This window comes from Astatotilapia calliptera, chromosome 17 (genome assembly GCF_900246225.1).
Source record: "Astatotilapia calliptera chromosome 17, fAstCal1.2, whole genome shotgun sequence".
Lineage (NCBI taxonomy): Eukaryota > Metazoa > Chordata > Actinopteri > Cichliformes > Cichlidae > Astatotilapia > Astatotilapia calliptera.
Genome location: NC_039318.1, coordinates 37,190,432 through 37,419,267, shown reverse-complemented (window position 1 = coordinate 37,419,267; position 228,836 = coordinate 37,190,432). Strand labels below are relative to the sequence as shown.

Genomic DNA, 228,836 nt, shown 5'->3' with positions numbered 1-228,836 from the left:
TTATTATGACTGACAGGAGTATGTTTACTTAAATACTAATACAAAGGTTAAAGGGAAACCTGGCGTGAGCAACTTTAAATGCGATGATGTTGACACTGTGCTGAGTCATGACTTGTGGGGTAAGATTACACACAGGAACCCCAACATTAACCATTTCCTTTTTTGTGACTTCCTCCATTTGTTTCCAATTCCCAGTATGACCTGTGCAGACATGAATGAACCCGTCTATGATCACAGTGATGAAAATGAAGCTGCGAAACGTTGATCTTTTTCTTACTTCCTCTGTTTTTAAATGCTGTCAGAGCACCCGGGATACATCAAACATACACGTGTAACACATTTGGGGATGTCTGTTTGTACAAACCCTGATTTTTTACAAGCAGCCTGTGTAAATCTCAATTGAATCGAATATAAAAACTACAAAAAAACCCTGTTAATCATTATTTTTACAAGTAGATACAGCGTTGGAGTCAGTGTTACAGTTTTGGCTTGTATCGGGGTAGTGGTGAGGGGAGTTGTGCTCTCTCTCTCTTGCTCTCTCTCTCTAAATATATATATTTATATATATTGTATTAATAGAAGCTGCTCTCCTCACATTACTGTAACTGTCTCGCCCATATTCTGAAGCACCCATATCTGGGTCACTGATGTTTCGTCATCAACTGGATGTCAATCTTTTCCTTTAGACAACAATCCCAAAACACTAGAGCGCTGGTGGAGATGTTACGCTTGCCTATTTATTGAAACCCAGCTCAATATTTTCATATTTTAATGTAACTGTCTTTCTTAGATCTTTCTTCCTTTGGTTCTTCATCAGCAGCCAAACTCTTCATTTACTCTATGTTGTTCTCTTCATCGTCTTCCATCTGAGGCTGCTCTTTCTCTGGCAACAGGCCGTAGCTGTTGAGGAAACCCTCCACGTCAGTAGCAAAGAATTCCTCATTTAGATGCTGTGTGCAGGACAGGAAGTTTCCCAGTAGCTCTCCAGCTTTGTACACGAGCAGCGTGGGTAAATATTCATCCGAGAAGCGCTCGGCGGCACCGGAGGCGACGGCGTCAATCTTGCAGAACTTTACGGTGGGATACTCAGTGGCCAGGCAGTCAAGGCAGCTGTTGAGTGCCTCGCAGCCTTTAATCCCATTCTTGTAGATGTGCACAACCACAACCGTGCTGTGATGCTCCTTTTCAATAACTTCTAGGAAAGCCTCTCCACTGTCCAGGTCATACACGCCTTCAAACCTTGGCCCAAAGCTGAGCTTGTCATGCATCTCTTGCATGCACCGCTTTCTGTAGCTCTTTAGACATCCTTCATCCTCCTCCTTAAGCAGTTCATACTCTTGGACACTCATCTGAAGGAAGTGTATTAAAACAGTAGTTACATTTTTGGGTTGATATTTATGTGCAGCATTTGGAATGGCAAACATTTGCTGCTCGAGGCCAAAGTTTTCTAAATTAACTGAGAATTTCTACAATTTCCTGCACATCGGAGTTAAGAACTGGTTTAGCACTGTGGGAACTGGGTTGTGTCATACCTTGCGGTTAAGGTTTCCTCTGGAGGTATCTTTTGCTTTGCTGGGGGATGACATTTGTCTCAGCAGTTCCCTTTTTGCAGGATTCAAGTTTTCTTGGTCCATGCTTTCCAACTTAAACCTCCTCCAGTCATTGATCACCCCTTTGGGGCCTACGGAGAAAGCAGATAGTTGTTTGTGTTCAGGGAAATTACTAATGTCTGTGCTAAACTATTTATGAACGCAGAGTGGCGAGAACGAAACAGGAGTGGGAAGGCAGATGCTTCAAGAGACAGGATTTAATTCATGTCTGTCAGTCCTGCGTGTGGGAGCTGTGCTTTTATAAAGCAGCAGTCATACAAGTCTTGGTTTTAACAGTGATGTCGTATATATTTATGTTTGAAACCACTGGTCACGCTTATGGATAAGGAAGTGTACCAGTTACCTCCGTGTTGCATAATAAAAAGAAGATTAGCATCTGTTAACGTCTTACAATCCTCCAGGTCACTGATGTACGGTGGCTCTGAGAGGCCAAACGGTCTGCAACTTAAGAAAACACCAGCAATAAAAAAAAAATGCTGCAAAAGCACACAAAACACAACGGAAACAGGAAAAAAGAAAACAGAAATAGAAAAAACAAAAACGGAAATAGGAAAAAACAGATTTCCAAAAGCACAAGGGAAGTGTTTGTGGGGAGACAATAACTCGACGGACCAGTTGCAGTTTTTTCCTATTTTTGTTTTCTTTTTTCCTAAATCCGTTGTGTTTTGTGTGCTTTTGCAGCGTTTTTCTTATTGCTGGTGTGTTCTTAAGTTCCAGTCCGTTTGGCCTCTCAGGGCCACCGTACTGATGGCTTGTTTAAAGCTTTGATTTTCAAACAATAAAAAACATCCACAGAGAATTTTATTTAAAAAGATGTGCAAGAGTGTCAGCAAACTCTTCTTCTATTTCTACACTTCAGTTTAACACACACGGCCCAGTTTTATAGAATCGTCCGTGTGGTAGATTGGAAATGTTTATGACCGGAGAACTGTGATGCCAAAATTCATGCTTGAGATTTAATTTGAACAGTAGCTTGTCCTAATTTCTTAAGATATGCTTGTTTACCATGTGACTCAGACACATCCTAACCCATGTCAGGTTGCGTTAGGTTGTGTTTGAGCCACAGCCTGGCCCTAATCTTTGTCAGGTTGCTGATGAAGTGGTGGACGTGAGGTTGAAGTGCCCAGACTCTGCAGATTTACACTTCGCTCTGCTTTTTTACTCTAAAAACGATTTTCTTGATGAACAATCTCATAGTGTTTGTGAAAACACCATAAACACAAAGTGTCAGTTCCTGTGTGAGGTTTTAAACGCCATGTCGCCTCACCTGTTTGGGTCGCGGTCTCTTCCAAGTCAATCAGTCGCTCAGACATTTTCCTGGTTGGTTAGCTGGAGGACGAAAATCGAGAAAATGCCGACATGGCGCCATTAATGATTTAGATAATGTTTGGGTTGTCACTGCAACAGATTTAGAGTCACTGCTACTGGATATCCGGTGACTTCCACGATTTTTAATTAAATTAATGCAGTCTAAGAGGATTACTGACCTGCGGCAGACTTGCGTGCTTGCTGTAAGTCCTTAAAGCTACTGCTTGAAGAATGAGCTGATGAATGTGGTCACTAAAATCATGAAACGCAATCATAAACACAAGATTACAAAATCACAGTGATGCTGCAAATTTAGTGATTAAAACAGATGTGTGAATGCAACAGAAACTACACATTTAGATGCATTAGCATATTCTTATTGCAAATATATTCTTAGTGCAAATACTGGTAAAATTACCATCTTGCTAAACGTTTGACCTTCGCACTGCTTCCTAATGTCTCTGTGATGCTGCTGTTTGCACAGGTAGGTTGGCCTACATCCACCTCTATGCTGTAGCCAATATCTGATTGCATTAAATGATCTGTCCCCAGGGTTCCAGGTACTGCAGTCCTGCTTCCTGTATGCAGTCACAATGCTCATCTGGGGTAATGATCTTTATGACGGCAGGTCTAAGTTCCTCTAAGGTCACAGTTTGCAAGATGTAATTTTCTGTGATTAGCTCTAGCATTAGCAAATGGAGCTAGGTAAACAGCCTATACTTGTTATTATTATTACTATTATTATTGTTATTATTATTATTATTGTAGGTCTGTTTCTCTGTGTGTTGGTGAGAAATTGACGTCTCGTAACCATCTGACTTCCAATTAGTCACAGACCCGTGACTAAACTCAGCACTGTCAGAATGAACTCTTTGTTTGTGTTCTGCGCAGAAGCTTTTACTTTAAGTCATCAAAGAAACGAAATGAGAATAAACAAAAACAGCCCCTTGGATACATAACGTGGCAACATAATGTAAATTATACACATGAAACATAAAAAAGGCCCCAAAGTCTGTGTATGTAAGCAAAACACACTGACCAAATAACTCGTATACTTTAAATGATTTCGTTCAAAACTCAACTTCACATTTCTAAACCCGCCTGTGTGACTTTTTACTGCATTATTAACAAAGGTTGTCTTACCTCCCACGGTCACAGTGAGGTCCTCCCTTTGTAGCAGCAGATAACCTTGCACTGATCTCCACTCAGTCACTTCACTGAGCTATCTGTTGCTGGACGGTGTGTGTTTTTGCGTGCTTGTGTGTGTCTATTCCAGCCAATGAAATTGGTCTAATGGAGATTTCAAAAGCAACCCGGTACGCCGAACAGAAATAGAGCGCAGATCCTAAGAGGATTTCACTTCAGCAATTAGAAGACTCGACTTGATAAAGGCCTGACTACACTCGACGAAGAAAGAGAGAGAATGACAAAAAACTGAAAGAAAAACGTTTCTTTTTTAAAAAGCTTCTTTTCTTTTTTCTCCCATATCGCACATTTAATGCATCACTTGATCAGGCAGCTGATAAAAGCCATCCCTATTCAAGAGCAGTACACAAGAGCCACTGTGTTGCATTTTTTATGAGCAGCGCATTAAGAGTTAACTCGAGGAAAAGCACCATATCCCCAAGATGAACTTTCAAATAAAGTGATCCTGTCTGGAATTCAAAGTTCTTCCAGGCATAGAGCTTCACACGAAACACATGACGGGAATCTTTCAAAACACAAAACACCGCTAGCTAAGGGTGGGGAATATCTAGTGATATGCTTTGTCATGTGCTTCCCGACTGTTTTCCACACAAAAATCCCACTCATTCATTTCTAAAACCTAGATTTCCCTCACAGGTAGATTGGTCGTTACGTTTCAGAATTATGTAAAATTTTATTTTGAGGTTAAAAAAAACCAAACAAAAACAAAACAATGTCAACATGTGATCCTGTTTTATTCACTGGTTATAACCAAGTAAGAAATACTGAGAATATTAAGAAACACAAGTAGTAAGAACAAAGCAGAGACAACTGTGAAAGTTGTGTGTGGTTAGGTAATTAAGTTCTTCAAGTTAAGACAGAGTTCAGCACGAGCTTATAAAACCTAAATTCTTGTTATAGTTTTGTCATGTAATGCGTGTTGTCTCCTTGCATGTCTCCACAGCTCAAGAATTTCCGCTTTTAAGCGACAAAAGAGGAAGACGTGATTTCCTTTGGTTTAAGAATGTATGCATCTGTTCCTCAATATTAAAATATAACTAACTAATATTACTAATCAGGAGGACGTTTATATGGATAACAAAGCAAATTTTATCCCTTCCTGTTTTTATATTTTCCCAAATACGAGTGCTTGTTACTGATCCTTAAACAACAACATTACGCAGTAAACTGGTGGCACACAGTGACGTAAAAATGGTAAACACTTTAAGTGGAAAAAGTATTTTAGTAAACACATTTACTTTCCATTGCAGTTGAACTTTGCTCATCTGCCCAAAGCATCTGAATATCATTATCTTCACAGCAGGTATTTGTTTCCCTTCAGAGCAACATAAATGCAGGAACTGCACCTTTCAAGTTTTACAATTTCGCAAGTTTACGTGCGAGAAGGAATCCCCTCTTTGCACTCTTTGCCTTCATGCATCACTGCAAGCTTTCCGTTCCCTGAGTGCTGAATCACTGCAGCGCATTTAGGAAGGGCAAATGCTCGCCACACCCACACGATATTTTCTGCTACCGTGTTTGGCTTTTGCCCTTCATCTCTGCGTCTGTGTCCTGTCTTTATTGGCTTAAGGGATTACTGGACTTTTTTATTTAGGCACACAGAGCATGCATGTCAGGTGGGGTTCCATTATTCTCAGTCACTCGTAAAGCCCGGGTTGCTTACAGTGGAATTCGGCTGAATATTTTGCACCTTTTGTGCTAAAACTGTCTGTCAGCAGCAGCTATCTATCTGTCTGAAGGTTCTAAAAAAAGAGCAGCGACTATTATTAACGTCAACAACTGTTTTTAATGTGTTGTTTTAGTAACTTTTGTGAGAAAATGTGCTTTCAGTTGAATTCTTGTAATGAGCACAAGGTCAAACAGCCCACTGCAAACCTTATATGTATTAGTGTTTTTTCTCATTTTAATAATGAAAAATACAAGTGACCCAAATGGATCTTCTCATTGTGTAATGGCTAACATAATAGCATACTGCCAGTGTACTGCTAGCTCTGCGTCCAAGCCTGGATAATTGTGGAGGGTTTTGTCATCTGGTGGAAAATCTTTGCCAACTACGACATGGAAGATTAGGATTTCCATACTGGATCGGCTGGGGAAGAGTTAACAATGACTGCATCTGATGTTGTTGGCCCACATTAGAAGGTGTAAACTGTGTTACTGTTGGCCGAAGACAAAATAAGAGTAATGGAAGAAGATTCAGAGACAGAGAGGGAAAGAAAAGCGGGAGTGTGGAGGTTAGACTAGAGGCTTTAAATGTAGGGACTATGAGTGGTAAAGGAGAGCGTTGGCTGATATGATGGAGAAATGGAAGGTAGATAAGGTGTGTGTGCAGGAGACCAGGTGGAAGAGGAGCAAGGGTGCGAGCTCTGGAGGTGGAGTCAACTTGTTCATCATGGCATAGATGAAGAATTGGAGTAGGGGTAACGTTAAAGGAACGGTACATGAATAAAGTCGTGTAACTGAAGAGTGTTGGGCTGGATCATGGTTGACTGGTAGATTGGATCAGAAGATGAATGTGTAGGTGAAGGGAACAGGGGTGATTAGGGGCTGTTGGGTATGTATGGTGCTGGGGAGAGAAATGGTGGTCGTGGATTTTGTGAAAACCAAAGCAATAGCTGAGATTGGGTGACAGAGGAGTGTCGGGAGGTGCACACCAGGGGGACTACAACTTAGGCAGAAGGCGCAAACTGAAAGCGACAGGAGAGAGCAGGTTGCCTTCCTCGGTCAGGTTTAGGGATTAGAGATGTGATCAAGCTTATCATATTAAAATTTGGGACACATCGTCAGTAGTGGACCTTGGATTCATCGGATGTTTCGGCCATTATCACCTGACACCCTCATCCAAGGAGGCCCTGCCAGGGTTGGTCAGGCCCCACAGTGTGTCACTGGTTTGTGTTAAAATTGTTATTTCTCTTCTTCTTTCTTCTGTTTAGTTTTCTAAAGTTTATTTTCTTCTATCTATTCACTGCAGCTGAGAAGTAATACTTACCTCTTTAATATTTATGGAGCCTCACTTCTTCAAAGGGATAGAAAAGGAAGTAGATACGATCACTGAGCAGGAAGCTATGATGTATTCTTTCATCGTGCTTGTAGCATTGAAATCTCCTCCACTGTCATCAGATCCCTTAATTGGGATCTGATGTCATGGTCTAAATATGAAATTAAAATATGAAATACTGAAATACTAATAAAAAAAATTCACTTATCAAATGGGAGGTTAAAAGAGCAGGCGATTGAACACTACCAGGGATGTAACTGTGCACGTGGCTCTGTTATATCATCGGTAATTCGATCGCTTCCCTTGGCTGTAAAAGGTCAAGACAAGTCGAGACAGCCCTTGAACACTAGAGGTCAGCCTTCATCCTAATTCATTTGACTTTCAAAGCCTGTAAGGATGGAGACAGTTTCTCTCATTAGCTTTTTCTCCAGCTGAATTCCTCACAGCATTTCTTACTTACGACCAACAGAAAGAGTATTTCTGTTTCTGTCGATATTTGAAATGTGTATTTAACACACAGGCAAATCATTAAGCACAGCTGGTTCCCCTTCACCATTGCAGTCTTAGAAGAGTAAATAACGTAACCCACTTTTCCGAGAACTAAAAATAAGGTTTTAGATTCCATAGGTTGCATATACAGCTGCACATAAAGTTGCATATGCACCCACTTACTTAACAAAGATTTTCTTTGCCTAGTACCCTTACATTTCTTTTGCATTTAATGCAGAATAACATTTTATCGACTTATTTTTGCCCAGTCCTCTCGCATTTTGTATTTTGTGATATTGCGGTTTGGTAAAATAACAATGAAAATGTTGAAAAATTTAACAAAAAACCCAACTGTCACGGTCCTGGGTCTTATGACACATGAACACATACAGTCTGCCCCAGCCAGACTGTGACACCAACCTCTTCACAGTTCAACTCCAGAAACATCCTGGCTCCTTATTTCTTGATGACGCGCCAAAGCCGCCATGCTTTTGTTTGGTTTATAAATACGCATTTACATCTACCAGCATGCCAGGCGCCGGGTCATTTAAAAGGTACATCAGATTGATGTTTTTAGGTTTCAGTGGCAGGTGGGGAAATAATAAAATAGAGACCAGGAGTAAACAAAACGATCGTATGCGTCATCTTGCCTCTCCCACCGCAGTATGGTTTCAGCTAATGCTTTACATACCTCTGTGCTGCGGTTTCCCAGTAACGTGGTCTTTACGTATCACTGAGGCATGAAGAGCAACATGAAGGTGTGGAGTGTTGCTGGTTTTATGTAATAGATGAAAGAGATCTCTCTTGTGTCCGGTGCTGTGGGATAAAGGAGTCCCTCTACCTGCATATTACTCAGGTTACTCAGTCATGTTTGCATTCCTGCGATAGGAAGGAAGCAACGGCTTTTCCCGAGGCTACCGGCCATTTATATGTTAAAAGCAAAAATGATGTTTTCATCAGCTGGAGAGGCGACAATGACAGATTTGTTCTTGAAAGAGAAGTTTGCTTTACTCTGCTGTTTTTAGCTCTTGACATAAGTGTAAGTCAAGTGCCAAGTGCCTGCTGCCATTTCTAACAACTTTCATAACCTAAAACATTTTAGCTCATGACAAATGTTTATATTATGTTGGGTGGCTGTGAGCAGAGCAGGTCAGCCACTAATCAGAAGGTCGGTAGTTTGATCCCAGGCTACATGCCAAATATCCTTGGGCAAGATACTAACCCCATGTTTGCCTACTGGTGGTGGTCAGAGGGCCTGGTGGTGCCCGGTGGCGCCAGTGTCCAGCAGCCTCGCCTCTGTCAGTGCGCCCCAGGGCAGCTGTGGCTACAATGTAGCTGCCATTGCCAGTGTGTGAATGACTGAGTAAAGCGCTATACAAATGCAGGCCATTTACCATGAATTAAAAGTAATCTATTAAAAAGTATATATTTTACTGAGCTCCACTATAGCAAACCTTTGGGTGTTTTATTGCTCGGTCTTTTGGTCTGTAAAAACAGGAAAACATTTGTGGTTCTGTAAGTTTCCCCTGACTGCGATTAGACCTAGTTTGTGTTCTTGGTGTGAAGAGGTCATTCCTAGCAGTGTTCCAATATTATGACAACTGTGGGCTATTACGTGCTTAGGAGAAAGTCTGAAAGTCCAGCCTTGCTTTACTCGAGGCACAAAAAAAATCCAAACCGCTGACTCAGGAACTTTCATTTCCAGTTGAAGCGTTATCACAAACTGGCTGTTACCGGCTGTCTCATCCGGCTCCATGATGGTGAGTAAAAAAAACAAAAAAGATGAGACACTGAACATGCGTCAGGCGATTCTAAACTAGGTGTTGTTTGCTCATAGTCTAGAGGTTTTTCCCCCATTTTCCAAACCGAGGTCAGACACTTAGCTTTGCTGTGAATGATGATCTGCTTTTCACAAACTGCTCCGACCTAATTTCCCAAAGTGGAGTCCAGCCTTGTGCAGCCTCTTGGTATGCAGGAGTGAAAATAAACAGAGATCCACACTTTTTCCCTTATTTCCACGTTGGTCTGCTCATTTCTCTGTTAAATATTTTTCTTCGCTTCATTCTCTTCTTCACTGCAGGCTTTGACAAATAAATAGCTTCTTTGATTAAATCCAATAAATATTTGTATTAAATATTTTTTTTATTTGTAAAGAACTAATGCTGCTTTCTGCCTGTCTAATTAGTTGAACCTTACAGGACATATAGTTGTAACTATGTATAGCTATACATCCATCCATCTTATTCAGCTTATCTGGGGCCGGGTTGCGGGGGCAGCAGCCTAGGCAGAGAAGAAGCCCAGACCTCCCTCTCCCCAGGCCCCTCCTCCAGCTTGTCTGGGGGAACACCAAGGTGTTCCCAGGCCAGCTGAGAGATGTAATGTCCTGGGTCCGCCCCGGGCCTCCTTCCAGTGGGACTGTTATGGCCCTGGGCCTTGGAGGGAGTGAGACTGCCCTTTTGTGTTCATGCAAATCCATGTGTGCCATGACTTGTGGGTGATTGGTTACTGGGAGACCCGTGCCAGCCCACTTTTATGCAGAATGAAGTGTGCCAGACCACACGGACGATTGGCTGCCCGGGGATCCCGTGATGCTCCAAGAGGCAATCAGTGGCTGATCGTGCCCACCTGTGGCTACAAAAGGCTGGAGGTCCTTCACTCAGTGGCTGCTGCTTAGGACTGAACGTGAAGTTTGCCCTTCGTGCCTCCCTCTTCGATCTTTGTTGAACTTGTTTGTAATGCTGAACTTTGTCAAACCTTGGTGCATGCTTGAACTTAGCCTGAGTTTTGAGCTGCTAGCTTGCTTTAGTTATCCCTTAGCTTTTACGTTTACTTGTGTTTTGCTTTACGTGTGTTAGTTGGTTTCCCGGTGGCCTGCTGAACAGCCCTGCCGGTTTTCTGTTTAAAGTTTGAAATAAAACCTTTTATTTTACTCAGTTTTTGTGTGGGGGCTTGTGTATGTTACTCCTCCCCTGTCGCCTAGCAGAGGGGGTCGTAACAGGCACATGCCCAGAACACGTCACCCAGGAGGCGCCCAGGAGGCATCCTTGTCAGATGCCCAAACCACTTCAATTGGCTCCTTTCGGTGCAGAGGAATAGCAGCTCTACTCTGAGCCCCTCCCAGATGGGTGAACTCCTCCCTGCAGGGCAGGGATAGCTCAGTAGGTAAAGTGGTCGCCCCATGATCGGAAGGTCGGCGGTTCGAATCCACTTAACGGCTACCCTGAGGTACCCCTGAGCAAGGTACCGTCCCTACACACTGCTCCCCGGGCGCCTGCTTAGTGGGCTGCCCACTACTTCACTGAGTGAATGGGTCAAATGCAGAGAAAAACAAGTAATTTCCCCATGGGGATCAATAAAGTATCCATTATTATTATTATTATTATCTCTAAGGGAGAGGCCAGCCACCCTTCAGAGGAAACCCCTTTCCTGCCGCTTGTATCCGCGATCTCGTTTTTTCGGTCACTACTCACAGGCGAGGCGAGGTGAGGTAGGGACCGGTAAATTTAGAGCTCTCACACTCAGCTTCACCACGACGGCCCGGTACAGCGTCCACATCCCTGCAGCCGCAGCACCAATCCGTCTGTCGATCTGCCTTCTACTGTCACTACTGAACAAGACCCCGAGATAACTCCTCCACTTGGGTCAGGAACTCGTGCCATTATATAGTTAAATAAGACTCTCTCCTACCCCATAAACCAAAGTAATATAAAAAACCCCAAATCATTTACTGTAACAAACATAAGGAATCTTACATCCAAATGAATTTGGGCGTAGTTTTGATTCAAAGACCTGCTGAATTGCAAAACCTTGACAAGAGTAACTGATCAATAAATTATAAACTGAGGGAGGCTGTTATAATAAAATAAAATATCTGACAAACATTATATCAGTTCGTCAGTGAAGATTATCCAAGGTAACTACAATACAAATCCATTCATCCTCTTCTCCTTATCCTCGCCAGGGTCACGGGAAGATGGAGCCTATCCCAGCTCCATAGGGCAAAAGACAGGATACAGCCTAGACAGGTTGTTAGTCTGTCGAATGGTAAACACATAGAGACAGCCAACCATTCGCACTCACATTCACACTGATGGGCAGTTTAGAATCTGCAATTAACTGTGGGAGGAAGCTGGAGTAGAAGCCACACAAACACAGGGAGAGCAAACTCCACACACAAAGGCCTCTGATGGCTCACAGAGTCAAATCAGGACCTTGCTGTGAGGCAACAGTGCTAACCACCACGCCACTGCGCTGCCTCTGGTAAACTGACTCCTTACACTTAAAAAATATATATATATAATTTGAATGAGCACACATGGTATTGCTATCAGCTCAGTTGCACAGAGATGCTGGGAAATAGCTCTGAAAATTAGAGTTATTATGTCTCCTCCCTACGGGGGAAAATAGAAAATCTGCTTTGAACGAACCCCTTAAAGCTCGAATGAACTGGATGAACCCGACGTCTTCTTACCACACTTGTTTCCACTGCTCTCACTTACAGTAAGTTACACCAAATTATTACTTAATACACCGAGTCTACGTTAAAGAGGGACGGAAAGTCTGATCAAGTCCAGAAAGACTTTGGTTAGAAGGTTATGCCTGAATGAGTCCCCCACAGTCTGCATGTGAGCGCAGGGAATCTCACTGGGAATGTGGGAGTCAGTCGGTTGATCTTACGGAGAAAGTTTGAAAATAAGCTTAGTTGAGTCAGTGATTCATTGTGAGCAAAATGTTTTTCTGTGTGTGAAATTTAAGAATGATCATGGCACACATGACAAAACAACCACAACACAAATGTCTATTCAAAAAAATGAAACTGCTGCTCGGTGTCCTGGGCACGCTGGCTTTCAGTGTGCGAGCACAGTCTCAGTCACTTTGTTTTATTTGAGGATTTTTACTGTATTTTTACTGTTAGTTTGTTAGTTAGCGTATATTTTGTATAGCCTGTGCAGAGCTTTGGTCACTAAGGTTATTCAAATCGTGCTGTAGAAATAAACTTTTCCTTGGCTTGAAACCAAAGAGGACATATTTCCTTTTTTCTTTTAAAAATGCACTGGGTCTTTTACATCAACAATTAATTTAACCAAAAATGTTCATTCAAATTGTTTGTTTGTGTCAAATATAAACAGTATTTATATAAAATGATTTGATCTCACCTGTGGTCATGAGCTGTGAGTAGTGACCGAAAGAACGAGATCGCGGATACAAGCGGCAGAAATGGGTTTCCTCCGAAGGTTGGCTGGGCTCTCCCTTAGAGATAGGGTGAGGAGTTCGGCCATCTGGGAGGGGCTCGGAGTAGAGCTGCTATTCCTCTGGATCGAAAGGAGCCAGCTGAGTTGAAGCGGTTTGAGCATCTGACAAGGATGCCTCCTGGGTGAGGTGTTCTGGGCATGTCCCACCAGGAGGAGGTCGCGGTATTCGATGGCAGATCGTAGAGTTGCAGAAAAAGGAGGACAAAAAGTGAAGAACTCTAATGATGAAGGACAGTGGATTTATTTACAGTGAACAAAGAAGTACAGTGCAAGTGTCCGTGAATGTGAAAAAGTCACAACTCCAGAAACACGCTCTGCTCACAGATTCCTGGCAACACACACACAGCAGGATCATCCACAATAGCGAGGGTTTCTTCATACAAAGTCCACAGCTGTACTAACGAGTGAGACTCAAGGATCCAGCGCCGACCAGAGCGGCAGGTGTGGCTGCCTCCAGCGCAGGATCCCGAGTTTGTAAGTAAAAATTAGTTCACAAAGCTTTCCAGACTCTTGTGTGTAATTTTTTCATAGACAAATAAATTAATAATGTTGACAATGATGCACCAAGCGGGAGTTTTCTAGTCTATTCTATTCTATTCTATTCTATTCTATTCTATTCTATTCTAGTCTATTCTAGTCTATTCTATTCTATTCTATTCTAATGAATAATAAAGATAATAATGTGCTGTCATAACCACCAGGTGAATACAGTGTCGCTGGAGAATCAAAAGCCTTGTTTGTTTCAGACCATTCAACGCCCTTAAACAAATCCATATGATGTCAGATATGATCTCTGCGTAGCTTTGACACTTTCTAGCCAACTCAGCTTTTCAAGGGTGAGTGAGTACTCGGGTGAAACCTTTCTCTGTAACATGAAATCCAGGGTAAGAAACCTTCACACCCGATCCTGAGAGTGGAAATTGGCTTTGCAGGAGCCAATGTTTGCCTTTGTGTTAATCTAAGCTCAGACTGTGGAAGTGGACAGTATTTTCCCACATTTTAGTTTTTATATTCACTTTCATTGTCAGTGTTATACCTGAAAAAAGGGCAAAGTATTATAGCACACGAAGCTTTGTTTTTAATCTGCTGGATTGACTGAAGCCCCCTGATTCACGTGCATGCAGAGTGTGTGTTGAAGTATTGTGAAATCGTTTGCGTAAGAGAGGAAGAAAGGGAGTGACTCTTGTGTCTATCGCTGTTGCTACTACTACATTCATAACTACTACACACCTACTCATCACAAAGCTATGCTGTTTTCATCCGATTAGCTGCGCTTCGCTTGTTCGACTTCAGTGGGAAAAAGTGACACACATTTTAAAACCACTGAGCAGCGTTAAGTGTGTTTTAACCTGCTGCTGGGAGGAGCTCACAGAGCACACGGAAAAGAAAGACTTGAAATGCCAGTGTTGGCCAGTTTTTTTTAAATTTATCTTTGAAATGGCCAAAATTTACCATAATGATGCAGGCATCATATATATATATATATATATATATATATATATATATATATATATATATATATATATATATATATATGATGCAGGCATCATATATCTGCATAGGCCTGAACCCCCTCAGTGAGATCATTAACAAGACTGGCTACGGATACCGACTACAGAACGGAGCAGTTGTCAGCCACCTCCTGTACATGGATGACATCAAGCTGTATGCCAAGAGTGAACGAGACATCGATTCACTGATCCACACTACCAGGCTATACAGCAATGACATTGGAATGTCGTTCGGACTGGAGAAGTGTAGTCGGATGGTAACAAAGAGAGGGAAGGTAGTCAGAACTGAGGGGATTGAACTACCAGAAGGCAACATTGCAGACATAGAGGACAGTTACAAGTACCTGGGGATCCCGCAGGCAAATGGGAACCATGAAGAGGCCGCTAGAAAGGCTGCAACCACCAAGTACCTGCAGAGGGTCAGGCAAGTCCTGAGGAGTCAGCTGAATGGTAAGAACAAGATCCGGGCCATCAACACGTACGCCCTGCCCGTGATCAGGTACCCTGCTGGGGTAATAGGCTGGCCAAAGGAGGAGATAGAAGCCACTGACATAAAGACAAGAAAGCTCCTTACCATGCATGGAGGGTTTCACCCCAAATCCAGCACCCTGAGGCTGTACGCTAAGCGGAAGGAAGGGGGCCGGGGACTGGTGAGTGTCAGCACCACAGTTCAGGATGAGACAACGAACATCCAAGAATACATTGGGAAGATGGCCCCAACTGACCGAGTGCTCAGTGAATACCTCAGGCAGCAGAAACCCAAGAAAGAGGAGGGAGACGAGGAACCATCATGGAAGGACAGGCCCCTGCACGGTATGTACCACCGGCAGATAGAGGAGGTGGCTGATATCCAGAAATCCTACCAGTGGCTGGACAAAGCTGGACTGAAAGACAGCACAGAGGCACTAATCATGGCAGCACAAGAACAAGCTCTGAGCACAAGATCCATAGAGGCTGGGGTCTATCACACCAGGCAAGACCCCAGGTGCAGGCTGTGTAAAGATGCCCCAGAGACAATCCAGCACATAACAGCAGGGTGCAAGATGCTAGCAGGCAAGGCATACATGGAACGCCATAACCAAGTGGCCGGCATAGTGTACAGGAACATCTGTGCCGAGTATAACCTGGAAGTCCCGAGGTCAAAATGGGAGATGCCCCCAAGGGTGGTGGAGAATGACCGAGCTAAGATCCTGTGGGACTTCCAGATACAGACGGACAAAATGGTGGTGGCTAACCAACCGGACATAGTGGTGGTAGACAAACAGAAGAAGACGGCCGTAGTGATCGATGTAGCGGTTCCGAATGACAGCAATATCAGGAAGAAGGAACACGAGAAGCTAGAGAAATACCAAGGGCTCAGAGAAGAGCTCGAGAGGATGTGGAGGGTGAAGGTAACGGTGGTCCCCGTGGTAATCGGAGCACTAGGTGTGGTGACTCCCAAGCTAGGTGAGTGGCTCCAGCAGATCCCGGGAATAACATCGGAGATCTCTGTCCAGAAGAGCGCAGTCCTGGGAACAGCTAAGATACTGCGCAGGACCCTCAAGCTCCCAGGCCTCTGGTAGAGGACCCGAGCTTGAAGGATAAACTGCCCACAGGGGCGTGCTGGGTGTTTTTTTTTTTTGTATATAAATATATTAGGGGTGCAATGATACACAAAATTCGCGGTTCGGTTCGATACTTTGGTGTCACGGTTCGATATTTTTTCGATACAAAAAAAATTTTCATGCCTTTTTAATTTGTCATTTATTAAAATTATAAATATATATTTTAACTCAAAAGTACAGTTTTTAAATTTAATGTTGCTGAAACAACAAAATACAAGAAAAAAATAAATCTGATTGAGGAATCCCTCATCTTTGGAAAAGAGAGTTTATTACAGAGAAATGTCTCTTTCCAAAATAAAAGCTCTACTATACGCTTCTTCTGGGCTATATTCTCAGCAGCATATTAAACATATCAGGTCCCCATAAGGAGAATCATGTGCTAACGGCTGTCTAAATGACTCGGGTAAAGTTTGTAGCATGCGTGCTTGTTGTTTTTGTCTGCTTCCACTTGTCTTTGCACTAGGATGATGTCGGAGTAAATGTGCAACCCGTTCTCACTCCCAAAGCGTAACATTTTACGCTAGGTGACAAATCGTCACCATATTACGTTTTCGGCTACCCACCACGTTCCTAAATGACGACCTCGGAAAAAGAGGAAATATGAGAACCGTCTGGACTGAACCTACACATGTTCGCTCTTTTTCTTCAAATCGCTTAGAAACACGCTATTTAACATCATTAAAGTCCTGGTTAAGGTCAGGAATAAGGTTATGGTCAGGGCTAGGGATAAGGTTAGGTTTAGGGCTGGAATACAGGGCTGGAACGTCTACTACCGCGGGAGCGTCATTGCACTGGATTCCAGCAATAACCCGCCGCGTACCATAAGAACGCCGAAGGTCTCCTTTCGCGTTCCTCAGGAACGCCGCGGGACGTGACAAAACGTCGACATGTTACGCCTTGGGAGTGAGAACGCTCTGAAATGTGCAGTCATATTCGTTGTGTTCCCACTAGTGCTGTCAGCGTTAATCTCGTTAAAATGACATTAACGCCATAACGTGGCAAATCTCCGTTAACAAGTTACCGCGGGATCATCCCGTGCGTGGGGCTGGACGGCGTCAACACGTTAACAAGCTAACTGCGCTAACGCACTAGTTCCCACAAATTGAGCATTGCGTGGCACATCCGACATACTGTTTTACTTTTGTCCATGAAGCGCTTACCTTCAGGGTCATACGTCACATGAAAACCAAAATAGTTCCAAAGGCCAGATCTGAATGAGGGTGGGGGAGGTTCAATTTGCCATGTTACAAAGAGCTTAACTTCTGTCTTGCTAGCTTGCGCTGCGCTCAGTGGATCTGCGCTCGACAGTGCAGCCTAGGTGGAGTAGTCGAACGCAGATCCACTGAGCGCTCAACACAGTCAGAAGAAAAGGTGATAAAATAAATAAAAAATGTTGTATTGTTCGATACATATGCGTACCGAACCGAAAGCACTGTATGAACGGTTCAATATCGATACGAGTATCGTTGCACCCATAATATATATATATATGTATGTGTGTATATATATATGTTGGATAAAACGAAATAACCATACAGGGTCAGAACCAATTTAAAAAAATTTGTCATTGAATTACAGACTTACTGGCTGTAATCAGCCAATCACAAGACATCAGCTCAGTTCATTTCATTTCAGCAGGTAAACACCGCCAAGGCAATCTGCTAAAGTTCAAACGTTTTTTTTGAAGATGACAATAAGTTTACACCTTTGAGATACAGTGACACAGGAATATTCTTGTCATGGATGTACAGCTGCAGCAATTATGCGATGTTATCATATGACTATGGACCAGAACCTCTGAGGAATGGAGATCCAGCCCAGTACTAGCAAGTGTCCAGCAAGTATACGGCACATCCACAGAAGTGTTTAAATTTTTATAGAGGCTACTTGGTGAAGATGGGATAAGTATAAGCATATTCTTGTCTGACTTTGGAAGCGAAAAGTTGGATGAAATTCAGTCCTGAAAGGAAAAGCTGAACGATATTTAACCTGCATAGCATTAGCATGAAAGCAAAAGTAATTTGATTTCCATAATTAGATAAAAACAAGAACAAAAAACATAAAAAAGCAAATGTCAATACTTGAAACAATGGCATGTGCTATGATGAAGGCAATGTGTTACAATGGATAAACAAATACATGTTAGAGTATTAGCTCTAAGTGCGTTCATGGTTTTGAAACGTGCCAATCACAGACAACAAAGGCCGCTCCTCAGCCACAACCCTTTTGTGTGACGCACAACTCCAATAATAAGAATCTCAGAAACCACTGCAAAAAATTCCCAGAGTAGATTATCTGCATACAATCTCTATACCATTATTAGCCACATACAAGAGAGAAGTTTGCTTAGACGCTCGGTTTTAAAGCTTAATAAAAGCTTTAAATTTAGCTGAATTCTTCATAACCCTCACTCGTCTTCTCTGTTCTTTCTCAGCTTTTCCTAGTTTTGATTTGATTCTTAAATGGAATTGCTGAAAGTTGTCATGATACAGGAAGACATATAATAAAGATACGTAAAGCAAACGGAGGCAAATGACCAGGAACGGTCGTTTTCGATTTGAGCAACGTTTGTTTATATATGCAGCAAGGAAACAACAACAGACTGTGGACGTTTGCTGAGGAGTACAAGCCTCCTCTTTCACTGTTTACGAGAAAGAAGGTTAACCGTGAGTCTGATTTAGAATCTGTGCCAATAAAAGAACAGGAGCGACAGGATATCCCAGCACTATTTATAACTGTAGTATAGTATTGCACTTTTCTTTTTGTAACTGCAGATCTCTGTGTTACAAGAGAGTCGTTATCCCCAGGAGACAATTAAAGTCTGGCACAAGAGGCATTTACTGTCAGTAAAACATGCAGGAAAAGACAGTTATTAAATCAGAAAATGATGAATACTATTCAAATTAATTCATTAATTAATCCATTCATAATCATGCATTTGCTCAAGTGCTTTGGAAAATTTGTATCTGGAAATGATTCAGCATGTGACGACTTGCACGGTGAAATCATGAAACTTAAAACTTCAACTGAAAGATTTCTACTTAAAAGTGATGATTTATAAACCTTCAAATGTCATTTGAGCCAAAGAATGAAAAAAGCTAATATAGTGAATATTTATATAGTAATATTGCAGTTTGTAGGTAATAAGTCAGTAGTTTCCTGGAATAAAGGCTTTTGTTATTTTCCAGGTACATCTCCCAGGTAGATTTCGTGCACGCGCACACATCGATATCTCCACCCTTCCTGTTGTCTCATGCTTCTTCGGTAGTATTTACGTGTAATCTCTGACCGACAGTGATTCATCCACTATAAATACACAAATTACCTGCTCTAGGTTGCTTTCGTAAGCACATACACCAAAACTGCCGTGGTCCTGTAACTGTATACCCAAGCCCACATAATTAGGGTTGCAGGGATCAGCTGAAAGTTGTAAAGGTGAAGTTTTAAATTACTGGCGCTACAATGTTGTTGTTTTTTGTTTACTCAACAGGAGTTTGTGTGTTTTTTGAAGGTAGAGGTACATGTAACTGAAGCTAGAATGGCATCATTAACCTCACATGTGTATTTTAATTAGATAAACATGAACATTTGAATTGTGAAAACTGCAGACAAAAGCTGAGAAAACTCAAAAAGCTACTGAGTCAGTTGCCTCGATTAAAAAAAAACATATTAATAGTAATATTATTTTGGACTTTAATAACACTATTTAAGAGCTGCACCCACCCTATGACACCATCTGGGATAGGCTCCAGCCCCACCACAACCCTGAATTGGATAAGTGGAAGAAAATTGATGGATAGATGAATGGATGGAGTTAATGAATTGACAAAGCCTATGACACCATCTGGGATAGGCCACAGCACAATCCTGAGATGAATGAGTGGAAACAGAACTTTCACAGTTTAATAAGCTCATTATGTTATAATTAGTTTTTGTATGAAGGGTGATCAAATTCACAGTGGAAAAATAAATAAATAATCTTATTTTACCTACTGTCAACAAATTACATGAAGGAAACAAACCAATAATGAACAAATAATCATTTAGCCTAGTTAAGAAAAATCACTGCACAGTCCACAAATATTTCATTAGGAAATCCTTCACGTGAATGTTAAATGAACCTGGAATGCTGGCGTACTTGAGTCAACGCAACCCTTATTGGCAGTGTGACTGAAAAGTCAGACTTCATTAAAGACCTAATATGTGATGATGAAAGAAACAGAAGCTTTAGGATGATAACCTGATGTGGTTCAGGCTCAGGTGGGCTCAGAGTTGAAATTGAAATGATTCAATTCAACTCAATTCAAGTTTTATTGATGTAGTGCTACAATAATAGATCAAAACCCCAACAATCATATGACCCCCTATGAGCAAGTACTTTGGTGACAGTGGGAAGGAAAAACTCCCTTTTAACAGGAAAAAACCTCCAGCAGAACCAGGCTCAGGGAGGGGCGGGGCCATCTGCTGTGATTGGTTGGGTGTGAGGGAATGAAGACAGGACAAAGGCACGCTGTGGAAGAGAGACAGAGATGAATAATAACTAATGATTAAGTGGAGTAAAACAAACAGGGAATGAGCAGAGATGAAATGCTGAGTGCATGATGGGAAATGTGGTTATTATTCCTCCGGTGTCACTACACTCTGCCCAATTGTCATGGCTGTGTGCAGGCAGGCAGAGAGGAAGGACCCAAAATGCAGGACTCGCGGAAGCGAAAGTGAGTTCAGAATAAACAGCTTTATTGCAGGGGTGACTGAACAGAAAACTAACTATACTGGAAAATAACTAAACTGGCAAACAGAACACACAGGGAGGTATGGGTGAACAGACGTTAGCGACGCTACACTGACACAAAGACACACTGGGCTTAAATACACTGAGGGAGGACTGAGAAACAGGAGGGAGACACAGATGAGAGGGTTTGGGCTAACGAGACGCGCGGCGCAAATCTAGACACACTGACATGAGGCACAACCTTTCACAATAAAACAGGAAACAAGAAACAGACACAGACTTGACACTGAACTGAACCTATACTAAACACGAGACACAACCCAAGAACTAACCCCCCACAAAGAACATAGAATAACACTAATAAACAAAAGGAATGTAAGAACTGAAAATGCTGGGTCAAAATGACCCAGGACCGTGACACCAATCTTGATCTTTAGCGAAAGCTGGCTGAGAGGTCAACCGTGGGCCAAAAAGAAAACCTATGTTTGATGTTGAAAGGCACCGTTTCCTTTGAAAGTGGCCTCAGCAAAGTTTGACGCATTCCCTCCATTTAACACTTGTGACTCTGAGAAAATAATGACTGTTTTTTGTTTGCTTCCTTCCACTGTGTGCTACATTCAAAATGTCAAAAAATTGTATGATATTACATCTTCTTTGTACTGCAAACCAAAACCACTGTTCTCCTTTTGAAGTAATGACCTGCTTTGAGCAGAGCGTTCTCTACTTTGTTACCTGTCAACTAACGTGTTGTGACAACAGTACAGATTACATGTCATGGAAACTTCTAGAAGACCTTTTGTTTGTATGCACCTATTGTTTCCGAAATCGGCGGCAGGGTTGCTGTGACTGCCACAATCCATTTTTTTTGCAGTAAGTTGCTTTTACCTGCTGTGATACGGTGTTTAAAAAACCCTCTCCTGACCAGAAGTCCTTCGAGAATATTTCAAACTAGTTGTGTGAACATTTCCACTGAAAGTATCTGAGGACGCAACACCTTCATCCATGACTAGTGTTGGTCAAGTCACTGGAAAATAGTAATTAGTTCCTAATTACTGATTACTTGTCCAAGAAAGTAATCCAGTTACTTTACTGATGACATATTTTTGAAAGTAATTAGTTACTTTATTACTTAGTTACTTTAAAAAAACGTGATACACAACCTGAATAGGTAATAAAACAATAGAACTTTCAGCCCAATTCTATTTTTCTGCATATTTTATAATGTAGAATTGAATCAAATGAAAAAAATGTCTCTTTTTAAAACTTTTTATTAGTTTTAATTTTTTTTTAAACTTTATGCGTCAAGCAAAAATGTAATTATATGCAACAGTCTCTGACTGGAAGAAATGTGTTTAACATTTAAACCTATTTTCTCCATATTCCAGCATATATATATGTGTAAAACACAGTAAAAATGAATAAAATCACAGATTCAGCAGCACTGAGTCCTGTCGCTCTTAAGTCTATTGTCACCTGTGTAGCAGGAGTGGGGCAGGTGGAGGTTTGTCCACAGCGGTCATGTCAGTGGGAGGATCCAGGGTTTCTCTGTGAATGTCACATTCCCGTGGCAGCGTGCTCGCTGTTCGCTCAGAGCTTAAGTTTAATTTTTCGCTGTAGAAAGAAGTTTTCTTCCCACGCAGAGTGAACAGTGGACGCTAATGTTTTTGTCACTTTTTACAGAATCAGACTCAGAGTAATGTGAGTACTGCTAAGCTTTAAACGCTGCATCACGCCATATTATCCATTGTTGATCCGAGCACGTCTGTTGCTGCCACGGACGTCGCACGTGGTTACGTCACTGTCACAAGACGCTCTCAAAAAGAATCATGGTTTAGTAACACAGTAATGCAGCGTGCTTACAGGAAAGTAACAGTAATCTAATTACTTTTTTGCAACAATTATCCCTCACTTTACTTGTTACTTGAAAAAAGTAATCGTATTACAGTAACTTTTAACGTGTTACTGCGAATCTCTGGTTATGACTAGACTGCTTTTGAGCAATATCTTAGAAGGGCACCATGTAAATTCTGAATTTCTCAGCAGACACACACTTGAAATCTGTCTGTAATGTCCTGTACAACTAACTCAAGATTTAATTTAAATTCTCATTCATTTTTTTGTTGCCTTTTTATCAGAGCAGAAACACCAGAAAGCAGGTAGTTGAAGGAAATACAGCAGAAATACAACAAGCAGAGCAATTATTTACAATAATTAGATTATTAAAAGCTTCTGGAATTTTCCTGAACTCACTTTTAGTTTGATGTAGAGGTGGCATCTTAATTAACACACACACACACACACACACACACACACACACACACACACACACACACACACATTCATCTGAGTTGGAATCTGGACACTAATTAGGGATTGAGTTGCTGAATATGCTTCCAAATAAACTCTGGGTGTTCTGCAAATGTCCTGCCAAATCTTGAATCCCTGTGACGTCTTTTCATTGAGCTTTCCAACAAAGACAAAAAGATAATTTCATTTAGACGACCAGAGCGAGATTAAATGAGATACTTTGCATTTGTTAATGTGAAAATGTACTGATTGGCCTTCTAACCAGAGAAAATCTTGCGGTTTTCTTATTTCTATAACTTAATGCTTCCTCATTTGGTTCATTGTCGTCATTTTTGTCAGCTGCCATCTCACTTAAAGTTTATTTAGTGTAACAGCTTTTTTTCTTTGCTTGAAATTAGAGTAATGTTTACATAAGCAAATTACTATATCCTGTATAGATGGAAGAGTCCATGAAAGGGCAGAACACGTAGATGTGACAGATTCAAGGCGTGTCACCGACTTCCAGACGTCAATTACTAACATGGAAAACACAGCATGTCACATAACTGACATTCTACAACTTTAGACCCTTAGTCATTACAGATGATGTCTGAGAAAGAGACTGAGAACAGGTGACGGTGACAAAACAGCGAATGACACAGTGCGGCAGCAGTAATTCCTTTTGTAGTTGAACATGGGAAAAGCATAATGATGGCATCATCTTCATATTTCATACAGAAACACCTTTAAGGGTTCAAGGTTCTTTATTTGTCACATGCATAGTTATACAAGTATAACACACAGTGAAATGTAACCAAATTATTATTTTTTTTATACTATAAAACTAGAGGATTTTGGAACGTAAACCAGAGCAAAAAATAAGTAAAAAAGGAGAAAAGTGGATAGTCGGAGCGGTCAGGAATTCTATTGCACAATACTGTGTCACTTTCTAGAATCGCCTGCACTGATAGTTAAGTTATTTATTCACCAGGATATAGTTATATATATTACTTCGTTAGAGTTATCCGATACTATGTCTTGCACTATCCTACTGTATATTACTGTACACTACTATTCTTATTGTATATATTGTATATCGTATATCTTATTCATCTGTTCCTCTGTCTCTCCTGCTGCTTTGAGCATGTACATGACAAAAGAATTTCCCTCGGGATAAATAAAGTTATTCTTATTCTTTTTTTATTGAACAGCTTTCCTAGCTCAAAATGTTCACCACCATAAAAAAGCATTGCCAACAAACCTACATGTTACACAACCAACATGTGTAACATGATTTCCTTTTAAGAGTCTGAGGTGGTTCCTCGTTTTCTAGCCTTTATTCTATATCTTGAGGTTTCCTGCCTCCCAACGACATTCTTCCGAGCCACAATTACTCATGTACTACATATAGAAGTGTACAAGTCATACATTATGTCACAATTCCCTGTTAGCTGTTATGTTTAAATGTTGTGTTAGTCCATACCTGCCTCCTTCCTGAGATAACTTCATGTTAACTTAGTTAAGCGTATTTGCTAAATAGTTACATTTTAGTGAAGTGCAAAAACAAAGTGTTACCGCTTCAAATACAGGCCACAATCTACAGTCAAAATGGTAACAAATAGACTCCCTACCAGCCATCACTTCCTCATTGTTCACAGGGTCAAACATTAGCTAAACATTTTGAGAAATATAGCATTATACTTCCTTGCTCGAAGTTATGAGAAGATGATAGATAGAAGAAAAACGAAGCAAATAAGCTATTTGCTGGTTAAAAAGTAACTACATTTGCTCATTTTAAATGAAGCCATTTCACCAGAATATTTATTAAAAGCAACAAGGAAGTAAAAGTAGGAAGCTTCTTTGTAGCACGATCAGGGTCGGGGGGGTGACTGGCTGATCAACAGAGAATGTAGTGCTACTATTTAAAGCTCACCAAACATAAGAACCTTACCTTCATGTCTGTGTAGGTGTCTCTAACATGCCCTTTATATAAAAGATGAATGAGGCTTCTGGGTCTAGAACATGTAGCAGTTGCAAAAGTGACTCTCACACCAATGGCCTCATTTTTGTGAATAAACAGACAAACTGAAACAAAAGAATGACAAATAAACCAATGGGTGATGTCACTGTGGTTATCTTTTATATACAGGCTGTGGAGCACTAGCCCTGCTGTTTGCCACAGTATACATCGCTATTTAGTTATACTTCAGTGCCATGTTATACATAATATAAGTGTTATTTTTATGTATTTTGCCAGTTTTGTACTGAGGAAGCCAATTTTGACACCGATGTCTAAAAGACGTAAAATGATTCTGTTGTGTTGTGGAACAAATAATGGCCGCTGATTGACCCATATCCTTTTTACATACAAGGCCAACCTGCAGTGTTTTAATGCACATCAATAAGATTACGTTAGTGTCTGTGTCTGAGTGCGTATCCTCTCAGAAAACCATGCCCAGGCTTGCATAAACATACCTGAAATTCTTGTGTTTCGGGTTTCACAGAGTGATTCTTATCAGTGCAAAATCTGTTAGTGGAACTTTATAAACAGCGATCATCTCCTGGGGGTGATGTCATGCACTGCATTTCCTCAGATGATTTTACATACAAGCAATGAATGTCTCATAGATGAGTAAGGAAGGTGAAACCAGTGAGTATGCACTGATGACATGATATGACTGCACATCTGTGTGATATAAAGTGTACTAACAGCTGTTTTGTGTTTTATTTTGGTGTTTTCTCCTCCTGTAGCATACTGTCGTGTTGTCGATGAGAAGCCTTAAAAGGCTGTTATACGCAGTGGGGAGTTTCTGTGTAAGAGACACTCCTGTAACGTACACATCCACTGATACTCTAAGTTTGATCGGAAATGGAAACAGTCAGATACCGTGCATTCCTCCACGCTGAGAGTCACTGCGACAAACAGAGCATTTGCCAGCAGGGAAACAACAGCAAACACAAATATTAAAGTAATCCAGTGGCCTCTTTCTCATTAAGAGTAGCAGCAGCGGAGCGGCATGGATGGCCTCTGTGTAAACAGTGACAGCTTTAAGCTTAATTATTAAGGTGTATTTTCATGATTTACCACAGTTGAAATAACCTTTATCTTATCTCTCAGGAACGTCACAGTGAGTAATCCAGATGCAAATTGGTATACACACACATACAGTCAACTGATGAAGATGAGTCATCAGGGCTGTCCTTCCTGTCTGCCTCTTACCTGCATCATCTTTCATTATATGCAGATTTGGGTGAAACCTCATATTGTCCTTCCTTCCTTTTAATCCTGTACAGTTATAGGTTGACCCTGCACTACCACAGGGTCTCACAATCTGTCCAAGGATTTCATCCCAATACCTAATGGCAGATAGGGTGCCGTTGCCTAGTCTCTAGAGTTCTGCATATCAAATCAGCCCATCGCTGACCGACCACCAATCCACTCATGCTAAACGATGTTACAGGAAGCAGAATGTTCTCCACGGCTTCTCCAGACCCTTTCAAATCTCTTAATGTGCTCAGGGTGAACCTGCTCTCATCTGTGAAAAGCACAGTGTAATAGTGGTGGACCTGCCAATTCAGGTATTCTTTGGCAAATGGCAATCACGTTACACAGCGCTAGGTAGTGAGCACAGGACCCACTAGAGGACACTGGGCCCGCAGGCCACCCTCATCCAGTCTGTTTCTGATTGTTTGGTCAGAGACATTCACACCATTGGCCTACTGGAGGTTATTTTGCAAGGCAAGGCAAGGCAAGTTTATTTGTATAGCACAATTCAACAACAAGGTGATTCAAAGTGCTTTACAGAGACATTAGAAACAACTGTCTTGGTTTTGCACCAAGACAGTCTAAGGGGGGATTATCACTTGAGGATTTATAATAATGCACAGAGTCTACTTTCTTGGTCATGTTATCTGTGCTCCTTAGCTGTGTACTAGCTTGCTCATCGCCATTGTTTTGAATCAAAGGCAAGGTTGTTTCATTTCCACACAGTCCATTTACCTCCACGTTTACTTCTAAGCGATGAATTTTTGTCTCCAGTACTGCAATCTTCTGCAGGAGGCTGTGGTAGTCATCTGTGGAGAGGGAAGGCATCTTGTTGCTAGTTAGCCTAGCGGTTAGCACCTTTCCAGGCTATTGAGGCTGCTCGGTGCCCAGACGCTGTAATCAGGCTTCAGCTGTGTCTAGGCCACAGACACACGGAGCGCTGAGGACAAGGTAACCATAAAATGTTGCTGTTTCTGTTAAGAACACTCTAGTCCTAATGATCTACAAGTGTCCAGAAGTTATCGCAGGTAAGCTCACACGGAAAAAAGGGAAAAAATCAGCATAAAAATCAATAAAAATCAATATAAGAAGCAAAGCATTCAAGAGCAAAGAGATGAAGCGTCCACACTCACCAACTCCAGTAGTGCTCATCCTGTTTCTTTTTTTGCACGCAAGAGCAGATACCAGTCCTGCTGATGGATTAAAGAACGTCTACGCCTCATCACGCTCTCCTAGAGTAACTGTCTATATCCTGGAATCTCCTCCATGCCCTTGAGACTGTGCTGGGAGACACAGTCTTCCTGCAATGGCACCTATTGATGTGCCATCCTGAGGAATTGGACTGCCCATGCAACCTCCAAGGGTCCAAGTATCGGCTCGTGTTACCAGAATAAGGAAAACTAAAAAGTATGAAAGATCAACTTCTTTCCATACTGGACGCATTAAGTTCCTCAATCATCTGTTTTGCTAGTTAAATTATTATTATTGTTTTTTTTTCAAAATTGTAGCAGTAATTGGTCAATCCTAATAAACCAAACAAAGCATTCTCAATGTGAATGTGATCAGGTATCGTGCGTTAGCAGCCTATCACAGGTCGGTTCATACGAAAGTGTGTCGCAACCAGAGATGGGCAGTAACGCGTTACTGTAATCTGATTACTTTTTTCAAGTAACGAGTAAAGTAAGGGATTACTATCGCAAAAACGGTAATTAGATTACTGTAACTTTCCCGTAGGAACGCTGCGTTACTGCGTTACTAAAACCGTGATTTTTTTGCGAGAATGTCTCACGACAGTGACGTAAGCGAGTGCACCATTTGTGACAACAGCTGTGTGCAGATCAACAATGGATCATATATCGAGTGCAGAGAGAGTATGAGCGTGCAGCGTTTAAAGTGTGGACGTACTGACCTTACTTTGAGTTTGATTCCATACAAAGTGACAAAAACATTAGCGTCCATCATGCGTGGGAAGAAAAAACCCTAAACTTCCGAGCAAACACCGAGTGTGCAACGACGTAATGGGAAACTCACAGAGAAACTCGCGGATTCTTCCACTGACCGCGGCACACCTGCACCAGGGTAAACCTCCGCCTACCCCACTCCTGCTTTACAGGTGAAAATAGAGCAACAGGACCGCTGAGTCTTTGACTTTATTTATTTTCTGCTGTGTTTTACTTGCATCTATTTGAAAGACTGAGTGTAAATACAAAAAATATTTTATTTTATGTGCTGGAATGTGCAGAAAATAGGTTTAAATGTTAAACTAATTTATTCAAGTCAGAGAATGTTGCATATAATTAAATTTTTTGCTTGATGCATAAAGTTAAAAGATTAAAACTAATAAACAAGTTTTAAAAAGAGACTTTTCCATTTGATTACATTTTGTATGATGGATTATGCAGAAAAAGTAGAATTGGGCTGAAAGATCGCTTTATCACCTATTCAGGTTGTAAATCGTGTTTTTAAAAAGTAACTAAGTAATTAATTACTTTTGAAAATAAGTAATCAGTAAAGTAACAGGATTACTTTTTTGGGGCAGTAATCAGTAATTAGTTACTGATTACTTTTTTCAAGTAACTTGACCAACACTGGTCGCAACTGCAGTTTGTTCATTAAAGTGTGAGGTGGTGCACATTGTCAGATGAAAAGATAACCATTTAAAAAGAATGATAGTGACAAATTTTCCTTGTGACAGCAAAGTTGCCTTAACAACAAGAAAAGATTTGTGTTTGTCATCGTGGAGACTCAGCATTAGATGCAAGGAAATAACTTCCTCGTACCAGCATCCACGTGAGCCGGGTTAGGCAAAGCTTCAGCTGCAGTCACGTAGACTGTGATTAATAGTTTTGCTTCACTTGTTTTCCTCACACACCGTTCTCAGGTCATTAAGAACAATTGCCACATTGTTTTAGACTTTGTTGTAGTAACACACTTTTTTCTTACAACACATTATCGCTCAGTTGAAACAGTTGGCAGTGAAAACTATAAAATGGATTGACTGATAAAGAATATAAACCATTAGATAATCTGATCAGGGATTAATCATTTCAGTCAAGTCATTTGGTTTCAGTGCCAGTGCCTCACGGGCCGAGGCGGCCTGCGCCAGCTCCCATTTGACCCCAGTCACTGCCACCTGCAGAGCATCACGTAACTCGGGTCCTGGTCACAGTCTCCACACAGGGTCCGACTCCAGAGAGGTCCAGAATCGGTCAGAGAGAAAGCACTCTCCTAATCTTCTCCCGAATCAGGGCCCACGGCCCGCTCGTTCTCATTAAACTCACACAAAGCAAGATGCGTTCCCCTGCTCGATGTCGCAGATCGAGACCTGACCATGCCACACATTGTTGCACAACAGAGTGATAAAACTCCCCCTGACAATATGGGGGAAACAACTAATATGCACACACAATCATGTCATTTTCATGCAGTGATGCTCCAAGTCCCTCTGACAGGGGACTCCTACGCCTCTCGCTTTGAAGTGCGGGACAAAGACTGTGCGATGGAGGACTAACTGCTCATGACATTCAGTTAAGGTGACAGCTGATGCACAAGAAGTTTTTGTTTTTTAAAACTTTAATCACCCGGTGTGAGGGGAGAGAGCAAATGTGATTTCGTTGTCATTTGTGCGAAATACGTGAATGGATGAGAAAGTTTAGCTTGTCATTGTCTGTGTTTAGAAAGGATGCTGCCTGGCGGTCTGACTCACCGCTCCATGCTGCCAGTCACGTCAACATTCCTTCCACTATGTTTGTTTTGGACTGGATAACCTAAAAAAACCCTTTTGTTCCACTGTAATACTGCCAGTCTGTACGACTGTGGCTAGGTTTACTGTATGCTTTTGAACTGAGTGCTAGTCCACGCACCACATACAGTAAAACTACTTTTTTTCTCCTGGCATGTGTGTAACAACCATTGGAAAGTTTTAGGGATATGCATAATGCCTCAGCATACAGTCATCTCCTCACTTTCTTTTTACTACTAGTCATGCAGTCTGTGGAGTTCTAGCTTAAAATAATACAAAAACTGAGACAGCACCTAGAAACTGTCACCTGGAAAAGATTTGTGTTACCCAAAGACACCCTTACATGCACTGGTGAAACTGTATTCTTTTAATGCAAAACGGATCGTTTACGTTCTAAAGCGATCTCACACGAAGCACGAGATCTTGCCAGGCTCCCTCACAGCACGCAAACTTCTTTAAGCTTAACAAGTATAGACTTGTTTTATTCTACAAAAGTGAAAACTCTTCAGCTACAAAGTGCACTCGAGAGAATAGCAGTCGCGCAGGGAATCTTGATTGAAGCTCAGACTTTATGACATCAGTAGTATGTGAAATGTAATGTTGCTACGTTGCGCTTTCAGACCTGCAGATAAGAGTGTTTACACACACAGCGAGAGAATGGGACTGCTGCTGTCAAGTTTGAATGTGAAGTTGATACTTAACTCAAGGTCACGCTCTCGCTCTCTTTGTTCAAAGAACACCCCAACTGGTAGCAGATGGCCCCGCCCCTCCCTGAGCCTGGTTCTGCCGGAGGTTTCTTCCTGTTAAAAGGGAGTTTTTCCTTCCCACTGTCGCCAAAGTGCTGCTCACACAGGGTCATATGATTGTTGGGTTTTCTCTATATGTATTATTGTAGGGTCTACCTTACAATATAAAGCACCTTGAGGCGACTATTATGTGATTTCGTGCTGTATAAATTAAATTAAATTGTATAGAAAAGGCTTGATGTGAGATTTGGTTTGCTAATTAGACTGAGACGTTATATACCTAAACTTTATCCTTTCTAGTTTATTCACAGACGGGGATCTTTTTACCTCTGAGTCCAGCTGATTTACAGGAATGTATCCTGTAAATCAGTTTCTTACATTGTAACTATTATTATAACGGACAGTTTCAGTAATTACATTACGCTGTGGTCTCTGCTTCTTGGTTGTTTTTGTGAGTTCATTATCTCAGAGTTTTGTTATTTGTTTATATATTTGTGTGATTTATCAGTCATCCGGTCTCAGTCCAGCAGAGAACCTGTCCTCTATCAACAGTTCGGACTAATGGTGGCAGCGCAATGATGTGGGGGATGTTTTCTTGACACACTTTGGCCCCGTTAACACCAACAGAACATCATTTAAATGTCAATAGGTCTCCAGCCATTTGAACACATTTGTTAGTTTTGTATCTTGTAGGAAGGAAGGTCCAACCCAGCCCTAGCAAAGCCTACTTAGAAAAAGCGGCCGCTGAGTGTGTCGAAAGAAACAACTTCTCAGAGTTACAGACATTTGCATTTCAGTCGGAGCATGTGAACTGATATGTGTGCGCTCTATGTTCAGATAACAGTGTCTTATCCTGCTGTCACAGCCAGTTCAGAGTTTATACAAGAACACAAAGTGACGTCATGAAAACAGCAACACGGACAGTTGATTTCTGAAGTATGACTTCCATCATTTATTCAGTTTAATACTCTGAAGACCGTAGGCACACACTATTTTAAGCCTGTACAATCAGAATATTTGTTTGTTCCTTGAAAATACAAATAAAAAAAATAAAAAAACAAAAAACAAAAACGAAACAAAAACAAACAAAAAAAACAGTGCGGATTCAACATACACTTGTCATTTCATATTATTCTGACTAATACGAAAACTGGTCAAAATGAAATCACTAAAACAACGTGAACTGCAGATAGTCACAATCAGTCTGCACCGGAGCACTGCCCTTTAAAACTCTCATCACTGTTTATTACTGGGATACAACTATGGGAACATAAATGGAGAGGCAACAGGTAATCCAGGGAAACATTTAACAGTAACTTACTGTTTTAATGAAACTGTAAACTGACCTTCAAGTATTAAGTTGCAGTGCCTGAGGTTATCAGTATAAGAAGACAGTGTACAAAATAAATACAAATTACTTACTCTAATTTCAATCACAAATATAAAAATTTGTTCCACTTGTTCTGGTTTTATTTTACAGTATAAATATATAAAATAAATATACCAATAAATAAATAAATAAAACTGTGTTTTTTTTAAAAACAACAACAACAACAACAACAACAACAACAACAACACGCTTAAATAAAATTAGAGCTCAGTAGTCCTTTCTTTCAAAATAATGGTGGGGTTGATGTCGCTGCCCTGCGACTGCGACGTGCTTGAGTTGATGATCATGGACCCGGTCTCTTTAACATCGGGCACATGAAAGGACGCCACGGGGCAGGGACCCCGCACGTTATTGCACACCAGCTTCTGGAGCGAGGCGGTGTTGACCACGTCGAAGCCGACTGTGCCTCCGAAGGTGCTGGGCTTCCAGTACTCCGGGGAGCAGATGGGATTTCCCATTAGGCCCTTGAGGGAGAAAGGAGCCCCCATCTCCACCATTGTTTCCCCAAAGATGCCGTTATGTCTGGGCTTCTCCACCAGCAGGCCCGGGTAGAGCTCCACAGCATCGACGTGCCCGTACAGCTCCTCCAGCACCGCAGCCATTTCTTTCTCCCCTGAATAACACAAACAAGGAAATGGTTTTGGTCAGTAACACAATCTGGCGTCCTTCCCACTGGCTCGGTCACTGCGATTTGACAGATTTCATATGTCTTTACTTCCTGATTTTTATCTTTCCACTAGCATGCACGCCATTTTTTCCTTCACTTATACAGCAAGTCAAAGTTAGTTTTTAATCGACATTAAACCTCTTGAAAAGTTTAAATCTTCCTCTTTAAAGTAGAGGGACTCCCCGTGTCTGTTTATATCTCGCCTGCAGTCATGACAGTCTGCTTACTCTACCTTAAGATGAAATGGCCATCTGGTTCTCAGAGTCATGGAAATAAATACCTAACCTTCAAAACTGCCAGCAGCTGCTTAGGGACTCTGAGGCATTTCCTCAATATCAGGTAAACTATTGCATAAACCGTATTGTGCAGCCTGCAGGTTTTTCAGTCACACTTTGTGAAAATAAGAATCAGCGCATTGCAAAGATATTAATCTATCAATAGCTGGGCCTGAGACAGCAATTACAAGAACCTGTTTTTGTCACATTTTCAGCATACAGGTATTTTCAAGAAGTGCTGAATCTGTCTCACCTGTCAGGTCTTCGAAAGACGTGTAGGGCTTCATGGAGAATCGTTTCCTGTAGGCGTTGAGGGACTGGTAACGCATTTGTCTGCTGTTCTCTATGGATTTAATGGCCACATACAAGATGGGTCCGGGGACATTTCGACCACCAGCAACCTAAATTACAAAAAAAAGAAATTTCAATTCTGCATCCTTAGAGCAACACTGGTCTTGTATGTTTCAGTCTAACTGCTGCTGCGGAGCTTAAAGAGTTCGTACCCGTCCGGCAATCTGATTGGTGAACGACTCCACCAGGTTGCTGATGCCGTGCTCGGTCACGACAGAGGTGTTGAAGACAAACTGCTTGTAGCTATAATCTGTCTCCTCAATGTGGAAACTATCGGGCATCAGAGGGTGCCAGTGGTAAAGGGTGTTGAACTCAGATGCAATGCGGTTCTGGTACTGGAAGCGCTGGTTAAAGAGCAGCTCGGGGTCAAACTTGAGTTTGAAGTGATAGCCGCTCAGATGCTGCACGTAGTCCTCAATCACGATTTTGATGGTCTCACCTGCCAGATGAGAAATGTGACGGTTTATATAATGAAGACACTCTAGATGCTAAAAGCCACTCTGCTTTAGAATAAATCGTGCTTATTGATGCTTCATTTGCATGTCTGTAGTGTGGGTAAGCACAAAGTGGAGTCCTGAGAGTAAAACACATTTCCTCTTTCTGATGTTTACAAGAAATTCTCAAGTCTTTCAGTAAATCAGGTTCCTGAAATGAAATGCTCCACTGTGCGCAACATCATTGGGAGGTGAATAAGAAGTCCTGCTAACAATATGATTATTAGCTTTTTAATAAAAAATCCCAACTACGTCACAGCTGGTATCTGGACTTCTTTTGTCTTACCGATTAGGATGAGCCGTGCAGTCTGGAAGAGTCTTTCGTCATCCCAGTATGGGTGGACCTCTTTCAGCACATCGCACACACGGTTGTGTTCGCGGAGCCAGATGGTGGCGTACATCATCAGACCAGGGACCAGGCCAAATGCCTCGTGGCCGACAGCGAAGCGGTGAGAATCTGGGACGTGAGGGGGGTAATGCATCGTGACACCCACTTCCTTAACTGTAGGGGGGTACATCTCTCCATCGAGCATCTGCGGAGTTACGCAAAAGAGGAAACTGCTGTGAGAAATGCACATGAGCTGGTCTCTTTGACTGCCTCGAGTACAGCTACCTTTCCCCCCCATACCTGATATTTCAGCTTGCCATCCTTGAAGAGTCTCAGCTTGTGCTGCTTTTCCAGGTTGTCACCGTAGATGTGGTTGAGGTCCACCTGACAGCACAAGACACGCCAATTAAAACTGGGTCACATTAAAATGAGTTTGCTTTTCAAAAACCGGGATCTTCAGCTCCACTTACCCCATGACCCTTAGCAACAGTGAAAGCAGGCCCTCTCTTCATGTCAGATTTGAAGAACTGGTGGGTGAAGTGCTGTGCGAAGAAGGCAAACATCAAACTGGTGCCCTGCGGGTCTGGTATAAACTGTCTCCTCATTAAGAGCTTCTCAGCCAGAACTTTAACTTCAGGTAGCTCCTTTTTGCCTGGAAGAATAAGAAGACTTCAATGAGCACATAACAGTATGATAGGAAAATCACAGCTCTTTGGGTCTGTTTCATATTTCTGATAACTTGATCTCTTTGGTTTGGGCTTGTAGGGGGAGGTTTTTCCATGTTGCCTCAGACACTTTATAATTGATCTAAGAGGAAAGCTAATTCCAATGTGCGCGCTTCCTATGATGTAATTCGACAAAGACGGTTTTGTATCTTAAGAATCTAAGAAAACTGGTTCTCCAAAGGTAGAGAGTGTACTCACCTACTACTCCCATAGGGGTTGGGCAATCCTGCGGCACAGGGGGGAGGGAGCGCGTATAGTAGGAAAGGTTGGAGTAGGCTTCCCAGCTCTTATAGCCGTAATCAGCATTATAAGTTGGAGGACTGTCAATCATGTGGGATCGGGCTAGAGAAAGGAAAACCCATATTAGTCCTTCATTTAGTATAAACACTACAACAAGTTCCTGCGCAAACTGTTTAATGTACTGTGAAAAACTTTCCAATCCACTTTTTCATTTTTGCCTTCGAGCAGAGAGAGACTTACATGTCAGCACATATCTCATGATGGCATCCCTGAGGAATGAGATGCTGTTGACGATGTTCCAGAAACCCTTGAAGTGGGTCAGGATGTAGTGGACTGTGTTGGGTGTTGGCTTCAGAGACACTTTGATCCAGGTGAAGAACTCAGCTGTAAGAGACCAAGAGAGCACGTGAATCAAGCCATCAAGTCACCACCAGAGATGCACCTTGTTTCACTCCAAGCGCGATGTTCACACTTACCTGTTGTGCAGTTTTGCCCATAGTACCCCGTGCGTGTGCAGTCACACTCGTATTTTTCTGAGGCCAGTGGTGTGCAGACGCCCCTGTTCTGGCATGGCTCTGAGCAACATGGGTTAACTGTAACAGATACGGTTGGACACTTACTGTCTGTTTAATAAAAAATAATCAGTTCTCAAGAAGACATCTTATTAGGCATCATCATCATAATAATAATAGAAAGAAATCACGACTTCTAAACTGTTGCTGTGATTTGGGCTGTAGCAATAAAATAAAATGGAAAAACTGTAAGAAATAATCTCCAGTTTCCGCAGCTTACCAGTTTCACCGGCGAGAAAGCACAGGGCCAACAGGAAAAGCGGCAAGGTGAGTTTGTTCATGCTCCGGAGACTCTGTGAGATCCACGTTTGTTTCATGTCTGCAACTCCCTCTCGCGCGCGACGACGACGCTGAAATTAAGAACGTCCACAGCGAGGTTGAGCTTTATTTGTATGGGGGGGGCGGTGCTTCCTCCTTCCTTCCTTCCCCTCCTATCACCCTCACTACTCACCCATCCACCCTGTGACAAAGAGGGATTTTAGTGAGCAGAGTTTATGAATCACCTGCTTTGCGAGTGTCTTTATGACTCTGGGTAACTCTACCTACATTATGATCGTTTCAGTCCTTTTTGGCCACTTAAAATATCTTTATAAAACCAATATGTTATACGCGTTGTAATTTCTGATGCACCCTTGGCTACATCACTCTTTAAAAAACATTTCTAATGTCAATGAGACTGTTTAGCCGGATCAAACACGGACATATAAAAACCACTTTGCTAAAAAGTGATTGCAGAAAACATTCTTTTTGTCAAAATAACTTTATATCTTTCATGAGTTAAGTTTCACAGATTATAGGACAACAAGTAACAAGTAGACAATCTTTTTCCTTCTTTCTTTCTGCCAGAAATCATTTTTGGGAGAAACAAGCTTTCTTATCCACAGAATATTTATTTTCTATTCTCACTCCTTCAGTGCTACAGCCTTAAATTAACTAATTGTATGCGTTTTTGTTTGTTTTTTGTCCCCATAAAAACCGGAAGCTGTGATTTTAATTAATGTCTAATAATATTTACTGGTTTACACAACGTATTACCACGACAGGGGGGATTCTAATTTTTGCGTCATAACTTTTGCACTGTCCACTTCCTGCTGTGACAAAACAAATTTCCCACGTGTGGGACTAATAAAGGTTATCTTATCTTATCTTATCTTATTTAATATCTATAGCCTCTATAAAACCTATGAACAAACATGGAGAAATGATAAGTACAAATACTCGAGTACTCTTTGATTGATAAAAAATTACAAGTTTGTGAATCACCTCCAGAGAGATTCACAAACTTGTACTTTTTAAAAAAAAAAGTGAACATATAAAACTCTTTTTTTCCTTGAATTGAATTTCACTGGATTAAATGAATCACCACCTAAATCAGTAAATAGTCACATGGCTCAAAGCACATCTTCGGAAAAATGTAAAAGACAGAAAAAATGAAGTTGGTCTCTTTCACAAACTTTCTTGAGCTTCAGCCACAGATGCCACCTTGCGGTTGCTCATCGTGCACATTTGGAGAGCTCTAGCTCAAGTCTCAAAATCTGAGTCACAGACAGTCTGACTGCTACTCGGAAATTTCCTATTGAAAGAATCCTGACCATCACTCTTTAAATCCAGCGGTCATTTGAACCCCGCTGTATTTTTATTGTCTTCCGGTAGTTTTTTGTCTCTCTCGACGCGAACGTAACAAGCTACGACAGCGCTCACTGCCGGGTACGGTAGCACCTCCTCTCCACCTCCTGAGCTTTTGGCGTTACAGTATGAGACATTTACTGTGAGCTGATAGCATGCGCCTGCTGAGGTACGTGGATATTTCCTTTCCTTTTTTAGACACATTGTTGTGTTTTAACAAACGGGTGTGGGCGCAGTTTAAAGGAGGAGGTCTGAGCCTTTGCTCCGAATGGGTTAAACAGCAAAGGCTTACATTTTACGCAACGCCGTAAGACAAGGAAACTCACAGGCCAGTTTAAATAGGACCGATCACTGCAGGGATACACAAGTAAAACTGAATAAAACTGAATTTAATAATGATTATTATCATGTTTATTATGAACTACCTTCATAGATATTTTATATCATGTGTCATGTTTATATAAGTGCAAATTCATAGTATCCACCACATCTTTACTGCCTTAGTAGGACTAACATTACTCAGCATCGCATGTAGCGCACTCATAACATCATCGATCCTTGTTTGATCTGCCCTTAATCTGCCGGGCTAATAAGAATAATGTAAAGCCTCTTAGCAGTGCCTAATGATAAGTTTTGCGTGAAGCCTCTAAGCCGTATAAGAATTAAATTGCAGTGACTCCTCGACGTAATCTTTCTCTGGAGACACGCACAGTGATTCACTGAAGTGAGTCTTCGACCTGCTCCTTGTGTGGCTCAGGTGAGCACACTCCCTCAGGAGGATCCTGACTGTGCTCCGCTGAAAGCCACAGTTGCGGCAGCTGTTTTGCATTATAGTCCGTTGCTGCAAGTCTCTCTTACGTTCTGCATCCTCATATGAAAATGTGCTGCCACGCGGCGCTTTGCTGAAGCTGGCACACTTGCAGAGCTCTGCATGCGCCTATTGTATGCAGCAGCGGAACAAGGGCAGCGTGAACTGGCACCGTCAGAAGTTGGACCACTGATGCAAAGTACGTGACCGCTTCTGTGAACACACAGACGCTCTACGTGCTCTCAGTCCTCTCAGTAATTACACACTTTGGTGAGCAGCAGAGAAAAGGCTGGTGACCTTCATATGCTATCAGTTGTACACTCGCACACATAGACATGCACATATCTATGCAAATTTCTTATCAAGATATGGTTTTCAGACATCACAGAGAAAGAGTTGGGGTTGCTAAAAATAGCCACCGTGCCACCTATTCTGCAAATGCGCACTAAGCTTTACATTTTGTCGTCCAGCATGTTGAACGAACCGCATTTATTCAGGGAAGACCCTCCTCCCTTTACCGTCATATTTTCTCGTTCTCTTAACATACGCTTGTGGTGAACACACACACACACACACACACACACACACACACACACACACACACACACACACACACACACACACACACACACCATTTCTATTGGCCCGGTCCTCTTATCGGGATTTTGTGGCTCAGCACACTTCCCTTTACCCCTGCCAAGATGTAAAAGAAAAGACTTCACTGGTATTTGCGAAGCTACTTGTAAAAGGCACCCTTTTAAGAGATACTGTCATATTATGGCGTTATTTTTGTGTCACTATTCTGAGCGCACGTAAAAAGAATTTGCAGGTGCAAGTGTTGCATTTTGAGGAGAAATTTATTTTGACCGAAGAAAAGCTGAATTTGAGTGAACAAAATTCATTACTGCGTGCAAAAAATGTATTTCAGTGTTTGCTATTATCCACACGCGCGCACGCGCGCACGCACACACACACACACACACACACACAATAGCAGCCCCTCTCGCTCAGATTTTGCGCTCGCTGGCAATGTGTTGCTCGCGCTCTCAACATTTCTGAGCTCAGCTCTTTCTGTACACCGTTCTATTTGTGCCACAAAACCAGCCAATCACAGACTTGGATGCAAAAAAATCTGATTGGCTGTTTTGGTCTCCAATCAGCCCTGTTCTCCTCAAAATGCAACACTTGCACCTGCAAACTTTTTACGTGGCACAAAAATAACGCCATATAATATGTCCATTTGTTGCATCTCTGGCTAAAAGTAAAGCTGTAATTATGCCAGTATTTTGTTGTCGTTTGCATCACAGTTTAAATATGATGTTTTTTTCCGCCTGTTCAAACTCTAACCCTTTGTTTGCACTTCTTTGTTTCATATTTCAGGCTGTCTGTGCTGCAGTTTGTGACAGATATGTTCCCTTGACCTAAAGTTCACATCTTGACGAAGGCTTTCCTGCGAGTTGCTCACCTCACATGACAATGGCTTCCAATATAATTGTGAGTGTCGACACAGTGCGTGTTTACATAACTGTAAATAAGAGTGAGGCCAAAACAAAAGTGGACAGATTCCTTTGGCATCAACTGTGACACAAATAATTCTGTGGAAGTTCTTAGTTCACTGGTATTAAAAAATTTCCCTCTTATCGCAAGCCACAGCCTTGGGTCTAAGTATAACAATGAGCGTGTCAACGTCAAGGCCATTTTCATTTCTATTTTGGTGGAAGACAAGTTTGAAAGGGTTGGTTTAAAGGAAAAATATGCATAATATTTGATCAGTGTGACGTCTGAGTTTTTATCACGTAATTCCAGGTAAATTTCATTTATTTAGCACCATAATCATAAAATAATTAAGCTCACAGTGTTGTAGAGGAAAAACTGAACAAGCAGCCCTTTCAACAAGAAGGGGTGAGAGGGGAGCTATTTTAAAGCCGCAAAAAAGTCTCACAGCACTTCCTGTTTTAGAGATTTGCAAATGTCGTTGAAAACTATTTGTCTTTTTGGGTTTTTAAAAATAATTTTAAAGTGTGTAAAAGGCTGCCAGAAACAGGAAATCTTAAATAGTCACAATATCAAACTGCACTGCAACACACAGAAATTCAAAACAAAATCTATTCTGTGAGATTGGAGATATCTGATATCTAGAAATGACAAAGAACACTGTTGGGACCTTCAAGTAGTCGTATTGAACAGAATCCAATACTTTAACTTTCATTTCAGTGTGCGACCAAACTTTCAGGGATACGACAATGTAGCAAAAGGGAAGCTGAGGTGAAAGGGTTGCTGTAAAATATATAAATGGTTTACAGTACGGGCCCATTAAATGCTCATCAGTATGTATTAGAGTCACAGTATTTGGGAAAGGGCTACAAATTTAGCAGTACTGTCAAAATATAAGGAGAAAGCTGTCGTAGCACAGTGTGAACACAGCTGGGAAGTGCATCCTTAACTGGAGAGTTCTAAAAAATCCAGATGTTCTCAATGATGCTCTCACTTGGGGCACGCCAGACTTCACTGAACCAGTGTACGTCATGCTGCAGTGCAGCCAACTGCTTGGCTGTGTCATCTGGATGTGTTCATTTTTCATTCTCAGCATGGCTGATGTGATTTTTTTCTCATGAAGCAATGAAGTGAGACTGAACTCTGAATGTCCAAATTGCAGGTGGAGCAGCAGTTTTCTCACAAATTCACAGTGACTGTAGTTCGAGCTCAGAACGTCACCAAGGGAGCGCTGGGCGACCTGCGTAAGTGCTCATATCATTTTTGCCTTACAGTCACATATTACCATGCTTTCCTTCATATCGTTGGAATCTAATCCATGTACATTTACAGCAAAAGAAATACAAAAGCACTTGATGATGGTTATTTTGAGGTTGGTTTTCGGCTGTGTAGTAACCCTGTGGAACTTGTTTGTGCGCCCAGTGGACACTCCAGACCCGTATGTGGAGATTTTCATCCCGACGGCTCCTGAAAGCAGAAGGAGGACCAAGCACATAGACAACGACATCAATCCAAAATGGAACGAGACCTTTCATTTCATATTAGACCCCAACCAGCACAACGTTCTGGAGGTTAGACCTGCATTTACTGTAACAGAGCGCAGCACAGGATGACAAGAAGTGATGTCATGGAGCGCAATCCCACATAAACACAGCCTAACACTTGTAGCTCGCCATGAGGTGATATGTTAATGTTATCCTAACATCTAGCCTTTGACTGACTCAAGTGTTAGTTTGGGGTAAGCTACTCAAGCTGCCTACATATTTACATCCATGACTAATGGAAAATCATGTCATGAGGTGACTTTTAAAGTCGACTGCTAAGGTCGGTGACTTTATGCGGTCTGCCACATCAAGGCTGAGTTTCCATAGTTTCTAAATGTTTCTACTTTCTAATAACACCGTTTACAGTTGGCACAATTTGGTCCGACGCTGTTACAGCACTACGCTCAAAGTCGGTGAGGTCCTTCCATGTTTGTGAAGGCAATCGGCATATAACGTCTAAGTCATAATCAGTTTAACTAATCGACAAAACTAGCCAGTTGGAAGACGTGAACACCGGCCACAATTTCTATTTGAGTATAAACTGCTGTTGTTTATGCCCAACAGTTAACATTAATGGATGCCAACTACGTGATGGATGAGACGCTTGGGACAGCATCCTTTGAAATCTCCAAACTCAATGTGGGCCAGACAAAGACGGAGGTGTTCCTCATTGGCAAAGTAAGAAAGTTAATTTGTCCGACTTTCATTATTTATCGTCATTATGTTATAAGCAATCATGTAAGAGGTTCGTCTAAAAACATAAAAAACCCAATCTGAATTAGGGTCATCTTCTTGTGCGCCTCTAGATCTTTTTCAGCACGGCTGCTATGTCTACATTACTTTATAGAAGTCTTGTTCTGACCACATGGAAGTGGATGAAGTGGCAAGTAGAGCAAAAAACATAGTCTGGCTCAATTTTCTGCTCCTCATGCCTCAGAAGTTTGCACTAAAAGCTTTCATTGTTACACTAATCTAATTTAATTGTGCGCACAGCTAAAGACAAGTGTCTTCTGTGCACCTCGAAAAAGTTGGATTCTTTGAGCTTAAACTGCTTGAAAACAAAAAGTTTGATGCAGGACTTCACGTTCGCTTACGGGTCAACTGTGAACTCTATGTTCTTCACATGAATATAGACATAGCTAAATTTCCATAGAGTAATTTACAAGCAGCGTGAGTGTTGGAAGTGGTCCAGAGATCCACAGAAAGACTGCCTTGAAGAGCATATCAGCCCTTTAACTGAAAAAAAGCTGCTGGAAGAAGATAAGGACCTAATATTTTAATTTGATATTTTGTTAATGTCCTAAAAGAAGTGTCAGTGTATGGCCACAGAGGCAGATTTCGCATTAAACGAGTATGGAGGCTACAAAGTATCAGCAAAGTAACCTTGTAAGGTTTTTTTGTTACAAATCACAATAGAAAAGTACAATATGTATTTCCAAGAGACTTTAAAGGGATCAGTTGTGTTTCTGTGTTTATTTCTTGCCCTCAACCACAATTAAATAATGTATAATAACCACATATTTAATTATTTTGACAGGCAACCAAAGTGCACTTAGAGATGTCACTGGAGATCTGGTATGTAATACCTTCAAAATCAAATAGTTTTATTTTGTTTCACAGCAACATTTACTGTTTAACCTAAAATCAAACTAAGCTCTTCAGAATTATTGCAGGTTTGAAACTGCAGAAACTCCCCTGAAGCATACCATAGGTTAAAACTAGAAAGTAGGTGCAGCACGATTCAGCAAATGTGAGCTGAGTCATTCTAACAATAAGATTAATGAGAATTTTGATTGCACAATTGTGGGAGGATTTCAAAGAAAAAATTGAATGTTTGAGAGGAAATTCAGTGAAAAAAGAGTGTGTAATGAATTCCTTGAGGCCATGACTATTTGTGGTTGTGTTCTCCATCAGATATCCCCCAAATCACATCACCATCAGTTTCAGCATTATCAGTAGTGTTATTAAGAGATCACAGCCTATCTCGGCCTCTAAATACAAACTGAAACACGTGTTTCCGGTGCTGCTTCCCTGGGACTGCTTTGGTGATCTTCCCTCTTGTTGCTTTTATCTGCAGTACAAACCTGGACCTGCGGTTCAGCCACACCCTTTGTGACAAGGAGAAGCAATTTAGAGAAGCCCGTCGAGAAAAGGTGATGCTCGGCATCAAGAAGCTGCTACGCACTGAGGATCCTTGTCACCCAGAAGAGGTGTGGATCAAAGTCCTTTTAACACACATTTTACATGCAAACTTTGCTAAAAGTAAAACAGTGTCGGTGCTGAACTGTGGAATAACCTGATGTTTAGTCTTGATCATTTGTGTGCAAAAAAACCTTTTGGAATGAAGTGAAGCTGTTATATAGTTACTTTGATCATATTTTTCATTATGGCAGCGAATTGTTTGGAGCTTAATGATGCTTCAAAATCTGCACCCACCACAGTCTCAGTGTCAGTCTGAATGCTCTGGTTTACTTTCAGCACTGTGTACACGCTATACTGAGTCCCAAAAGGTGATCCTGTTCATCTGGACGTTTTCAGTGGGAGAAATGTTTGGTTACTCATCCAGGTGACTTCTTCAGTCTCAGCTGACTGCAGGTTTCCTCAACCTTATAAACAGTACATTTGCATAATGACTGAAACCACCCACTGAAGGAACAATGGGCTGGGAGGTCAATTTCTTGATCATTAATATGCAAATTGTCATCACCATTGATCAACAACCACCGATCAATGGCCTTGAGTACCATTCACAGAGAGTTGAGAAATGGCTGCAATCACAGCACTGTACAATGGTGAAATGTACCCTTAGGCCCCCCTCCTCGATTCAGAGATGGTCTTTCCCTTTTCACCTAAATGGCCTCCTTGGTTTCCTCGATGTATAAATCATGCCTGGTACTTAACAGCGTACACTGCATTACTCTGTTTGTGTCAGGGGAACCAATCCTTGGGGTGGACCAATTTTTGGTGCAGTGTGTTTTGCGGTTTAAAAGCCACAGAGACACAGTGTTTAGAAATGTGTCTCAAATGTTTCGATACTCCTGTCACATACAGGATCACAAGCGTTTTCGCTTCTGAGACACTCGGATGACAAAACGTTTCTCCCACTGAAAACGCTACGTCCAGATGAACAGAATCAACCTTTTGGGATTTACTTACCTGGATGATCGAGCTGCATAAAGACATTGCTATACTGAGTGTCTTATGGGGAGGGGCAAGCTCAAAACATAAATGGAAATTATTAACATTATAATGCCTCTAAGTCCTTTTTACTCTCATTGAAACTCAAAAAGTTCAGAGCCATCCAAGCTTTGACATCTTCGAGGCAGTTCAAAAGGATTTGGATGGAGCCTGGGCCATTTGGTGCTAAAGACAAATCAATTTGGCAGTCGTCTGCGTAGCAGTGAAAGGATATTTCGTGTTTTCTAAAAATAGACCCCAAAGGGAGCAGGTATAATGGAGAAAGAAGAGGGCCAAGGATTGAGCCCTGGGGCACCCCACAATTTTGATAATCCCATTTGAATTGTAGCTTCAGTTTTCGGTTCTTATCTGACAGAAGTGGCACTCAGTGTGGTCTTCTGCTGTTATACCCCATCTGCTTCAAGATTTCACGTGTTGTCTATACGCAGATGCTCTTCTGCGCATACTGGTTGTAACGACTGGTTATTGAGTTACTGTTGGCTTCCCATCAACTCAAAGCAATCCGACCAGTCATTTTGGCTCAGAGAACTGCCGTTCAAGGGATCTCTACAGTAGGGCTGTTCGATATAATGATATATATCGGATGGCGATATAAAAACGTCTATGTTTCATTTTACGCTATCGTTTGTTTCGTGGTGTCGCAAAATAAACTGTTTACGGCAATATTTGTTCATCGTTTTGATGCTCACTGTAGTGGTTATATTCATTTCTTAAAGTTCTCTCTTTCTCTTATATTTAATATAACCACACTACAGACGGACAAGCGACTGTTTTTATGCGTTGTCGTTAGCAACAACGACGGTAAAACCATCGCGTGTCCGCTTGTGTATGTTCCACATAAACCTTTCACAATAAAGCTCAAGATCCTGTTGAGACTTTTCAAAATAAATGGAATCACGTGAAAGAGTATGCAGATTATTTACGGATGAGAAGTAAAAAAGAGCCGCCAGGTGCTAAAAAATAGACCTTAGACGTTAGAACCGGCTTTTCCCCGCAGCACGCCGTGTAATAAACACTCACAAAGAAAACGGCGGCTGTTACAACTTATGTCTAAAAATGTATAGTTTCATGCATCGGTTAAAACACTCGACTCCAGCTACATGACGCGCAGCTGGAAACACTTCATGCAAGTCGAGCTGCCCGAGATTCACAGAACTTACAGAAAATGTTACATTTTTGTGATTTATATCGTTACCGGGACGATAGAATTCTTATATCGGGATATGAGATTTTGGTTATATCGCACAGCCCTACTCTACAGTGTTCTGCTGTAAGATGATATTTTCTCCCTGCAGCCGTTAGACTGTACAATCAAAACTGCTCCCAACAAACATAGATGTTTACATCAGTGCTGTAACAAGTTCTACTGTCATAACTTGCACATTACTTTTCTCAGTTCATATATACACTAACTTATTGGAAGTTACATGTCTACTTTTTAATCCACAGGTACAACGCACAATCTGCACATTTCCAGTTATTCTAAATATTCTTAACTATTTAAACATCTTTCAGTATCCTGCTCTGTTTGCACACTACAACCTGGGTTTGCCACTTATCTGTACTCTAATTTTAATAACTGTACAGTACTCTGCTTTGGTAACTATTATCCATTATGTAAATATGTAAAAAATGTGTTTCTGTTCTGTGTCCTGTTCTGTTTATATGTGTGTGTTTTTTCTGCTGACACAACCAAATTTCCCCTTGTGGGACAGTTAAAGAATTATTCTATTCTATTCTATTCTATTCTATTCTATTCTATTTCCAATTATATATTTTTGGCTGATAGGAATGATGGATGTGAAATCTGGACTCATTGTGCAATTGTTACCTCCCTTGAGGTCGGTTTCATTAGTACCAAATCGCACAAAGCGTGGTGAGTGTGCTGACTTTAGGGAGGGTATTCGTGCTTGGTGCTGACTTTCAGATCTGCTGGCTTTCTAAATTCATGACCGTGGTGCAGCTTTTGACACGCTGCATTCTCAAATTTAAAATAACACCTCAACAATTCTCACACCAGGAAGTAAAAGACAAGCCTCATACAGCTCCAATACTCTGAGCTGCACTAGCTTTCCCAGTGGTGTGGTTTTGGCTCGATGCCTTAGGGCCACGTCTGTTCATGTTTCTAACATGTGACGGAAGCTCCAGAGGAATGAGATATCCAGTTCCATGCCTTCCACCGTGCCACAACAATTCCTCCACAGTGACTTTGTAATTCAGAAATGACCATGCAGACTGGAAAAAGAAGCAATGTTGCACAATTGCAGTTTTGAAAAGCTGCAAATCTACCAGTCAGAAAACGCTGCAAAGCCATGATGCAATCAGCAAGCTGCTGCCCATAGAGACGGCAAAAGGAAATTACTCAAGATGAAAGAATGAAGTTGAGACTCATAGCTGCTGTCATTTATTCTGTAACAAAGGTGTGAGTAAGCATGGCCCTGTCTCCTTCCTTTTATGACTGTTACTGTGTGTGTGTGTGTGTGTGTGTGTGTGTGTGTGTGTGTGTGTGTGTGTGTGTGTGTGTGTGTGTATTTTACAGGTGCCAGTGATAGCCATAGCCGGGTCAGGAGGCGGTTTCCGCGCCATGGTGGGGTTTTCGGGCGTTATGAAGGCCCTGTTTGAGTCCGGGGTCCTCGACTGTACCACATATATTGCTGGCCTCTCTGGATCCACATGGTCTGTTTTTATTTCACCTCCTCTTTGTTTCCTTTGCACCCTGCCTCTGTCTGACCTATTTCTAAAGACACCTTTTCATTTTTACACATTTTTTGCCACTGCTACGTTTCTCTCTCGTTTTATTTCCTAATTCTTCCTCGGTGTTGCTCCTCCCTGCTCTGGCAAACTTTCCACCCTTCCCCTGCTGGTATGAAGTCTTCAAGCAGGCACCTCTGGCTTATTTCTGTCTCCACGACTTAGTGGATTTAACTTCCTTACAAGTAAAGTACCTGCATAAACCTCATAAAGAGGTATATTGTTAAAACATGTATTAACTGACATGGCATCTGTGTTAACTTCCTCCCTCTTTACTCCTGCAGGTACATGTCAACTCTCTACTCCAACCCTGACTTTCCAAATAAGGGCCCGAAGGACATCAACAGTGAGTTGATGAAGAGAGTTAGCAGTAACCCACTTAGGCTGTTGATGCCCCAGCACATCACCCACTATATCCAGGCCCTGTGGACCAAAAAGGCTTCAGGACAGCCGGTTACTTTTGCAGATATCTTTGGTATGCTCATAGGAGAGACACTTATACCCTCGGTAAGAACCTCGTATGTGCTCTTTGTTTTAATGCTGACAACGCTCCATATTCCCATGTCTGATTTTTTTTTACCAGTAAGTTAGTCAGTTCCTTCCCTTTAAATCCATCTGCCACTTCTTCTCTTTTCTTCGAACTGCCATCCGAGTTTATCGTTCTTCTTTTAGTGTCACATAACTGTGCAGTCATATTGAGATAGAAATCTGAATCTTATGACTGACGTGTAAAACTTGGTGTTCAGATGATTAACACTGAGTGTTCTCTCCTACAAGAGAATGGGCATCAAGCTAAGCGACATCCAGGAGAAAATAAACCAAGCCCAGTGTCCGCTTCCTCTTTTCACATGTCTGCATGTCAAACCGGATGTTTCTGAGCTCATGTTTGCAGGTAAATATGTCTCTTCTGTTTGACACCTGCAGGTGTCATACGTTACATTATGTATCCTAAATCCTTCAAAACAATATTTTGCATATCCATATATCATGAGTACATGATACGATGACTGAAGCCACATGCAAAATAAGTGAGCGGTACATTTCCATATAATCCCTGTCTGCTACCATAAAGAACATGTGGCAAGATGTGGTTGGCTGTCATCTAATGAAAGCCCTGTGGTCAGTGACGTGGGAGTTTGTACAGTACAAAATGTTGTACAGTACTTCCTAAATTCTAATATAGCTCCCACGCAATCTTGGACTCATCTCTGAATATACACTCTCTCTACTAGTATTACAGAAAACTTCCTGAAACACTGAAATTCTTCTAAATAAAACTGTGAAAATAAATATTCTGATCATGTTTCGCTTTCAAGTTTAGACTTTTCTGATGCTTAGCAAGAACAAACTCTTCCTATCCGCGTTCACCAAATTCCATCACGCCGTCAAACTGTTTATCGAGGAAATGTTTGTGCTTCTCTTCACAAATCTAAATTGTCGTGGGCGGCTGAGTTTTGGATTACAAACTGCCTTTCGGCTATTTTAACAATAAATACATTCAGCGGTCCACACAGGCAGGAAACAATGACATACACAGACAGCCTTCTTCACGGCATCTCAGTGTGTGAGTGTGTAGGAAACCGACTACATCCACGTCGTTTGTTACAGCAGGTTTATAAAAAATGAATATATTGTTCAGTGGCACTTTGATACGCATAAGGGCAAGGCCAAACCTGCTGCCAGTCTAGATTTACGTGTTTTCCATCATCAGTCGTTTATCAGATCTTTAAAAGTAAGATTGAAAGTAAGATAAAACTTGTTTTTCTCTTTTATCTGCTCATCTAAAATCTCCAATGACAATTTCAGTAGAAAATTCCTGGCTGCCAACTGAAGCGAGATGTGAAATAAGCTGCGATTGTTGAGGTTTCCGAGGTCTGAGTAGTGTCACCGTGAGAGTATGCGTCCATTTGTATGTCTGTGTTCCCTTCAGTGGCTATTTATGGGCGAATACGTGTCTGTAAAAGCAGTTACCAATATGTCATAACGACATGTTACATCAGGTTGGTGTATAAACACGCCATGAAGAGTCTCTCCTCTCCCGAGTCTGTTTCAAAGCGGGGTTTGTGGGCCCCGGGGCACAAAATTAGTTTTGGTTTTGGCTCCAAAAAGCAATAGGAAAACAACACCCATCCAGTAAATGCAGATAGAAGCATCCTGTTGATGAGCGAGTTCAGAGCAGAATGCCCAGACAGGTTCAAGCTCAGAGAAAGATTATTGTAATACCGAGAATCACTCCACAGACATTCTCAAGAAACTCTTGGAGTATTCATCCATGCACATCCCTTTACGGCCAGAACGTACCCATGTTCAGGCATCTTTGAGTAGAAAAGGAGAACGGTGGCATCATTTCTGTAAAACCTTGGAAATCATCTCTTGCAGTCTCACCAACATGGACCAGATTCTGACAGGAATGTTCCAATATAATGTGAAGTCAGTGATATAATAAACTGAGAGTGTTTTGACAGGAAAGGGAAGTTGTGCCTACTGTTGATGACCAGTAGCTCAAAATGAGAACTGTGTGTTAATCTTTGACGACGTCTTTTTGTGAGAGAGATGGTGTGTGGGCGACCGTGCGACTTTGACATGTGCAGACATGCAAAGCGAACATGTTTTTTTCCCTGTTGACGTTGGGAAGTGTTATCCCTGAGCGGTGACTTAAAGATGGCCATCTCTTAAAGGGCAGCAAACTGTGTAAACTGTGTCAAATTCCCATCGGATGTGTTGGCAGCGTGACGCAGGGACAGTATTAATTGTTTGGCAGCTGGTTCTGTTAATTGTAAGCAAGGCATTGTCAAGTATATGTAAGGTTTATTTCCATGCATGACATTTTTATCCAACAATGTAGCCTGTGTCAGAGTGCACAATGCAATTATGCAATGCAGTATTACTATTGTGTGTTCCTTATTGTGACCATAACACTGGGATTTCAACCTGCAGACTGGGTGGAGTTTAGCCCGTATGAAATTGGGATGGCAAAGTATGGCACCTTCATGACCCCTGACCTATTTGGAAGCAAGTTCTTCATGGGAACTGTTGTGAAGAAGTACGAGGAAAACCCTCTTCATTTTCTGATGGGTGAGAAACATGTTTTCATCTGCAGTCATACAAAAAAGAAAGGTTTTCCACAGGACTTACAAGCTTCCCTTATTGCTTCCCGAGGAAATAAAAGGGTCAACGAATGTGAGCACATCTATAAAAGCAGACATTTCAGAGGTTTTCTGATCTGAAGCGTTCAGGAGCAACAGGTACAAGTAGATACAATAGATACAAGATTCAAACCTGACATGTTTTTTATGTTTTTTTTAGGTGTGTGGGGAAGTGCCTTCTCAATTCTGTTCAACAGAGTGCTAGGGGTCAAGGACAGAGCTGGTGGCAGCACCATGGAGGAGGAGTTAGGTAATATTTTTCATTCTGTTTGTTTGGACTGAACAATACAAGTGCTAAAAAACCCAGAAAGTGACCCGATAATTTTGCCGCAAGGCAGATTCATCTGCCGATCAGAGGGCGTCAAATAAATGGGTTTAGTCAGCAGACAAAATTTTAATTGTAGATGTGCACATTCCAAGCACTTATTTTAAATCAAGTATTATAAAAGAAGTAAAAATTGGAGTACTCGAGAAACGATAAGAATCGAAATGTTATTTCTTATTTTAAAAGCATAAGCTTCCATGTAGAAATGAAATACAAATCGTCCACACAGTATATGTGACGTATTTTTCGGACCAGAAGGCGCATTAATCAAAACAAAACAGTCAGATAAGTCAAACTTTACTCAGCTCATTCTTCTTGCTTCCTCCACTTCCGTACCTTTGATTCATTAATGTTGAATTCTCTGGCAGCTGCTCTATTCCCATGTTGTTGCAGTATATGAATGACTAACCTCGTATTGTGGATGGATTATCTCAGTTGTTCTCCTGACTGATGTTTGGTCTGTTTACAGCATCCTGCCATGCGATTGCATTTGTCCCTAACCATCAGGAACCCTCATGTTAACTTTAATCGAGTGGAAAAAAGTTAGCGTTCAACCTCCAGCTTCACTGTGTTTATGCTATGCTAACATAGCTGTGTCGCTAGCGATCACGTAGCACATCATTATATAGCAGCTAGCCAAACTTCAGTAACCCTACAAACGTCACTGCTGTTTAGTTTTCTGTCTTCATTTATGTTGGAAGTGATAACAGAGCTGTACGTTTGAATTTTTCAGAAATCTCTCAGTCAGAACATGCTATATCATGTTTAGGTGGAAGCTAGCGAGCTAACTTCCTGCTAACTTCTAACTCTGTTAAATGTAATAAATTCTGTTTTCATGGATGCCTGGATGTTAAACTTAATTATTACACCTGGTAAAGCAGCAACGCTGATCATTTTATTAAAGATGAAAGAATTTAGACAGTTTTTAACTCTCAGTGATGCTGCAGTGTTCGATTGACTTTGGGACCTGAAGCAGAGTTTAGGACCCAGATTCCTCCGCGAGGCTCCTGACTACGGCAGCCGTAATGCTCCGACAATCCGTCAAGTGGTGCAGCTTCGTAGCGGATTATAAGCACTGTCGATTTTTGAGAAAATTAAAGGATTTTAAGTGAGCCTAAAAGTGAGGAAAACACGCTACTTATTTTATACAGATTTACTGAACGTAATCTGAAATTGGTGCTTTTAGTCATGGTTAGCTGGCTACTTTGCATTAGTTTATGTTTTCATTTTTTAGATAATCTCTTTGTTTTGGTATGAGCATCTGCTGCTGAAATAACTTCCACAGCGCAGTCTCCCACTGACACAGGCGTTCAGTCATGTCTGAGAGCCTATTGTCACAGTCATGTGTCACACTTGAATTTGTTTTGTTTAGAATTATTTTCTCACACCTAGCAGGTATTCCCAACCTCATTTTTTTCTCACTATTTATCATGGGATTCTTTGAGTGTTTATGTAATGTTAACGCAACAGCGGAAAGGCATCGGGTTCTTTTGCCTGGTGAGATGACTCGGTTTGCTTGAATGCACATGTTAGGGTGACCTTTTACATTGAGACGCACTCTCACAATGTGTTGGTTGTGCAAAAGCGTCTCCACCTTACTAAAGAATGCATTAGTAACAGGTGCTCGCTTGTGTCAGGTCTTTCTTTGTTTGACTTAAGTTCTGTAAAGTTGCATGATTAAACAAAAGTTTAGATGCAGTTTTGCTGTGTATATGAATCAAATTAACAAATGTTGCCTCGTGTCCTACAGAGCAGATCAAACCACAGCACATCGTTGGAGAAGACACCCTGGACGACGACGAGCCACGCAAAGGTGAACTTGGCATTCCTTTTGATGGAGAAAAAATTAGGTTCAGCACACTGGTTGACACATTGAAATGTTTGAGCAAAAGTTGAACCCCTTGAGACGTTGTGAAAGTTTGTGGTAATGGTGCAAATTTTGTCGGTGTTTTGCAACTGCATGGGAGCAGCTGCCGAGGTCAGATCGCGATAAAGTGCTGATCGGCGTGCTTTTCTGCCGCTATCCAACAGCCAGAGTTTGCATTGTTTTTATTTATTTTGTTTTTATTCAGGGTCTGACTTTGATGATTGAAGCCAAACATTTATGTAAATATTCACGTAATTGCCTTTTGTTCCTTCTTGAAGAAGTGTTTGCACTACGCCCTGAGTGAATTTTTAGAAACAGCTATATATAGACAAAGAGGAAGAGGCGGAGAGAGAATGGGTGGGTGGATTATAAGGGTACAAACAAAACCAACAACAGTGTTTGTTTCAAGTGACACTGAAGATGAAATAAAACTAGATAAGAAAGATGTTGTGATAGTTTTTTTTAAATTGCCTACAAATGGTAAATGGTAAATGGCCTGTATTTATATAGCGCTTTACTAGTCCCTACAAGCATCTTAAGTGTCCATATTCCTTTACATATTTCAGCTTATTGAATATTTGCTGCTCTGACACATTAATGACGTATTTTTCTACTGGGTTTCATTTTCTTTTGAATGGTGGAAAGAATGCTTGTCTTGGGTTTAACAATACAAAAGTGCAAAACAAAAGAAAAACAGGTCTGAAATCTTTCCCGCTGCCCCTCTCTGAGCACGTCAGAACCAAGCTCAGGGAGCAGCTTCTGTAAAATGGAGTTCTTCCTTCCCACTGTCGCCAAGCGGACAGTGCTGATTGTTGGTGTTCTCTCTAAAATTGTAGGGTCTTTATGTTACAGTGAAAAGCACCTTGATTGGCACTGCATCAATAAATTTCAATTGATGTCGTGCGTACAAGAACATTTAAAACAATTCCAGATTTGGAATGAATCAATACCCATAAAAAAAATGTTTTTGTACTTTTCGTGCAACATGTTAACACAGTTTTAGCACATTTATGCAACAATGCAAAATCATGTATTTTGTTGAAATGTATCTGTTTTTAATTACTTTTGTGGACATTATGCATTAGATTAACCACCTTTGCATATTCCACCTGGGGTTACTTTGGTTTTTAGGTGGGACAGAAAACCAGGAGGCAGAGGAGGAGTTTCATCGCACCGCTCAGGCCAGCTGGGTTCAGCGTATGTTCACGTCAGTCTTGGGCGACTCTGCTTTGTTCAACACAAGGGAGGGTCGTGCTGGAAAGGTACACGAATATATTCAATACATTATGCATACAGGTATGCGTGAGTCGAGTCTTCCTGCGTTAGTAGTTACAACAGCCTTGCATCGCTCGCTGTCCTAATCCTTCCTTGTCATCATTTTCCAGGTGCATAACTTCATGTTGGGCCTGAACCTGAACACCAACATGCCATTCTCTCCATTACTTGAGATAACACACGCTATGACACCTGAAGAGGAGGTGGATGCTGTCACAGGCAAGAATAATACATTGATCACAGTTTAATAAATGTGTATGTTAATGCAGTGAGGGCTGTAATCAAACATAACCTTAGTATACTTTCTCTACTGACTCAACTTCACCCAATCTCCATCATAACTTTTGGAAAACTATTTTGGAAAACTGCACAAATATCTTTGGTTGCTGAAAATATCACACATCTCTGTCTATAGAAATAAATTTAATGAAAGCTTCACAGTTCACAGCTCGTGGCTTAAACGGTCACTTTAAGTTGTTTAATTCAAATAATATTTGTATTTGTAAATGTATGAAAACAAATATGCGGTCCTACTTCCAGTAAAGGACAAGTACCAAACGAAACAATTTGCTCGGTGAGTCAGGAAGAATAAAATTTATCATTGCTCAGATCCCGATGAGTTCGATCGAATCTACGAGCCTCTGGATGTGAAGAGCAAGAAGATCCACGTAGTAGACAGCGGCCTGACCTACAACCTTCCCTACCCCCTTATCCTGCGCTCGCAGCGCGGCGTCGACCTCATCATCTCCTTTGACTTTTCAGCTCGACCGAGTGACTCAAGCCCTCCGTTCAAGGTAAAACGGGACTTTTTGTGGTCATAAATGATTCATGTAAACAGCAAGTCTAACAGGATTTGCATCTCACAGGAGCTTCTCCTCGCTGAGAAATGGGCTAGAATGAACAAGCTGCCATTCCCCAAGATCGACCCCAAAGTCTTTGACCGTGAAGGTCTGAAGGAATGCTACGTCTTCAAACCAAAGAGCGGTGAAAAGAACTGCCCGACGGTCATCCACTTTGTCCTCGTCAACATCAACTTCAGGAAATTCAAAGCGCCTGGTAAGTATGACTGTATGTGGAGGTTATGTGGGGGTAAAATTTCACTGTTGTGGCACATGAGGCATCTCTTCGTCAAAGCTGGACTGGGGGAAATTGACCATATTCAGTCAGCAGCCAGATGTTAGGCACCTCCTCTGAGTGACCCCAATAGAAACCATCTTCCCATCCTCCCTTTGAGTATGTGTGTGCTTACAGTAAACTACGAATTCCGTCTTTTTTATGACCCAAGTGAAATATGGTTCCTGGGGGAGTCAGGTGCTAGAAGGAAATCTCTCGCCTCAGTAGGCGGACCATATGTATAAACAGGTCATATATCAGAAGCCATGCAAACAAACACTATCACCTCATCTCCACTGCACGTCCTTTACATTAAATAGGTCATCCATTCAGATAAACAGAGTCTGTTTATGGTTTTGCACTCAAACGGAGAAGAATCGCAGTATACCATAACTATTACATCCGGTATCAGTTCAGCAATGAACAGTATTACATACATGGTTGAACTGAAAAGTGCCCCAACTCTTGTTGTTGTTAAATATCAGGCGTTGCCAGGGAGACTGAGAAGGAGAAGGAGCTGGCCGATTTTGACATTTTTGACGACACCGAGACACCATACTCCACCTTCAACTTCCAATACTCCAACGAAGCTTTCATCCAGCTTCATGACCTGATGGAGTTCAACACTCTCAACAACCTGGAGGTCAGTTTAGCGCTGCTGCAAAACTGGTGTAGCACAGTGTTACCTGTTGAGCCTATCACTGTGGATGTTTTCATAAGGCTTACAGGCATCGGTAGATTAAGTGATTCATGAACAGGTTTGTTATTGGCCAACTGCTGTTCCTTCATTTCCTCAGCTTTTCATTCTTAGTGTTGTCAGAGGGGAAATTTTGGATTGAGTCTACTCACATTTTGATTGTGCAACATTAGAAATTTCATCGCAGTCAAAACCGGATGGTACAGGCCTAAACTAATTCTCTAAAGGTGTGTCATTTATGTGACGTCAGGCTGACTTTCACTTGCTAACTTCTGAGTAACTATGTTGAGTAAGGGTTCAGCCTCTTTGATTTCACTGGGTGGTCAGGTGATGCAGACAGACTTACGCTGCCACTCAAGATATGTTCCGATGCTAGGCTCCAGCATTTTGAGCCCAGTTAGCCAGCAGCGCTAATATTTGGAAACGTACTGATAAAACCTCTGTCATTCATGGTTAATATAAAACAAATCTGCCCACCGACACTGATTCATATGAAAGTGCAAGACAGAAATTTCCTGGACTTACTCGTTTTTACATCGTTAAAGTGTCACCAGCTGAGCTCTGGGGATGTGTAGTGAGAACCTCATACAGGTTTACACAGTTGGGGGGATGAAATGATTAGTGAACATAAATCGGTAATAAACCTAAGCCTATGTAATCCACTAACTTTGGATCATTTATTAATTGACAAATATTAACTAATTACTAAATGATGATGTTTCCCAAATAATTGGGTTAAATACTAACTCTACACTTGTCAGGGGCGTATCCAGAAGGTGGGCATGGGGTGGCACCAGCCCCCCAAAATATTATTCCCCCACCGCTATAGAACTTTGCTGAATTTTAATGTACTTTTACATCTTTCAAGTATTTACGTGTCATGCTGCTTTTACTCTACTATATTTTGTACTCCTTACTGGCTCATCAGACATTACTCCCTCTGCTATTTGGGTTTTATTCTTTTTATGTGGCTCACATATCTTCATGTTGTACCTTCCATGTCACTTGGTTGCAGTGTGGCGCTGACGTTAAATGTTTTACGAGATCTTACTCGACCATTTAAATAATGACCCTTTAATTCAAAGTGCTGCTGTGTTGAAGAGCAGCTTTTTTTCTGAATGACTCAACGTGTATTAGATTTCAGGACAGTATGGTAGCCATACAAATATATGGAAATCTACCTTCCAGCATGATGTTATTCAAAATTCATCCAACATTATATTTATCTGAACTTTTTAACCTTTTTTAAATATCGCTCTTTGAATTTAATGTAGCAGCATTTGTTCCATATGAGATTACAATATGGACTTTGTCCCCCTCCCTGCAGGTTATTAAAGAAGCCATCAAGGACTGCATCGCGTCTCGTAAGGACAATCCCTCGAGCGTCTCTCGTCCTTTCAACCTCAGTGAGATCCCAAAAAAGAAGATTCTCAAACGAGATCATCAAGGAAAGCCTGTGAATCACCTTGGGAATAATAGCCAGTAGCTTCGGTCTAAGACTTCAGGGCTTTTGGGGGATTATGTTTTCACCTTAGAACGAAGCATTTTCTTTTTGGAAAATGCTCTCATGCTGATCTTTTCTTTGTGTAATAGAGATGCTTTTGATTTGCTCTGGGTTTGATATGATTTCTGATAAAGGGCTACTGCAAGGAAGCTGGATGTTACATGATATGATATTATTTCATTCATATACAGCTTTCACCTGGGCTTACGTGCACTATAGTGACTGCTGGCCACAAACAGCTGATAGGTGCTTTCCCTGCAGGCTGTGAGAGACAGACTAGAAAATGAACCAAACAGTGCAATGTGAGTGAATTGGTTCCATATCCACTGAGCAACCCAAACTACAATTTTGTTTATTGTGCCTGTTTTAAACTCACATGCTCATTCACTTCACTTCACTTACATTTTCTTGCAACATTCCCAAATGTCGGTGAGGAGACTGCATTTGGATCTCACAGCCGTGTGTGGACGTTTCTAAACACTGAGCTGTGTGAACGGACACATTGCAGGAAGCCGTTCCTGCACTGCGTCTTTTTGTGAGCTGAGCTCTTTCCACACTGAACGTGTGACAACAGAGCATGCAAATCACCTCTTTTTTTCTTTTTTTTTAATTACCGGATGGCTTGTCTAAACATGCAAGCTTGTTTGAAAACATGGATGGGGATATTATCGGTAACCATTGGTTTTGTTTGATGGCAACTTCTAAACACTCCAAGTGCACCCCCCTCTGGATACCTCAAACATCCCAGTGATGTTTACCCACCTACAGCGTAGGAGCACTCCCTGCTCCCCTCTAGGGAGTGCCTCATATTAAAGCCATTTTGGAAAAACAAAACTGGATGCCATGGAAACGGCCCTGCTCCTTCTCTCATCCGGTTCTGTGTCCTGACTCCATGGTTTCAGGGTGCTTTTTCTTTTTAAACACAGTGTTTGTCCCCCCGCCTCCCAACAAACCCAGCTTGCTGCCGGATCTTTTCAACAGTGAGGTGCAGCTTAGGTCAAAGTGAGGGCGCGATCACGAGACCTGCCCACAGCTGAAAGGTGTTCCCTAGTGGCAGCACCCAGTGGAATTTTACACACTACACCTTCACCTGCAGCAGTGGAGGCCTGAAATCAGACACACTACACCTACACCTGCAGGGGCCCAGAGGCTGCACGCGGAGCAGGGGAATTTTACACCGGACACTTCCGGCCCTCACGCTCTTACGTTTCAGCCGAGGTTGTTGGAAAGAAACCGAGAAAACAAAACAGTCGTTTGCAGTTTTGCTGCAAGATGAAACCACGAAACTTTTGCAACATGCTTTTTTTTAATTTTTAGCTGATTTCTATCAGGTGTTTTTTTCCTGTTTGTTTGTGTAGTTGCATTTTTTTAATAGCTGTAAGCATTTCCTCATTTCTGTTGTTCTTTTAGAAAAAATGGTTTTGGATAGCAGCAGTTTTTTACTTCCTCTTGTTGAATCAGATGAGAAGATTGACAGCGTTATATTTATGTACTGTAAAGGCTTATAAGTGAATAATTAGCAGTCAGGTACAACACAGCACAAAGACAGAAAATGGGCTAAAAAGTTACTTAACTGTTGAGCTTTTAGTAATTGCTGGATGGCTTTTCTTGCCTCAGCACAGAGTCCATTGACCTGGCAGTGCGTCACATCAAGGCTAAATCTGGTTCTGGTGATCCCTACTGTAGGAGAAACTATTGCAAAGTGTGTGTCTGTCTGTGGACACTTTGTCATTGTGTTACCTTCACAGCTATGATTTAGTCCCAACACTTGAATGAAAATGAAGGCCAACTTCTAAAAGTGGGTTTGGTCTAACTCATTTAAATCATTTCAGTTGTTCAGTAGTCCAGAAATAACTACTGAACTGCTGAGCCAGGGGACTGTGGATACTACCACCATCATTGTTGTGTCTCTACCAACTCCTGGGAGACATTTCTGGCTGCTAAATGTTCTCTGCGTGTGTTAAAAAGCCTGTTCCTCTTGGCGCTTATCACTCTGCTGTTCCTGTTTTTAATGGGTGCTTATCTCTTGTTGTTGTTGCTAAAAAAGAGCTACTTGGTAAGAGCAGAGATGATTGCAAAGTGAGCTGTGAGAGTGAGCCACAAGATAAGAGTTGTTTGTTCGAAAGCCTTACATAAAACTTGTTTAGAGGTTTGGGGTTTTTTTGCAGATTAATGTCAAATTAATTTAAGCGAAGCTAACCTGCTGCTGGCTATAACCATAGGGTGAATGCGGTGTCATTGTATCAGGGCTACTTAAGAAAGTGAGTGATTGTGTTTCCCCATAAATGTTAAAATAGCATCGACTATCTTATGAAGACATCCTGTCGAGTTCTGCCATTAACCTTTTCATATTTTACATATTGTTTTACTTTAACTTTGATTATTTCTACTATATATTCGGCCACCTATGACCATGTTTACATGTTACAAGATCCTAAATGGTCAGCTGTAGTGTATAAAACATTTCTGTGATTAATAACTGTATTATGACTGGCAAAACATAACATACATAATGTTTATGTGCATTGTTAAATGAGATTAATAAAAGAGAATTTATCTCATGTGTAATCTTTTCTGTTTAAATAGTTGAGACTCTTTCCTCATCCGTGAGCCCCCTCCTGAAAAAACACAGCAGCTGAGGTCAAAGTTCAAGGTTCGGGTTCAACCATGACCTGCTTTAGTTTGGCTTGTATTTAAAAAGAACTGCGTCAGAGTATTAATGTGTGTGGATGTCGGAGTGTGTAAAAGTCTTGAGTCACCTCTCATTTCTTTATTTGTTGTCAGGCAAATTGAAAATGGGTTCAGCAGTTTATTAAATTGAAATACAGTATTTGATATGACCGCCTTATTCTTCAACACAGACGGAATTCTCTGAGGTAGATGACTTGTCATTTCTTTGAGTAGTCTTCAGGAATATTTGAAGGATGTTCAGAGCTCTTCTTTGGATGTTGGCTGTCTTTTTTCCTCTGTCAACATGATCCCACACAGCGTCATTAACTTCGGCTTCGGATACAACGTGTTCTCACCCCCAAAGCATCGATATATTACGCTTCCGGGCACCCAACACGTCACTAGATTACGAGATTGAAAAAATGAGGAAACATGACAACCGTTTGAAATGAATCTATACATGTACATTCATTTTACTTAAATCGCTTGGAAAACACTATGTAACGTCATTAAAGTGCTGGTTCAGGTTAGGGATAAGGTGAGGGTTAGGGCTGGAATACATGGCTGGAATCTGTGTTACCGCGGGAGCATCATCCTACTGGATTTCATCCATAACCCGGCGCGTAGCATAAGAATGGGGACGGTCACCTTTTGTGTTCCTCGGGAACGCCAGATCGTCATTATATTACGCCTCGGGAATGAGAACGGGCTGCGCTCCTCTGAAAGTGGTCATATACAAAGAGTGTAATGAAAATGTGTAGCTATTATACCACCATATTGATTTCAAGGAATTTACAAAATTTTGCCTTCGGGTATGTAAATACCTGAAAAATCAGCTTGTATTGACTGGCATCACAAGAAACCCCAAATCCTAACGAAACAGACCGTTTTCAGCAGTATAGAGCATTTTAACTGTGACATGTTAAACAAACCAAAAGGAATGCATTTGTATTATTTTCCATATAAAGAAGTAACTGGAGGGTGTGCTTCAACTATTGGGCGATTGCACCATGCCAGTTCATTGTCCATCCACTAGCCAGACTTTGGATGTAGGACCAACATTGTGGATTTTGTCCTGGTCGTGGAACAGTGGACCTGCTCTTTGTCCTCTAAAGGATATTTGTTAGTGTGTGTGGGTTCGCCCATCCAGTCGGTTCTTCAACCTCATGATCGATGCAATTATGCGCAGGACCTTCAACGGCCGCCGCCGTGGAATCGAGTTCGCCGATGACCAATCTTCAACTGACTTGATGTTCACGCATTACAAGGCTACAGACATCCTATGCAACGTTGTCCAATATGCTCAACCATATGGCCTCAAGATCAGTGCTGAGAAGACAGAAGTCCTTACTACTGGTGGATCGCCAGCCACCGTGTATCTTGAAGGCATGTAAATCTAACAATTCAAATACCTTGGCTCTCTGGTGCAGGAAAAGAAAGTGGATTCAACAGCTGTCAATCGGTGTCAGCATTCGCCTACCTCCATTGGTGCATCTGGAAGAAGACAAACGTCACCCTCATCATCAAAATCCACCTGTCCCACACACTAGTATTGCCCATTCTTCTCTATGGATCTTTGACCCGGGTCATCCTCAAACATGACCTCAACAAGCTCGAGGTCTTCCAAATGCACTGTTTGCATCAGATTTTCCCAGTGTCCCTTCGTGACCATCTCGGCAACAGCGCGATACGTGGTCAGTGTAATCAGCAGGCCTCGATGGAAGAGCTTATCCAGAAGCGACGACTGCAATGGTTTGGCTGAGTGTAAAAGTGAAGCTGTTGATTTATCGGTCAATCTGCATTCCTATCTTCACCTGTGGTCAAGAGCTCTGATTAGTGAGTTTCCTGCAAAAGGGTGACTGGGCTGTCCATTAGAGATTGGGAGAGCTTGGTCATTAGAGACGGATTCCTAGTAGAACCGCTGCAATTGGCATGAGCAGTTACTGATGTCAAATGCTGATTGGGATGCATCCTGAGAGGTTACATGTCTCAGCTGGCTTGGGAACAACTTGGTTTCTCCTTCAGACAAGCTGCAAGAGGTTTCCGGGGTGAGGGAAGTCTGGTCTCCTCTGCTCAGACTGCTGCCCAACAACCCGAACTCACATAAGTGACAGAAAACAAATGGATGGATAAAGATCAGTTAGTGCTCACACACCCTTTGAAAAACTGGAGCCAGCGTTCTAACTTCTGAGAACAGATAATACAATCTGTGTTATTTCTACAAGCCCAAATCAGATAGGATTGTCTTGATTTGGGCTTGGAGATTACACATCTGAAATTAAAAAAAAAAGGTACAAAAAAGGCTCGTGAATTTTAAAAACTGCAGATGCTTACGTAGTCTCTTACATCACAGAAAACAATGTCCCTCTTTTTAAATCAGTTTTTTGTAATAATTTATCTGTAAGAACCATTTTTGACTCATTGGTAAGTACTGTAGTTTATAAAATGCAATGACATCTCTACATCTCTGCTTTGTTAATAGTTACCTAACAGTATGTGAGATTAATCATTTTCGGTGGAGGTAAATAGACCAGTGGCCAGTCCCAGACTTCCTTGATTGCTCACGACTTCCTTTTACTAAAGAAATTGTCTATGTGAAAGAATTACCTAATGCAATGGGAATATTTGGTTCCAGGAAGAGGGGAATACACACCGATGCAGCGATTTCCTTTAAATCTCAGTTTTTCAGTCAGAGAGGACTGTTTTGATTTGAAAATGTGATTTGAGGACCCGTACCAAATATCGAATGATGTTAACCAATAAATGTCAAAGTAGTGATGTTACAAAACGTGACAAAACGATTCCCTTTGACCTGCATGATAAAGAAAACCACACAGAGCCTCTAAAACTTGGAGACCTGCTCCAACAAAGCCCCCGCTAAATTATTACATTCCCCAATTAAATCATCATCCAAAAGCAATATTCTCCTTGTGTGAGAGTACTAATTAAGTGCTTAGGATAGTTTGCTATTCTGTTAGTCCTTTCCTCTGGCACGGAAGCACCTGGCCAGATTCCCAACAGATTTGCCCAGAGTCTAAAAGCTCTGTATCGGCATCTTTTCAGAGAACGTTTCAAGTTTCACCTCTTCCTTAGAGCCAGCACAGCACAAAAGGGACTCCATGTGGAACTTTTTCACAGGTTTGTTAATTGGCAGATGAACAGAAATGCCCTCTGTGAGGCTGTATCCTCACCCTCGCCTCTGTCAGTGCGCCCCAGGGCGGCTGTGGCTACAATGTAGCTGCCATCACCAGTGTGTGAATGTGTGGATGGCTGAATGTAGTGTAAAGCGCTTTGGGGTCCTTAGGGACTAGTAAAGCGCTATACAAGTACAGGCCATTTACCCTCTGTGTGCTGAGTCATTCACATAGCAACATAGCACGGACAGGTTGGGGCACTGCAGAAAGCCTGCAATGAGGCCACTTGTGACCAATGCACGCCAGATTGTGTGTATGTGTGCAGCAATAAGAGGGAGTGGGAAAATCACAGGGAAAGAGAAGGAAAAGAAAACGTCTCTGTATGTTTTTCATGGAGGAATGTGTGAGTGAGGAGCCTCTCAGAGGCAGGGTTCAATGTTTTGCAATTGTTTGACCTTTTCCTTTTTTTGGTGCAGTCATCGCTGTTTTCTAATACTCCCACTGTGTAGGTTGGCATGTAAGGAAAAAGGCAGTGATATACTTTATCTTTTTTTTTTTTTTTTACTCTTGGGGCAGTCTAGACAGGCCAGATAAGGAAATAAAAAGATCCCACTTCTAAAGGGAAAAAAGGCATTGATGAAACATAGGTGTGCCCTAGTTACTTGCTTTCCCAGAAAAGATCTGCGTGTTATGAACTACGTTCTTTTGGTTCGCAGTGAAAATGCCTGCCCATTATCCCTGGAAACATCACGGGACGATAAGCCAAAATTTAATATGAGCTCATGTGGTTTTCAAAAGGCAACAAAGCCACACTCCCCCACCCCCAAGGCGTCATGCAGTTTGAAAACTAGATACTTCAGTTTGGGTTTATTTCTAACTGTTTCTGTGATGCAAACAGAGACGAGTGCGGGGATTAGTAACATGGGAAATTTGGTCTTACTTCCTATACTGAAAAAATGCACATTCATATGACGTATGAAAGCCCCCATGGATCGCAGGCCTGATTACAAATCCATTCAGACTCCATTCTTCTGACTCATCGCACACAGTACTGGGCTCACCAGACTCCCACATTTCCGCATCGTAGCAGAATATTCAGAATAAACCTGTGCAATCATAAAGGTGAATGACACAGGTATCTGAATTCTGCAGCAATCCAGAATTTTCATGTATGGATTCACTGATTCAACTGTATCACATTAGCATAAAGATGTAACATCGTGCTTTTAAGAAGGTTTTTAGTTCATTTATGCGTATCTTCAAAACATTACATTCACGCTTGATGCTACTGTTAATGCTCTTTTTCTTAAATGGAACATACAAATAGCAATACTGTGATTATGATTACCTGCAGCTGAAGCCCATTTGCTTAAAGGTTTGATATGTTGTGTATCCAGACAAACTTTATTTGCCTTCCTGTCAACTCAAAGCACTCTGACCAGTCTCCTCTGACCTGTGATGAAACGTAGGTCAGATAATTGCTGTTCACTGGATTTTTTTCTGTTTTTCTGACCATGTAAATCTTACAGATGGTTGTGCAGAAAAATCCCAGTAGGTCAGCAGTTTTGGGTTTTTTAAATACAGCCTGTCTGGCACCAACAACCGTGCTACATTCAGAGTCACTTAAATGACCATTCTGACGCTCAGTTCAAACTTCAGGTACATGCCAGCTGTCTTCATGCCCAAATGCACTGAGTTGCTGCCATGTGACTGACTGATTAGATATTTGTGATAACCACTGAACAGGTGTACCTAAAAAGCGACGTTTTAGGTACACCTGTTTTTGTTCACTTTGTTTTGCTTACATGTTACTTTTTTTGAACGTTCAACTTCTTTCTTTCTTTCTTCATCATCATTTTTTTCAGATATGAGATAAGATTAAAAAAGAGAGAGAATAATAAAAATAAACAAAATAAAATCAGGGCTGTAAACACTGGTAAACTGTGGAGAAGTTTATAGGGGAGACTGGGGACAGCTGCAACGAGGGACGGTTACAACTGTCCCCGGGGTTGTGAACTACAATTCTTTTATTCAAAAAAAGAGAGCACCTGATATCAGATGTATTTATCTTTGGCTGTCAGACAAATGTGTTTCATCTATCAAAATGAGTTTGGTTTAGTCCAAACTGTCTGGGAATAACCTACAAGTCCAAACGTAGAATTTTAATGATGATAGTGATGACTTTGCAGCTTACTGACTTAGAAATTATTCACAAAGCAGGAACTCCAGCAACACTTGAGGGAAGATGAACAACTTTAATAATAGACCAACGCGTTTCCGCTTGTGGCCTTCATCAGGGTCATAGTAAAACATTTTAAAATTGCTTAAATACAAGACAGGAAACAGAATTTTTTTTCAAATTAACCAGTCAAAACTTCATAGATAGGTAAGCTGACATATAATAGGTAGGTACTGGTTAATTTGAAATTTTTTTCTGTTTCCTGTCTTGTATTTAAGCAATTTTAAAATGTTTTACTATGACCCTGATGAAGGCCACAAGCGGAAACGCGTTGGTCTATTATTAAAGTTGTTCATCTTCCCTCAAGTGTTGCTGGAGCTCCTGCTTTGTGAATTCTTTTATCCTCTCCATGCACCTTGGAAGCAGGTGAAGTTGTGCCAGAAAATTATTTTTGCTGACTTAGAAATTAAGACTATTCCACTGCTCAAAATAAAATAAATAGCTGCAGAATTTCATTTTATTTTGCAATGTCATAGTACACTGTGACAAAAAGTGATGCAAATTAATTAAATACTAAAGTTGAAAATCTTAACATAGCCTGCTTAGTTTTGTTGACCGCGGAACTATTTCTTTGGTTTGAGCTCCCCCTGGCGGTGAGAACAGAAACTGCAGCCACGGGGCGGCATTGAGTCAGCGGAAGTCAAAGTAACGGCGAGGGAGGAAAGAAGGGGGAGGCCCGGAAGTCGCCTGTCTGCCAGTGACAGCCCACATCAGAAAAAAGCACTGCAGAAATAATTTTTAAAAAAAGGATTTGCGCGCGAACGCTTCTGCTTTTCGGTTTAATATAAATCACCCGAATCGCCGCAGACATGTCGAAGAATACCGTGTCCGCCCGCTTCAGGCGAGTGGACGTGGACGAATACGACGAGAACAAGTTTGTGGACGAGGAGGACGGAGGAGAAAATCAGATGGGTCCTGACGAGGCAGAGGTGGACTCGCTCATCAGACAATATCCTTTACGAGATTAGCTAGCCCGCCCGTTAGCCTACACGGCGTGCTGAATGAAAGTGCCGCGGTGGCCTGTGCAGTGTGCCCGTAAGGCTCAGATTTATCCGCACACTTCACTTAGCTTTCGGGGATGCTAGCTGCATGGATGGGCGTTTAGCTAGCAGGCCAGTCACTGCCCCGACTTGCCTGACAGTCACATTCCAGGGATTGCGCTCCAAGATTGAACAAGCGGGCGTGCATCACTTTTACTGAGTTCACCCTCCTGCCCAGGTCTGCTTTCTCCCTGATGCTGCAAGTGCATTTTAGGGTGTGGTGAACCCGGCATCTCGCAGAGGGTCAAAAGAGCTTTGTAGGCCATATAGGGCTCGAAGGCGCTCCACTTCCCCATTGAGCAACTCCTCCCAGCGCGTGTTACAACAGCGAAAACTCAAAACATCAAAGCAAAACCCAGTCAAGCAATCTTGAGCAATCGCTGTATAACAGAGATTTGCTGGTACGGTAGCTCTTGATTTAGTCACGCGAGAAATCTCCCCGTCTGTGTCTGTAGGGATCAATATGCATATTCAAGTAAATGACTGGAACCTGAACAGCGTCACTGTGGAAGCACTCAGGCTTCAGTCACTTATTCGTACAAGTGCTGTTTCCCCTGTGCCTGAGCAGTTTTGCTACCATGGACTGCAATAAGGTCGAGCGTCTTTATGAAGCATACTTACGGCTGATTAGTGTAGAAAACCACCAATCAGGAGACTGAGCAATGCTGCAAACAGAATTATTTGGGGGGAAATGGAGCTGTGGAAGGTGTTTAATACATTTTTCATGATTAACAGAGCTGCGGGGCATGAATGCATTTGTATTATTCAGGCAGTGAACTGCTCATAAAGCTGATTTAACTGAAAGACTTTGTGCTTTTAAAATTGGACTGCACTGATTGTGCAGCTTGTTGTTCTTTATGAGAGACGAAGGCAAAGGCTAGTTTCTAATTTTCTTTACATCCGTTGTGATGGAGGGTGAGTCTTTGCTGTGCTGCTTCCTTAACCTTTCCTGCACAGGAAATCTCACGGAGGCTTTACACGCAGTACTGAAGAACCCACCAATCAACACAAAGAACCAGAACGTCAAGGTGAGCTCGGTTTTCCTCGTCAGTAAAGCTTCAAGCGCCAGCACATTTTAATGCATCACTTTGAGAAACTTCAGGTTCTTGATTTGTAGTATAGCAGTGATATTTGGTTCTTCTTAAGCTCTCCAAACTTAAACAATACAGCAGAAAGTAGCAGATCTTCAGCACCTTATAGCTGAGGTCCTTTCAGGGTGTGTGCGGCTCAAGGTCCAGTGGTCGATGATTTCACAGCCAGGTATACGAACTGACTGGAATGTGTAGCGACTCTGGCCTTCAGCCGTCTGCTCTCTCCTGGCCAGGACCGTGCGGAGGGTCTGGTGCTGAAGGTGCTCAGCTCCTTCAAGAGCGGTGACATCGAGAAAGGCGTTCAGTCTCTCGACAAAAACGGCGTGGACCTGCTGATGAAATACATCTACAAAGGCTTCGAGAGGCCGTCAGAGAACAGCAGCGCGGTCCTGCTGCAGTGGCACGAAAAGGTAAATATTCCCACCTCACTGTGGGATCTCCAGCGTCTTCTTGAGCCAAAACAATAGACAAGTTCAACTTTTCCCGCAATGATACTCGTTCCACTTTGAAAACACCCAAAGGGTCAGATAACTGTGTTTCTCAGCTTCTAAATCAAACAGTTCTAGACGTTGTGCTTTAAACTTCATGTTCTTAATCTTCTTGGGTTAAAAACATACAGATTGGGTCATTATTCTGTCTGATACAGCAGGTTCATGTGCACGTAAATTAGGGGTTAATAAATGGTCCAAGCCGTCCAAGTCATTCTCACACATGCGCTACAGCCTGGACGTGGTGGCAATAATGTTTATATCGCACGTTGCGTTACATTGAAACTCAGTGTTCAGAAGACAAACCTGCAGAGGTTTGCAATGCAGTGAAAGCAGCACAGAACAATCGAACAAATCGACAGTACTTAAGTGTAAGAAAACGATTTTAGTTGGTTTATTATGATCATCAAAAACAGTTTTTCTCTTTCTGTGTTCTCAGGCTCTGGCAGCTGGAGGAGTGGGGAGCATCGTCAGGGTACTGACGGCGAGGAAGACGGTGTAGAAGACGAGCAGCTCACTCCACATCCCTGACAGAGAGAGGGGGCGGTGCTCTGTTTATGTAACAGATGGCACAGGGACTAACAGGAAAACCAGATTTTTAACCCAATGAGATGTTTTCAAGCCAAGACTTTATTTCCTTTTTTTTTTTTTTTAAGTACAGTCTGGCTCATATTAAGTTAAAAATGGGTTTTCCTGTGGAGTCCCTGCACGGTCATAGCTTAAATCGTACTCCTCACAGGGCGCTACAGATCATTTTGTACCCGTGTGTCTGTGCTGATTCCCCGACCTGTTAACCTTTATGTCTAGGTCATTCCTGTGCACTGTGCCCCCAGCGGTTCCCAACTTACAGAGGTAAATGTTAGTAAAACTGCTCATGATTGAATTGCATAAAGCAGGGCTGTTGGTCAAAACCAGTAGAAACCAGAGCGCTCCCTGCTGGTCAGAAAGGTCGGGTGGCACCGCTGCGCGCACACGTTCATAGGAACAAACATGTTTTTCCATCGTCCACCGAATGTTTCAGGGATTTTATCTGTGAGGAAACTCTGAGTGTTTGGTTTCCATCGTCAGAGACTTCCAGATGGAATAAAAGCCGGGCTCCGCCCCTCTCGCTGTAACACTTGAGCAGCGAGAGCTGCTTGAAAAGCACAGTCACGCACAGAGGGTGGTGGATTTGCACTGGAGGAGGGGCCGGGGGGATTCATCCATCTATCCCCTCGTGCTGCCCCAGTTAAGGGTTATACTACCCACGATGCATCTCCATCGCCACTCTATTAATCCCACTTTGCTTGTGACCCCTCTGCTACTGAACAGGGCATTGATGCGGCTCTGCTGGTACTGTTCATCGCAGCGTCTCTGGAAAACGCGCCACCCAGAGAACGTGCGCTCACACGGTTTTGTTTTGTTTAAAAAACTTTTTCACTATTTAACAGAAAAACATTAATCTAGGATCAAACATCTGCTTTGTTTTATTGTTTTGAGTGACGTTATTTTCGCCTCCACTCACTCAGTTAAAAACACCGTTTGCAGGCCTGACACGCCGTTCGGTACGATGATGCGTTTTCTTCTTCTTCTTTTTTGTGAACTGACGGGGAATTAATAGTTTAAAGAATAGATGATGTATTTTCAGTATTCACTTTAGCATTTCATACCTGACATTTGTTTTTCCAAGGTTTCAGGAATTTTGTCTGTGAGGAAACTGTTTGGTTTCCATCATCAGACTCCCTGATGGGATAAAAGCCGGGCTCCGCCCCTCTTGTTGTTTTTTTTCTATTTATCCTGAGAGTTGGTCTAATAATAATAATAAGACTTTTCCAACACATTTTACATAATTTTCATCCACCTTATTGGGTAGATGACATGTTGCCAAATGTTTTATTTTCGCTTTCATGGAATAACGTTGCTTACATCTGGGATTTAGTTCGGAGCTCGTGTGTTTAGAGAGTAAGTGGTGGATTTTATTACATTTTATTTTGAAACCATGCAGTATATATGAGCATGAAAGAAACGCGTGTTGCGTGAGCTTTGCTCCGAGTGCAGACGTGATGATAGCTCCAGCGTTCGGTTCCTTTCCGCTCGTTTTCAAACACGGAGTTAAAGTTACTCATAGATTTTTATTTATTTGTTCTTTTTTTTTTTTAAATATAAAACACAAGTCACTACAGTTGTGTTTTTTTTCATCACCAGTTGATATTTAGACATGGGTTGTCATGTTTGAATACTGTCATCAGTGACGATGCATCCGGACATCAGACACCTTCTCTAATGCAGTAATGACTAGATTTATGAGCTTCGTGTATTTCTAGTCGGCGATGCTCTTCTGGGTGAGAAGATGATGGAGCGCACCAAACTGATGTACAAACTGCCTTATTCAAATGTTCCTTTTTTATGTTTGTGCTTTTGGAAGAAAAACAACAATAAATTAAAATGTGTGAATGCTGAGTCTTAGCTGTGTTGTGATTATTTTGGATTGTGTCACAACTAAGCGACCAAAGTTAAATTTTTGAGTCAAAGATAAAGACAACGGTTGAACCGTACAGGTACAGAAATTAGCGCACAACGTCTGAGAGACACTTTGGAGTGACTGTACAACATGATAGATGATGCTTTACAGCAGAATATAAACTTTATCACATTGTAACAGCCCAGAGTCAACAATTTAGCAACTGTATGATGATGTCATGTCAACCTGACATCAAAGACCTGACAGGGACTAGAAAGAGAGCAGATTTCTCCTGTTTTGGCTTCCTGTTAAATCCAGAATTCAAAATCCTGCTCCTCACATACAAGGTCTTAAATAATCAGGCCCCATCTTATCCTAATGACCTTGTAGTACCATATCACCCTATTAGAGCACTTCGCTCTCGCTCTGCAGGCCTACTTGTTGTTCTTGAGTACCGTAATTGTCGGGCTATAAGCCGCTACTTTTTGAACCCTGCGGCTTTTAGTCAGGTGCGGCTTTTCTATGGCTTGTCCGTGATTTTTGTCATATCGTAAGACGATTTGTTTTGTTTGTTCCGCTGTTGTACGGCACTACGTTGCCTGGCGGAAGGGCATGTGATCAGACACACAGTATCGGGGTTCAAGAGTGGTATGTTGGTCACATGTCCATCCGCCAGGCAACATAGTGCCGTACAAGTAGCGCGAAAAACAAACTTCAAAGTAGCGCTACGCGTTCAGTGGGAGGCGTGGATGACGAGCGGCGATAAACTTGCGAAAAGCAAGTTATGCTCAACTCCACCGGTGGAATCTGACAGCGTGGAAAAGTGTGGAAACATCCACGATCACCAACGGATTTCGAAGGGCTGGACTGCTGCATGATGGAGAGGAAGACACCGCCACGGCCCTTCTGAGGGTGTTCGACTCTGACAACGAGGATTTCTTTGGTTGGTTTTGAAAGTGACAACGAAGGAGAGAAGCTGAGAGTGGATGACGTAGCCATCCTGAACCTGTTCGTTTCCGACACTGGAGGAGAGGACTTTGGTGGTTTCAGTGCGCAGGAAGAAGAGAAAGATGGTGAATGACTGACTTTTCTTCTTGTTAAAGCCTTGTCGCTGCACCTGAGCCTGAAAGGTAGTCCGAATCCATTTTTCTGGTGTGCTGTAGGTTACTGTTATGTACTACATTTGTTACTCATTTATGAAGCACAGTACATGTTTTGTACTTGTAATTACCGCTACTTGTACATATACCTAAAAAGTTATGCAAATATGTACCCATAACTTGTTTTTCGAATTATTAATAAACTGGAATGTGTTTATTAGGCTGCCGGGGATTCCCATGATGCATTGAGTTTTTCCTTTTCAGTCACCTTTCTCACTCACTATGTATTAACAGACCTCTCTGCATTGAATTATATCTGTTATTAACCTCTGTCTCTCTTCCACAGCATGTCTTTATCCTGTCTTCCTTCTCTCACCCCAACCGGTCGCAGCAGATGGCCCCGCCCCTCCCTGAGCCTGGTTGAGCTGGAGGTTTCTTCCTGTTAAAAGGGAGTTTTTCCTTCCCACTGTTGCCAAAGTGCTGCTCATCGGGGGTCATATGATTGTTGGGTTTTTCTCTGCATCTACTGTACAGTATAAAGCACCTTGAGGCGACTTTTTTTGTGATTTGGTGCTATATAAATAAAATTGAACCAAAACCTCTGTGGAAGATTTCCAGGGCACTCCTGAATCTGTGCCTTGAAGAATTCAGACAGTTATGAAAGCAAAAGCAGGTCCAACCTATTATCAACAAGGTGTGGGTGTATAATCAACAACAGCATAGCTTCAAAATGATTTACACTATCAAACATTTGTAAATGTAATAATTCAGATGTAATAATTACTTTTATTTGATATTGCACATGATTATCATTAATCTTCTTTAACTGATAAGGATACGAAGAATCTAAAGACTTCACGGCAGACGGAGAAAACTTATCTCTGAATGGCCTTCGAGTGTATCTGTGATCAGAAGCTTTGCGTACGGCGCTCGGGTCCACGTGTGGCACGCTCCGTCAAGATCGGGGATGTTTTGTGCAGCAGTGCTGTGCACGCATATATAATTTGTAAAATCAGCATTTATCTATTCATATTCGATTTTTATTACAAAACGGATACGGTACGTACAAGTGTGGCATTACATTATGAGAAAAACATATGTACAAATCGTAAAAAAATACATCTTGGCACCAGCTGTTGGGTGGATCATCGCGCTGGTGACGTGAGTTTCTGCCTGAGGCGTTCGTGCGCCAGTACCTGAGCACCAAACCCGAACAGTGACGCCTCCACTTTGGCAACTGATGGCGCAAAAGTGGGACCCGTCTTCCATTTTTCGTGTTCGAGCCCTTCCCAAAGAAGTTAATAATAGGTTGATGTAAATGAAAGAGAAGCTAATATGTTGTACTCTCTGAACCGGTGGCGTTTCGGTTTGGAAGAGTCGAATCTAACGTGTCTTATAAATAAGTCTGAAGAGTCAGGAGATGACTGACTGAGAGGTTTGGGAGGTTTCCAGGGATTAGAGCTGATAAATAGTTGGTAAGTTTCCTCATGTAAACATCAGGCGTCCTACTTCCTTACACCTTCGGGGCCGTATGCACCCGCTGGCCTCTCGCACACACTCGATAATCTTTTTCCAGTCTGTTTACTGATGCGGTCGCATCCACTAACTCTCACCATGCCACTTTTTGCAGCACTGCACTCAGAGGACGCAGCCACTCGGGTCATTTAAAGTGTTTTCAGTAGGGGTAGGCAGAGACAGCGATGTAGACGATGAAGGTCGTCTGGTACTCGATGCCTCCGTCTTCACTGTAGGACAGGGCTCGGACCTTCATGCGGTACGTGTGGGGCTCTCGTAGCGGCCGCGTGGTGAACAGCACTCCCTTTAGGTTCTCATCTCGCAGAGCAAACGGCAACGCGAAATCCTCGTCCACCACCAGGAAGGAGGTCCTGGGGTGCATCACTCCATCCTGTGTGTAGGCCACCAGCCTGATGAGGTCCTGGTTGGCTGCGATGCCAAAGGGAAGCGACAGCAGCTTGTACTCCAAGGCGTACGGGCTCAGTGCGCACTCCAGGTCATTTGGCTGGCAGTTTCTCAGACAGAACCTACAAAAAGAAAAAAGTTAATTTTGGTTGAATATGGTGCTGGTGGGCCCAGGAGGCAGAAAACAAAGGTTTGGTGTAAAGGCGATGTGAGAAGCCCAAAGAAGAAGGTTTTACACAGAAATCTGCTACAATTTGAAGAGAAAACAACCCGCCCCCGTACTTATATCTGTAGGATATGATAAAATATGATCACTTTGTCTCAAAGTTCAGAATGATCAGGTTTCATGTATGTGTGCAGGTTTACCCTGTGACCGGGTCCCTCTGGTAGTTTGGGGGACAGGGGGTGTCAATACACTGGTAGCTTCCTCTCGTGTTGAAGCACATTCGATTCACTCCACACTGGATGTTCTGTTCCAGGCACTCGTCTGTGTCTGCGGCAGATACAGCAAACAGCTACAGTAAGCACAGGTCACACCTCGCTTGAGGGTAAATTGCATGAGTTCCAGTGAACAGGTGGATTGCCGGGTAGACAAAGCGAGCACACCGAGGTTCTCACCTTGACAAGTCTTGCCATTGGTCATGAGGCGGTAACCAGCAGGACAGAGACACCTGTAGCTTCCTGGTGTGTTCGTGCACTCGTGCTGACAGGTGTCCCTCACTTCACACTCGTTGATGTCTTTTTGATGTCATGCACACACAAAAACAGCCACAGAGGGATACACAGAACATCAGTTTTCCAGACCCCACTGCAAATTCTCAGGCAGTAATGAAATGCTGAACTTTCCTCTCCCTCATCTCAACCCTGCCTCTTCTCCATAGTTACCTAAGCAGCGGTGACCCCTGGGCTCAAAGCCCTGCTGACAAGCGAGGACGCCCTGATGTGAGGAATGCACACGCGTCTCTCTGCGGCTCCGACTCCTGTAGCGCCCCGACGCGGGGGCTGCGTAGGAGTGGTAGCTCTGGGAGGCCAAGTTGTGGTAGAGCATCTGGCTGGAGCCGCCGCCGGGGGCGGACTGAGACGTGCGGTAAGTGTACGAGTAACTTTCGTAGCTGGGCAGCCGCTCAAGCCCAGCGCAGGACTTGCCGTCCCCCAGCAGGTGGCGCCCAGGAGGGCAGGCGCACTTGAAGCTGCCGGGAGTGTTGATGCACTGGTGGGCGCAAGGCTGCGGGAGCCGCTCACATTCATTTACATCTGCCCTCGGCACAGAGAAAGACCAGCACCAAGAAAAGGTGGATAAAAGGTTGGAAATGATGCAGAAGTAAAGAAAAAAGAACAGAGTGATGAGAGGAGCACAGGAGGAGGTGCAGGCCATGAAAGAGGAGAAGGATGAGGGGAGAAAAGGGGATATGCAAGTTACCCCGCTGTATAACAATACATTTTCATGTCAGGGACACAGAAATGTATTGAAACTACAGGTTTAATTTGAATGAGAGAATCACTCCATCTCATAAATAACAAAAATCATAATTTTCACATTTTATCTGAAGAAGTACATCAGATATGAATTATGTTAAAAAAACGTTCCCAGTTCATTCAGACAGAGTGTTAATGTCCCAGCAGCATCAGGGTACATACGCCATCACAAAGCGACGCCAGGAAACAGCCAGCCCCAAACATAAAGGTGCTGGAAACACTTTGATAGATCCGAACTGGAGGGAATGAAAAGGAGGAAGTGACAGACAGAGCTGTGAGGTGACGGTGCTGGTCTTTTTACAGTTGGTGTTTTATGTATTCCTTTCCCTCCTTCCTGTTTCCCTAACAGCTGTCTAACACCGTAGCATCATCTTGAGCTGGCAAAGCCTCTGATATCATGCAGCATTGTTTCTTGACAAAAAGCAAGATTTTTTTTTTGTTTGCGTTTAATAGAAAGAGTTAATCAGCTGTTCTCAGTGAAGCATTTGGTCATGTGAGCAAGCAGTGGCGCGATATGATGACAGCAGCTTTTTAGGCTTTCTGCAGAAGTGAGTGAGTCAGCATCAGAAAGAAGAAAGTGCATTTCTTGAAGCAAGCAAGCTGATGCGAAACATAAGGAAAGAGCACTGCATTTTTATTTTACTGCTCAGGATGTTTCATGCTTGGCTAAGTAGCCCAAAGTAATCAGAATGACACAGCAGCAATGAGGGTTTGATGTTATACCGCACTGGATTCAATTCAAGGCAGAGAGACACGTACCGACGCAGGGCCGCCCTACTCCCTGGGATCTGTAACCACGGGGGCAGGTGCAGTGGTAGCTGCCTCTGGTGTTCTCGCAGATCTGGTTGTATCTGCACTGATGGGTACCGTCTCTGCACTCGTCAACGTCTGCAACAGGCCACAAGAGACGAACATGCATCATCTTATTAATCACAATATGCTAATCAAAAAAATGCAAGAAACACCTTTTAATTAGAGGCTGGCATCTAGTCGGTTAAACTTCTGGGCTATCGATGTGGTCAGTTACATAGCAGAGGGGGTTGTTAATCAGTCTCAGCAGCTTTGGTCTTAATGAAATTAACAAGAGCTGCAAACAGGAAGGGTTTCACACATGGAGGCCTCTGACTTTCCCCCCTCCTTATATTTCCTGACTGTTTTTCACTAGTTTTGCGTTTGGCTAGGGTCAGTGTCACTGCTGTTAGCGTGACGTGATACATGAACCCTGCAGAGGCTGCATTGTTGTCCGGCTCCTCCAGGACGACACAGAAGATACCAGAAGATTTACAGTCTCCCAGCTCAGTTTCAAGAGCATGGAGGAGAATCCAGGAGACACACAGTTACCCTGGGAGAGCTGGACAGGGCCGTAGAAGATCCTTAACCCATCAGCGGGACAGGAAACTGCTACTTTGTGTGGAATTTTTTCATTTCCAGGCTTGAATTCAGCCCTCTACCTTGATCCTTCCACTCCTAACACATTACCCAGTCTGTATCGGTACAGATATGCTGCATGATTATTTCCCCCCACTGAGAATAGATGTGTTTCTCTACATTTTCTAAACAGCGTATTAGTAACTACTCTACAGTACTTCAGTAGCACTCACCCACACATGTTCCATTGCCACCCTTGGTCATACCACTGGGGCAGAGGTCAATACAGATGTAACCACCGCGAGTGTTTTTACACTGCTGATCAGAGCGGCAAACCCTCTGCCTGCACTCGTTGATATCTGCGGTGAACAGAGGAAAAAGGGAAGTTTGTGGCTCCAGGTTTAGTGATAAATTGTCTTATTTTACGTAGAACATCAATGGAGAGGAGCGCCTCTCTCACCTATGCAGCGCCTGTTCCTGAGATGAAATCCTGGCTCACAGGCGCAGCGGTAACTACCGACGGTATTCAAACAACGTTGATTACACGGATTTGACTCCAGGCACTCGTTCACATCTGAACAACACAAACATGTCCCACTATTATTAGAAAGTCAAATCGATTAAAAAGGAAAGGAATGCCCTTTACGTGTACAATCAAACCTGTACAGCTGTAGCCGTCAGCTGTTCTCCTGAAGCCACGCCCACAGCGCGTGACGCATCTGTAAGAGCCGATGGTATTCTCGCAGTCTTCTGCGTCGTGGCACACATTCCCACCTAGCGAACACTCGTCGACGTCTAGGAGAGAGGAGAGAAGAGGCTTAACGGTGATTTGCTGCCGCGTCGGGTCAGTAGGCGGCGGAGAGTTTTGTACCCTGACACGTCCTCCCGTCGGCTGAGATGGCGAGGCCTCGGGGACAGGAGCAGTAGTAGGTGCCCATCGTGTTGTGGCAGGCATGTGAACACGGATTCCCAACCTCACATTCATTCTCATCTGCAGCACAAAGATAAACACGAATACGAACAATCAGAAACGATCAGATGTTCTAATTATGAATCCATGAATACATCATTTTTAGGTGCAGTTTTTCGTGGTTTGGGGGTAAGTATACGTGTGTTGTGATTAGCATTACCTGCACAGTAAGGCCCGGCAGCCACCAAAGTGAAGCCACGAGGACACTGGTTACTGCGATCACCTGGAGTCACGTTAACAAACTTTAAATTTCGCTTATGTTTGGTGAAAGTGCAACAAAGTATTAGGCAATAGAAGTTGAAACATCTTTTGCGTTCACCTTTGGAGATACTAGCTTGTATGCTGTACTCCAACACCTCCTCCAGTGGGTGGTAGTGTGCACTGATGGCTGCGGCCCTCAGCGTTTCCACCAGGTAGGGCATCTTCCCCTTGGACGGGTCATAGGAGACAGTGTGGTTCCAGGTGTAGGGCACACTTTCCTTGTCGATGCTGAACATGCGAGTGGACAGAGCGTAGAGCTGACCCGGTCCCGTCTGGATGTAGTCCTCTGTGTAGTCCTGGGAAAAAAACACAACAGAACATTGTGCATTTTTATTATTCAGTTTGGCGTCTGTCAGCTGGACCTTAATTTTAGTTTGTTTCCTTGCAATGTGTGACATTAGACTTTAAATTGTTTTTATTGGGTTAAACTGAGTTATTGTGCGTTTATATGAATCTATGAGGTATACAAGACGGGGGACTTGATTTGCTGGTGGGAAGCTTAGAGATGACATATGGCTAAAAAAGAGAGAGAGAAACAAATAATGATAAATTGATGTTTTCTAAAATAGAGGCGTTCACTGTATTCGATTTCCAGTCTTTTCTATGGTTTAAATTTCCAGAAATGCAATAAAACCATTTTGTAAATATACATGAACTGATGTGTTTTGGTTGTAAACAGGCTGATAAGCATATGCATATTTCTTTCAGTCCCTATATTAGTTTATTAGCTGGCTTCATAATATTCCCATTGCCTATTTGTGTACCTTGATGCCAATGAGAGCATGTGAAGGCAGCTGCAGGATGTGTCCGCTCACAACGATGTCCAAAAGCAAAGCGCCGTCAGAGTCCAGACCCCTGACGATGTGGGTCATCCTCAGGATCTCGCCTGCCAACACGCAGTCGCGTCACATATCTTTACATATAAACAGCTGTTCAAAGATTTCATGCCTCCGTGTTGAACCCATGAAATCCTACCTGTGGCAAACTCCACCTGCGTCTCCCGCCTGAAGATACCTCCTGTTAGCGTGTAGCCGTTGACCGCCTCTCCTACTTCATGCGCAGTGGTCCAGTAGACGGGGTTCAGGATGGAGATGAGCTTCCTCATTGCAGGACCTTGAATCAATTTAAAGGTCTTAGATTTATTAGGAGTTCAAGAAAACAGCTGACTTTTAGATGGAGGCAGGAATTAGAGAGCATCATACAACATCTAAAAGCAGAACAGTGATACAACCAACGAGCTAATGGAAAACTGACCTAACGTCCTCGGTACATTAGAGATTGTGGCTTTGATGATTCTGCTGCCAAAGCTGTCGGTGATGGTGGCATTGAGGATGGAGACGCCGAACTCGATATCGTTAATGTTCCCTATGATGCTTCCTCGGGCCTTCAGGGGCCCACCTGATCAAAAGAAACGTGTCTTTAAATGTAAATACAGCAAATGAACACAGAAGCTTTTTTTAAGAGATACGTTACCTGGGCAGGCCTGAGTGTTGCACCTGGACAGCTGAGTAGAGTCTCCTGGACACGGCCGACCACCGTCACTTGGAGACGGACCGTCACAGAGCCGAACACGTGTCCTCTGTCCTCCTCCGCAGGAAGAAGAACATTCTCCCCATGGCTGCCAAGAACCCCAGGTACCATCAACTGCAAAATACAAACAGTACAGGTGTACACATCAACACACAAATCACGGCAATGGAGCAGTCGTAGGGGTAATTTAGTCTTACAAGGGAACCAATAACACACGCCTGACCGTGCCGCAGGCTGACTCACCGGGGCACTTGACGGTGCTGCATCTTTGTATCTGTGTATCAGCACCTGCACAAGCTCTCCCACCGTAGGCGGGTCTGGGGTTGTCACAGGTCCTGTAGCGCCTCATCTGACCTCCGTTACATGTCTTGCTGCAGCTGCCCCAGCTGCTCCATGGACCCCAGTTACCACTGACTAACACACAGAAGTGCAAAATGACAGATTCACAAAAGAAAAGATGCAGAAATGAGCGTATCTAAGCAGTCAGTAGCAGTTCAGGTATCTCACTGGGGCAGGGGTCGCTGTTGCAGAAGTCGATTTGCACGTCGTTGCCCTCACACTGTCTGCCGCCGTGCTGAGGGGCGGGGCTGGCACAGAGGCGTGTCCTCTGTCTAGTACCCCCCCCACAGGAAACACTGCAGGCTCCCCAGCTCACCCAGGACGACCACTTTCCATCCACTGGAGGACACAAAGTGTATAAAACTGAAATCTGCTTCGTTTAACGAATTCCTAAATCCAGGCTGGAGCGGAGATTTTTCTCGAAGCATAATCGCGTCCTTACCGGGACAAGGCTTCTCCTTGCACATTTGTGTTTGGGTGTCTGTGCCCACACACTGTGACCCATCGAACGCTGGAGGAGGGTTGTTGCAGAGACGGATCCTGGACTGCACGCCCCTACCGCAGGTCTCGCTGCATGGGCTCCACGGTAGCCAAGAACCCCAGTTACCTCCCACTATAAGAGCATAAACCTACAGTCCATCATACATATATGTATATACACAGCAGAATAAAGCAACACAGTGCTGCTAGAAAAAAAACCCCAACAGATCTGCAGTTTAACAACAGGAAAAATTCATGGAAATCAGAAAAGAAAGTTTAATTAAATTTGGAAATGACATAAAAAAACATTCATATTTGTTTCATGAATATTATTAGATCTGTTTGTCCACACAGGCTAGCCTGCTACGTGAAGTATAAGTAGAATTAGGCAACAAGTCAAGATGTGTGCAAACGCCCAAAGAGCTGGAGTTTCATCAAAAACTAGAATATTAAGATATTTATACTTTAGCAAACACCCTCAAATTAAAGTTCTCTTTAATGACAGTGGTTCTCTTGTTTTTAACTGTGTGTGCCTGCGCATGCAAATGCATTTCCTCACCTGGACATGGCCTGACCCTGCACATGACCACGTCCACTGCCTTCCCCTCACACGGCCTGCCTCCATGCTGAGGCGGAGGACTACTGCAGGTCCGGACCCTGGTTCTGTTGCCCTCACCACATGTACGTGAACACTCCTCCCAGAGAGACCATTCTGACCAGTTACCATTCACTGTGGAGGGACGAGAGATTTGGTTCCGCATGTGACATTTGCACACGGTCTCCTTTGTAAACACTTGGTTCTAGGCCCTGTTTCAGTCTCACCTGGGCAGGGTTTCCCCTGACAGCTGCGTGTCTCTGTGTCTGATCCTGCACAGTGGCGGCCTCCGTTGGCAGGTAAAGGGTTGTTACACTGCCTGAGCCTCTTCTGGTTACCAACACCACATGACACACTGCAAGGACCCCACTCTGCCCACTCCGAGAAGCCGCCATGGACTGACAAGAACGTTAATTAACTTTGGCACTTGGCGTTAGGTCCCTTTAGACACCAAAATATTGAAAGCATGCATATGGACCGATTTTGCCATTTCTGAATGCAGATGTAAGAATAAACTAAAAACTGCTCACCCCGTATGGTAAGAGTGACCTTGACCAGCACTGATCCAAGCAGGTTTCTTGCCACGCATTCGTACTCAGCTGTGTCCTCCTTTTGCGCACTGATGATCCTGAGGGAGCCATTAGATAAGGCAGAGAAGCGGTTGTTGCCCAGAAGGGGGCGCCCCTGGCGAGACCACTCTATCATGGGCGTAGGCTCACCCTCCGCCTGACAGTTGAGCACAGCCGTGGTTCCGGCATCCAGCACCGTCTCCACGGGTTCTACAATGATTGCGGGTGCACCTGGAAGAGCAGCGTGCTTCTATCACATCTATCACTGCTACAAAAACGCTATAATTAAAAGTGCTGCATCCTGACACGGTTAAACACTCACTGTGTAAGGTAAGTGTGACACTTCTCTCCACCACACCAGCGTCATTTGTCGCCACACACATGTAGTTTCCCGCATCTTCACTCTGCCACACACATTGTAAATGAAATCACCGTGACCTTTTCCAAAGCTCACCTTTGTCTTACACAAAAGAGCTGTCTTCCTACCACTGTGCCATAGATGGCCAGGGAGCCGTTGTCCAGTTGACGGATTCGGTAGCTGATCTGGATGTTTATTCCATTTTTGCTCCACTGGATGGTTGGCAGCGGGTCTCCTCGAACCTCACAGTTCAGGATTGCATTCCCGCCCAGGGGTTCAATGCGGTTGGAGTGAAGGTCCCCATCGATGATCGGAGGCTCTGAAGAACAGGCAGATCAGGTCGAGTGTAGAGCAGCTTAGAGAGATGCAACAGCATCAAAATAGTTCATGAAAGCATGCTTTTACCTTTGACATAGACCAAGGCCAGCGACTTGATGGTTCCCACATCATTTTCTGCCACACAGGTGTAGGTGCCGGCATCGTCTTTGCTCACTCTCTCGATCACCAGCTCACTGTGACCGTTCGTTTGATCGTAGTGAACTGAAGCATCAATGGCAGAAAAGAAATAAAATGAAATGACAAAGATTAAGAAATAACGAAAGGAAACCTCTCCGTTTACAACGATTCATACCTGGGATGATGTTGTTATTAAAGGCCCAAGTGATTCTGGGTAGGGGGATGCCACTGACTCCACAGAACAGCGTGAGGCGCTCTCCTTTGTTCAGGGCCACATCCCCAAGAAGCTCAGTGAAGATGGGATGAGTATGAACCAACAGGGTGACGGTCCAACTGTCCTGCCCGACTGAATTAGTGGCAACGCAGGTGTAACTTCCTGCATCTTCAGGCTGGTTCACCAAAAGGCGGGGGCAGGGTGAAGGGAAAAGGAGCATATAGGTCAAACTCGTGTGTTAAATATGATCAAAACAAAATACTATTCAGTGTTTCTATTTTTTACCTGAGCACTGTCAATAACCAGCTCACCAGATGGCAGGATCGTATACTCCCCCGCGCTTTCGCTGACAGGACTACCGTCCTTTTCCCAGGACAGTTTTGGCTGAGGGACGCCCTCTGCCAAACACACAAGCTGGACCTGACTGTTTTCCACCACCACGACCTCCTGCTCTCCACCACGAATGAACGGAGGAACTGCAAGAGATTAGGATAAAACCAAGTCACCCTTTTTTATCTTTGCTTTGCTATACACTCCTGATTAAAAGTTTAAAACCAGTTTAAGCGTCGTTTTCAGTAAATTGCATGCTCAAAAAATGTTTTATCTCACTCCCATTTCTTCTTGTTGCATGTTGAAGCTCCACTTGGAACCTTGTTAAAATCCAACCATGCAAAATAGGATTTTTTTGCCATTTTTCAAGTGGTCTTAAACTTTTGATTGGGACTATATGTCTGGATGTGAGTATAAAATCTGAATGATGCTGTGTTGAAGAAGCAGAACTACTGGAACCATCCATGCATCACCCATCCATCTTTATAGAAAACGTTAACACCACAAATGTAGTGTGATGTGTCAAATCACGTCATTTCAATGACTGGAACCTACTCTGCACAGTAAGGCTCATTTCCAAGTTGACAGTGCCCGCTGCATTGGCAGCAGTGCAAGTGTATCTCCCGGCATCGCTCGGCTGAATGAAGGCGATCTGCAGAGATCCTGAACTGAGAACCCTCAGGCGTACGGTTTCACTCAGCACGCGCCCGTCTTTGTGCCACGTGACCGAGGGGGGAGGGGAGCCGTCAGCTTGGCACCGCAGCGTCACGGAGGAGTCCACAGGTGCCAAATATTCCCGAGTGTCTGAGCTGATCACTGGAGGGACTTCAGGTGCAAGGAGAAATGTGTGGGGTTAGTACATTAGTATATTTGTTGACATCGTGGGAAACCTGAATTTCAGTGACTTTGGGTGCATTTTGTACACAACTGGTATTATGATCGTGAGGTTGAAATTTCAACATAAAAGTACCTACCTTGCACTCTGAGTCTGGTCTTGCCGAGCGCTGTGCCAGCAGGGTTTTGAGCCACACATATGTACATTCCAGAGTCTGATAGTGATGCCTTGGAGATCTGCAGACTTCCATTAGGGAGTATAGTGGACCTACCACCTAGCACGAAGCCAGAGCCAAAATTTCACGACTGATTGCTTACACCAACTGACAAAAACACAAAATTATTTACCTGTAGTGGGTATGTTGATGCCCTCCTTCTGCCAGGTAATGGTAGGTGTGGGTGAGCCTGTGGCTCTGCAGGGCAGACTTACGGGGTTATTCAGGATCACATCCAGTGCTGATGGATGGGACTCAATCACTGGAAGCTCTGAGGAGAAGGTTTGGAAAGTAGTGATGATCAAGAACAAAAGAATAAACCTCCAAATAAAACAAAAAAAAAACAAGCCTCTCAATCAGAATCAAGAGCTCTAAAATAAAAATGATTTAAGCGGTGAACCCTGAAGAATTCGTTTTTTACCCTGGACTGTGAGCTGCACGTGGCGGTGGGTGGAGCCTGCAGCATTCTGAGCTGTACATGAGTAGCGTCCAGCATGAGTTAGCTCGGCTGAGGTGATCTCTATCGGACCTGAATGCAGATCGACACGAACAGCAGATAAAATATTTAAAGACAGGCATCAAAATCCTCCTCGACATCTTATCTACAGCTAAAATACACACAAAGTAACCTGACATGTGCCCTTTAGGAGACGCTTGTCTTACTTTTTGTTGTATTTGTAGTCAAATTTAAGGCCATTAAAAAGGGAATTTTACGTTTTAATCAAACTTCGGTTCGGTGATCTAAGGAGCTCGGGGGGGAAAAGCGTCTGGACTTATTTAAGCTTCTGACCTTTTCAGTGCATCTTTGCTGACTTGAGGAAATAATCACATGTTTTAAGAGCTTTCTTTACATGCGTGTGTTCCTTTTGTTTCCCTTCTGGCTAAAGGGGAACATGTTCTGCCCAGTGATGTAGGATCCTGATCACTCCAAGTCTGTGTTCCAGAGGGTGGAGGTACTGGTCCATGTGTGTGGGCTTCTGGTAAACTTCAATGTTGAGGTTTCCATTCCCTTCAAAGCCCACGGCACAGTCCAGGAATGGCAAACTGCCATCTTTGTGTCTTCACAGGTGAACTTTATGTTTTTATCCACTGAGCTGATGTGAGCAGTGAAGGATTCTACTTCCTGGATTTAGATTTTGACCCAGGTGTCATCAACATACCTGTATGGGAGACTTTTTCCCCACTTCCTCCATGTTAAGTTTGGCTACAATAGGTGACACCAGGGAGCCCACTGCACAGCCATGTTTTGTCTGTAAAATCCTTGTTGTAATTAAAATATGTGACGGTGAGGCAGAGCGCAAAATCTGAGTGAGTGAGCTCGTTCTGTTTTTTCAAGGAGCTGTCTTGTCTCAGTAAATCACACGATAGGATGGAGCTAGGTCTCACAATGGGTTCACCCAAACATTGGCTGATTGTGACCCACACCCGTTTTTACACTATGACTCATGTGATTAGGCAAAGGATCAATAGGGGGTCCAGGACCCTCCTGGGGACACTCCCTTTGGTCTTAAAATCTGGGACTCCACCAGTTGCTCTCAGAACTGAAAAAGGTGAAACGTCTTCAAGAAACTTAAAGTAGTCCAGACGCTTTTCTGTCCGAGCTCCTTAGATTACGATGACCTAGATGACAGAGAACCTTCACTGACACTTTGGTTTGGTGAGTTCATCAGCAGTGGGTATATTTAAAACATACCTGTTGCCAGGATGCTATATCCCAGACCCTCTATGGGCAGCTTCATGCCAGCTTTGCTCCAGTGGATTGTGGGCTCCGGGATGCCAGACGCAGTGCACGGAATGACCACCGGGGACAGCCTGGTCACAACTAACTCTGTGAGTTCATCTGCTATTGACGGAGGAACTAGAGGAACAGATGCAATATGAAAATCCACAATGTAGAATAAACTCGCACAGATGAACGATCCATTACTTATTAGAAAGAAAATTAACTTAATTAACACAAAACAAAAGGAATCTGTAAATAACTGTTGTGTTACCCACCGTTCACAGTCAGGTTGATGGATCTGGTGTCTTCACCTGCCTCGTTAGAGGCAGCGCACTGGTACACAGCCGTGTCCTCCACTGTGGGCGCTATAACTACCAGTGAGCCCGATGACAGTAATCTGGAAACGATTAAGAGATGGCGTTAGTATTTCTATACACTTAAAGTGAGCCGGTTTTGTTTTTTTCTGAGACAAATTTGAATATATTTCACTAGGAAAGAGAAGGAGAAAACTCCGACCTGTATATGTTCTGGTTCTGGTCTGTGTTTATAAGTCGGCCATTTTTCCTCCAGCTGACAGTGGGTTTGGGTATGCCTGTAGCCTCACAAGACAGAGTGGTCTGAACGTTGACTATAACTGTGACATTGGTGCGACCATCAGCAATGGAAGGAGGCACTAAAAGACAGGAAGCAGTAGTAAAGTAACTGTCATTTGAATACATCTATGGTACATATTTGCCACCAGTGTTGGGAAGGTTACTTTTAAAATGTATCCCACTACAGATTACAGATTACATGGCCCAACATGTATTTTGTAACGTAATCCGTTACGTTACTCAATGAGAGTAACGTATTCTGAATACTTTGGATTACTTAATATACTGTCAGGCTTTTTACAACTACATGAATGAACTATTGCTGTGTGAATTATTACTTTTACTGAAGGTTACTCTCCGTACCAACTAGGGGTGCAACGATACACAAAATTCACGGTTCGGTTCGGTACTTTGGTGTCACGGTTCGATATTTTTTCGATACAAAAAAAATGTTCATGCCTTTTTAATTTGTCATTTATTAAAATTATAAATATATATTTTAACTCAAAAGTACAGTTTTTAAATTTAACCCTAACCCTTGTGCACGTTTTTTATTTTGACAGCGAATGCGCACCTGCGGACCACTTATGTGCAGCCCTGGTTATTTAGCTCGTCATATTGCAGCCACAGAAATTATTTTGTCCATGAAACCATAAAGCTGCACTTTCTTTTTGCCTTATAGTCTGATTTGTCATAACTTCTCCGTTTTGTGGTAAGCTTTTCTTTGGCTGTCACTTCTTCACCCTGACCTGTCTTATTTGGCTCAGCAGAACTGAAATGCTTTTACACGCTCACTCACATAAGCTCAGCGATTCTCTGCACGATCAACCTCTCACATGTTTAAGCTGCGGGAGATTTCACTTGTCATGTTTGCATAGTAAGCTAACGATTAATAAGACGATGTCAGAGGAATTGGTGCACAAATTATCATCACTCACAGATCAGTGCTGTCGCTCTCTATACACAGTTCGCACGATTGCAAAGTGAAAGCAAAAAAACAAGCGCAAATTCAAACGCGATTTCAATATGTCACATATTGACAGTGGCTCACCGATGCCAATGACATAATTACCCAGCTACATTTCTGAAAGAATGCAAAAGCATTGACATATATTTTTCCTACAATAGCCCGACGGGCAGGGAAGAGATAGATTTTGGTAGCCCGACTGAAAAAATCGCTAGCTCCGGGACGTCGGGCTAGCGATATTGCGAGCCCTGTATCTGATTGAGGAATCACTCATCTTTGGAAAAGAGAGTTTATTACAGAGAAATGTCTCTTTCCAAAATAAAAGCTATACTATCCGCTTCTTCTGGGCTATATTCTCAGCAGCATATTAAACAGCTGTCTAAATGACTCGGCTAAAGTTAGTAGCATGCTTGTTGTTTTTGTCTTTGCACTAGGATGATGTCGGCGTAAATGTGCAGTCATATTCGTTGTGTTCCCACTAGTGCTTTCAGGTTAATCTCGTTGAAATGACCTTAACGCCACAACACGGCAAATCTCCGTTAACGAGCTACCGCCAATCGCCCCGTGCATGGGGCTAGACGGCCAACACGTTAACGAGCTAACTGCGCTAACACACTAGTTCACACCAATGTAATTAAGCATTGCATGGCACATCCAACATACTGTTTTACTTTAGTCCATGACTCGCTTACCCTTCAGGGTCATACGTCACATGAAAACCAAAATAATTCCAAACGCCAGATCTGAATGAGGGTGGGGGAGGTCCATCTTGCAAGGAGAGCTTAACTTCTGTCTCGCTAGCTTGCCCTGCGCTCTTCCTCCTGACTATGCTGTCTGTGTTGAGCGCTCAGTGGATCTGCGCTCGACAGTGCAGCCTAGGCGGAGTAGTCGAACGCAGATTCACTGAGCGCTCAACACAGACAGCATCGTCAGAAGGAAAGTTGATAAAATAAATTACAAATGTTGTATTGTTCGATACATATGCGTACCGAACCGAAAGCACTGTATCGAACGGTTCAATATCGATACGAATATCGTTGCACCCCTAATATATATATACATGCCTACTGGCTGAAGAAGCTGACTGCACTACACGAGCGTCTGGCAGCACAAATGAACCAGCTGCTAGTTAACGAGAGACACCCGGAATGGCTAACTGAAGGCCGGACGGTCCTGATCCCCAAGGACCCCAAGAAGGGACCGGTCCCCTCCAACTACCGACCAATAACCTGCCTCAGTACTACATGGAAGCTCCTGTCAGGCATCATATCGGCTAAGATGAACAGGCACATGGGTCAATACATGAGCGGGACACAGAAAGGAATTGGCAAGAATACCAGAGGCGCAAAACACCAGCTACTGGTAGACAGAACAATCAGCCGAGACTGCAAGACCAGACTGACCAACCTGTGCACTGCCTGGATTGATTACAAGAAGGCCTATGACTCAATGCCCCACAGCTGGATACTGGAATGCCTAGAATTGTACAAGATCAATGGGACCCTAAGAGCCTTCATCAGGAACTCAATGGGGATGTGGCGTACAACACTAGAGCCCAACTCCAAGCCCATAACACAAGTCACCATCAAGTGCGGGATCTACCAAGGAGATGCTCTGTCCCCACTGCTGTTCTGCATAGGCCTGAACCCCCTCAGTGAGATCATTAACAAGACTGGCTACGGATACCGACTACGGAACGGAGCAGTTGTCAGCCACCTCCTGTACATGGATGACATCAAGCTGTATGCCAAGAGTGAACGAGACATCGATTCACTGATCCACACTACCAGGCTATACAGCAATGACATTGGAATGTCGTTCGGACTGGAGAAGTGTAGTCGGATGGTAACAAAGAGAGGGAAGGTAGTCAGAACTGAGGGGATTGAACTACCAGAAGGCAACATTGCAGACATAGAGGACAGTTACAAGTACTTGGGGATCCCACAGGCGAATGGGAACCATGAAGAGGCCGCTAGAAAAGCTGCAACCACCAAGTACCTGCAGAGGGTCACGCAAGTCCTGAGGAGTCAGCTGAATGGTAAGAACAAGATCCGGGCCATCAACACGTACGCCCTGCCCGTGATCAGGTACCCTGCTGGGGTAATAGGCTGGCCAAAGGAGGAGATAGAAGCCACTGACATAAAGACAAGAAAGCTCCTTACCATGCATGGAGGGTTTCACCCCAAGTCCAGCACCCTGAGGCTGTACGCTAAGCGGAAGGAAGGGGGCCGGGGACTGGTGAGTGTCAGCACCACAGTCCAGGATGAGACAAGGAACATCCAAGAATACATTGGGAAGATGGCCCCAACTGACCGAGTGCTCAGTGAATACCTCAGGCAGCAGAAACCCAAGAAAGAGGAGGGAGACGAGGAACCATCATGGAAGGACAGGCCCCTGCACGGTATGTACCACCAGCAGATAGAGGAGGTGGCTGATATCCAGAAATCCTACCAGTGGCTGGACAAAGCTGGACTGAAAGACAGCACAGAGGCACTAATCATGGCAGCACAAGAACAAGCTCTGAGTACAAGATCCATAGAGGCTGGGGTCTATCACACCAGGCAAGACCCCAGGTGCAGGCTGTGTAAAGATGCCCCAGAGACAATCCAGCACATAACAGCAGGGTGCAAGATGCTAGCAGGCAAGGCATACATGGAACGCCATAATCAAGTGGCCGGTATAGTGTACAGGAACATCTGTGCCGAGTATAATCTGGAAGTCCCGAGGTCAAAATGGGAGATGCCCCCAAGGGTGGTGGAGAATGACCGAGCTAAGATCCTGTGGGACTTCCAGATACAGACGGACAAAATGGTGGTGGCTAACCAACCGGACATAGTGGTGGTAGACAAACAGAAGAAGACGGCCGTAGTGATCGATGTAGCGGTTCCGAATGACAGCAATATCAGGAAGAAGGAACACGAGAAGCTGGAGAAATACCAAGGGCTCAGAGAAGAGCTCGAGAGGATGTGGAGGGTGAAGGTAACGGTGGTCCCCGTGGTAATCGGAGCACTAGGTGCGGTGACTCCCAAGCTAGGCGAGTGGCTCCAGCAGATTCCGGGAACAACATCGGAGATCTCTGTCCAGAAGAGCCCAGTCCTGGGAACAGCTAAGATACTGCGCAGGACCCTCAAGCATATGCGTACCGAACCGAAAGCACTGTATCGAACGGTTCAATATCGATACGAATATCGATCCTTGTTAATGATCTCACTGAGGGGGTTCAGGCCTATGCAGAACAGCAGTGGGGACAGAGCATCTCCTTGGTAGATCCCGCACTTGATGGTGACTTGTGCTATGGGCTTGGAGTTGGCCTCTAGTGTTGTACGCCACATCCCCATTGAGTTCCTGATGAAGGCTCTTAGGGTCCCATTGATCTTGTACAATTCTAGGCATTCCAGTATCCAGCTGTGGGGCATTGAGTCATAGGCCTTCTTGTAATCAATCCAGGCAGTGCACAGGTTTGTCAGTCTGGTCTTGCAGTCTCGGCTGATTGTTCTGTCTACCAGTAGCTGGTGTTTTGCGCCTCTGGTATTCTTGCCAATTCCTTTCTGTGTCCCGCTCATGTATTGACCCATGTGCCTGTTCATCTTAGCCGATATGATGCCTGACAGGAGCTTCCATGTAGTACTGAGGCAGGTTATTGGTCGGTAGTTGGAGGGGACCGGTCCCTTCTTGGGGTCCTTGGGGATCAGGACCGTCCGACCTTCGGTTAGCCATTCCGGGTGTCTCTCGTTAACTAGCAGCTGGTTCATTTGTGCTGCCAGACGCTCGTGGAGTGCAGTCAGCTTCTTCAGCCAGTAGGCGTGAACCATGTCGGGCCCTGGTGTGTATGTATGTATATATATATATATATATATATATATATATATATATATGTTTCCATCTCCCGTTTCTGCTCGGTGACATCTCGTACTTTTCGACTCCTTTTCTCCCTCCCTCGCTCACAGACACATCACGGGTATGGCAGTCCATTCTCCCTGCGGCACGGACTACACTACCCATGAGGCTACATTCTTTAGAGCGATGCCTGCAACACTCTGCCTGTTGCCTTCATATTAAATCATTTTTGTGAATAATTTTTTTTAATATTTCTTTACGTCATTATGTGGCCGCAAGTCGAGGTGACATGGGCCGCGAGATTGAGACACAGACATGAGAGCCTCTTAATGCGCGTTTTGTTTGGTTGCCACCGGCGTGGACACCCAAAATCTAGAGTTCATAGCCTTACTTTCAACAAAGTAACTGTATTCTGAATACCACTTAAAACGGTAACTGTAACAGAATACAGTTACTCGGCGGTACATGTATTCCGTTACTCCCCAACACTGTTTGCCACCCACCATATACTTGCAGATCCACTCTCTTGCGTTGAGTTCCAGCCTGATTGGTTGCCATACACAGGTAGCGACCGGTGTCTGTCACCTGAGTGGAGTTGATGCGCAAAGACCCATCCTCAGCAAACGTGTACCTGCACACGTGTTCACAACATGAGTGAAACCCTGAATCTGCCAATGTGAAATATCTCTGTGAAGGTTGAAGAACTATGATAAAAGTTTGAGACGAGGAACCTACCTGGGATTGTTTCCTGCCAATATTGCTCCATGTTTCCTCCAGGTGACCTGAGGTGGTGGGACTCCACTCACTACACATTCAAGCACCGCTGGCTTGTTGACGTGCACCGACACTGACTGGGGTCCGTCCTTGATAACTGGGGCCACTGAAGGGACAGGTGTTACTGGTTTTTGAACTTTACTTAACTCCATAACTAATAAAGGAGGAATTTATTTCTATAAATACATAAGCGTACCATTGACAGTCAGGTTAAACTTGCGCGTGGTCTGGCCAGCGATGTTACTAGCCACGCAGGTGTACTGAGCTCTGTCGCTGAGCTCTGCCATGTTGATCTGCAAGTAGCGGCCACCAGACAGAACACGCACACGAGCAGAGGCCTGCACAACGGGGCAGATAAGGTTATTTACCTCACCAGGTATCATCGTGTTGCTATTCTTCTTTTGTTTGACTTCTGACCTGCAGTTGTTGGCCATCTTTGAGCCAGGTCAGCGTTGGAGGTGGAACAGCATCAGACTTGCACTCTAAGGTCACCTGTCTGTTCTGCAGCACTGAAACATCCCGAGGTGTACTCTCTCCCACAATGTTAGGAGGAACTGAAAAGGCAGACAAAAGAGCTCTAACCGTCTGTAGCCCACGATCAATCAAACTGTGCACACATGTGCATGACAACGAGAAACATTTCTAAGCAATTCAATAACTGCAACACTGTAACTTCCCTTTTGTATTTGTAATGGAACCAATTTAATTGAAATTTCCATAAATTTAAATAGTTTGCATATTGCAATTTGCGCTAAACGTCTATGTTACCCACCATGCACTCGAACTAGGAAGTCCTTGTCATCATCTCCCGCTGGACTGTTTGCTAAGCAGGTGTATCTGCCTGTGTCCTCCAGCTGAGCATCAAAAGTGTGAGAACAGTGGAAAAAAAACACACAAAAACCATTCATGTACACTCTCTGGCCTCTTTTAGACACACCTGTTCAACTGGTATTTAATGCAGATATCTAGTTAGCCGATCACATGGCTGCACAGTGCATTTAGCCGCAGTCAAGCTCAAACTGAGCATCAGATTAGGGAATACTGGGATTTTTCCACACAACCATGTCTACGGTTTACAGAGAATGGTCAGAAAAAGAGAAAATATCCATTGAGCATCGGGGCAAAGGAGAAGTGCCAGATGGTCTGGAGAGAGAACTACATCATGGATCATCTGACAAATGTGTAGCAACTGCACAACGCTATCATGTCAACATGGACCAAAATCTGAGGAATAATTCCATCACCTTGTTGAATTTATGAAGAATTATTAAGGCAGAAGGGATGCAAACATCTAGCAAGGTGTACTAATAAAGTTTCCAGTGAGTGTTTATATAAAAATCACACGATGCTGTATGAGCAACAAAATTTCACTTTAACAGTCCCGAGTCTCTGACCTGTGCTGAGGCCACACGGAGCACCTTTCCTCCCTGGAGGAGGCGCAGGCTGTCTGTCTGTGGGAGCGGGCGTCCATCCTTGAGCCAGGTCAGAGAGGGCGTAGGTATACCCGTGGCCTCACAGTGGAGCTCCAGGACATTATTAACCACCACAGACACTTCTGCAGGTACACCAGAGCCCTCGATGCGCGGAGGATCTTAGAAAGTACAAGTAACATTTTTTTAGTCGTCCATGCATCAGCAGCTGAAGCTGGATAATGGAGAGCTACAGTCTGATTGCACTCACCCATAACTTTCAGGTTGAAGTGACGGCTCGCTTCACCAGCAGTGTTGTTAGCCACGCAGGTGTAGCGTCCCGTGTCGCCAACCTGAGCCCGTCTAATACGAAGGTTGGTGTTCGAGTTTAGGAGAACGACGTGGCGGTCGGGGACTAGAGTCGCTCCGTCTTTGAGCCAGGAAACGGTGGGCGTTGGGGTCCCATCAGCAATACACAGCAGAGAAGCCAAGTTTCCTGCGACCACAGTCACATCCTCTGTGCTCCCTGCTCCATCCAGACCGGGAGGGACTGAGGAGGGTAATTTAACAACTCGTTAGCCTTTGTTTCTCAGTTTGCCTGGAGGATATCTGAAAAGTATGAATAAACATGAAAGCTATACAACTCTAGAACATGCGGCCGCTTGCAGTTTCTTGCTGACGTAGCAAGTTTTCAGACTCACCGTGCACCTGCAGGTTATAATGTTTGTTGTCCACTCCTGCCCTGTTTGATGCAACGCAGGTATATCGTCCACCATCAGACACCTGGGTGCGCGCCACCCTGACAGGAAATTTGTACGATGTGTAAATTTAAGAGGTTTCCTATTTAAACCAATCCCCCATTTTTCAAACCTTTTCAATCTTCAATGACGACATTGTTTTGATGATTTGGGAGATTTTAAAGCCAGAGTCGAGATAAGAATGTTTCAGACTAATACATTTGCATATTTCAAAAGAAAGAAATTCATCCTCCGCGCACTGTCTGCTGACGTACCGAAGCACTTGCCCAGCAGAGAGGAGACGTATGTGTGAGGAGACTGGCAGAGGCAGGCCGTTCCTCAGCCAGTTTAGCTGAGGCAGGGGAGAGCCTGTTGCGACGCACTCGATGCTCACAGAACTGTCCAGAACTGCTGCGAGCTCCTCAGCAGCCGCACTGTTGCCTACGATCACAGGCGGCACTGGGAGACGGGAGGCAGGATCCGTTATATAAAAGAATATTTGCGCCAAAGATATGCGTTATGTTTGAATCCTGAGTTGAACCCACCATACACATTCAGATTAAATATCCTGTCCTCTTCTCCTGCAGCGTTGGTGGCCACGCAGGTGTACTTGCCGCCGTCAGCAGTCTGAGCTCGTAGTACAGTGAGTTTGCTGCCATTTCCACTGATCCTGAGCATACATACATATATTTGTAAAATATATGTCTTGTATATGTATTTTTGTGTGTATTGCACATTGTGCTATTCTTTACCTGAGCCCCTTGCTTCCCGTACTGTTGATGGCTTCCCCGTCCTTCAGCCACTGGATGGTCGGAGTTGGGGTTCCCTGAGCTTGACAGACCAACTGAATGGTTTGATTTAGCAGGACTCCCATCTCACTGGGTAGCTCTGATCCAGAGATACTGGGAGGAACTAAGAGCAAATTACCCGGGTTAGCATAGCTGTGTGTAACATAGCTGCAAAGAGTGAGCAAATGTCATATTAAACCCAGTGGATTAAGAATGGGATGCAGCTCAAGGTCATATTGATAAAGGCAGATGAGCGAATATGTTTGGCAATATAGTGTATCTAGAAAGGCATTAGCAGGGTTTTAAAGATAAAGATGTCCATCTACCTTGTATGGTTAGGCGGTACCTCTTGTAGGCCTTGCCCTCCACGTTGGAGGCCACACATGTGTAAGTGCCGCTGTCAGAGAGCTGCGAGCGTGCGATCTGCAGTTTGCTGCCCCCTGAGAAGATGTGCATCTCCAAAGACTCTGAGTTCTCTAAAGGAAATATGAAGTTCGTGTGTTTTTTTAATAAAAAAAAGGACAACATTAACAGATGAAAAACCTTTTTTGTGGTTCAGTTAAACCTGCACACAGGTTTACCTATGGTGCGCCCGTTTTTCAGCCAAGTGAGCGTGGGTGGAGGGATTCCACTCGCGTCACAGTTAAAGATGACCGGATTACTGATGGTTTCCACAACTGTCTCCTCTGCTGGGCCATCGATACTGGGAGGTACTGGAGAAAGAAGAAATTTAAAGACATATCTTTAATAATATTCTGCAGGTGGACACTGGTTGAAATAGGTTCCTGGTGCATTTTCAGATTTGTAAAAATGTAAATATTTAGGAAAGACTACCATAGATGTTCAAGTGGAAGTGCTTGTCCACTTGCCCGGCAACATTGGTGGCCATGCAAACGTACTGTCCTGTATCAGACACCTGAAAAATACAGACAGATGCAAAACAGATAAAAAACATATAAATAGTTAATTCAACACTTTGGTTAGGTGCTTTTAATCCAGCAGAGGGACACGACACATCATCGCTGGTTTCCATTCGTCTCTCACCTCTGAACCTTTGATCTCGAGGATCTGTCCCTCAGCCAAAACACGCAGGTTGGCTGATTCTGTCACCACTCTGCCGTTCTTATACCAAGTGATGACGGGAGGAGGCACAGCATTGGATTCACACTCCAGAGTTACAGATTTCCCAACAAGCACATTCACCACCACAGGAGAGTCCCCGCTATTGTCTCGGATGCTGGGAGGAACTGTGGGGGAGGAGGTAAATCAGCATCAATTGAAGACAACACACGGAGCTACACTGTGCAATAAAACCATTGCAGAAACAATCTGACCGAAAACAGTGAGGTAGATGTGTTTGTGAGCCTCTCCTGCTGCGTTCAGGGCCACACAGCTGTACTTTCCTCCGTCGGACACTTTTGCTTTCAGGATTTGTAAAGTGCGTCCACCTGCAGGCACACGCAGACACAGAGAAACAGTGATTTTCATGTCATTTTATCGTCTGCATAAAGGTATTTTTGATATCGTGAGTCTATAGGTGAAAGTAACTCCTTCACAGTACCTGGCATGATGAGTGCATTGGTGTTAGCTTGAATTGGGCCCCTGCCATTGAGCCAGCCCAGTGTTGGAGGAGGGAAGCCAGTAGCTTCACAGGAGAGAGCCACAAAGTTGTTCACAACCACCGTCACATTCTCAGAACTCGGGCCGATAATGGTGGGAGGCACTTAACGAAAAAAGACGAGGAACGTTCAATAAAGCAGGCAGAAGACAAAAATATTTAATTTGCTGTGATCACATGAGGGAAAAGTATTTTACTACATTTGTTCATGTTGTGACCAGAGATGGGCAGAACATGAACAAATGTACTGTAATCCGATTACTTTTTTCAAGTAACGAGTAAAGTAAGGGATTACTATTGCAAAAATGGTAATTAGATTACCGTTACTTTCCCGTAGGAACGCTGCGTTACTGCGTTACTAAAACCGTGATTTTTTTGCGAGAATGTCTCATGACAGTGACGTAAGCGAGTGCGACATTTGTGACAACAGCTGTGTGCAGATCAACAATGGATCACATATCGAGTGCGGTACTGACCTTACTTTGAGTTTGATTCCATACAAAGTGACAAAAACATTAGTGTCCGCTGTGCGTGGGAAGAAAACTTCTTTTTACAGAGAAAAAACCCCTAAACTTCCGAGCAAGCACCGAGTAGCTACGACGTAATGGGAAACTCACAGAGAAACTCGCGGATTCTTCCACTGACCGCGGCACACCTGCACCAGGGTAAACCTCCGCCTACCCTGCTCCTGCTTTACAGGTGAAAATAGAGCAACAGGACCGCTGAGTCTTTGACTTTATTTATTTTCTGCTGTGTTTTACTTGCATCTATTTGAAAGACTGAGTGTAAACACAAAAAATATTTTATTTTATGTGCTGGAATGTGCAGAAAATAGGTTTAAATGTTAAACTAATTTCTTCCCGTCAGAGAACGTTGCATATAATTAAATGTTTGCTTGATGCATAAAGTTAAAAGATTAAAACTAATAAACAAGTTTTAAAAAGAGATTTTTCCATTTGATTACATTTTGTATGATGGATTATGTAGAAAAAGTAGAATTGGGCTGAAAGATCTATCGCTTTATCACCTCTTCAGGTTGTAAACCGTGTTTTTAAAAAGTAACTAAGTAATTAATTACTTTTGAAAATAAGTAATCAGTAAAGTAACAGGATTACTTTTTGGGGGAAGTAATCAGTAATTAGTTACTGATTACTTTTTTCAAGTAACTTGACCAACACTGGTTGTGACACATTTAAGCTGAAAAGGAAAAGGGAGTAACTCACCATGAACATTGAGATTAAATGTTTTTTCTGCACTTCCAGCCACATTTTCAGCTGCACACACATAACGCCCTGTGTCCGATACCTGAGCCGTCAATATCTGATGGAGAAAAAATGTTGTAAATATTACCCGAGGTGCATTGATACTGACATGTTTACATAAACAAGTAAAAGAAGTAAAAAGAACAATTACAGTTATTTTCATTGTTGTCAAGACATCGTACCTTGTGTGGGGTATGAAAGGTTTAAAAATACAAATTTAATCAGTCTGTGTTTCCTGGTTGTTACCTGAAGCGCTCTCCCATTGGACAGAATTCTGTGCAAGCTGTTGGAGGTGATTGGCTGGTTGTGCTTAAACCAGCTAATTTTGGGGGCCGGGGTTCCCTCCACGTGACACTCCAGTTGGGCAGTTTTATTGACCAGCACTGTGACTTCATCAGGCAGGTCGCTGTCTGTTCCGCGTATGGTCGGAGGTACTAGTGCAGAACACATACATGCATGTGAACCGTTCTCTGCTAAACTGATCGATACTTGTCCCACAGGAAATAAGGGTGTTTTTACTCACATAGCACTCTAACATCATACTGGATGGAGTCCTCTCCTGCTTCATTGACAGCCACACATGTGTACCTGCCTGAGTCCTCAATCTGGGCCCTGGGAATCTGTAGCACTCGCCCACCTGAGATTAAAGCAGTAGAAAATGTGTATGGACTAAATATCCTTCACATTTCATCTCTTCCTTACAGTTTTCGTCATCTGTCTCACCTGGCAGGATCAGAACTTTGTCATTCGATGTCAGCAGATGTCCGTCTTTGTACCAAGTGAGGGTCGGAGGGGGGACGGCGTTGGTCTCACAGTACAGGGAGATGGGATTGTTGAGTATCACGTCTCGTGCATCAACTCCAAAGCCTGAGGAAGACGTGGTATCACCATCTGCACCAGGCCTGTTAAAATTAGGTGGAACTGAGCAGCGGGGAAAAAGAGGACAGACGTTAAAACCTTACTTCACGCATTACATTACTAACAGGAGGAAACGCCATCAGGCGCATGGTTGTGCATTTATGTAGTGTCTTTATTAAATAATAGTTGCAGTGCACACATCTGCATTAGTCAACCCAGTTCACCTTGTATATTTACATCAAAGTCCTTCTCATCCTCTCCAGCTATATTAGTGGCTACACAGGTGTAGCGGCCAGTGTCTGACACCTGAGCATGTTTGATCTGAACGATCCGCCCGTTGGCTGTAATGGACACGTGGTCATCTGACTGCAGGATCTGTGCAGAGAAAAAACTTTTTTTCAAGCCTTTAATCCCACAGCTTTAAAAAACTGTGAAAATATCCCAGACGTTACCTGTCCATCTTTATACCACTGCAGTGCGGGGGTAGGAAAGGCCTGAGCAACACACTCCAAAGTCAGGGTGCTGTTAACCTTGATTTTGACCTCTTTAGGGGCCAGTCCTTCCCCGGGAATGTCATTCTTATTAATCTGTGGAGGAACTGGAGACAAAAACAAGTTAAAATATGTTTAATGTAAATCTGATTACTGGTAATTCTTATCAGTAATTTACAGTTGTGGTCAGACGTTTACATCCACTCATCATTGATATGAATCTCTTCTAATGATTTCTTTTGTCCAAGATGGAAGGATTGTACAGTATACATCTTTACTGCCCTTCAAAAACAAGAATGAGGGGCACAAGTTTTATTTATTTTGGATACATGCAGGCTCTAATATATACAGTGAAGCCTATAATTATTCATACTCCTGGCAAATTTTGACTTAAAGTTACTTTTATTCAACCAGCAACTTTTTTTTGACCGGAAAGTGACGCAGGCGTCTCCCAAAAGATAATAAGACGATGTACAAGAGGCATCGTTGTGGAAAAACCCCCATTTCATACCAGACTTGAGCCTAGTTTTCCTCCGTTGTTCCTGATCTGAGGGTAACAGTTTGCATCTTCTTCCAGACCGTGGCAAAGTGGTGACACATCCAAATGAGTTGTATTTACATACAGTTGTTAGAACTGATGATCTTGGGATTTGCAGTTGTTTAGAAATCTTTCACAACTCGTATAACTCTACAATTCTCCTTCTTGAACCTTCACTGAGTTCCTTGGACTTTCCCATTGTTCTGAGCAATGGCCAATCCAGTGATTACTGTCATACAAATCCTTTATATGCTGAGAACGACCAGTTGTAGTCAATCATGACCACTAATGAGAAATTAAATCGATCCTGTCAAGTTAAAAGACATTGTAGAAGATTCAGCAGCACTTTTGACCCCATGTGGGTGAGAGACAATCCAACATAATTTCAAACTTGTGCACTCTGTTCTTGTTTTTTTTAAAGTCAATAAAGATGTGTGCTTTATAATCATGGTTCCCTGGAAAAATGAACAGTTCTAATAAATCACTGAAACCCCAAATTACCATGACATTTATGTCCATGATGAGTGGATGTAAACTTCTGACAAGGAGCTGTAAATTATATTTACTTGTACAAGAAAGCATGTGCAATAGATTATGCTAGAACTGAACACACATAAAACATTTTATGCTGCAGCATGCTCCCAAAGCTGAAGGGGTCTCACCATAAACCTTGACCTCATAGTGCTTCAGTGTCTCTCCAGCCTCATTAGTGGCCACGCAGGTATACCTCCCAGCATCCTCTTGTTTAGCATTGAGAATCTGCAGCGTTCGCCCACCTGTAACAGCCACAGAGTCACGATTCAAAGATTCTAACACATTTTCCTTCTGTCCCTTTATTGCTTCTTTATTTTCATTGTGCACGTCATTGCAAACCTGGAAGGACTCTGACGTTGCGACTGGATTCAAACAGAGTGCCATCTTTGAGCCACATGATCAGAGCAGGAGGGTAAGACTGGACTTCACACACCAGTGAGGTGGGGCTGCTCAGGGTTACTGTAACCTCCTCTGCAGAAATGTCAGGGCCTGACCCAGCAATGGTGGGAGAAACTGGTCAAGAAAAGAGGGGAAAAAACAGACAAATAAGTAATATGATTTCATTCCACGTGTAATGAACTCAAAGTCTCCAAAATGGAAAAAGAGTTGTCTTTGTACCCAGGACATTAAGATTGTAATGCCGCCTGCGGTCTCCTGCACTGTTAGAGGCCAGGCAGCTGTACCTGCCAGTGTCTGCGACTTGGGCTCCAGAGATTTGGAGGAAACGGCCATGAGACAGAATTTGGTAATGCCCGTCAGGCACCAGCAGCTGTCCATCCTTCAGCCATTTAATCTCAGGTACAGGATTACCTGGGAAATTGTAAAAGGGCTTAAGAAAATTGTTCCAAAGCACAGAGATTATCTTGACTGGAACTTACACTAAGGATTGATCCAAACATTTCATTACCAGATTATCTCAAATACCTGATGCTTCACAAGTGAGAGTGATGTTGTGTTTCTCCTTCACTTTAGTATCCACCATAGTTCCCTCCTCCACAATGCTCGGGGGAACTGTCGGAAAAATCAGTTAAATAGTTATTATTTTCTATCAAAGTCCATTTTATCATTAAGTGGAAAATAAACATCCATCCATTCATCCATCCATGCACCCATAATCTGCACCTCCCTGTCTTCAGCCACCTCCTCCACCTTTTCGAGCATGGTACAATATATGTAAATGCACAGTCACTTTAGTTAGACAATATTATGGCATAAAGCTAAAAACAAAAACAAACAAACAAACAAAACAAAACATGATACAATAAATTTTCTATTTTCTCACCAAGGATGTCAAGGTCAAAGGTCTTCCTCTCCTCCCCAGCGCTGTTAGACACGATGCAAGTGTATCTCCCAGCATCCTCTGCTGCAGCATGCATCAGACGCAGGCTGCGGCCACCTAGAAGTTAAACAAGTCCATTATTATTATGTTTCTATAACCACGTGTAATGTCTTTAAAAGCTAGGTCAGAAGAAAAGTACTTTTTTTCCCCAGAAATAAAACACGACAAGAACACGTAAACAGGCTTTTAAACGTGTTGAAATGACATTAGCCTTTCTGAGCACTGAAATCAATCAACACAGAGAAGCTGAACTCTTAGAACCACAGCTGTTCAAACATTTAGGACAGAGTTTAATGATATTTCAGACTAATGTCAGTCTCAACAGCCAACAGCGTAGCTTTGCCACAGTTAATGAGAAAATAAGTGAAAAATAATGACATGTTACTGAAACAACTCCAGGTTTGACAACATGAGTGTCATTAGGATTCACTCACACTTTGTTACAGTTTCCATTTCCAACTTTTCAAATTAATATTAACATTCTTTTGCTTCACAATTTAATTGTTTTTCTGCTGGTTTTTCACAGAACCGGCGTCTGCATTTGGCCGTGGTCGCAGTCATTCCATAATATTATTAGTGGCAGTGCATTGCAAATGTTGAAACCTCTGAAACCTAGCTGGGAAGTAAAAATCAAGACTAAGAGCTTGAAAAGTCACGAAAAGTCAAACAGGAACAGACCTGAAAGGATGCGCGCTGAACTAGTCGTTTTAATTGGCTGACCGTCCTTCAACCAGGAGATGGTAGGAAGAGGGATGCCGGAGGCCTCGCAGATCAGAGCAACTGGGTTCCTCATGACAACACTCACATTTTCTGGAAACTGCACCTGCCCAATTATACTTGGTGGGACTGAAGATGAGAGAAAAGGAGGTAAATGGACACAAAGATGATTTCTTTGATCATTATGAAAACACAAAAAACTTTAATCTCTGAAAGCAATTCCTGTTTCATACCGTGGACGCTGATGTCATGCTTGCTGTCAGCCTGTCCCGCCACGTTAACAGCGATGCACGTGTAGCGTCCCGTGTCTGACACTTTGGCATCTTTAATCTGCAATAGCCTCCCCTCGTTCAGGACCTTTGCACCATGCTGGCCTGTGATCGGCCGTCCGTCTTTCAGCCACGTGACCGCAGGTCGCGGCACACCTTCAGCATCACACTGTAGCGTCACATCACCTCCCTTTATCACAGTGACCTCATCAGCGCCGCCTTCGGTGCGTCTGATGGAAGGACGGACTGAAGTGAGAAAAGCGGGTGAGTGGTGTGTCATTAAAAAGATGAGATAAGAGAAGCTTTTTACTGTTTTTATCACCTTAACTCTTTCCCCCATAGAGACAACATTTAACCAACACCTGTACAGCCTGTATCCTTTATAGGCAAAAAGGCAATTGAAAAAAAAAAGGATGAATTCGTGGTGTTTACACACCATAAACCTGCAGGCTGTACTCCTTGGAGACGGTGCCAGCTGCACTGGAGGCTGTGCAGGTGTAAGAAGCAGCATCTGTCTTCTCAGCGCTGGAGATCTGCAGCTGACGACCTCCTGACAGAATCCTGACCCGCTGGTCAGATTTCACTTCAGAACCTGGAATATAAACAAAACACAGGATAGGTGAGGCGTTCCAGCACGCCACCCGCGCATGCGCACTGCCTCCCCACGTTTGATCAAAGCAGAAACTGGCTTACCATCCTTCGTCCATGTGAGACTGGGAGGCGGTATGCCACTGGACTCACACATAAGAGTGATGAGACTGCCTTCAACTACCGTCAGAGGAGACGCCTCCTCAGAGCCTCGGATACTGGGAGACACTGTAATAGCAAAGGGACGCCAAAAGGAGGCAGTCACACTGCATGCATTAGTACTAGTAAATGAGCGATGCATAAATCATCGTGATGATGGGCTGCAAAGAAAGATCAAAATCTACTAACAAAAAGCTTTTTGTTTCTGTTTTGTCTAACAGTCCAAGAAAGACTGAAAAATCTCTTCAGGTCAGTCCAAATGCACGACAGTGACACAAGATCAACTTACCCCACACATTGAGGTTATAGTTCTTCTCTGTTTTGCCAGCAATGTTTGTGGCTTCGCAGGTATATCTGCCTGAGTCCTGCACATGCACCCTGCTAATCTGCCAGTTTGTAGACAGAGAACAGAGTTTTGGCCAAAGAAAAAATGCAACTAACAGCAGGAGAGACGGTCATCGTTAAAAGGGACCTCTTAAGATTAAAGTTAGCCCTTCCAGTTGTCTTTTAGCTATATGATGGTTGTATGATGAACTGTACCTTAAGCAGACTAACATCTGCTGACACAGTCAGACCAGGCTTCCTAAAGAGAGGGCGGCCATCTTTGAGCCAGGACAGGGTGGGTGGGGGGACTGCATCACTCTGGCAGTGCAGCTCCACGGGTTGACCGAGCATCACTGTAGCATTCACCTCCTCACCCTTGATGTTTGGTGGCACTGTGGCAAAACATGAAGACGAGCTCCTGAAAAGGCTTCTGTCATCGAATGAATACTTTCTGGGATGAAATCATTTAAATGACATGATTCGGAGTAAATCTTTTGTATTAAGGGTGCGCTGTTGTGAAAGTGCTGCTTTGTCCCACAAAGCACACTAAACTTGTTAGATTACCTCATGGGTAAACAATATAATTGCTTCCTGAGCAGCACAGGCGCTGTTTGTTGTGCATCTGGTGCTCTTTAAGCTCCAATTGCATCCTGGGTTATGACGGCATCATTAAACCAGTTCAACATATTTTAGTGACATTATAAATCTGAGTTTCTTCGTTTCCCAGAAGGTTATGAAAGCTAACGTCACTGGGAATTGCTAACATGCACTGAGATGGAAAATGAGTAGGGATTAAAAAATACCAGTTGGATGGCCGTTGCTTTGATTTCCAGCAATTTCAAGCAGTTCTGGACAGGATGTGTATTTGCCACTGAGCATCTGTGCAACGAAAGCACACGCCTATGAAATGAACTGACTTTGAAGTAGCTCAGGAAATCATTTCTCTGGGAATAATAATGTAATTATTTTAACAGGAGGCAGAAATCCCAGAATATATGAGATGAAAGGCGTTTTGTTTAAGCCTCTGTTTACAAGTTTTTCAGAAGACAGTCGGCTCTTATTTAGAAAATGACAGCAGGCCAATGTCCCTTCAACTGTGGTCGCTGTTCAGACAGAGCCCAAGTCATCGGAGAAGGACGGGAATAGGCTATCAGCTGAAGAATGGTACCAATTACCACAACAAATCTGCCTTCACTTCAGTGGACAAGTTCTTTTTCCCTCCTTTCTTTTTGATCTCTGCGAGGAAACTCGCATCATGTGGATGTTTGCATTCTGCATGCATATACGAACAAAGATCCAAACACAGACTCTACAATCCCATGTATGTAAGATGACATGTTTCCTATTACCTCAGTGACATTAGCTTTGATTAGACTTGTATAACAGCTGAGTCGCCATCAAGCTCGGCTCTGTTCAGGAGGCTGACAGCGTTTATTGAAACGCTAAACTCAGTCAAGCCGCACTTCCTCTACACGCACATGCTTTGCTCAAGGCTCTTGCCAGATATTGTTTCTGTATTATAATTCACAGCCTGGTGCTCAGTCTGGTTTCTGCTGTAAGACATTTGACAGTCAGTCATAACCATTAGTTAGCAAAACAAAGCAGCTGAGAAGGAGCAGCCGTAACATGCATGAGTACGATTAAACTCTAAAGAGAAGAACCAGGGCATGTAACGAGAGAGTGCACTATGATGTTAAAGCTTTTTAAAAAGGCAACATTAGTGATCCACAAATAAACAGGTGAAAGTCAAAACCTTGGATGGATGGACGGATAAATCTGTTTTTAAAACTATTTTATATTTATACGGTAAAATACAGATACTTGTGTCTTTAGTATAAACAATAAGTTATTTGAATCGATTCATATTTCATGGATATGCATTTATTTGAACCTAATGAACATGCATTCATCATGCATCATCTTCTGCTTATCCAATTCAGGTTAATGGTGGGACTGGAGCCATATGGCAAGAGGCAGTATGCACCCTGGACAGGTCATCAGTGTCACAAAGCTAACACAGACTGTTACACAAATTCACACCGATGGCAAATTTAGAGCCACCAGTTAACCTAAGCTGGGGACTGCAAATGATGTCAGACACTTTTCTAAAAAAAAACAAAACGAATAAAGGATTAAAAAAAAAAAAAGTACTATACATGCTGTTTACCATATGATACCATATAGGTACATGTATGCAACAACAGCTGTTCATGTTCTCACCATAAACCTTCAGGTCATAGTCTCTGTGCTGTTCTCCTCCAGCGTTGACAGCCACACAGGTGTACCTGCCTGTGTCGCTAACCTGTGCGCTATCCAGGGACAGCACTCTGCCACCAGCAAACACCTGACAGGCCGACGGAAACAGAGCAGAGGTCACGTCACGGTGCTCGGCTCACGCACAGACTCACAGCACACAGTCGTTAAAAGGTCTGCAGAAGACTTTTATTATTATCTAACACAGAGCTTCCGCACACCTGCAATGTTCAACATAACCTGAGGATAACGTCACCTCGCATTTTGCATCACAACAGATCTCTGGAATGATCCGGCACAAAGCACTAAGCATGAATGTAGTGATGTCACCTGTATGCCATGTGAAACACTTGCCACAGGGCTGCCATCTTTGAGCCATGTGATACTGGGAGCAGGAACCCCTGTAGCCTCACACTCCAACCTGACGGCTTCATTCACCACAACAGTTACCGTACCGCCTCGGCTGGAGATGACCGGGGGCACTGCAAGGCACGAGGATAAAGCACTCAGTCAGTGACGATCTGCAACGCCACTGGAGTTGTTTTTGTTTTTTCAGCTATCCGCATATTGTCATCATCTGTCAGCGACTAATCTCTAACTTATAGAGATAGTATTACTCACGAACAACCAAAAAGTTCAGCATACTTCTGCTTAATTAATGAGAAAGCCACCCACCGAGGACCTGAAGTCTGTGAGATATCTCAGCAGCTCCAGCCAGGTTCACAGCGACACATCTGTATATGCCAGCATCGGACAGCTGTGCTCGTTCAATCTCCAGCATCTGGCCACGCTTCCGTAACGTCACACCAGCTGCACTGGTCAGAGGTCGGCCATCTTTGTACCAAGTGATAGCTAAGGCACGAAGGATATCAAAAATACTTTCAGCAAAAGAACTATTAAACAGAAAACTAGGCTTAAAAGAGATTAATGAGGGTTTGAGTTTATTTAAAATCTGAAGACAATAGCAAATAAAATAAATGTTGGACTAAAAATCAAAGTTTATTATAAAGAATTGTAATTTTTACATTTTTTTTAGAATTTTTAAAGTTGATAAAGAATTTCCGTTGCCCAGTTATGGTTACATAGATACTAAATTGCTGTACTGTAACACTTCCTCTAACAATGAAGAAAGTGATTTTACAATAAGAACCTAGCTACACATGAATTTATATGTAGCACATCTTTGAGTGTTTAGATCATCCAAATGGAAAAAGAAGGAGAGGGAAGAAGCTGAAGCTGTTTGTAGGAAAACTACACTGTAAAGGCTTTGAGTGCGCAGAGTGGGACTGAGGAGGTTGTTAGTGAACAGTCTTACCAGGTAATGGGCTGCCCGCGGCCTTGCACTCGAGCTCAGTGGAAAAGCCTGACAGAATGGTCTGGTTAATGGTCTCTCCAGAGGACGGGATACTGGGAGGCTCTGAGGGACACAAACAGAATTACACCCAGAAACAACAGCTTATTATTATCAACTCTGGATATAGGAGGAGGAAGATAAGCGAGACAAACATGCAGAGCGAGTGATTTGTATATCCATAAGTAAGTTACCGTGGACGCTGAGTCTTATGTGCTGCTGAGCTTCACCAGCTGCGTTAGTGGCCAGGCAAGTGAATTTCCCAGAATCCTCCAGTCTTGCCTCTGTAATCTTTAGTGTCCTGCCTGCTGACTCCAGCTGTGGCAGATACAGAGAATTCAGATTGGTAATTACTGAGCAGTGAAGAATAAGAATGAATCGCTTTCTGCTGCTTCTGCTTCTTCTTCTTCTAACCTGTTAGTACTCTTAAGCCTTAAGCCCCACCTCCTTACTTTTTGCTAGGAAATTTGAGAAATATGTGATTTATTGAAATGTGCAAACATACATGGAAATGCAGTATATGAAGCAAAAGCAGGCGAATGAGTGTGAAAGTCAATATTTGGTGTGACCAGCTTTATTCTTCATCATAACAGGAATAATAGCCCAGCTTCTTGAAAGCTCTTCTGTGGATGTTGGCTGCCTTTTGTTGGATTGTCTGTCAACATGATCCCACACCGCTTCAGTAATGTTGAGGTCTGGGTTCCGGGGAGGCCAGTCCATGACTGATAATCTCCCACTGTGTGTTTTTCTGTCCAGGTCTGCTTTCACTGCACTGACAATGTGCTCGGGATCATTGTCAGATGAAAATGTTGCCAATCACATGTTTTCGAGAAGGTATGTGAGTTTTGACAAGATCCCCAACACCAGCCCCCAAAAGATGAAGGCAGACGGATCACCTGACGAGCCAGATGCATCTCTCAGGTCCTGTGTCGGCTCTTTGTGGGATTTCTTCCTGTTTCTTAGGACAAAACTTTCGGATACTGTTCATCTGTTGTGGATAGTTGTGAAGCCTGACAGTTCTTGTCTAGTTTCCAAACATTTTTGAGGATATTCTGAGATATGTCCAGTTTTCAGATTAGAACTCTTTGGTAATGATGTTGCTTTTTGCAAAAATACTCAAAAACTTGTTTTTGACATTTGTTGCAGATTCAGGCTGCTTGTAACAAAGTTATAAAGATACATTTTATAAAGTGGTTGTTTGCTACTTTGTTTGTTACATATAGATACAAAATTACAAGAAAGTCTGGCTCCTCAAAAGTAAAATATAGAGAAATGAGCTGTGTTTCCATACTGAAAGCACTGTGTATAAAAATAAGTAATAATTTGAATTGCATCAAGGAGAGAGGGAGAATCTAGGTTTGGCTGCAGATATACAGCATGTATGGATCTGTGGTTCACCTGAAGAAGTTCATGCTTCAGTGATGATTGATTTTAAAGTGAATAGCTTGAAAATGTCAGACAATTAAGGGACCAACCTGCAGGTGCTCACTAGTTGCGTCGACTGGTCGTCCATTTTTAAGCCAGGTAATGGTTGGAGGAGGAATTCCACTGGAGACACAGTCCAGACTCACGGGCTTGTGGAGAATCACTGAACGTTCAGTAGGTCCATTGGTACGGATGGATGGAGGAACTGCAGAGGTACAGAGGGCAGGTTTTTATCCTTGGAAACATTTTACAACTGAAAATGAGGAACCAGGAAATTTAAAAAAGGTAAAGCGAGATTTTGCTGCAGCTTGCAACTAGAGTTTAGGTAAAGCCATTTACATTTAAAAGATACTGAGATGGGTCTTTTTAATTTTAAAGTAAGTTTCTTTGTTTTACCTTGGACAACCACACTGAAGTCCTTATTATGGTTTCCTGCCTCATTGGTGGCCACACACTGAAAGAGAGCTGTGTCAGAGACCTGAGCACGAGAGATGACTAGGCGTCGCCCACCGGCTGCGATCCATAATCCTTCACCCTGTCGCAATAGCTTTCCGTCCTTATGCCACCTGGGAAGGAATTAACTTTACAGTGACTTTCAATAAGGCCTGTTTGCATTTGTTTAACTGTGAGCAATAGACGAGCTCTTACGTGATTACAGGTGTAGGTGTTCCTGCGGTGTGACACTCGAGCTCCAAAGGTGTGTTAAGTATAACTGTGGTGACCGTCACATTATCAGATCCATCGATGAAAGGAGGAACTAGGAGTGAAAATCATCTTTTTTTAATTCATTTTCCTGACATTTCAGTTTATGCTCAATAGAATAAACTCTGACAAATATTTCTAGCATATGTGAGGCCAGATAGATCAAACCCACAGTGAAGTGACAGGACACTGCAGATAAGAATCAGCAGAACACGAGAGCATCAGCTCAACATGAGTTGTCGTGGCCGAGTGGTTAAGGCGATGGACTAGAAATCCATTGGGGTCTCCCCGCGCAGGTTCGAATCCTGCCGACAACGGCGTGACGCTTTTCTCAGCTGTCAGACAGTTAAAGAGCAAACCTGACAGGCTGCAGTCGCCGATTTTCTGTTAGCAAGTACAAATTCAGAAAATACACTTCCTGTCAGCAGCGTCTTTGAAATAATGGTAAATGGCCTGCATTTGTATAGCGCTTTTCTAGTCCATAGGACCCCAAAGCGCTTTACACTACATTCAGTCATTCACCCATTCATACACTGGCGATAGCAAGCTACATAATGCTATAATGCATTTCTATTAAAGGCACAGCTGTGCAATGACGCTTGTTTGGTACCCAGAGGAGATGAATGTCTTTCTCACAGGCATTTACATTTACTCCATAAATGACAGCATCACGTCGGTAAGTCGACTGTACTTAGTCCTCGTTCTTACCAGTTATGAAACACATGCAACTGAGCGGCCAGTTTAGATCACACTTTTTTTCCTGTGATGTTTCTACTTGGCAGAATTAAATGTTGAATTCCATTACCAATAAACCTTAAGTAGACTAAATTTTCTCAAAGCAAAAACACTAATTTGGATATAGTAAAGAAATCGGTGTGGAACGAACAACAAAGCCAGACCAAACACTTCCTGGGATAACATGCAAGCAAACAAGCAGGTCAACTTCCTACAAACAGTATCATGTGCATGACTTAAAAATGCATTGTGTGCATTTTGGATGGATAGAAATATCCCAGGTGTTTCCCCATCAGCTGTAGTTTGGGTGATCTGTGAAAAATCACTATAATGACAGCTGGGATAGCACTCTAAGAAGAAAATGGAAAGTGATGTAGTTATACCAGAAATCAGCGATTTTCTGTGTGTTTATACCTAAAACTCTGACATCATATTTGACCTCCTTCTCCCCGGCGATGCTCGTAGCCACGCAGATGTAGTGTCCCGAGTCTGAGACGGCGGCCGAGGGGATTTCTAGTTTCTTTCCCTGCTCGAGCACACGGACACTTGCCCCATCGCGTACAGGGACTCCATCCTTCAGCCACGTAAGAGAAGGTGGAGGGTGTCCTCCAGCCTCACACTCCAGGATCAGAGATTTACTGAGAACCACTTTCCTTTTGATGGGCCCTTTATCCCCGCCTGTGACTGTGGGAGGCACTGCACAGGGAGGTCCGCCACGGAAAGAAGAGAACGTGACAAAGGTTTAAAATCTTATTTGCATTTGACACATTTCAGGCTTTTATCAGGCAGAACTTACATCTGGTTTATGCTAAATCACCAAATTAAGCTTCAGAGCCAATAAAGGGTTTTCTAAACACAGAGATGATGGCAGTTTTCATTTCCAGGACTTGTTCTGGACTTGTTGTAAACAACATCATTGAAATTAATTTTTAACAGCTGTTACTTTAAGCTGACACAAAACACAGTGAACACAAAGATGTGTGTCGATATCATTTCTGGCTCTTACAGTAGACGTCCAGCGTGTAGCTTTTCTCAGCGCTCCCAGCCACGCTGGTCACCTTACACGTGTACTGTCCAGCATCAGAGGCCTGTGCACGAACGATCTTCAAGTAGCGGCCTCGCTCTACATGTTGAGCCTGACGGCTGGACAGGACGATCTCTCCTTTTCGGTGCCAGGTTATGGAGGGAAGCGGCACCCCACGTGCCTCACACTCCAGAGTTACCGCAGTATCCAGCAGTGCCGTCACCTCTGTGGTGACATTACCTCCTTTGATGGAGGGGGGCACTGAAATAAACATATAAACATACTGAAATTTGTAATTCAGCTACGTTTGTCCATGTTAATTGTGCTAAAAGATTTATGCACAGTATACAGTAGTGTGCATAAGTCTTGAGCCACCACTCGTTTCTTTACGTTTTGCTGCTGCGGAGCCTGATTTTCCTGAGCAGCAGTTCTCCAGGATTTCTGAAGGTCTTTCAAAGTTTTGGCTGCTTTTTCACTCATTTTCAGTCAAGTCCTTGTACACGACCAAGGCACATAACCCTGAATTATACACATATTTCTACACACGACAGACAGCTTAGCAACAAAACTATAAAAAAAAATTCCACAGTTTGACAGCATAAAACTGTATTTTTAAAGCGCCAGGGTGATTCCTGAAGCTCGTTTTGGCCCCACATACTGTACTTCCATGTATGTTTGCACACTTTTCCATAAATAACTGCATCTATCCACCTATTTTCTATTTCTCTGGAAATGATGGGTGGCTCAAGACAAGACACGGTGCTGTATTTACATTAGAAAATTTACTTTGCTTAGGATTACACACTAACCATAGACACTAAGGTTAAAGTCCTTGGACTGTTTCCCAGCTGTATTCGTGGCACTACACTGGTAGCGGGCCTGATCTCCAAGACGGGCACTTTTTATTCTCAGAACCTGACCCCTGTTTGTGACCTCCAGATTGGGATCACCGAGAAACACCGGCCTAGAAAGGATTAAGAATAAGAATGAGAACAGGAAGTACTGACCAATGAATGTTCAGCCAACTTCATTTCTTTTCATTTCAGAGCACGCTTACTTCCTGTCCTTGGACCACTGGATAGCAGGAAAAGGGATTCCCTGCACCTCGCACTCAAGAGAGACAGCTTGTTTGATAATTGCTGAAACATCTTGAGGAGAGCCCGAACCTATAATTGTTGGTGGGACTAAGGAGCCAAGAGAGAAAAAATGGCTTTAATAGTACAACTACAAGTTTCTTATTCTGCTGCAGTTATGTTGCCAATATCTGACAAGTTCTGCACGTCCACAAGCTGAGCAGCTCTTATTTTAACATTTAGATTTATCAAACTTATCAAAAAGATTTTTTTTAAGTATATTAAAATTCAGAAAGTAACAATCAGGAAGAGAGCACTGTATATCATATGTTCTCTCGTTTTTGGTCTAAATACTTTTTTAACGCAGCTCTGAATTAATTGTACCGAACTGAGAATTGTGGGTAAATCTAGGAGACAGGATTGCATTAACCTGCAGCACAGAATAGTCTTTGCGCGTCGCCACCGACTGTCTTTACTCACCAAGCACATCCAAAAAAAAGCTTCTTTCGGCGTTTCCTGCGACGTTGATGGCTTCACAGCTGTAGCTGCCTGCGTCTGCTGTTTCTGCCTTCAGCAGTCTCAGAGTTTTTCCCATATCAGCAATCTGAATGTCACTACTTGCAACTACCTGTCGATCAGCATAAATAAAATCACAGTGTAACGTCGTTGTAATAGGATCTAAACAAAAACAAAAAACGAGCTGCTGATACGTTTCTCAGCAGATTTGAAAGTGGCTGCGGTCTACAGAGAGACAAACCTAATTTAAAATGTATACAAAACACAAAAAGTGTGCAGTTCAAGAAAACATTCGGAGAGAAGAGCGTAGATTTAGATTACTTGTAATTAGTGGATTAAAGTTCTGATTTCACCATCTGTGCCTGACAGGGAAAAACATTCAGCAGCCAAAGGAACAAAAAGCAGCCAACTAACTGGGACGTGACAGCAAAGTGTGTGATGATGCTCTGTTCTCCCCTCAGTTTATCATTATTATTCTGTCATTGCAGCTTTGAGCATATTGAAACCAAGGCTTCTTTGGCAGGTCTTTGTTACACACACACATGGACGCACACAGGCTCCACACACATTTACAGTCTGTTCTCTTGGACATCGCACCCTGTGATCAGAGCACATTAAGTCTTTCAAGGCTTAAGGCTTCCATCATTATAATTTCTCATTACTTGTTCTCATGTAAAAAGAGACCACAGTCTCATGACCCCAGGTTAAATTTGGCTCATGCAATTTAAAGCGCTCAGTGTGTGTATTTGATTTATGTACCTGTCTTTTAAAGGTGTAACCTTTACACACATGGCAAAATAATATATGTCTTTGTTTCCATTCAATATAATCAATTATTCACATACAGGAGCTCCATCCTTGTACCAGGTGACGACAGGCGTTGGAGTTCCTGTGACGTCACACACCAAGCTGGTGGGCTGGCTCAGGACCACTGACAGGTTGCCGGATGTTTCTCTGTCACGGAAATCTGGGGGTACTGTGGAGGTGCCAAAGGTAATGAGTATATTATGAAATGTAGGAATTTTATTTTTGAACTAGAGGTGCAAAATACTTAAAGAACAGGTCAGTCACCGTTGACTTTGAGCTGGTACTTCCTCTCAGTGGATCCAGCGTCGTTGGCAGCGGTACAGACGTACTCTCCATTATCCATCGGTGAAACAGAGGCCAGAATCAGCAGCGTACCGTCCTCTAGGATGGACACGCCAGGCTCATTACCTGTCAGCTCCTGGCCATTACGCAACCAGCGAATCACTGGTTTGGGAAGACCTGAAGAAGGGATGGAGACAGGAACACTCGCAAAAGAATTCCAAAGTTGTTCTGTGTTTGCGCTCCTGCAACAGAAAATCTGCACTGTACTCTTTTTAATAAATGCACCAAACTGGTGCATGCACTTTGTCATTCACTCTCACAGGTGCCGGGCTCACGAGCTGGCCCGGGCCCTCAGTTCAATACAATTTACTTATTTTTATAGCAGCAAATCACAACAATCTTCACCTTCATATTGAAAGTCAAAGACCCGACAATAATAGGGAGAAAGGTTGACAAATCCCTATGAACAATCACTTGGGGAAAGTGGGAAGTCAAAACGTCCTTTTAACAGGAAGAACCCTAAACCACAGCCCCTTGCCTTGCTTGTTGCTTCATTATGAACAGACGTGCTTTCATTTGCATTTGGTTGTGATCCTTGTTTGCGAACTGAAAGCTAAGAGATGGTAATACGGCACCTTTGGCAGGGCAGGGGAAGGCGATACGCTGATTAGCAACCCTCTCCTGCAGAGGACTGTTGAAGGGGGGCTCCAGTACTTCAACAACGGGGGGCACTGAAAAGATGCAAACACACAATCAAACATATCACACACACTCCAAAGCATCTATAACAGTTTGAGTATGGAGCGTCTTAAAATTGAGCGGTAGAGTAAAACTGTAAGTTGCCAACCTTGAACTACAAGCTGAACTCGAGCCTCATCTCTGCCTGCAGTGTTGGTCGCTGCGCAAGTGTAGGTTCCTTCATCATCCAGTCCCACATTGGTCAAGGCCAGACTGCCATCAGGTGACACCGGGTATCTTCTACCATCCTTGGTCCAGATTAGCACGGGCTTTGGGAATCCCTTCACCACACATGGCAGCTCCACAGGGTGACCCACCTGCACCTTCATTACCCGGGGGCCAGCATGAATACTCGGGGGCACTGCAGTAGAAAGGACATGATTTGCCAAGCTTTTCTTCTGCCTCACCTGAAGCTGCATGATATTTAGTGCAGGAACTTCAGCCCAGGAGTTACTATAGATTATGTGTGTGGCTGTGAACTATGTAATCCCAGGTGATATTATGTCTGAGCTGCACCTCTCATTTAGGTAATTGTGAGTACTGAATGAGTAGTTTGACTGTCTGAAATCTGAGAAATGGATATCACACACTGTATATGTTCAGTTATCTATTTTCATGCAGGTGGTTGCATAGTTCACTCTGATATTTTGACAGTTTTTACATTAGACATCAGGAATCTTTACACTCATCATAGATTTTTAATCTTCTAAACTTACCCAGAATGCTCAGCTCAATGGATTGAGTTAAGTTTCCAGCAATATTGGAAGCAACGCACACATAGAGTCCACTGTCTGACAGCCTGGTCTCTAAGATCTTCATAGACCCAGAGGGAAGCTTTGCATGTCTGGAAGAAACAAGAACATACTTAAAAACCAAACAGTCTGGGTGAAACGCATGGCTGCAAATTTAGAAATATTAAGAAAAGAAACCTCAAACACACTCACACACTTACAGTTTCCACTCAGTGACTTATTCGGTTATTACATAAAAAAAGACACTTTGGTAATTCTTACTAATCCACCATCAACCATAATTATAGTCAGTTTGCCAGGCGCATAGTAGGAGCAACAGATCACAGGGAGGAGTATGATTACTCAGTCATCTTAGAAAACCACAAACTATGCCCTGAGGTCATAAACAGTTGACAAAGCACTCCATTGTAGATTACAGTGTATGTAGGTTCTCCTTTAAACAACAAATCAAGCTCTCTCATTGAGGTTAAAACCAAGATAATGTGATTTTAGCCAAACTTAAGCAAATGTGTCATTGACACGGGTGTAGAAGGTGATTTTGTCTGGTGTGACTTTCATGAAAATGGCAGAATAAAGTCGTGTACATGTGTATGTGTTTACCTGGGAGAGTACGGAGAGATTAGTTGCCTCTCTTTGGCCCAACTGATGATGGGAGGCGGGACACTGTGGACATCACATGGCAAAACAGCATCCTCGCCCTCGATCACCGACATCTTCGTCGGACCTGCTGAGTGTTCGTCATCGCCAGCTTTGGACCTCGGTCGGACTGGGCGATCAAACACACAGACATTTAATTCCTCGCTGCTAGCATTTAGGCATGTAGATATGGTCAAGCTGACCTGCTGAGGTTCAAACTGAGCATCACACGAGGAGGAAAGGAGATTTAAGCGACTTTGAATGTGGGTGATTTGTTGGTATCATCTTTTAGAGTTTGCACAGAATGTGGACTTGGTAAAAAATGATCAGTGTGATCCCAGAAACCTTAATTTAGCAATAATTTCTTGACGTAAAATGCTACATTTAGCCCCCATGCTTCTTTACAGACTATGTGTAGCCTTCAGCTGGTGATGAGGTTTACCATAGACCGTGAGCTGGACCTTCCTGGAAGCATGGCCAGCAGCATTAGCAGCAGTACAGATGAACTCTCCAGTCTCATTTCCAGAAGGGGAAGTAATAAGGAGGCTGCCGTCAGGATTCAACGAGAAGGCCGAACCACCCAAGTTCACTAGCTCCCCACCCTAGAACACAAATCACAGCAGGGCTGGATTTTACTTCATCAGCTCAGCTTTAACACTCGATTTGTTGTCCAAGACAAAGAAGTGTGGTTTGACCCACTAAATACTTAAATATAAAAGCAGATTCTTTGCCCGCTTGTTACGCAGCAGCGCTATGAAGTAATTATTACAAATGCACAAATCATATAAACCCAAAGCACAAAGCCAGTGTGATGTTAGTGCAGCGGGAGTGTGTCATATTTCAGCCCTGCAGTCACTAACATGCCATCATCTGACTGATGTTATAGAAAACAGCAAAGGAATCAGAGGGAATCACGTTTTAACAGCTGGTGCAGAACTTAGTAGGCTCTAGTTTCATATGTCCCTGTAGCCCTGTTCACTTTAACAGCAAGGCCTTTACAACTCGGAGGAACGAGTGTAAAAGACTGAAAAGAGGGAGGGACTGTCCACATGCATAGACTGGCTCAAAATGTGAGCGCTCGAAGGCTGAAGACACCGTGCAAGCTAATGGACGCAGGTAGATTCCATAGTGCAGCACATCAAACATGCACATGTACCCTCACAGAGCCATTTTCCAATCGAGCGCTATTGTCTCTGTGCAATCCTGACCTCTGACACAAAACAATGCAGGAACCTGTTCCTTCGCAGTGGAAAACAATGCATCCACATCTGGAAGGTTTCAACTTGAGCTCATCGCTGTTCAAAACCGCACAACCAAATCGCACAAACACAAATGCTCTCTGTGTTAGCCATAAAACAGCCAACAGGAGAATAAAGAGGTTCATCTGTGCACGGGTACGCGAGTCAACTGATCCTTTAAGTGTGAGGGAATCAGGGAAAATGGCTATTTAAGGAAAAGGGGAATTATTTACTCCTTCCAAATCATCAGGTGAGACATTGCGATGCAACTTGAGCAATATTAAGTGTTAGTTAACAGCTACAGTTAACTATTAGTTGTGTCTTTCATCCCTGTGTCATATGGCTTCTCTGTGTGTGGCACTGAAAATTATTTGGCAGCATTTAAAGAGACCTGGCTTTTTTTTTTTTGGCTGTTTCAAGAGAAGAGATGCACACCTTTGTCCAGGTGATATCAGGAGCCGGTACTCCAGCGGCACGGCAGGGGAGGGAGATGGGCGTTCCTTCGATTGTGCTGAATACCTGAGGGCCATGCTGAATGGTGGGAATCACTGCAAAAATGAAAGCAAGAGAAGATACGGAAGAATTTCATCATCGGGCATTTATAGAATCTACTCCATGCATTTTGTCCTCTGCGTTGAATCTGTGCCTGGATGTCTCCACATCACTGCCACCACTGATTTCCTGTGTGTCTCACGAGCATCTGGAAAGAAGCTGTCCATGCACTGCTCAGTACAGATGTTCCTGTTTTACTTTTGTGCTTTTTTCCCCTCTCGCTCTCTTTTTTTGTGACTCTGTCACTCCAAGGACTCTGCAGAAGAGATCATCACTCGGAGGCTTGTAACATTTTTTGGAAACATGATTTAGCTAAACAACTGCATCACGTGGAGTGTACACAATACAAGACACAGCATGGTGTTCTGGCTGCACACTTTGCACAGTTTCTCATGACTTACTGCAAGATCAATACAAGTGATTTGTGCATGCCTACATGAAAATGACCTAACCCCACTAATTTAAAGGAGCCGCTGCTTTAATATACATGCTGCAAACTGTTCCTGTTTATGTCGGTAGAATCTACCAGCAGCTGATTTTAGTAGAAATGGAGAACACGTTTCACTCTCTCACACACTTTGCTTCAAAGTCTACAATTCCTTCAGCAGCTCCTGGGTTAGATATTCCTGTTCCTGAGCACAAGAGCCTTCACAGTGGAAAGGAGACATTAAATCAAATGATATTTAGAGACATCAATGCAGAAACAGCCCAGGTGTGCTTAATGATATCAGCCCAGGCTTGGTTCGGTTATTTGCATTTCTTCAATTTCTTCAATTCCCGTTAGAGCTGATCTCAATGCTGAACCTAAAAGATGTCTGATAGGTGGGAGGATAACATGCGCTTGTCTGTGTAGAGATTTTATGCGTTCTAATGTTTGCTACCGTAAACGTTGACAGCGGTGGTGTGGTTGGTGGCCCCGACAGCGTTCTCAGCCAGGCAGGTGTAGTCACCGGCATCATCCAGCCGAACTCTCTCGATATGCAGACTGCCATCCCTCCTCACTGACACATACTGGTCTGAGGTCACCTGACAGAAGTTGAATGAAATCCTCTTTATTCAACCCAGGGCAAGAATCAAGGTGTGCAAGATGTGGAAAACAATTTAAAAATCTAATTCCTCTCTGTGTCCTCACCAGGCCGTAGTTGTGCAGCCACTGCCTCTCGGGCAGCGGATTCCCACCAAGCAGCACGCAAGGAAGAGTCATCGGCTGGTCCTCGATCACGCTCAGCACAGCCGGACTCATCGCGATGACGGGTGAAACTGTGGACGCCATTTGGACAAGTTTACGGACGTTATGAGAAGTAAAAATCAAGGACGCCGATGGCAATAAGTGTTTATAAGGTGTGTTCAGTGTGCGTACAGTATGACGGACAGGGAGTGACTGTTCCTGCAACTGCATCATCAATACTGTAAGTACAGTGTTTATACAGCTGCTAGAACCACACGCACACGCCTTTGTATGTGTATAAATACAAACTTGTAACATCACATTTGTGGAAACAGTTTGGGGTGTTAACACAATCAGTGGTGACGTCATCTGTAGGAGATGGACAACAGGGTGTTGGTGAGGGGAATTTGACGACCACCCTGATGAGCCTGGGAACGCGTACATGCAGCGGACACACCAAAAGAAACTGCCGTACATCTGCATTTGGTATACAGCCAAGCAAAAAACGAGGTTTTCAGGACTGTATGCATTTCTGAGAAAAACTGAATGCACGCCACCAGTCGGTAGCTTGAAGAATCACTTTTAGCAGCAATAATCTGAAGTAAGTGTTTTCTGTCGACTTTATCAGTGTCTCACATGGTTGTGGAGGAATTCTGGAACACGCAGTGTTCAGTTCAGGCATTTGTTTAGGCACAGCTGCCTTACAGTCCAACAGCATTTCAGCCAGGTTGATGTCTGGACTCACGGTCATTGCAACACGTGATTTACCTGCCACTAAAACGCAAATCTGTGAGTCCTCTGAGGGGTTCACTAGATTGTTTGGATGATGTAAAGGCATGGATGGCTTTAAACTTTCTTAACTTAAAGGAACAGAAAACAGAGGTCATTGCAACACCTTGATTCTTTTCTTTTCTTCTGTTGTAGCTGCTGTGCTTGGGATCATTGTCTTGTTGCCCACTTTCACCTGGTAAGAGGCGTTTGTGCTGATATGCTGCTTGGTTTACATCAAACATGGCACTGTGCATTATGGCCATCTCCACTTTGGCCCTGTCTGTCCAGAGGACATCCAGAAGTCTTGTGGTTTGTTTAGATGCAACTTTGCAAACCTGAGATGTGCTGACAGGTTTTTTTTTAGAGACAAGAGGCTTTCTCTGGGTTAGGGTTTTCTAATTGTGCTGTCATGAACTTTAACATTTAACATACAGACTGCCGAGTCTGATATGTTGCTTCTGGGTTTTTTGCAATCTCTCTGAATTTTGCACAGTTTGACCTCAAGATGAATTTGCTGGGAAGTCCACTCCTCAGAAGAACACGCACCTGAACGCACCAGCAAACTGCCAAGACTTCTGATTTTATAGAGGTGCTCAGACTTACTTATAGGATCAGGTAATAAAGTGCTACCTCTCCCCTCACATTCTGTGGAAGCATTAAGAATGTACTTTCTTTTATCCCATGAATGTTGTGAGGCATGTTGTCAGTAGGGAAAAGCTGCAGTAGCTGAAGCTGCATAACATCTGGGTGGGTCTTTGCCTTCTAACCTTTGGCCTACATATAAGAGCTCAGTGTGTTTTCCACTAAAGAGAAGCTGTGAAACAGAATTAGAGAGTTTACAAGGTTCTAACAAACTCCCAAGATGCACAGGAAGCTTCAGCAGCCATGAAACCGATATGTGTGTGTTTTGAGAGCGACGGAGCTAACTGAGCGATTCGGAGGTTACGGTGCTAGACCAGAAAAATATAATAGTATCAAAGAAATGAGAAATTTAATAAGCTTTTCTTACCTAATCCAGTCACAGCGACGCTGGCCTGGGTTTGGATCTTGCCAAACTGATTCTGGGCCTCACAAATATAAACCCCCTCATCCCCCACCCATAGGTCTGAAGGAAAGAGGGACATTAAGGTATAAAATAACTGTATTTGTTTCAGTCATCTGTAAATTCATATACAGCTTAAAAAAATCTTACTGGTGATCTGTAGACGCCCTTTGCTCTGTGAGATAGTGCCATGTGTGCGAGGCCTGTTGAAAAGTGGCGAGCCGTCCTCTCTCCGCCAGGCGATCTCTGGTTCAGGGTAACCTCGGGCATAACAGGGCAGGGTCACGTTGAAGCCGATGTCCACAGCCACATCCGACGGCTCTACGGTGAACTTGGGTGCAGCTAGAGCGGTGAAGAGACCAAAAAGGGTAGAAGATGATCCACGTTAAAGACAGTCTGTCCGTGCTTTTTGCATGTTTTGGGTTAGTTACCGATTCTAGCGTACAGCTACTGCGGACAGTTTGCACAATTAACCTTGCAAACATGTGAATCCACCTCTGTACGACCTTCTTAACTGCAGGTGTAAACCAAACACTTTTTGTTCTTGGTCTGGTAAAGAGCGCATTCATATATAGCACATAAAGACAATGTTTCAAGGCTCCAAATAAAGCGTTGCCAGGATTCAATCGGTGCTTCTATTGTTGTCTTTGGCATGAAGATATGTCACACTCAGGTCATCTAAGTAAAGCGTGTGTATAGTGTAAAATATGTGTGAAGGTACAAGTATTTTAACAACACCATCTTCAGGGAACATGTGCTTATGTCATTTATACATCTGGCCCTGAAAAAGGTTTCGCAGTTCTGCACGAGTTCACCGAGGGGATAAAGTCCCAAACAGAGACGACTACCCACAATTCCTCTGAGTTTGCTTCTGTTTAACAGATTTGGATTTCAATTTACTTTTGTTAGTCTTCCTGAAAAGAAAGTAAGAGCTGTAGCTATCCAATAGGACTGGATGGTAAAAACAATTCCCCCTTAAAGCAAATATTAAAGCTGAAAACAGAAGCAAAGACAGAAAACCTCAGTCGCACGACATTAGCAACATGCAGCACAGGAAACAGAACTTGGTCCCGCTCTCACCTCCAACGCTCAGAGAGATCCGTCCTGATGCGGTGCCAGCAGCGTTGACAGCCAAGCAGGTGTAATCTCCAGCGTCGGCATTCTGGGTCTCCTTGATGGTCAGCGTCCCCCCCGATGTGTCCACCTCCAAGAGGGACGATGGGCGGAGCTTTGTGTGGCCTACAAAACAGAGCAAGTACAGCAGCGTAACAAAAAACAAGTGTTTTGGTGAAAAATCTTTTTCTGTGCGTTGAACTTATACATAATCCAAACTGATTGTGGGAATATGTTGACGGTTTCCATTTTTCTTTATTTTCTAAACCTGTCACGTCCTATGAGATGCTACCTTTGTACCACCAGATCTCAGGCTGGGGGATTCCAGATGCTGAACAGGCCATCACAGTGGCTTCTCCAACACCAATAAGAATCTCGCTGAATGCCACAGACACTACAGGAGACTCTAGAAAAACAAAAAATAGAAAAACATCAGTACCATAAAGAGAATCAAGGGCAATGCAGTGCACGTGATACATAAAATATATTAGTAAATGTTGTGTTTGCTTCCAGTGTCTGTGAATGTGTGCGCTCACCCATGTAAGTGAGGATGGAGGTCACTGAGTGGGTCCCAGCCGGGTTGCTGGCCAGGCAGCCATACGCTCCTCCATCCTTTTTCTCCATATTTTTTATAACCAGAGAGCCACCGGGAGTCATCCTGTGTCTGAAAAGATCGACATTTATTCTATGCGCTGAAAAATCTGAGTTGTATAATTAATATAAAGACGAATGATTGATTCTGTTTGTGCGAGAGGAAATCAGTTCACCTGCTGGACGCCGTGATGAACATGCCGTTGTGGGTCCAGACCAGGCGAGGTGGAGGATAGCCGCTAGCCGAGCAGCTGATCTGCACATCGTTTCCTGCCGTAAAGGTCTGATTGCGCGGCTCTACTGACACTCTGGGCACCTCTAGAATAAAAGACAAGTTGCTAAAATGAATCGCCGTCTTATTCAGTCGCAGGCGTTACTGCAGAGCGATTGGCTGCACTGTCTGCAGTGAAACACAGTCGTGGACAGATTCAAGGAAAGCAGTTTGCGCTTTGAATGAGTCCAGCTTCAGTCAGACGTCGTAACAGTGCATAAACTTTTATTGTCACCGTAGTGAGAAGAGTGACAGCTGATATGACAACCATTAGTGTTTCACAGGACATCTTTCACCCTCACATTCTCGTTTTTATTGGTAACACAGGAGGGAATACTGAATCTGGACCCAGAGAAGCTGGCCATACAGAGATTTTCCAACTGATTTACGATGTGTAACTCTTCTCTTTAAGGGTGTGTTTTCTCTACTCTATTCCCGCTGCTACGATCACGTCCAGTTTCTCCGACCTTTCCGACTTCAGGAAAATCCGTCTAAGACTTCCTAATGTAGAGACTTTTCTGAAACATCAAATCTGCGTCCCTGCCAGGAACTTGCTCTGGCTTGTGCGCCATCAATAAATTACTTTATGAAAGGTTAGCTGAGGGAATACACTTAAGAAAATGAAGGCACACACACACACACACACACACACACACACACACACACACACACACACACACACACACACACGTTGGGTGCTTCAATCACCACATTTTAAAAGGTATACAGCACATTTACCAAATGCTGTCAAGTTTTGACATATTAGAACTTTGACTTGAGAACAATTTGACTTTCCATTGTGAAAAACATCTTAAGGACTGGAAAACACACAAGATCAAAGGAAAGCGTGCCAGAACAACTACAAGGCCTCTTCTCTGTCTTCACTTGCCTCTTATTCTCACAATGTCACCGGGGACAGGGGACAGCAGAGAAACTAGGACAACCATATCGACAAGCCTCTCCCGAGCCAGCAACAGATGTGATACGTCTGGGAGAGGCTTGTCTCCAGCAGTCCCTTGATCCTCTCCCACCTCTGCGTCATTCATCTGCCTTCACTCCCTCTCACGATGTATTTATCCCGAGTCTCCTCTTTACACGTCTTCCTCTGACCCCTCTGTCAGACTGCATCTACTATGACTACATCTGTGGCTGTCTAATTTTGAAAAGGCCATGTATGCTAATGACTCACTGGCAGTATCCAAACTGTAGACATCCAACTTACAAAGAGTAGTATTGTAAGTCACAACTCACAAAGCTGGACACACGAACACTTCGCCCACATATTTCTTTATCTCTGTCCTCCAACGACTAAACAACCACAAAGCGACGACTGCTACACAGCTGTGGCAAGAAGTCATTAAAAGCCCTATTTTTGGCTGGAAACTTTGTCTGACAAGAACCGTTTGAATAAGGCTTAAAAACAACACTCGGATGGTGTGACATGTTGCCATTTAAACAGGTAATTTGTGGAGACACAACAGAAAAATCAAAAGAAGAAAAGACATTTTAAATTAAGGCAGACGGCACAGACACACTCCCAAGTTCCACTGTGCAGCGTCCAAGTGTTGTAAGCTGTCAGCAGACTTGGCTTACTTCAAAGTGAGACTAATCACTAGGATGGGTCTGTACAGGAGTAATTAGGAAACCCCCAGGGCCTGCTAACAGCTGTTTGGTTTTTTTTACAGAGAAAATAATATGCAAAAAAAAGAAAGAAAGAAGCAAAAGGAGTAAAACAAATAGCAATAAACAGGTTAAAATAAACTAGTGACAAAAAACAAGCAGGTGGAGATATTAAAGAAAAGAGAAAAAGTATCCAGTTAAACAGTTTTTGGGTCAACTGTGTAGGTCGTCACTCAGTGAGACGAGCCAAATGACAGAGTTCCTCTCAAAACCTGCCTGAAGCGCCGGCTTCAAATATTCACTTAGAAAGACAACAATTTGCTCTGAGGTAAGATCACAAGAACACTTTAAATTTAGGTCTAGAAAATAAAAGCCACTTTGAGTAAACGGCTCTCCTTCTCATTTAAAAAGAGAAGAACGCCAATTTGTCTTCTTTTAAAACCACTGAAGCCCAAGAAGTAAAGCATGCGGAGAGATTTAGGCTAACATCGTGCAGCATATGGATTTTGAATTTTCTTCTTCTCTGGTCGTATAGCCAAGCAAACACAGGATGTTCATCTGGACAGATTGAATTAAGGAAAGAAAATAAGAAAAATTCTTCACTCATTCAGACTTCCTCAATTCCTTTCTCAAATGTTTCTGGCTGAGATCCTGTGCTAATAAGTGGATTTTAGCAGCTGTACCGCATCACTGTTTCCTGCCCAGGTGCTGGCAGACGCTCTGTGGAGCTGGCCAGATAGATAGCAGCACTCTTTCATCCATGCAACAGTGTTCCCGACTCATGTCAGTGAAGCGTTAGGAACACGACTATAAGTCCGGAGATGGAAAACTCTACTTCAGTGTTGCCTGAGAGTCAACCATAAATAATTTTCACACATCTCATAAAGCGAAAGAGTGAAATATGGGGAGCAGGGGAGGGAAGGGAGGCAGGGGCACTTAAGAGACATATATTTTAGAAAAGTGGTTGTGTTCGCTGAGAATTGCAGGTGCAGGTACAAAGCCACACAGACCATCAGCAGGTTAAAACCTAAGAACACACAAAGACATAAACACACGCTCCTCACCTTGTACAGTGAGGTAGAGCCGCTCTGCAGTCACCCCTCCCTCATTTACAGCGTGACACTCGTACCAGCCAGAATGATCCGGGGTTACGGCGGACACCCGCAGCGAAAGGTTGGCGAGGACGTTCACGCGTGGGTCCAGACGGGCGTCTTGGCCTCCTCTCAACCAGGTGAGGTTGAAGCTGACGGTGCTAACGACGTGGCAGGTGAGGACGGCCCGGGAGCCCGGGGAGGCAGTTACGTTACCCTGGACTGTGACGGCTGGAGGGGGCTCTGTGTGAGTGTGAGAGCAGGATGAACGAAGGTTGTTGGCAGCAATCGAAAAAACGTGACATCATAGAATAAACAGCAGTTCAGAGCAAGTGGTTACTTTCTTTGTGACACTTACGTAAGTAGCGACAAAAAGAATCCAATCATGGAAACTGCCCTGACTTTTTTGGAGTCAAGTTTTTTAACCTAAATTTTCTGCACGTGCACAAACTACGAGTTATTGGTCGACTGGTCAGAAGCTGTGAAACACACAAATGTTTGCAAACAACCAAACAACCAAACGAGATATGAGTTACAGATCAGACAGATAGACCAAAACTACAGAAATTCATATATTTCTAACGGTCAAATAATACAGGATGTACACGTGTATTGTTCTTAGCCTCTGGAAATGTATTCCTTGATGTCCTCACACGCCTGAGCAATAATTTATTGTTTGCCTGTTTACAACATTTGCTCAGTCTGATTTTCTTCTGAAATAGATGTGCAAAGGTTTTTTGTTATTTTTTGAAGCACTTGCACATCAAATGATGTCCAAAGTTTGTCAGATCTTATATCCACCAAACTTGCCTGTTGTCCGTCTTTTGTCGCGTCATCATGTCAAAAACAGAAATCGTGTGAGCCTTGCCGTGTCATCAATCATTTTCTCAGTGTGGAACCACAGCTAAGTAGAGAAAAGGGTAATAAAAGGAAAAGTAGAAAAGAAATGGAAGATGTGGCGGTGGAAGCTTTGGCTCTGATAAAGGGAGGATGCTGGGGATTTCAGAATAGCTCTCTGGGATTAGGATGACATAAGTTTGGCAGCAGGGGCGGTATTATGTGTTTGCATGTGTATAAAAAACAGGGCCCTGTCATCCTGTTCAGAGTATAGCTGGCTCACTAACAAAGGTTGGACTTGTGGCTGAGAGGGGATTTATTTCATGAAATTTTAGGGACATCATAAAAGGCAACAGTTAGCCGCACTGAGCTACCTCCGCAACTTTGAACTGTAAACACAGCAGGTCAGTCAGCGCAATGAGTTACGCTCATATATTACACAGGACCCTGTCTGGCTTCTTCTTTTGCTCTTCTGTTTCACAAAGCGTCTTTCAACCTTCTCCACCCAGCTTGGCAATAATCATGCAGATGAAGCTCTGTGAATTCCACAGAGACGAAAGTTTCTTGGAAAGAAAAAACTGGACAAAAAAAGATGGAATGAATTCAGACTCATGTGTGTTTGTTTCTGGTATCTTACGACAGGACAGGTTGTGTCTGAAAAATAAAAACTCTGCAGAGAAATTTGGAAACATAATTTTTATTTTGCCCAGTGGTGAGACTAAACATATACTGTAAATCACTGTATGATCCCTTCTGGTTCTGTCCTTGCTCAGGGCTTAGAGTGATAAAATTATCATCCAAAAAATGATTTACGTGATCTTTTTTCTCGTTGTGGATAACAGTCAGTTTCTGTGGCTCAGCTGCTTTATCAAAACTGTGCATCCAAGTCAGTGACCAAACCAAACCATCAGTGGAATGTTTTTTTCCTTGAACATCCTGCAGCTTAATTGCAGCTTTATGTTTTCTCATCTTACACTGTAGCCACAGCTCATTTCTTTACAAATGACTCACAAAAACCATACCATAGGCTCCATTACAAACCTGCACTGAGGCATGGATTACAGCATCATGTTTTACGCTCCATTAAGTTACATTAATCTTGCCATCGTGCAGTGTCTCTGCATGGGCTCGACTGCAGGAGAAACTATAAACTTTAGCCCATGTTGACTGCGACATAGATTCCAGCCATAGGTCCATAGCTTTTGTGTGTGTGCATGTGTGCATTCATATCTTTGTGGGGACCAAAATCCCAGTCCTAATCAGTTTGAAGGCATTTTTGAGACTAAAAATGTGGCTCTGTTAGGGTTACAATTAGGTTATGGTTAGGTTTAGGGTAAGGGTTAGGGTTAGGGCATGGGGCTAGGGAAAGCATTATGTCAATTAGATGTCCCCACAAGATATGAATACCCAACATGTGTGTGTGTGTAAACCTGCTAAGCATGACATATACCTGCTGCTCCATTTCACTCAGTAATAACGTGTTGTTTTCTAAACATTGCCCTGCCAGCAGATCGATCAGACTTCATTTACATCTGTTGACAGTCTAATGCTCCCCAGCCTGTAAGCGTTCCTGGCCAGCAGCCATGGCTCATTTAATGTAGTGATGGAGGGTAGCTCACTAATAATTACAATAACAATAACACAGCAACACAAATTCTGAGAATTACTTTAACTTAGTTTATCATTTTGTTGTATTGTCATGCCTCTCCCACACTGCTAGAGGTAGTTTATACTTGCATTAGACAACAACTAGCTTACAGGCAATAAAAGCTGGCCCGGATTAACCATCTCTCGCTTCCACCTTGGTTCGACTCTCTTTTGTGTTTGTGTTGTGAATTCTCTTTTGTTTAAACAAAAATCTTCTAGGTTCTCATTATTTGTCACACATCTAAAGCAAATTTGTGAAAATTGGAGGCTTGTCCGTGATTTGTGCCTGAGATCTCTGACGGTGAGCCCAAAAGATCCCGGACGAGCCCCCATTTATGTTACTTCCATAATTTGTAATCCATAACATGAACTAGAGACTCAGATCATAGTTTTTAAAAACAAAAGTCTTATTTAAACGACTAGAAAACGTTAAATGTTTTGGAGCTGGTGTTTCATGATTTTTGTGCAATAAACTTTTGTTTACCTGATACATCCAGAAAGGTCCGAGCTCGCCCTGTTCCAGCGCTGCTGATGGCAATGCACTCGTAGTAACCCTCGTCCTTTAGAGTTACCTCGGCTATTTCCCATAATGCACTGTCAGACTCACTAGAATGACAGAGTCACAGGAAATTTGTGAAAAAGTGTTAACGACCAGCAGATTTACTTTATTTTTTGCTTTTTAAGAATCCTTTTGGTACTCTATCAACTCATCTCTGTAAAATTTAACTGAATTTAATCTCGAGATGGAAACAAAATATAATAGTTTTACATCCTCCAGCATGTCCATTATAATACATCTGTTGAGGACATTATACCTTTTCTTACAAAGCCTGGAAATGTAGTAACAATTAAAGACATTAACCATAACCAACAAGCCACACATAGCCAAAATGATTCATAAAAACACCCTGAAGGTGTTTAGGTCTTTAACGCTTGCCCCAATAAAGATGACTTTTCAGAGGTCACCTGTCCCTTAATGACCAGTTTTGAGATCTGAGTAAGCATATGGTCTGGCAAACATTAGAATAAATTTAGGGTTTTTTCATAGGTTGCAGAAAAGAGCATGACTCCAAATATAAACGACAACAGATTGAAAAATCAGTCTTCTTTGAATCACAGTGGTCCTAAGCAGAATGTGTTAATCTTAACACTTAATAGATGATATTATATTATTTTGACAGCTGCTGCTCACCTGAAAAGTTGGTCCACCCCAAGTCTTCCTCCATCCCTGCTGAAGCGCAGTGTGAAAGGGATGAAACTCTCTACCTGGCATTTGATTATCCCTCTCTGGAGGTAGTAACCATGAGTTTTGGCTGGCATCAGCACCTTAGGAGCATCTAACGGGAAGATAAAGAAGCAAATGAAGTCAGGAAAATTAATAAGCAAATTGGTAGGAAACCTTTTATATATCCATCTAAATATGATTAATAATATGCATCACTGACCAGGTACAATATTGGAGAAGGAAACACTCGAGACTCTCTGGAACAAGAAACCGTCGCGGTCATATCCTGTCACTCGCAGGAAGAAGGCCTCGTTGGGTGGTATGAACTCTGTGATGTTCCAGAGGTTGTACGGTTGACGGTCCGGGTAGTACCGGATTGGCAAAGTTTTGATCACTGTGCCAGAGATAGACAGGAGCTCCAGCCTGTCAGGTCGAGCAGGAGGAGAGAGTCCAGTGGTGTTCAGAAGGATATGGGTGGGAATACCTGGAAAATCAATATGTGTTGTGTCCTCATGTGGAATATTCTGACATCTCAAAAGATGAAAGCAAAAAACCAGCAAGTACAAAACAAACAAACATCACATCCTGTTGTTTCCAAAGTTTTTAAATGTTTCCTTTACCGACCTTGAACTGGCCTACTGGATGTCTTTTTAAAGTCCATGGTGGCTTTCCTGGAAAACCCAGCTCGGAAGTCGATGGTACTGAGACCTGAGATACGGACTGAGTGCCTTCCTTCACTTGCGGTCTGTATTAAAAAGGTAGAAGTGTTTTAGGTCCATTTGTTTACCAGATACTGTCTTTGAGGTACCAAGAATTCTTAATGGATAAACCTTTATTCTTAAATTTCAGATGTTTGATCCAAGCTGATCCTTAATGGCGATATGATTTATAGCAGCGGTCCCCAACCTCCGGGCCACGGATCGGTACTGGATCTGTTTGGTACTGGGCCGCGAGAGTTGAAGCTCGGGTGTGAAATTTATGGTTAACAGGGATTTTATCGTTTTTATCTTTAACTCGGTTTGCCTGGGTCTTTTCCTGTGTGTTATGAATACATTTGGTACTGGTACTGGTTTTATTTTGTTGTATTTATCCGTGACGCCTTAAAGGCAGGTCCGTAAAAATATTATTGGACATAAACTGGTCCGTGACGCAAAAAAGGTTGGGGAGCGCTGATTTATAGGAATCACCAAAAGGCTGTTATAGTTAACTAAAACGAAACTAAAACATTTTAGGCTTTTGAAAAATATAAAACGACTAAAACTAATTATTGAATTTGGAAAACCTGATCAGCTGATCAGAACTCATGAAACTATAATAGCTCAGATTCAAACAAATGAAGAGGGCGTGGGTCATCAAAGGCAGTGCTGAGTGGTGTAAATGACAGACACAGCATTGGGAAGAGTCTTTTGTATGCCAACAATCCCCCACATGTACAGACACGCCACTGACAAAGCCACTGCTAACAGCCTAATATCTTACATCTCAATCGGGAGATGACCTATTTGGTCTAAGAATCACTTTAAACACAACGACTATAATCAGAGAGCAGGTAATTGCTCATGTGGTCCTCATCATGTGGAGGTGATTTGAAGCTTTGAAAAATAGAGACAGAGTAATTACAATGAAGTATATGTTGGTGAGAGGTGGAAACCCCTCACCTAAGGTGAAACACGCCGGTGGTGTCACAGACACTGAGTCACAGGGCAAAACAAGGCACGCAAACCTAAACTGTCATTTGCAATTGCCTGAAATCAAAGAGAGTTTGTGATTTTGCTGCATTTATTAATGACTACGTTCTATCTGACGTACAGTAAAGAGAAAACTACCAAATAGGATAGTGCAGAGCTTGCAGGCAAAGATGAGCACAATTATGAAACTATAGGTGAAATTGCTCAGATAATGAGGGGATTTGGTTCAGCCTCAAAGGCTAATGCCTGCATTAAACCCACCCTACTGGCTGCCACAGCATTACACTTGGTCTTTAGTTGGTTGTAACTGAGGGGATAATTAGGAGAGAGGTTCTTCAAAGGTCACTCCTTTAGAAAAGGCAAAGAACAGTGAGTGCAATTAAAACCACTCCCATTTCCCAATTTCACACCCACCCATACAGACTGACCTGTCCAGGCCTGAATACACCAGCGCTTAGCTGAATCAGATCTGTGCTGAGACATTTATTTGCTTTCTGGAGAATCACTGATTGGATTCGTACGCAGAGCTTTAATAGTTTTTTTTATTGGTTACGACTTTAATTCATTGAAAAACTAAAGCAAATGTGCAGAGACTGAAGAAGTCGTTGGGTGAGTGACATTAAAAACAACGTTCACATGAACAGAACCAACTCTCTGGGATTTCCTTACCTTAAGCATGCATCTATACAAAAAACAGTATAATTTGAGCGTATGCCTTTGTTGCATCCTATAATTTCTTAGTAGCTGCATCTGGTTATAATGTCAGTTTATTTTCTTTGTGCGAGTCCTGTGATATACTGCAAGCAAATGAGTCAGAATGACTTTAATGAAACACCAATTTAGGAAAAAAGTGCCTGGGGAGGCTTTAAGCTATTTTACATGCTTTTCAAATTAAAACTTTATCATTCCTATCATGGGTTACAAAATTCTGTAAACACACTCTTCAAAGTAAGCATATGGAAAGTCTGCACTGTAATTCATATCCCTAGATCCCTTTTTTGTGCAGTAGATATGTGGTGCTGACAGACAGCTGTACCACAGAGCTCTAATGCTGGAGCTCCTTACTGCTGGTGATGGCTTTAGATATATCTCTAGATATATAAATTAAAGCATTTTAGCTTAGGGTTAGCCACTTGTGAATGACAGCGACCTCACAGTTTGATTACCTTATGTGCGTACAGAGGTGGCGAAGTTTGCTTTTAGTGCAAACTGAATTTTTTTACAGTATGTGTACATGATCTTACCTTACAGTGAAATAATTAAATTCAATTAAACAAAATTGAGATTAATGTTGCAAGAATTATGTGAAGAAGCAGGTGCTGATAATTGGGTGAACCTGGCTTCAACACATCACTACTTTATCCAATTAAAGTCAGATTAAAATGGATCAAATTCCTTTTCACACAAAAATCTGTGGTCTGGGTGTTACACTGGGATGTCATGGGCCATTAGCGTTACAGAAACCCAGCATGGTAGAATAGCTAAATCCCCCTCAAGTATTTATTCACATTTCTTTGGGTGCCCTGGGAAATACAGCTACAGATGACAAGGAGATATGTATGTCTAAAAGCCTGTTAGAGTGATGTGGGGAAAAGCCACTTTCCGAAAGGAAAAACAAGATGTTTTGGGAGTTTAAGCTGAGCAGCGGATCCCTGAGTCTCTGAGGGAGAGAATTAGAGGACTAAATGTGTTGGGGAGGGGAGAAGGACGGAAAGAGGAAGGAATATTCAGTAAGTGACAGAAAGGGAGTGAATGATAGAGTCGGGAAGGGGGCAGCAGCAGAGGCGACTGGATGACATGATTAAGACAGAAAGTTGCTGTCTCTCTTTTTTTGGTGTCTGTTTATATCCATCAGCACTTCTATAAACACAGATCACATTGGATGAGTTAAGTCAGCACAGAACTCAAAGCTTCCTGAGAGCTTTTTAAGCAGATATAAAACAGAACACTACAGATGATTCACCTTAGCGCATATTTCAATCTCAGAGTTTCACTTACCAGTACCCCCAGTAGAGAAAAACAAATATAAGCAACATATTAAAACCTGGAAAGGTTCACGAGAGGTAATTCTGTGTATCAGGGAGTGTTTTCTCTGTCACACAGAAGGAATAAGGAAACAATCTGAAAAGAGACAGACCCCAGCAGTGGCTTAACCTGTGGGTTAGCTGCAGATACAGCTGGAAAGGACTCGTTTTAATTTCTATTTTGCCTAAAAAACAAAAGAAAGAACTACAAAATAGAAGCATCGTATATACTGTGGAATATCATGTAATATAAAAGCCAGAGAGAGTAATATCGCACCAACATGTAGAAAAAGCTACAGCAATACAAATGTTCCACCCATTAATGCTCTCTCATCGCTCATATGCACCTCCCAGAGTTTGATGCACACTTTTTTATTAGAGGAAGCGCTGAGTCGACATTTTTTCCACACACGCAACAAAAATCTAACTCTATGCAGAGATGAGTGCACCACCGGGGGCCTCAGAGGCAACACTGACACAACGCCGACAAATCACTCAGGTTAACAAAATCCAAAACATCTGGCTTTGACAGCAGCAGTGACAACGTGTGACAGCTGGGTGCCAAGATTAGACAGGAGCAGAGCTTTGAATGTTAAACATTGTCTCGATCCTCAGTGTTGCTTTAAAATCCATCTCAGGGCTCACGTGTGTTTTTCTGATCATGCTTTGATTCACTGGGAATCCGAGATGCCTTCACCAGACAGCGTGCATGTCAAATTGATTACATATCATTGTATCTCAGCATGCTGATATATTACTGCAGTAATTCAAGTTTTGAACCTTCTTCAAGGCCACGGCTCCCTCCTGGGGTCTACGTTGTTACCTCGTTTCAAGGCTACACCACTCAACTATTTGCAGTAAGCGGTCTTAAAAGCAGTCCAGCGATGGTAGTTGTTAGCAGGCTGTTATTTTACACACATTTTCTGCTAAAGAATGAATTGTTTACCTTGATAGACCACATCCCAGGCTGTGGATCCTTGATGTTGACAACTTTGGCAGAGTTGGGAATGTGCAAAAGCTCAGTGAGGCCATCACTCTTCCCCACAAGCTTCCCTGGAGGAACATAGACATGGACCGTGAGATAATTATTTACCTTTTCTACAGCTTTGAATTATACAACCTAATTCTTAACTCTTGCTGCTGGATGGATGCACGTCTTATAAATCATCCAAGATGTCTTTGATACATTAGCCAAGATACTGTAATTAAAACATGTGCGCAATGTATGCATCCCAGATGTTGCTGCAGTCTTTACTATGGCAGACAGAAAAGAAGACGCTTTCGAACACTGTAGTTAAGTTACTATATTATATGTTCCTACGTGTTAGTATCGTCTAGTTGCTGTTTTAGATAATTAGTCCTTTTTTTAAATTGTTCTTTTCAATTTAGGATTTCTGTTTTGATCTATGTATTACTCTAGCATCATGTGACTGGTTTCTATATTTACTCTATTCTAGCTTTTAGTCCTGGTTTATTACTACCAGTAGGTGTAGTAGTAGTCTTCCCAGATCTCAGTGGGACCTGAAACCTTTGCCACTGAAACTGTTACGTCCAGATGAACAGAGATTTTTGAGATTCCCTTACCTGGATGACTGAGCATGCATTAAGACGTAAGTTTATGCTTTGGTCCCTCAGTTAGTATTCATATTTGCAGTATTCTCTTTTGATTATGTGATTATCCCTTCATGTCTTCTCAGAAAATCAGCGACTACAGCCTGTCAGGGTTGGTTTGCTCTTTAACTGTCTGACGGCTGAGAAAAGCATTGTGTCGTTGTCGGCAGGATTCGAACCTGCGCGGGGAGACCCCAATGGATTTCTAGTCCATCGCCTTAACCACTCGGCCACGACAACTCTTGTGAGATCTGAGCTGACGCTCGTCTGTTCTGCTGACTCTGCTATCTGCACCGTGTGTGCGCGCCACATGGGACACCGACACCTGTCACTTCACTGTAGCTTCTCTCTGGCTTCTGGCAAAGCTAGAAAGCAGAGTGTGTATTTTACATACTGCACATAGAGAAATCTCCTCTAAATTCCAGAGAAACTAAAAAAAGAAACAACGCTGATTTTGGAGGCTCTGTCACGGTTTCATTTCAAACTGTGGTTTTGGGATCTTGTCAAAATTGACACAATTATGAACATGGATAGGGATAACTGATAAGAATTTAGCGACTCCGATTTTCTTATTGATATCACAACCATCCCTAACCGGCAGTAAAGAAATTAGATTCATGCGACTTAAATGCATGCTGTGGGTCAAATGTTTGTGCATGTTTGTTGTGGTATTTCCCCTCTTTGCTGTTTGGAGTCGTTAATTTTGATCCACCGTGCAATATCATCTGGAAAGCTTCATTTTTCTGCATGACAGTGATCCCAAACACACTACCAGAGCAGTTAAAGCATCCCCGGATAGAGAGAAAAACACACACACACACACTATGGAAAACTAACAGTCATGGACTGGTCTCCCCAGAACCCAGATCTCAACATACTGGAGCCGTGTGGGATCAGACAGGCAAAGGAAGAAAGGCAGTCGACATCCAAAGAAGAACTCTGAATGTGCTTTAAGAAGCCTAAACTATTCCTGAAGACTACTGAAAGAAACAGGAGCGCTTGCCTAAGAGAGTTCAGCCAGTGTTGAAGAACAAGTGGCCATAGAAAATATTTGTTTTCGAGTTCATCAGAGTTGTACAAACTCTAGTTTTGCTTTCTATATTGTATTTGCATACATGGCTGCACATGTTACAACAGCTCTGCACTTATTTCACTTGCTCTTATATAAGAAACGAGCAATGACTCAGTACTTTTGCACAATATTGAATGCTGTACAAATTTAGCTATTATTCATTATTCATCATTTTAAATGAATGAATACATAATTTATACACATTTTAGTGAATTCTATAAACAATGCAAAAAATACATCAAAAACGAAGCTTTTTAGGAAACATGTTGGCATGTGGTTTACATTCATCATACCCTGGGGGTTCTTGATCTCAATGTCAGGTGCCGGGCCACTGAGTGCCACGGTGACTTCCTTGAGACTGGGGTCAAAGGGCATCTGCCACGTGTTGCTGACTCCAGTGAAATGATCAGTGGACAACAGGTGGACCTTTGAGGACTGCACTGCCTCCTCCACCCATTTAAGAACCTACAGCGATGGAAAGGAAATGTGAAGAATGCGTAAGTTACACATATATGGTGTATAGTTTTGGGACCCTGAATCTGTATTCAAACACCTGACAAAATATAATGGAGACTTAAGTGATATAGAAAACTAACACACAAACTGCATACAAGGTCAGCTTCCCAACACGTGAACGCTTTGATCTGGAAGTTTCTAACGATGCTCCGTGTCCTGCCTCCTTCCTCTGAGTCTCTGTGGAGAACTCAAGCCATACTGTGTGTGACCCACATGTCTCGCTATCCAGGACATGTGATGGAACATGCGCTTGTGAGAGCGTTCATCTCAAAAAGGCCTTAGGAAAATGATGACTGCATGGGGAAGCATTATCTGATTGAAATTTAGTCTTGTTGCCTCGTTTTTACCTCTCCAGTAAGCATGTTGTCATTTCTTTTTGCACCACAGCAGGCGAAACTGATTTACAATGGTTTATGTTTCCTAACTGGGCGGATTGAGATGCCTGAAGTTTAACTGACTTTGATCTATGACGATGATCGAATGTTTTCACTACTCCCAACCGGGGCGGAGTCTGGCTCTCGTCCTCGCGTGTCCTCGATCACTGATAATTACTCACCTGCCATCCATCGCCGACGATTACTCCTGCTCTACTTAAGGCCTCAGTGGAGTCTGATTCTTCGCTGGATTGTTGCGCTAATCTCCGTCAGTATAACCCAGCTTGCCTAGTGATTTCCTAGTGCTTCTTTCTAACATCAGCTTCTCTCCCTGTGTACAGAATTCCCTGGACCCTTGCCTGTTTCCCTTCCTCGTGGATCCCGAGTGGATGACAGTGAGTGAGCTTGGACAAGACTGGATTGTGGGTTGTTGTGAGTCACTGGCTGTGTGAAGAGGAGCTTGGATCTTCCCTGGACCTTTCCCTGCCTGCCCCGGGCCCGCTGTTTCCCTCCCAGCACTGTATATATGTATATATTTCACCTGGTGTCATCCTTGTAAATAAACCATCTTTTGACTTTTACCCAGCGTGAGTCCTGCGACTGAGTCCTGCCCTCGAAACCATGACAGCTAGTTAGAAACCACTTTACTCGTTCATTCCTCTGCACACCTCCAGACCAGAATGCATTTGATGTTGACAAAAAATGCTGCTCACAAGCCAAGAAAGAAAAATGAAGCATTTCTGAATTTTAATATGAAACTGCTTAAAATCTATATGTCTCAGTTCCCTAGCAGGGGATCTTATCTTACAGTAGTAAAACAGCAATACCATTTAAAGCTCAGGCTTCGAGTCGTTTCTACATCCAAGACTGATGATTTACATTTCTTGGAAAAGTTAAAAAGAGCTACGGTACACATCAATCAACTAAATGTTTCCTGCACACTTGATCTGGAGACCAGACTCGAGCGTGGGCATAGCGAAATACACGAGGAGGCTGTAAAACCTTCTGCTGCCATTTTATTTACAGTACACAGCTTAGGAACAAAACCTGTGATGAGTTTAAATGATTCGATCACTACAACCAAATTACCTCTTGAAACCACAAATGGTTTGAAACCTGAATGCTTGTACGTGCTAAAAAGTTTCCTCTCACCTCATTGACCTGTTTCTTATCTAGATGGAAGACCTGCCCAGAGCTTGTAGAGGCAATCTCCTCGTATACTTTGTAACCAATGTGAGTCCTGTCGTCACAGTCTCCGGTCAACACAAACACCACCTACAGACAAGGTAAGAAAAACATGGTCACTTTGAATCTGAGCTCGTTGATATTACTGAGTGTAGAAAGAAAAAGAAAATCCAAACCTGTGACTGTTTCTGCTGAATGAGCTGCAGGACCTCGTGGGTGAGCTTATAATCTTTAGAGCGCGCGTCAGTGAAGACATAGATATACGATCCGGGCAAGGAGATCTCCAAGGCAATCTTAATGGCACCGATGCTCATCTCCGGACAGTCTCCTCCTCCCTGAGAGAAAAAAAGGCAGCCATCAAAAACTAGTTTATGAGTTTAAGTATCCTAAGTGTGAGTGAGTGAACCTCCAACAGAGCTTTAAATGCGTTTAAATGAGATTTATGGCAAAACGTTTGCTTGATTTGGACTCTATATGCAGTGAAACTGGCCACTAGCCACACTGTGTGGAATATATGTCTTGAAAAAAATCCAAAGCACTGATAAAATCTAGTGACTCTAGCTCTACAATCTAGAATATAGTGAAAGACACATCAAATAGAAAATATGCAGGGGAATGTATGAATGCTCATTCTGTCCTTTCCACTCTTCTCTCTGGCTTGTCGGTGGGGTCAAACATAAATATTCTCTGCTGCATTCCAGCAGACACATTACTGTCTGTCTGTCTGTCTGTCTGTCTCCAGGGTTCAGTACCAAGCTAGGATGCATAACCCCCAAGAGTAACATCTGGAACGGAGTGAGCCACAGTGGGGGGATTTGGGTGGTAGGTAAAGAGACAGGACTCCTCTTACTCCTCTGAACTCCACCATCTCCCCTCTGGACAATGTTGCACTCCCACATTCCCCCACTGTCCCAAACACTAAGGCTAAGCCAAACCCCAGCGCACGTCGGTTCTTGAAGTGTGGCCTGACTTTTTCTCCCTTCTGAAACACAACTGCCTTCGTGACAGACATTTTTCAATTTTAAGAAAAATATCAATTCCAAAGAGTATATTTTCCACGCTCTTTGGCCAAAGCCTCTTCAGGAGTTGTGCAGGTGAAGAGGTGAGGGGAAGAAAAACAGACTCAGGAATGAAACAGCAAGAGAGAGGAAACTGGATCCCTTCCATGCTATGCGCTCGCACACCAGATTAACAATAGGACATGCCAAGGATGCACAGACACTCGCCAAAGTCTTTCTTCAAAGGGCCTCTGAATGGTACTCATCTTCCCTTTTGTACCAAACTAATTACAGAAATATGCAGAGCTTGCTGTCCATCCATTGTATGTTTTTGTTTATGCATTTCTTTGTAATGACAGGGGAGGTAAAAATGGGGTGAAGTTTCGGGGCTTTTGTGCATCAAAGTCAGCAAACGATCATTTAATTTAATAGGTGCATGGCCCCAGTTACATGAAGGATAGGCATCCGCTTAAGATGAAAACACTAATTGAAGCTCTTTCATCATCCGATGTTGTATGAATGATAAAATTTCTTAATAAGCTCAGCAAGTTGTTCTACCAGCAGATCAGACATGAGCAAAGCCTGCTGCCTTTATCAAAGCCAGATGACCCGAGCATCCAGGCTTCAGCCTCGGTTTCCTTAGACTGATAGATGTGAACTCTGAACCCACCTGAACGTACAGCTCTCTCAGCTCATACTGGAACTTCTTTGGGTCTGTTGTGATTGTAACGGGTCCAATCTCTGCAAACACAAAAGAAGCTGTGTGATTAATAGGGCCACAGGCTCAAGATTGATGATTAACTGAAAGCATTTTTATTTCGTAAACTCTGCTCTGGGGCCAAATGTTAGCTTTGGCAAGAGCTTGCGGATGTCCAGATAAAAATGTCACAATTTAAAACGCAGTGAGGAAATAAAAGCTATTTAACTAACCGAGGAAGGGAAAGAAGGAAATGTGAAGAAGATACAGATCGATAATAGAAAAGGTAAATGAAGATCGAACGAACAGTGTTTCAAAACACAGATCAGATTGATACAAAGGTTTTTAAAAACTGAAGAAATTCTAATACAGACAGTATGTAATCAAAACAGTTGAAGCAGTATTGTTACAATTTCACAGGATTTATTCATTCTACCATTTTTGGTTTGCAAGCAAAGAGAAATCATACAAAAAATACTGTGAGTAACCAAGTATTAAAGAAGAGGCTTGCTCATCATATTTGGACTCTATTAACAGTTGTGGTCAGAAGTTTGCAAACATCCATCATGGGTGTGACAATTTTTAATGATTTCTTTGAACGATGGGCTGTGAGGTCAGTTTGCATATTAATGATCGAGGAACTGACTTCACAGCCCATCGTTCATTCAGTCGGCTACGTTCAGTTATTTTGCAAATGTATCGTTTATAAGGTTGGTGAAAGCTGCAGTCAGCTGAGACTGAAGAAGTCACCTGGTTCTCCCACGGAAAACGTCCAGATGAACACAATCAACCTTTTGGGATTTACTAACCTGGACGATTGAGCATGGATCAAGACATTTCTTTGAACTGTTCTTCTTCTAGGAGGAAATGATTGTACAGCATGAATCTTTAATGTCTTTACAAAAGAAAAAGTATGAATTTATTTTGGATTTGCTTTAATCTACACAGGGTCACGTATAAACATACACTAAATTTGGTTAGATTTGGTTAAATGTCCCCTCAACAAGTTTCTCTTCGACCCAATGCTTTAAATAGCCAGCGAGAAGATTCTGGTGCAATTCTGGATGGATATTTGACCTCTCTTCTGGGCAGAATTATTAATTTCTTTAAATTGATTAATTTATTTAAATTGATTAGTTTGAAGTCCTCCAAACATACATCTTGTCATTGTGTCCAAACAGCTTCTCTGACCATAAAGCAAGCTTTCAAACTTGAAAGTGGAACAGGGGCTTCTTCCTGGAGACGTTAAAATCACTGTGGACAATGACACTGGTGTTCCAGCAGTTTCTAGTTCATGGCAAGCTTGAGCCTTCTCCTGAACATCTCCACATGTCTTGCTTCACAGAGTTTTACATTCCCAAAGTGTTATGTCTCCAGCTGGAGTTGAACCAGCAACCTTTTGCTTGCTGAGTGGAACTGTGCAACACTATTCTACATTTAGCCACAACAAGCAAAACTGTTTTTATTTTCAATTCATCCACGATTATGTTTTATATTAATCATACAGCTTGTCGCAGACCAAAAAGATCATTTTGTGAAACCAACAGGCCAACATTCAAACATTTTCACATTTCAGAAGCTGAACAAGGGAATGTTTGCACACTGGAAAGTTTGAAAAAGTGATCAAAATAGTTAAATTACTATCACCTAACCACTGCTCCTTTCGTTGTACAGGATACAATAAAAGGTTTTCACAATGAACTTCAAATATCTGCAGAAAGAAAAATTTTAGTTTAAAATGACCTAACCAGTTTTCAACAGTTTTCAAGGACAGGTTGTCCAGAAATGGTTCTTCCTGGGAGCTACACAAATGAAGAATAAGAGCCAGATATGCACAAGGAGACAAATCTGAAGGGAAGTGTGATCAACTTGAGATCAGATAAGAGTTTTTTTTCTTTCAATGGACAAAATCGCAGAAAGTCGGCAAAACTGTCATACAGATAGTCTCACATTTGACTTTCATATGAAAGCATACCCTTCCTGTAAACTGTCATATACAGAGGAGTTTATGATCAACTCAATAACTGCAAGCTGCTTAGTGCTGTGGCAACAGAACAAGCCCCAATCATCACTCTCCATCGTCATGCTTGACATTTGCATGAGGTGTTTGTGCTGATATGCTGTGTCTGATTTTCATCAAATGTGTTGCTGTGGATTATGGCCAAACATCTCCACTTTGGTCTCATCTGTCCAAAGGACACCGTTCCAGGAGTCTTGTGGTTTGTTTTTGCAAACATAAGCTTTTCTTTGTTCAGTGTTGCTTTCTCCTGGCAAATCTTCCAGATGTGCCATACTTGCTCAGTATTTTTCTAATTGTACTTTCATGAACATCAACATTTAAAATGCTAACTGAGGCCTGTAGAGTCTGAGATGTAGCTCCTTGGTTTTTTGCATTGCATGATCTGACATTAGGTAGAATTTGCTGGGACATCCACTTTTGGAAAGACTGTGGCACCGTGTTAACTCCAAAACATGCTTTTACAGAGTCGGTCACAATTGCTGATGATTGTTGCATAAAATGTACCTGGCTGCTATTTACCCTCTGAATTCTTCTGGAAGCAGTTTTTACTAGTTTTTTTTAAGTCATTGTTCACACAAGATTTGTCTGTTAAATGACATAAAGAGGCCTGTCTCATAAAAGCTGGAGCTTTACCACATGGTGACAACATGACCAGATTACTTTGTTGTGTCCATTAATAAGCTGCTAAGCATCTTCTTGATCTTCTCAAGTCAAATTGTGTAACTTCAGCCATCGCAACTGTGCTGTGGAAAGAGACTGAGGGGCTGCAAAAAAGACACACACACACGCACACACTATAACCAAATTGCAACCCTGTCACTAAAACCACATTTTTAGTCTCAAAATACCTTCAAACTTGTGGGGATCGGAATTGTGTCCCCATAAGGGCATTTGGTCCCCACAAGTAGAGTAAATGTCCAATGTTTGGGCCCCACAAAGATATGTAAACACAGACACACTCACACACACGCACACACTGGTCCCCTTGTTGAAGAGAGGACAATTACAAAAGACGTTTGAAAACAGATACAGTTTTGCAACAGTCCTCAACTCTGCTGAATGGTTAGCAGAGTCACACTCCCTGCTCAGTTCTGCTCCTGACTCAAATGAGTTCAAATTTAAATATTCATATTTTGCCTGAGATGATGATCCATTATCTACTCTGCATTTACAGCTGCCATCACCTTGCACTCCTTCTCGAAACACAGCCCACAGGCACTTTCAATTTCAATAACAATATTCACAAAGAAGCAAGAAGTAATTTTTCCAAACGACTCAGATTTTGGCATCACTGTAACTCCTGAAGGTGGAGCGAAGGAACATTTGCAGTGATCAGAGACGCTTTTTAAAAACTAACATGGAAATGTTTCTGGCTGCTCTGAAGGGAACATGGATCTCCAGCCAAACTTTTCATAGAAGGAAAAGTTGACATCTCTTTCCTTATGGGAGAAGTTCCCGTAGCTGTTGTAAGTATTCTTTAGCATTGAATATGGTGCCCTTTAGCACCGCTGCCCTCTTTGCCGTGGCTGTAGAGTGGAAAACCATAATACTCGTGACATCTAAGCAACATGAGACATAAAAGATTCAACTCTTCAAGCTCTTCTAGTTTAATTAGCTCTGAATTTTACATGTCAGGATGATGCTGCCACTCCTGTTTGTCATTACTTTTCTCTTTAAATGTGTGTTTGTCTACATTTGGAAGCCTGAAAGAGAAACTGTGTGCTTTTCCAATACCAAATAGCCAAATACCTTCTTTGATGCAAAGGCACACTTGTTAGGGGTCAAGTGCTTTGACCCGGGGCATCCTTAAGAGGCGTTAAGAAAAGACATATTATTAGTGCCATTATTTCAAAAGGACATTTTTCTTGGGGGGGGTCATAGAAATAGTTTCATATGTGAAACTTCCTACTTATTTAGTATTTTATGAATTTTAAATAAAATTGGACAACAAAAGGAATCACAGTAATCCCAATTCTATACCTTCATGTGCAAGGGAAACATAACCTTTGGTTTCCACAGAGGAAATAGCTTCTCAGTGATGAACCCATAAAGGCTATGGATGCAGCCAACCGAATGAGCTCAAAGTGAAAAAAAGTCTGACAAACAGGCAACAAAAGAGAAAAAATGGCCGCCAAAAACTAAACAAAAAGGTGTTTTTTGGTGGCGTTAATGTGGTAGTTCTGCTCACTGTTGACAAAAGGGAACTAGAGATAAATAACTAAAACGAGACACTCCAGCCTTCATATGAGCATTCTGGAGCACTGACCTGTATTGCCTGCTCTAAAAAGCATCCATCTGCAAACCACATGCAAGCTCGAACACTTACAGAAGTCTTAATGGGATGGGCAACTGTCCAAAGGCAAACTCACTTTTACCTCCTCTGACATTCAGGCTTGAAGTAATTTGCAAGGAATCACAGAAGCATTTACTGTGCAGTGAGCTTATCTCGCTGTACACCAGCAGCAACAAGGAATTTCAAAGCCAGCGCATGGGAAATTCTGAGGAAAGCTGCGTTATGACTGAAAATTGTCAGAACTGTATAATTTAGAGCTAATTGCTAATGAGTTATGACCATGATGTCATATAATTGTTTGGTTCAAAGGTTTAAAGTTCTCTGTTTGCCACAGTGAGGAGACTTTATGCAGCTTTATGCACTTTTATAGTCCACATTGGTTTTCATTTCTTTTCCACTCCTGAGGTCAAAGAAGTGGATGTTAGCTCACGATCGTACTGCTAATAAAAGCTTAACAACCAAGCCCTTAGAAATGCAGTTTCCTAACAATAAAAGACACAACATAAAGTGTATCTTGTGTTCAGGAATGCCATCGAAGGTTATGTTTACTCGGTGAACAGAACTTTCGAGATTTCAAGGTTTATATTAACAACTCATTAGCACTGAGCCTATTGTTTCAAAATGAATTAGCGAGCCACAGTGTGCAGTACATGCAAAGTACTGTACAGAAGTCTTGAGCCGTCCTTCATTTATTTATATTTTCTTTCCAAGGAGCCAGATTTCTCTTTATTTTTAAAGTTGTCGTGAGCATCAGTTTTCCAGGTTTTTCTTTGGACATTGGCTGCTTTTTCAATTATTTTCACAGAAATGTTTTTGTTTGCTAAACGACTTAATTGCAGGCATAAAATAGTACCAACACAGTGATTCCCAAAAAGCTATTATCTAAAAAAACTGTCATATCTTTATCAGCAAGTAATCCAGCAAAGACCTGACGCACAGCCTGAGAGATGCGTCTGGATCCATCTACTGTTTCCTCAAGCAGCATCAGGATTGGCCTGAATGGAAGGGTAGCTGTCAAGAAGCCATTCTTAAGGAAGGAAAATGGGGGGAAAAGAAAGTGAGGTTTGCCAAATTATACAAGAAGTGGACTGAAAATCAGTGGCAAGAGATCTTATGGAGTAATGAATCCAAATTAGAAATGTTTGGTTCAGTTGCTGTCAGTGAGCATCCCCAAAAGCATTGGCTGATGTCGGGGATTTTGTCAAAACCGGCTGAATTATAAATGCAGAAAAGTACAGTCAAGTTGTGATGCCATCTGGAAAGCATCTGACTGGTAACAGCTTTGTTTTTCAGCATAACAATGATCCCAAACACACTTCCAGTGCAGTGAAAGCACACATGAATAGAAAAACATGCAGTGGAACCCTATCAGTCATGACCTTCCCAGAGCCTGGAGGTCAACAATACTGAGGCAGTGTGGGATCATCTTGACAGAGAAGAGTACAACATACAAAGAAGAGTTTTGGATGTCCTTCAACAAGCATGAAGACTACTTAGCTGACTAAGAGAGTTCAGACTGTGTTGAAGAATAAAGGTGGTCACACCACCTGACTTTAAAACCTGTTAGGCTAAATTATTTTTGCCTTGTATACTTTATTTCCACGTGAATCCCAACTATTTCCCATTTTTCTAGCAGGATAAAGAGAAATGAGGGTTGGCTACAGACTTTCACACAGTACTGTATATGTTATTTTCTTAAATAATGGTCATGTAGGAGACTCTCTGTGGCTTTCTGATCCAACAAAAATCCAACAGGTTACACAACATGTAGCTGTTATAGCACTTAACAGCAGCAGAGGCTGTAAATAAACACAAATATCTGCCATTCTGCTGACTCAAAGCAAAGTCTGCCAGAATAAGAGTGGCTGTCATCTTCATTGTCAGGTTTGGAGTTTAATTCACCTAATCAGCCCCACGGGGAAATGCACAGCACGAGGCAATTACAGTGTGTCGGTGAGGAAAGTGTCCAGAAATCATACTATAAACTATACACATAACAGCAAACAGGTTTGCAGATTCTCGAGGTAACAAATCATTTACATTGAACACGGTGCATATAATGTTCCAGCAATGTTTTCTGCAACAACCCCAACGTGCACCGATCACTTCTAATAGGCATCACTAGTGCACACATGCAAACAGGACAAAACAAATAAAAAAGAAGACTAACATCCAAAAAAGAAGAAAAAAACAGAAGCGCCAAATTGTTTTCCTTCTTTGTTGTTTAAATTGGCGAGCATTACTGCGACACCAGGCGTGATATCAGCCCGAAAGACTTTACCAAACAGGAAATTGTAATCTTGAGAAAGATTAATTCCTACATTTTACTAACTTCATGTGTGTCTGTTTTAAATGGGGGGAAAGTATTGTGGAGAGGAAGTGGTTAGTTAGTCTGACAGGATAATAATGTCCATTTATTCCAAATAACATTTCATTACTTCTGGTGTTGACAGTCACGCGACTCTTTCCCTCACTGCTGCAGAGCAATAACCACACTTCAAGCACAAGCGCTAACACTTCTACTTGGTAGAAGAAGAAAAGAATAGAAAAGAACTAAATAAAATATGGCGTCTGAATTAAAAGAGACACGACTCTATCAATAAAAAGGAAAAACCTCTTCTGGTAAATTTGGCTGGTCAGGTTTTTTAGGGTCAAGTTCAATTCTAAGCAGCTCCCGCTATCTTTGAGTGATTCCCTAGAAGTCTCCTTCTGACGCCTCACTGTGCTCAATTTTATTTCCATCATGCATCTGCGACGTTTGCAGAGGGCAAACATTAACCTGGCACAATCCAGTGTTTTTCTGCAGACCATTTCACACACTCTACATCCAAAGACGATGCATTAAGTGAAGATACTGAGCAGAAGACTGCTCATTGTTGGCCCAGAGTTCTTCTTTCTGTCTTTCTGTTTCCTTTCTAATCTCTTAATCTATATCTTGTTATTCTGCATACCATCCCCAATTTACATCTAATGACTGAACGTTACCCTGAAGCAACAGAGCTGTCAGCACGCAGGATTTCAAAGCACCAAACATCAAACCTGTGACGTAAACTAAGAGAGAAGAAGCACCAGGCAGTTGTGGCCCTGCCTCTCCTGGTGATCGTTAGTCTTTGTAATTGAATGTGACTGGGGACAATGGGCCCCGAAACCACAGATATCTATTAATGGAACTGAATGATCAGACGATGCTACGCACAAATAAATAAAAACTGATGCTCACTGTGTAATCCCTCCCAGATGCACAGACCCACGAGAAGCCTGATCCAGAGTCAGTTATCCATCTGACAGGATAACATGTGCTGGAGACACAGCACAGAGGAGGATGAGACCCGAGGGTACGGCTCACAGTAATTAAACTGGGATAGCTCAGTAGGTAGAGCGGTTGCCCCATGATCGGAAGGTCAGGGGTTCGAATCCCCTGAACGGCTACCCTGAGGTACCCTTGAGCAAGGTACCATCCCTACACGCTGCTCCCCGGGCGCTGCACTGGTGGCTGCCCACTGCTTCACTGAGTGAATGGGTCAAATGCAGAGAAGAATTTCCCCACGGGGATCAATAAAAGTGTACATTATTATTATTATAAACGTGTCCCATGTGCATGAGCGTCTATGCAAATTTATCACTGTCATTTATGGGAATGTGTGGTATTTTTTAAGAAGTACTCAGATGAGTTGCAAGCATCCGGATCTTTCCTTAAAGCTGATGTTCTCAGAGCCCGCCCTGACCCTGTCTTCAACGCTGACCTTTGACCCCTACAGTTTGTCAGCTGTGTTCAACAACGGTCTGCAAAGCATAAACAACAGCAAGCTCCATCTGGAGCGCATTTACCTTTCTAAACTATTTCGGAATTTAATTTTGTTTTTCACTGTGCAATATAAAAGACATTTCGAGCCACGTATGCCACAGCGCTTTTTGAAACCAGATGTTACCATAACAGACTTTTTAAACTCAGTAAATAATGTTGCCGTCTCGCTATCCTCTGACTATCTGACTAAATGCTTTGTGGAAGCACAAATCTGCAATTTAGGGGTGTTTTAGATTGACTGCAATTTTATTCTTTTGTTTTCAGAATCTGGTTTGGCTTTAAAACATTCACACTTCAAGACAAATCGTATACATGTGAGTAACTCTGCAGAAAGAACAGGCTTGAGGAAAAGTACTCCACAAGAATTAAAAAGGTAAGTAGCAGTCGTTCATTAGCTGCTATTCAAATGCACTCGATTAATTCATCATCAGTAATGTGATCACATCTTTTTTTTTAAAGAGAGATTATACAAACTTATATACATTGTATCATCTTATATGACATTAGATCTTTTCAAACATTTAAACTTTTCTTTTTAAACAAAAAACAAAGTAAAATATGAAAAACATCATACCTACACAAGAACAGAAAGTTAAGGAAAAACTAAGTAAATTAGAAAAAAATTAAATAAAAATAAAACAGGGAAAGGGGGTGCTTAAATCCTATGTCTACATTAAATAAGAGGAAATCACAAATCTTTTCCATTTAGTCACAGGGTGGGTAAAATGCATTGCTCTAAATACTGAGAAGGGAAGATTTCAGATATCCCACAAAGGGTGTCCACTGTGAGTGAGATCTTCTCCACTCTCAAAAATGTCCAGACAGTATTAACCCATAGTGGTGCAGATGGAGGCGTAAGAGATTTCTAAAGAAGTAAAATACAGTCTAAGAAGAAGGGAACAGAAAACCAAGACATCAGTTTGCTTGGGAGATATATTAAGAGGGATCATTGGAACTCCAAATATGCCAATTAGAGGATCTTCTTGGATCTGAATTCCAAAAACCTCTGAAAGTACATAAAGGAAATCCCTCCAAGATTAATGCAAACTTGGACAGAAGAAAAACACATGGCTTAGGTTGCAAGAGGAGGTCACATTGGTCTATAATTGAAGGATAGATTTTTAGATAAATGAAAAATGGACTGTGTTTATTACTTTACACTGCATACAGTCCTCTAAAGCCTTTCTTTACACATGACTTCATACTGACAGAGTTCTGGTCTGATTTATGATCAAATGGTTGGTGCTCTGTATGTTTTCACTTACAAAGTGTCTGTGACTTCATCAGATCAATAGTAACGGACATAAAAGTCTCTGGATCAGGCTCTGATGAATGTTCCTTCTATCAGCTTCACCTATGAAAAACTGAAGATATAAAAAAAAAAACTTGTGGTTATGACTCCCGTGGATGCTTTTTTATGGTCATAACAGGATTTTACAAAACCACCACGACAGCACATTAGAAAGAAGCAGCGTTCGTGAGAAGGATAAAGAAGACAAAGGTGCAGACTTGATGAGCCAGAGCAGCAAGTCTGCCTCTGTTTAGTGTCGGGGACTTTGTCTGTGACCCAGCACTTTGAGCTTATTCTGTATTTTTGAGTTTCTTATGTGAGGTTTAATTATAAATTCCTATTCAAAGGAGCTTGCAAAGAAAAGCGTCTGGACTTCTTTAAGTTACTTGAAGACGTTTCACCTCTCATCCGAGAAGCTTCTTCAGTTCTAAGGTCAAATGGTGGAGAGTCCCAGATTTAAACCCAGTGGGAGTTTCCCCCCACAGAGGGATAAAGGACCCCCTGATGATCCTCTAATCACATGAGCCAAGGTGTGAAACTGGGTGTGGGTCCCAATCAGCCAGGGTTTCGGGTGAGCTCATTGTGAAACCTGGCCCCACCTTATCATGCGAATTCCTGCCCAGACCTCTACATTGGACTGAAGAAGCTTCTCGGATGAGAGGTGAAACGTCTTCAAGCAACTTAAAGAAGTCCAGACGCTTTTCTTTGCAAGCTCCTTTGACTACAATGACCTGGATGACTGAGAACCTTCACAGGCATATAAGTTCCTATAAGTTTTTCTTATTTAGGGCGTAGCTGAGTTTTAGTTTAGCATCTGTCTCTTCGGTTTTGTGTCTTGTTTCTTGTCTAGTCTGTCATGTGTTTTATGTCTGTGGGTTCCATATTGTCAAGCCTGTGTTGTCATGTCTACGTCTCTCCATACTTCCTGTTGTTTTCTTGGTTTCTATCTTCAATGTGTTCAATTTTACTTTTCCCTGTGACATCATTACGCTCATTCGAATCAGCTGTGTCCCCATATGTTTCCACTTCCCTTGGTCACCTCCTGTGTGCATTCATTCTGTGTTTTCATTCGTTCCTCGTCTGGTCGTCTGCTGTGTTCATGTCATATTTCCAGGTTTTTCTATGTATCCATGGCAGTTCATGTTTTAATCTTAGTTCACCCAGTTTAGGTTATTGTTTAGTTTCGCCTTTGCCTTTTGTTTCGTAATGTTTTCCAGCCTTAACTGAACGGCTTTCTTCACGTGTCTCACTGTGACAGTTAAGGCTGCAAATGCCTTTTAAGAAAGGGTGAAAACTGGCACAGGCCACAAACACATTGCTGCTTGTGATGTTTCTTGGTCTCCATTATAGAAAAGTCAAAGCACTCACAGCTGGTTGGCCTGATTTTTAAAATTTACTCTCTCTTTGCTAAATGCAGCTTCTTAATTGCAGTAATTGCATTCATTTTCTTTAAAAAAACAAAACAAAAAGTAGAAGGCTTAAGAATAAATGGCAACAACTTCAATATTAAAACCACAGAACTGCAAAGCTCATGAATAAGTATTTTATGACAGACTGTAATTACGCCTGCTCATAAGAGACCGGCGGCGTTTTCGGTTCACTATGGCTCTTTTGTTTAACGGGGGAAATTCTAATTGAGCTGAAGCAGACAGAGAAACCTCAGATGCAGCAGATCAGCGCTGTCGACCACACACAGATGCACACTCAGATGTTTGCAGCGGTGATTTCCAAACGGTGTGCCATGGCACAAAGGTTTGTCCAGCTGTGTTGCTGAAAATGTAAAACTGGCCGTGAGCTCGACATGTGCTTCTCATCAGCTTGACGTAGGATACCGTGTACCAAACCATCAGATTAAGCTCAGGCTTCACCCTAAATCCTTAATTGTGAGGTAATAACACAACATAGATGCATACTTTATAAAGGGAGAGGTCTACAAACACAGCTAGTTATGGCTAAGGTGGTCTTTGTGATATATGACTTCCCCCCAGCACAGACTGCCTAAATGCTGATGGTGAGATACATACGTAGCAAAAATCCACACAGTTAAAATCTTCTGGCTTTTCTTCTTGTAGTGAATGAGACGTCAGCCGTGGAGCTTATTATGAAACGCTTTAGCACCACCGTACACACCATAGAACAATTATACAGTGATCAGGCTTCACTGATGCAAAATAAACCACAAACTCAGCTCTCATGTTTCTGTCCATGCTCATATACTGACGCTGACTAAACTTGCTCAGGTACAGCTTCATGGTCCCACTATTATGCCATCAGCAACCTTTTACAAGCATGTAAAGACTCAATTTAAGGAGATTTAAATCTGGCAAGGTAGACAACATTTAAATAAAACAGGAAGACCATATTTTTGGCCACTCTGAGGTAAGTTAACAAGCTATAAACATAATACTGACATATTATCACTTTATAAAGTGGCTGTGGTGAGTTACTGTTCCTAATTACACATCCTGTAGATACAGAACATTTGGAGACTGGAAGTGTTTTGCACAGTACTGTGCAAAAGTCTTGAGCCAGCCCTCATTTCTTCATCTCTTGCTGAGAAAATGGGAAATGCAGTAGGTGCAGTGATTCATGGAAACACACGATACAGCAAATAAGGCAAAAGCAGAATTTGAAAGTCAGCATTTGGTGCAACCATTGTTATTTGCGAACCACATCTCTTAGGCAAGCTGTCTCGTTGTTTCTTTGGGCTGTTTTCAGGAATAGTTCTCCAGGATTCTCGAAGGACATCATCTTTGGATGTTGTTCCATCCACTGCCGTGTAACGTTCAGGTCTGGGCTCTGGGGAGGCTTCTTGACAGCCAAATCCAATGAGACCATTTCTGATGAGGCCTCAGTGAACAGTAGATGGATCAACTGAGCGGCCAGATTTATCTCTTGTGTCCTGTGCCAGGTCTTTGCTGGATTTCTTTCCTATTTCCTAAGGACATGATTTTCGATACTATTCATCCATTGTAGGTGGTTTTGTTCAACTTCCTGGTGCAGATGATTTCACGCCTGTCGAGACTGTTCTGTGATGTTTTGTGTGTGAAAGATTCAACTAAGAAATTGGAACAAATGATGTGATTGTGCACCAGGCTGCTAGTAACAAAGTGCCTGAAGACACAATTTAAAATCGGTTCTTTGCTAAGTTGTCTGGTGACGACAGATTCGTTTCATGAGTTAGGCATCGTTTTCATGCTTGGGTGATTCAGAGTTCAGCGTTAAGTAACTTAACAAACACACAAAGTGGCCAAGCCCAAGGACTGAAATGAAAATTAGTGAAAAAACTCAAAGACCTTCAGAAGGTCTGGAGAGTTTATTTGCTTTACATTTACTTATTCTGATAACCTGATTATCTGTATTATAATAAATAGACCTCACTATACCCTAATTGTATGTATACTGTCTGCATCAGAGGGATGCAACATTAAATTTGATATGAAACGCTGCACAAAACGTGGTTTATAAGAAAATCTCAGAGGAATTTGACCATTTTGTTCCACAAACTGAGGGTTTTGCTACACGTCTAAGGTTACTGTTTTCCTGTTCTGGGTCAGACATATTTATCTGACCTGTCCCTAACTCTTACCATGTGTTCTGGGTCTGAGCAGCAAGTCATCTAACTTCATTTAGGAGAGCCGAGTCCTTGAGGATATCAGGTGATTTTGATAACAGCTGCCGCTGGCTGTCTTTTCTTGGTTGGGGGCTTTTAAAGGCTTCTTTCATTTTAGCTGCCGTGTTCTGACTACATTAGTTTTTTGGTCCAAACCACACTTTCAAACGCCCCACTACACAGTCCAAATGGGTAGTTTCCAGCTGCTTGGTGCCAGCTATACCAGCTGCAGGCACACATGTATGATGTTGTATGTTGAGTATTTGCCATTCTGCATTTTTACTGCTTTATTACTCATAATAATAAGCCCAGCCTCTGCACTTTTACTGTTGCCCTTTCATTGAGGCTGTCTTTAAAACAGCATAATCAGTTGATGTCTAGACTACATTATTGAGGAAATTACTTTTCTAAGGATTGTTTTAGCTAACAAATTCATCTGATTTCATTGTTTTGCATCATACACTTAGAGTCTGGAGGACTCATTTGGAACACGTTAGATTTACTCTCATGTAGACCTGACGCCAAAGTTGAACATTCCCATGGTTTGCAATGGCATGATCTCATGTTGGCTGTGACTTCCAAGGCGGTGATTTATTATTCTTTAGTGTGTAAATTGTACACGGTACTACTGAGTGTTAGTACATTTTAGGTGCAACATCTGTAACATTTCAGTGTGGACCAAGTGAGATATTACAAGAGCAATGCGTGTCTTCCAAAATCAAGGCCTGATCAAGGCTACCATATTGTCTACAGTTGAACAGTTCTCTCAAACATGCACAGGAGTACATGTTTGGGACACGAGTGGTATAATTTAGCTTAATACGTGATTACATAGCTCTGAATCCTTAAAACTTAAAACGTATTTCTAACTCGCAGGAGAGAAATAGCAGAAAAGGTGAGCTCACAGAGAATCATCAGTCAACTATGGAGTTCATTTCAGCACTGCAGTTTTTAATAGCAAGGGGGGGGGGGGGGGGTCACTTTCCCTAATCTCAGCCTCAGCTTTGATAAGCACTCTGTGTACCACCATTATGTGCACTACAAAGACAGAAAAAGACATTAACAGCTAGCCAGTTGCTAATCTTTTTAGCTGGTAAAGTGTCAGCTACACTATATGGACAAAAGTACTGGCCACACATTTTAATTTTTAAATTCAGGTGTCTTTGGGCCCACTGCCACAGGTGAACAAATCAAGTCTTCCCTCTTAGATATTTCACAATCAGGAAACGTTTAGGCACCGCAACAACTTGGACACAAGTATAGATAACTTGTTATTAATCTCCGTCTCTCTTCCACAGCATGTCTTCATCCTGTCTTCCTTCTCTCATCCCAACCAATCACATCAGATGGCCCCGCCCCTCCCTGAGCCTGGTTCTGTCGGAGGTTTCTTCCTGTTAAAAGGGAGTTTTTCCTTCCCACTGTCGCCAAAGTGCTTGTTCATAGGGGATGATTGTTGGGTTTTCTCTGTATCTACTATTGTAGAGTCTACCTTACAATATAAAGCGCCTTGAGGTGACTGTTGTGTGATTTGGCGCTGTATAAATAAAATAAAATTGAAGTGAAGTGACAGACCATGTAAAATTACATCATTTTCATTCCTTGCACCTGGCTGTTCTCAGAGGAATATTTTTTGTGTTTGTTACCACTGACCTATGAATTATTCAAACATACACAAGACACTTAACTCAGGGGATGAACCAGCAGCCTCGCACAAAAGACACAAATTTGTTTCCCATTTCTTTCGTTGAATCTACAAAAATATTAACGATCACAGTATTTTACATCAACATAGTGATTCTCAAAAGCTGTTAGCTGAAAACTTGACGCGTTTGGGTGTGTTGCTGGGTCCTGAGAGATGCATCTGGGCCTCGAGCTCCTCCATGTACAGTCCACCAAGGCATCATCAGAAATGGTTTCAGTAAGGAGGTTAGCTTTTAAGAAGCCGCTCTTAATGAAGGGAAAAAAGGCGGAGATGTGCCAAGAACAAGGCAAGAACAAGAACTGGACTGAAAATCAATACTAAAGAAACATCGAAAGAGGCACAGCAGTGAGAGTCTTCAGCCATGGAGGCACGGTGGAGGCTCCGTCATGTTTGGCACTGCTTCATTCATGCTGTTGGGGATTTAGTCAAAGGGTTGCAGTGAGACTTTTAATCCAATACCATCTGGATAGCATCTGAGTGACAGCACCTTCATATTTCAGCATGACAATGATCCCAAAACCAGCATCAAAAACATACCTGGATAGAAAAGCAGTGGAACACGATCGGCCCCTGATCCGTCCTTCCCAGAGCCCAGATCGAAACATTACTGAAACAGTGGGCTCATCAGGACACAGAGCAGAACAAAAGGCAGCCAACAGCCAAAGCTTTGTCCTTCAAGAAGCCTGGAGCACGTTTCCTAAAGACTACTTGAAGAAATGACAAGAAAGCTTTCCTAAGAGTGTTCAGACTGTCTCTAAGAATAAACGTGATCATACCAAATATTGACTTTCAAGCTTTCTAGACTTGTGCAAACTCTGTTTTTGCCTTATATGCTGTAATTCTATGTATGTTTGAGCATTTCAGTAAAACGCCTATTTCTGATTTTACTGGAAAAAGAAAAAGAAAAGGGATGGCTCAAGACTTTTACACAATATTTTACGTCTGGTCATGATAGTCACAAGCTAACCCGTCAACTTACTTAACAATGTAATTATACAGAAGTGCAAGCTCACACATTTTTCACTGTCCAGCACCGCTCCTTCCCAGATGATGACGTGTGTGGAAAATCTTTTATATGAAATTGTTTCACCACTGCTTTCTGTTTCAGGTTCATGTCTTGACAGCCAGACACTTATCCAAAAAACACAAACAAGAGCAGAGCTACAAAAGGTCAAAGGGATACTGGCAGGAGCCCAGACAGTGATGTCAAAGAGTCTAGAAGGTCACAAGGACATTGAACCTCGGGTTGATGAGCCTCCAGTGGAGATTAGAAAACAAGTTCACACAGCAGAGAGAGAAAAATGTTTGACAAATACTTCACGAATGGGCCACTTACTACGCATGGGGTTATGTGGGCCAGTGGATCCTAAGGTCATCTAGATGTGACTGTTTTTTAAAAGGCAAGAAGATCCTTGAACCTTAGGATCTGTAAAGCTGTCGAAGTTTTAAACATAAAGGATAAAGTGTGACGCGGTTTTCTGTAGCAGTCTTCGGGGATGAGCGTCCAAGATGAAAGAAGTCGCTCAGTGACAACTGGAAACCTTCCACTCGTGTGTCGTGAGTTGAACCCACTGAACTACGAGCACCTTGGGCCACGTCATGAGGTGCAGCCCTAAAAGTTAATACCTATTTTAATACTCCGCATCCATTAAAACATAAAACTCACAGACACAGTTTCAGTCTGCCACACTTTTCTCTCCTCCTCTATTTTCTCCCGAACCTCCACCTCTCTCTTTTGGCATTCCTGCCTAATAGCATCATTACTGACTCTGTCCAGCTAAACGCCGGCTGCGCGTAATCTCACACGGGCGGGGCAATTCAGACAAAAAAAAGCTACTCTGGAAGGAAGGAAACAAAGGGACGAGGGGTAGAAAAGGACGCGAACGCCAGCATGGAGGGCTCTGTGATAACGGCCTTTGATCTTGCAGAGAAGGCAGAAGCTATTCCATCATCTCCTCCCATCACTCCGCACTCCTTTGGTCGATCTCCTTCTAACTTAGATAACTTGGATGGAAATTTTTAGCAAGGAAGGCCAACAATTTACTGGAACCAACCCCGAGATCTCGCAGCTGAAACACAAAGAACGTGCAGAATAAAACAAGCAAAACTCCAAGAAACACGTCGGTGGTTTGTTCCATTTTCAAAACCTTCACGCTGATGTCACGCAGGCATGAGTCAGTAAAATCTGTCCATCTTTCATCCTTTCTCTGTTTGGACTTTAGCTTCCACAAACACATTCATTGTAGGGAGACAAAAGACATTACGGTGATTAATGATACTCTCTGCCTAACGTAGATCTTTTTAAGTCTTTATCATATATTTTCAGAGTAGATCAAAGAACCCTAAGTCACAATGGCAACCCTACTCTAGCTCATCTATCTTTAAAATAGAAAAAGTGTTAGGTTTAGGTGTTAACTATCAGTTTTAAGGATAACGGTGTTTCATCCACACTCAATGAAAGTGTAGTCATTTTCACTATATCCTCAGTCCTACTGGAAGTGTGTCGACACCATCAAAACCAGCAACAATGCAAGATAGGACTGGTAGAGCATTACCGCAGATCATAGACGTCACTGACCGCAAAGGGTTTGCAAACAAATATTAAACCCGATTATGCTGTTGTGTACATTTTTGCAAGTTTATTTAAGTCCTCTAAAGTGGAAGACGGTGCTACCCCCAAACGCCTTAGACACCCTCCATTAAGCTGGAGTGTGCACTACAACATAGTGTCAAGGTTTAAAGGCTCTCTGACTTTCCTGGGCACGTTAGGAACCAGGTGCTGGGTTTGGATCCGTCTTAACCTTGGACGGTTAAACATTAACAGGAGCAAGCGTCAGACACTCACAAACACATCCTCTCACAGCGAGGTAGTAGCTACATGGACGTGTGTGTATGTAAGGATGCCAACAGGGCCATGCAGACAGATAAGTGTCTACCATTTTATTTCCTGTCATTGTCATGCAGTGTTTGTTTCTTTAATTGAAACAATGCACAAACTGGCATTAGTCTTGGGCTAGAGGCCACGTTTCGTAGCTCGGGAAGAACGGAAGCATCGTGAAATGAGTTTAATTGTCTGTAAACTCTCAAATAAATGTTCCAGAAGTGCAGCGAGTCTGTTTGCAACGCACCTTTGGCTTCTCTGCATGAGCCTGAAGTCCTTATTGACAGATTGATCGTCAGACTGCAGCCAGAGAAGCGAGATGTTCGTGTTTGTAGCTGTCCAGGACTCTTCTGTACAGCCACTTCTCTCATTAAGCGAATGCCCATTTCAAGAGTAATGACATATTGTATTGTTAAGAACACAGGCAGACTTCAGCGGTAAACACACAGCCCTTGCACTGTGGTAAAATGACTTGTGAAGGATCCTGTGCCTTTCTTTCTTTCTCTGCCTGCAGGATGGAGGAAAGGGGGGAGGCTTCCTGACTGATCTTCCCACACAGGCCTGACCCCAATATCCAGGCATCCTCCTGACTCTTTAGCTTCACACACGTTCAGGCAAGCACGCACAGACACAAAGATTGCAAACACACTCTCTTGTTTACAGTGTCGGATTGCAGTGTAAATAAAAAGGGAAGCTCTGATTTAAAAGCAGCCAAGTCAAACAGGAGGGACTGCGTTATCGCACCACGTTGGATGCAAAGCAGAGAAAATGGATCCGCGGCACAATGAAGCAAACCCTTAATAAAACAAAACCGACTCTCTCCGAGGAGCCGGGATTTTGTTGGAAAAGGACAAAAAGTGGGAGAGAGACGGGGTCAGAACATTTGGCAAAATGCTCTGCTACCCCTGCTTGCAGTGCGCTGCAGTAATCATTCCTCTATTCCGCCGGGGGTGTCGGAGCACACATCCTGACATCCTCGTAAACACTTTAAGAAGCAGACAAACGTCACAAACACAGAGAGGAGTCGACGCTGGAGCGCTCAATCGAGCTGTTGTGTTTCACTACCAAAGGATAATCTTATAATCACTTCTCAATGAAGTCAACATTTCCTCTAAATTAAACCCTTCAGTTACACAAACAGGTTAAAACCGCAGCATTCTTTCACTACTGTCTCTCTGTCCAAGAGCATCGCTAATCACCTAAGATTTACTTTCCCCACAGAGGCACGCACTAATGAATTCATCATTTGTAAGATTTGTGTATACTGTGCATTTTTTCCTCCTTGAATATAATTATTATTCTAGGCACAGAGCAGACTGAAACAATGATTGAAGAAATGTGCTTCATGAGAATTTGTGACATGCTGAAACTGAAAAGAGAAAAAAAACATCTGGAATAGGAATCTGTGTCTTCACCTCACAGATCACCTCCGTCTATTCATCTTTTCTTTCCATCCTTCAGATCCTGGAATGTTTGTTGCTCCGAGTGCATTTAGAAAAAATGTAGGTACTCTACATACAACATTAAAATACGAAAGCATTGTGTTTCATGCACTTTGTGAAGTAATATTCACGAAGCACATTTTGCAGAATGCTACGTATGGAAACTAAACATTAAATGCATGCAACAGCATGTCTTCATCCTGTCTTCCTTCTCTCACCCCAACCAGTCGCAGCAGATGGCCCCGCCCCTCCCTGAGCCTGGTTCTGCCGGAGGTTTCTTCCTGTTAAAAGGGAGTTTTTCCTTCCCGCTGTCGCCAAAATGCTTGCTCACAGGGGGTCATGTGATTGTTGGGTTTTTCTCTGTGTGTAGGGTCTACCTTACAATATAAAGCGCCTTGAGGCGACTGTTGCTGTGATTTGACGCTGTATAAATAAAGTTGAATTGAATTGTGGTACACTTAAATGCTGGTGAAAAGTAACCATTGAGCCTCCTTGTTTTGAATGAAATAATCACGAAAGGGGCTTCCACTCGCTGGGCCCACGTCCTCATTTTAGTTTTGACAGCGTTCTAGTAGGTAAAGGTGATGCTTGGACATGAATTGAGCTGCGGTTTGGGGACTGGTGACAGTCTAGCAGATCCTCATGCACTAAATAGAAGTGAAGAAGTTAAAGAATTGAGAACAAGGAGGGAGGGTGGGGCAGGTAAACGAGAATGAACAGCTTGCAGAACTGAGGGAACCTATATAGATGACAATCGGAAAGAGCGTGTTTGGAGGCGTGGTCCCACTCCTGAAATTCCGATACATAATCTCCAATTAAAGAGACAAAGGTGAGTCAACATTACCACCCAAATATTCAAACCCTAAATGATGACTTTAATCTGCTGTTGTTCAATAAGACCAATAAGACTGATGTCCTCAGTCTTACATTACTCTTCACAAGGACTCCGTTCTTGTCAGATGTGTGTGTTGAATATTTGGAAATGTTTTTATCTTGTATGACCCCCCCCCCCCTCCCCATGCACCTCTGAAGACTAATACTAGCCAGGGATACTGTTTGACTGCCCAATAAAATACAGCCTAGGCATTAATTTTCAGAATGAGAGAGCACCCACGAGTGATGATAATCATCAAGCTGCACTGCAAACCTAAAGCCACACAGTAACCCTGGCGGAATGCTAATGATACAGTGACCGCCAGGCTGAACATCTGTGCGAGATGAAATGCCCCAGAAGTGCCTCCCGTGGAGGTGTGAGGAGGTTAAGGCAGTCAGAGGGCGGCCTGTGAGCAAACTATCACATTTGTCACACCTCTGTCTGCTTTTGTTTAGACTGCGAAGAGTAAGCACCAAATCATCACATTTAAAGAGAAGAAAAACAAGAAAAAAGAAGCAGAATTGACCTAATCAAACCATCTCTTCGTCTCTTATTACATTACCTGGGTCGTGAAAGGGCACCAGGGCAAAGTTATACAAAGGTCTCTTCGGTCTGCTCAGGGATGTCTCCAAAATCTTGGATGCGCCCTCTATCACTTGGACCAAGTCGTCGTACATGGAGCCGGTCACATCAAAGACAAACGCCAGGGTGGATGCGCCCTCCGGGATGTCCTCCTTTACGGCCCCCGTGTTTGCGTCTTGCCCTGCGGCCAGCGCCACTGAGAGGACGAGCGGAAGCCACATCAGTGATCCAGGAGTCTTCTCTGTCATTGTTTCACGATATTTTGTTTTCGCCATTGGGAAACTCAGAGTGAGTCTCGAGATAGAGGCAGAGACATCTGGCTCTCACCAAAAAGTTTTGAAAATTTATAAGAGTTGATCAAATTCCCAGCATCAGCGAAAGAAACACGGGAATCTCCCGGTGCAGCTTTCGAGCGCCTACTTTTTGGTTCTCCTGCAGTCTGTTGTTTCCTCTCAACGCTCAAGCTTAACTTCTGTTCCCAGCAGCTGTGGCAGCCCCTGTTCCCTCAGATCTGCAGAGTCAGAGCCCCTGTTCAGCTCTGTCATACAAAGACCACCTCTCAGCTGGCCAGAAAGTCTCCAAGGCGCAGACTACTTCCCATGCACAATAGCAGCGCTATGATTGGACAAGATGTTTTGGGTGAGTTCCTTTACTTCAGCAACGACACAAAAGTACCACAGTACGATTATTTCTTAAAAGCTGTCGTTATAATTCATTTTTGACAGATTCTTTTTAAATACCGGTGTAAGCTTTGACGCCGGGGCATGAACTGGACATGCCTGGGACGCTCACCTAAAGTGAAACGAGCTGAAATAAATGAAGGTCTGCAGTATTGGGGATTTTGAGCACTACTGCCATCTAGCGACTGCAACTTGGCTTTTACACAAATTTTGTGTTAACCCAGTTGTGTTAAAGGTTTTTAATAAAAGGCCCATTTTATTTAAAAAAAAATAGTAATAATAATAATTTAAAAAAAACCCTCATTGTCAGTATCAAAACTGAAGATCGTTTTGCATGGAAAGAAAATCAAATGTTTATCAGAAGTTTTTATTGGGACATTAACGGCAGAAAAATGACTGCAAAAGTAATTTTAATTTGCTCTTATTTAAGATGAGAAGAAATTTATTTATCCCGAGGGAAATTCTTTTGTCATAAACATGCTCAATGCAGCAAGAGGAAAAGTTAGTGCAGAAAAAATAAAATAGCATAATTATCAGCGCGAGTAATTATGACAAGTTACATGTTAGAATCAGAATCAGAAAGGGTTTTATTGCCAAATGTTGAGCAGGTTTACAACATTAGGAAATTGCTGCGGTGCTTCAGTGCAAACATACTGTCATAAATTACGCTAAAATAGACATGAAAATAAAAATAAGAATAAGAATTAAAAGTGCAATGAATAAAAGAGTAGCAGCATGTAATGGGGGAATGAAAAAAACATTCAACATACAGATGAGTAATAATATTGCACAATCTGTGGGAATAAAATGCATTCATATTAATCCTATAGGATTAATATAATAAAGTCACCTACAGAGTGATGAAGAGTTGTACAGTCTCATAGCCACTGGTAGGAAGGATTTCCTGTGGCGGTCAGTTCTGCATTTAGAGGCGATGAGTCTTTGTGCTCCGATGGCTCCTGGGATGAGAGGGATGGTCTATGATGCTGAGAAGCTATTTTAATATTCTCCTCTCAGACACCTCCACCAGGTTCTCCAGTCGGACACCCGGGACAGAACCAGCCAGCTTGTTCAGCATCAGCTGTCTTCACCCCACTGCCCCAGCACACAGCTGCAAAGAACACAGCACTCTCTACCACAGAGTGATAGAGCATGGTCAGCATTTTCCTACAAACATTGAAAGACCTGAGCCGCCTCAGTAGGAAAAGCTGGCTCTGCCCTTTTTTGAAGACAGCGTCTGTGTCCAGTTTACAGCCAGTGTGTACCCCCAGGTACCGTTAGTCCTCAACTACCTCCATGTCAGCCACTCTGATGAGTTCTTCATGTACATCTGAAAAAACAAGCCAGGACCCTTACTGCAAACTTTAATCAGTTTTGAGTGTTCACAGCGGGTGTTCACCAAGTTATTGTTATTATTATTATTATTATTATTATTATTATTATTATTATTATTATTATTATTATTATGAAGGAAGGCTCAGAGGAGGCTGGAGACAGTTACCATCATGGGCTCATCTGGTCAGGATGAGAATGAACAGTCATCAATCACTTGCAGGTTTCTCGTTTTATTGAATAATCAGCATTAAAGGAAAGACACGCATGAACTGCTAACTCTGAAAGGAAACAAAGTGTGATTTAAGTAAGTCAGTAAGTTAAAATAATGCATGAACTCTGGAGCCTCAAACAGAAACTCATCTCAGCTGCCGCCCCATGTGGGAGTGAAGAAAAAGAGAGCTGTAGGTGAGTGCGGTCCTTATATAACAGGTGACAGGTGAGTGCAATCAAGGGCAAGCCCCACACCCAATCAACGGTGAGGAAAAGAAACAAGGTGCATCTGGTGAGGTGAGTGTGCTGAAAGGTGAGTCTTTACAACACTTATTATTATTATTGGATTAAGATGCCAAACATCAGTTATTTACTTGCATTCTTAAACAGAAATTAATTACTGAGTTGTCAGATAAGTCATGTAATGAATTTTAAGTTTTAAAAGGTTTTGGCAGATTTCAATAATGTTTGTGTTTTTTATGACAAGTGATCGAATAAATCTCTTAAGCAATAAATATCACACCTGTTTTCTTTCTAACATGTCAAATGTGTTTTGATGAATGTTTAGACAGTTTTGATTCATATCGAAATGAAACTAATTCATTTGTTTACTCTTGATGTTGAAGTTCTTGAGACTTTCAGATGGATCAAACTTCAGTTGGTGCACTCATGATATTACTATCTGGAAATAAAGACCTCTGAGAGTCTCCATTACAGGTTTACATTTCTGTTTCACCACTGCGATGCTCATAAGTTTTATTTTAGTTTCTAGCTTCAGTCCCAGGCCAACAACCTTTAAACCATTTTGCCCATTAAGGGCCAGAACTGTGTGAGATATCAGGTGTAAAAGGATCACAATGTCTTTAAAAGTGGAAACTTTTTTATCAATGGCAACAGTAAATGATTACCTTGTTTGGCCACTAGGTGGAGCTAGTCAGCCACAGACGTCCTGCCTTTTTTCTTTCTTTTTGCTTTTTTGTAAATTTAACCAAAAAAAGGGGCGGGAGGGGGTGATTAGTACTGTAAACAGTGTCGCTGATTACAAACAACAGAACGTTTATAGCATATATCAAAAATAAATGTAGCTCTTAAAATGATGGGAGACATTAATCGCCTGTCTTTTCCAAGGATAATTTCACGAGGTCTTTAGCGGAGGATGTGGGTGGAAAGTTACACGGAAAAATTCAAATAAGAATCCAAACCTCTCTAACCAAGATTTGCTAAAACCATGTAGGAGGAGAGCAGCTGCCTGTGAGAATTTTGCATGGCAAACAAACAGGGAGGTTAAAGCTATTTGAAAATGCACTGGGTACAGAGAAATGTGTCTGCAAGGCAGTGATTATACAACACATTTCTCTGTATATTTAAATCACATCTTAAAGGGGATCGTTAGCACATTCCAATTTCACAGCTTTCTAGCAATATGATCAACCTATCACAAAACAATCTGCAGAAGTAAACGTGTTGGCACACTGTGAATTTACACTCCTTCATTCCCTGGAAACAAGTGTATCTACTATTTAACACACAAGAGCTGTGTTGCAAGCACTGACATGTGCTATGACTTGCTTTTAAGGTAAACACCACATTAGGTTAGCTGATAGGGCCATGACAAACAGCTGAACGTTGTTTAAGTTCTGTAGAAGTCGATGCACTTGTTTCCACAATACAGTCCAGCGAGCAGAAGTTTACATGAACCTTTCTGACCTTGACACTGCAAAAGGGCAAATGTTTAAAAAGGATGTGGCAGTCAGTTAGAAAAGAATGAATCTTAATATTACAGATAAACATAAAACCTTTTAAGTAAAGAACAAAAACTGTATTAATGCAAATCAGTGCTTAAAGGTTAAATTAGGTTCTGTACTGGCCATGGAGCAAATCACAGCACACAGACGGACCTCACCAATATACGAAATGACCTCAGACTAACTTATCTCTGTAATAAGGTTGCTGTCCTCATTTAACTTCACCTACGTATACACAGGAAATTCCTCATCACCTGTGGAGATCAGGTATCACCCACTCATTGTTTTTCTTGTGGGGTTCCACTGGGAAGCCGTCTGGGTCCCTCAATTTTCTCCTTATGCATGCTGCCACTTGGCAACCTTATCAGACAGCATGACATTTGTTTCCATAGTTACACAGATGCTACACAGCTATGTGTTTCTATAGAGCCGGATGACGTGGCTGCAAACCTTTTAAAACTTAAGACAAAATTTAAATTATTTTATTGGACCTTAAAATCAAACGAGATCTGTTCGTCCATAAGGTGGGGACACTAGCTGACAGAGTAAGAATTTATCAGAAAGAAAGTCCTGCTCCATCTCTGGAAATGCCAAGACACGACACGTCCCGAACCGTCGTGACTCTGAAAACTTCCATCGTGCATTTCCAGGAAGTTGAGTCTGTTCATTAAACATTGCGTCACTAATCCAGGTGACTTCTTCAAAAATGTTTCGGATGAACAGAATGAACTTCCTGGCATTTCCTTACCTGGATGATTAAACACGCATCAAGTCATTCATGTATGCATTATGCATTCGTTCCCAGTAGACTGGATTACTGCAGTGCCCTTTTTTTGCTGGACTTCCCCCAAAAATCCTCATTACTGTGCAGCTTCTCTAGAATTCTGCTGCAGGGTTATGCTAACATGTTAGCTACTGAATGCGCCACAGAGAGCCTCCCTTAAAAAAATCAGCAAAGCAAACCTTACTGAGAATTTCAAGAAGCTGTTAAAAGGACGCATTTTTAAGCTGATATTTGCTTCCACTCAACAATAAAACGACCATACAGCCGCACCTACTGAGCTCAACGACATTTAGCAATCAGGTAGATAGAAACCATAGCAGATCTTCTTCATCAGTGTTTACTAATGTATTATTTGTATGTTCCTGTGTGTTTCTATTTCCGTGTTTCTATTTCCGCGAGGTTGGTTTGTTATTTAAATGTCTGCTTAATATTTAGGTGACCTTGGTTCTTATGTTTTTATGCCCGTGAAGCTTTTTGAAGCTCTATATGTGATGATGGGCTTTACAAAGAAAACTGAATTGAACTGAACTGTTTCTGTGATTGTTGTTTTAACGGTGACACAGCTGCACAGATTTACTTAATAAACACAACAGTGGAAGTAGGTCAGTTTGTACAACAACTGTCCCGAGCATACAGCCACCACAGCTCTGATCTAAATACAAAGAATTAATGATTTACTTTGTAAACCAGCAGGCATGGAGCCCGTGTTGTCATTGGACCAGTTACACGTCCTGCCTCACAGTCACGTCCCGTCTTTGGTGTGACTCACACCGGTTTTTGAGTTAAACATCACCTTGATAGCAAAAGCTTATTTTATTGTGTTGAACAGGGTTCAGCGCACAAGTGTAGAACATTTAAAAAAAGAAGAAGAAAAAAGCCAGCGGTACATTACAGCAAATACGTTTCTTTTATTGATGCCCTCTCATCTTATGATTAAACATCTTCTGAAAACTGAAGCATTCCCTCCTTTGTCAGCCGTTGGTGGAAAAACAATACGTCACTTTCTTTTATCACTGTTTAAAATTTAACAGGACTCATTATGGCAACCAGTTTGTTTGTTTCAGGTTCTGTCAAGCGTTGGAGGTTTGGCAGGAGTACAGACGCCCGAGACAGAGATTTACCAAACGTGCCAAAGCCAAACAGTTCAATGGACTCCGAGTTAAAGTTGTGCAACTTCCTTTATAGTTTCACAAGAAATCTAAAGCTAACACACGCACTGACTTTATACTACCGCTTTCAATTACTCTACCGGCACTTTCCAAATGATATAGCAGTGAGACCTGGGAAATGGCCTGTATTTGGGTCATTCTTACTATTCGGTGCCATTTGAGTCCTAATGACATAATATGGTATATTTAGTGTAAAACTTGTCTAATGCTTATTTCTAAACCATTTTCTTGTATGTTTAACCCCCCTCTACCATAGAACACATTGATATATACACAGGATAAATACATTAAAAGTAAATTACTTTTATTTTAGCACAAGTCACTAAAGTACTATGTCCCCAGTCATGCTTGCTCGACTTCAGTTACAAATATAACTTAAAAAAAAAAAAAAAAAATCTAAATTTTTTATCATTTCTGGATTGGCTTATTTCTAATGTTCCTCATCAAATGTTCTTTTTTATTATTAATGCATGTTTAATACTTAAAATCTTTAAAAAATGTTGTGTCCCTGAATCAACTGTCACCCCTGTTACTCTGATAAGAATTCCATAGAACACATCACCTGATTATTCTTTTAGTCACATGACACTCCCGGATGTAACATATTTTGGAGGGAAAACTTTCAAGAAGAAGACGAGTAAGTACCACTCTTTAATCAACCCTTTTTTCAATGTTTTAGCAAGATTTTGTAATGTGGCAAAGCATAACACGTCCAACCTGTTACGCTTATTAATAGTGGAAACAATTTTTTTTTTGTAATTTTTATAATATGGCTAATAAACATGTTAAAAATGGTTCTTAGTGGTCACCATGTACTAGCTTGTTGTTCATCATACTAGTAGTAATGGCTAAGTTTAGCATAAAATCTCCCCCCTGATACCGTCACCCCTGTTATTGCTATGCACTGTAACAGGGGGGACACATGGTAACAGGGGGGACGTAAGATGATAGAAGTTTAGTGTTTAGGGTTATTTATACAAGTGTGTATTGGTAATTATTATTAACCTGTATATATATACTTTTAGAAGATTTTGAATAGTATACATTTTTCAGGGAATGGCACCAATGTCTGCTGCGGAGAAGCAGCGGCGCTACCGAGCACGTCGTGATGCTGACCCTGAGAGAAGACAGATATATCTCAATAAAGAGAAAGAGAAGTGGAGAAAGGACAGAGAGGAAGGGGGAAAAAAAAGAAAGTGGCAGATCTCAGTGAACGACAGAAGAGAGCACAGAGAAAGCAGTGGCGAGAAAGGAAAAGAAAGCAGAGGGCTAGTGCCAAAGGCAGGACAGAATTTGAGGCTATGAATACTCCTCCCCTAAGTCCAGAATATTCCCTAGAGCCAGAAAATGCCCCGCAACCAGGACCCTCAAGGTTAGAAGAAGAGTTGACAGTTCAATGCTTTGCTGATTAGGTAGATTTTGTATTTGAATGATAAAACGTGATTTTGCCCTAAAAAGAGAGAGAGAAAGAGAGAGAGTGAGTGTGTGTGTGTGAGTCTACCTGCCTAATACATCCAACGTCTATCTTATACTGTATCTAAACATTTATCTAAACATATATATATATAATAATTGTGACAATATTTCCTGTGTTGTAGGCAATACATTGTTGGACGAAGGAATATTAGACAGGGAAGAAGGAGACTCAAGAATGAAATTAAAGAGCTAAAGGCCTTGTTGGAAAAGGAAAAGAGGAAAAAAGAAAAATACAAGAAGAGGTGCCAGCGTTTGGGTGGGGAAAAAAAATCCCCACGTTCTAAAGTGGATGCACTGCTGCGTCATGAAACAGTTAGCAACACAATTAGGAAAAGACTATTACTGCAGGAATCAATCATTGAGGAAATCAGGAATAAATACAAAAACACCAAAAAGGAACGAGAGAGGCAAATTATTGCAAAAACGACAATAGGAAAAATTATAAAGAAATACAGGCTACAGAGGGCTGCACAGACAGCTCTAGGCTTTTCAAAAAAGCGTGGTCAAAGACAAGATGGAGGGCTCATAACCTTTGAAAGAAAGGAAAGCAATAGATTACCAGTTGATTGCAAGCAGAAAATAAAGGCCTTCTTCTTAAGAGATGACGTCAGTCGGATGACAACAGGACGAAAGCAAACTAACTCAAAAGAAAATAAAAAAACAGAAACGTTTGCTAACTGATTCACTGAATCTGCACCATAAGTTTCTTTCAGAAACTGAGCATCAGGTCTCATATTCTTGTTTCTGCACCTTAAGACCATTTTGGGTTGTGGTGCCCACAGAAGCTGATCGTGAAACCTGTCAGTGCAGGACACATGAGAACTTACAGTTCATGGCCAATGCCCTGTATGTCCAAGGTCTGTCAGCAACAAAACACATTGAAGAGATGGTAGATGCAACAATGTGTGATGCTAAATCCAAAGTCTGTGCATATGGTGAGTGCAAAGACTGTTTCAGTACAACACACACACTCTTGAGACCTCCTAACAACACAGAGATAGCCTTTACCAAGTGGTCTCTAGAAGAGAATGAAAAATTAAATGATGGAGAGGTATCTGGTAAAAAGTCAACAATTACAGTGAAGACAACTGTCATGACAACAGAGGATGCACTTGCAGGGGAATTTCATGACGGACTACTCAGATTTAGGCGGCACGTCTTTAATATCCGATGGCAGTATAGAGCCTACAGACAACTGAGAGAAAATCTGAGAAACGATGAATGTCTGCTACATGTAGATTTTTGAAGTTTCTTTAAGGTGGTATTTTTTGTCACTGATGTTATGTCCACCCTGTTTCTCCTCTGTCCACCCTGTTACCTGTGTGTTTCTTTTGTTAATTAAATCAAATCAACAAACATAATGCATGTCTCTTTGGTTATTGGGAGGGAATGAATCAGCAAAATTAAGTTACTTAAAAATGGAGCCAATTTTTTTTTAATATTCCCTTTGAATCTAAAAACAATCTTTTGAAATTACACTGTGTCTTAAAACTGAACCTGTCTTCTTTCAATATAATGCTTGTTTAAAATACTTCCTTGAAATTTCCTTGCAGATTTTAAAAAGGGACATTGTAGCTTTTAGAAAATGTAAATATTACTATAACTGTGCATTCAAAACAGTTATTAATAGAAAATTGAATGTCCTGTAACAGGGTGGACATTTGGCACGTCATGGTAAAGACTTTGATTTTAAAAAATATTATAATATAATATCCTTAGCTGGACCAATACATTTTTCTTATAGGTTGAAAATCCCTCTTTTAGATGAAATGTTAAAATAATTCAAAATTTTGTATTTTTTGATGAAGAGTGATCACACTGAAATGGCACCGAATAGTAGGAATGACCCATTTGTATAGCGCTTTACTAGTCCCTAAGGACCCCAAAGCGCTTTTCACATCCAGTCATCCACCCATTCACACACTGGTGATGGCAGCTACATTGTAGCCACCCTGGGGCGCACTGACAGAGGCGAGGCTGCCGGACACTGGCGCCACCGGGCCCTCTGACCACCACCAGTAGGCAACGGGTGAAGTGTCTTGCCCAAGGACACAACGACCGAGACTGTCCAAGCCGGGGCTCGAACCGGCAACCTTCCGATTACAAGGCGAACTCCCAACTCTTGAGCCACGATCGGAAAGGAAGTGAGAAAAGTGCAGTCACCTTGTAGCTGCAGCGTTTTTGTACTGTGCTGTGTTGTTGTTTCCCACGATTATCTACAAAATCTTTTTTAAAATCTTGCTTTCTGTTTTCAGAATGATGCTGGGAAGAGATTTCTTATGACAAACAATGAGGTATGACTGGTTTGTAAATCTGCATACATGCAGGTAAGTGGAGAGTGCACACAATACCAATGTCACGTTTTCCTGGCTGAGAGCAGGCCTTTGGGGCATTACAAGACACAATGTTCTTCTATTACGAACAGTAAACAACTCCTCTTTTTACCACGAGCAGTCCTGCAAAATTAGAGTTTGTCGTCTTTTTACTTTAATAAATTTAAAACTGTAATAAATATTTTAACTACTACTTAAACTAAGATCACTGAACAAACTGAACAAATGTGAGCTTGTTGATTATATATTGGATGAAACAGAGTGTATAAAAGCAAGATACAGTCATGATGTTAACAGTAACACATGGAGTCCTTGTTAGTAACTTTCAAACTTCTGCTGAGCACTGAGGTAACGACAGGAAGTAAAAAAGCACAGTGCCAAGGCACGGTACAGTTTCTCTCTGATAACTAATACCTGCCTGCACTGCTAGAAGGTGCTAGAATGGATGACTATGATTGCATCAGTCAAAGCGAGTAAACGTTAGTTTAGATAATACTTTGGAAAGATTCAGCGCGCACAAACCAGCTGAGCCACTGTCTCTGCGCATGCTTGTGTCTCAATGCAGGCTGCCGGGACAAGTGTGACTTTAGCACACAAACATGTTCCGCATGACACATGCGCTCCATCATTCCAGTAAGCCAACCAGAAAGGCCGCCCTGAGGCCTGGTGCTCTGTCGCCCGACAGACCTAATCCCCGGGCTTACTCCCTCTCATCTCACTAAAGTCCCCCCTTTGTAGTGAACACAACTCATTTGGCCAATGAGGCTCACTGGTTTTGCGCGCACACACAACAACATACCCTTTGTAATCCGTCCCTATTCTCTCTTTTATCTCTTTTTCCCACTCTGGGTTCATCCCTTTCATAAACATACACTGTGTGCAGTATAGACATGGGTAACCATGCGAGTATAAGCATTTGGGAGCACAAACAATTGTCCTCATTCCCTCGTTCTAACCGCAGGCTACAGTGTGCAGTGATAAGAATATATCCTCCTCTTTCCTAGTTAGCTATTTTTTTTTTAATTATAGTCAGTTCAAATCATGAGGAGAGATGAGACGCAATAAAGGAATTTAGCTGAAACGTTACGTTTAAAGGTACGGCAGACTTTACGCATGAGTACAAAAGACACTGATAGTTGTTTTTAAGACAGGCTGCACTGCATTGTTTCATCCGGGAAGTCAGGCAGTGCTGGAACAGACAAACAAGCAAAGAAGAAGTTTCTCCCTCTGTCAGATCTAACGGGATCCCATTTGTTCCCTGTTCAAGAATCTGGGCTCTGGCACTATTTGATCTGCGCATTCTTCCCTTACAAAAACCCCACATTAAAAGCTGGTTGCATAATTAAATGCTCGGCTTTGTTTTTCACAGGCCAGGAACTCAGCGACGCTTCGAGAACAGCGTGCGTACGTGTGTGCGTGCATGTGAATAAATGGGCGTGCCGGAAAGTGAAAGAGAGAGTACAACAACAACAAAAAGAAAGGAGGAAAAAAAACAGACAAGGGCGAGAGAAGCGTGAGGAAGGAGCGCGCGAGCCGGAACAAGCTGTAACTTAGTAAGGTCAGGTGACTTCTTATTTACACTGGAAGATGTGCGCGTTTGTCCCAATTCACTGCGGCTCTCGCTGTGTTGTCATGGACACAAGATCGTGCCAATTGAAGACCCCAGAAAGGACCGGAAACAGGCCAAACAAGTTGCGACATTAAAAGAAGCCCTCCAATAATATGAAAAAAAGCGCAGTGGTACAGCTATAAACCTCAGTAGTTTTGCAGCTTTTTGCACAAGCTTGACATCATGAGTCACATTAAACAAAACTTTTTCTTTTTTTCTGTGAACCTCAACCACGTTTGTTGGAACTCGTGTCGTGCTGTTTGGAAACTGTTGCAAGGTGTTTTACCACATGACTAACATGACGGGAGATTTTACAGATTCTTATTGTACGCAAAATCTTTGCACAGCAGTACTGGAGCTGTTAGGAGGATATGAAACTGTGGATGTTAAAAGCTAATGTAACATTTAGGCCTTTGCAGTGTAGATTTGGGTCAGTCATATGACTTGTGGGATCTGAGTAATTGCCAATTCCTCTCTACTTCTCTGATAAATGGACCAGTCGACGGTCATCGTCTGCGCTAATCCGTTTCTGTCCTTTTTTTTTTTGCTGAGCGTGAATGTTTACAACCTTTTTTGTGGAAGTGAAGACGCGGTGGGACAACAGTAACAAAACGTGTCATCAAAAAGAGGATTAAGGGTAAGCACTGCGTTAGAGACGCGGGGAGGAGGATGTGGGTGAAGAAATGAATGTCTTATGCAATGAAGACACAACGTCCATCATTCTCTTGATCACCAGTTGGTCTTTCCTCCCTTCTTCACGCGTGAACCTGTGCGCCGGTCATAGAAAAGACACAAGCAGGAATATTGTGAGAAAGAAGGCCTCATCTTTTCTCAGACGAGCATTTTCTCAAAACATTTCCCCGAACTTATTTTCTCGAAAGAATGTCTGCTATAACCGCAAAACGACTTTCTGACAATAAAGTCTTTCACGGCCCACGTATGCTTGACAGAAGGCGTCAATATTTGTGTCAGGCGTGCAGTGTTTTGTGCGAAGAGGGACGTTTTGTCTTCGCGCAGGGATGCGTCAGTCAAGAAGCAGAAAGTCTCACTTCCCATAGCCTTGAGGAAGCGGAATTGTGGATGTTTGCCTTATAAGAACACGGGACAAAATGCTCAGACTGCGTGTTTGAAACGCAGAAAAACACAAAACACGGACTGACGTGCAGCAACTGCACATCTTTTAGAGGCTTTGAGAAAAATCCAGATTTTAATGATCCAGTCATGTGAGTTTTCACTACATAGTTTCCTACTTCCTCTGAACAGAAGGATCCTCTGTGCTAAACAAAATGATAGTGACAGTTCATCGCGTCTCCCATTTTGCTGGTATTTGCATCAGTATTGTTATTTTTCAATGCCTCACCTATTATAACACACATGCACTGGGATCTTGGTCCCATAATTGCTTCACATCCAGCCTTTAGGCTGTCTTTAATGCATGTTCAACTACAGAGGAACTGGATCATTTCTAGGCAAAAAATACACAACTCATAATCACACACACAAACTCAGGACACATCTTCACCACTACATGCTGTTTTAAAAACAAATTTATGTTCCAGCCCTGCCTTCCTCTGTGGCACCAACAAAACTCACGTGGACAAGCTTCAGATTACTAATATAATTCACCATGGAAACACAAACACACCAAGCGAAGGCTTCTGAGGCAGATTTATCTGTGGGCAGAGGTGGTCACAAGGTCACTGCAGGTTTTCCTGTATGAGAGAAAGTGTGTGTGTGTGTGTGTGTGTGTGTGTGTGTGTGTGTGTTTGCTGTACGCGTGGTGTGAAGCAGGTGACCTTTTCTTGTTGCTTTCTAAATGAAGACATTTATTTAAGATATGTAACGTGTAGTCGCACGTGTCCGAGGTTGTAAGACATGTGACACGAGAAACACTGAAGGTGTATTATGCCCATTTACATTTTGGGTATGTCTCCTCATTATAACACCATTATGGGTCAGGACATATTTGCCTTCCCCAAGGACATGATGTTTTCACAGTTTATCTGACTGCAGGATTATGCAAAAACTACCATGACAATCTTCATGAAAGTCAGCTGAGAGGTGCAGCATGGACACAGGAAAAATCCACTGAATCATTCATTCGATTGAAGTTGAAGTTTTCTCAAATGAGGTATGAAAGACTCGAGCCCCCTCACAACCCTATATTGGATAAGTGGTTAAGGAAATGGATGGATTAAGGTGCCAGCCACACAGGCCTGGATACTGGTTGCTAAAATCCTGGCAACTCATAATCTTTGTAACCTCTAACAACCAACAAACAGCTGCGATTCAAATTTTTATTTCCTCGGTTTGGCATGAAGGAATATTTTCCCCAGTAAACAGTGAAGACCAAGGAGTCTCTGTGTGACTGGACTTAATTAAAATATGATGGTACCTGGACTCAGGACCCTGTTTTTTTTTTTTTTTTTTTTTGGAAAGCACAACTAATTTTGCAGACGGCATTAGGAGGCTCTACGATAAGCAAACCTGCCAAGGGAGCTGCCTGCTGCAGTGCTGGCCAATGAAAATAATGCAATTTTAAGGCCTTTTTGTATCGGCTTAACTATTCAGACCCAGAAAAACATCTGTGTTTTATGTACAGTCTGTGCAAAACACACACTAACTGCATCGTTACTTCTGTGTGTACATCAAACTGAGCTATTATTACTACCTTATCTGTCAACAGCAGTTGCTTGAGTTGGCTGCTATAGTAACCGCTAACCAGGTTTGCAGTACATTTTGCAGCTTTGACCAAACAAACGTTTCTAACAGTCTAGATCTTTATCTTCTCCTCGCAGTGGAGCATTTCCTGCAGGCAATATTTTTACAGTGACAGATATTTCGAGATGTTAATTATTTATTTGCTTATGAATAAATAAATAAATAATTAAGCTAACACTTATCTACTTAAATGTATATTATCTTTATTGTATAGTATCTGTATGTCATAGCTGTTTCCATTCCAGCTTTAAAGGTGAGCCGCTGTCTTAACATTTGAATGTGTGCAGTGCAGATTGTGTATCCACATGCTGGGTGAGGGCACAAGGCAGGAGCTTACCTGTCTCAATGTGAAATCCCTATCTCTTTATGTTTGTGTCATGTAATTTGCATAAATACCTAGTTTATTGGGTTAAATATTATTAAAACAGCCCACCCTGTACAGGAGGAGAGCTAGTGTAGTCAGAAGGAAAACTTCAGTTTTAATTCAGTGAATGCGAGTGGTGACTTTATTTCTTCGATACTAACTAAAGTGGTCACAAAGGAAAAGCTAATGCTATTTAGTAAAACCCCCTATTATTGAACTAAAGAAGGCAACGACCTCAGGCGAAAAACTCGTCCTCAACCTTAAAGTGTTTTTATTTACAGTGTAATTTATTTAGCATGAAAAGAGCAAGGTCACACCTTTAGGAAGGATTCTAGGAAGTGGGTGACTGGAGTTTTGGGCAAAACACAAAGTCGTGGACAAAATACAAACGCTGTTCTTCACTTCTAATATGTGACATTGGCAACAATAAACAAAGAGCTGGGTCATAGTGTGGCACTGAAAGAGCTACATTACTAACACACCCGCACAAAGGGTCAGAGCTGATGTTAGGAAATGTAATGTTGAAATGTTTTGACAGAGGTTAAACTGGAAGCGGCAGCTTTTGTTTAGAAAGTGTTACAATTAAAACTTTTACATTATAATAATATTTTTTAGTAGTTATTTAAGCCAAAATGCTGTGATTATTCTCACCATGTTTTCAGTGTTGCTTTTTGTTGCTGTTGTATTTTCCATTTATTGTGTATTTATTACTCATTGGTTGGTTCATCTCTGCAGACTGTATAATGCATCGCGCCTGGGCAATAATAAAGATATCCCTTACACTTGATCCTTGATTACAATATTTGTATTATTATTTATTTTCACATTTAATGCTATCCACAGCAACTGTGATGAGTCAGTTCCCGACGTAAATATTATGGTCTGCCCTGGCAGAACGCGCCTGCTTGCATCTGCTGCTGGCGCCATAACAAAACAAATCACGTGCAGCAATGATAAAACATAACAACAAGGAAGGTGACAAGTAAATTTCCCACTACATGAGAACATTCTTTCCATGCGTAAGACAAACGCAAACACACCACCGCCACCGGCGCCTCTTGTTGTGTGTGGGCCGGATGAATTACATGAAAGATCAACGGTACTTTTTACCTATAAATAGTCAGGAACTGGCTTCCAAGAAAATGCTGAAAGCTCGAGATGATAAAGCTCTAAATGCAGACTGTGTCTCTACTTTAACGTACACATTAGTGGATGCCAGAAAGAGAAGGAGGAGCACACAGCCATGCATTAGCACCGCAGTCTCGCTCCATTACTTTACCCATTCGAGCCCGCGCTCTGTATGTGCCATGGCCTCTCTTGTTACAGCTCTCCTCAGCTGGATATGTAATTCAATATGATACTTGCTCAGTTAATCCCCCATTTATATTAACAGATAAGACCGTGAAAGAAGTAGATTACAAGCACTTACTGCAAAAATCCATTTGACATCTGAGTCTCATTCATCCTGTCAGTTAACGTGAAACTCAACATTTTCCTGAAACATCTGCACAAAACACCGAGATGAAGACTTTCACATTCCGAGACATAATCTAAGCTAGATTTGCTGTCTCACTTTAGTTGGTTTTGAACTCGTGTTTGAACTCTTTGTCCGACGTTAATCGGCGCAGAATCTAATCCATTTATTTATTGGTTCTTTAAGCTGCTCGGCTCGCAGATACATGGTTCAATCTGAAGTGCAACAGCACTTAAAACCACTTTATGAATGCAATTAGGTTGTAAAATGTAACCGTGCAAACAAGGCTTGAGCTTTTATTGCACCGGGTGCGCTGGATGCTTTGTGGACTCATGAGTGCCTTTCAGCAAATAATAAAGTACTGCAGGTACTGCGAGACGGGAAGTTTGAGCTGCCAAATAAACTCCGGTTATAACTGGATATATTACTGGGGTCAAAATGATGTAAGATCTCATGACTGGAAGCAGACTGGTTAATAGTTGATTGATTACAAAGATTATCACTGATAGCCTGCGGCCACTGTGCGTGTCTATGTGTGTACTCGGATGTGTCTGCGTTTTTTCGATGTTTGCCCACATGCCACGGCGCCTTTCGCCACTCATTGAAGTTTGACCGATGACATTTGTAGGTCGCGTTTTATGTCCGCCTGCTTTAGGGCTAATTGGCCCAATAGGTCTAACACAGAGACGTCTTATTGCAGCATCAGCAGCTCTGCTTTAAGCCCCCAGATTGATGGTGGTGGGGGGGTTGACCTACTGCCTTAAGCAGCGGAAAATTCCCTTTCCTCAAGTGTGAACAGAATGATGATTAACTGCGTGCACGGTGCAATCCAGGTTCCCTCAATCGTCATAGTTATTCAGATTCATTTTCTGCTGAAGGTAAACATCTCTGTGTTGCTACTTAAGCAGTTGATTTGTATGGAAATGTTTGAAGGGAACAAGATTAGAAAGTACTGATAAATGATGCTGAAGGGAGCGAGAAGGCTCTAAGGCGAAGGTGCTTTTCAAACGTTCACCTTGGCCTCAGAAACACCCCACCACTGGCATCACTGCTCTAATGTGTATCATCCTCAAAGGGGATATGCTGCTAACTAGCTCATTATGTAAACCACGGTGTGATGAGCTGACCACTGGTATGCAACTAATTGGCTTTTGCTGGCAGCTTCTCACTGTCAGTGTGGGTGAGACGTGTTAAGAAGAAAGACTCATTTCTTATGATTTTAGAAGCTTTTGAGGACTGCTGTATTTTCTAATGCATAATGGAGCTGTCATGTTTATATATTTGTGTGCTCACCTCACTCTGCTGTGTGTCCTTAAATAACAACAAAACCCGGATGAAACTACTGTGCATGTAGGAAGAACTGCAGCCTTGTTTCGTGAATTTCATAATAAATAGACATTAAAGCCAGATTTTCTTCTCTTTTTTTGGCTCCTCCAGTATTGACTACGGGTTTTCATGTGGCTCCAGTACTGATGTTTGTTGTAAAATTCCCTGAATCATAGCATACTTGCTCCGAGCTCTGTTTTTTTATTTATTTTAATAAAATAGCGATGTTTTATGAGTTCAGCTGAGATAATCCCATTTTAACAGTCATGAGGAATAGACATGAGAGACGGCACCCGATTAAAAATACTGGCTAGAGGAATACAGAGTAGAAAGGATGACTGAGGTTATTTATGTGTTTCAAAGAAATGAAGATCTAAGTGTCTGTGCTCTGGGCATGAGCTTTGTTCACAGAGAGAGGGGAGGGTTTTTTTATTATTATTTTTAAAAAGGGAGGAACAGAGGGGAAAAGAGCAGGCAGTGTTTGGAATGATCTAAAACAAACTGTCACATGTGAGTCTACAGATTTGCATGGTTTTAAACTGCTGCCATATAAGCTCACAGGAGCCTTACAAGCATCCAAATGTTGACTCAGTCATTTATGTAACATTCAAATTGCTTCTGCCACAGCTGCACCGATCGAACCTCAGAGCTTGATGTGATTTTCTCCCAAGTCACCGACTATTTGAAGGGATCCACTGACTGATGGTTTTGAGTAGTTGGTTTCATGACCTCTTGGCTTAAAAACAAAGCACACAAAAAAGGTGAGCAGAAGCACCTTTTCATGCATTTTTCCACTTTGCCTTGCCCATCTCTATTGGCTGTAGGATATCTTTTGATTGGACGGTTGCTGGTTCAATCCCCAGCTGCTCCAGTCTCCATTCCAACTATCCTTGAGCAAGATGCCAAGTTGCTCTCTGATAGACAGGTATGTTTTGTGTGACTCCAGAGAGAAATAAGAGTGATTTCTATTTATTTACAACCCATACAGTCTTTCATTCCCACAAAATCCTCCTTGTGGATGTTTGTTTTTGTATGTGGTTCTAATTTCACAAGACTGACTCACTTCCTTGTGTGGGAAATGTTGGAAGTGGAAAAGTGAGAGTCATGTTACTACACTGAAGCATGTGAGTGGTTTTGTATATATCCATGGGTCAAAAAGCCTGAGACTCCTCCCCCTTTAAACAGTGGCTCAGTTCAGTGGTTAAAAATAAAAGAAGTCGTTTACTACAACAATACTTTGTGTGTCATAGTCAACAATCCGTTTAATAAGTAAGAGCTGGATGGTGACTATGAGCTTCTGTTAATTATGAAGAAGTAGTTTCATGAGAGGCAGAAGAGACACTCACTGATTCACTTGCCACTGTTTCAACATAGAGGTCAAAGGGCAGGAGACGATGCCGCTCAGGTTGAAGGTTCATGACCGCTGTAATATAGCTAACATACCACAGTCATACATAAGTGTCTAAGACCCAGACCAAGGAAACACTCCTATCTGTCGGTGTAAAGATGTTTAACTGCACAGTTAATGTAAGAAAAACTGTAATTACAATAGTACATCTACTTTTTTTCTAGGTGGCAAAGAAATGCTGCTGTAGAAATGAGCTTAAATTGTAACATAGAGGTTAAATTCTTACATTTTAACAAATAAATGTGTAAAATTACAGAAATAGTTCTGGTAGCTTCTTGCCCAGAAAGTCTTTTGTTAATTCGCCTTTAAAATTTGCACAGTAGTGAAAAAAACAAGACTTTTCTCTCATTAAATTACTTTTACTTATTTACCTTGGTGTAGCTTGAATGGCCATCGGGGAGGTTTTTATCAGCAGGACAAGTTATAAAACGGCCTCCTTCACATTTTCCTGATGCAAACCATCCTCAGCTGCAGCAAAGCAAAACCTACCTGCAACGTCGGCATCACAAACTGAGGGGTTTGTTCTTTCATTTGGAGAAAGCGCAACATATCCAGCAAGCATTGGAAAACCTGCACGGAAATAATGCACTGGATTTAATTTCATTACACTGAGTGTCTCCTTTGAGAGAACAACACTGCTTTAAAAAAAGAAAACCAAAATATCTGCGTTAACACAAGATTACAGGGCGGAGTTTTAGGAAGTGAATACAGGTGATTCTCAACACAGAAGGACACAGAATGCACACAACCAAATCTAACCTTTGACCCACTGAAAACACAGGGTTTGTTTTGCCAGTATCTTCAGCCCGTCATCAAATGTACACTGTAGAGTTTTGCAGTTTATCTACCTTATCAGAGGACTGTGTGACTCCAGCTCACGTGGCACTGTTCTCCTTTTCCCATGCCCAGAGGGTGAAGGGTTAGGATGTCGTTAGAAACAAAACTCTACATTTTGCACAGTTTAGTGACTCTGAAAGGCACGCTCACGTTTGATGCTCCAACTACAATTTACCACAATGACAGGAGAACTGAAGCACATTAAATCCGGGGGAATGATATAGTCGGTATCCTAAGAAAAATAGAGAGCTCGCCATAATAAATGAGTCCGCATCATATTTTGCAAAATAAGACAGCTGCAAATGGTTGGTAAGACCACAGCAGGCACGAAGCGGTTTGCTTTCAAAAGAAGTTTTCATGTGGGGAAGTTTCCAAACACTGCAGAGCCTCTCTAAACTCCTGACAGGACTTCATCCTCCTGCTTGTATTCAACTTCATACACGCAAGGATCAGACACGTGTTACAGCCGGGCTCAGGTACCTAAAATATTCATAGTGTCCTTGTCAGAACACATTTATGCAGCTCCAGTGAACAAATCTCTGTAGAAAGAACGGGTGCCAAGATGACTCAGTGAAGTAAGGGCTGCGTCCGTTGTGCTGGCATTGTAAAACAGGCAATAAATACTTAAAATTATTATTTTGGACTTGGTTCAATAATTAATGTCAAACGTCAGAGATAAAACCCATCTTCACGACAAAGTAAAATCTTTTTTTTATAAATGCCATATACACAAGACAAAGTAACACAAAATAAGAAATACTATTAGTAACAAGTACTGTGCAAAAGAGAAGCGCAGTGACATATTGAGATTAGCTGAGAGGAATTATACAGCACAGAGATGCAGCTTTATCTGCTTTACAGTGAACAATGACAGATAACCACATAAATACATTTGGATTACATAATGTCATCATTGTTTCACTTGTACGCTTGCTTGCTACAGTAAAGCAACCACAGAAGGACCTTTCATGAAAGTGGAATATATAGGATACCATCATTTTTTAAACGAACACATTTGCAGCTGGTGTAATTACTGTCATGTAAAAAGGCTTTTGCAGGACTCTTTGCTGTCCTGTGAAAAACTACGTGCAGCCCGTGATTCAATAACTGTTCGCGACCACATTTTGCAGCAATAACTTGAAGTAATCATTTTCTATGTGGCCTTATCGGTCTGTCACATTATTGCAGAGGACTCTTGGCCCGCTTTACTTTACAACGTTCCTCTCTTATGTACAGCTCTCTAGGTCTCGCCGCAGCATTTCAATGAAGTTGAAATCTGCACTTTGACATCTTGGTTCCCCCCCTCCCACATCATTAGATTTGCTGCTGTGCTTGAGATCATTGTCCCGGTGCATGATCCAATTCAGGCCAAGCTTTAGCTGTCAGACAGATGGCTTCACATGAGACTCTAACATACTTTGGTAAACAGAGGAGTTCATGGTCAGTGACTGCAAGGTGCTCCAGTCCTGTGACTGCAAAGCAAACTCAGATCATCACTCCTCCATCTTCCCTTTTCAACCTCTTCTCTCTAAAAAAAAACCAAACACCTCATACTTGTTCAGGTTTATCTAATTTTGATGTCCTGAACTTGAACTTTTAACATGCTAACTGAGGCCTGCAGCCAAGAGATGTAGCTCTTAGCTGTTTTTGCTATTTCTGAACAGCTGTGCTAATATACACTTGAATGCTCCAGACCAGCAAGCTGCCAGAACGTCTGCTTTTATAGAGATGTCACTCGTGCTGAGGATCGGTTAATCAATGGTTTAATTAGCAGCATCCGGCTGCAACCTAAAACCTTTATTCTTAATTGGAAGCTGTAAGGGTGCCCTTAGTTTTTCACAGGACGCTCTGCAGTGCTCATAAGATGTTCTTTTATCTGTATTTCTTGTCTGCCCCTGAGGCTGCACTACTAACAACTGGGATTTTAAGCTTTCCATCTGGTTAACATTTCATGCTTTGTTTGGGTTGATGTTGTAGCTTTTATCATTTATAATTTAACGTTGATTTGATTCTGCTCATTCCAATAAAAGGCATTATAATAATAAAGTCCTGTGGACACTTAAAATATAAGTCACACTGCAAACTAACACTTCAGAAATGACTACAGCTTTTGTACACAACTAAGCTAAAACAGAATATTTGAAATACAAAGTTTTGGGCTGTTTTTCTTAATATCGGGGATGTTTTGGAAATGTATCCCTCTGGCTACTCAGTTCTCTTCTTTCAAGCCGACTGCTAAAAACACCTCCTTAAGAAACTAACTGATTGTTTGGATTGTGTGGCTGCTTTCCAGCTATAATCGTTGTGTGTGTGTCTGAAGCTCCAGGCACTGTGTTGCCTGCCAAGAGCTCTTCATTCCCTATTCCACACGGGCATGAAAGTGATTTTGCAAACAGAAAGCTTATAGTGAGCACATCATGTGTCTTAATGCATGCTCAATCATCCAGGCAAGGAAATCCCAAAAAGTTGATTGTGTTTGTCTGGATGTAGCGTTCTCAGTGGGAGAAACTGAAAACTGGCCATAGGTGTGAATGGTTGACTGTCTCTCTTTGTTAGGGTGGAGTTCAAACATTTATGCTACTTTAACTTTGATCGTCATGTTTAAATGTTCATACAAGTGTTTTAACAGTGACAGGGAGAAATGTATCACTGATGCATGAAGGTCAGGTTGTTCTGTTAGGTCCTTGGTGCTTTGCTTTTGGAATTGCTTGGTTTCCTTAGCTGTCTGTGGAGAAGCTTCCTCTGCAGTCCAGAGACACATCACTGCAAAAACATTCAGAGGTCAAATATTAAACAGGCTCCATCTTTGTCATTCACTCATTTATTTTCTTGAACATTAGCCAGCAATAACTTATCTCACCTTGTCAGGAATGTTAACCTACATGGATGGAAGTACCGCGTGTTGTGGTAATAATACCAGCACAAGAGCTGTTATGAATAGACTATGCTGTGTTGATACCTTATATGTGATGGCTAAACTCTGACTGCGGCTCTTATCGCTGCGGTTACCAACATATGCTCTTGTGCTGCAGACAAATAGACATGCTCACAGTGCAGATACTGACTGACTGACTGACACGTGGCTATGGAAGTGATTCCTATCCTCTAATCTAATTACTGACGCACTGAGTTTGTACTAAGCTCCATTCAGTCACAGCAGGTGAATGGGCTCTTCTACAATGACGTCCTTGCAGTAGCAGCCACGGTTTAGTTTGGATGTTCCTTTTTAATGGACATCACTTGTGGTAATTGTTAGAGCTTGCTGTCATGACTCATAGGATCAGTATATTAGTAATAGCAAGTAAATTTTGGCAGGTGCATTCAAAAGACAGAGAAGATAAAAGACTATCCTATTCAAACAGGACACTATAAGGCCAATTTAATCTCGTTTCACTGTAGATATTTTACTACTTTCTCTATTTTGCTGATATGAATGGATGAAAGAGGTTTAGATAAACGTAGGAAAAACCACAGGCGAATTAATAAAATGAACACATTTCCATGATGATCATACGAGGAGTGGTATATACTGTAAGGTGATTCAATTTTGAGGAAATTTTATTAACAAAGGTCATCATCTCCATAGCAACCACACTCTGAAAAGTTGCTTAGAAATACCTTAAACGCAACAGTTAATTATAATCGAGGAATGAGCCTTTTTAAAAGAGTTTTTAGGACTAGTTATTAAAGAAATATTAAAATGTTTCATGAATAAATTAATAACGAATAAATAAAATAAAAATAAATAAAACCGTCTTTCTCAGTGTGTTTCTAATAATCCACCGCGCTTCGCTACAACCTGGATTTCATCATTTTCACAGTGGGCGTTAAGGACCGCCCACTCTCGGTGACGCGGGGGGCGGAGTGGCGGTTCTCGGGAGCGCGCGTTCTCATTTTAGCGCTGCTCGGCCATTCTGGCACAGAGACAGTCGAAGTTTGACTGTGTGTCGACGGTCCTTTACTGAGGAAGAAAACACCTACCGTTAGCTCCACACGCCGTGCCTGTAGCCGCGTTGCGTCTTTTCTCCAGCTCGACTCCACCAAGTCTGAATTCGCATTAAATATGTCTCATATCATTTGTTATCAAACGCCTCAGGTAAGACTGTTCTCTCTCTTAAAAATAATTCAGAGATGAACTGATGTTGCTTGATGGCTTCGACGTGTAGTCAGCTGTTAACGCGTGGTGAAGCCGTTGTATGGGTTATTGGGCACTAGCACGGCCGTAAAACGACTCTTAGATGTGTATTTTGGAGCTTAAGATAAATGGCAATTTTCGCATTTATCGGGTTTGTGCGACAACCGCTGAAAATGCCGCGCAATGCTCCCTCGTAGCGGAGAGTCGCGGACAATTTACCCCGGCCGCAGCTTTCAGGTTGGCGTTACTGATGACTACAATAAGCTAACACTGACCGGTAACATAAGAGTATTGTTATTTTAGATGTAATTACTGAATAAAACACAGTGTCTGAATTTATTGTTGGTGTAGCTGCCCCGTGGTTACCGAGCTAGGAAGCGGTTGCTAGCTTAAAAAAAGGCTAACATGCGCTTCCCTCGGATCCATCTCTCCGTGACTTCCTAGCTCATTCCGTTCATTCCACCTGCATGCCCATGCCTAGGTCGCGTAAATGCAGAGGTATTTGTATAGTCTTCCTTTGTAGTCTTTGGAGAAAAAAAATCGATTTAACCTAATCTGGTACTTTAGGGCGGGTGGGGTGGGGGGGGTCCCTTTCCCGACTCAGTTTCCGGTGGCGGGATTGTATTTAGTGGCTATATGACTTCTGGATCATCGCCAGACATCATGGCCCTGGTGGTGGTTTCCTCTCGCTAGAGTGAAGGAGAGAGGGGGTTATTGAATGGCACTGCATAATAGCGACGAGACAAACATACGTACTTTAAATCAAATTGCAAGATTTACCCTTCGAGAAATGGTAGGTAGTTAGGGTGGGACACGCTGTCCTTTACTGACCCTTCATGTAGTTTAGCCACATTCTGTGGGCTGTGACCAGTCTTGCCACAGTACTGATGCCCCGTTTTTGCCACTGGGGCTTATTGATTACCCTTGATCATTTGGTATTCATTGGCTGCATGCTGCCTAACGCCATGGTAGTATTTGACCTACTGTGCTGTTAATCGGTTTCTGAAGCTAACAGTCACGTGGAAAATTCCCTAGTAACACACTGATTTAATGAAAGGGCTAAAAATAAACATTTAACGGGTTCCTTAATGTATGTCCAGTATGTGCTAAATGGAGTGTGTGCGTATATATGCAGTCTGATCAGTTGTGCTCACAGGCATTAGTGCTTTTATTTGCAGACGTGCTATTTTAATGAGATGGCCAGTAGTTGACTTGGGGGAGGGGGTTGGTTTGCTCCTTACATGCATTTGACGGCCTCCTCACCTTGTAGCTTATTGGAATGGATTTCAACTACAGACATGTTCCAGCGTAGGAAGGACTGTGTTTTAATAAGCTACAGAGGCAGCTGGGTGTATAGTGCTTTTTGTTATTGTTGTTCACCCTTATTAGATTCCCTTTGCGACGTGTTACAGGCGGTAAATTTCCACACGGTGAAAACTGGGTGTAATATTAAGCAGTGCCTCTTTTCACCACAAGAGGGCTGCCTAACAAGCATTAATTGTTCAGCTTTCCTACCAGCATTCTTTGTGCCTGTTTAATCAGATGGAAAAACGGAGAGAGGATCCATTCAGAGCTGTCCTCTGTGACAAAGTTGTGAACAGTGTCACTCTTTCTCTTCCAGGCTATTGTTCTCCCTCCTTTGTTTAGTGGCTTTCAAGCCTGCCTGTACAACGGCATTTGAAGCTCATCAACCATGCGCCCTGACCCCCCCCCTTCTTATTTTACTGCTTGCTCAGTGTCTGATGTGATACAAGTTTTGATCATGACTTGTGCTCACACAAGTGCCCCAAAGGACAGCCACAGGCAACAATTTCATACATATTCTGTTAAGCCTGAGACAATAAACATTTACTGGTTCCCAGAATAACTGTCAGTGGTTTAAAATTATCCAAATACACCAGGTCCTTGTGTCAGGAAAGCTGGGTTTAAGATGGAAACTCTGTTAAAGAACTATCTGGAAAGTTGAAGGTGTGGCTTTTGGCTGCCAGAGTTTCGCGTAAAGTGCTTGGTGGGAAAAAGGGAAGTGAAACGAGTCAATATGCCAGTGTGGTGGACCCAGGCCTGTGGAGGAGTTCACAGCATTTGTTCCTTCTCAGGGAGTCTTCTGCCAGATGTTGCGTAACGACTCAAAAATAGGTCAGCGTGCCCTCCGTCCACACGCAGACGGGCTGAATTATAGCTTTCTGTGCCAGTCTCGCTGTGTGTGCTGTTCATTGCTTTGTAAAAAGCCTATTTTCTAGAATGTGCCACCGAGCTTTGCTTTTTTCAGTGTGTGCTTTGGCACACATTATTGGCAGGTTCACATATTTGCCAATGAGCTCTTTCCCAAAAACAAAACAGTTGCGCAACATGGCACATCTTGATGCTTTCTGGCTTTAATTTTTATACTGCACGCAAGTAGCATCACTCCAGCACTTGCAAAAAAAATAAAGCCAGTAGTGACTGACAAGTAGTGTAATGCTTTTTCAGGAAAATGCATTACTTTTTAATCTTTTTTATTATTATTTTTTTAATCATGATCATTTTGTCCCTCAGACTTGAATTGTCCCAATTTATTCACGTCCCTTTGTGGGTTGCAGTGGAGGTAAAGAAACTGTTGGATACAGCCTGAAGCACAGTAATCCCTTCTTAGAATAGATCCTCCTTCCATTACTTTCTTATAAAACTGCTAACAGTATGGTTATGAGTTTAGTAGGTCACTGGATTTGAGTACTTTTACTTTGTTGATCTGGCTCAGTACATGTGTGTACTTGCTCTGCGAGTGTGATTGTAAATGATATCGGATAGAAGTTTAAGATTGATTTATGTATTCATACCGTTTTTATTGATCCTTTTCTAATGTTGCAGTAAAAACAAACATGCACTTTATTCAAAGTTAGCTGGAAAATAAATGTTTTTAAAAAGCAGAGTACAAATGAATAGTTTTCTCTCCTTTTTGTTCCTTTATTACAAATGTGTCATTCACACGTGACCTTGGCTTGGAAAGAATGTGTTTGTTTCCTCTGAACTATCTGACAGCGGATAACATGGTTGTTATTTCAGCAGCGGCTTACAAAGACCATGCTGTTTGTCTGCCTCATTGTCAGTCTGGTCTTTTGCTGTTTCTTTATCGGGTTAGCAGTGAAGTCAAACGTAGAACAGCTGTATTTACTTCTGTTAAAATCTTTTTGTTAAACTGGGATAATCGTGTGTTTCGGGGTCAGTTTAGGTATCCCTCTGCTTTACTTTTTGGTGAAGTCTAAATTTGTTTTTTAGTATTGGATCGAAATGTCTGAGGGGGAGGATCTTTACTAGGTCAGTGGGTTTTGGTCAGTGGTTGTTGATCAATGGTCATGAGAATTTGCATAATTATGATTACGGAACTGACCTCCCAGCCCATTGTTCCTTCAGTGGGCTGGTTTCAGTCATTATGCAAATGTGCTGTTTATAAGATTTGGGGAAACCTGCAGTCAGCTGAGACTGAAGACGTCACTTGGATGAGTGACAAAACGTTTCTCCCACAAAACGCTACGTCCAGATGAACAGAATCAACTTTTGGAGATTTACTAGGTGTGATGTGATTTGTAGGTGGGGTTGTGCACTAGGGTTACATGTATATGATGCATTTGCTGTACAGTGTCCTTGGGTGTTCTGAGGGGCGCTATTTTTAAATTAAAAAAAAATTATTATTATTATTATATGAAGCTTCACATGTCACAAGTCGTTTCCTCCTGCATTTTTCTTATAGGTCAGTGCCTGATTATAAAGGTTCCTATAGGGAGGAGCTAGCCGAGTAGGCCTGTCATGTAACATAGAGCTGATGGAGCCTTGCCTCGGAGAGAAGGGGAGATGAAGCTGAAGACATGAGATGGATTAAATGGTCTTGCTTGGCCTTATCAGCAGGTGTGGAGATTTAGAGCCAAATGGAGTGTTGCAAGGGAGGAGTATATGGTGCTTGGCTACCAGTGCTGCAGGCTCCATGCTTTACAGCAGGGGTAGGCAACTCCAGGCCTCGAGTGCTGGTGTCCTGCAGGTTTTAGATGTGTCCTTGATCCAACATGCTGATTTAAATGGCTAAATTACCTCCTCGACATGTCTTGAAGTTCTCCAGAGGCCTGGTAATGAACTAATCATGTGATTCAGGTGTGTTGACCCAGGGTGAGATCTAAAACCTGCCGGATACCGGCACTCGAGGCCTGGAGTTGGGGACCCCTGCTTTACAGGATATTGGGATAACAGTTTCTTAAACGTGATGGGATTGACTGGTCTGATTTATCTTTTATTGAATTTTGTAAGCAGTCTTGTGACTATTGAGGAAAACTGAGCTCTGCTGCGTGATTGTTTGTTTCCAAAGAGAAGGGACTGCAGCGCTCACTTTCTTACCACGTGGAACTGACTCATGCTCACATTGCCTGAATGCCAAGAACATGCAGCATCCATTTAAAAACCAAGCAAGAACGTAACTCCCTGTTTTCCTTCTCCTTTTTTTCCCCCATGCAGGTTATAATGTGCAACAAACACAGAATAAGTACTACTCTATAGCCAACGGGATACCAAGGACTCGATTGCAGTCGCTTCAAGCCTGATAGTTTGTCCTTGTGGCTGCTTCCCCTCTCCATTCTGCTCAGTGGTCAGCTGGCATTTCTTCTGACAACTTCCCATCCCTCTCCCTGGGTGAAGAAGACTTAGTTCTCACAGGGATCTTAGTCTGCTTTGCCTGGTGCCTACGTTTGTTTCCTGTTCTGCTCTCAGCAGTGGTGCTTCCCTGGATTTGAATTATTCTCTATTAGGTAAGACAACCACTAATGCAAGGATTATAATTGACAGTGCACGTTGCAGACGCCTAATCCTAATCCGGTGTAGTCGTCAATGAAATAAGCCAGCGTTTACGATCCTGCATACCTGAAAGCATGTCTCACACTGCAGAAGATATTCATTAGTGCTTGACTAAATGCATATATTTTTTGTTCTCTTTTCTTTTTTTTTCCTTAGATAATTTGTCAAAATTTTTCCAAGATGATTCAAAACGGTTATTTGATCTTTGAGGATGAAAGTTTCCTGGACTCTACCGTGGCCAAAATGAATGCCCTGAGGAAAAACGGGCAGTTCTGTGACGTTAGGCTGCAGGTATGCGTTATTGCAGAAACACTTGCATGGTCCATTGCACATTCTCAGAAAAGCCACCGAGTTATTCTGTGAACTTCTATGAGCTGAGGTGGAGCAGGGTGTGCTCTAGAGGACAAATGACCACTTACTCCACTGATTAACCTTTAAATACATGTTGTAAAAAAAAAAAAAAAACTCAATTGCTTTTCATTTTAACTTTATTAGTTTTACCCACTGTGATCTTTTATGCATTTCCCCCCCGATCCTGATTGAGTGACCCTTCTTTCTCTTTATTGCCCAGGTGTGTGGTCACGAACTCATGGCCCACCGTGCAGTTCTGGCTTGCTGCAGTCCCTACCTGTTTGAGATCTTTAACAGTGACATTGAGTCTCATGGAGTCTCACATGTCACTTTTGAGGACTTGGACCCAGAGGCTGTGGAGATCTTGCTAAACTACGCCTATACTGCCCAGTCAGTAGCAACTCTGACCTTTGACCCTTACGCCCATCTCTTTATGATTCTTAACCTTTGGTTGATAACGACTATGCATTTTCTGTGTGATAGACTCAAGGCAGACAAGGAGCTGGTCAAGGAAGTTTACTCTGCAGCCAAAAGGTTCAAAATGGAGCGAGTCAAACAGGTATGTTTTTTCCTCATCGGCCCCATTCGTCACAATTTTTTCCCCCATCATCCTTAAAGGTTATTTCCTCAGTTAATCCCAGTGTGTTCCGCTCACTTCAGATTTGTGGCGACTACCTGCTGTCTAAATTGGATTCCCAGAATGCCATCTCCTTTCGAAACTTTGCCAGCTCTATGGGAGATGCTAGATTTTTGTCCCAGGTAGATGCCTTCATCCAAGACCATCTACTGGAAGTGTCTGAACAGGAGGACTTCCTTAAACTTCCCCGCCTTAAGGTACTGGCATAAAGGATCACACATGTAGTTAAATATTTAAGTATTTATTGACTGTTTAAGTGCATTTGAGCCATTCTGTAATGAAGAAGTGATACATTGTAAGCCTCCGTTAACAGTCTTATGTCTCTGTAGCTACAGTTAGTGTTTAGTGAAATAACTCAGGATTAAGCTTTACATTTATACCTTTCTGACTCTAACGCAAGATTAACGATACTTACAGTATGAACGTGCGCCCTTTAATCATTACACTCAAATCCTGTTGAGTGTGGGGGACGTGAAGCACAGCAGGCTAACATGAGGCTTTTGTTCACACTGAATTAACCCCGTGGTTGAGTCAAAGTGAGCCTCTCCAGTTTTGTAAGGCTGGAATATAAACCTGCATGTGATTTCCTTTATTGTAGGATTGCATTATGCTGAGAGAAGAGCTGAAATTGGCATTTTAAACAAACTAATGGCAAAATGCTAATCATTCAGTAAGATGAGGTTCCCAGCTACCCAGTAAAGCTCGTGGTATTCATTTTCTGTTACGTGCTCACTTCATTTCTGCCGTGCACGCCTCCTGTTTCACCTCCTCACTCTGTGTTTACAGTTGGAGGTAATGCTAGAAGACAACCTCACCCTGCCCAGCAATGGCAAGCTCTACTCGAAGGTTCTCAACTGGGTGCAGCGTAGCCTGTGGGAGAACGGTGACCATCTGGAACGACTGATGGAGGAGGTCAGTATCCGGGTGTGCCGTCTCGGCTCATACTAATCTGCATTCTTGCCTTCCCCCTTCCCCTCCCTCTTAACTCCTCCTGTTTTTGACATTAAGAAGTCATTAGGAGGCTGAAGTAGAAATGGCATGCCATTTTCATGCTGTTCTATCAGCATTGTTCTTTTTTTGTTCCCTCTGATTTGTTGGAGTGTTTGCAGTAAGAAACTCTGTACCCCTGAACCCTACTACAAATTAGAGGTGAGCCCAAAAGAGCTGCTGTCTGCTCTTGTCTTTATATTTTTGGTTTGTTTGTTTTTTCCAATATTCTCTTTTGGGTATGTGGTTGGATTACATGCAACCCCATCTGAGTATTACGGTGCTCCTCTCCTCCTATGAACACACACACACTCAAAGGTCTGACCCTTGATTCTGATTTTTCACTTTTTGCTATCTGAACAGGTGCACGTTTGTTGCTGCAGCACTAACAGGCACTCCTCCCCGTTGATTTATATCTCCTGTAGGTTTATTAGCAGCAGCAGGAGACCAGACTGAGGAGCCAGGACTGAGCCACCAGGGTAATGAGTCAGAGAAAAGGGAGGGAGGAGAGGAGCACAACTGCCCCTCAGCAGCTTCTCTTTGCAGCCAAACAACACTGTGTCCCCATCTGTCCATGGCATACATGCACATGAATCCCATTTCCACATTTATCAGAACACATGGTTCATCATCTCCCTCGCAAGCGATACATGCAATTGAATACCCCGTTACTGCACATAAATTCATGTTAAACTTTTCTAAAATACACACACATCAGTCCTTTGCCTTTTATTTTATTTTTATATGCCCTAAAGATGGGCAGCTGAGTGACTCCAGCAGCTCCGACAGAATACATCTGACTGCTCGCGTCTCCTGGTGGATTTAATCTGTTATGTCCCAGCAAAGTTGTTTTACCTGCACTGTTGTTAGGCATCTGGATTTGCCTGCTCGTTGTGGCTGCTGTCACAGTAACAACTTCAACTAGAGGCTGAATTTTGAAGCAGCTGATGTGGGAAGTGTGCCACACGCAGCTCCTCTTCTTCATTCTTCACAGAAGATCTTTCCAGATGGAGCTTCGCATTTTATTATTTCTTTTTTTTACCAACTCCCTCTGTTCATAGATGGAAATTAAGGAGATGCTCTGTCACATTCGGCCGATATCTTCTTGCGCTTGAACGCCTAACACACTCTGTGCAGTGCTGGTGGTATGTGTGTCTTTAACACTGGCAGTCCCAGGCTTCTACCTTTCTACCTTTAAAACCCGCCACCAGCCAAATGGCTGGTAGGCTTTTAGCTAAGCTTTAGCTTCAGGCAAGTGGAAGCTAAATTGGCTAGTCATTCATATGTAAATTGGGTTGTTACCTGGGAATTCTGGAGGGGGGGGAGTGGGGGTGTGTGGATGAGGGGGGGGGGGAGCTGCTAAAAGCGGTGAGCTTCCTTTTGTTTCATCTTGATGCATTCTCAATCATCCAGGGAAACAAATCTCCAAAAGTCACCAACTTGGAGTGTTTCAGTTTGCCATCTTAGGGAGAAATCAACACACATGGGTGTATGTCCTTTGTTGCTGAGATTTATTGATAAAAACAGTACAAAAAATCAACCATTTGTACACATTTTTACAAATAATTATAAAAAGTGAGTGAGTACATTTCAACATTTTCAGCAATCACTCACAATCCTGGCACTGCCATGGTATCTGTAGTCTGCATTTACCACATGTGTATCTGTTGCAGTGAACACATCGCACAGTGGCATGATTGTTCTTGCAATTGTGTTTGACCTGACACATGGCTCTTTTTCCAGGGCTCGGTGTGGAGGGTTGTGTCAAAGGCAACTGTTCTTTTCTTGCCTTCTTCGCAGCTACATGAGAGTGAGCTAACTCCCTTGCAAGCTCCACCAGGAAGTCCACCCGTCTTTCCTTCGTCCCGGAGCATGCTTGATACAGCACATGTGCATTCAGTGCTGCCATGTCAATCATGTTATAAAACACGGCAACTGGCCAGCGCCGTGTTCCTCTGCGGACAGTGTACTCCCGAACCATCTGGTCCATCTGGACCATCTGGGTTTTGTGCCTCGCCCCGCGCTGAAACACAAAAACGTGCTCCCCAGGATGGAAGCTGGCTCCAGCAGGTTTGTGAGGACCTCAGAGCTCAGCTTCAGGGCCTGCAGGGGGATGTCTGATCACAGCTACAGCTGCAGTTATTATATGATATAGCTGTTTACAACTAACATTTAAACTCTCCATTCCTTCAACCTCTGCTGCCACGCTGACGGCGTATGCGGCCAAACGGAAGAAGACAGTCTATATTCTTAGCAGCATGCACGGCGTGGTTCAGACTGATAACACTACCAAAAGGAAGCCAAACACTGTCACCCTTTACAACAAAACAAAGTGTGGCGTGGATGTGATGGACCAGATGGTTCGGGAGTACACTGTCCGCAGAGGAACACGGCGCTGGCCAGTTGCCGTGTTTTATAACATGATTGACATGGCAGCACTGAATGCACATGTGCTGTATCAAGCATGCTCCGGGACGAAGGAAAGACGGGTGGACTTCCTGGTGGAGCTTGCAAGGGAGTTAGCTCACTCTCATGTAGCTGCGAAGAAGGCAAGAAAAGAACAGTTGCCTTTGACACAACCCTCCACACCGAGCCCTGGAAAAAGAGCCATGTGTCAGGTCAAACACAATTGCAAGAACAATCATGCCACTGTGCGATGTGTTCACTGCAACAGATACACATGTGGTAAATGCAGACTACAGATACCATGGCAGTGCCAGGATTGTGAGTGATTGCTGAAAATGTTGAAATGTACTCACTCACTTTTTATAATTATTTGTAAAAATGTGTACAAATGGTTGATTTTTTGTACTGTTTTTATCAATAAATCTCAGCAACAAAGGACATACACCCATGTGTGTTGATTTCTCCCTAAGATGGCAAACTGAAACACTCCAAGTTGGTGACTTTTGGAGATTTGTTTCCCTGGATGATTGAGAATGCATCAAGATGAAACAAAAGGAAGCTCACCGCTTTTAGCAGCTCCCCCACCCCCTCATCCACACACCCCCACTCCCCTCCCTCCAGAATTCCCAGGTAACAACCCAATTTACATATGAATGACTAGCCAATTTAGCTTCCACTTGCCTGAAGCTAAAGCTTAGCTAAAAGCCTACCAGCCATTTGGCTGCTCTCCGGGTTTTAAAGGTAGAAAAGCCAAATGGCTGGGCTCTGGGCCTTCCTAGTGTTAAAGGAAGCCTTTCTATTCAAACAGCAGAAGATCCAGGTCTCTGTCCCTCCCCCCTCTCCTCTTTACAGCACTGCCTCTCCCCCCCCCCCCCCCCTTTTTTTTTTCCCCCTCCCCCCTTATAAGGGGCTCTCAGTGTGTTGCCATGGAGACAGCCACATGGGTGTGTTGTTCCTGTTTGTCTTTCAGGTGCAAACGCTGTACTACTCACCTGACCATAAGCTGGTGGATGGAGGGCTGGTGATTGAGGGGCACAGTGAGGTGTTTGGTGGCGAGGAGGACCACCTTCAGTTTGTGCAGGTACTCAACAGCTTGTGCCTGGCTTCACCGCCTCTACCACACTTTGCTTGGCAGCGTGCGGCATACAGCTTGTGCCTGACCATGCATCAAAGAACTACATGGTCCCTTTCTGGCTAAAAGTCTATATGGCTCATTTGTACCATAATTTAGCCACAATGTAAGAGCTAATGTAACGTAGAACATGACCAATGATGCCGGCCTGGCAGTGCTGTTGAGCATATGTTAAAAGCTCTCTGTGTTTATTAAGCTAATCTCAGCCAGCTGAGCGTGGACAGTTGCTGTTTCAGGTTTTTATCGGCCTCCTTTAAATTGTGTGGTGGTCTGACACTGCTGTAGTAGCTGCTGTAGCTGGCTTCAGATATGGGGAGGTGAGATTTTGGTACTTGCTCCGGCAAGATCATGCTACGTCTACGTTAGAGCAGCTGGATCAAAGAGTAGGCTGGGATGGAATTGGTTGGCGTTGGCCCCTGTTGGGGCCTGTGGTGCAAGCTTGGTTTCTGTAGCTGCAATATACTCTTGCAGAAGAAACCTGTACGGGAGAGCGACCAGCGACAGATGAGCTGCAGCTCTTCAGGAAGCCTGTCTCCCTCCAACCAAGCAGCAAACGCCCCAAAGCAGACCGCCAGGAGAGAGTGGAAATACATCGCCTCTGAGAAGACCGCAAGTAAGTCCATTAACTGTGCGATCAGAACTTGCCTTTGGGTGGAATAAACGCCACATGCTGTACATGAAAAGCAAACTTTTTGTTGCCTAACCATCTCTAATCTTACTCCTAGGCAACAACTACTTGTGTCTGGCTGTGCTGGACGGTGTGCTGTGTGTGATCTTCTTGCACGGTCGCAACAGCCCTCAGACATCTCCCTCTGCCACTCCCTGCTTGATGAAGAGCCTCAGCTTCGAGGCCCAGCCAGAAGAGCTCGAAGAGCAACCGCTCTCACCCATGCATTATGCTCGCTCCGGCCTGGGCACCGCAGCCTTGAATGGAAAATTCATTGCAGCAGGTTGGCAAATCATCCATTAGCCTTACTGCTTTCTCTGTCGGTGGGGTGTGTATTTGTAGGTTATAGTGCAGCACGGACAGACGTACACACGTTGTTCTCACTGGACATGTAGGTTTTGCACTGATTAACATTTTGAGTTTATATAAGGGAGTTATTGACTGTGGTGCCTCTTTGTGTTCCTGCAGGGGGCTACAACAGAGAGGAGTGTCTGAGGACTGTCGAGTGTTACGACCCCAAGGAGGACCGCTGGACTTTCATCGCACCCATGCGGACTCCGAGGGCTCGTTTCCAGATGGCCGTGCTCATGGTAGAGTTTTAGCATTTATCTTATCTCAGGTTCATTTGTTCTGGATTACAGAGACATTTTAATATCCGCCCGGGAGCGTAGCTGCACCTGTTCAAACAGGATTAGTTGTCCTGTTTAAGTATTTCTCTACTCCTCGTGTTCAAATATGTTTGTTACATTTCTGTTAGTTGGCACTTGATGTTGCAAAAATTGGAAGTGTGAAAGGGTCTAATGACCTCTTGCAGGGTCAGCTTTACGTGATTGGAGGTTCAAACGGACATTCTGATGAGCTGAGCTGTGGGGAGAAATACGATCCTCGCACTGATGAGTGGACTCAAGTACCAGAGCTGAGGACGAATCGCTGCAACGCAGGTCGGTCCACTGTGCATGCATGTAACTTTTTTTCCATGTCTAGGAAAAAAAGTGTCTGAAGTCTTCAACTCGTCGCTTTCATCTCTCTTAAAGGCGTCTGCTCCTTGAACAACAAACTCTATGTTGTGGGAGGGTCGGATCCCTGCGGGCAGAAGGGTCTGAAGAACTGTGACGCTTTTGACCCTGTGGCCAAAACCTGGACCAACTGTGCCTCCCTCAACATCAGTGTGTATCCAGTGGATTTTGACTCTTTTGCAGCCTGAGGTGAGATGAAAAGCTGTATTCATTAAGCGAATATGATTTCAGGGAGGCACCAGGCAGCAGTGTGCGAGTTGGACGGCTTCATGTACGCGATCGGAGGGGCAGAGTCGTGGAATTGCCTGAACACCGTGGAGCGCTACAACCCCGAGAACAACACCTGGACTCTGATAGCTCCCATGAATGTGGCTCGCAGAGGGGCCGCCGTCGCCGTTCATGCAGGTGAGTCCACAGATACGAAAAGCTAGACCTGCCTTTCAGACTGATCCGTTCTCGGTCAGACTTCCCTGATGTTGGCATCTCTGGCTCTCGATAGGCAAACTGTTTGTTGTCGGCGGCTTCGACGGCACCCACGCTCTTCGCTGTGTGGAGATGTACGACCCCGCCCGCAACGATTGGAAGATGCTGGGCAGCATGACATCGTCTCGCAGCAATGCGGGCGTGGCCATGCTGGGCGACACAATCTACGCCGTGGGCGGCTTCGACGGAAACGAGTTCCTTAACACGGTGGAGGTATACAACCCCGAGATGGACGAGTGGTACGACTGCGCCAAAGCCCCGTCTCCCCTCTCTGACTGAAGAGGGAAGACCGGGAGGAGGGAGAGCAGGGGATTGGCGTTTCAGTGCTTCACCTATTTTTATTTTCCCCCCAAACTAACAGGCTTAGTGACGTAATCGTGTTTCGTGATGATCTGTGTGTATGAGCGGATACGTGTGGGGGTGGGGGGACGGGCGAGGGGTCTTCAGTGAAGATCGACTTATATGTAGGGGGGGTGGGGGGGTTGTTGCCCAAAGCAACATGACGCCTTTGCATATTGCATACAATGGTTTTTGTGCTGTATATATTTAGTTTCTTCCTCATTTCTGTCATATGCCAACACATTTAGTGCTTCTTTTCCCCCCTTACATTTCAAAGGTTTGTCACCTTTGAGGTTTTCACAGAAACGTTCGATTTTTGGTTACTTAAAAGGTGGCTGTATGGAGTGGTTTTGTTTTCATTTAAGAATATTTCTGTTGGGGGAAATGTAAGTTTGCTCACACATTTAAAGGTCAGTAGTTTGAAGCCTTACTCAAAAGTGCGAGTAGATAAACACCTATCATGGCTTTTTGTGTCATTTTAAACCAGCTGGATTGCTTTTTGGATCTTAAATGATGGCCTTTTTTTATATTTTTTTTATACACTGCTGATTTACCAGTTTAAAAATAAAAAAAATAGTAGTAGCAGAGAGCTTCAGTCATTGACTCTAACCAGTGCCAGATTTAGTTGCATTCACGTGCACACACACGCACAAACCATGCTTCTGCTAACTACATTTTTGTTTTTGTGACTTAAGAAATTGATGTATGTAGACATGCAGTTTACTAAAAATCTTTTCTTTTTTTTCCCGTCTTGGGTTTAAAGTGTCAGGCATTGGCAGATTCTTCTGGAAGGATTGTTAGAGCAAGAAAATGACCACATTTGTAACATTTCTTAATAAATCATTTAAACCAGATTCTTTTGGCGTGATGTGTCATAATTTGAGATGAATCATCAGTTTGCAAATTCTGACATTAATCAAGTAATTAACAAAGTATCGCTCGATAACAGACTGTATCGTGACCCTAACTTTTGCTGCCACCTCATCTTCCTCTAGTTCTGCTCCTGAGTAATTGCTGTGTCCTGTTCACTGCTAAGCTTTCACTGCCACCATTTTCCACAGTGACTACCACACTAAGCCAGTTTTTTTTTTTTTTTTTTTTTTTTTTCCCCTCCCAAGTGTCTTTTAGTGGAGATTATGCTAAGCTGGCTAACAGACATCAGCAGGAAGGGATGACGACAGTCATCCTGGATAGTGGAAGTGTTGAAAGAGGACTGCCTGACCTCGTATCACTGCCTGCCTGCTGGAGCTGGTTTAATCCCTGCCCTGCACTCAATTCACAACTTGGTCACTGGTAACTTGTATGGTGGGGTAAATGGGCTAGTATAAGTATGTGTGGCTGTACACTTTTCTCTTGCATTGTAAAGTGGGATCATGACTAAAGAGCTGAGAGCATCGACATGTGTTGAAGTATTTTAAACTCTTACCTGATCATTTACAATTATAACTTTGATAGTTTTTCTTCCAGTCATTTTCTAATTACAACGTCACAGCGAGGTCCCTCGACAGCTACAAGTTTAAAAGAAAGGCTCTGTACATTTTTCTAAATGACTAAGCTGAGACAGGAAGTTGGGGTCCTCATTACCTGTCCTTTCACCATCTTCCACCTCTCCCTGCATGGTGTCTGATGCTTCAGCCTCTGCTTGTGTCACACTACCAGCAGGTGTATTCTAAGCCTGTCTGCTGGCATCACAGGCATATAATCCCCTTAGTCACCCTTCACACACACGCATGACCACGCTCGGGCTGACGATCACAGCAGCCCTCTGCACATGCGAACGCTACCTCGGGAAAGAAAACGTGACGCGTCTCTTTAGTGATTCAAAACCAAGCAACAGTAAAAAAAAAAAAAAAAGTTCTTTACTTGACAATTTAGCCAACAATAAGTTTAGATGTCAAAATGGGCTCTTAAAAAAATGCACTGAACAATCTCAGCATTCATAAGAAAAATAGTGTTTTATGGATGTAACCTGAGCCTCGTGGTGAAAACGGTCCTTTTCTGTTCACTGACCTGCTGGTTTATCATGAAAGGGTTTTTGTCCTGATCTACATTAAAGAATTATGTTCAGGCGTCAGCTTCATACTGAATGAGAGCGACATCGATGTGAGTTAAACAACGTCAACAGATTAAGCTCTGTAAGAAGCTGTCAGGTAATCAGAAATGATTTAAAAACAAACCTAAATAAATGCAGGCCTTTAAATAACAAATGGTACATATTTTATTTTTATTAAAAAAATATTTCAAGTAAAAATGTTTTGTCATTTAACTAATCACTCTAAACAAAATAATATGCTTTTTTAAAATGGATTTAAATATTTATAAACTAAATTTCACCTTAACTCACCAGAACTCATTCAGGACACAAGTGCAAAGCTATTAGAGAATAATGAAATCTGTACTTGCTGAATTATACAAACCAGCTGTTACAGCATTAAACAAACCTTCAGAAAACAGCGTTATCTCTGTAACATGAGCTTTATGGATGGAGAACAAAGGCAGAAACGGGCACAGCACGAGCAGATGCGCCTTTAACTCGACAGCTTTGAGTTCAAGTTAAGAATCTGTCACGTCGAGGAATCCGTTTGGTTGATGAGCAACGTTCCTGACGGTGCTACGTGGGGAACGTCGTGTATTGACCTGCAGCTTGAACACAGTGTTCCAAGGCCTCTTGAAGCTCCATTAACTTGGTCCCTCCCACCCTGAGCTTCTCCCTGGGAATACGAGAAAACAGAGAAAGACATGAGTACAGAGAAGGGAGTGGCATCCACCTCTCTCACACAGCTTTGCCTGTATGGTTTAATTAGATCCACTAATAGAGCCACTAAAGCGGACTTGTTCACTTTATAATCCAGAGGCAGATATTAACCCTTCAACTACACTTTCCTGTCGTTCGGCTTTTACACAAAGTACACGGAGACTGAAAGGCTGGGATGGAAAACAGATCGATGAGTGAATTTTGAGTTATAAGATAAGCGTTCAGTGTTGTGAAACTGGAGGATGTGCAGAACATCCACCAGGATCAGGTGACCCTGAATCCTCCCTTAGTTATGCTGCAACAGGTGTAGGCTACTGGGGGAGTCCCATGATGCACTGGGTGTTTCTTCTTCACTCACTATGTGTCAACAGACCTCTCTGCACTGAATCATACTTGTTATTAACCTCTGTATCTCTTCCACAGCATGTCTTTCTTCTCTCACTCCAACCAATCACAGCAGATGGCCCCGCCCCTCCCTGAGCCTGGTTCTGCCGGAGGTTTCTTCCTGTTAAAAGGGAGTTTTTCCTTCCCACTGTCGCCAAAGTGCTTGCTCATAGGGGTGATATGATTGATGGGTTTTTTTCTGTATGTATTATTGTAGGGTCGACCTTACAATATAAAGCGCCTGTATAAATAAAATTGAATTGAACATTTCAACAGAAAGGTGTCAAACGTACGGCACTTTGGTCACAGGAATGCACTCTCCACCAGTACACAGTGTTTAAGATGGGCTAAGCTTTACAAAAGGAACCTTGTGTGTGACACTTTTTCTCTTAGGAGAGATGCCATCCATCCCACTCTGGATGGAGCAGCTCTCATTTCTAGAAATCTGGCCAAATTTATTAAAACCCCCAAAATGTGACTATCCAGAGCTGGGAGCAGAAAGCAGAGTTGCAGTCTTCAATGCCTCTCTGCAGCTTCCCTCCTCCTGTTATCCCCTAAACCCATCCCCTTAGAGACTGCGTCAGCTCTCAAAAAGACAAAAAAACCAAACTAAAAATCAGCAACAAACAACTTAAACATAAAACCCTGAGAACCCCGCTCCAGAAATGTCTCTTAGTGTGCGACAAGGAGTTGAGAGCGGACAACGATCTAATCTCCAAAAAGCCTGTGGCTAATGAAATGTTTTAAGCCTGATCGTGTCAATGGGAATGGAGGTCAAGTTGAGATCTGGAAGATCGCAGCACTTTTCAAGAAAACTGCTCACAGGACAGCAAGAAAGGAAAACCTGTTTCACTTAAAAAGACCTGGAAGCACAGTCGGGCATGGCGCTGCACCGTTCTTATCTGCGGCATAAATATGACCTTCATGGAAGAGTCATTGGGAAAAGTCTGTTCCTGTGACCTCCCCATAAAAGTCTGCAAATGAGCATCGAAACAAGCCTGTGGACTGATGAACTAAACAACAGGAGTCTCTAAGGGCCCTGAGTAAAGACGTTGCAGCAAGTGGCACAGGGAACATTTCAGTGGTGAGATGAAGAATGGTTTGTAGGTAAACAACGACAGTTAAACACTTCTGATCACAACACTACGGATGATCCTACCAAACCTGATAATTCACAAGGTGTTGTCTCTAGAAACACAAGCTAAAGGTTTAGACACGTCCTCGCCGTCCACCAGCAGAACGTTTCATCATCATCAGGTGACGTCTTCAGTCTCAGCTGACTGCAGGTTTCCAACCTTATAAACAGGACATTTGCACACTGACTGACACCAGCACCACTGAATGAACAATGGGCTCTGAGGTCAGTTCCTTGATTATTAATATGCAAATTGTCATGATCATTGATCAGCAACCATTGATCAAAGACCACTGATCAATGGCCATGAGTACCATTCACATTGCTCCTTCAGTGGGTTAGTTTCAGTCTTTGCACTGCAGCCCTCCACTCCCCAAAAAACCCCTAAATAACCCGAAGGCACTCAAAACCTTTAAAAGCTGACAGTCACCTAACAGAGTGGTGCCGTGCACACACCACGAGGTGCCCCAACGTTTGCTTAAGGCTCTTTTTCCTATTTGTAATTTTGAAACTGTGAAAGTTGAAGTTTGAAATAATCAACACGTCGTCTTGAATTGATGCCTGAAAATGAAACCGAACATGGCACCGTGTGGATGAATCCAGACTTTTCTACGCTAACAGTTTGATCACTGAACTTTGGATGTGCTGATCGCACTCGCCACTCACAACAGACAATCCTGCTTCTGTGTACACGGCAGCTTCCAGAAGCTCTGGATTTCACTGGCAGCTATTTAAGCACATTTCCCTCAGCTGAGCTAATTTTTTTTGGTAACACTGCTACAGTACAGCACATCCAGGCAGTTGCAAACGCACATAACGAGGGTTCGGCATGCACAGACATGCAAACTGGCTGCTGAAATCTTGGCAACAGCTGCTTAGCAGCGGAGACGCTGAGGGAGCTTGTTGCTCGTTGGCCTTTTTTCTTTGTTTTCACTAGATGATTGTGCAACTGCAGGAAGGAGAGGAATCTGCTGACTGCTATCCATCCACTTCCCGTCCCTCACCCCAGGGTGCAGCTGTGTGTTTTTGGAGCCTGTGGAAATGGGTACAGGCTGCTCCCAGGATGTGCTGATTGGTGGCAACTGGGCTGGTTTTGCATTCCAGAGCGCGCCATGGACAGACAAGCTTCCCTCAAAGTGTTTCCACTGACAAACTACTGCGACACGTTTGTCACATCGACAGTGTGTACACAGGGAAGGGCTGCTGTGTTACATAACAGCCTACATGTGTTTGACAGGTAGTTAATGCATGTCCCCGGGAGACACTAATGATTTGCACTCAACTGAAAATAGGACCACGTGATGATGTGATGTTCTAAAGCAGAGCATCATGTGATTAGCAGGAGCAGAAAGCCTCCGATTGTATTCCATCCCCTCTGATGGCGCTAAGAACATTTAGGATCTTGCATCTGAGCAAAAAGCATCACAACAGTAACAATAAAGACGAAAATGGTTGCATTTATATCCATGTTTCCCTTTTCCCCTCACCGGTCCTGCCAACAAGCTGTGATGCGGACAAAGAATTCTAATTACTGATCAATAAGAAGATTTTTTAAAGTGTCCGATGAACATAAAGAGCAAGCGAAGGCGGTGCGTTCAAATTAATGCAACACATGAAAACAAAGATTCATATTTCACTAACATCAGGCACGAGAGGGCGAAATAAAAGCTTCTATTACTGAAGGAGACCGATCTGCCTTATCAGACACACAGCAGCACTCGAGTATAATGAACAGAAAGTTAACTAATGGAACGCCCGAGGCTTTCTTGTGCTGAACGATGTGCTGTTCCCCACAGGCTTACGAAACGGCAGAGCGGTGTTTCCCTCTGGATGCTCCGTGTGACCGAGTTACATAAAACTAATGTGTAAATTTCATGACATGAGACGACGCCAGAAGGAGCCACCGCTAAATCTGTCGAGTGAGTCAGCGTATTATGCCAGAAACGATATGAAAGTTAAACATGGACGTGGCTAATGCGTGAACAAGCACTCTGTGATAACAGAGTCATTCGATTATCAGCTGCGGTAACCAACAGCCACGCTGCTCTGCACTAAAAGCCATCGGGCATCAACCTGACGGCACGTCTGCGAGTGAAAAATAATCCAGGTGTGGTGTCATCATCAGACCGATGACTCCATGAAAACAAAACAGATGTTTTCAAACAAGAGCAGAAGCAGGGCTGTGTGGATTTGAATATTTCTTGGAGCTGAGTGGATTTCAACAGAAGGCAAACTGAGCTGAGTCGCAGGACATCACATTCATTCAGTAACAGGACTGGAAGTTACAATCCCTGATAATTGGAGAAGGTCTTCAGGTATTGCTGTTATGAGGAAATGCAGCCCAGAAACGTTACCAGCGAGACACATCGTCGTGTGCCTCAACTTCACAGGGTGTTTCGGTCTTTCACCCAAAATAATCTGCCATTTTTACCTTCCTTGGTTAGCTTTAGGGATTAGAGATCTGATCTAGATTATCATATTAAAATGTGGGACACATCGTCAGTAGCGGACCTTGGATTCATCGGGTGTTTCGGCCATTATCGCCAGACACCCTCATCCAAGGAGGCCCTGCCAGGGTTGATCAGGCCCCAGAGTGCGTCACTGGTTTGTGTTAAGGCCCTGAGACAGCTGCATCGGTCAACTAGCACTCAAATGCTTCCTCAATTGCATCCTCCCACGCTACCAGCAGCTCAAAATCTGCCAAACATTTGCCTCTTTGTTCAAAATCTAGATGTCTTTCAGAAGCACATGTGACTGCCCACAAGCTCTGTGCTCGATTTGCACAATATCCTTTCTTACTAAACACACAATGGCATTCCTATATCACATAACAGAAAGCAGTACCCTTATTCCTGGTGCTTCTGTGCCAGTGCAGAGTAACAGACCTATCACTGATTATTTTTAAATGTGTTTTATAGTGTTATAAAAAGTATGTTATCGAGAACGATAAGCAACACAGAACACGTTTTATTTAACCTGACACAGTAAAATCTTATCAGCTGAAACCAGCGCCTCCCAAGGCCTTATATAACTCGTGACATAATACCACTGCACTCAACAAAGAAATCAAATATTTAACACTGCGCTCGCTAAGTGAAGTCCTAGATTGGTTCACGGCGAATGTAACAAATAAAACATTTAGGATCAAAACAAAGAGCCTGTCAGTGACGATCTGTGGCAACAAAAGCCAGAACGATGCGACTGCCAAGTGCCTGCAGAGCTCTTCTGGGAAGTGACACGGCACAAGCTGCCTTTAAACACTAAATAAAACATCTGACTTCACATGATTATTCCAGGCAAGAAATTCACTGAAATACAGGAAAGTCATCTGATAATGCTCTCAGCTCTGATGACACAATAAGCAAGATCACAAAACGAGCCATTTTTCTCTCTCAACAGGTGATCCAGGAGGTTTTTTTTCTTTTTTTTAAGTTTCCTTTCTCACTGTCCCACTTCCCCTCTGTTTTTCTGTTCCTTCATCTTTCTTTCTCCCTTTCCTATCCCTCAGTCATGTCTGTCCCGTCTGTAACAACTGAAAATAAAATAAAATAAATAATAACAACAAAGGTCGATCAAATGGATCAATACAGTAAGGCCGTGATGATCCACTTGGTAAAGTAAATCCATTGGGTCTCCTTGTTGGCCTTCAGACAACAATTCTGACGGCAAAAAAACCAAACATCAAAAAAACCAAACGAAAAAACCTCGAGTCATCTCGGCCTCAAAACTTTCAGCACTTGTCCCAAAATCTCATCTTGAAAATTGATGATAGTGTCATAAATTGAGTCTCGTGTAAAAGAGATAACAAAGATTGAGGAACATAGCCAGAATCAGACGAATCCTTCAAGTAGCTCGGTGTCCACATCTCCTCAGACCTGACATGGGCTGCCCACATTCAGGTCCAGACCAAAAAGGCTAGGCAGCGCCTGTATCACCTACGACAACTGAGGAAGTTCAGGGTCTCTCCAGAGATCCTCAGGATCTTCTATACAGGCGCTGTGGAGAGCATCCTCACACAGAACATCACATCGTGGTTTGGGAACAGCTGTGTGAAGGACCAAAAAGCTCTCCAGAGAGTGATCCGTACAGCAGAACGCTGCTGCAGGATTGCTCTCCCCCCGCTTCAGGACACCTACACCAGGAGATGCCGGACTAGAGCAGATACTGAAGGACCCGTCCCATCCAGGCAACAAACTGTTCCAACTTCTGCAATCTGGTAGAAGGTTCCGCATCTTCCAGGCAAGGACAGAGAGACTCAAGAGGAGCTTCTATCCCCAAGCCATCCAGATGATGTACAGAAATCACCTGCTTGCTGCATACATGCTACTACTGCACATTCACCTAATGTATATATTATATATAATGTTCTCCCTCTCTCGCTCTCCGATCTCAGGACTCTGGCCTTCTAAAGGTTCCTAGAGCCAGAAAATCTGAGAGCGTGCTTTTTCTTTTCATGCCCGTTTCTATGGAACAACCTCCCTCAAGATATTAGGCAGGCATGCTGTGTGGAGGTTTTTAAAACTAAGTTGAAGACACATTTGTTCACCCTATCTTACGTCTTAATTCTATGGCTTTTAGTTTTTTAATTTTTACTGTTTTTTACTTGTATTGCCGTGTATCGCTTTTATTTTATTTATCTCTGTAGTTTCAAATAGTTGTACAGCACTGTTTGAAAGTGCTTTATAAATAAAGTTATTATTATTATTATTCAGGGCTCTAGAGTGCGACCAATTTGGTCGCAAATGCGACCAAATTTTTCAGTGGTGCTACTAAAAAAAAAAAATTTGGTTGCACCTGTGCGACCAAATGTTCAGGTAGCAAAAAAAAAAAAAAAAAAAAAATCTGCAACCTTCCCTGTGGTCAACAACAGACACACATTTTGCCCCTATCGTGGACTAAACCAATCAGAGATAGTAAGGGGCGGGACCTCTCTGATTGGCCGTGGTCCAGTTGAAAGTGCAGGTGGAAGTGGGAGGTGAGTAGCTTGAATAAAGCGATATCAATTCATTAAATCCTGAATCGACTTTTAAATATTACTGTGTTTTGCCAGAAACGCCAGATTCTCAGATTAAAGCTCACAAAACTATTTCAACAACAACCAAACAGCAGATGAGAGCAGGTACACGGACTCCACACAAAGACGTAAACACAGACCCGACGCATCAGAATCAACTTTGTCTTTCTCGGCTTTCTCACCCGCCGGCCCGCAGACGGACACGCTGTCGGAGCTCAGCGATCCTGATGCGTCCGGTCTGCGCTGTGTTTACGTCTTTTTGCGCTGATTCTGAGCTGCAGGTTTTGTCTCTCCAACCAAAATCCACCGAGCCAGCAGCAAAAGAAGCAGCAAACTGCGCTTCACATTTGATCAATGTCGTCATGAATTTTGCTGTTTTGCTTCCACGACTATTAAAATCACACTTCCTGCACAGCTAGCTCTCTCTCTCTCTCTCTCTGTACTTCAAGAACAGTTTCCGTCTCCAATCTCTGTTTTCTGTATTATTCATTGGCTTATTACCCACCAGTCTACCGTTGTTTACAGCGCTGTGGCTGCTGTCTTTTTCTTTTTCACTTAAATGACCTCGGACAAGAAAGCCTATTTTTTCTGTTGTTCAATACTGAAGAAATTTAAACTTTATATGCAGAACATTGTAGAATGTTTTTAAGGTTATCTGCTATAAAAAGCCAGACCAGGAAAATCTCCTTCATGTTTTTCTGTGTTTTATTCTCAGTTACTTTCACACAAAGGCATCTGCTGTGATGTTCACAATTCTGAAGAAGTCAGTGCTGATAAATGATCAGAATTATAATATTTCTGACTGTCTGAGGCTAAGTTGAATCGAATCGGGACTTTGAAAACCGGAATCGAATGGATTGTAGAAATCAGTGATGATACCCAGCCCTAGTGAGCAGCCTAGGCACGACAGAAGTGGATGTAGCTGTAATAGGAAAAGAACTATTGCTAACTTTTCTGTTAAGTTAAGGCCTGATCCGTCTGAAATTCATAGCCAGTGCTCTGACACGGTGTCATCAATCTTTGAATGCTGAAAAAGCACAGTGTATCCAGAAAAACACATTATATTATATAAATTATTATAACATTTGTGTGCGCCTAACTTTTGTGCCAGTACGCCTAACTTTTTAAAGTTAGGCGTACCGGTACGCCCATGGCAAAAAGTTAGTCTAGAGCCCTGTTATTATTATTATTATTATCTATATGAGGGGTGGGGAACTCCAGGACTCGGTGCCGGTGTCCTGCAGCTTTTAGACGTGTCCTTGATCCAACACAGCTGATTTAAATGGCTAAATGACCCCCCCATGTCTTGCAGTTCTCTAGAGGCCTGTTAATGAACTAATCATCTCATTCAGGTGTGCTGACCCAGGGTGAGATCCTGCAGGACACCGGCCCTCCCCTGATCCATAAATGTTCAATAGACTGAAGACAAACAAAACCAATCCTAATAACAGTGACGGCTGGAGTGATGTCACGATCTGAGAAACCTTTTGAGAGTCAGGCAGCAGTGTTAAACAAATAACTGACGGTTGAATACGTAAAACTGTGGCTTGTTTCCATGGTAGCTGACATCACAATGGACTGACGGGTGTAGTGATTCTGCTTGTTTCTGTGGCTGAGTTTTCACGTAAGATTAAAGTCTGTTTATTAAAACTTTAAAAATACAAGCAGAAGTTGAATAAATCCATCTGACATAGTGATAAAATAATGTACGTGTGTATAAGACACCTCACAGCTTAAACACTCTCAACCACGTTGAAGGTTACAAGCAGACAAAAACGGTCCAAAATCTGTGACGTAATGATGACATTTATATCCTATAATATGTTCCCTTTATAACAGTTTATGATGGGCATTTAAGATTGATGAGATAATCTCAGAGAAAGCGTAAATGTAAAGCTCATGTGTCACGTTACACGATATAAAAGGAGGGCAGAGGTTGCTCTGTGCGTAGTCCTGAACTTAGCCCTTTGCTCAGCACTTCATCAGGCTCCTTGAAAGTCCGACCTACTTCAAATTTACATCTCAACAGATAACAGTGAGATAGAGCTCAGGTTAAAATAAGCTCTTGAATCCAAAGGCAGCTTAATGAGGTGACACAAAACTCAATTCACTTGTGACCCTTCTTTTACTCTATGAGACTGCACAGGAGCACTGCTACATCTCCAAGATTCAAATGAAGCCGCCGGGTTACTAAACACTGATCTCCTGTTAAGGCTTCACCCTGTGAGACGCGTGTAGTTATGGCTCTGCAACTGACAAGGACACGCTAACTGCACCGATAAGCTAGCAGCTTAGTGGTTGCTAAGGTATGGCTAACAGATTTTTCCCCAAGGAAATATATTAACAATGAGTTGCATGACTGTTTGGAAATGTTGGCATGACACAGTCATTGTAACAGCTACTCGCCTGGACACGCTGCAACAAAGAGCGCAAGAATTTCGAGAACATGCTTGAATACAATACCTGGTAAGAAGAAAGTTATAGCTAATGGCACGCATCACTGAGTATGTGCGCAGCCACGTCACGCTTTTACCAAGCTCCAAAGCAGCCATTTACATTTAACAATAAAAATACAGTTATGTTATGTAGATGAATATTCCCTACCTGTAGTCCGGCTGTGAAAAACAGTCGAGCAGGCTTTTGGCGGTTAACCTGGAATTCTCAGTTACTATCTGAAACAGAAAGCAGTTTATCTGAGCTAAAAGAAAACAGCACATTAAGAAGCGCTTAGCATGGCAAAGTCCAGTGCATCTAATTGTGTACCAATAATTGTCATATGCCACTGACATTGTTGGAGTTGATGATGCTGAGCAGTGTCTGGACTTCTTCTAAGCCGGGAGCTGATAACAAGACACTGAAAACAGAAAAACACAATGTTAGAACTGATCTCTGTTACAAGAAAGTCCCACTGGGATCGATACGTTTCAGTTTTGATTAGCCAGCTCAGGGTTGGGGCCCTGGAGTCTGTCCTCTAACACAGAGGCAGCAGCGCTGTCACAATTTAGTGTCACGAGTTAACCGTCCATGCGTTCACATGGCTGTGAAAGGAAACCACAGCACACACCCCTATTTCACGACGGCAGCCTATAAAGCACACACAGCAGTGAGTCCCTGGACCTGTACAGCGCGTTACATGATTTCAACAAAGTAATATCTGAATAAAGGCTAAATATCAAAAGGAAAAACAAACGCTCGGGTTCATGAACCATCACAAAAAGCCCCCCAGAAACACTGTGTGCGCAACCCAAAGGCCCAGCGCTCGTCTCTGACAGGTTTGAACTGATTTTATGGCCAAAGGGAGACGACCACCAAATATTTGGAGGATGGTTTTAACCGGTGTGTAATGTTCTTCTGCGATTGCACGAATTTGCTCAGATTAAAACTGTGCCAGACAAAATGAGTTTGCAGTTCCATGTATTATCCGCGCATTCATCCACAACCGTGCATCTGCATAAAATGCAAACCCGCACTGTCATTAAGTGCATTACTCTGACGCACACGGGGATAATGCAGAGCGAGAAACAAGAAGACAGCAAGGAACGGCAGCAGAGCAACGAGGGTGGAAGGATAGGAAATAGGAGAAAATGATAGGAAATGACAGTGTCCTAAATTATCCATATCTAGTATATGCAGAATGAGAAAAATGAAAAAGAGGAAGACGGCGCGATAGCGTGCATGGAATGACTCATAGCTCTGCTCAAACACATGAAAATGAGCCCGGCTGTCTCCTAGGCAACCATGTTCGTGCAGCCCAATACACACATGCATGCGTACGGACTGGCGCAGATTTACACACAAACACGCAGATTCCTGCTAATAATAATCCACAGGAATGCAAATCCTGCAGTGATTCATATTTATAATATTTGTCATGCTGGCAGACATCAAGTTTAAGATTGTTTAATCGTGACCTGACTCGACATGCTTCACACTAATGTGGAAATGCATTCACAGCAATATCACTCAGTGTGACAGAAGTTCCCACTTTTGTTTCCAGCTTTTCTCTGGACTGAAAGCACTCGTGTTATTCGGCCATTATGCATATTCTGGTATGTCCTTCTTAGATGTTTACAGACAGTATCCCATCTGATGAATTCACTGTGTGTTTACTTTACTATCTATTTAAAGTGGCTCTTATTAGCCTCGCACACGCCCATGGGTACGCACGGACGCCGCAGCTGCAAACTCGAGAGAAAGCAGGATTATCGGAGTGTTCGAAAAGGACGCCGCTGTGGCACAACGTGTCAGGAGGCTTTTGTACAATGTTATCTGCAGCTTCACCAGATCATATATTAGACGTGATGTAATATCTGGTAACGAAGTCCCACCATTCAAAAACAATAAAAACAGACGAGCTCGGAGGGTTAAATGGTTTGAGGGGCTTTCAGGATATCGCACTGTGAGAAGTTTCATATACTTTAAAACAGCAGATTGTTTTATGTCACCACAAACACCGCGTCACTACCAGAGCAAAAGCTTTTCTACACTGTTTTTGTATCTGACACCAGGCTGAACATCAGGAGACACCTCGACCTTTGGATGGCAGCGGTTTATTGTTACCTTCCCTCAAAGAGACCCAAATGTCACACTGAATGCTGTCCGGGAAATAGATAACAAATAATTGTCACTTTTTGTGTCCCACGCACAGAAGCGAGGTGGGATTAACGAGGTTGACACCGAGCTACGAGTCACAACTCTGGGAAACGGAAGCGGTCAAATGGAAATCGGCGATTCTTAACTTTGTTATGTCCACAAGCTCTTCCTACTGCACAGCGTGAAATGTCTTCCGTGAAAAAGCGCTGTTGTTGAATTTTCCGAGTGGAACCGAGTGAATGGAAAACAAATTAAAAGCACGTGACTGCAGCCGCATCGCTGCAGACGACTGTGATGATTCGTGTTATGTAAACGTGAGAACAAACTAAAGACTGACTCGGGTCGTTCCCAGTGCGATAAGAACACGCTTCTTACATGTGAACATACCACACGCTGACAATGCAGGCACAAGAAGTGCATTCTAGACATTTTTCTTAGAGTTCGTACCAGAAACTTCCCGCTACACTGAAGCACAGGCTGCTGCGTCATGGGAAAGGCGATAAGGCAAAGCTACAAGGTCACGGAGATTACAGCCTGCGCTACGGTGCCGAATGAAGCCCGAGAGCAATGACAGCATAAAACACATGCGCACAGGAAGGAGAGGGGTGGCCGTTTAAAGGACTTCTTCGAAAAGCTACTTGTTGAGGCAAAGGTGAGACACACCTGTGAAAACATGAGGAAAGCGTGACAGGTTAAGCAAGATCATACTCCTCTGTGGAGGTTACCGAAAGACACGGATCCAGATGTACCTGTAAGATTTGTGAAACGGTGACTGTGACGCACACACCTAAAATCTAAAGAAGCAACAGGAAGGGGCCTCCAGTGGTATTTTTTTAACTGACGTGACATACCTGCTGAAAGCTTGGAGCAGCTGCGAGACCATGGAGGACAGTTTGTGCAAGCAGGCCAAGGCATCCTGTGGTGGTGGAGCAGCTCCCTCTGGCTGAAGGCACTGCCTGGTGTGAGGGTCAAAGCCCAGAGCTTTGAACACCTCCAAGCTAAAACAAAACAGAAAGCAAAAGATTTCAGGGGGTCGGCAGAACGGAAAGAAAAACAAGACACACTTCAAAATAAACTCCAAAGTGTGTTTTTGTCCTGGCAAAATCACACTTTTTGTAATTCCTCCACAATTGGAACCACTTGGCTCTCACACTATCATCATAGTACGGTGCTGCTGCAGAATACGCTAACTTCTGAACTGATGGTGACATAGTTATTTAAATAAATCCAAGCATATGTGCTAGTAAGTAATCCTAATATGGCACCTGCAGTATAATCCCAACACTCCAATAACAAACATGCCCACCTTAGTTGACACACGTGAGACCAGATCCTCTCAAAGACGGCCCACACTTCCTGGTGAGAGTCTCCGTTATCGTCATCGTCATTCATGACAACGTCGCAGGCGGGAGATTCTCCCCCCGTAGGAGGATTTGGCTGAGAAACAATACGAAAAATACATTTCAAACAAAAAAACTCAAATTGCTATGTTTAATAAGAAAATGGGTAATGCTTAGCTCGTTATCAGACTTTAAAAATACTTCCCTTACAATATACGTGACACAAACAGACACAACCACGATACAACATACACAAAAACCCATTAAGTCTTCAAATGCGCTCGAGCTGACCTGAGGTCGTAGCTTGTTCAAAATGTCGTCCAGTACAGCGACTGCTCGTGGAACGCGCTTTGAACTTCTCGAAAAAGCGTTCACAAGCTCTTTGGCATCTTGAACGACCTCTGAGATGGCTTCACGCTCCACCGTTTCACCTGAGAAAACACGCACGCATGCATGCAGTCTGCCCATCAGCTGACTGCACATAAAGGTTAATCTCACCTAACTAAAATGTGCTAAATGAATGAAGCTAAATGAACTCTGTTTTACGTCACGTAACAAAAACTGAACTATTATGAAAGTGAGCTCTGCTGCAGAGCTGCTGTGTTCCTGTTATAGTCAGGTGGAAACCTATAGACGCGCAGACTGACAGGGAGCTTGCATGTGCACATACTGTGCAAGAAAACATACATCCACACATAGAAGAAGGTTTACAGCACGTCAACATTTTACACAATAAACACATTATTTTCTATAAATATGAAGGTCAGAGTCAGAGACTCCGCTGCCCTCTCTGCAGAGCAGAGCGTCGCCTCCATCCTCAAAGACCCCACACACCCCCAACACGGACTGTTCACACTTCTGCCCTCCAGACGAAGGTTTAGGAGTGTGAAACCCAGAACGTCCCGACTCAACAGCTCCTTCTTCCCCCCTGCTGTCAGACTCCTGAACAGCTGACCTACCTCAACTGCAATTTGCATGTCAGACACTTTGCACATTAAGCTCCGTGTACATCCATCTACATCAACATCTCCACACTTGTCTTCCCTGACTTATTTTGTACTCATTTATTTATCTTCCATTATTTTTTATCTTTATTTATCTTGTTCTTTTAAAAATCCTTTACCTAACTTGGCATTTGTGTATGGACAGCAAAGGAAACAAACAAAGTAAATTCTTTACAGCAACAGCTACACATCTATCAGGACGCTTATCCTTCCATTTCCAGCTGTAGCCCTAACAGTGAGAATATTGTTACCTTACAGATGTGTATGAAGACAGTCTGTCCTCAGAAACACAGCTGTTTTTAAAAAACAAACATCTAATCACCATAATGCTTTCCCTAAACCTGACCACAACCCAATTGTAACCCTGACACTAAAACCACATTTTGGGGACCAGGATTTTGGTCTCCATAACAGCTGTTGGTCCCCCCAAGTATACTAAACTTCCAATTTTTGGTCCCCACAAAGATATGAATACACGCTCGCTCACACACACACACACACACACACACACACACACACACACACACACACACGAAAATCACATGCAGTACTTTTCCACTCCCAGATTTGTTCTTAGCCTCAGATACAGTCCATCCAGCCTTCACTTCCTCCTTCTGCTCGCCCTTCTCTCAGCTTCCTGGCACAGAGCCAGGCTGCGTGGTACCAAGAAATCAAGCATGTGAACCAAGGATACACAAACACGCACAAAAACACACAGCAAGGACAAAACCACACTGTTTAATCTATTAACATTCTTGCCTGGATTAAAAATTATTGGGCAGCTAAACACAGGTGGACACAGAGCATGAGAAACAGAGACACACAGACACACACACACAGACACACACACACACATTCAGCACTGTGAGAATACACAAAGGGGATCCAGCAGTAAGACCCAGAAGTGCTGCAGTGGGCGACTCAGCATCTTTCTGACCCACATTTCCGTCTCCTACTTTAGCAAATGACCTGATTCTGCACGCAGTTCTTTAGGGTTCTAGCACAGTGCAGGGCGGACAACATCACACCCCCACGGTGGACGGCTTACATTCGAGGGATGACTCAGTATTTCACCACCGCTCTCTGCCAAGGTGCAGGGAAAGCACCGTTTTCTATACAAATAATGCAGAGTATCGGAAATTGGACATTTCATCGCCTAAAAATGTAACTTTTTGCATAACTGATGAGCTAATAATCAGCTCGTCAGTTTCAAACATTGCTTATATGGCAAACTGACTATCAGAAGCTTCAGTTTATAACATTGAAATGACTACAGAGCTACAATAATTATATAGTATTTGCCTTTATACACATTAAATTCTGCTGTTTACTCTCAGGGGAATATGGACACAAGCTCCTAGGAAACTGTCGTCATCATGTTTTCATCTAGAATGTCTGATTCTATCAAGCCTGCGAGATCCAAGAAACAGACGTGATGTCCTTCACAACAATGCTGCCTGTTAAATCTTCAAATCACCACACAAGACTCCAAAATAAGGCTAATAACAGACTCACTATTCGTAACCACTGAGTATATAAGAGTATATTTTCACCTATATTTGTGCTTACCGGAGTTGAAAAATTTGATGAGCTTTAAAACAGTTTGCTCCTTCCTCCGATGGGTGAGGTGGCCAAAAACAGCAATCCAGTGCTTTTTTATACACTGTAAGACATCCTGAAGTGTCCACGGTGGCTTTAAATAAACGATCTGTTAATGCAAAGAATGATATCATGAACCAATTACTTACATTACAGTTTTATTTACAGAATGAACGTGTCACTTATGAGGAGCTCATCAATCACCGTACCCATATCTAAAGTAACTTCTTATATTATAACAGCATATTGATACAACCTAACATTTAACTAATGAACCTGTGTTTTTAGTGTCAGTGATGTGAAATTCCCCATATTTATTTATTTTACCTCAAGCCAGAGGTCATCATAAGCAGCCTTCATCTCCACTTGCAAAACGTCAGACAGCACCTCCCTCAGACAGTCTTCTAATGCAGAAATGCATCCGCTGAGGTCCCTTAGTGTCCTCTCCTCGTCTCCTTCACTGAGCTGCTTGCTTTCTGTGATCAGTTACATACAAGTATTTTATATGTTTGAGTGATTTTAGGCAGTAGATACAGAGCACATACGAGTAAATGACTAGAAATGAACATCTGTAATACTAACTCTGTGTACTTCTTGTGTACAGTTAATATAAGAAGGGAGGGAAGGAAAACAGGAAGTGCATGTGTTGCGGGGGATTCCTAGTACATAGATAGTATGTGCCATTAACTACTGCATGATGATGAAGCAACACATTAACCTCCAGCTCACCTTTGTGTAGGACTCCCACATAAAAGCCCGCTTTCTTTTGACCATGTGGCTGAACCGGTGGGCACCTCGTGCTCAGCGTTGGTGATAAGACCTGAGGGTTATTGCTCGGTGGCACAGAAGCCTGAATGCCTCCAGTGATCTGAAGGCCATGTCTGGATCTCCCAACCTCTGCCTCCAAGTCAGTCTTGCAGAGTGCCTTCACCCCACTCAGGAGGGCTTTACTGCACAGATTCTTATCATTGCTGAAGATGACAGAATAGAAGCATGTTTTTAATCAGGGGGCAGTGATAAGGCATTAAGACTATTTATTTTCACAGACATCCACACTCATTATCAATTCACTGTGCGACACTGAAGCGCTGTCTGCCCGCTAATTTGATTTAGCAAAACAATCGATGACTACAGCAGGAAACAGCGCCGTGAAATAGGTCAAAATGATGAAAACAAAACAAAATAGCTGCGTCATAAAATCGGAGCCAATAAGTTGCTAAACTAAACTCACATTCCCGTGCTCAGCACATCTATTCTTTGCCAATAGCTGTCTGGCCCTCGCTTTCTTTCTCTCATCCCAACTGGAACTATCTGGCTGGACCCACTCACAGTCACATGCATGTGCATTATCAGCAGAGGACACACTCTGCAGCAGCAGCAGTTTACTGTAGGGGGGGAGGAGGGATAACTCACGTGCATAAGGTGAGAGCACACTCTGGGTACAGCCTCTGGTACTGCAGGCAGCACTGCAGCACTCTGTCATCGTTATTCTCAGCAGTCAGACCATCTGCATACAAGGGGAGACAGACAGGAAGAGAGAGAGGGACAGAAGGACAAGACATAACGCTGTTAAACACCAGGAGGACTCAACAATGAAAACACAAGATGGAGAATTCATGCCTGTTTTAAAAGAGATACTGAAGGCGTAGAGGCTCCAAAATAAACCCAAAATATTTCTTCCTCATCTCCTTTGTCAGATCTTGTTTAAAATGTAACAAAATATCGACACAGCAATGAATGCACGGATACAATGTGCCCTTGAGATATTTACAATGTATATTATGGTGACTAATTTCTTGAGAAAGAGTTCAGCATTAGTGCCACCTAGTGTCTGTGCAGAGGAGTCAAGCAATGACAAAACACAGTCCCGACCAAAAGTTTCAGACCACTTGAAAAATGGCAAAAAAATCATATTTTGCATGGTTGGATGTTAACAAGGTTCCAAGTGGAGTTTCATCATGCAACAAGAAGAAGTTAGGGCACCTCCTCCACTGTGGCACGTGGAAAACATCTCAGGTGGGATCTGCTTGTCATGCTGGTAACATTGGAACGGTTACGTTCCTTTGTAATGGATAGAAGGTTTTCATGTGCTCGCTGTTGTTGAGGGTGACGGTGACATTTATTTATTTATCAAGTCAACAATTCACCCAACAGCCTATCAGGCAGCTCTCACATGGGCTAATGGATGTGTAATAGAGACAAAGTTTCCACTCACTGCTGCTCTCTGCGGCCTGCTGCATAGATTGGCCCCACAGCCGAGGTTCCCGGCTCTTCAAACACTTGTAAATGTAAGAGATGGCTGGAGTCGCCAGGTGGGCCACGGAGCCTGACAGGCCTCTTCCCATTTTTAGGGAGTCCATCTCCTGAAGCACCACCCAGGGGATGACGATAATGGGGAAGCCGAGGCCTAACAGAACATGAAGTAAACACAGAGCAAGCAGACAGTACTGATTAGTTTATCCATAAAAATACAATCTGACAATGTGGAAGCGATCATAACGTTTTTTTAAATTAAAATTTTCTCTTGCAACTGTATTGATCCTGGAATGAAATCATTCTTTTGGAGCAGATGCGTGATCATAGAGTCTAAAAACTAAATTATGTTATGTTAGGGAAAGCAAAAATGCAATACGCTGTTCTATGGAGACAATTTTCAAGATAAAAGGCTAAATACACTGCTTGAAGATAACATAAGCATTTAACTCATGACTGAAAAAATCTTAACAACATGAAATATTATAAATCATTCTACAAAACACCGTTAGTATTAGTTACTGCTTTAATAGCAAATTATAGCGTGAAACACCTCCGAGGCCATGACAGCGGATCTTTTTCACATAATCCAGGTGACTGAGGAGAATGTTTGTGTCGAGAACAAGGATTAGGTCCTGCTGAGACGAGTTTCTGCCTGTGAAGAAAAAAAACATTGGATTGAATCAAGTAATTTCTTGGTTATTTTTAAATGATCAAAACAATAAATAAAATAACACAAAAAATAATATTACTTTCCACATAATTGTTTTGTGGAAACTCGATTTCAGAAACTACTTAAGACTAACTTGAGCTGAGCATCTCAGTTGTCTTATCAGTTATCCATTTTGTTAGATTAATAACTAAATCCATAAGTCAGATGTTAAAATATATAAATCAGATGCTTATATCGTAATCTTTATGTGTCACACAAGGATTAATTAAAAAAAGTCAAACCATGGATCAAGTTACGAGTGGGTTAGATGTGTTAAATTGCTTCTGCCACAAGTTGAAAGTTTGGGCTTTTATTTCAGTTTTGTCACTTACAGATGTTTGAATTAGTGAGTTGAAAGTTGACATACTTAATTGAAATTTTGAAACAATAACCAAAAACTCCTCAAAGTGTGATTTAAAATTTAACACATGATGAGTGTACAAAATTGGGACGTCTTTAGGAAAGAGACGACGCTTACGTACCTGCAGGTCCTTCTTCGGGACAATCTATGTCCATAGCGGTGAGTTCCCCGTAGCTCTTCAGGACATTCACCTCCAATCTCTTCTCAGAGCGGGCAAGATGAAGCTCTTCAACCACCTGTATCTGTGGAAAAGCCATCCATTTAAAAACAAACATCTATCCTTCAGTTCTTTCTTACTGTTTTAAATGAGTGATCCCAAAAGGCTGATTCTGTTCATGTGGACAATATGAACTGAAACCAGCCCACTGAACGATTGTTCATTCGGTGGGCTGGTTTATTGTGGAAATGTACCGTTGATAAGGTTGGGAAAACCTGCAGTCGGCTGAGACTGAAGAAGTCACTTGGATGACTCCCACTGAAGACGCTAGGTCCAGATGACTGAGCATGGATCAACATTAAATGAGTGATGTTACCTGGTCAGTGTTGGTATCAGGTGTCTGCGGGAGCTGCCCATACCCAGAAGGCCTGCCATCAAATTTTAACCTTGGTTTAAGATCTGAGCAACTTTGGGTTCGTTGCATAGCTAGAATTAATCGTTAAGAACTTCCGGTTCTTAACGACAGGCTTTGTTTTGTTTTGTCCCTGTATGGTTTAAACGAGGCTAATCTTCTTATAATAGTGGAGACTGCTTTTAAATATGGAAACGGGGGTAGTCACAAGAAGTAAGAGAGTCACAACTCCGACAGATGAGGAAACAGAAAAGCCACGTGGATTGGAGCTACTCTCCTGACCCAAGGTTAGCCACGGAGGGCATGGATACAGCTGAGCCCACCCTCCTGAATATCCTGAAAGAGCTACGCGACTTCAGAAAAGACAACAACCAACAACAGGCGGATATTAAACGTGAGTTAAGAGGAGTTGATGCTAGAGTGGAAGAGGCAGAGGGACGAATGAAGAGACTGAGACGGCGCTACAGGCGGCATCGTCATTAAATAAGAGACGGGACGTCAAGCTAGCCTAGAAGCAGCGCGCAGAGACAACCTTTGGATATATGGAATATGTGAAGATTAAGAAAGGGCCGACATAATTACATGTTTGGACAATTAATTGAAAAACACGCTGGGCTTTCCCAGTGACCAGACAGCACATTGCGCTTTGACCGCGAAAAGCCCCGATCCATTGTGAAGTTTGGGGACTCCCATACGAAAGAAGATGTTCTTTGGAGCGCATGGCAGAAGAAGGAGGTGCTCTATGAAGGGTACGATTTTTGCGGACCACGACTACCCTAATGAGGTCTTCAAAAGACGCAACGAATATCACCGCGCGAAAACCCCACAGCAACCCGACAGCAGGAAGAGATTCAGTTGCCGTCCGCTTGGCGCACGGCGCACGGTCACCAAGCCGGAGTGACGCCTGATCATACGCAAGAAAGCCAACGCATCCGCTGCAGAGAAGCTTCGGATGTTCAGGAGAGATACTGACGACTGAAGAGTTCAGATTGTTTTACAAATCTGATATTACATCATGGTTATGGTCACATTACTTAGTAGAGTCGTTAACTCGGCTTCTTACTTCTCTTTTCTCTCTCTCTATTTGTAATAACTGTGGAGTTTTTTAAAAATATATAACTATGTTCAAAAATTAGATCCTGAGTCAGGATGTTAGACACAAACTTGTTAGGGTGTAGAAGGCTCGTTTCTTCTTGGAAGGACTATTTTTGTTTTTATTGTATTTTTCCTAATCTCTGTTTTTATTCAATGTTTGAGTTCATTATTTTTTCTGAGGGAGAGAAACTGTCCATGCACAAGTTTAAAGAAAAGCATTTAGCACATTTTCACCATACGATCATGCAGGACATCAAGATGGTCTCATTTAATGTAAAAGGGGCTCAAGTCTGGTTAAAGAAGTAAGATATTATCGAAAATAAAACGTGCAGCATCAGAACGTGAGAAGCTGAAAAGAATGGGTTACAAAAGGGCATACTACTCGTCTTCTAAAAATGGACTGATGAGGGTAGTTGTGATATTAACATCACAAAAAGTACAATTTGAGTACATTTCTCAGGCCTATTAAGAAGGGAGGCATATAGTAATCTCAGGGAAGATCAACAGTGTAGTGATAAGCATTTGTAATGTCTGCTCCTCTTCTTATATATAGAGCCACTTGCACAATGGTTAAGACAGAGAGAAAGTATTAAAGGTATTCATATAAGTGGAGAAGACCATGAAGTGGCCCTATATGCAGATGATGGTGTATTTATATCTGAGCCTAATAAAACATTCTAATGGTTCTCGATAATGTGCCAGGATTTGCTTTGGAATTGATGATGACTGAACTTTACCACGGGACACTGATGTGAAATTTACCTTTGAGCTGCTTTCCGAGGCACTGTGTTTGGCTGAAGTGGAAGACTTCTTTAAGATGGAGGCAGAAGACGTGTTTGCATCATCTTTATAGAAACTTCTTTGGGGCTTTAACTCCTTTTTTTCATGCTTTTGACACATCTCTATAGCAGAGGTGGAGGAGGTAGGTTTGCTGGTCTTGATATACCTGCTGTGATTTCCAGTCCTCGGTGGGTCCTCAGTTCTGCAGTTCCTCTTCTGCACATCCTGCCTTGGTTCTTTCACTTCAGCAGAAACTAAACTGGGACCCACTCGAGGCTTGTTTAATTTGGACTGGCTCCTCTGGGAAGACTTTTCATCGAACCCACCTTTAGACTTCGTTTCTGTTCTCTGAGGGACTGCACCTGCACTGAGTTTTGAGTATCCTCTTTCCACAATGTCGCTTCCAGTGACAGTTTTATCTTTCCCTGAAACATAATTCTTTGCTTTACTGGAGCAATGATCCCCATGGAATGCCACAAAGTCTGGTTTGGATTTTGCATATTGTCTGTCCTTATTAATGGGTTTCTGCTCTGTTGCTTGTGTTTTTGCCAGTCTGTAGACAGGTTTTTTGATCTGCCGGGTGCTTTGGGAGTCATCTTTAACAGAAGAAGAAACGGATTTTTCCTTGTCCTTTTTACAGCTAGATTTTGAAGAATAAAAAGAAACGATGCTGTAAGAACTTTTTTTTTAATAATATAAAAACACGATTAATTTCCAGTTAAAAAAATGCAGAAATAAATAAATGGTTATGTAAATTCCATCAAACCTTTTCTGACTCTTTAAAACTTCTTTCCTCTTGGCGGTTTTGTAACTGTTGCTTGCATATTGTCCTCTGGATATCTGATAACATAAAAAACATGAAACATTTTGTGAAATGCAACAATTAAGGCAGACTACAGCTGAAATAAAAGCAATAAAAGAAATTTTTATTTTTTCTTGATACTTTTTACATGAGGGACTTCTTGTTTTTAGGAAAACTTTGTAATATTCCAGTGCCCTGTCACTCCTATTCTGAACGTTTTTGTCATGATAGTGCTTAGTTATGCTGCACATGTCGAAACCAATTTTGTCTCCAAACTGCTCAACCTGAGCCGTTTCTCTGATATACTCTTCCCAATTCAAATCAAATCAAATCAAATCACTTTTATTGTCACATCACATGTGCAGGTACATTGGTACAGCACATGCGAGTGAAATTCTTGTGTGCGAGCTTCACAAGCAACAGAGTTGTGCAAAATACAATAACATAAACAGGCAAAATATACGAATGGCTAAATCTGAAACTAATAAATATATGTACAATATATAATAGTATATGCAAAAAAATTTTTTTCTGGATGTGTATACTAAATGTTTTTCTACGTGTGTGTGTGTGTGTGTGTGTATACACATATTTTACAAATTAAATAGAGTCAACAATAAATAAAATATATACAGAGTTGAGACATGTGCAAAACAGTGGCATTAATGTACAGTATGTAGTGCATAATGTTGAAGTTCCAATTCTTATCCCTTCCGATGAAAATCTTAGGAACCTTTAACTCTGGCACCTCCAGCCACGCCTCCTGTCTTGTCCTAGTGCCACTGGGAATTGGGATGCAGTTTTCGTCGCCCTAAACCAAACCCAAACACCCACTATCTTCATGCTGCCTCCCCTCACCAGCTGGAAGCTTCAGGGCCAAAGTTGGAACAACAAATTCTCCCAGATTACAAGACGGCTCTGCCTCATCATCTTACTTCCTCAAGGTCACCTGCGTCGACTTCAGGATTGTTGACTTTTTCTTAAAAAGAGGTGAAAGGGCACTCTCTCTTTCTCGAGTTGAATACATGCTCCACACACATGTTCTCAAACTGCTCTCCCATCAGGAGCTCAGTCTGGGTGAAGTTATTTTTTCTCCCCTCCTTAATGCCTTCATTTCATCTCGCCTTGACTTTTGTAATAGTCTTTACTCTGGCGTCAGTCGGTCATCAGGGTTAGATCAAATGCTCCTAGCTGTCCCAAGGTCCAGATTAAAGCACAGAGGAGATCGAGCCTTTGCTGTGACTGCTCCTGAACTGTGGAACAAACTGCCCCTCACATCAGGACCTCCCCAACATTGGACACTTTCAAAACCCTTTGAAAACCCACTTTTATGGCTTCCTTGGCTTTTAAATCAAAATGAGTTTGGACTACTTTTATTTATCTTATTTCTTACTCAAACTTACTCTCTCTGCACTCTCTCTTCACCTCTCTTGTGCGTTATCCCTCGATTTGGATGGTTAACCCAGGCATGTAAACTCATCCAGCGTCACTCTTACATCCCTCTCACTAACACACACGTATTGTGGAAAATATATTTTTATACAACAGGGCTTTTATTAGTGACATATTAACCTAGAAGCTATTGAACGTGCAAAGCTTAGGGCCTTAGAAGAAACGTTCTGCTTGTAACTTGCATACGTGCCTGCTCAGCAAAGGTTAGTACAGTATGTACTCAGGATGTGCCACAGATGAGTATGAAGAGAGCAGCACAGCGGGAAACACCTGAAGTGTAAGACAGCTGAGACAGCTCTTTAAGTCTTACAGAAGCTTGTCAATAAAGGAAGTGTATCTAAGTGCAACTGATGCATGTTAGGATATATGCTTATGAAGGGGCTGAACCCTGATATATAAAAACAGTATGCTGTGTGCTACCTAGTTGAGATCTATGCAGAGGATGACACTGTATACATCTCCCACGCGTGTGTTCAATAAATCATTGTTGTGACTGGACAGTATTCATGTCATGTAGCAGCAAAGTCAACTACAGTACACAAACGCTGTAACCTTACCCTCTCGTCTTCTTCACTTGAGGACGAAGACGACTTCTTGTGCTTTCTCTTTTTGGCCTTTTTAGGCATTTTCCTGGGAAGGCGATGTTAAAGAGGAAATAACGTTTCCGGTTAATATAAACACAAAAATCAAGCTTGATTTAAAGCAACACGTCACCCTGACATAAAACGAAACTAAACTAAAAGACGCATTTTACTCTCTTAAACGCGTCCTAATACTATAAAATATTGCCGCGTTAAGCCGAGTGTTAAACTCGTAACTCACAGCAGTCTAAAGTTAAATGTTACCGTTAGCTCGTTAAATCTCGTACACGAAGAAGAAGCAGCAGCAAACTGCAGCCGTACACGCTACATGTCGTCCTTACTGTCTGAAGAGGTCGCTTTCGTTGTTTCAGGGACATAAAGTAAGTCAAATGTGAGCAAACGTCACATTCCTACACAGCTCAGTTTCCCTACCCCAGAGCCGACTGTTTTCCAAAACATCCGCAGCGCTTCCGGCTTTTCTTCTTCTACTGCGAACATTTTTTCTCAGTTGCTACGTGACTGCCACAGACTGGACGGGAGAGCTGCGCGTGCGTTTGTTGCTCCTGGAGCGTTTCGTGAAAAGATTAATGCCATGCTCCACAAATTGGCTGTTTGGAGGCCTCTCATAAACGACCTAATGTTTTATGTGTCTTTCTTTTTCTTTTTTTATTGAAAAAGCTCTCATCTCTGCCCCTGGGTCTGACCCTCTGTCTCCATCCCCTGCTCTGTTGTTTTTGACTAGTTTGAGCTTGTGACTCTTTCTTATTTAGAGGATGTGGTTGGCCATCTGAGACCAAATGATCCTGCCCCTCCACGATTTTTTTAAGGAGATGTTGCCTAGCATAGGGCAGGGTTTTGTCAAACACCAGTTTAATATCCGAAGTTGTCCCTGCTAATTTTTAGCATGCAGTACAACCTCTGCTCAAGAAACCTGCCCTGGACCACACTGTATTGGCTAACTACAGGCCTATCTCCAAGCTGCCTTTTCTGTCTAAAATTATAGAGAAAATGTATATTCCTAATTGATTGGTTGTTTCGATGAGAATGGTATCTTGGAGATTTAGTGATAGCTTCGTTACCTATGATTCTTGTAATCATGTTGTTCTTGTCCTCCTTGGCCTAGCAGCTGCTTTTGCCACTGTAGACCACAACATTTTACTGTCTCGTTTACACCATCTTGCAGGCATTCGTGGTACTACTTTGAATTGGTTTGAGTCTTATTTGTCTGACATAACTTTTAGTGTTAACTTTTTAAGGGTATGAGGATTTCCCTTGTATTTACAGCTTTTGGGAGCCATGCATAGAAGGGATGGAATAGCCTTTCACTGGTATGCCGACAACTGCCAGATTTATCTGCCTCTGAAGCAGAAAGATGCTTTATCTGTTAAACTGCTTTTGGCATTTCTAGAGGATATAAATGGTAAATGGCCTGTATTTATATAGCGCTTTTCTAGTCCCTAAGGACCCCAAAGCGCTTTACATATCCAGTCATCCACCCATTCATGCACACATTCACACACTGGAATAAAAACTTGAATGGCCCTAATTTTTTAAAAATGTAAACCAAGCAAAACAGAGGTGATTGTGTTTGGTCCTAGTGGACCTTGTGATTCCTTGTGCTTAAATGGTCTTGCCCCACCTTACCTCTCTGAGCTTCTTCATCCTTACTGAATGCCTAGGTTTCTCGGGTCAGCTGACAAGCTGCTTCTGGAGGTACCCAGGTTCAAGAGGAAGCTCAGACGGGACAGGGCCTTCTCTATTGCTGCTCCTAACCTCTGGAATAACCTGCCCTGCACACTAGAGAGGCCCCTTCATTGTCCATTTTTAAAACAAGTCTTAAACCCACTTCATTCCTTGGCTTATAACGCTGTTTGACCCTTATTTTACTGCTTTAATTTAATCTAATGTGCTGATATTATTGTTTTAATTTAATTTAATGCGCTTCCCATTTTTTGTTTGTCATGTCAAGTGTACGTACGGCACTTTGTTTTCAGCTGGGAGTTGTAGCTAATGCTAATAGCAAGTTCATTTAGCGAATGTAAAATTTAAAAAAAGACCTGTTCCTGAAGTATCTTTATGACTCTATAATTGTACCCTTATTGTCATTAATCCAGTCCTTCTGGTCCCTTAAATATATTTATAAACTGAGATGTTATATTTCTTTCATTTTCTGCTGCTCTCTTGGCTAGACCTCTTTAAAAACACATTTTAATGTCAATGAGACTTTGCACCTGGTTTGTTAGGCTGCATTTCTGTAGCCAACAGTCAGTGTTGGGGAGTAACAGAATACATGTACCGCCGTTACGTATTTAAAATACAAAATATGAGTAACTGTATTCCGTTACAGTTACCGTTTAAAAGGGTGGTATTCAGAATACAGTTACTTTGTTGAAATAAATGGATTACACTGCGGTACTTTCCTGTTTCATGTTGTCACGGGTCAGGACTGTTTGGGTAGCGATTCATGGATGGGGTTAAATTTTACTACTGTAAATGCTTTAATTAAGTACATTAAATTTATAAATACAATAAATTTATTGTTAGTCATATCATATTTTTATTATATTACTAATGTGTGATGGACACCAGTCTTGTGAAGCAATCACTAGCCAATCTTAACAATTACTGTTGGCAGGGTTGGGAAGGTTACTTTTAAAATGTATTCCATTACAGAATACATGCCCCAAAATGTATTGGACCAAGTGCATGTGGCACCAGGACACCCTAGGCCGCTGGTTGATGATCGATTTTGTAATCATATCATCAGATTGAGTCCAAATGGACCATGTTCAGAACCTCCATTGCTGAAGCTGCTGCATTGAGCTGTGGCCACAAGGTAGTTGGTGTCTGTTGTGGTGACCTCTGAACCAGATGTTGAACACCAGAGGTGAAGGGAACCATCACTCTGAAGAAGGAGTCCTATCAGGCTTGGTTAGCCTGTGGGACTTTGGAGGCAGCAGATAGGTAACAACAGGCCAACCAGAACGCGGATCGGGCAGTAGCTAAGGCAGAACCTCGGGTGTGGGAGGAGTTTGGAGAGGCCACGGAAAAAGACTCTCTTGGCAAGCTATCATATCCTCTCTCTAGATCCACAAAGACGGTGCAACTCCATGTGACCTTCTCTATGCTTCTCTATCACTGAAAAAATAAAGTACACCTTTTGATTCTAAGTTTAAAAACTTGCTTCCACTCAACACTTTGTCTTCTACTGTGGTTTATCACAGGAGCGCCCCCATGTCAGGGACACCCTATTTGGGTTTTGTACAGCTTGAGCAGAGAGAGGAAGGTCTGTGTTCAGCTAAGACATATTTCACTTCTGCATTGTCATTTAAGTATCAGTGTGTTTTAATAACAGAATATTACGATTAATTTTCTTAACATCAGTCTTTTTGCATTGAGAGTTGTTTTTAGTCCCAGCTCTGTCACTGTTTTCTTGTGGAAACAAAGCGTGACGAGGTTGTGGTGCAACAGCACACGAGCCTGTAAGGACGGAGGGACGAATGAGGCTTGATTTGTAAAATATTTTTTTATTCTTTATCTGGTAGTTCATCTGTTTGAACAGCAGGTGGCAGTGCTACATAAAATAATACATGAGATTCAAACACACAGCAGCTCATGTGCTCAATCTGCTTCTAAATGCATTACAGCTGAGGGCTGCTCCAGACCAACAAGTTTATCTGCAATAACACAGCATTACATATTAGTCAATTTCTATTTTAAAATCTGTAAAATAATAAGTAACTCAAGATCAAAAGGTTTTTTTAAAATCATTAAGTTTGAATTTGACCGAGATATTTTCCAACAGAACCTGAAGAGGATTTGCACCAGATTATTATCATATATTTACAACTGTAGTTCATAATATGTTAGACATTGCAGGAAAGCCATCATGCTAAGAAACTACATAAGGAAAACAGAGGGGTTCAAGATCCATTGAAGACATGGAGAGAGCAGCCGTCAATGCCATTAGGCATAAAATCTGTAATATTAATAATAATAATAATAATAAAAAATAATAATGATGATGATGATGGAGACTATATCTGACAATAACATATACTTCAGTGCGATATGTTGCTTTGTAGCAATCCCATCAACTATTATTCAAATGAGTTGTTTTAGGTACAAAAAAAATTCTAGTTATGAACGCAATATTCAGACTTGCAACAGAGGCTTTTCATGGTGCAGTATGACTGTTGTATTCAAGAAAAAGACTCTGTCTTTGTTCCTGGGCGTTTGTAATGAACTGTCTCTGGCCTGCTGGACCATAGTTGGAGAAACATTGCTGCTGAAGAGTCAGCGACCAGCGTCAGATCAGCTGTAAGCAGTGCCAGCTGCAGGAATAATCTCTGACCACTTCTGTAGTCTTGGACATAAACGATAACAACATGGAATTGCGACTGTAATGGCTAAATGCACAGGGATTCAGGAGATGACGGTGTTTCGATTAGATCAGTGACATGTTAAATACGTGAAGATTAGCTTTGAAACTGGAAACGGTTCCTCTGTTTTGTAGTCCCATGGAGGCAGGTGATTTTGAAGGGGTTTAGTTGGGATAAAATGTGTTTATGTGGTACGATGAATGTCAGATTCACGAGACTTCATCGTCAGAGGGCTTCTTATGGCACAGATTCCGTTAGTGTTAAAAAAACTTCTGACTTCTTTGTGAACATTAAAGGGAAATGGTAAATGGCCTGCATTTGTATAGCGCTTTTCTAGTCCTTAAGGACCCCAAAGCGCTTTACACTACATTCAGTCATCCACCCATTCACACACACATTCACACACTGGCGATAGCAAGCTACATTGTAGCCACAGCTGCCCTGGGGCGCACTGACAGAGGAAAAATGACTCTTACACAAATGGAAACATGTCTAATGTTTCCGTGTCACACTTGTTCTACCTGTTGCTAGCTTTCTGTATCTCTGCCTTTCTCTTTCTCTCACTCTGTTCAAACACGTATGGCTTCTGACATCGAGTAGCTTTAAGCAGCCGGTGAATGCCTCTGTGGTGTGTGAGAATGTGCATCATGCACACGCGTGTGATGTTTGAGTATGTGTCGGTGAGAGGTTTTACACCGCTAATGGTTTCTTCAGAAACACGAGCTGGGTGTTTTATATAAATGTTATTTTTAGATGTAGATAAAAGGAAACTGCTGCTGAAATTGATTTGACACTTTCTGTAAAACCACTTCAGCTGTTTAGGTTGTCTGAGATAAGTGTGAGCATATATAATGATATGGACAGTGTGGCTTCACACACCACATTACTCATTCACTTTCTCTCACCATCATCAATCTGTATCTACTTGGACATTTGGAAAGACATTCCTTGAAACCTTCAAATGAAAAACTGGGAAGAAATATTGATCTTTCATTGAAATGATCAAACACATTATACATATTAGTAGCTGAGCTTTGAATTTGTAACGAGTAGTTTTAAGTAATGAGCCATTTAAGTGACATTCAAAAAGAAGAAATGCTAAAAAAGAAACTTACAAAAAAACAATGCTAGCTCAGATTTCTGCAGTGTTTGGATTTCTTTGATTTTAAAGATAAATCACATGAAAATAAATGAAATATCTTTTAGTGTTTTTCTTTTCGTTTTACTAAAAGAAGCAAATGTCTATAAATACATCACCATAAAATGGTTAATAAGCCAAGACATTACACCAACCTACAGTATGTATGCCTTTCCGTACGACACAGAATGAGAAGCCTGCTTTATACAGCAGGGTCAAAAACAGTCCTGCCAGTACTTACTAAATATTTATACAAGTCCATTTCATCTAAATCAAAAGCTAGGTGATTCTTTCTGCTTTTCATTGCCAGCAGAGATGACTCCTCGGCTGGGTTACGCTCTCATATAAACAAACAGGGCTTTCAACTCTCTGTCTTCAGCATCTCGACTTGGCCTCGGTCCTAGAAAACCCCACTTGGCTCCGTGGTTTCTGTCAGAAAGTGGTGACTAACACACTGACTGGCTGTGTGACAGACACCTACCTCAACACATTCTTTAATTCTTGCTCCCATTAATAAAGGCGCTTTTATTAGTTCAGTAATTAGCCTTGGAGAGCATTCCCAGACTATAAAGGAAAGGTTGTTTTTCATAGTAGTAATGGTAAAGTGTTAATAGGCCTAAAACTATACCCTGCCATGCAAACCATTAGGCCATAAATGCTTTCTCTTACTTCACTGCAGCACCTCTCCTCATGTCAGATGGATCCAGTTTGAGGTTTTTTTAAATGTAATTTTCAGTTTTGTCTTTTTAGGACGAGGATGATGATTATATAAAAAGATGTTTATGAAAAGGGAGAAAAGTATTGATGATAAAGGTATATCAGTGATACGGGAGAGACCAGGAATTTATTCAGATAATTAAACTCTGCCTTTACCACCTGTGCTACTTTGTCACCTAATCCATCCGCCTCTCTCCTCACCAGCACTTGTCCACTAAGCATTTGACAGATCGTCTATATGTCCTTATCGCCTTCTTGCATTCCTTAGTCTTAGTTTTGGACTTTTGGACTTTCATTCTGCTCCTTTTGCTTTGTTTGCATGCCTGATATTTGCAACCATGTAACAGAACATTAAAGTAAACTTTGGCCTGTTTATTATGTTTCTGCCCTCATAACAAGGCAGTACTATCAGAGCACTGATGACAACAGCAAGATTATCTTGGTGTTCTTGTTTCTTGTTTTTGTTTCACAGCAGAATAAAAGTGGTCGTCAAAAAGACTCTAAGAACAGTGGTGATGATGATGATGGTGATGATGAAAATAAAGATCATTATGTTGGAAGTGAAGCTGATAAAATTAAGCACAACCATGAGTGAAGCAACAACAATAATGACGATAACTCCGCACCTGAACCTACAAACACGTGCAAGAATATTAAAAAGGGATAAAAATGATTAAATATACTTATGTGCATATCTAATGTTTTAAAGCAATGATAATAAAATGTAATTAAACTGATTGGATGCTTGCTTGGATTAGAATTAACGTGTTTCAGTGTGATGAGAGTGATGCACAATATCAAGCTGAATACCAAGTGGAATCA

At 42.5% G+C, this 228,836-nt stretch overlaps 7 protein-coding genes, 1 long non-coding RNA gene and 2 other non-coding genes across 20 annotated transcripts in view; 5 read left to right on the top strand and 5 right to left on the bottom strand.

The window, feature by feature from the left end:
- The window catches only part of pdcb (phosducin b), a 4,244-nt gene extending 25 nt beyond the window's left edge, over window positions 1-4,219 (bottom strand). The window contains exons 1-5 of the mRNA XM_026147502.1: window positions 4,062-4,219; window positions 3,098-3,170; window positions 2,878-2,939; window positions 1,533-1,681; window positions 1-1,349 (exon numbers count right to left, since the gene is read on the bottom strand). The exon at window positions 1-1,349 is cut by the window's left edge and continues 25 nt beyond it. Of these exons, the coding sequence (XP_026003287.1) occupies window positions 834-1,349; window positions 1,533-1,681; window positions 2,878-2,923 (711 nt within the window). The 5' untranslated portion in view covers window positions 2,924-2,939; window positions 3,098-3,170; window positions 4,062-4,219 and the 3' untranslated portion in view covers window positions 1-833. The remainder of the gene's footprint in view (window positions 1,350-1,532; window positions 1,682-2,877; window positions 2,940-3,097; window positions 3,171-4,061) is intronic.
- Window positions 4,220-32,280: 28,061 nt separating this feature from the next.
- ptgs2b (prostaglandin-endoperoxide synthase 2b) lies at window positions 32,281-36,159 on the bottom strand. Its single transcript, XM_026147501.1, has 10 exons — window positions 36,012-36,159; window positions 35,696-35,812; window positions 35,460-35,603; window positions 35,178-35,321; window positions 34,725-34,906; window positions 34,555-34,638; window positions 34,213-34,459; window positions 33,585-33,871; window positions 33,335-33,482; window positions 32,281-32,752 (listed from the first exon to the last, which is right to left on the bottom strand). Exons 1-10 carry the CDS (start codon window positions 36,106-36,108, stop codon window positions 32,340-32,342), a joined length of 1,863 nt encoding a protein of 620 aa, XP_026003286.1. The 5' UTR covers window positions 36,109-36,159; the 3' UTR covers window positions 32,281-32,339.
- A 1,006-nt stretch (window positions 36,160-37,165) lies between these two features.
- On the top strand, window positions 37,166-58,478 carry pla2g4ab (phospholipase A2, group IVAb (cytosolic, calcium-dependent)). 3 transcript variants are annotated; one of them, XM_026147326.1, is made up of 19 exons: window positions 37,166-37,586; window positions 39,606-39,719; window positions 40,882-40,963; window positions 41,142-41,290; window positions 41,828-41,941; window positions 42,801-42,838; window positions 43,341-43,473; window positions 47,001-47,137; window positions 47,497-47,719; window positions 47,990-48,104; window positions 50,150-50,287; window positions 50,519-50,608; window positions 52,434-52,496; window positions 53,682-53,812; window positions 53,936-54,044; window positions 54,435-54,619; window positions 54,692-54,881; window positions 55,424-55,581; window positions 56,963-58,478. In XM_026147326.1, the coding sequence occupies exons 2-19, from the start codon at window positions 39,696-39,698 to the stop codon at window positions 57,119-57,121; spliced, it is 2,238 nt and encodes a 745-aa protein (XP_026003111.1). In that variant the 5' UTR covers window positions 37,166-37,586; window positions 39,606-39,695; the 3' UTR covers window positions 57,122-58,478. The 3 variants fall into 3 exon arrangements, with proteins under 3 accessions (XP_026003111.1, XP_026003112.1, XP_026003113.1); XM_026147327.1 differs by lacking the exon at window positions 37,166-37,586 and adding an exon at window positions 39,437-39,494; XM_026147328.1 differs by lacking the exon at window positions 37,166-37,586 and adding an exon at window positions 39,438-39,486.
- Window positions 58,479-65,832: 7,354 nt separating this feature from the next.
- arpc5b (actin related protein 2/3 complex, subunit 5B) lies at window positions 65,833-69,301 on the top strand. The gene is made up of 4 exons (XM_026147989.1): window positions 65,833-66,131; window positions 67,178-67,250; window positions 67,547-67,723; window positions 68,241-69,301. The coding sequence occupies exons 1-4, from the start codon at window positions 65,992-65,994 to the stop codon at window positions 68,301-68,303; spliced, it is 453 nt and encodes a 150-aa protein (XP_026003774.1). The 5' UTR covers window positions 65,833-65,991; the 3' UTR covers window positions 68,304-69,301.
- Window positions 69,302-72,359: 3,058 nt separating this feature from the next.
- Window positions 72,360-159,687, bottom strand: hmcn1 (hemicentin 1). Of its 5 annotated transcripts, XM_026146195.1 has the most exons (107): window positions 158,890-159,687; window positions 138,380-138,450; window positions 136,888-137,046; window positions 136,679-136,801; window positions 134,930-135,101; window positions 132,900-133,006; window positions 128,866-128,986; window positions 128,462-128,725; window positions 128,209-128,353; window positions 127,501-127,622; window positions 124,506-124,775; window positions 121,727-121,868; window positions 121,496-121,623; window positions 121,252-121,365; window positions 120,927-121,085; window positions 119,997-120,188; window positions 119,814-119,909; window positions 117,998-118,125; window positions 117,747-117,891; window positions 116,749-116,861; window positions 115,518-115,677; window positions 115,040-115,205; window positions 114,404-114,531; window positions 113,797-114,048; window positions 113,585-113,680; window positions 112,932-113,126; window positions 112,706-112,836; window positions 111,825-111,972; window positions 111,329-111,455; window positions 111,081-111,235; window positions 110,254-110,532; window positions 109,662-109,943; window positions 108,459-108,567; window positions 108,207-108,376; window positions 107,861-108,015; window positions 106,580-106,703; window positions 106,350-106,451; window positions 105,710-105,886; window positions 105,365-105,516; window positions 105,002-105,125; window positions 102,998-103,173; window positions 102,747-102,843; window positions 102,404-102,526; window positions 102,147-102,302; window positions 101,675-101,956; window positions 101,403-101,570; window positions 100,668-100,781; window positions 100,310-100,396; window positions 100,004-100,195; window positions 99,725-99,898; window positions 99,514-99,627; window positions 98,275-98,420; window positions 98,047-98,197; window positions 97,688-97,885; window positions 97,488-97,601; window positions 97,211-97,398; window positions 96,926-97,022; window positions 95,646-95,807; window positions 95,419-95,532; window positions 95,129-95,331; window positions 94,919-95,000; window positions 94,666-94,797; window positions 94,411-94,560; window positions 94,049-94,208; window positions 93,842-93,966; window positions 93,572-93,755; window positions 93,261-93,358; window positions 92,831-93,109; window positions 92,545-92,741; window positions 91,923-92,004; window positions 91,568-91,704; window positions 91,347-91,488; window positions 91,112-91,256; window positions 90,880-91,007; window positions 85,496-85,652; window positions 85,255-85,376; window positions 84,950-85,114; window positions 83,678-83,785; window positions 83,390-83,527; window positions 83,182-83,316; window positions 82,763-83,032; window positions 82,163-82,353; window positions 81,839-82,052; window positions 81,613-81,747; window positions 81,336-81,526; window positions 81,172-81,253; window positions 80,811-81,080; window positions 80,508-80,678; window positions 80,245-80,415; window positions 79,648-79,818; window positions 79,374-79,544; window positions 79,110-79,280; window positions 78,810-78,980; window positions 78,591-78,734; window positions 78,312-78,449; window positions 78,101-78,222; window positions 77,395-77,632; window positions 77,236-77,298; window positions 76,977-77,096; window positions 76,766-76,900; window positions 76,566-76,679; window positions 76,339-76,464; window positions 75,497-75,625; window positions 74,147-74,515; window positions 73,880-73,999; window positions 73,628-73,754; window positions 72,360-73,383 (listed from the first exon to the last, which is right to left on the bottom strand). In XM_026146195.1, exons 1-107 carry the CDS (start codon window positions 159,182-159,184, stop codon window positions 73,017-73,019), a joined length of 16,911 nt encoding a protein of 5,636 aa, XP_026001980.1. In that variant the 5' UTR covers window positions 159,185-159,687; the 3' UTR covers window positions 72,360-73,016. The 5 variants fall into 5 exon arrangements, with proteins under 5 accessions (XP_026001980.1, XP_026001982.1, XP_026001981.1 ...); XM_026146197.1 differs by lacking the exon at window positions 74,147-74,515; XM_026146196.1 differs by lacking the exons at window positions 117,747-117,891; window positions 117,998-118,125.
- trnas-aga (transfer RNA serine (anticodon AGA)) lies at window positions 108,748-108,829 on the top strand. Its single transcript has one exon. It is a non-coding gene; the product is annotated as a tRNA-Ser (tRNA).
- trnas-aga (transfer RNA serine (anticodon AGA)) lies at window positions 133,723-133,804 on the bottom strand. The gene has a single exon. It is a non-coding gene; the product is annotated as a tRNA-Ser (tRNA).
- Window positions 159,688-165,247: 5,560 nt separating the features above from the next.
- On the top strand, window positions 165,248-167,669 carry LOC113008639 (uncharacterized). Its single transcript, XR_003270057.1, has 2 exons — window positions 165,248-166,204; window positions 166,431-167,669. It is a non-coding gene; the product is annotated as an uncharacterized LOC113008639 (long non-coding RNA).
- A 14,606-nt stretch (window positions 167,670-182,275) lies between these two features.
- ivns1abpa (influenza virus NS1A binding protein a) lies at window positions 182,276-196,202 on the top strand. The gene is made up of 15 exons (XM_026146062.1): window positions 182,276-182,476; window positions 186,995-187,284; window positions 187,487-187,621; window positions 187,902-188,071; window positions 188,165-188,240; window positions 188,342-188,515; window positions 189,105-189,230; window positions 192,682-192,792; window positions 193,315-193,456; window positions 193,569-193,793; window positions 193,979-194,100; window positions 194,325-194,451; window positions 194,545-194,676; window positions 194,758-194,931; window positions 195,026-196,202. Exons 3-15 carry the CDS (start codon window positions 187,511-187,513, stop codon window positions 195,286-195,288), a joined length of 1,953 nt encoding a protein of 650 aa, XP_026001847.1. The 5' UTR covers window positions 182,276-182,476; window positions 186,995-187,284; window positions 187,487-187,510; the 3' UTR covers window positions 195,289-196,202.
- A 1,602-nt stretch (window positions 196,203-197,804) lies between these two features.
- On the bottom strand, window positions 197,805-222,323 carry swt1 (SWT1 RNA endoribonuclease homolog). 5 transcript variants are annotated; one of them, XM_026146058.1, is made up of 17 exons: window positions 222,042-222,323; window positions 221,754-221,826; window positions 219,709-219,782; window positions 218,925-219,582; window positions 216,620-216,740; window positions 215,979-216,080; window positions 215,388-215,579; window positions 214,586-214,679; window positions 213,902-214,143; window positions 213,500-213,648; window positions 213,143-213,281; window positions 210,861-211,000; window positions 210,536-210,666; window positions 210,081-210,227; window positions 207,424-207,490; window positions 207,241-207,308; window positions 197,805-198,059 (listed from the first exon to the last, which is right to left on the bottom strand). In XM_026146058.1, the coding sequence occupies exons 2-17, from the start codon at window positions 221,820-221,822 to the stop codon at window positions 197,960-197,962; spliced, it is 2,493 nt and encodes an 830-aa protein (XP_026001843.1). In that variant the 5' UTR covers window positions 221,823-221,826; window positions 222,042-222,323; the 3' UTR covers window positions 197,805-197,959. The 5 variants fall into 5 exon arrangements, with proteins under 5 accessions (XP_026001843.1, XP_026001845.1, XP_026001842.1 ...); XM_026146060.1 differs by having other exon boundaries at window positions 222,065-222,323; XM_026146057.1 differs by having other exon boundaries at window positions 222,099-222,323.
- Window positions 222,324-228,836: the final 6,513 nt, after the last annotated feature.

Excerpts from the sequence above, each read along its gene's own strand:
- ptgs2b (XM_026147501.1), bottom strand. The coding sequence starts at position 36,108 with ATGAAACAAACGTGGATCTCACAGAGTCTCCGGAGCATGAACAAACTC. Across the intron at positions 35,604-35,695 it reads TGGGCAAAACTGCACAACAG|CTGAGTTCTTCACCTGGATC; the intron begins GTAAGTGTGAAC and ends GGTCTCTTACAG. Across the intron at positions 35,322-35,459 it reads CATGAGATATGTGCTGACAT|CCCGATCCCACATGATTGAC; the intron begins GTAAGTCTCTCT and ends TCCTTTCTCTAG.
- pla2g4ab (XM_026147326.1), top strand. The coding sequence starts at position 39,696 with ATGACAATGGCTTCCAATATAATT. Across the intron at positions 48,105-50,149 it reads TTCTGAGCTCATGTTTGCAG|ACTGGGTGGAGTTTAGCCCG; the intron begins GTAAATATGTCT and ends TTCAACCTGCAG. Across the intron at positions 54,620-54,691 it reads ACTCAAGCCCTCCGTTCAAG|GAGCTTCTCCTCGCTGAGAA; the intron begins GTAAAACGGGAC and ends TGCATCTCACAG.
- arpc5b (XM_026147989.1), top strand. The coding sequence starts at position 65,992 with ATGTCGAAGAATACCGTGTCCGCCCGCTTCAGGCGAGTGGACGTGGAC. Across the intron at positions 66,132-67,177 it reads GTGGACTCGCTCATCAGACA|AGGAAATCTCACGGAGGCTT; the intron begins ATATCCTTTACG and ends CCTTTCCTGCAC. Across the intron at positions 67,251-67,546 it reads CAAAGAACCAGAACGTCAAG|GACCGTGCGGAGGGTCTGGT; the intron begins GTGAGCTCGGTT and ends TCTCCTGGCCAG.
- hmcn1 (XM_026146195.1), bottom strand. The coding sequence starts at position 159,184 with ATGGCGAAAACAAAATATCGTGAAACAATGACAGAGAAGACTCCTGGA. Across the intron at positions 113,127-113,584 it reads CTTCCCCTGCCCTGCCAAAG|GTCTTCCCAAACCAGTGATT; the intron begins GTGCCGTATTAC and ends TCCCTTCTTCAG. Across the intron at positions 79,281-79,373 it reads CAACAGCGACCCCTGCCCCA|TCAGTGGTAACTGGGGTCCA; the intron begins GTGAGATACCTG and ends TCTGTGTGTTAG.
- ivns1abpa (XM_026146062.1), top strand. The coding sequence starts at position 187,511 with ATGATTCAAAACGGTTATTTGATCTTTGAGGATGAAAGTTTCCTGGAC. Across the intron at positions 188,241-188,341 it reads AAATGGAGCGAGTCAAACAG|ATTTGTGGCGACTACCTGCT; the intron begins GTATGTTTTTTC and ends CGCTCACTTCAG. Across the intron at positions 193,794-193,978 it reads TGGAAAATTCATTGCAGCAG|GGGGCTACAACAGAGAGGAG; the intron begins GTTGGCAAATCA and ends GTGTTCCTGCAG.
- swt1 (XM_026146057.1), bottom strand. The coding sequence starts at position 222,154 with ATGTCCCTGAAACAACGAAAGCGACCTCTTCAGACAGTAAGGACGACA. Across the intron at positions 219,583-219,708 it reads GTTTTAAAGAGTCAGAAAAG|CTGTAAAAAGGACAAGGAAA; the intron begins GTTTGATGGAAT and ends TTCAAAATCTAG. Across the intron at positions 214,680-215,387 it reads GCAGGCCGCAGAGAGCAGCA|ATGGTCTGACTGCTGAGAAT; the intron begins GTGAGTGGAAAC and ends CCTTGTATGCAG.